Source organism: Euprymna scolopes, chromosome 16 (genome assembly GCF_053919585.1).
Source record: "Euprymna scolopes isolate OS-2025 chromosome 16, ASM5391958v1, whole genome shotgun sequence".
Taxonomy (NCBI): Eukaryota; Metazoa; Mollusca; class Cephalopoda; order Sepiida; family Sepiolidae; genus Euprymna; species Euprymna scolopes.
This window is the reverse complement of record NC_136497.1, coordinates 51,546,716-51,835,073: the sequence shown is the minus strand read 5'-3', so window position 1 is coordinate 51,835,073 and position 288,358 is coordinate 51,546,716. Positions and strand designations below refer to the sequence as shown.

Sequence of the window (288,358 nt, the reverse complement as noted above, 5' to 3'; positions counted from 1 at the left end):
GAATTAAACATAACGGATTCATAGTACCCGACGAAAATATCCGCTAAAGTTGGGGCCAACGGACTCCCCATTGAAACCCCGTCAACCTGACAGTACATAATATCACAAAAACTAAATTCCACGGATTTCGTACACATTAAAATGAGTTCAATAAGAATCTCTTTAGAAAACCGTGGAGCAGTCAGGCGACCATCATATAAAGCGTCGGCACATATGCGTATAGTCTCATCCAACGGTATGTTGGTGAAAAGACTAGAGACATCAAATGAGCACATGAAAGACGTCTCTGCATTAGAATCCAACCCACGTACACAATCAACGAACCGAAAAGAATCTGGGATACAATGCGTGGTGTATAACTAACGCACAGGTTGCAGAATTTCCACAAGCCACTGAGCCAAAGAATGTTGTGCTGAACCAACCATTGATAAAATGGGTCTCAGTGGAACACCTTGCTTAGGGATTTTGGGGAGACCATACATTCTGGGACGTTGTGACCTAGAGGGCCTGATCCTGTCATAGACATCCTTGCAAAAAACCTTCTTTTTAAATAATGCAAGTAAACGTCTCTGCATCTTAGCCTCGTTCTTGCAAGTATTATCCGTCAACTCGACAGAGCCGAGTTTACGGAATTTCGAACCATCATTGAGAATAACTGCCATTTTCTCAACGTAGTCCGATTCATCCAAAATCACCACTCCTGCACCTTTGTCTGGTTTACACATATAAATATCGGTATTAGATTTTAACGCTTTCATCGTCTTAAATTGCGTTATGTTCCAGACAAAGTCGCTATGATCGACAGGAATGTTACTATATCGGTGAGCTAAGGCAACTAAATTAGATTTCATCCCAACAATTTTTTCTGGGGAATTAGGCACATTATGTCTAAGTTGAGAGAACAAAACTTCAAAGGCAGAAAGTGTTCTCTCTTTATTTAAACTCGTGGGGGGAATACAAAAATCTAAGCCCCTAGACAAAACTCTATTTTCAATTTCTGTAAGGACAGTTTTTGAAAAATTGAAAATATGTTTGCTTCCATTAGTGGGTTCACACCCATATCTTCTGCGAACCAGAAGAGCAAGGTGTTTACTATTATCTTTGGAAGCATTTTGCCTAGCAAACTGATCACCGATAGATAAATATTTGCAAAAACGGAAAAAATCACAAAAGGACAGGAACCCCTTCACTACGGACCAAAGTTGATGACGATTACTAATATACGTCTCAAGATTCTCCGTCAACTTATTCATGTCGTCACGTATAAACGCACGCTCCATAGACAAACTTGGCTTCACTCTAGATGCAGCAATACGTTTACTAATGTAAACTGGGGCTACATCTTGTTCCAGACAAGAACGCAAAAAAGTTAAGGAGAGATTGGTAGATCTAATTCTACTCCTTAATCTTACAATATTATTACATAATTCTATTTGTTGGTGTGTGTACCTCTTCCGAAAATATTTAAATAAATGTTTAGAGGTACAGAATTTGTATATAGTTTTAAATAAAATACTAGGCGGAAGTTTCTCGAGAGCTCTATCGGCTATCATCTCATCAGGAGTAAATCGATAGCAATCTAAATAATATTGTAACGAAAATAAAGAGTTCTATTGGGGAACTTATTTAATGTGCCAACGTACGGGGACATTAATTAAATTTATTTACGTTTAAAAACGATATATAAGGTGTATCTTCATTTATATACAAATAAACAATATATATACTAGTGTTGGGATTATTAATCGGAATCGGATCTTTTGGGGTATCTGAATTAGTATCAGAAAAAATTGTGCCTATTTTCTAATGCCAAAAACGATTTTTTTAATTGTCGTTTTTTTTATTTGATTTTGTTTAAAACAAAATCTTCCACTGTTGGTAGTAATGATAAAATAATAAAGATTTATTGATTTTGAAATACCAGTAAAACTAAAATCGATAGATCACTCCCTGCACAAGTGTATTTTTACATTTGAGAAAAATATCTGCACGTTTAACATGTGCTTTTATGGTAATCGGGGGAAAAAATAACACCTCACTAATTAAATATTTAGAGATTTATAAAGAATCGGAATCAGTAAAAATATTGGAATCGTCCCATCACTAATATATATATATATATATATATATATATATATATATATATATATATATATATATATATCTTTGTTTATATTCAAATAAACTTTATTTTAATGTGACCACACAATGAAATCATATTTCGGTCCAGTTAGTTATAACACTAACCAACCAATTTATCCTTCTAAAAAGTCATCAATATGAATTTTTGAAAGAAGGATAAAAACTTGATGAGAATCTGTGGATTATGTATAGGGCTATGACAACAGCATATTCTTTTCATTTTTTTGACTCTCGAGTATATATCCGACACAGACACAATTAATCAACCAAGAACCACATCACTCTACATAAAAACATATAAGATATCAATGAATATATACCTGAGAATCATAACAAGGAAAAGAATATGCTGTTGGCATAGCCCTAGTTATGTAACAGAGCTACTAACACTGTTAGCAGCAGCAGCTGCTGTATGACAGCTTACATATGCAAATGACCAAACCGGCTACATGAAGTGACATTACAGGGGAAGAAGAAAGGGAAAGAAAAAAACAGAGACAAAAAGTCACACGTGGCTGGAGAAGGGACAGAAGAGCATGTGTCCGAGACATGGCCGGAAAATAACAGCGAGGGAACCACATCTAGTGTACAATTGCATGTATTTGGTGACCTCAATATCCGCCACAGAAACCGGCTTGGATTCTCTACTTACACAGACGCAGCGGGCAGCACAACACATAGCTTCTCTATATCTCATTCCCTATCACAGATGGTTACATTTCCAACCCTTCTTCCTGACCAGCAAGAGCAACACACATCACTTCTAGATCTGTTTCTGACCACAGTTCCTGATGATTGTGTTACGAATGCGCACAGCCCACTTGGGAACGCCGATCATGCAGTGATAATGGTTGTAATCGCCCTAAACTCTAGGGCCAAAACTGAAGAGTGATTGCTCAAAACAACGAGATATTATGAAAAGGCTGACTGGGAAGCCATCAGGAATCTCATCAGAGATACCCCATGGTGAAATATCTTTTCACTTCCAGCTGAACAGTGCGCAAATGAGACCACTGAATGGTTCAAAATAGCAATTGAAGCACATGTTCCCATGCGGAAATTTTATAGCAAGCCCCACTCTCCCCAATGGTTTACTTGCGCAAAGGCAGCATGCGTACTGAAGATTAAACTGACATAAGTCCAGTTCAAACAGACAAAAGTATATAAAAGCCAGAAGTAACTGTAAGACAGCTAAGAGAGAATTTACTGAAACCACCAAAAAACGCATCGAAGCACAGAAATTAGGAACCCATGACTTCAGGAAAATCTACAATAGTGTAGTAAATAATGGGCAATCAACAATTCTCCCACTATCCAACAATCATGAGGTTGTTTGCTCAGCAACCGAGAAGGCTAACATGCTTGCCAGTCGGTTTGCCTCCAACTCCACACTGAACCCTGCAAACCACCCCCTCCCTGACTTTCCTTTGCGGACAGACGCAACACTAGACGATCTGAAAATCACCCCGTCTGAGGTGCATGCTATCATAAAAAATCTTGACACATCAAAAACATGTGGACCTGATCTCATCCCAGCTGTGCTATTAAAAAGTGCTCAGCTGAAGTAGCTCCAGTCCTCTCCAAACTACCAGTTTTCAAGAATTCTGGCGAAAGAACTGACCCAGTAAATTATCGCCCCATTAGCTTCATTCCACTTTTTGCCAAAATATTTGAGACCATGATTAACCATGCTCTAGTCCGGCACCTTACAGATGCTAACTTCTGACCGACCAACAATACGGATTTAGGCAAGCCCGTTCCACAGCAGACATCTTAATTGTAATCTCTGAACGTGAATGGTATATACCATTCACTGGACCAAGCAGGAAGGGTAGAGCAGTAGCTCTAGATATATCTAAGGCTTTTGACAGGGTATGACATGAAGATCTTCTTAGGAAAATCAGATCATACGGTATCACTGGAAGAATATTTAACATAATTAAATCCTTCTTGATAAGAGAAAAAATCCAGGTTGTCTTCGACGGCCGTACATCTAAACAATATGATATAAATGCGGGAGTGCCTCAAGGGTCTATCCTTGGACCTCTATTATTCTTAACATTCATAAATGACCTCCTTAACAAATTTTCTGTGAGATGGGTATATATGCTGATGATACCGCACTCTATAACAGACACGACAGGAAAACAAATGAACACATATTTAAAGAAATGGCAAAAACACTAGAGGATGACCTCCAATCTGTAGTGGAATTGGGACAAAAATGGATGGTCACATTCAATGCTGCCAAGAATAAACTTGTTTCCTTCAATAATTACAAGAAACCTTCTCTACCATCAATAGCAATGGCCAGTGACTCTTTATCTGAAAGTACATCTTTTAAATTCCTCGGCCCAACGTTCACAGGAAACATGAGTCAGAAAAATTACATTGAGAGCATTGCCAAGACCGCTGCAAAGAAGGTAGGTTCTCTCTACTGTGCTATAAAGCTACTAACGCCCAAAAGTATCCTGTACTTCTATTAGGCCACCATTCGCCCATATATGGAGTATTGTTGTCATATTTGGGCTGGTGCATCTGCTACTAGTCTCTCGCTCCTAGACAAGGTTCAAAAGAGAGTCGCTATCGACGAAATGTTGCATCCCTCTGTCTCTTCTACAAGTACTCTAACGGTGAATGCTCTGACGAACTACAAGCACTTGTACTCCCTCGATGTAAATATCCCCGACCAACCCGACAAGCTGCTAAATCACACCCTTTCACAGTAGAGATCCCTAGATGTAAGAGAGCCTTCTCTCCAGTAGTTTCTTTCCTAGAACTGCTAGACTTTGGAATTCCTTCTGGGTTCCTGCTTACCCAACTGTACTGACATGCAGAAGTTCAAGTGTAATGTGAACCGACATCTTGCTGCCCAACTTCCCACATAGTACCCCTGTAGCTTATGTTCCTGATAGTAGCCCCCTACATCAAAGTGGCAATGTGCCTTGTTTGGGGGGAAAATGTAATAACAAAAAAAAAAAAGAAAGAAAGAAAAGTCATGGCAGACGAGATAAACGAGCTTAAAACAAGATGTAATGTGTTGTTGGAAATACCAAAAATAAATGCCTTTTGTTAAAACTGAAAAAGCAAGTTGAACTTCTTCCTTTCCTTTGTTATTACAACAGATTCTACATATTAACGAAAGGTTAACGCGAACGTAACAGTCATTGTTATAACCAATTGGCCTGAAACATGATTTTAATTGTGCAATGACATTAAAATAATGTTTATTTGAATATATAATGATAGGATGATTCCAATATTTTTTTCAGCTCTGATACAATTACTGCTTCTGTTTTAAATTCCCGATTCCGATACAATTACTGATTTCGATTCCTATTATTTTTAATTTCTAAATATTTAACTACAAAGTTCTTATTTTACTCGATCACCATAAAAAAACACATGTTAAACATACAGATATTTTCTCGAACGTTAACAAAAAAATATGCTTGTGGTTAACAGATTTTTGCTTTTTTTTCTAGTTGTTTAAAGTCAATAAATATTTATTATTTTAACATTACAACCAGCAGTGGAAGATTTCGTTTGAAACAAAATCAAATAATAGAGATAATTTAAGGAATCGTTTTTGGCATTTAAAAATAGGCACAAATCTTTCCGATTTCGATATTGATTCCAATACTCCCAAAAGTTCCGATTTTTCCAATTCCTTTTTAATTTCTAAATATAGAGTTGTATTTTAGGGACAGTTACCACAAAAAACATGAAAAACGTACATATAATTTCCTAAACGTAAAAATACACTTATGGAGATGATCTGTTGAGTTTAGTTTTACTGACAGTTTAAAATCAATAATTATTTATCATTTCATCATTAATACGAGCCATGAAAAATTAAGTTTTAACCAAAAACAAATAAATAAAAACTATGAACAGCATCGTTTTTGGCATCAGAAAATAGACACAAATTTTTCTGATTCTTACCCTGAAAAGTTTTGATTTTTCCGATTTCTGATTCCGATTAATTGTCCAAACACTAATATATATATAGGGTGGAACAATAAAAGTGTCGCCCTAAAGAAAACAACACTACAGATTTATTTAAAAAATTTATTGAAAAGAAGCAATTCAGGTGACTTGATTATGTAGTAGAGCTGACATCTATTCAATGCAGCTGCCTTCAGCCTCAATCATCGCTATGATATGAGTCCAGAATTGGGAGCATGCTTTTTCCACAAACACAGACGGGAACTCGGCGAATATTCAGCGGATCGTGACAATCAGGCTGGCTTTAGTGTTGTGAGAAGTCATGTTGGTGATATTCTCGACATATGACCAAACAAAATAGTTCAGCGGGTTCAGGTCGGGGGAGGAGGGGGGTCAGTGAGAGAAGCGTACAAAATTATAGCACTCCTTCTGAAGCAAAGCCTGAGTCTCTTTGGACTTGTAGGCTGCACAAAGTCCTGCTGCCACACCCAGGGTCTTCCAGCGGCCACCTGATTGCACCAGGAGGATCACACTCCTCAGCACATCCAGGTACTGTTGGTGGTGTTGACTTTTAAGCTAACTTTGAAGATGTGAGGTGGCATGATGTGGCCTTCACTTGAAACCATACCAAAGACCATAACTGTAGCCGGAAACTTCCCTGTTATTCGTGGCAATCTAGCGATGTCTTTTGAGGATGCTGGATATGGTCCTGTTGTCATCAGTAGAGAGCATTGATATTACAGCGGCGCATCTCTGATCTTGCTCGTTGGACACTGTGTCACTTTCAGACATGATAGAAGACTCCTATTGCTCTTGTGATTTGTACACAACTGGGCAACTAGTAGATGATCTGCAACAAACAAAAAAACGGATATGAATCATGTTTTTTTCTAGGGCGACAATTTTATCATTCCACTGTGTGTGTGTGTGTGTGTGTGTGTGTGTATATATATATATATATATATATATATAGAATATGGCGAAGCAATAACTTTTGGGCACCATTTCATACAACATGCCAGCTGAAATAAAAATGACTGCTCGGTGATTGGAAAAAATGTCCAGAAAAATTGGAAAAGGAATAACTGTCACGTTCAATCAGACGTGCTTGAATAATGACTTGCTGCCAAAATATATATTTCTCCCTTTTCCTCTTTAACTACTGGTTTACTAGTATTGCTCTTCATGATTATATAACCGTTTTTCTATTGGGATTATTTCAATCGTTTTATTCTTTCAATTCTTTACTACTTTTGACAGTTAAAAAAGAGATACAAGGGGAATGGATACGGTATGAAATAAAAACGTGATTCAAACTACAGAGCATAAGAGAAGATAACAGAAAGAGGCTAAAACTTAATAAGAGATGAATAACTTGGTTAATAAATTGCAAATCATATCTAATTAGAACAATTAAAATGTAAAACTTATAAGTATTTGGATCTTGGAATGTAACTATACTGTTATTCTTTATATATATATATATATATATATATATATATAACAATTATTTTTTTATAACCTATAGACAATAGTGTTTCATGCTTACGCAATTATCCGTGTAAGGGTGACAATTCCTGTCACTTGGGGGATTCGAACCTAGCCACGAAACCACCTTTGTCTCTATTTGCTAAACCTTTTATCTCCGGGCCACCTAACAACTGCCACGAGAATGAAGGAAATTAATAACTAATAAATGTTAAATGCACAATTCAGTCAAAGACATTAGACAATCCAGAATGTTCGAACGACAGAAATTGTGAACGTTAAAGCCTTATGAAAAAAAGAAACTTTGATTAACTCAGCTTTACTATAGTAATAGATAGATGACTGGACTAAATGGTTGAAAGAGATAGCGAGACATGCAAGTGGGTTGAGTGGGACGTTGCTGTCCTCTTCAGTAGAAAGGAGACATTCAGTGAAAATAAAAACATGAAAGGGGCAGATGACAGAACAGTGATTCGAATTATTTCTCCTCAAACATCCGAGAAACACTAAATAAACTCATTCCAATTTCACCCCCCCCGCCCCCTCACTAAGTAATTACAATTGTTGTAAGCAATTTAAACATACATCTTGTTTTTCTTTGCTCTTACAGGCTGTTCAGATGTATCTCTTTAAGAAGAAAAGAAAGGGCGTCCTCCTTAGCCTGACTCTCCATAACTGTTTAGTGTTTACATTACCTGATGAAAAAGCAAATAGTTTCTTGTTTTCTCCCTCCAAACATCTTAACTGGGAGAAATTGATTATATTTTATTTATTCATCTATTTATGCTGGCTGAAATACTAGTTGTGGATGCCTGTCTGAAGGTGTAAAGATCCACTGACTGTGACTTCATGTTTTAAAGTCTCCCAATATTCAGAGCACAGGTTGGAGTAGGTGCTAATGTGATTGCAAGAGTTAGACCGAATGAAATAAGTCGAGGAAACTTCTGCCTTTACGAACCAGCAGAACATTACCACTGTCAAACAAAAGAAGAGTTTATCAGGCATGTATGCGTAGTGTGATTCTATACAAGAGAAGATGAAGGAAAAGACCATGGAAACAACATTGGGGATCAGCGATGTTGTCAAGCAGGGGACCACACGGTCTTCCACAATACTTAGAAAGAGTGTTTCTTTTACTGTCTGATGGGACAGCTCTGTAAATCTTTTTTTGATATTGTCTTTGTACAAAAAAGTACAAAGACAATAACAAAAAAAAAGATAAATGATTGTTTCATCTTTGTCATATCAAACTTAACTGCCTGGTGATTGGTCAAAGAGAATAGTTTTGCCTAATAGGAGACAAGGGAGGTAATTTATTAACATAAAGAGGGAGAGATAATCTACTTGGAAGTAACATGGCAGTATGTAATAACTTTCTTCCTGAAATGCTATCATTTTTGTTGGTTTTGATGTGCTATTGCTTTGGCTCATCTTTGCGTCATTCCAAGTTTTCCTCAACATGCCTTTTCCTCACCTGATATGTGTGTACATGTTCATCCAATCAGAGCTTTGTTCAACATACCCATACCACCTTGTTTTCATGCTTAAGGTCTATAGGCGTCATGTATTGTAACTGACCGTATATTCAGATTCGCATGTATATGCATATTTGCGTCAGTAAAAATCATAAAATTTAACAGATAGTAATATCACAGGCAATTTTACTTTTTTTATGAGCTGATCGCTTGTTCAGTTTCAGAAAATAATTTTGTTTCATTCCATTAAATGCAATTGTAAAGAAAAGGCATTGATTCAGAGGTATGGCTCTCCATGGTCCTGTCCATAACATGTCCGCAAATGTGTAACTAAATATGAATAAAAATTCTTATATGGCTTCAGGTACGTTGAAAAGATTGACAAATATGAGAGCTAAAATACAGATTTATGCATTTAAAAACTGTTACATATTTCAGAGAGTTATCATGGTTCCATTGACATGGATTGACCCTTTAGCATTTAAGAGGCCATTAAAAATCCATTCAAATCATCAGCGATTCACAATATGAAAACAAATAGTCTCTAAAATATGTAACAAAGCTTTTAAATAAATGATATATATACGGGATATATATAATTTTAAACATTTTTTTAAATATCCTTTCATTACAGAACCATTTGAAATATCTAATAGCAGTAAAGTGCAACAGATAGGTGTTTCTTCATACTATTAGTCAATTTGAGAGGTGGAGATAGTGGACAACTGGCAAACATTGGAATATTGACCTGCATCATGATGATTCACATCTGATTAAAAAATTTAGAAAATCTTAGTAACTCAATGTTCCTTTAATATCTTGAAGAATGTCAGATGGGTAATTGTGATGAAGTTGTAGAAGCAGCGCCTAGAAAGAAAGATCATGGCAGTTACTTTGATGGTGTCAAGGGATTTATAGAGAAGCTGCAAGAAAATGTGTGGCATATCCAGGTAAAGCAATAAGGATCTTGGCAAAAGCGATTGGCATTGAAGACTGAAGAAAGTGTAAAATAAGGATTTGCGTTATTCCTCATACAAAAGTAGCAAGGGCTAACTACCTTTCACCAAAGCCGAAGAGAACAACCTGAGGAATGGCAAGAAATTCCTCAACAAGGTCAAACAATTAATTGAGCCAGGAATGCTCAGTTTCTTCTCCAAACCGGTTTCATAACATGCAGAACAAGTGGCTTGTTTGCAGTTTGCATGAATTCTTGCATGTCATGAAGACCAAATTTGAACAAAGTAGGAAACAAGGACCCCAATTAATTCACTACGAAAAAAGAAACAAAAGGACAGATTTTGGTTGACACCGGTTAGGCCTTAATCTTTGCACATTTAAGTGGATTTTCATGATCAAAAGCGCATTTTTTTATATATATATTTACACAACTTTAATTAAACTTTGGATTGATATTATTATTATTATTGTTATTAATAAACAAGTTATTATTTATTCGCAACCCAGATTGATTTTTTAATTAAATTAAAAGCTTAAATTTTGCTGGCAATAAAACAAACGACTCAATCTACAGTTAAGAGACTCCGTATTCCTTAATACTTAACAAAGGCCAGAGGAATAGTTGGCTGAAACAATGGGAAACAACAACTATGAAGATGAGGATAACAGTCCGTAAATAGATAAATGAATATACAAATTACTTATCCCAAAGGATTCCAATAATAAAATAATCATGTATTTATATTTTATTTTACTTTGCAAATTATATTGAAGGAATATATTTATTGCTAACATTTTATTTATTTTATTTTTTTTTACTAGGACGAATCGTTCTGCTACCAATCAGAAACCAGAATTGCTCCATAAATATTAAACCTTTCTGTAGCAATTTCGCATATGTTTTCTTCGTGTCAACACGGGAAGAATCTTTTGCTCTGTGGATTCCAACTTGAGAACTCGAGAATAAGTGTTATCGTAATCCATTCTAAAAAATGCTAACTTTGTTATTTCTTCTCTTTTAAATTTCTTATTTTATTTTGTAATTATGTGTATTTTAATAATTTATTGTCTTTATTTTTGTTTCTTTGGCTTGTCTAGTTTTAAATATCCCCCCCCTTACAAACCTAGCAAAATACGTAATATACTTAATATCTACAATTACCATATGCTCGCTTGTATTAATAAAGAGGCCTCGTTGATATCTCTACCAAACCGCTGGATATAGCTTATAATTAACTTTTACTATATTTGTAACTGAAATCTACAGTGATCTTAGCTGCGTCACTAGGACTATTTTCTGAATAGATACAATATTTTGTCCCTGACCTTAATGACTGCCTATAAATACGAATTCCGAATCACCATGTAATAATTGTTTCTCTTTACCTCCAAGACGACTGCCTTTGTCTAACCTGCATGCTAAATAGGGAAAAAGAAGAAAAAAGAAAATTTTTCTTTTTGTTCTGTTTCCCAAGCTAAAACATTACTTAAAACTCTAAATCTTAATGAAACTCTACTGTATTCTGTAAGTTAATAACCTGTCTCTTGAAAGCTAACAATCTGCTCCCCCTCCCCCAAGCTACCACTAAAACTGTACATTACACACGCCTTAGTAGTGGAATCCTTAGCTTCCAGCTCCTAACTTTCATATGCTAACCGCCTAACAGTCGTCACTAAACATCTATACATTTCTACCTCTAAGACATGCATTAGAGTTCATTCTTATCCAGTTAGGTACTTACCAGTCAAAGTATGTACTCAGATGCAAAGCGATCTTCATTACATAACAATGCATCTTCCTAGATGGTTTTTAATAAAAAAATAAATCCGATACTCCTTGTTATGTGAAACGCTCCATGACTCTTAAATGAAAACTGAAATTATCTTCCTTCAATAGTAGAAACACACTTAACACCTACAACTTCTATCTATTCGCATCTACTGAAAACTTGCCCAAATATCTATTTACTTAATTATACATACGGAATACGCCATGACTTAAAATTTATCTCCAGTTATACCCGTACTGTACTACATCTACATCTTAACCCTCCTGTAATCTAAAATATACAGTGACTGGGCAAAATTCTTAGCTCAATTCCTAATACCTACTCAAACTGTAACGTTATCCAGTACCTAAGCTAACATATAAATTAAATAAAAAATTAAAAAATTTAAAGGTAAAAGTCTTAATCCACACTAATGCCTTTCGCCTTTCTAACAAGCCTGCTCACATAATTGCTTTCACTGCATAAGCTTTTTTTTTTTTTAGTAACAATGAAATAGCAATGTCCCTAAATCACTTTGAGGAGTAACTATTCAGTAAATATATAACCTTTACAAACTAACCCTGTAACATTAACTAACTACGAGGGGTCACAGAAATACCTGGATTAGGACCCAGGTGCGGAGCAAACCCTCTCGGGACTGATAGACCCAGTAGATCTTCCCAGATCATCCGTCTAAGAGAAGGAAAACTTTGAAACTAAACCTAAGGGGAGGGAGGCCTCTCCAGTCTTGGATGATAACCTTCCTAGAGCTGGTGACTCAAACAAATTACCAGTCTGCAAACCTAAACTGCTTAAGAAGTAGATAGGCTCTGTCTATCGCCTGGCATCCATACTCCTTCTTTGCCTATTTATTCAGGCGCAGAGACGCTATCACAGAGTTTTGGTGAAACACTCAGTGGTAGATCTTGTTTCTTGTCTAGGACAATGAATGCCGTTTTCTCCACCCCGACACAGCCACCCCTTAAAACTGGGCACTTGGGAGTGCTTGAGTACCACATATGCCTGTACAATTAGATTGGGTTGACCTTCTGATGGGTTGAGGGTACTGGATTGACAGTTCCTGGCTGCTGTTTCCAACTGGTAGTATAGGTGCCCTAACTCTTTGGTAGCGCTTAGAGCGTCTGCTCCATCAACAGTTGTATAATATCGGGATGTTTGTAGTGCCATGTCACGCATGGAAAGGGACCCTGCACTCATCTCCGATGGGTTTTCCTGAGGCCACAATCCTAGTTGAAGAAAGGTTAGCTGATGGTCTACTTGTGTTGCATGTCTGGTATTCTGCATAACCTCTTGTTCAGCTCCCCCTTACCTAACTGAAACTCTTTAAAAACATGATGACAGTACAATCAAAGAAGAAGCTTAAACCGGGCTTAGGGTCAAACAAATCCAACTTACCTCCTCACTTGAGGCTTGCATTCACGAACATCCGTGGGCTTAGAACTAATTTAGCTGATGTTGAAGCATTTCTCCCAACAAATACCCCGGATATCTTAGCACTAAGTGAGACTAACCTACACTTCTCCATCTCCTCTAACTACTTTAACATGCCTGGATATCTCCCACTCTGCCGTAAAGACTCTGACAGACATATGCACGGACTTCGAGTCTACATTCGTAACACCCTCCCCTTGACTAGAGAAACAAACCTAGAATCAGACAATCAAGCCTTTATGTGCTTTAGACTAAACATGCAACACAACATTAGCTACTTTTATTTTTTCTACCACATTCCCTCGACCCAGGACTGCACCATAATAAACAAAGCCTCTGACAGCATAGACACAGCACTCTCCATCGACACTAGCGCACAAGTACAAGTATTTCGTGACTTCAATGTCCACCACAAAAACTGGCTTGGATTCTCTACTTACACAGATGCAGCGGGCAGCACAACACATAGCTTCTCTATATCTCACTCCCTATCACAAATGGTTACGTTTCCAACCCGTTTCCCTGACCAGCAAGAACAACACGCATCACTTCTAGATCTGTTTCTGACCACAGTTCCTGATGATTGTATAACAAATGTTGACAACCCACTCATAAACGCTGATTATGCAGTGATAATAGTCAAAATCGCCCTAAACTCTAGACCCAAAACTTAAGAGCCAGTGCTCAAAACAACAAATATATTATAAAAAGGCTGACTGGGACGCCATCAGAGAGCTTATCAGGGATGCCCCATGGGGAAATATTTTTTCTCTTCCTGCTGAACAGTGCGCAAATGAAACCACTGAATGGTTCAAAACGGCAATTGAAGCACATGTTCCCATGCGGAAATTCTATAGCAAGCCCCACTCTCCCCAATGGTTTGCTTCGACTTGCGCAACTGCCATTACTCAAAGGCAGCATGCATACCGCAGATTTAACCGACATAAGTCCAGTTCAAACAGACAGAAGTATATAGAAGCTAGAAGTAACGTTAAGAAAGAAATAAAGCTAAGACAGAATTTACTGAAACAAACGAATTTACTAAAAAACGAGTCGAAGCACAAAAATTAGGAACTCGAGACTTCTGGAAAATCTACAACAGTGTAGTAAATAATGGGCAATCAACAATTCCCCCACTAACCAACAATCACAGGGTTGTTTGCTCAGCAACTGAGAAGGCTAACATGCTTGCCAGTCGGTTTGCCTCAAACTCCACACTGGACCCTTCCAACCACCCCCTCCGTGACTTTCCTTTGCGGACAGACGCCACACTAGACAATCTAAAAATCAGCCCTGCTCAGGTGCATGCTATCATAAAAATCCTTGACACTTCAAAAGAATGTAGACCCGATCTCATCCCAGCTGTGCTATAAAAAAAGTGCTCAGCCGAAGTAGCTCCATTTCTCTCCAAACTCTACAACTAATGCCTTAATGAATCTTGCTTTCTGGGCTGTTGGAAAACTGCTTCTGTGGTACCAGTATTCAAGAATTCTGATGAAAGAACTGACCCATCAAATTATCGCTCCATTAGCCTCCTCCCACTTTTTGCCAAAATATTTGAGACCATAATTAACCATGCTCTAGTTCATCACCTTACAGATGCTAAACTTCTGACTGACCAACAATATGGATTTAGACAAGCCCATTCCACAGCAGACATCCTAACTGTAATCTCTGAACGTATATACCATTCACTGGACAAAGCGGGGAAGGCAGAGCGGTAGCTCTAGATATATCTAAGGCTTTTGACAGGGTATGGCATGAGGGTCTCCTCAGGAAAATTAGATCATATGGTATCATTGGTAGAATACTTAACATAATTAAATCCTTCTCAGATAAGAGAAAAATCCAGGTTGTCCTCGACGGTCGTACATCTAAACAATATGATATAAATGTGGGAGTGCCTCAATGGTCTATCCTTGGACCTCTATTATTCCTAATATTCATAAATGACCTCTCCGACAAAATTGCCTCTGAGATGGGTATATATGCTGATGACACCACACTCTGTAACAGGCACGGCAGGAAAACAAATGAACACATATCTAAAGAAATGGCAAAAACACTAGAGGATGACCTCCAATCTGTAGTTGGAATGGGGACATTCAATGCTGCCAAGAATAAACTTGTTTCCTTCAATAATTACAAGAAACCTTCTCTGCCACCAATAGCAATGGCCAGTGACTCTTTATCTGAAAGCACATCTTTCAAACTTCTTGGCCTAACGTTCACAGAAAACATGAGTTGGAATTACATTGAAAGCATTGCCAGGGCCGTTGCGAAGAAGGTAGGCTCTCTCTACCGTCCTAGAAAACTACTAACGGCCGAAAGTATCCTGTACCTCTATAAGGCCACCATTCGCCCATGTATGGGGTATTGCTGTCACATTTGGGCCGGTGCATCTGCTACTAGTCTCTCGCTTCTAGACAAGGTTCAAAAGAGAGTAGCCAATCTGATAGGCCCTGAACTGGCATCTAAGCTTCAGCCTCATCGACGAAATGTTGCATCCCTCTGCCTGTTTTACAAGTATTTTAATGGTGAATGCTCTGGCGAACTGCAGACACTTGTGCCCCCACGACGTAGAAACCCTCGATAAACCCGACAGGCAGCTAACTCCTACCCCCATACAGTAGAGATCCCTAGATGTAAAAGATCTTCCTACTCCAGTAGTTTCTTCCCCAGAATCGCTAGACTCTGGAATTCCATTCCAGGTCTCTGCTTCCCCAACTGTACTGATATGCAGAAGTTCAAGTGTAATGTGAACCGACATCTTTTTGCCCAAATCCCTACATAGTACCCAATAGTTGTTGCTCTGATAGTAGCCCCCTACACCAAAGTGGCAATGTGCCTTGTTTCGGGTGAAAATGTAATAAAAAAAACAAAACAAAAAAAACAAAAAAAAAAAACTGTTTACTGCGAACCAGAACAACGAACCATCGGAAACTGTTCTGAAACTAAACATGGCTTACACTTCTAGAGAAGGTCACCACTTATCAAGGCCTGTTGGCCACTCTAAAATAAGGGTTGAACGTTAAGTAGATAATCAGACAAGGTCATAGTGGAACTTAGGTAGGGCCAGATTATCTAAGAGGATGACTCAACAGGAATTCATTCACATTGGATTTGAAGATGACCATGTTATAGTCAGTAGGGAAGCAGACCCATGATATTGCGTTCCACAGACAAACAGTTCTAGGAAAAAAAACTGCTCATGGAATTTTCTTTTAGTTTTAGACACAGATACAGAATAAGGGAAGTTGTTGGCAGTAGTTGCAGCTAGGTGTGCATTTGTTGCGAACGTTTTATGGAGAGAGACCATAGATTGGAGCTCAATTGAGTGCTTACTATAAAAGTAATGATATACTATAAAAGTAATGACTTGCAACATCTCTTTTGTGAGAAAGAGAAAGTAGGGATGCGAAAAGATCATCGCCAGCTAAATTGTTTGAAGATGGTTCTGCATCCTGTAAAAATAGGAAACAATACTCTTAGGAGCTCCACCCCCAGATGTTGCAACAGTACTCCATTTTAAGACGTATTTGAATCTTGTACCGGTAGAGGATTGCGTTTGGAGTGAGATACTTTATTCTTTTATTTTTATTTTTTCAGTGTTTAATAGATAGGTTCAAATATTCTAAAACTGACCTAGCCGCTAAACATTACAAGAAAATAGATGATAACATACCAAGACTAAACATCACCTAGGATGATTTGGTGAATGAAATCAAAAGTACTTGTTTAACACAAAGATGGTCACCACATTAAAAGATGACCTTGTGCCTAACTTTGCTATCAGAGGGAGGGGGGCAGGTAAGCAAGTAACTAGAGAGATTTATGTTATTCACATTTACAACAGTGACTTCAGCCAACCTATATATTGACACCTGTTGTTGAGTCTCAGGGTGGAGGACGGGTAAAAACATGATGGCAAGCTTTAAACGGTAAAAAGGTGAAACATGCTTACTGACGTCAGTGAACCTGAGAATGACAACCAATAACTTTTTTTTTTGGTGTATGTGTGTATTCTTGGTGCTCTCCTTTTTGCTAAACGTTCTACCTCGCTTGTTTACTGCCATAAGAAAAAGAGGTAAAATGTTGATAAGATGTTTTTGCACAAGGCCGTTGTACGCAAGAACCAGCTTGTCAGTTACTAAGAACACAACATACAGGGTAGGCCCATAAGCTTGTGTTGGTGTGGTTGGTTGTTTCATGGCATATCAACCTTTTTTGGGGATTATTAAATGTTGAATCTAGTAATTTCTTTTTTTGGGGTGGGGGAGTTTTATGCTTCAAATTCTTTATATCTTCAAATATTTATTCATAGAGTTTGGTTTGGTTGTTTTGTAGAAGAATTTTTCTTCAGTGCAAACGAGGCACAGGTGTCACTTGACCGTAAGGGGGCTATTATTTGGAACCAAACCTACAGAGACACTATGTAGAGAGTTGAGCAGTAAGATGTCTGTTCACACTACATTTGAATTTTTGCATGTCAGTACAGTCAGGGAATTCCAAATTTTAGCAGTTTTGGGGAATAAACTATTAGAGTAAAAGGCTTTTCAGTATCTAGGAATCTCTACAGTGTAGGGGTGAAATTTTGTTGCTTATCAGGTTGGTTGGAAATATTTACATCGAGGGCGTACAAGTGTTCATTAGAGCACATTCCATTAAAATACTTGTAAAACAAGCACAGGGATGCAACATTTCAGCGATGGGACAGAAGTTGGAGTTTGGTTGATAGTGTGGGACCTATTAGGTTAGAGACTCTTTTTTGAACCCCGTCAAGGAGCAAGAGACTACTGGCAGATGCACCAGCCCAGATGTGGCAACAATACTCCATGCATAGGCTAAGGTGGCTTCGTAAAGATATAGAATACTCTCTGATGTGAGTAATTTTCTAGCATGATAGAACGCCCATATTCTTCGCATCAACCCTGGCAATGTCCTCAATGTACTTGTTCGAATTCATGTTGCTTGTGAATGTTAAGCCGAAGAGTTTGAATGAAGAGCTTTCAAGTAGAATATTATTAGTTATGGCAATCAGCGGTTGAGAAGGTTTCTTGTAATTGTTAATAGCAAGGAGTTTAGTTTTGGCAGCATTGAATGTTACCAACCTTAAGAAATCCGATGCCAAAATTAAAATACTGAAGATCCAAAAAACTAACACTGAGAATGTGGATAATTCTTTGGAAGAATTACATAGACGAATGGGAATCAAAGACATATGATCACGAACAAATATATAAAAAAATGTCCGATACCATCACCAAAGAATTACTACTTCACAGAGGAAGACTTCAACTCCCCAGTAAAAAAAATCCACAATATAACCCCAAGAACGCCATCACCAATAGAAGTATTAGACAGCCTACAGTCACCAACATCAGGAGCATTCGGTAGTCCAGACGACAGTCCACAAGGCGGACAAGCCCCACCCTAGCAAGACGAACACGACAGTGCTGAGGTCATCAATCTGTTAACACAAAAATCACCACCAGCCAGATGAAGAAGACACGTCCCGTATGAATCCTCAAGACAAGCAAAACGAACCACCCAGAAAGAGTCTAAAAGACATTACCCAAGTTAATACAACAACATATAAAGACCCAATGTTCACTAAAGACTTTCGAAAACGCATCCTACCAACCAACATTAAAAAAAAATCTATTCCATTTTAGTGACTCAGATTAAAATATGCAAAAATTTTTTTTCTTCAACAAAACTGAACTCGTTTTCTCCTTTTTGTATGCACACATAACACATAGCATGATGCATGAGCATGTTTATATATTATTTCATCGGCGGCGATACACAACAGGCGAAAGAATATTTCAATATACAGAACAGGCGAAACAATAACACAATAAGTACATTTATCAATGGTTATATGATTTCACCGGTAAATAGGAATTATATGTATTTGGAGGCACCATCGACCTCCGGCGGTCACACCGTTATTCTATTATATTCTTACTCTTTCTCCAACTACAGACTAAAGGACTTCCTCTAATGTTTCAGCCATTTCCTTAGATATGTGTTCTTTTGTTTTCTCTGTGTGTCTGTTATGGAGTGTAGTGTCATCAGCAAATACACCCATCTTTGAGACAATTTTATCTGTTTATGAATATCAAGAATAATAAAAGTTCAAGACTCTAACCCTATGGCACACCCACATCTATATCATGTTTTGACATATTATCAACAAAGACAACTTGGATTTTTCTCCTGTCTAAGGATTTGATTAAGTATTCGTACAGTAATGCCATATGATTAAATTTTCATGAGAAGACCTTTGTGTCAGACCCTATCAAAGGCTTTAGATATATCTAGGGCTCCTGTCCTAGCCTCCTCTGCTTTATCCAGTGTATGATATATACAGTTAGAGAGTGCAGTTAGGATATCTGCAGTAGAACAAGCTTGCCTAAATTCATACTGTCGGTCAGAAAAAAAGTTTAGTATCTATGAGGTGGTGAACTAGTGGCTGGTTGATTAAGTACTCAAAGATTTTGGTGAAGAGAGAAAGGCTAATGGAGCGATAACTGAGTAAGTCATTTCTTTCACCAGAATTCTTGAATACTGGTACCATTGAAGCAATTTTCCAGCAGCCAAGGAAGTAAGATTCAATGAGGCATTTGTTGAAAAGCTTATAGAGAACTGAAGTAACCTCATTGGAGATGTGTTTTAATAGTATAGCAGGGTTTAAATCAAACCCACATTCCTTTGAGATGTCTAGCTTTATTTTTTATGATATTATGAACATGAGAAGGAGTAATTTTCAGATCATCAAGTGTAGCTCCTGTCCACAAAGGGGCATTTGGGAGGGAGTGGTTTGTTGGATATAAAATAGAGTTAGGTGAACTGTCAGGCAAGCAGGTTAGCCTTCTTAGTTGTCATACAAACAACCTCGTTGTTGCAAAACATGATGGAGTTTTGTAAAAGAAAAAAACAATAACATCAATGTTTGGTACATTTTAGGTCAGAAAGCCGACATCTTCAGACGACCTGATCTGATAACATGTAGACTCCCATTGTGAAAGGAGTTATATTTTTTGAAATGCAAAAAGTAAGTCTATATTTATTTTTATAAAATACTTTTACCAAGTACTCTATTTTCAGTGATGATGGTCCTGATAAACCAAGATAATTAACTAAACAGAATTAATGATGCCATCTGTACAATTGGTATTACCCATTCGGGCAGCACTAGGCCACTACATTTGAAGATCTTAAATAACATGTGCCCAAGCAAAGAAAAAACAATAGCCAACTGCTATTCAACCAGGCAATGTTATATTGTACGACCAGGAACTGGTTGATTCATGCCTAGGATGACAAAAACTGTTCCAGACCGTGGCTACCGAGAAAGAAGGCCGATGCATATGACAGCGTAACGTCACTTCCTAATTAAGTTGTAGGTATAGACAGCTTCCGGTATTCAACCATGTGGTCATGTTAACAGCCATAAAAAATATGGCTACCAATATGTGTAACCGATTGTCCATGTATGTTCTAAAGAAAAAGAACAATTCTCCATTCGGAAAATAATTATTATAATTGCACATTTGGGATAATTTTAATCAAAATATCGTAAGTGAATTCGTGTTTGAACTTTTATTTTTATTGGAGAAAATCGAATATTTCATTTTATTTATTTATTTATTTTTTTTTACTGCAAAACAAACAATTTTTAGGTTTGTATTAACAGTAATACACATAGATTCGAAAAAGTTGTTAAAAAAACAAATATATAACAAATAAATGTTATCAAAAGCAAGATAAGTTACTTTTCTACCAAACTGGATATATTTTTTTTGTTTTTATTCAATGTAACATGTTTATTCAGCTCGAAAAACATACATTGTTTACCGATGTATTGGAAAATACAAAATGGCGCCCGACTCTCTCTTTAACACGGTAAGTTCGGGAAAAGGTGTTATAAATAATAAACTAGACAAAATACTATTAAAAAAAACACCGAATATATGTCAACCTATGTAACGGTGACATATATTGAGCGAGTTTCTAACAGTATTTTATCTAGTTTTATATTTATAGCACCTTTTTCCAAACTTACGGTGTTAAAGAGAGAGTCGGGCGCCATTTTGAATTTTCCAATACATCGGTGAACACAGTATGTTTTTCGAGCTGAATAAACATGTTACATTAAATAAAAACACTGAAAACATATCCAGTTAGGTAGAAAAGTAACTTATCTTGCCTTTGATAACATTTATTTGTTATATACTTATTTTTTGACAACTTTTTCAAATCTATGTGTACAGTAATACAAACCCCAATTTTTATATATTTTTCAGTCCGTTCTTTTAATAATAAATAAAACTTTTCACTGAGTATTTTCAAATATTTTAAAGTAAGCATTTTTCACGGGTTTTTTTTTTTTTTTTTTTACGATTGGTGAATTATCAATATTTTAGCACGGGGCGTAATTCATTTCTTTGAAATATATTTAAAACTTCAATTTTTTGTTTTTTATAACATTTTAACTGTAAATAATTTACATGACGAGTTTGTTTTACTGTACACATAGATTCGAAAAAGTTGTCAAAAAACAAATATATAACAAATAAATGTTATCAAAGGCAAGATAAGTTACAAACATGCCGACATTTTTCTTTTTAAAATATATTGATAAACATTGTATGATTTTCGAAGCGATTACACGTTTTAAAGTGAGTAAAACCACAAAAAACCTTCCCAGATAGGTAGAAGAGTAACTTATCTTACCTTTGATAACATTTATTTGTTATATATTTGTTTTTTGACAACTTTTTCGAATCTATGTGTACAGTAATACAAACCTAAAATTTAATTTAACATGAAAATAATATTTAAAATACACGTGCGTACACTGCACAAGCACCCTTATAATAATAATAATGATAATAATAATAATAATAAAAATGGTGTAGATGACATCGACTGGCGCCACACCACACCAACTAGTCGTGAAGGGTCAGGGAGGATGGAAAGACCGAGGTGAGAGAGTACTGACCAAATCTCCACTGGAAGTGTGCAGTTCAAATCTGGTACCTTGGGGAGGCATTTTGTTACTCAAACCCCAGGAAACACCAATGGCCGATGCCAACGATAAATCAGTGATAACGGCTGTTGCGATAACATGCAATCATCTGCACAAGTGTTCAAACGGTGGAGAACACTGGAAATCTGGGGAGACTTGTTGTCACTTGGTCTCCAGGGAACACCACAGGTTACTGCCAGTGAGCAATCACTGATGATGGCTTGTGAGACAACTAATACGCTACACATTTTGATGAAAAACATGGGGAAAAAATGGACATAGACGAACAGAAAACCAAAACTTTAAATATAATTTCTGTATTTAAAGTAATAATCATTTAAATATTTCAACATATAATCTCGTGGAGAAAATCCAGCTTCCCAATAAGGAGCACTCTGGATAGGAACAAAAATAATCTCAGTCATGAAAGATTTCTCCTCCACCGACCGAAGACAGAAAAAGGTAAAGTGTAGCATCAAAACAGATACAACACTGATCTTGTTCCGAAGGCCAAAAAAAATTTGTTTAAAGTTTCTTTAATTGTTTGTCCCCTAAATTCATAATTAAGTTTTATGAGTATTAAATTGTATATCGCTTTAAAATTACTTAATTTTACATAGATAATGTTTATATTTTATATTGAATAAAGTTCAGTTTAAGTAGTAATCGAACTGTGTTCCTTTTTCTTTTTAAAAATGTTTTATTGCTCTTTTTCAAATAGTACTGACAGTCTGACAAATCTTACCTACATTGCCTGAAAACATTTTTCAATTAACAGGCCTTCTTCTTACTCTTGGTGGCCGTGTCCAGACACACCAAGATATACTTTACAGACTACTATAGCATCATGCTTGCAAAAACATGGAATGATAAAAATACAGAATTTGATGAGAATACCAAATGAATTATTCAGAAAAATAGAGAAACACAAAAAAATCATAAAACAAATGTTATTAGAAAAAGGTTTGACATATATGTGTGTGTAAGTCAGTATTATATGAGAAATAACACAAGAGTGCTCGATTACTTGTTTGAGAATTTACATATTTTTATTCAATGGACTTAATACATTAGTTTGATCTTCCTTTGGTTTCACAGGAACACTGGAAACTCAAGCCACAGGATTACAGATACAAAAAAAAAAAAAAAAAAAAAGTGACCATTTCACTAACTGACATTTTGATGTGGATCACACTATCAAAAAATTGGCTGATGTCATATTTGTTAGCTCTAAGTTTACAAGTTGAGTTTCTCGTGTCTTTGTGAAATTGAAGGAAGATCAATTTAATATAATGTGGCCTGTGTGTGTGTGTGTGTGTGTGTTCAGTACAGTAGAACCCCGGGACACGGTGGCCCCAGAATATGATTTTTTCAGGTTACGGTGTGGAAATTTTGCCCCTACCTTACGGTGTTATTTATAATGTTGATTATATACATGTGTATTATATAATGTACTGTATAAAATTTTGCTTAGGCCCTCACCATACGGCAATTTCACCTTACAATCTCAACTTTGGAACAGATTAATGCAGTATCCTAGGGTTCTACTCTGTGTGTGTGTGTGTGTATATATATATATATATATATATATATATATATATACTTAAAATGCCAATATTAGTGCCGAAGATTTATTATTAATATTATTTTTTAAAATGGTAAGTAAATAAAATATTTCAACCAGTATCCAACTTTCTTAGTAAATTAGACACTTTCCCCCATCATCAGTAGGTAACAGTGAATACCGACAACTGACGACAGGAGTTCTCTTGCTAAAAATAATGATGGTATTAATGCTTCTTCTAAAAATGGATTCACACTGGCATATGCTTTAGTTAATAAATCAATATTTCTACATTTTCATGGCGCTGGAGGCATGAAATATTTTATTTATTTTCCATTTTTGAGAAAACAAAAAACAAAAAACAAAAAAAAAAACTAATAAATCTTGTAGAAATATTGATCTATTAACTAAAACACATGTTAGCATGAATTACAATTAGATTAATGCTTCTTCCAAAAATGAGGAAAGTCAGATAATGACGAAAATATTTTATTTATTTTTCGTTAAAAAAAAAAAATCTTCGGAAACAAAATTGTCTTTTTAAATGCTTTTTTTTTTTTTTTTTTTTAAATATATATAAAATGTTAAGTTTTTGTTTTCTGCTGAAATAAATCAAAATCAAAATCCATAAAGTCATACATACATTTTTATTTTTTCCAAGTTTTGTTTTAATTTTTCAAATGATATTAACAGGATGACTGGCCACTAAAATTCAATGGCAAAAAAAAAAGTAAAAATAAAAAGTACAATCAGAAAAAAATGTGATAAATATAATGATTTTTTTTTTTTAAAGTGTACCATAAATGGTTTACAAATAAATAAATCCTATCAAAATATTAAAAAAACAAAACAAAAATAAATATGATGGGGTGAAAAAAAATGTACACAAGGCAAAGAAAACAGTAATAATTTTTCAAGTGTTTTTTTTCTTCCATTTAAAATATAGCTTGATCAAAATTTGTTTGGGAATATTTTGTTTTACATTAATTATTTTAAAAGAAATTAAATTATTGCCAACATTTTAAAGGCAGCAGGTTTCGTTTTCTCAGCATGGTGTATTTCGTGTTCAAAGACCAACAACTTGTAGGTTCAATAATACATAGACTGCGTCACTACATGCTCAAAGTAAGCTCACTACTAATATCCTTACCATTCATTTCTTTTTTTTATAGATTTTATTAGAAACAGTTATTCTACCTGGTATTGATTGGGCGTTGTTTTATTTTAATTTTATTATTAAGTATGCTATTTTTATTTTACTAAATTACGTTTTTCTTTGTAATTAAATGTTATTACTGTATTATTAAATTAATGAATTAACAAAATTGTTAAAAAACCTAACTAATTTTGTTAAGTTATTGTTGTTTTAATCTATTTATCAAATTATTGGATGTACATAATATACAAAACTTTCCATCTTTTTCAATTTAAAGGATTTGCTAAGTATTTTAAATCCCAAAAATACCTTTTTATTCAACAGTTTAAATGCTTCAAAAGTCTTTCAAATTTCAAAAGATTATAAATTCATCCATATTTTTTTTGCTTGTTTTCGATTATTAAAAAAAATTAAAATGGCTGTTAGCTTTAAGCAATTTTAGGTTGTCAGTTTTGACAAACTTTTTAAGTTGTCTATTCTTATATCATTTTCAATCTGAAGAACTTTTTAGGCAGTCAAATTCTGATGAGTCACAAAATAATCCATTTTTTTTTTCTGCAATCATTAACAAAAAATTAAAATGGCCGACTTGTTTACAAAATAAAAGAAATGTTTGTCATTTAATTATTTAAAACTAAGGTTTCAAATATGTCCCTTCATCGAACGCTATTATTTTTTTTTTAAAATAGTAAATAATTCACTGCTTTATTATCGAATTCACAAGAAAGACACACAATGTATTACTATTATTTACATTTTTTAAACAATTGGTCTCATCTATATTTATATTACATTTCGGTTGATCTGTTCCCTGGCCTTTTTTAAGTGTATAGTTCAACAATGATGCTTTCTTTGTACTTAAATGAGATTGTTACTCTTTATGTATGTTGTTTTTTTGTTAATTTGATAAACATGTAAAAAACATAATGATAATAACCTTAAACAATTAAGAGCAATTGTATTTAAATACAGTTAAAGCATCACCAGACAAATATGAAAACATGAAGATGAGAACGAGCACATCAGGCAAAATAGTATAGAAATGTTGATGAGGGTTACGATTAGGTCTGACTATCAAATATGAAGGTACCCAGACTGGAGCCAACAATGATATGGGCATGTTAAACGAAGCTCTAGCTGAATAAACAGATGTACACAGTTCTTAATTGAGGGTTAGAAAGGAAAAGGCCTTGCAAAGATTCGATCAAAGACGACCGCAAGCAATGGCACATCGAAAGCAAAGTCATTTTTTTATCACCACAGCTAACATGCAACGCACATCAGCTGTGAAAAAGACGTTATACAAATGAGATACTTATTGTTATCTGTGATATCTTAAACAGAAAAAAAAAAAAGTTTCTATTTATAAAATACAATTAAATTATTAGAACGGAATTCAAATTTGCTAGAAATGATTACCTATTTTTGCAGATTGTCCAAAGTTTATCATAATTAATTATCTTTAAAGAGCTCCACAAGAGAAAGGACCATTAAACGCCACTTAAAAAAAAAAAAAAGAAAATGTTTTGATCTAATTTTAATATTTAAATGATATATTAAACACAATTAAGACCACCTGGATGTTCACCCGAGGTAATGACATAACATTATCTACATTTTGATGAAGAGAACTTTGCCTTTATGAGCATGCAAGTCAATAAGAATTTATTGAAATACACTTCCATTTCTTTATAAACTGGCTACCAACCACTACTGAATTCGAATGATTACTATATTACAAGTGTATTCAATCTAAAAATGCAGATAAAACTTGAAACTTTACATTTATGTTTTTGATTAAAAAAAAAAAAAAAAAAATGAATACAGACTGGAAATTAGAAAAATCTTATTTATAGGCTGGAAAACTTTTGAAATATTGTTTTTTTTTTCTAACGTGCTGATGAAGCCTAAGTTTGTGCAAATTATAATTTGATGACCAGTTATTTTCTTATATGTCAATAGTAGGGACTGAAACAATTGTATCCCATATTGTGACAATGAAAAAAAAAAAAAACTTTGCAAAAATGAGTAAATACTTGTGTATCTATCCCTATTAATATGGTATCTTTAAAGAAAATATTTATGGCTCTAGTATTGCACTATTGAACTATAAAAAATAAGAACTTTATGTTATTTATTCATGTGTAATCACTGTCCCAAGTAGTTAAATTATATATAACCAGCTAAAGCTATATATATTAGTTACATTAAACAGAATAAAATAGATTCTCAGATGTGTTACGAATTTCAATAATTTTAAAATCCTTTAAAGGGGATTTGACACTACAAAATGAAATTCATAACTTTAATTGCACAAGATCTAGTTTCACTGTTTTTCTCAAAATAGTTGTTTTTGATTGCATATAAGTATTTTGGGACTTGACTTTTGTACTTTTGGAAGCTGGGGGGGGGGAGTGGTCTTTGAGTAAGAATCCTCTACTGTCTACTCTTTTTTAATTCTGATTTTTAAAGAGATTTAAACTCAGCGAAGGGTAAAATATTATATAAATATTAAAAATTAGAAAGCAAATTTTTCTTCATCAAAAATTCATAATGGAAGTATAATTAAAATGCTTGAAGACATGATATTAAAAAGAAATGGAAAAAGAATGTACGAAACTCTTTGATCTAATCGAAGACTTTAAGAGAGGTGACAGATTCATTTTCAGTTGAAAATCCCAATGTCTTATTCCCATTCTTGAAAAAAAAAAAAAAAAAAAATGTATGTGTACGACAAAAAAGTTATTCACTTACTAAACAGAACATGAAAAGTTAAACTTTAAATCACATCCTTAAAAACATTTTTTTTTTATTGCAACTAATATTTAAACAACACACAGCTTCTATTTTATTCTATCAAGCAAAATTTTTTTTTTCTATTTGAAACGTCCATCAAGAAAAACCTAAGTTATAATTTAATAACATAAAATTATTTATATTTTATCCTATGACGTATGTTAACATGTACTTCAAATATCTGTTATAATTTTTTCAAATAGAAATATATATATATTTGATACAATTCACTTATGGTTAATGCATATAGTCATTTACAGTCCTATAATACAGTTCTACAAAAACTGCACAATGCACTATTGGGTTAAATGTTAAGAAATACAAGTTTGACTTTGAATTATATTATTTGATTTCGGATTTATGTATAGTTCCATAACCCTGGTTGGATGCTTAAATGTATTTACCAGAACAGATAAAAAAAAAAAAAAAAAAACCTATTTAAATGTCCCAATCATACTGCTGAAGTGCTAAAAGATTAACATTCGGTTACTATACCCCAAAGTTGTAAGTTTGAACATATACTAAGTTTTCAAAAGATGAAAAAAAAAATGCACATTTAAGACCTAAGGATCAGTCGAAAATTTTGTTCTTTTAGAAAAAATAAGTTAAAAAAAACGTTTTGTATTCCTACATGTCAACAAATAAAATATAAATGGAGAAAAGATAAACATTTATTCATTTTTGGTATTACTATTTTATACAAATGTGTGTGTGTGTGTGTAACAATAGCTATGTATTGTCTTAAAATTTTACTGCAGTTTCACAGAAGATCCATTCATGAGGAGTATATTAAAAATCCTTAAGATCTATATTTCAATACACAAAAGTTTGAATTTATATTCAAATGCATAAAAACATTAAGGATAATATTAATACTTTTCTGACAATCAGATGTTCTGTAAAGCTGAAGTAAAGCCATATTTATTATTATAACGGATATCAAATCCTTTGTGTTTTCAAGGTGTGCTGTCTGGAATTGGATCTGTCTTAATTTTAGGTTCACCTATCTACTTAGCAGTCAAAATAGTGTAACAGTTAGAAGCATCGACTGTCGCCTAAGCAGTCACGTTTAGATCCTGGTTTGAGACGGTTGAACTGAAGATCTGTGATACAGCAAAACAGTGTCTGTGGATGAATATGTACGAGTATGAAATAATATTTTTTTATTTTTTTATTTTATTATTATTTTTTTTTTTTTACAAAATGCAAATATAGATGAGTTTTAACCGGAAGAATTCAAGAATTATTTTAGTTTATCAACTAGAATTTTTCCTAAAATATAGATTTTAATGATTTTCCAAATCAAGTTAATAACAGAAAACATACACAAAGGTTTTATTTGGAACTTGATTTGAAAAATGATTTCACTCATCAATGTATATATGTGTGTGTGTGTGTGTATATATATATATATATATATATATATATATTCAGCTCTATTCAACCGAATATTGAGCTACTGGCATTTGCAAGGTGATGATTTATTTTTATAACTAATTCATTGAGGATCTTCCATGTGATGAATTTAAGGGTCTATACATACACACATATATACGTAGCTTACATCAAAATGGTTTCCATCAAACAGACTCTACAATTCAAAGTTGGCTATGAAGACAAAACTGCTTCAATGCATACCTAAGTTCATCATGTACTAACAACTGAACACTTGTCAAGTGGCAAAAGCAACTCAAGAATAAGGGTTACGGCGAGAGATAATTGTTTTTTTCCAATTATTTAAAATTACATTGGTAATTCAAGAACAAATACCACTTATAAGTTATATGCAAAATAGTGATATTCATTTTCCGAAGTATTGAAATAGTCAACATTAAATATTTCAAGGGATGTGCAGGTTGCCTAATATTTTATCTTTGCAGACTATAATATTGGAACAACATTGCTGTTGGTCTTTTGGTTACACAAAACCCAGCAGACAGCCATGGAATGGTTATGTTGGCAGTAAATCAATTAATAATATTAGGCTCACATGATGAATTGAAATAGATGCATTTTTTAACTTATTCTTTGGATACATTTGTTTTCCTTTTTTTTTTTTAATTGAGAGGGTGAAAAATTCAAAGCAGACAAGACAAGAGTAAAGATGTCAGTAATAATATTTTGTTATCAATTCCAACACTATACAAAAAAAAAAAAAAAAAAAAAAAAAAAAAAATTAAAATAAAACTGTCTTTGATTTTGACACTGCCATCCAAGAGTTCAGAAGATGGTTTAGAAAATAACATTGGGAGATATTTACAGAATGACAAATGTAATTATAAAGAACAACAACAAAAATAATGACTTGTAACTACAAGAAATAAATAAAGAATGAAAAAAAAATATTATATTTTTTTAAAATTTGATTGACAAAAAAATTTTTTTTTTAAATTATCAAATTTTAAAAAATATTAAATTGACAGAATTCTTTTTTTTTCTCGAAAGAATAAAAGTAAAATTTATTTTTCCCCTCCCCCAAAATAAAAATCATTCCGCAGATCTGGTAGAAAGAAAAATCAAAATGATTTGTGGATAAAAATCACCAGAAAAATATATGAAGAAATGAAACCCAAGGATTTAATGGACATGGCATTTAAAAGCAAGTGCAACAATGCAAACTTATATTTCATATTGTTGTTATTATGATTATTATAAACAGATTTATTTTAATTTTTCTCCAATCAAATAATACATTTTAAGAATTTGTTCAATAAATATAGGCTGTGCCCCCTATTTTTTTAATTTTTTTTTTTTCAAAATTTATAAACACATATTTTCTATGTTTCATTTTTTTTTTTAATTGTATTTTTGAGTTTGTAATGATTTTAGTGTAGAGTAGATTTCCCTTATAGAATTAAAAAAATATTAAAAATTTCATAGCGAGGGAAAATTTGGGAAAAGTTGCATTCTCATATCTTCATTAATAAATTGGATTATTTTCTTTTTTCATTTTACAAATACTCAGATTTTTGTGTTCATGTGTTTAGCTGTTTAGAAAATAGTATCTGGTAGGTGCATCACGCTCAAATTTGAAAAAAGCATTTTAACGTTTGTATATGCATCGCAATTAGAGGCTCTGTCACATTTTAAGAATGGATCTATTGTGTTCCTTTATTCTACAAATATCCAAATGGATCTTATTCCAATATTCAAGTTTTTTTTTGTCTTTTTATTTACCCAGTCAATGGTAACAAGGACTACAAATAAAAGTAAATAAATGATAATCCTCCAGTCATAATTGCATTCCAAAGAAATTGTCTCAAATAAGACACTTTAATCATTGTTTATCATCTATATAATAATTGTGTGCCTATCTTTGATTGCACGACCATAGCTGTGTGTACATGAACATACTAAAATCAGAGTAGAATTCGTTTGGAAATGTTGGATCATATTTATAGTGACAATACTGGTGCTGCAGTTGGCATGCACAAACACCGAGTTCTTTCAGAAGATATTGTTAATATCAAATGAAAGCGGAGTAATTTCATGGAAATGGAGACTATTTAAAGCAGTGTATTAAGTGGACCAGTGAATGTTGCTGAAATCATTAACATTTGGTAGCAGAGCGTAGTTCCGAATGCTAATGTATTCTTCACATACATTCATTGGTTCATTTACTTCACCACTAAGCAGTCAGCAAGTCTGCCTTAAATAATCTCCACTTACCCTGAAGCTACTTCAAAGGGAAATAACTCCTTTTTCATGTGACATAAACAATCTCCTTCTCTTGTCAATTATGTAGCACATTGTTCAAAACTATTGCATCATTTTCCTAAGAAATTTAATATATCTTGTGCTGCTCTTTTTAAAAAGGGTTCATGTTAAAAAGAAAAAGAAAAAACAAAGATCTATATAATAATCGTGCTTGTCTATCTCTTAGGTCACATGATTAACTGCAAATATGCACATTCTGAATTAAAGTAAATTTCATTTATAGTTGAAGTGACAGTAGTACAGTTGTCATGCGTGAGAACTGTGTTGTGTTCGAGGCTATTGCATCACTTTCCCTAAAATATATTGTTTCATATGCACGATAAAAACAAATATGCAACATTGTACTAAAGAGGAAGAAAAAAAAATGCAAATTTAAAAATAGTTAAACAAATTCTTTAAACTGAACGACTCTCACTCTGCTTTTATATACGCACAATAGAAACAAATATGCAACATGCTTTCTTTTTTGTTTTCTTGTCTAGATCGTCCATGTGCCTGTAATTCATAAATACATTTTCATTCTGCCCAATTTTTCAGTTTTATTTTACATATTTTTCTTCAACAAAGTTTAATGAATTTTTTTTTAATAAAAACTCTTTCAATTAAATTAACTTTGAAAAAAAAAAAAAAAAAAAAAAAAAATTCAGTTGTCAGTTGTGTTATTGTTTGTATATACAATGAAAGATGTATTAATACAACAGTTGCATCAACAAAAAATTACACCTCTTTGATTGTATGTATATTGACAGTATTACAGTTGTGTTAAGTTAAGGACAGAATTGTTATATAGAAGGAAGATATGTAGATGAAGAAAGCAACCATGGAATTTCCACAGTCGTGTAAGTAATTATTATTCTAAAACTTTAATGAGATATTCAACTGGATTCATGCTTAAAAAACTCTTAGAAAAAAATTTGATGCTTTTTGCTTTTTTTAATTTTAGATACTAATAATAATAATCATCTATATAATTATAACAATCTGTGGACTGCCTGGGCGTCCTTGCTTGTTTGAATCTTGTATCATAATAAAATCATATTCTTGTCCACAATTTGATTAATATGTACAAAAGGTACACTGTTTCAAAATTAATTTTCATACTAAAAACAGACATTTACACATTTATATTCCAGCAGGAGTGTGTGTATATATATATATATAATATATATACACACACACACACACACACACACACACACACACACACACACACACAGAGTAGAACTCCGGGATACAGTTTTTATTCAGGTTACGATGTGGAATACAATTTTTTCAAAGGGAATCATCATTCAAGGAATCACATCATTTGCATATTATTAAAGAAAATTATTAAAGAAAATCTATTTTAATAATTAGTTCTGTTATTAATTATTTGTGGTAATAAAATTGTCTTCATTGTTCTATTTAGAAATATTATTTAAAGTTGATTTATTTAATTTATTTTTAATTATTATCAGACTACACCAATTATCTTTAAAAAGTTTATTCAAGCTGTGAGAGTTATTTCCCCCTTTAAGCTATTTCCTAAGCTAGTTTAATTTTCATAGACGAAAATTGATGCATTTATGCTTCCATAAAGCCAACATGTGATCTACTTTCAGGAAAATTGCAAGAATATATTCGGTGTATTTTATATAGTATGGGCCATTATGCTTCAACCTGGCAATGCCGGGTATATACAGCTAGTAATAATCTAAAATAATAATGATATTACTATTGCTGTTTACTAGAGTCAGATCCTAAAACTGCTTATACTGGATGCCACTTTTTTTCTTTTTAGATAAATGTTTTTTTTTTTTAATGGGAACTTTGCAAAGTTATAAATAACACTGCATAAGGAATTAGCCAATTTACACTTTAAAGAGGAAAAAGAGGAATTTAAAAGGAATGTGGATTTGATATTTAGAAAATTGTTTCACGCTAAATTTGACAGAACTTGTTAGACAATATTTAAAAAGATTGTCCAAATACCCCCCTTTATCCCTACATACAAACTTGGTTCTGACCTGTAAATCTTTTGTTCAAATTTTTTTTCTCTTTATCTCAGCCCCCCCCCCCACTAAAAAAAAAAAACACAAAAAACAATGGTAGCTTGCGAAAAAAAAAAAAAAAAAAAAATTTGAATAGCTAATTTCTACCAATGAAAAATCTATGTTCCCACACAGAAACATTGTAAATAAAATGCTAAACAGAAAGAAAAAACCCAAAATAAAGTTTTTGTTTTTAATTAAAAAAAAAAAAATGAAAATTTAAAAATAGTTAAACAAATGCTTTAGATTCAACGACTTTCATTTCATGCTTTTATGAAACTTTGCTTTTTATGACTTTGCTTAACTTAAAGATTCATCTAATTCTTTTGCAATTCCTCTATGTCTCGAATAATTTGAAAATCTACTCAATCTCAATCATGACATCTGATCTACCGTTGTCGCCACTAATCCTAACACTGATGACATGGGTTGAACTGTCAAAATTGTCAATCTATTTCAGAGCATTTTGTCCGTGTGTCTGATCGGACGATGCTCTACCCATCCCTCTTTCACCATATTAACTTGAGATTACTTTGTGAGGATCTGGTATATCGTTAGATTCTCGTGAAACTTGATTAGGTTAGGATTTATCCTTTCCTACAAATCTCTCGCTTCAAACAGATTTTCACTTTGAATACCATACTTAAACACCTACTGCTCTGCATTGAAAGTGAAGCATGGCTCGATACATTAACTACTATCATCATTGAATGAAACCTTAATTAATGGCAATCATTTTCACACAAAAGTGGCACTCGGCTTAGCTTGAACAACACGAAATTCGGGTGTGATTGTACAGTAGACATGTTTATGATCCTTATGAGTACAGAATAGTTTACACAAAAAGAAAAAAAAAAGAAAAAAAAAAAAAGAAAACAACAAAATGAGCAATTTATATTAAGCATATTAGAATGAAACTCACCTAATTTTATTGTTTGGAAACAACTTGAAAAATTCATTTTAGCATTTAAAAAGAATCTTATGACTTATTTCCAAATTTTAAAACTAACCAGTTCCACCATTTGCTTATGCACTAGAACTTTTTCATCCTAAATGCTAAACAATTATGCATAATGTAGAAAATATGCATAAATGAAATTGAGCATGATAGTTAAATGAAACTAAGCATTCAATAAGAAAGCATAAAAATGATTAATTAATGAACATTGATTTTTCAAAAGAATATGTAAATTAGTTAACATCGATGACTGAATATATTAAGTTTGTTTTAATAATTTTTTAATAGAAAAAGTAGACTTAATATCGATACAAGAAAAAATTCAACTTTATAAGTGTATAAAGTTCCATAACCTGACTATTCTCTACAGGGATGAAACATGGAAATCTGTGTAGTTTAATTGCCATAAATATATTTTTATAACTTGTTATATATAACTTCTATTAGTGTAATGCAAAGATTTTTGTAAATAAACAAATGGAGCACTCTAGTGGTTGACAATAAAAGCAATAAGATGTCACTTGCCAATCAAGTGGTTATGACCACTGACTCAACTAAATGGTTGTAGGTCTGATCACTGCTTTGTCTGAGTTCTAGTTTAGTCATATTGATGAGCTGTGATACAGAAAATGTGTCTGGATGACACAAACACCCATATATATTATATATATATATATATATATATATATATATATATATATATATATATATATACACACATACTCTTCTAAATGGTTTTTTTGGTGTGCATGGATATTCATATTAAAAACCTTTTTTTTCTATTTATTTAAAAAAGAAAATACGACTTTCTTATATATGGGTCGTGAAATTGAATTCACTAGTAAAAGATCTAGCTAATTTGCATATTCTTTTAAACATTCATTTTAATTAATTCCCTATTAGTTTTTTTTTTTTGTTGTCTTATGGGATGATCATCTTTTAGTGAACTATTACATGTAGTTATATTAATGCAGATATTCTACATGATTTATACTTGTGTAATATTTGTGTAAAAAGGTTTATAGTAAACACAAAACTTTTTCCATATATATTTATGTATACGTATATATTTTCGTTTGAAAAATTTTTACCTAGAGCTTTTGGTCTACAGACATGAAATTTCATATATATCGTATTTGAATCGATGCTAAACTTTATATTTGGGTTTTAGTCCAGGAAAATCAGTACAAAAGTGTGAAAATTTAAAAAAAAAAAAAAAAAAAATTTGCCAGGTGAAGGTCAAACGCCGGCATTAGAAATATGCATGCATAACGTAGTAGCTATTGGTTCATGTTTTAATTTTTAGCCTTGTAGCAAACATGCCTTCATAGTACAGTGATTAACAGCAGAGGTAAAATAAATCGTAAGCTAAACGTTTCTGTTTCAATACTCGGTGGTGGTGCATGAGCCATTTAAAAAAAATTTTTTTTTTTTTTATTAACTTTTTAAATCATTAATATATATTGGGTCCAATATAATAAATACAAAATCTGCATTAATCCAAATATATTTAAACATATTTTACGACCGGGCAATGCCAGGTAACCTGCTAGTATACATGTGAGTGTGTTTATTTATACAAGCATTATAAGCTGCATATATGCACACATTTTTCTGTAGCGATCTCTTATCAGTGATCCCACGTCTTCAAACTAACAGAGGACGTATCATTCTAATAGTCCAAGAACACTTTTTATAGAGAAAAAGTTTTTTTTTTCCCTTCTCTTTGGCATTTACTAGAGGGAAAAAGAGTAACAACATTAAACGTGTGATCTCCAACAAGAAATTGCCACAGAAACATGTATGCATATATGCAGCTAATAATGTTTGTATAAATAAACATAAACATGCTCTGTTCATTCATCAAGGTACTCTTTAATAAACACAAGAGTTTCAGTGGATATACATCTAGGAAACTATACAACCATTATATATATATATATATATATATATATATATATATATATAGTCATCCATAAGCAGATTGTTTCACTATATCACAGCTCCTCAGTGCAGTTAGACTAGCACTCATCCCTGGTCAGAAATCGAAGCTACAACAATCTAGTTGATAATGGCTGTTCTACCTCTAAAGCCATGGGATCGGCACTCGTAAATCATATCTCCAATATCTTTATATAAACATTGACCGCCAATCTTGAAGTGCTCCATTTGTTTGTTTACACACACAGAAATTCATTTCAATCCATGAATGAGCTATTAAATAGAGTCAATAAAAAAAAAAAAAAAAAAAAAAGATTAAAAAATATGATCTTTTGCTTTTTTTTTTTTTTTTAAACATTATGAACAGGTGTAAGAGATAGTGGTGGGTCCGAGGGTGGTGGCTAGTAATAATTGCACTTAACTCTTTCATTAGGCATGCAATATAGTTAGAAAATGTACACCCTGCATTCTTCCCCATCCAGCCCCAGAATCGTGTAAAAAGAAATTTGATTCTCTTAATAGTTCGAAAACAGAATGAGCAAACAGGAGATTGTTTACAGCAAATGTTAACCTTTTAGCTGAACATTATTAAGTACAATTGCAAGTTAAAGTATTTGATGTTTTCAATTTGTTAATCTTTGTGATCAAGAATCATAATCCTAAAAATGTTATGCTGTTCATGAGATAATGACGCGTTCCCTCATGGCAACCTTACAGAGTCATGAACAAGATATTGCATTATGAATTAAACAATTGACATTTCAATGCAAAAAAATAGGAATTTTAAATTAATGTGACTTTATTTATGATTTCAAAATAAAATTGATATAGTCTATCAGGTGATACTGAGAAAAATTGCCCCCCCCCTAATTCGTAGCTTATAAGTTTTTTATTTCTATTTTAAAAGGTGCAGTAAATGTTGCATTTAATAAGTTTTCATTAGGAAGATGCTCAGAAGTTTTTAACTTTGAATCTATAGATTCATATAAAAAGGTTTCTATTCTCTTAATAGTTTGAACATGGAGTTAGAAAATTATCAAGATGAAAATGTTTTTTTTTATTCTTTGTGTGATAATGAATTTGGAGATCAAACTAGAGGTAGGGGTGGGCGAATATATTAAACAACATGTAATGGAAATGATTCTGCTGAAGATATTCAGGTGCTTCAGTGCAAATGCTTAAATTTACAACAAAACAAAAAGAAAAGACAAAAAGAAAAAAAAAAAAAAGAAAAAAGGCAAGAGAAGAAAAAAAGACAAAAGAAAAAAGACAAGAGAAGAAAAAAAGACAAGAGAAGAAAAAAAGACAAGAGAAGAAAAAAAGACAAGAGAAGAAAAAAAGACAAAAGAAAAAAGACAAGAGAAGAAAAAAGATGAGAAAAAAAAAAGACAGGAGAAAAACAAGTGTGTTTATATTATAAAAATTCATTTGTGTTTCTTTCTCATTTGGTAAGGATTAGACAGAAACATGGCAGGAGAAATTATACCAATATTCGATAGTTAAACTATCTTAACAATGAAAGTCTGATAAAAAAAAAAAAAAAAAAAAAAAGATCAGATCTTTAGCAGTACTAAAAGAGCACTTGACTAAAGATCAGAAGATTTTTGTATGAAATGGCAGGAAGGTTGATAATGAACAAGATGTAGGAATGATGACCAGAAAAAGACGTGGTAAAAAAGAAAAAATGAATGAATAAAAGAAATATAGATAAAATCGAATCTTGAAAAGAAAATCAATATAATACAAGTTTTGTTTTGTAATTTTCTACAATGGCATTCTACACATTTAGATATGATCAACATGTTATAATCAGCTCCAGGCACCAAGCATATTATATTAAACTACATTATTTTTGTACCATGAATCCCAACTAGTTGTGTCATGGTGTCTAATAAAAATACATTCCAAAAAAATCGTAGGTTCATGTTATGTATATTTTAACTCCTAATAGATCCCAAAAGATTTGACTCCTGCCCATCATTCCCATAGTCTGCATCAATATCCATTACACACTTGCCTTTAACAAACGTTAGTATTTACCCACTTCCTACTGCAAGAAAATGTAACACACAATCGGAAGGTGTGGATTAAGAAACCAGTGTACAAAAAGACATATGCACTCTGGGTCACAAAAAATGCCTAAGCAGCCCCATCTGCATTACTCAGAGGCATTTTAAGCAATTAGCAATAAACTTCTCAAACAAAAAAGATAAAACCTGGAGGATGGATCATCTAAATCTGTATAGAATCATACCAAAGTCTGACAAGTTCACCAACTCAAAAATGGCCCAGATTCTGTCAGAATGACTACGACCAATGTATTTTCGACTGGTCAAATAATGACAAATCAAAATGCATTCTTAAAATAATTTAGAAACCATAAAATCCCAATCCAAGGAATCTCTGGAAAATTAAAACATTAAGGTAAAGGCCATTATTTAATCAGCACAAGGCACCAAACCTAATATGTTAGACTGCAATATTTTAGTTCTTGTTCAGAATTCCCTCTATATTAAAAAACAAAATTAAAGATAAACCTGTATGATGTACATACCCGTGACAAAACAAAAATATCATATTCTGAAAATCACAAATTGATCAAGTAATTTATAAAGAAAATTTTTAAGTGATTAATTAGAGTTCATAAACATTATCTTGCACGTTTGAATCATTGAGTTATCTCCCCTTGTTTTTTTTTTGTTTTTTTTTTGTAGACCGTTTTTAAAATAGCATACAAAACCGCTGCTCTTTTGTTACTCATAAAAATTTCATTTTCTTATTTAAAAATAAAACTACTCGATCAATTTATGTGATTTTTCAAATATGATGTTTTCGTTTTGTCATGGGTAGGTACATTATACAGATTTTTCTTTATTTCTGTTTTTGATACGGGGGAATTCTGGACAAGGAACCAATATTTTTGTAGAATAAGAGTTGCACACAAACTAAAGTCTTGAGTTTGATTTTTACAGAGCTTTGTCAATTTGAGTAGACAGTCATTTAATGGTATGAGAAATCATGTTTGAAAGTAATGAACAAAAACAGCAACGAAAGTTGTTTTCAAATCCTCATTATTACAACAGAAACAGTCTCACAACTTTGCGCCTCAAGAAAAAAAAATGTTTCATTGCCTCTTTTGTTGTATAGATATCGCCAACAGATATAAACATATTTATGCAATATTGTTTATTTCCTTCCTAACAGAAAAATAATTTTTGCTTTAAAGTATTAAAGTAACACTAAAAGTATATTTAAAATAAATTTTTTTTAAATCCACACAGCCATGCCTAAATGGCTTCATTTAATTCACATTATGCAGTTAAAACATTAAACAATTTCATATCAGATATTTAAAAAGCTTTTAGCCATATAAGGAGAAATTATATTTACATAATTATAAAACTGTTGACTGTCCAGGCGTCCTTGCTTTGCTTGCTTGAATCTTGTCTATCAAAAACATGGTAATATATATATATATATATATATATATATATATATATATAAAACCATCTTATAATTATTTTTTATATATCTCTCTGTATTTATCTGCGGTTTCCTCGATCCCTCTTCCTACTTTTTTTTTTTTTTTACTTTTTTCTTTTCTTCTGTAATTCTCCTTTTCTCTTTTCTTTCTTTTTTAATGATCGCCATAATCTTTTTTAACAATCCCCATTATCAATTTCGGTTTCAGTTTCTATTCTAGTTGATGGCATTCAAATCATTTTTTTTTTTTACTTTTGAAATCATGATTATATATATTGGGTACAATATAATTATGAAATAGTCATTAGAGAATTGACTATAATACAAAATCTGCGTAAATTAAAAATATTTACAACCAGGCAATGCCAGGCGCCCCTGCTAGTATATTATATATATATATATATATATATAAAGCTAATAAAATAAACTGACTAAATGATTAATATTAATTATATTTCATTTAATGTAAAGTTTTGAAAGTGAATATATTGCATTTAACAGGAAGTCCCATTATGCACATATAGAAAACTTATAAGACACTCAAGACAATCCTTGTCTATCATTTTCATATATATATATATATATATATATATATATATATATATATATATATATATATATATATAATTTCTAATTAAGCTGATGATGAAGGTTCTCATATTGGATTTCTCTCTTTTTACTATTAGGTCCCATTTGACTGGGAACAGACTTCTCTTTGGGCTACTGCACTGCTCCGAAAAAAACAATTTTCATTATTTCAGCTGTTTTGAAGACTTTCCAATCGGATTATATGCATCGTCACACTGGACTTATTTTGGAATCCATTCTCTCTAAAGAACTATTTTGCATTTCGGATCAACTTGCAAGCTGAAATATTATACACGGTTTGTTTTTATATATTTTTTTTTATATATCCAACATTTTTTCACTCTTTATTTGGCAATTTATAACTGCAATAAATTGCGGTTTCACTTAATGCATTAACTAGCAAATTCTAACATTGCTACAAATATAATTTGCTGATTTCTTTATGTCCTCTGATGAGAAGAATAACAAGAATAGCATTCTTTGAAACTCCGCAGAATAAGGACTTTGTAAATTGTTTTTTTGAGTATTCAGTCGAACAATAAATTTTGATTGTAAAGTTCAACTCAGTTTTAATTTTCTTTCTCTTTATATATATATATATATATATATATATATATATATATATATAAATAAAGGTTTTCTGCCCAAATAGACTTACATTTATATAATTGGATTTCCTGTTAAATACAATCTATCTTGTTTCAAATTGTTTTATTAAATAAAATATATTGTTCTGTCAAACAATACAATATAGTCAAACAATATGAATGTTATATAAAACGCACTTCATACATATAGTTAGTCTCAAATATGTATAAGAGATCGTACTTAAAGTTAACTATATAAATAAATTCTAAATTGTCAGTGGAAGATCAGTATTCATTATACACAAAATAGAGCTTAATAATATGTATTCAAAGACTTAAAATAACATTTGAATGAAACTTAAAAATGAAAAGTAATAGAAAACATGAATATTACCAGGGTCTTCAAAATAAAAACCAGTCAGTAAAAACTCAAGTAATTTCCGAGTTTCTTCTGATTCATCGAAAGAGTGACTTCCCTTGGCTAGCATGAAATAATGAATGAGAAAAAAAAAAATTCTAGAACATCAGCTATCATACAATCAGAGTTCCAAACAGTGCAAATTATGTACCATGGAAAAATTGAAGATAGCTGGTTTTTTTTGGTTTTTTTTTGAAAAAGTTATTATCCACTATGATGGCTGACAATTAAATACGCACTTAATTTCTTAGCCTACCAGAAAATAGAGCATGAATTTTTCACAAAACCTGAGGTCCCTTATGGTGCATAATTAATAAAAAATATATTACATTCTTGTAGCAGCAATTGAGCACTTTGATCAATTTTTATATATAGTTATTATTAAATTTCAAATCTACAATATATTGTTGGAGATATGGAGCTCAAATTCAATGTTCTAAATCAGAAATTTGAATTTATTCAAATCTATAAAAATGCTATTTTCAAATTGAAATGTATGATTATAGTCCTGGTTTGCTTTAGGTAAAAGAAAAACATAAAATTAAATTCACGTTTCCAGAAATTCTCCAAATCAGAGAATGTAGCTGTAATTTAAGGAGCCGGGCTTTGCAATCAGCGAGTGATGTTGGGAGGATGAAAAATATAGATGGTGGTGGTGGTGGTGGTGGTAGTGGTTACTTGTAAATCATGGCCACTAACAACAGAACACAAAAAGACACACACATAAAAAATAAACTTGTTTTTCAATAAAAAAAAAAAAAAAAAATTTATGGTGCAATTATGGATCAAACAGAAATAATCTACCACTACAGACAAGAGTTTTATACTTTCTATTTTTTTAATTTGCAAAATAAAAAAAGAAATATTGCATAAACAAAAAAAAAAAAAAAAAAAAAAAAAAAAAAAAAAAAAAAATGGGGGGGGGGGGGGTAGTATCAAGGCAAAAGGAAAAGAAAGATACTTTCTCCTATTTCCATATACCTGTTGTATATATATATATATATATATATATATATATATATATATATATAATTCCTACTTAAGAGATCAGCATTTCGTTCTGCTCATAGAAACTGAGAAAGAACTTTTTAACAATTTTAACTTTTGAAAAGTTTTGAAAATGGGTTGTATATTTTGTTGGTTTTCTGTTTTGAAATTTTAACGAAAGTAATATTTAAAAAGAAAACAAAAAGTTACATTTTTCTGCAAGAAACCAATCAAAAGGAATTGGTTATTCAAATACTTTTTTTTCACACACACACACACACACAAAAAAGAAAAAAACAAACACAAACTGATTTATAAATAAGTATGGGGTGGAGTTGTTGGTGTTGGTTGATTTTTTTAGGTGGAAGGAAGGCAGATTACAGAGAGGTCAGTATTGTTTACATAATTTGGGGTGAAGGAGATTTGTCATTTCTTTTTCAAATCTTTCTCCAAAATCATAGCGAGGGAGAGACGGGGGAGGGGGTCTGCACTGTCAAAAGAAACTTGTACATTTCTTTGCAATATGATACAATTTAACAAGAGTCAACTTGTTCTTTTTTTTTATTTATTGTTTTCATTTTTTTCAGAAGTGCAAAATGTTTGAGCAATTCACTTAAATCTGTCAGAGGATGATGGCGGTTGAAATAAAGAGATGTAAGCAAATAGTGCACGGATGTACACGAAAACATACTTTTATTTGCTCTCTTTTTCTCCATCATCATGAGAAACGGCATTCAGTCCTTTGCATGATTTTTTCCCCCCCTTCTCCAGATAAAAGTCGGTTAAGATGCAGGTAGGTTGAATGCAAGACACCCAACCCCCTAAAAAAATAAAAATAAAAAATAAAAATAGATTGATTTTTTTTTTTTTTTTGTATTTTATTTGAAATAAAAAAGTAATAAATAAATTAAAAAAAAAAAAAAAGGGTGAATGAATTATGTTTAACAGTCAAGAGGCTTTATCATGACACCCCAGAAATGAGAGCATGTAAACCCCTCCCCCGCAAGCAGCCATTATTTCTAGATTGCTCCCTTCAATACGAAGGGTGTCAACAACAAAAAGAAAATCTTCAAAACTAGGAAGATAATTCGAAAAAAGTTTTAGGATGGATGCAACTTAATTATTAATTATTTAAAAAATTGCCTTCATATGCAGATGTAGAAGAGTTTAATATTTATATAAAAATAAGAGAGAAATAGATGATTAAAATAAAACTGAATAAATAACAATATTTATTGATTCATCAAATTCAAACAAGGAATTATACTACTGAAACATACTTAATCCATGGATTTTCAAAAATATGCACTTTTCTTCAGAGGATAATTTGAATTTGATGAATCAATAAATATACTGATTTATTCAATTTTAGTTTTATCTATTTTTCCTATTTTTTAAATGCTCTATCTAGTATATTGAATTTTATTATCTTGATAAGATTCCAGTTTTAAAAATGAAATAAATTTAAAATGTATCATTAAAAAATTTATATATAATAATTTTTGTCTATAAAGTAAAAAAAAAAAAATTATATAACATGATTGTATAGAATTTTCATAAAACAGTGTTTGTCATTAGTTTTGATTAAAAAAAAAATCATCTCTTGCCTCTCTTAAATGTAATTATTTAATATTAGGAAATTGGTTCGGTGCTACAAGAGTGCATGGGAAAAAGTATGGATTTGCTTAGATTTAGAAGAACACAAGAATCATTACACATAGCTTCTGAATTGAAACTTTAATTTAAGCCAAAAATTACTCTTTCTTTTTCATTTTGGAATCTTTGAAATTATTTTTGAATTTCAAAGTGTCACAAAATAATTTTTTTTTTATCAAATCAGATTAAAATAACTGACATATCTTAAAATTCAAAAGTAATTTTAAGCATTTGAAACTGTCTATTAAAAAGTAATTTTAAACATTCGAAGACTTGAAACTATCTATTAAAAAGTAATTTTTGGCTCAAATCAACATATAAAGCATGCAAAAGTCAAGAATTCTGATTCCTTTGTTCTCCTAAAGCAAAAAAAAAAAAAATCTATTATATAAAAAAGAGTTGTCTGTGTGTGTTCAACTAGAGAGGAATGGGCTGGGCAGAGGAAAAGATAGGGAGACTGATAGATAAAATTTAGTAGTTTTATGATTTTTCTATTATGAAACAGTTTCATGTGCATGTTTTTCTCGCAATTATGCAACTTTAATGGTTATAGTTAGCTAACATATTTTCTGACTTCCGGAGTGTCTGCTATCGGAAGCGGTGACAAGGCAAATCAGTTCTTTCGCTTTTTTTCTCTCATGTCTATATCTGCCCTGTGCATGTACTTAAAAAAAAATTTTTTTTTTTTTTTCAAATTCCATTTTTCTAGTTCTTTTTTTATTCAATAATTATCGAAATTAGTTTTATCTATTTATATTTTAAGAATTATTGAAAACACTTTTTGCGCTCTATTTTTAAAAAGAATTATTGAAAACACATTTAATAATTTTAATTAAGACTTATTGAAATTAGTTTTATTTTTTAAAGAAATATAGAAAACACTTATTTTTATCTGTATAATTTTGTTAATTTTTATTGTATATTTTTCAATAATGTCCTTTTCCTATATTTTTTTTTCAATAAATCGGTTCACAATAGAAATACTGAAGAACAATAAAAGTGAAGAAACTGATTTGTCTTGTAACCACTTCCCGTAAGAGAGACACAGCAAGTTAGGAAGTACGTCAGCTGACTATTATTGCTTGAATTAATATTTTTATATTATTTACTATTAATTTAATTTTTATCGAAAAAAAAAAAAAAAAAAAGTAATAGCAATAAATGAAATGAATTTTTAAAATTCATTAAAAAGAATTAAATTAAAAAATCTCTCAAGCAACGTTGCATCATTAAATTACAATATTTCAATGACTCATTTAGAAAATGACATTCATTTAAAACCCTAAAATTGCAAGTTATATTCGCCATTACTTTTTCGTGTACTGTTGATTCCATGTTTCAATTCTGTTTTTATTTATTTACTTTTTTATCCAACCATTGTTGCATTTCAAGAGCTTTTTTTTTTTAAAATTAAATAAACTTAAAAAATTTGTATATTAAACAAAAGATTTTCTTACACTACTATGGACAGGATATACATTTCTATTTTAAACTTTTTTTTTTTTTAGAATTAAATTTTCTCTTCAAGAATTTGAAATCTTAAATTGGAAGAATCCCTCTACATTTTAGCACCAAAAGATAGAACCTAAAAGATTTTGCATCCTCCAAGGCTTTTGATGTACTTTTGTATTTACTTTAAGAGAAGTTCACGATTGAATGTCGTAGTTGATGGTTCCTATTCTAAGTTTTTTTTTGTCTGATTAACAATCCAAACAATGTTTATGGCTCGCATTACAAATGTAACACTACATCCCTATACTTCTAAATTCTATCTTTCTTTTGATTAGTTATAAAAGCTTCAAAAGATAATAAAAATGGCCACAGAAATAGACCTCACCAACAGTACAAATGCATTCCCCTTTTTCATATTCTCATTGACAGCGAGATTATCCCAACACTACTACTATACAGCTTCTAACAGGTTTCAATCCTATATTAGAGGCTGTTGTTTAGATGGTTGAGTTTCAATCCTGGCTAAAGGCAGTTGCTTCTCTAACCACACTGAAGAGCTGTCTGTGGATAACATTATATATATATATATATATATATGTCTGTGGATGTGAATCAGTCTGTGGATAACATTATATATATATATATATATATATATATATATATATATATATGATTGCATTGTTACTGGATTAACATCTAGTAAACTATAAAACTGGTATTTATAAAATAGTGCTCAATAACAAGCAGAGCTGTATTATTGTATAATCTTATTTATATGAACATTATTAGCTACATATGTGCATACATGTTTCAGTTGTGATTTCTTTTGAAATCCAGCATCATCAGATCATTAGTTTCAAGTTGTAACTAATGATCTGATGATGTATAAATAAAAAATATACATTTCTAATATAAAAAGAAATTAAATTTATAGGAAGCAATACAATATATGTGTGTATATATATATATATATATATATATATATAGGATGTGAAGCTGCAAAACTTTTTTCACCATCATCTCTTATTTTGCTTCAGTTTGTGCCTATCTGTTACATTTCTGCATTGTATTACCTCCTATAAACTTAAATTTTGTATACACATTAAACAATGCTTTAAGCAAACTACATTAACCTCTCTCTCTATATATTTATATACACACATACATAGAGAATGGCAGAGAATTTGGGACATTTTTTTTCTTAGTAATATTTTTTCTTATTTGATTGCTGGACTGATTTGTTTAAATAAATCTTGTTTGTTTCAGCAAAACAGTCTGGCTTCTTCCCATATAAGAATATGTGCAAGCTATTTATCAGTCAGTCTCCTTCCCCAAAGACTTCAGAGACCCAGTCACATAGCAATTATGAATACTATTATCTCCAAAACGGTTTTTGTAGCAAGCAAGACTGAAACCAGCAAAGGCACCTGCTGTTAAGCAGTCAATTACCCTTCCCTTTCTCTCCATGGAGAAATAGGTAAACTGGACAAGTATTTCATTTAGTAGGAAATTATGAACAAAATTTGTGATCATTTTGATCTAAATGGATAAGATGAAAAACAATCATTATCATATACTGACTTAAGTTTGAGGGACATTTCCTGTCATTTAAGCTTTAGTGATACTTGCTGTCATTTCAACTAGAAACAAAACTGTCAATTTCGACAACTAAGATAAAAGATTGAAAATATAAAAATGTATATTGCTAAAAATTCTGTCCTTTGTTAAAAAAAAAAAAAAAAATGAAAATATATATAAATTTAAATTTAAAAAACGTTGCCTAATTTATTCCAGTTTTTAATTATTGATTCTTAATTTGGTTTGTTTGTTTTGAATTATTTAATGCCAAAATATGAAAATTATTTCATATGATTTCTTGTAAACTATTATGGGCAAAATATGCATATAACTTGAAAGAGAATCTGGGGTTTTAACCTGCAGCATACAATTGAACAAAGATATAGCATTGCAGATTCTATATATATTCTATCTATTGGGTCATCTTTCAAGATCATCAATTTAAGATGACCCAATTTAATCTTAAAAAGAGAAAAATGACTTTGTAAAATTTCTAAAAATTAATAAAATGTTCTTTAAAACTGATAAAAAAATTTGAAGAAATATTTTGCATCCATCCTTTAAAGAAAAAAAAAAGTGACGAAACATAACCAGCATTTTTTTTTTCTACCCATATTTCAGTTTTATCTTGGTCTTTCTGCTTCAGATTGGCACATTTTGTGCATGATGACATTTTGAAGGTGGCCATTTTTTTTTTCTTTCATCTGTAACCATTTTCAGTGTCTTGTTTTTTTGTTTTTTTTTTCTCCCTAAAACTGGGGACCTACTGATATTTGATGAGAAAGTCAGCTTAGTACAGTAAACGGTCCAAGAATCGTGAAGACCATACTTATGCAAAGTACATCACTTTAATCGTATCTCTGTGTACGGTGACTGCACCAGCCATCATCATTGGGGTTCTCTCTTCATGATTCCCAGACTGATGGCTGCCCTCGCCACTGAAATAGAATGATAAAACAACATTTATTAAAATATAACAATTTAATAATATCAAACATAAATGCAAACTCACAATACAACAGGCATTTGTGTTATTTGGATTCTTCCGACTATTGTTCTCATCTTGAGTGTTATTTTCATTTATTTATTTACCAACTTAATGTGTCGGCCAAGATGGTATTGGGGTGTTAGGTTCTTTGAATTTTCGAGGTACATCTCATCTTCAGCAAAAAAAAAAAAAAAAAAAGTCTACACCTATTTGGTTGAAGTATGTTTTTTTGACAGGAGCTGGAAATTATAGAATGCCTGTTGCGCTTGTGAATTTTTGAGATGAGGATTGGTTATTCATATTATTTGAATTCTCCGGACTACTGTTCTCATCTTGAATATCAGTTTCACAATATCTTGGTCGATGTAACTTCCAGCCTTCTTCAGATCTATATTGTCGAACTCTGGAATTTGGATGGAATTTTGAACAAAGCTCTTTATTTATTTCATGGGGGTAGAATACTCTTGTTCCGTCAGCCATGATTGGATAGAGGTCTTAAATAATTCACATTATTACAGTATTGCAGTGTGAGTAACAGAAAAATACAATTGCAAATTACTTAGGATCTCTATTCAGTCTGACGAAATGAAAGCATATAAATGAAAGCATGAAATAAAGTGTTCTGTTTGAAATTCTGTCCAAATTCCCGAATTTGACACGATTCATCTGAAGACAGGTTACATTGACCGAAATAGTGTGCAAATAATATTCAAGATGAGAACATTAGTCCGAATAATCCAAATAATACTAATAATCCTCATCAAAAAAATTCATAATGTAAAACAGATGTTAAACTGAATGTGACAATGAGGATGAACCAGAAATATAATTGCCTCAAAAATAACAAACTCAAGAAATTTTGAATCCTCAGGAAATTCGGTTTTCAATTATAATTGCCTCTAAAAGAGATCAGAGGCAATTATTAAACAAAGTATATGGAATAACAAGAATTTGAGTAGACAATGGAAAAAAAAAAAAAAAAGCTCAAATCAAGATTGAATTTATCAACTTAAAGATTATGACCTCATGTGTGTATGGGGAGACAGCAGCACAAAAAAGAAAAAATTTTTTTTCCTAAACAGCTCCATTCAGTTTCAACAAAGTCAAAATTAAGACATCAAATGCATAAGGTGAAGTGGAGAGAGACAGGAAGTCATTCTTTGATGAAACAGGAAGTCATCTAACTACCTTACCCCTCCATGAATTGCTTGTAGTGTTAGGCTTCACAGCAAAATTTACATTTTCTGAAAGAACTGTCATAAGAGTGAAAAATCAGCTTTAAAAAAGGCGAAAGATTAATGCCAATTTTTCTTTTTGCTTTTATTATAAGAGTCATTACTTAGTAAGGCCTGAAGTCTACTCGAGGATAAGGGCTAATGAATATAAGGTGGTTAGAGAGAATGGCTCAACAACAACTTGTATACACTAGACTTAAGAATGACCATATTGTAGTCAGCTGGAAATAGAGTTCCACAGATAGGCAATTCTAGGAAAAAAACTTTACGGAATTTGTGTTTAGATTTAGAGCACAATCTGTTCACAGAGTTTGTAGCTAGATGACTGTTTTTTTCAAATGTTTTGTAGAGGGGAGGGGGACCATAGATTGAAACTCAATTGAACACTTGCCATAAAAATAATGATAGAGTAGATATTCTTGCAATGTCTCCGTGAGGAAGATGCTGCAAGTAGAAGAAATGGACATCACCTACTAGGTTCTGAACCCTATTAAAACAGGAAACGGTCCTCTGAGTAGCTCCTATGTCCAGGGATGGTGAAGAAAAGTCATAAAATATTTTCGCCAATCGTTACTATAAAAAGTATGATTTTTGTGAATAAGTGCATATAGGTATCATTTTAATTATTAAACTGGGTAACTCTTATTATTTGGATTCATCGGACTACTGTTCTCATCTTTAGTGTGATTTTCACAACGTTTCGGTCGCTGTAACCTCCAACCTTCTTCAAGTGTATCTTGTCAAACTTGGGAATTTAGACGGAATTTCAAGCGGTTACATCGACCGAAACCGTGTGAAAAATCACACTCAAGATGAGAACAGTAGTCCAATGAATCCAAATAATATGAATAACCAATTTTCATCTTAAAAATTCAGCAACTGGGTCAGTGTTTGAAAGAGATGAAGCCATCCTTAAAAATGTAAAAGGAGAGGGGGAAGGAGAGAAAGTAGTCTATTTTTCTTTTTTTTTTTTTTTATTACCTGTCATGTTCCTTCTCAACAAGATGGTAACGTGCTCTGAAGGCCACCAGATGTGCATAATAGGCAGGAGCTGGAATTGAGACGCTGCGCGTACACCGGACGTAGGTGTGGCAAAGTTGGTAGGTTAATGTTTGTAACTCATCGGCATTAAAGTGGTTGTCATCCCATAAGACATGGTAGTGAGAAGGACGAGAAGTACCCTGAAGTGAAAAAGAAAATGCAAAACATTGAAATAAGAACAGTTCTTTGAATATATATATATTTTTTTAAATCATATACAAGCATTTCAGCCCGGTGTTGCCCGGGTGTTTGGATGTGTATGTTGAGCAAAAAAAAAAAAAAAAAAAAAAAAAAAAGTGGTAGTAGGAAGGCAGGCTCGAACCCGTACCATGAAGGAGGAAAAGAACGGGGGGGGGGGGGAAATGTGACGTCTTCGCTGTTACGACCACCGTCAAACCGGGAGTGACGAAAGTTTTAATTAAGGCTAGACAATCGAAAAGAGGGGATGACTTTTGAAAATATCGGCGAAAAAAGCGACCCCTCCCTGTAGAAAAGTGCCCAGTTGAGGGTGAAGAAATTAATGTTTTTAGCTAATTTTTTGGAATTTTTCGTCTGAAGGGTCGAGCTTCAAACGATACTGATCTTGTGAAAATCCGTTGCCTCTGCCGAAAGTTTTAGGCAGACATGCAAACATACATTTATATATTGATAGCTCAAATTTTCGACCCAAACCGATTAAAAAGCTTGCCCTATCTCTGAATACCCTTTATGTAAAATTTCAAATGTTTGGACCAGAAATTGTCTGAGTAATTTGGTAGAGACAGCAGAGGTAAAAATTTTTAAAACTTTGGCCTCTATTATGACCCCTTAACATTTATTGTTTTAGGCTCAAATCAAGTTATTAAGTTAGATCCATGTCCAAGGAACCTATATCTAAAATTTCAATTGTTTATACCCAAAATTGGTGGAGGAGTTTGGTAGAGTTCTCAAAGGTCAAATAATTGAACTTTGACCCCATAACAGCCAAATTTCTGTCCGAAAACGGATTACAAAGATTTTCCCAAATCTCAATACCGTTTATTCTGTAGACTGAAAATTGACAGAGTTATTGTGTAGGGAAATGTACACAGACAGACAAACAGGTTCACTTTTATAGATATATAGATATACGAATGTACAGAGGTCAAAGGGCAACTGCCCAGAATCAACATTTAATCTAATGACTAAATCAAATCGTAATGTAAAAATAAGGTTAAAAAATAAGATGAAAAATAAAAGAATTAGCAAAAAATTTAAAAAAAGTTAATCAGTGAGATTCTATGTTTCTGAAATTTTTTTTTTATATGAGAATTGATAATTTGTACTATTTGAATTATTTGTACAATGTCCTCATCTTCAGTGTTATTCGCACAACATTTTGGCTGATGTTACTTCTGACCTGGCTATTGACATAACGAATAAAGTACAAGGCAAAATTCAGTTTCAAGGAACACTCTTCTAGAGATTTAAGGTTCAATCCTCAGTGTGGGTGATATGAAGAATAAAATTGCAAATTACTTAAGACTTCTACCCTTGTGGTAGAAATAAAGGGTTCTGTTCGAAACTTTATGACGTTTCAAGAGTTTGACAGAAAGATTGCCAGAGTTTGAGAAAATACAATTAAATAAGGTTGGGGGTTAGTTACATCACCCGAAAGATGCAAATATCATTCAAGATGAGAACAGTAAACTGAATGATCCAAATAATACAGGGAGATTCTATTATAATGAAAAAAGAATGAACAAAAGTTTTCATTATTTCTCAGGGAACTTCATCTTATTTTCTAGTAGATTTGACAACAAAGAAATTCTAGTGGGATGGGGTGGAATCTACTTATAATAAAAGTAAGGAAATTTAAGGGAAGGGCAAGAATGACCTCTTAATCAACATTTTTATTTACCTACTCAAACTAAGATAAAACACAACATTAATGACAGGGTTTGGGGAGATTACTTTTCTGCATTCAAGATTTCTCTTTCGAAACCAAAAATTAACATTTTTGACCAGACCAAAAAATTGTCATTAGTTTTATTCTTTATCCAATCAGAAATAAAGTTTTTGCTGAAGCAGAGAAAAGCAAATGTGGAAACATGACAAGATAGCTGAATTAGTTCATAGAATGAGAACAATCTACCCAGGTGAATTAAATAATTAGTTCAGTTCAAAATTCTGTATAGGTTATAGATGTTCAACAAAAATACATAAGTTTAAAGGTTCTAAGTAGATATGCAAATCACTAATGTAAAATCAAGCATTACTGTTACGATTGTCTTCATCCTGTTTTAGTTTCAGTGCTACAAATTCCATTTATTTTACTCGCCAGATTCCAGAGTTGGCAACACTAGACAGTTTCCTACCATGTGGTTCAATCCAAAGGGTTGCATGTAATCATATCTTCCTTAATCTACCATGCTCTCTAGTGTCCAAGATATCCAGACGAGTTATGGACCTGATGCAAGAAGAACCACTTGAGACACTGCACATGTAAGGCATCCATAATCCCACCAAAACCAAGTTTCTAACAAAGCATAATTGAGGGGATTCTATCTTTCAACATGCAGCTGCACATTCACTTAATCATGACATGGTCATTACGCAATTCTCTCCCTTTAGATAAAGAGTTTGGTTATAGTCAGCTAATGTAAAAAAATCATCTAGCAGAAAAGTATCAATTCCTCCCACTCTTTACCTGTGCCTAAACCTAAACGTAGATTCCATGAACAAAGCTTTTTAGAACTGCACGCCAATGGAATTGTCTTCCATTTTCCTGCTTTCCAGCTGACTACGATATGGTTGTCTTCAAGTCTAACGTAAACAAGTTTCTGATGAGCCGTTCCACTTAAGCTAACAAATTTCCCAAATTTCCATTATTAACGATTACTATATTGTCCAATTCTCTACTGTACACTCTTTAGCCCTTATCCTCGAGTGGCCTCTTGGCCTTGATAAGTGGTGATGCCTATGTAGTAAAAAAAAAAAAAAAAAAAAAAATGTACTTCCGGCATAGTGCTACCAGAAGCGGTGACAAGGCAAATTAATTCCTTCACTTTTTTCTCACACGTATATTTCCCCTGTGCATCTACTTCTTTATTACATTTTTTTTGATCATTCTTTTTTTTTTTAATTAATAATCATTGAAAAGTTTTTTTTGGTCTTATTTTAATTAAGTATTATTGAAAACACTTTAAAATCTTTTAAAACTATTTTGCGAATATTATGTATTGGATATGATTTTTTATGATGCTTGAAATTTTGTGATTTTGATTTCAATAATTTTATTTTTATACTTTTATTTATTATATAAATTCAAATAAAAAAATTATTTTTAAAATTAAAAAAAAACCTATTTTATAATTTCATCAAAATATTTCTTATAAAGTTTCAAATAAAATAAAAACTTTTAAATTTTGTTATTCGAAGTGCAAATAAAGACTAATTGTGCTTTTATCTGTATAATTTGTTAATTTTTATTGTTTACTTTTCAATAACGCCCTTTTCTTATATTTTATTTCAATAAATCGCTTTACAATAGAACAAGCCGAGCATGCAGAGTCCCCTCCACAAGAGAAAAATTTACTTTCACCATGACTAATGTTTGTGCAAAATGTAAAAAGGCGTGGTTATTGAGAAAAATGTGAACAAATAAACGAATGAATGATTTCAGGGCAATTTTACTTCTATAATGTTCCTCTAGAAGGTCAACCAGAGTTATCCTGGGAAATCTGTTCTAGCAAAAATTTACTTTCACTATGACTAATATTTGTGCAAAATCTTTTTTAAAATTTAAGGCGTGGTTATTGAGAAATTGTGAACAAACAAACACACGAATGGGAGGTCCAATCCCGCCTTTGTTGGAAGACCAAATACTGAAGAACAATAAAAGCGAACGACTTGATTTGCTTTATCACCACTGAAAGTTAGGAAGTATGTTAGCGGAGTTCAGTTCCTTCACGAGAAAGTAGGAATGTTTACATACTTGGAATTTATCACATTTGATTTACATGCATGCTGCTTGTCCATAATTCCCCATATGAAAAAAAACACAAAAATAAAAATTTGCATAATGTACATGCCTGTCATGGAAAAAATTGTATACCAAAAATTACAAACTGATCAAGTAGTTTTTTTTTTGTTTTGTTTTCCAAAGAAAATCATTTTTAAGCAAAACTACTTGATCAATTTACATGTACAATATTTTCTTTCCATCACAGGTACATATGTAATACAGATTTTTTTTTGTTTTTTCAAGAGGGAGAATTCTTGACAAGCATTGTGCGATTTTATACTTTGTGCATTTTATATAATGCTGAAACCTCCGATGAAATTTCAATTGGTATAGTTGATTTTATAATCTACCAAACTATCTAATATACCAAACATAAACCCCATGGTGTGATTTAAAGAAAATGGAGCTTACCTGAATACCAGCATGGCTACATAGATAAAAATCAAATTCTGTTGGGTGACAAATCCCATAATCTACAGTTGTACCTGCTGGTATATTTCCACTGCGACCAATCTATGAAAAAAAAAAAAAAAAAGAAAAAAAAAAGTGTTTAAGAGATCAGACAAGAATGCATCAAAAAAAGAAAAAGTGGAATAAAATGTTGAAATATATTTAATTATGAGAAATTCAAAATTATTGAAGTTAATTATTTGTTTAAATATTCAATAAAGACAATGTAAAAGAAAAAGATGAATTGTAAATAATATCAAAATGAAATTAATAGGAATAAATCATAAATCCATTTAAAATAAATGCAAAAACTGAACACTGAATCTCGAGAGTTGCCAGATCCATCTGTATTTGCATAACATAAGAGATGGAAAAAATGAAAAAAAGAAGAGAAAATGAAGAAAGAAAAGAAAAGAAAAAATGAAAAAAAAAAAGGTAAAAAGAAAGGAAAAAAGAAAAAGAGTACCTGGTCACGTTTATCTGAGCAAAACAGGCGCGTATGATGCCGCTTCTGCACCACTATGAATGTAATGCCGGGCTGGTAACTAACCTCCAAACTAATGCACGCTTCACGTACAGCTCTCAATTCATGACTCAGCACCTGTAGAAAAGATACAAATTATATTTCTCTTTCACAATCATTCAGAATAAAAAAAAAAAAACTTTCAATTACAGATAAGAAATTAGTTTTAATAAAAATTTAAAAAATAAGTATTTAAAACAATCTTAGTCTGAATAAGTTATCGATAAATAACAAAAACAAACTGATAGTTGCTACAGGACTTATTTTATAAATACATGTAAAGGTTCACATAGCAATTTCTATGATAAAATTCAAAATAAATCGTGTAAGACAAGTTCTATGTGAATGTCTGAAGTGTGAGAAACTAATTTGATTTGATTTAACAGTATATTAACTAGTTTAGGGTTATTTTGTGTCTAATATATGTATATTGAATTTTGACTGTTTCACCTATTTTACAGACTCTAATAATTTTATAATCTTATCTTCCAATGGATGATACCATTTAACGTCCATGGTTTCTTGATAAGACATTTTCTTGTTCTTTCTCAAGTTCACTGATTTTTTCAAATTTCATCAATAATTTATGGTGTCTTTCAAATTTTTCAATTCAATAATGAAAACCAAAGCATTTTTTCTTTTCTGAAGAAAAGATTTGTTTCTTTGAAAAACCTAGATTTAAGATTTTTTTTATAATATATTCTTTGTTGTATTGCTTGAATTTAACAAACTTATAAAGTGTCTAATTTCATATTTGCTTATCATTTTCTCTTCAATAATAATGCACCCAATACTGAGCATATTTTTTATCACATTAGGAATTTATATATATATATATATATATATATATATATATATATATATATATATTACAATAGAAACATGTGAGCATGAAAAGTAATATGGTTAAGCTTAAACATGGAAAATTAAAGAACTAGTTGTTAAAACTGGATAAGAAAAGGACAAGATATTCTAGTAAAAAATATAATAAATTTATAATTTAAAATATTGCTGCATTAAGAATTGATTATATAATTGGTTATAAATTGAATTAAAAAGAAATTCTTAATGCTGCAACATTTTAAGTTATAAATTATTATATTTTTTACTAGAATATCTTGTCCTTTTCTTTTCAACCATATTACTTTTCATGCTCACATTTTTCTATTGTAATCCATGATTTTTCCAGGCTTCTAGTAAACTCACTTGTTCTTTGATTAATTTCAGTCTTATTTTTTACCCTCATAAACATAACATACACATATGTAATAACAATGTACGCCACTCGACTGCTTTCAATAAAATCACCCCAATTATCTACATTTCAATTGTACTTTTCTTTTCGCAAAAGCGGTGAATTGAGAGCAACAGTAGTCACTGAAGCGATGTGGTTGCTATGGAAACCAGACATAAAAAAACGTTGCTCATCTCCTTACGTTTATTTTACGATTTTGAACACCAGTAAATTCATCAGAACTTTTGTTTTACTGAACGAAAATTGAAATTTTTTCCACAATATAGCTAAGAAGGTAATATATAAACTAATAATTGTTTGAAATTTGGTTGAAAAATGAGTGAGCAGTGAAGCTTTAAAGCAGTTCTAAATAACTAAAACTGCCACTTAACCATATATTCAAACACTACCATGTTTGAATGATATATATATATATATATATATATATATATATATTTATTTTAGGTATCATTTGGTAGAAAGAAATCCAACAGAGTGCTCAATTACTTAAGAGCATATTTATTTATTCATAGTGTTACAGCAGATCAGGTAAAATCAATATGGTACCATTGGTTTTAAGCCATGTATGGTTCCAAACTGAAACCCAACGTTTTGCTGGGTTTGCCTGTAATAAACAAGATATCTTCTATCATGTCTGATACGATATATGTTTGATATTTGGCATCAAACATGACTGAAGGTAATTGTAACAACTTAAAAGAAAACCCAGTAAAACATTGGAACCATACATGGCTTGAAACAAATGGTACCATGTTGATTTAATCTAATCTTCTGTAACACTTAATAAATAAATACGTAGTCAAATGAAAATGGTAGTTGTGTCCAAAATGCATGACTGATTTTACAAATATATCCAAAGTCTACATAACTGTTATGGTAAAATTCAAACAAAATATGCAAGAAATTTGTTTAAGAATTTTTGAGATGAGGATTGATAATTTGTATTGTTTGTATTATCTGGACTACTATTCTCATCTTAAATATTTTCTCACAACATTTTGACCGATGTAATTTCCAACCTTCTTTAGGTGTATTCCAAGGGCATCTTGTCAAACTCTGTATGAAATTTCTAACTGAACCCTTTTTTTAATTCTATGCTATGGCTGATGGAACAAGAACAATCTAACCATATGAATTTAATGAAGTGTTCAGTTCAAAATTCTACAGTTTCAGAGTTCGACAAGAAGGATGGAAATTACATAAGCTGAAACGATGTGAATATAAGATGAGAACAGTAGCTTGAATAATCCAAAGATCCAAATTAACTGTCATCTGAAAAATAAAAAGAAAGAAAGATGTCCAAAGTACTTACTTGCTGGAACTGGCCCTCACTAACACCATCTCTATAAAAGATGATGCGTGCTGGTTTATAAAGTGTAGACTTATAGAACTCCATCAGCAAGTCCTTAACCATATGTGACAGCTCTTTAATGATATCTTGACGATGTTGTTGCACGCGAACTGAAGCAGAATAACGACTAGGATGACCATCCATGCTCCCTACCACCTAAAAATGGAAATAGACTTTTTTTTTTAAAATTCCACACCTAAAAAAAATTCTTACATCACTTAAAACAACTTTTTTAATCTGAATAAATTTTGTCAGATCATTTTATGTTAATATGAACTCATTGTGTTAACTGTTGCATATTTTTTGGTAGTGATATATTTCTGAAGCAAAGTATAATAAACAACAGATGTAATGGTCTATTCGAGATGATTGACAGACGATGATATAGGATCAATTAGAACACCATATAAAAATGCAGCAGCTGATTTCTTAGCTTAACTATGTGAAGTAGGAAAAATTTGAAGATTCAAGTTACATTTAGTTGCATCCAGAATTTTAACAAAGCCACACATGTACAGATTCATTGCGAAGATTCATTGTGCCACTATTTACAAAGATAGTCCAAAAGCAACTCCCTAATTTGAGCTTAAGTAAATAAAATCAGGTCGATTCAAAAGATTTTTTTTTCGATTTGTAGAAAGAGTATTTTAAATTGTTGTAATATACTTTATGAATATTGTTATTACTTGAACATATCACCATGATTGATTTAGAACTTTCTTTCAAATTATTAAAGCATCATTCATATTTTTCTTAATCTCACCCATATTGACCTGAAAATGACCTTTAGTCAACAGAAAGAGAGTTATCTTCCATCATAATAATGCTTACCCTCACATAGCATTACAAACCCAAATATCTAGTAAAATTCCATTGGAAATTTTGGCCCATTCTGCCCGATCTTCCTCCCTCAGATTATTACTTATTTCAATGATTACAAATCCATTTAAAGGACTTTAGGTTAACATAAGGAGTTTAAACAAGAGTTAGATTCATATTTCACATCAAAACCTAAATAATTTTACAAGCAAGGCATTTATAAACTTGTTGACAGATGGAATCAAGTTATAGAGAGCAAAAGTTGCTATTGTTATGAATAAACATTTTCAAAAACACTTTTTAATTTTCAAGATGAAATTTTAAATTAGCAAAAACTTTTGCACCAACCTAATACTTTTACTTTAAGTGTCATTTCCTTCTCCAAGAATATACCAGTCATTTAAAAAAAGGTCAAGAACATCTTTACACCCCCTCCATGACCTTCAAGATGGAGCAATGTAATAAGGGAGAGAAAGAGGGGCAACCAACAATCATCAGTATAGAAAGTAGACTATTCCGTTAAAAAAAAAAAAAAAAAAAAAAAAAAAAAAACACAGAAAATGTAGCTATGCATTAAAAAAAGTAAAACTACAAGCAAACTTCTTGATCAAAATAAGACAAAAACATCTCATATCCTTTGCATTAATGTAAAGGTGCTGTACATCACGTTTTGCTAGTTCAAATGAATGACAGACATTGCAACAATAACTGCTTAGCCACAAGAAGAAGGGGGTGCAGAGAGCTGAAAATACTTTTGGCAGAGTCAGACCATCCAAGAGATATTTTCTTTATTTGGAAAATATGTACTTCAGTGAATAGGGAAAAGTTCTACTAGGATCACCTTTGTGAGAAAAATAATATCAAGTGTAATTTGCAAGTAAACTCAGGAATGGAGATAGTTATAGATGTTATCTTTAGTAGATGTCTGGAGCAGCTAATCCTGGTGCAAGTGAACAGTGACCACTAACAATTTTTTTTTTTTTAATTCAATTTTCACCCCAACAAGGCACAGTACCACTTTGAAGTAGGGGGGGCTACTATTGGGGACATAAGTTGCAGGGGTATTATGAAGGGAGATAAGTAGCAAGATGTCTGTTCACATTACACTTGAACTTCTGCATGTCAGTACAGTTGGGAAACCAAAATCCCGGAAGGGAGCCCCAAAGTTTAGCGGTTTTAGGGAAAAAACTATTGGAGTAGAAGGCTTTCTTACACCTAGAGATCTCTACTGTGAAGGGGTGGGATTTAGTTGCTTGTCGGGTTTGTCGGGGTAATCATGTCGAGGGAGTAGAATGGACCAAAACCAGCCAAGAGTGAAGAGATCTTAAGTTTGGTGGTCCTTGAGAACAGAAAGTCTGTTGCGTTGAGTTGGATTGGTGTTTTTCAGTTGGCCAGGATAGAAAGTAAAGAATCTCATTCTTGCAAGTCTATTATTCAACCTTGGTGAAGCGAGTATCAGTTTTCCAAAAATAAACATTGTTATTGTTTATTATTTGGTCTTCTGTGTCCTTTTGTTTTGGATGGATGACTCTTTACTGCAACACTGACTGAAGAACTGATAGATTGCTTTGGCTCAGCACGTGTAAAACAATCAAGGCATGTGGGTGCACACACATTGTTCTGTACACATCTACCTATACTATCCAAGATTTAATCATCTTCTGAGTTCATTAGATCTAAGATACTCTATTCAGATTACAAATCCACTGTATCATTCTCATATCATTTCTTTGCATGCAACGCATGTCTTCAACCCTCACTAGCCAGGTTTCACCTCCAATAGCTATTGATCCTTATATTTGATTAAATCTTGAGCCACCCACTGAACAAAGCCAAGTTTTCTGCATTCATATTCAAATTTATAACATCATGCAAAACCGATGAAATTATTTTGAGAAAATCATAAAACTACAAAATATAAATTCTTTCCATTTAAAAATTTCTGGAAGTGATGCTTAAAAAATTTTGATAATTTTGTAAATAAAATAAGTTTTCTGTTCAAATAAAATTTAAAAAATTAAACAAACAAAAAATAAACGAAAGAAAAACTGAGAAAACTTCAGTAATTTTCGCACATATTTTGTACCCTCCCTCTTTTTTTATATTCTTATTCACCCCAAACAAGGCAAACTGCTACTTAAGGGGCTATTGTTTGGAACCATATTTACATGGGCACAATGTAGAGAGTTGAGCAGCAAGATGCTTGTTCACATTACATTTAAATTTCTGCAAGTTAGCACAGTCAGAGAAGCAGGAGACAGAGTGAATTCTAAAGTCTAACAGTTCACGGGAAGAAACTATTTGAGTAAAAATTTTCCCGGCATCTAAGGTCTTGTATAATGAAGGGGTGGGATCCTGCTGCTTATCGGATTAGTCAAGGGTATTTACTTTGAAGGAGGCAAAAGTAATATGCATTTGTCAGAGCACATTCTATTAAAATACTTGTTAAACAGACACAGGGATGCAACATTTCGATGATGCAAATAAGTAATTTTAAATTTAAAACATAAAATTTGTATACATTAATATTTTGAATAGATTCGATTAAAAAAAAAAAAAAAAAAAAATCAATAAATTTTTCCTATTATCACCATATTAAATTTAATGTCCGTTTTACTTAACATGTATTGAACTATCAATCTTTTAATTTATTTTTTCTTGATATGTCTTAAAATTTTAAATAAACAAACATTCTTTAGAAACAAATACTTATGACTTTGCTTAAAATCGTCATGATCTTCAACTAAGGTGAAATATTAAGATTTATACAAAGAACAATAAAAATGTAAAATCATTGCATCTAACCATGAATTTTCCAAACAAAAATGGACAATCTATTTTTTTTTATTTATTTAGGTAAGTAGATGCACTTTCAGTTTGTTTGCATTTGTGCATTTGCAAGATAAAATAAATAAATGCAAGATAATAAAATAGAGAAAGAAAAGAAAAAATGAATAAAAGAAAACCGGTTCTTGTCCAGAATTCCCCCTATATTAAAAAAAAATATATTCTAAAAATCATAAATTGATTAAGTAATTTTATTTTAAACTAAGAAAATCAAATTTTATGAGTGAGCAAAAAAGGACGGTCTCGTATCATCATCTGGAAGAAACAAGGGCAGATAACTTGAGATCAGTTTTGAAATGCTTATGGTTTCCAATTAATCGCTTAAAATCATTTAAAGATTTCTGTATTTTAGTACAGGAGGAATTCCAGACAATCACCAAAAAGTCAATGTAATTTAGGCTTTAAAGTAGGGGAATATTTCCCTATATAATGACACCATGAAACAATCCCTGAGCCTCATTATCATCATGGATAGAGTAAAAAAATCTTACAGCAGCTATTGATGGTTTTGTGGCATCTCCAGCGGGGGGGTGAGTAACATCAGCACCAATGAATATGACAGGTTCTCTAAATACAGCGGGCCTGTAAATAATAGCAAAAGAAGACAATAATGACTTTCTAATATGGTATTTGTTTTTTTTTAATATTAATGAATCACCACTAGCCCAAAACCACTTGAGGAAAAGGATTGACAGGATTGTCAGATAGATGATAGACATTTCTCTGAAAAGATTAATTTGAAAACATTACATAAGTTTGATTTAAAAATTTAGAAAACCAAATAATGTTATAATTTTTTATTAAATAATTAAAATTATTTTTTTTTTCTGTGACTTTTGTTATAAAAACAAGATATTCAGAGAAGAAAACAATGTTTTAATTTTTTATTTTTCTGTTTTTATTTTATAGTTGGTGGTATTAACCTGGGGGGGAGACTCCTTGTAGAGAAAGAAATGTACATGTCTGATATCAATGATGGTTGGCGTGAAATCAGAATTCATGTGTATTTGCATGGTTGAAATGAATTATGAACAGAAAAACTTGGTAAAAAATAAACATTTTTTTTAATTAAAAAACATTTTTCAAATCAAACTTGTGTAATAATGTTTTAAAAAATTTGACCAAGTTTCTTTATTCATTTCTGAGATGAATGAAAACAATGAATGACTGACAAAATTTGATTAAGTATTTGTATATATTGGACTTTAAGACAGCTAGGTTTAGTTTCTTTTAAAAATCTGATCTGTAAGCTTCAAATATTGCACATGCAATCCATTATTTGTACTATATTTACAAAATCAGTCAATATTAGTTATAAACTATTTAGACTACAGGTGTTCATAACTTGACATAGCGACTAATTACTCTCTAATAAATAAAATATGGTTTAAAAAAGGAATTTACAGTAAAAAAAAGCTTTAAGAATCATAAAAAGAATCTCACCGAATACTTGGAAGAAGGATACTATTAATACCTCCCAATTTGACATTGATCTTCAGACATAAGTTGGACAAGGTCTGTGGAGATGTTCGAGTGACATTCTTGGCTTGGACACACTGGGTGGCCAAACCAAATAGTATGTCACCGACGCGTTTCACTTCAGCTAAAAAATAAATAAACAAAGAGATAAATATAGATATATTGTATAAATAGATGCACAAACATTATAAATTTCATATAGAAACATATTTAATCATCAGTTTAACAAAACAAGCAACAAGGTTTTCTTTTGAGATGTTACAATGATATCTATTTTCTTTTACTAAGCAACAGGGTTGCAAATCAGGATAAACATATTTCAGAACCAAACAGTCTATCAGCTTAAAGATCCATTTGTTTCTGAAACCCCCAGAAACCAACCTGATCTCTGCCTATCTTGTTAGAATATATATATATATATATATATATATATATATATATATATATATATATATATATATAGAGAGAGAGAGAGAGAGAGAGAGAGAGAGAAATATTGCTTGGATCACACTGTAAGACCACTAGATTTATCAGATTACTAGCATGGATACCCAGTGTTGCCCGTCCAGTTTGGACACCAAGGATATTGAGCAATACCCGAAAAAGAACGAAAGCCACACCAGATATTTTGGCAGCTCATGCACTGGACCAACCCTCCCCTAAAAAAAAATGAATAAATGAATCAAAATAACTTTTCTTTCAAATCAAAATAGCAGCAAGTGTCAGTACGTAAAAAAAAAAAAAAAAAAGGCTCGATCCTGAAATGTGAAAAAAGGGAAATCATTTCTGGTGAACGCTTTTACCCACCGGACCACCACAACTTGACATCATAACCCTGCAAAATAATGTTTCATAGCTGATTCCATCTGAATACAGAATGAAACTAAGTAAAGGACATCAGTTCAAGTAGAAATTAATACATGTCTAAAGCATTAAAAACGACTCTGTATCTAATATGTGAGATCCAGCACCTGGAAGGAGTTCAACAACTGGCTACTTGAATGATGCAGAGACGATGAGATTTGTCCTATGAAAACCAACTAGAGAAACTTAATCTTTTTTCTTTTGAGTGCCGACGTTTACGTGGTGGCCTACAATCTCCTTGATTGCTATTATAATCTCCCATTGGAATATTTACTCTTGCGCCAGAAAAAAATGTCTGCGCAAGTCTCACCAGAAACTTTTTTTGCAAGTTTTAGCTGAACTAGAGAAGGGCTGGCTTCTCAATCAGGATCCCTGGACCTTAGACTGCACCAACGACGCAGCAATTCAAGGTAAATTTTGACAAGTGTTGAACCACTGTATACTTTTGTGTACCCCTCCTTCCCTCTATGACAACTGAAACACGCTTTTATTTTTTTTTGCTAAATTTATAAAATTGAAATGAAAAAATATGGTGGTTGTTCAGAATTCCCCCTACATTAAAAAACAAAAATACAGAAAAAAATGTACGATGCATATACCAGGATAGAATGAAATCCTATTCTAAAAATCACATAGATTGATCCATTAGTGTTATTTTAATAAAAATAATTTCATATGATTAATGGAAAATCCTAAGCATTACAAGGCTGATCGCGCAAGTTTGAATAATTGTGGAGTTATCTGTTGTTTCTTCAAAATGATGACGCGAGACAATTCCTTCATTGCTTACTTATAAAATTTTCTTAATTAAAATTACTTAATTGATTTACCTGATTTTTGGAACATAACATTTTCACTTATTAAGGTATGTACACCATACAGATTTATTTCATTTTTGTTTTTTAATATAGGGAATTTATGGAAAAGCACCAAAAATATATCATGTAATAGAGTTTTATTGACAAACACGTCGTTTTTATCAAGAGACTCATCTTCTAGTTCCTTCAATAGCTGATTTTCTGGCATTCCAGATTTCCAAAAATTGGATTAGATGTTTGGTAAGTATATCATAAGAGAATATTCAATAAGTTGAAGGTGAAAAAAACAATGAATAATAATAAGTAGGTATTTACCATAGACGGGTGTTTTTCCCGGAAGAATAACAACAATAAGTTGCAAGCCTTGGTATGTATTTTTCAGATATCTAAACATGGGTTCCACGTGGTCAGGTCCATTGGCATATTTACAAAAACACGGTTGACCACTAATTGGCATCCCAGCATCGTTTGATATTCGCTGAAGCTGTTGAGTGAAACTTCTGCAAAACAAAACAGGAAACGGACTTTGAAATAAAACAAGGAATAATTAATAATGATGGGACATTTTCTATTTAGGTGTCAGCAAAATCACTGAAAAATTATATCTGGAGGATATAAAGAAAGCACTTTTGAATTCACTCTTGTAATTGATTATTTTTTTTTACAACTTACAGGTCCCAAAAATACTCCATACAATTGCAAATTTAGCATGAAGCACCCTTGAGACCTTGTTTATATCCCTATTTGGTACTTATGCAAAAGAATGTTTTAAACATACGCATTTCAGGTGAAAACATTACATACTTGCATGTCCTGTTGAAATTAGTATAAATCCCAAATATTATGAAAAATGATCACTTAGAAGATGTGCAATGTATATTCTTAACAAAAAAAATCATCTGCAATTACGTTCTGACCATAACTAATGGCGCGCAGTAATATCAAGGGGGTAAGTCAGTTTGTCATACAGAATTGGTTGAAACTGGATCTCAACAACTCAACATTAAAAGATGATAAAACTATAAATTGATCAACTCAAATTTTATTTTTACTTGTAATTATTTTTCTATTTGATCATTTTATGTCAGTTTGGAAATTAATTTTGATATGACACATAAATACATAATGTTTTTATCTAAAATACATTAGTTTAAAAGCATCAATAATCTGCACAAGTGCACTATGTTTATTTGTCTCCCCATAACAACAGAGACACAAGGAAAATCCAACTTTTCCAAAGAGTACTGGATTGGAACAAAAATTAAAATTGCCTAGGCTAGAAGAATTTCTCTTCCACTGATTGAGGACAGAAAAGATGAAGTATAGTATAAGAACAGATACTGCGCTTTGCTCTTAAGCCAACAGACCAAAATATTAAGATAGTGGATGAAAATGTTAATATTGTAGCAGTTACTACTTATAGTAATACCAATAACCACTTCTGGACTTCAAAACTATTTGGCAGAATTGTACGAAATTTAGCATGAAGCACCCTTGGTGTACCTGATATGTGCTGAGTGTGGAGAGATAAAAATTATATTACTAACTATAATATTACTACTAAATACAAACACCAAAAGTATTAGAATTTAATTAAATTTAGCATGCCCGTTCAACAGCAGATATCTTAACTGTAGTTTCTGAACGTATATACCGTTCATTGGATAAAACAGGGGAGGGTAGAGCGGTGGCCCTTGATATATCTAAGGCTTTTGACAGGGTATGGCACGATGGTCTTCTAAGGAAAATTAGATCATATGGAATCACTGGAAGAATTCATAACGTAATTAAATCCTTCTTAAGTAATAGAAAAATCAAAGTTGTCCTCGACGGACGTACATCCAAACAATATGACATAAATGCGGGAGTGCCTCAGAGGTCTATCCTTGGACCTCTATTGTTCCTGATATTCATAAACGACCTCCCTGATAATATTGTTTCGGAGATGGGTATATTTGCCGATGACACCACTCTCTATAACAGATATGAGGGGAAAACAAATGAACACATATCCAAGAAAATGGCAGAAACACTAGAGGATGACCTCCAATCCGTAGTGGAATGGGGACAAAAATGGTTGGTCTCATTCAATGCTGCTAAGACTAAGCTTGTTTCCTTCAATAACTACAAGAAACCTTCTCTACCACCAATAGCAATGGCCAAGAACACATTGCCTGAAAGTACTTCTTTTAAACTCCTCGGCCTAACGTTTACAGGGAATATGAACTGGAATAGATACATTGAGAGCATTGCCAAGGCTGCTGCAAGGAAGGTTGGCTCCCTCTACCGTGCTAGAAAACTACTTACGCCTGCCAGTATCCTATACCTCTATAAGGCAACCATTCGCCCATGTATGGAGTACTGTTGTCACATCTGGGCTGGTGCATCTACTGCTTGTCTCTCGCTCCTGGACAGGGTTCAAAAAAGAGTCGCCAACCTGATAGGTCCTGAACTGTCATCTAGGCTTCAACCTCTGTCCCATCGACGAGATGTTGCATCCCTCTGCCTGTTCTACAAATACTTTAATGGTCAATGCTCTGACGAACTGCAAACACTTGTACCTCCCCGACGTAACTACCCCCGACAAACCCGACAAGCTACTAAGTCTCATCCCTTTACAGTGGAGATCCCTAGGTGCAAGAAAGCCTTTTACTCCAATAGTTTCTTCCCCAGAACTGCGGGTCTTTGGAACTCCCTTCCGGGATTATGCTTTCCCAACTGCAATGATATGCAGAAGTTCAAGTGTAATGTTAACAAACATCTTTCTACTCTTCTCCCTTCATAATGACCCCGCTAATTAATTCCCTAATAGTAGCCCCCTGCTTCAAAGTGGCACTGTGCCTTGTTTGGGGTGAAAATTGAAAAAAAAAAAATAAAAAAAAATGCTGCATAGTCAAAATTATAATACTATTACCATTAATTATTCTGCCTAGTCAGATCAACAGGCTAGAGCTGCAACTTATCTATATGCTTTAGTTGTCTAAGATGGGGTTGATTTATTTTATGGCATATCAACCATCTATGGGTTGCTGCATAAAGTTGTCAAATTCTATAGGTAGGATAATTATTTGTATACCTAGAATACACTGCTCGCCAAATACATTGAGAGTGGGAACATTATTGTTTGAAGACATTATTCCTTAGCATAGGTAATCTTCTTCGTTCTTAAAATGATTGATCCTCAGCCACTGCCTTCTAGTATCTATTTGGGAAGGAAATGAAAAAAGAAAAGTAAGGTGTTGATTTATAAACAAACAAATCAGATTAAATAATATGGTTAAGTGTGTAACCAGTCAATTGATTGGACTAGCTGAACAGTGGAAGAATGACTCAGCCATCAACATCCTGTTCTAAAGCATCACAGATTACTATCTATGGCCTACAGATGCCCCCCCCCTCTTTTCGTGTGTGTGTGTGGGGGGGGGGAAGGAACAGTCCTCTGAGATTGTAATCAGGAAATTCATGGCCTTGCCAACAGGTCACGGTTGTTTAGGATATCCTTGCCATTGGATATAGATCATGGATTTGCGATGGTAGGTGTGCTCTCTATAGTGTGACATAACATACATTTGAGGGTGACAGGATCCATGTATAGATGTAATCTTTTTTATTCTAGCCCAGATGAGTGGTAGTTATGCAGATTAATTATAAAGAATCATTGGTTCCAAATCAATCAACAGACTAGGATAGAATTGCATATTTGGTATAAAGGATGATTTGTTTTATCCTTTTATTATTAAAACAATAGGCATTAAAATATTTATTAAAGTTCTGTATACTCTTCATGGAGCTCAACCTACTTTGTTTATCTTTCAGGGATTAAGTAGCATACTTTGGCACACAGCTCTAACAGCACTTAAGCAATGACAGCTCAGATTTGTTCCTTAATTTCAATAATGCTATAAAAATATGTATTTTCTGCTTTCGAATTGCACATAAAACCAAAGAAATAGTTAAGTATCAACAAAGTTCAGAACAAAAAGAAATATATAGTTACTTATGGCGGACTCTGGAATTTACACAAAATTTCTAATGGAACCTTTATTTAATCCATGAAATAGCATGCTCTCATTCTGTCATTTATGACTGGGTAAAAATCCTAAGTAATTTGCAATTGTATTTTCGCCTGCACTGCGGATCAAACATTCAACATCCAGAAGAATATATCTTATAACTGAATTTTATCCAGTATTTTACCCACTATGTCACAGGTTCTGGCTGACAAAATGAAAATAAGCTACTCTTGTGGATCAAATATAAAGTTCTGTTCGAAATTCTGTGCAGATTTCTAAGTTGGATAGAGAGATTCTCAAGTTCAAGATAAACCTGAAGATGGTTAGAGGTTATGTTGGGAGAAAAATTGTGAAAATAACATCCAAGATGAGAACAATAGTCCAAAAAATCTAAATATGAATAATCAATCCTCATCAAAAAAAAAAAAAAAAAAAAAAAAGATTTAGAAATATAATTTTAAGTTTATAAACCGATGAAGAGAAAGTGCACTGCGAGTAAACACAAATCTTTTTTAGAATTTAGTCAAATGTTTCTTTAATTCTTCTAGTTACGATCGATTAAAAACTGAATTTATAAAATGTCTGCAAGTGTTTCCTAGATTCAGAATCAACATTAAAAACAAGCACAAAAATGGAAATCCAGTAATTTTGGAAGAAAGTTTGGCGCTGGTTTGAAATAAGAACAAAAATCGAAATATTGAATTTCAATTAAAACCAATATCTACTAAATTGTTATGCTGGAATGAGTAAAATATTAAAAATTACAAAAATGATAAAGTTTTTTTTTTTTTTTTTTTTTACATAGGCATCACCACCTATCAAGGCCACGAGGCCACTTAAGGATAAGGGTTAAAGAGTGTACAGTACAAATTGGACAATATAGTAATCGTTAATAATGGAAAATTCGATAAATTTGTTAACTTATATGGAACGGTTCATCAAAAACTTGTTTACGTTAAGACTTGAAGACAACCATATTGTAGTCTGCGGGAAAGCAGGAAAACGGAAGATAATTCCACAGGCGTGCAGTTCTAAGAAAGGAGCTTTAAGTAAGTAGAAAATTAATTATTAATGAATATAGTTTGTTTGAAAATTACGAATTTTACTTAAATAATATACAAAGTAATTTGTATGATAGCAGAGGAAGTAAATGTAATGTCTTGTTACAAATCCAAAATAATGACAGCTCAATGGATTGTGAAATTGTGGAAGTACATATTTCATGTAGTAATGCAGTAATATGTTACTAACTGTGAATGAAGTAGATAATATCACTTAATTGAAATTGACATAAAAATTAAATAACATAGGTTTTTAATGGAAATTCAATTTTGTAACTTTCGATTTTCATTCTTATTCTGAACATGCACCAAAAGTTCTTATGCTTCAAGTTCTTTATATCTTCAAATATTTATTCATGGTGTTTGGTTTGGTTGTTTTGTAAAGGAAAATTGTTGTTTTTCTTTTACTTTGCAGAACGTGATGAAGTTTTTCAAAGGGAAAGGAAAAAACAATATCAATGTTTGATGCATTTTAGGTCAGGAAGCTAATATGTTCAGACAGCCTGATCTGGTAGCACCAAAGAATCAAAGTTACAAATTTACTTAGAGAAAAAACAAAACAAAAAAATAAATAAAACGGCAAAACAAATGCACAAGAATGGAAAAGTGTTTTTGTTTTCTCCTTACCTTAATGATTCTTCTCTTACAGATCGTTGAGCTGCAAAACATGCAATCGCCCAAACTCTAATCTCAATTCCTATGAAAAATTGCTTCCCTCGCATATCCCAGACTCCTTGATTTGGAACTGCTAGTGCTTTGGTCTACAAACCATTCATGAGGAGATGGGAGAGGAAAAAAAAAAAAAAAAAAAAAAAAAAAAAAAAAAAAAAAAAGACAGATAAATAAAAGACATTTTTACAGACGCAAATGAAAGAAAAGTTGAAAGAGAGAAAGAGAGAATCATTTTGGAAAATAATTAAAAAGATTAGATTAGGAGAAAAAGAAAATCTGTGTGAGTATTTAAGAAATAAAAAAAGGGGTTTTCATCAACAGCAAACAATTTTTTTTTTTTTTTCATTTTTTTTGGTGAACCATTCCTTCCAGCAGTTAACCCCAAACAATTATGGATTATGAAAACTAAAAAGAAACATACAAAGCAGGCAAAAATAATAATTAAAAAAAAAAAAAAAAAAAAAGAATTTTTTTTTTTTAAATTAGGAATATATATATATATATATATATATATATATATATATATATATATATATTCACAAAGATTTAAAACCTATTTAAATGAAGTTCCAGAATGAAAGAAGTGTAGAAGACATTACATGAGTTTCAAAATATTTAATGATAAATACTCTGGAACATGTGCAATACATCTTGTACGATTTTTTCTGAAACTTGATTTAAACAAGATTTAAATTTGTATAATTACATAATAATCCCATAAGGTAGAGCTATTAAGTTATTGAGCTTACTTTTATTTGCATAGATAACTCTAAAATGAGTTTCTCCTAAGTGATTTTCAATTAAGTTATTCAATGTGTGTGTGTGTGTGTGTGTGTGTGTGTGTAGAAAGCAATGGAAAATGGTTTCGGGAGAAATTCATAATCTTGAGGAAACCAAGTGCACTGCTATAACTGTAGGTCAACGTAAACAAGACGCATGAACTAAGTAGGAGAGTATAAAAAACATGGAAACCATATGACGCGACCTTAAATACATGGAGCCTAAAAAATTAAGTTTTCTAATAAAGGCAGCCTACGATAGCTTACCAACACCAGTTAATCTTCATGGTTGGGGTTAAAAACTACATCCGATCGATGCAAAGCATGTGGGAAAACTGCCAACCTCAAACATATTCTCATTGAATGCAAGTATTTCCTAAGAAACTACACCTGGAGACACAATGAAGTATTGAAAATTGTTGTGGAGGCTGCCAAGAAAAGTTATGTGACTTCCAATAAAGTATTTCCTATCAAAGTCAGATGCCGAGGTTTTATTGCGAACTCAACCTCAACGTTCTGGAATAATCTTGGTCTTTCTTCATCAAACAAGAAAAAAAAGTACAAGACAAGGCTTTATCTGCATCAGCATGGATATGGCAGTCCCACAGAATGACGGCAATCCAACAAAGTCTGCTGGTATCATGAGATACTGCTGGGGCGCTTTGGGCTACATATGTGCAGGCATGTTTTTTGTTGCGATATCTTTAAAAATTCAATGTCATCAGAAATCATCACCAGGGAATGATGCTTTGAAACTATGGCCTTTAAACCATGCCTGAACCCAGATTCATCACCTAATAAAGGTTTTGTTGGAAGCTATGCTGCTGTACAAGCAACTGTTACTGTATAAAAACTTTTCTATAAACAAGTATTAGACCTCCCAAGTTCACTGGAAGGTCATTCCATTCTAATTTCCCTAACCTCTTTCCACCCCTTTTCTCTAACCCTCTTTCTTATTTCTTTATTTTATTTTTCTATATCTAATCAAACTCCTAACTAAATTAATCTGGCAGTATTTTTTTTTTTTTTTTTTTACAATAGCGTCACTGCTAATTGAGGCCTGGAAGCTACTCAAGGATAAGGGTTAATGAGTATCAAGTAAGACAACAATGATGATCGGTGATGGTGGAAATTAGGTAAAAATTATTTAAAAAGGAAGAATCAACAAGAACTTGTTAACATTGGATTTGAAAACGACCATGTTATAGTCAGTTGTGAAGCAGCACAGCGGTATTATGTTTCACAAACGAGCAGTTCTGGGAAAAAGGCTTTGTTCATGGAATTTTCATTTAGTTTTAGGTACAGATATAGAGTTAAGAGAAATTGCAGATAATGGTTTTAGCTAGGCAGGTTTTTACTGTGAATGGGGGTAGGGGGGAAGTTTACGATGATGCCCATAGAGCAGAGTTAGGCTTGAAATTGCTCAGATTTGTTTTTCATCTGAAATACTGCCGTCTGCTGAGGAATACAAAAAATCAAACTGATTAATATGTATACTTAATCACCATCTCCAACATTTTTTCCTATTACTTTTACCCTCTTGTTGCATGTTTTTGACCACCGATCTTTTTTTTTTTTTGTACAGTGTCTATCAGTCTTACTTCGGTCACAGTGCGTTTATCAACAGTCATAGTTAATAAAATTCTCTTCCTCCAATCTCTTTCTACATTGGCAAAGAGACATTGAGCAGATAAGAAGCTAGCAATACCAAAAGTGTCGACCCCTGCTACTTTTTCACTTTTCCTCTTTTGCTGCATGCTTTAAATCTCCTCTCTTTCTATATTGACATAGAAATACAATGAGAAAATGAGTAGTGATTCTATTTAACTCATAGCTAGAAAGAGAAAAGAGAAATATATACCGAGCAGAAAGGGACAAATTTTGGATTTTGTTTATTTTAAAAGTTTTGAAAATTCACTTTCTATTTAACCAATCAATCTAACCACCACTTAACGAATAACCCAATCATGGCAAATACATATATATATATATATATATATATAAAAAATGTTAGAATGTCTGTGTGTGTTTGTGTGTGTGTGCGAGAGAGAGGACACTTTTCAACCTATATATATTCAACAAATTTTGGACTTGAAATTTAGTATATAAGATATTCAGACATGCAGGAAACTTTTTTTAATTTGTTTTCAGCTGGAAAAACAGCCTGAAAAAGGGTCAAAATTGAAAAATTGATATGTGGGAGTGATTAGATTTTTATATGTTTGCTGTTTTACGAATGTGCATGCATGAATAGTTCACATTACAGATTACCTGTGTTAAGAATACGTAGATCGAAAACACATTTTAAAGATCATGTCATGCTGTTCTAATGGTTATCGTACTTGCCTCACTGTGTTAAGGTTTTGGTTTTGATCTTAGCTCGAGTATTATTTTTTTTTTCTTTCGTTTAAAAAATGATTTTCTATAATTAAAAAAAAGTATTTTCCTAAAATTAGAGAAACTATGAAAAACAGGAGAGAATGATAAGTTTATGGATCACCTAAAAGATCAACAAAACAATGTCCAAGAAAGCATTAAAAGAGGAAAGTGAGAGAGAAACTGACAGAAACAGTAGCAGTAATTGAAAACTTTCAGTGTCATCAACTTATCTTCTTGCTGTCTCTCTTTGTCAATATAAAAAGTGAGAGGAGGAGGAGGAGGAGGGTTTTATTATTCTTGACTGTTAATAAATAGAAAGAGCGAATGATAAACCCTGTATAAATTGATAAACTGAGAGTTTTTGGATTAATGGAGCGTTGTGTCAAAAATTGGACTATTAAAAAAGTTTGATTTTTTTCCCTCCCATGGCAGGCTTATTGTAAAGAAACTGTTGATATTGAACAAGGATTGATATTTTTTTTTTTTTTTTTTAAATTTACTTTTGATACAACAAAAATTAAAAAAAAAAAAACTGATCAATGTTATTAATAACATTTCTATAAGAAATTGAAACTGCAAAATCAAAGAAAAAAAAATGCAGGAAATAAAGATTGCAGGCATGAAATCATTTATCCTAACAATCAACAAATTCACCTGATCCAATAATATCACTACATCATGAATTCAGAAAAAGAAATTGCATAAAAAACTCTTTGTACATTAAAACCTAAATGTAATGTCCTGAAATCGATCAAAAGTTGTTAGAAAAATAGTGCAAATTATCTAAAACCAATATTACCATACTAAAGTCAGAATATTTGTGAAGATTTCAAGTTGAATAACCGAAAGGAAAAGATTGTTTATGAAAAAAGGGAAGGGAGAATTGCTTAAAAAAAAAAAAAAAAAAAACTTTTTAAAAATTAAGTAAACAAAAACGGAAATTTACCCCCTCCCTCCATTGTGGTTATAATGATCAGTGTTGCAGAAATGAGCGGTTTTTGAAGTTGTAGTAGTTGTAGTTTGTAATCTTCAAAAAATCAAGTCTCGTTTCTAAACCCCCCCCCCCCACACACACACACACTATGTAAGAAAGCAAATAATTAGCAGCTAGATTTTTATGCTCTGGTTGAGAAAGAAAAATTCCAAAATACCAGTTTTTTTCTCCTTATTTCAGCTTAGTTTCCAGTCATTCTCAACTTCTTATCTCTAGGTTCAAGCAAGATGAGTTTACAATGGGTGTGGTTGGAACTTGTTCAATGCTTACTTTGCTATATAAACTTCTAATACAGAGACTGAAAGGAGCTTCTTTTAATTTACTGTTATCTTCATCATAGTGGTTATTTCCACACCGTTTTGACTGCTATACTTAATTCATTATTTTTTGAAAAATTTAACTGATGTGACATCTATGGTACAACCAATGAAAACTTAACCTCTGCAGATTAAACTTCAGAAATATTACACAAGGCATCTTCAGATAGCTGGAGATTACTAGAAGCACTGAAGATGTAATAAGTGCAAGAGTAAATAATAATGTCACATTTAAAAAAAAAATCAAAACCTTTTTACATCATAATATAAAAAGCTGAACATGTTACTTAAAAGTTTTTTTTTTTTTTAATTAATAAATGTTACTTTATTATTGGTCATGTTAAAAGTAACTTTCCACTCATCGTCATATTCGGTTTAATGTCTATCGGGCAGCTTTTAGAAATTGACTTCCAAACGAAACTATCTCTGGCCAGGTCATAATTTATCTCTTTCTCTCAAATCTGTCCAAATAATTTCCTCATGTTTTCCTTGGCCTTCATCTATCAACTGAAACAACTACCTAAACCATTCTACATCTACTTACCGAAGAACTTTCATCCATTCTTTCAATGTGACCAAACCAACAAAGTCTCCGCTTCTGCACACATCTTCAGATACTGTTCAGATTTGATCTTCTGAGATCAGATCCAAGTCTGTCATTAAAACTCACATTATACATTCATTATATCAATCTCAACATTTCTCTCCATGCAACACATATCCTGAACTCTCACTGACCAGGTTTCACTTCAATATATCATTATACTGAACACACATGCCTGACAGACCCTTCCCTTGGTCAACAGCAGTAATGCTCTGCTGGTTAGTAATAGTAGAAGTTTCCTGAACTTATTCCTTCCACTCGTATTCATATCACTTAGCTAATTGTCTAGGAGCAAAGTATAGTATCTGTTCTGATACTGCACTTCATCTTTTCTATCCTTGGTCAGTAAAAGAGAAATCATTCTAAACTGAGAATTTTTATATTTGTTCTAATCCACAGTGCTTCTATTCTGTTGAGCTAAATTTTCCCCACATTAAAAACTAACCTTGCGTCAAACGCTGTCCTTATGAAGAAGCAAATAAATAGGGATTCTTCTCTTCATCAATAATGATAATCCTCTACTGATTGGTAATGGCAAGAGTTTCCTGATTTTGCTTAATCTCCTCCATCCCTAATGCTTACAATCTCACCAGTAATCACACCTTGTTCCAATTTTATCACCATGGTAGTAAAATTTATGGACAACCTCAATAGCATTGTTATAGAAGAATACTTGAACAGATTAGTAAACGAATTTTAAAAAATTAACTTTCTTTTAGTACAGCTTTGTCACATTTATATATGGATCATTTGTTTTTGTGACTATTACCACTATTCTATATCTCTCCTATATATGACCAGTTAAACAAATTTTTACATTTAAATTAGTATTGCATACTGCTGAAATAAATACATGTCTCTCTAGTCTCACTAAAACTTGAAAAATACTCAAACAATCCATATAACGCTGTCTTTTTTTTTTGTTTTGTTTAAAAAAAAATTAATTCTTTGGTGATCAAATGGCATTTTATATAATTTAATATTATCAGTAATTAAATATGAATTTTAATGTTATCATATAAATGGAAGTAACTGATTCTTTTTTCAGAGTTATTTGTCTTATGTCAATTCAAATTTGAGGATATATTTAAAAAGCTGAATGAGCTGGGCAAAGAAGAAAGAGGGGTAGGGAGGGGAAAGAGTAAGGGATAGAACTTGTCACATTTTTGCCCTGGATAATGCAAAGTAATACAATACTCCAATATCTAAAATTACGTGTTGAATTTTCAATGTTAGACCTTGATATTTGATTCTGACTAGCCAATCATTTACGTAAATTTTCCATCAGTTCTATTCAGAAAACAAAAATGAAACCGTTTCACCAATTACACATTTTATCTGGCCAGATAATTCTTTCAGCAGCATACACTGTGAAAGATTCACTATTTATTTGTAGAGATAACTAAAAAAACAAAAACAAAAAAAACAAATGCTTCTTACAAATAAAAAATTTAAAACGGTAACTAATTGCTGGTTAAATAATTGTTATGACCGTTTACTTTAATTTTTTTTCCTTTGGTCATGATCACTTCAAACAAGGCACTTGAACGTAAGGGACTATTATTTGGGACCATATTTAGAAGAGATAAGGAAGATGTCAGTTTACATTAGATCTATAATTTTGCATGTCAGTGCAGTCAGGGATGTAGGTAACAAGGAAGGAATTCCAAAATCTAGCAGTCCAAGGGAAGAAGCTATTAAAATAGAAAGCTTTCTGTCATCTTGGGATCTCTACAGTGAAGGGGTGGATTTTGTTGCTAAATGGGTTCGTCGAAAGTTGAGAGAGTATAAGTGTAATAATTTTTTTTTTTTTTTTTTTTACAAAGGGGGTCACCACTTACCAAGGCCCAGAGGCCACTCGAGGATAAGGGTTATTGAGTGTACAGTAGTCAATGCGATAATTTCTTAGTAATCGTTAGTATTAGAAATTTGGTAAATTGGATTATTTAAGGGGACAGATTTATCCGCGCGTCCCTCCGTTCATCCAAAGTTATGTTACTCACTCTGGCAGACTTGGGTTTGAAATGGAATTCAGTTCACTATTGATTGGGTGGCATTAGTGAGCACTAGATAAAAGTAAGTAATGTGTTTGATCTGCTCGTCAATCTGTGATCCTTAAGCTTAAATTAGCATTTTATCATAAAACTAGTAAGGAGACCCGACGTTGCCCGGGGTTGAATTAGGATCAAGGAATGTTCCACACTACAAATACTTTTATTGTCATTGAAATCAGTGAAAAATCGCCCATTTTTTTTTCAATCAAATAGATTAAATTGTCTATGATATATATATATATATATATATATATATATATTTAATATGAATTACATCACAATTATGTTAAAAAATTCAATATATATAATATAAAATAAGAATTGAGAAAAAAAAAAAAAAACCCTAACCATATACTACCCACAAGTTCCGAGCGATGATTTGCTGCGGTATAGTTACTGCTTACAACAGCACGTTTGTCAAAGTCAAGTAAATATCTGATGAAGAGATCTTTCTCGAAATATTATATTACACGGACATACCACCAGACCGACTTTCCCAGGTGACCACTGTGCAAATATAAATATACTGCGTATATGAACATGTACACATGTATTTATAAGTTGTATTAATAAATTTCTCACCTGCTTCAGCTTGTGTCTTTCTATTACTTCTGCATTGTACCGCCTTCTACAATTCTATTTAACTATATATATATATATATATATATATATATATATATATATATATATATATATTTACAAAGGGATCATCACTTATGAAGGCCCGGGGGCCACTCGAAGATAAGGGTTATTGAGTGTACAGTAGTCAATGTGATAATTTCTTAGTAATCGTTAGTATTAGAAATTTGGTAAATTGGATTATTTAAGGGGACAGATATATCTGTTTGTCAATCTGCGATCCTTAGCATTTTATCATCAGAGCACATTTCATTAAAATACTTGTAAAACAGGCACAGGGATGCAACATTGTGGCGATAGGACAAGAGTTGAAGTTTGATTGAAAGTGCAGGACCTATTAGATTGGAGACTCTTTTTTGGATTGTCCAAGAGGAAGAGACCAGTGGCAGATGCATCAGCTCAGATATGCCAACTATGCTCTTGGCATGGGAGAATGGTGGCTTTGTAGAGGTACAGGATACTCTCTGGTGTGAGTAATTTTCTAGCACAGTAAAGGGAATCCGCTGTCTTTGCAATGTCATAAATACATGTTCTAGTTCATGTTAAGCTGAAGATTACATCACAATTATGTTAAAAAATTCAATTGAAACACTTATTAGATGGTATTCGCTATTTCCAGGACTCATTTGCTAAACTGAGAAAATATTTACACACATAAATATGAGGGGTGTGCAATAAGTAATGCCCCTGACCCACTTCCAGTTGTCTGATCTAGCTGAAATTTTGCATGTGCAATGATTTATATCTCTACGGGTTATGTGGCAAATTACAGCTCTGAACTAATTGTGGTTTCTGTTTTACAGGTGTTTGAACTGAATCAGTTGTGAAATGGAGCCTGTTGAATGTCGAGCAGTCATCCGGTTTTTGTATTTGAAAGGATGCACACCACAGGAGACTTTTGATGAAATGAAAGAAACTTATGGTGATAATGCCCCCATCATATGACCTTGTAAAACGCTGGCATTGTGAATTCAAACATGGTCGGAAGTCTGTGGAAACAGCTCCCAGACCTGGTCGCCCCCTTCCGCTATTGATGAGGCATCTGTCCGTCAAGTTGAGGCTGCCATATTGGAAGATCGACGCATTACTATTCGCCAAATAGCCCAAGATGCCAAGATTAGTACAGGGTCTGTGGAAACTATCATTCATGACCACTTGCATAAGGTGTCTGCCAGATGGATTCCCAGGTTGCTCACACCATTCCAGAAGCAAAAACGCGTTGAATGCTCGAGGATGAATTTGGAGATGTGCCAAAAAGATGAGTCAAAGTTTTTCAAAAGACTGATTACACAGGATGAAACCTGGGTCCATCACTATGACCCAGAGACCAAAGCCCAGTCAATGCAGTGGAAGCATTTGGACTCACCACCTCCAAAGAAGGTAAGGGTGCAGCCCTCCACTGGCAAGGTCATGCTCACAGTCTTCTGGGACCAGGATGGAGTAGTGATGACAGATTTCCTGGCAAAGGGTACCACAATTACAGGAGCCTATTATGCTTCACTTTTGAGGAAATTAAGGGAAGTTATCAAAATCAAGAGGCGGGGCAAGATCAGCAAAGGTACCCTCATCCTGTAGGACAACGCTCTGGTTCACAACTCACATGTTGCCAGATCAGAAGCACGGGCGTGTGGTTATGAAATCCTTCCCCATCCTTCCTACTCTCCTACCCTTGCACCCTCTGACTTTCACCTCTTCCCAGCCATGAAGTTGTTTTTGAAAGGAAAGCGTTTCCCAGATGATGCAGCCTTTTCTGAAGTCACGTCCTGGTTGGAGGACCAACCTGGGGTGTTCTACAAAAACGGTCTCCAGAGCTGCATCAAACGATGGAAGAAATGCATAAATCTGGCTGTTTCCTATGCAGAGAAAGACTAATAACTGTGCCAAGTTTCGTTGCTCTACTGCTTTGGGAAGTGGGTAAGGGGCATTACTTATTGCACACCCCTCGTAATGTCCATTAGTGGGAAAAAAAATTTGGTACTTGTGCAATACAATTCAATTATTTAAAAAATGCATTTTAGGCAAAAATAACGTGTACTTACACATGTTGAAATTAGAAAGAATTACAGAAATTACAAAAAAAACATTAAGTAGATCTACTAGCACATTTTTCTTTTTTTGTAAAAAAAAAAAAAAAAAAAAAAAAAAAGAAAGATATTAGCGAGCCATCATTTTCTATTTTTAAATGGTGAATTTTAATATTTTGTCAAAATCATGGATTGTAGTCCCCTCCCCTGGATTTTAAGAACTCTTCATTACAAATTGTATTTTATTTTACTTGTAATCATTTTTTTACTCAGTCACCTTTACATAATTTTTATTAAAATGTGTTTATTTGAAATTGAATTAAGCACCAACATTTTAAATCGTACTCATCAAATTATGGTCATGACTAGGCAAATTTTAAAATTTCTTTAGACATTTACAAAGCAATTTAATTCACACAAGTACTGTTTTCTTCCATGTTATTTCCTTTACATCGATACTAATAATCTTCACTAATTTTGCTTTCCTTCTCTGCTGCAGACAACAGTAATTTTGTTATTTTTTGTTCAGTTTTCTGATTTCTACTATATATGAAAAAAAAAAAATGATCTGTACATGCCAATTTGTATGTCAGTTTCGTTTTTTGTTACACAATTAAGATTATGCCTAGAAGTGATGACGGCCAAAACAGCCCCCGCTCCTTTTTTTTACAATTAGTTTTATTTTAACAATTTGGTTTTGGGCATTATTTTTCAATTCGGTATTCCCAAAAAATATCCTCTTGCAGAGTGTCCAAGATGGGTGTATTTGCTAATTATACCACAATCCGTTCTGGATATGGGCAAAACAAACATACACATATCCAAGGCAATGGCTGAATCCTTAGAAAATGAACTCCAGTCTGTACTGGAATGGGGACATGGATGGCAATATTTCTTATTACTAAGACAAAACTCCTTTCCTTAAATAATAAGAACCCTTTTCAACTACTGATTACAATAGCTAATAGCACCCTACTAAATTTATCACACACACAATATCTTGTAAAATGAAATGTTGTGAATACAGAACGTAGTTAAAGATAAAATGGATAAACAAATTAAACACAAGAAAAACAAATCGGAGATTAACCAGTTTCCTCCAGATCAAGTAAAAAGTAAGATTTGAAATTATATTATTTGTATATAAAGTATTATTATTTATTATTAATAAACAAGAAAATAAATACAAAATGGAATGTTCTGGCATGTACTTAACTCTCTCTCTCTCTGTCTGTGTGTGTGTGTGTGTGTGTGTCTGTGTGTGTGTGTGTGTGTGTGTGGGGGGGGGAATTCTTTCAATGTGGCCGTACCATTGAAGTCTCGTATTCTGCATACATCTTATACTATCCAGATTTAACAGTTCCAAGAAGTTGTCAGATCTAAACCTTTAAGACTGATATTACACATCCATAATTTTTATAAAGGTTTGTTTCATAAACAATGCTAAATAGCCTCCAATAACTAAAAAAGAGTCCATTGCCATATTTCAAAAGAACAAATAAATAAAAGCTTTCTCAACAAAATGTATTTAAAGCGAATCTGATATTTATTAATGTTGGGACAATAAATTGGAATCAGAACTGAGAAAAACAAATCAAAACTTTTTGGGGGTTTCAAAATTGGAATTGGAAAAATTGGTGCCTGTTTTCCAATGCCAAAAATGATTCCTTTAATTATGTTTTCTTTCATTTGATTTTGTTTAAAACAAAACCTTCCACTGCTGGTATTAATAAAATAATAAATATTGATGTTAAACTACCAGCAAAGATAAAATCTACAGATCACCTCCACAATTTTGTATTTTTAGGTTTGAGAAAATATTTACACATTTAGCAAGTGTTTTTCAGTAATTGGGGAAAATAGCAAGTTTATAGATAAATTTAGAGATTTATAAAGAATTGGAGATTTTGTGCAGTATTGGGAATTGTATGAGAATCATCTCATCAACAATATTTATATTTACAGACAAAAAAAAAAAAAAATTATATGTAAAATTGAAAAGATAAAACTTTAAATTTTGCAGAACTTCAGAGAAATAATAAGTAATTTTTTTTTCTTTCTTCAGATGCTGTTGCTTACACGAATATTAATAAACAAGTGTTTATGTTGTCTGTGGGGCTGGGAACACGCACATTCAATCACAAAACGAAAATGAGACTTGTAAAGGATTCAAACATGCCTCAGCAACGAGATATGGTTGCATCGTAAAATCGTGAGCAAAAATTTGTCACAAAGCTTGCAAAAGGAATTATTTGTATGATTTTGATTTCTATGTTAATAAAATAATCCAAAACAATGGTTGGTTGTTTATAACAGATATCAACTCTTTTTGGGTTATTTAATGCCGAATTCAGTAATTTTGGAAAAAGGTTTTATGTTTTAAGTTGATTATATTTTCAAATATTTATTCATGGAGTTTGATTGTTTTTCAGTGCATCAAACTGTTTCAGATTATCCATCTTAGGTGGTCCTTCTTCTGAAGCACAGGTTCCAATCCTGTAGGAATCTTGTTTTTTACTTTGTGATATTTGTTTTGTTTATTTCCAGCCCCGAAGACTAAATAATTGATTGTCTCGTAATATTATCTATGCAGCTTAAGATATAACAAAAGCGGTTATAAATAGGATTTAGAGTCATGAAATAAGTCAAAACCTGGAATATTGATCAACAATTCTTTGCATTTTATATATCACAATCTTCATATTTCTTGATTGCTGTTGCAAAGAATACAAAAAAATTTTGGTAGGAGATTCACAGAAAGACATTTCAACTTAACCTTTGACATGAAAATACAAAAATACAAATAAATCAACAGTGGAAGAAAAAAAAAAAAAAAAAATGACTATGAAATCCATTAGTGCTTCTGTTACAATAACCCTGCCATGAAAAAAAAACAAAAAAAAACACCCTTTTTTATAAGGCCAACTTGTTTGTTACATAATAGGGACCTTATGGCAGTAGCAATTAAATTAGCTAGTGTGAGTTTTCACAAGGTTCAACTTTAGTGCATGTCAAGATAACCTTAAAAACGGTCTTCTCGTGACGACGAGCAGTTCTACGCATGCGTCAGATGACGTCATGACTTGATTTACTCTAAATAGTTGAAAAACTGAAGAAATTTCATGTACGCCGCGTTAGATCAGTGGATTAGCGCGTTGGTTCGTTATCTAAACATTTTGGGTTCGAATCGTGGTGTGAGATGTCTTCTTTTTTTTTCTTTTTTTTTTCGATTTTTTAAATTTAAATATTGAACCAGTGTTATTTAAGCCATTTTTCATGTAACGTTCGTTCTTCTTTTTTTTTTACTTCGCTTATCCACCCCCCGACCACACACCCAAAAACACCCAGGTACACACCGATTTTTTAAATTTTAATATCGAAACAGGCTTGTTTAAGCCATTTTTCCCGTGTTCGTTTTTCTATTTTCATCGTTCATTTGCCTTATGTTAGTTTTGTTTGCGTTTTTTTTTACCGCTTAAGTTTAACGTTGTTTTCTTTTTTTTCACTTCACTTACAACAAACAAACTTGGTCACTGATGTCGTCATTGTCGTCGTAACGCTCGACGAGTTCCGGGCACGCACCTGTCAATTTGGTTCTTACTTAAATAAATTCAAACATCTTTCACTAACTCATTCTGGTTAGCCGATTTTATTTTCAAACTTTGCCTCAGGGCTTCGGGTTCGATCCTACCCCCCCCCCCGGTTTCTTTTTATTTAACACCACACACACCTCCAAACGCCCGGGCAACGCCGGGTACCCCCGCTAGCATATACATAAAAGCAAACTAAATTGTATTTTGTTTGTGACCTACGTGATTTTATAAATGGAAGCAAAACATTTAATATTAGTTATTAGTCTTGCGAGCCCGCAGGTGCAAAAAAAGTTAAAAAATTAAGCAACCCCCATGGAAAAATGCAAATAGCATCTAGTACTATGTTGAGCAAACAAAAAAAGGAAAAGAAAAGAAAAAAAAAGTTACCAGCAGTGTCAAGGCTCGACCGTGGAATGCTAAGTAAACACGTTTATTGAATTGGCCATGGTACTGGGCTTCGAAGTAACCCTTATGACGCGTGAATAAATTAGTGACCTAAATAAAAGTGTAACACAGCTGATATCTCTCTCTCCCACTCTCCATATCTTTCTCTGTCTCTCCGTGTATATATATATATATATATATATATTACACACACATATCTCCCTCGCTATGTATATACATATATATTTCCGTGCATATTTGCTTCCTTGGTATTTTGCTTGCTGGTCAGTGAAACCTGCAAGTTCGTACTAACATGCCTTGTCATTTATGCCAGAATGAAAGTGGTCTGTAAGGCAATGTAGTAAATGAAATATTATAATTAAGAAATACAGAAATAGGAAAAAAACAATTGTTGTGTTTTACGTTCTAACAAAATAAATCCAGAAATATGTAGAAGTAACAGAGACGGGAGTGAGTGTAAGAAGCAGGTTCATGTAGCTGTGTATGGTCTTGGATGTCTGTGGACGAATAAATATAATAGCATTATCAATGATTTAATTTAATGTCGGAAAAGTCCAGAAATGCAAAGTTAATGTACCTAATGAAGAAATAATAAATCTAGAGCAAAATGTAAAAAAATTGCGGTGTGTTTGTGTCGAATCATTCAATAGTGGGAGATGCGGATATCAGAATATGAGAATGTCTACCGAGCAGCCAATCAACTGTGCCGGATTTTGGCAAGGAAAAAATTATCTATATATATATGCAAGGCTCTATGGACAAATTTATCTTCAGTTGACTTTTGACAACTAAATATTTTCATTCACTAGCCAAATAGAAAAGTTACTAGCCAAACCCACATGAATTTTAGAATATGACATCTTTGTTCTGTGATGAGTATGTACATCATAAAGATTTTTTTTTTTATTTAATAAGTAATTTTAAATATACAACAATTTTACGTTGATACTTGAAGGTATAAACATTCTAATTTCTTCAGATACTTTTTTAAACAACCTTCGTTAAAAAAAGAGAATATTGTTCTATTAAACTTTTATTGTTTAAATAATCTAACTTTGTTCGTTTTATTAAAAAAAAAAAAAAGTTGAAAAGATATTTTTCACTCAGTAGTGAGCTTTGGAAGACTGTCAGTGAAAGAAATACAATCGCCAAAAGATAAGCATTTCATTATTTTTAGTCGCCACATTGAAAAATCACTTGCAAATGTGACCATTTCACTCCCAATGTAGAGTCCTGATATGAAAGGTAAAAGTGGTGGGCGCATTTTTGTATGTCTGCGGAAGGCTTTTTTTTGGGAGGTTTCTCGAGAGGGTTATTATTTTGGAGAACTTTTTATATACTCCCTAGATTATAATATCTACGATTTGCGAACGGACGTTGTCTCTACATTTAGTTTGATCGACTTATAAAATTCCTTCTATTCCTTCCTTTCGCGTGTTTGTTGGTCTTTTTCATATAAATAAAGCAAAACTAATAGAAACGGACGTCATTTGCCAGCCTTTTCGGTAGGTACCTCCAGAAAAGCAGATAGCTTTGATCAATGTGGGGAAAACCCTTCATATCAGACAATTGCTATTCATTTAAGAGTTCCCCTTTTTCGAGGGAGCTTGGTTTTCCCAACATTGTCGGGAAACAAATAAATGAAACGGCGGAAAGCTGAACTAGCCTTCAGCCAACGTTTATTTCTGCGCGTGCGTGAACTCATTCAAGTCAACTTTTTCATTGACATCGATAAATTTGAACGCTTTTCACTTCCTCTCGCGTCGTAGCGTAGCGGTAAGATCTCAGCTTTACTTTCACTTTCTTTTCCGCCTTTGCGTCACGGGTTCAAGCCTGCCTGCCTGCCTTCTAACACCTCCCCCCAAACACCCGGGTAATGTCAGGCACCTCCATGAGTTATCTATCAATATGAATATGTAAAAGTTATGGTATGTGTATATGTCTAATAATCAGCTAAAAGCGGTTATAACCCAGCAGAGTAGGAATATGTAGAAATGGTGCCAGTTTCTAGTGGGAACAGTGAAAGCACAGAATAGATAGAGAGAAAAATAAGAACCACTTCCTCTAAAGATGGTGAGATTGTGATCGTGGTGCTCCTCGGAACTAACATAAGATTTTATTATAACGACTAAATGTGTATATAATCTCATTCTAAAGTTACATAAGATAGTGGCTAATAGTGTAAACATAATAAATTTGTATGTGGCATCTGTTGTTGTAAACCTACAGTATTTTGATTCAGAGGGGAAAAACTACAGCATTTTTATTATATATAGAGGTAATACAAATCATCAATCCTCATCACAAAAATTCTGTCCATTCCATCCATGGTTTCCAATCCTCTCATAGTATTGTTCATCATCCAAGTAACAATCACATTAACCTTTATTCTTGAGTGTCTTTTGACTTTGGTAAGTGATGATTTATTAATTACTAATTGAGATTTAGTATTAGTCTGAAACTATACTTTTTCTTCTATTACCGTACTATCTTAAGGGGGGGGAGGCAGCATAGTATCTGTTCTGTTGTCATGATACCATCCTCCCAGGAATTACATCCTCCTTTAGGGCTGGAGGTAGTGTCCGTAATAAGAAATTGTTGCAATCTAAATGTTTATTAACAAACTCAACACTTACATTAAACATATGAGCAAAAACATGCAACCGGTGAGGGAGGAGGGGTATATTTTCGCTAGCGAGTATAAAACAAATAAAACATAGTGGCACCAAAAATGTTTATCATTTAATAAACAAACGTAAAAGAAAAAAAAACTTTTTTTTTTGTCATTGAAATGTAGAGATTTCAACAAAAATTGACCTATTACAAAACTTTTTTTTATTGTAAAGTAATTATAAAGGAAGTCCAATTCTTTTCTTTCAAAAGGTTGCTACTGAAATATTTTGCGAAATATTTTCAACTTTAAAACAATCTTATGAAAAATATTAATTTCAGAGAAAATAAAATGAAATAAAAATTGCTGTTTCCAGTAACTTTTAAAGGATAAATTTTTGCCCACTTTGTAACCATGAAAAGTTTTGTTTTATTTACAACAAATTCCAAGATATAGATAAAAAAAAAAAGATTTAATCAGATTTTAAGGTTTTTTTGTTTTTTTTTTTCAATTAGAATTTGGGTTTATAATTTTAGAGGGCCACTAATTTTCTTTAAAATGTGTTACTTTTAACAAAATTTGTCAAAAGCAGAAATAAAAAAAAATTTAGTATTTGAAAAAAAAAATATTTTTACCTAAAATACACACACAGCAAAAGTATATTTTTTTAAAAATTTTAGCAGGATTATTGAAAGATGGGAAGAAAGAATAAAAAATCGAAATACAAATAAGATTAATTTGGCTGAATGAGATTACTGACAAACAAGAGGGGGGGAAAAATCCAAACATGTCCTACAAGTTATTGATATACAATCAGGTGGAAATTAGTAACAGGGGTTTTTTTTCTTCTAATTTTAACAAATCTTTTTCTTGTGTGTGTGTGTGTGTGTGTGTGTGTGTGTGTGTGTGTGTGTAATAAACTGCAAAAAGTGAAGCCACAAAATATAAAAGAAAAATCGCATCAAAAACAATCAGTTGACAGATATTTCATTTCTTTTAGTAACAAAAATGTTGTCAGAGTGAAACTGATGGTAATTTCTGACGTTCTATGCAATAGATGAATCATGAAAATGAGGGAATAGTTAAAAGGGCAATAGATTTGGCTGTTTTTGTTTCACTGCATATCAAACCTTTTCAGGCTATTTAATGCTGAAGCCAGTAATTTTGGAAAAAAGTTTTTATGCTTCAAATTCTTTATATCCTCAAATATTTATTCAGTGTTTGTTTGTTTTTTTAAAGAAACATTGTTTTTGTTTTAGACTTTGCAAAACATGATTGAGTTTTACAAAGAGAAAGTAAAAAATAAAAATAAAACAATAACATCAGTGTTTGGTATATTTTTGGTCAGGAAGTCAGTATCTTCAGACAGCCTGATCTGGTATCACCAGGGACGGGTGATAGAGATAAAAGTGACAGCCAGTGGCATATCGAAGTGATGTGATGCGATGCGATGCCCAGGGGGTAGCTCCTTGATTGATTGAAAGCCTCAAAATCCTAGTACTGAAAAATATTGAGAGAAGGGATGCTAGTTTGAATATGATCGTGTATTCAACTCCTCTGCACACCACTGGTGATATCGAATGAGGGAAAAGAAGGTTAAGTAGAATGTAGGGAGAGAGAGAGAGTGGTGAACTAGAAAATAGGAAGAGGCGGTCAGTGGGTGGGTACAGCATAGATAAATACATAGTGGTGTGTTTCTCTCTGACAAAGTTTCTGTTAATATAAGTGAAATAGTAGACGACGAATGTTTTCTTTTTTGGTCTTATATTTTGCGCTTCATCCATTCTTTGATTTTATTTTTCTTCCTATAAATTCTGTTGGATATTATACCGATACATAAGATAGATATAAGCATATATAGCTTGTACATAAGTATTACGTTAAACTTTAGTAGTTTATAATGATGTCACACCATGGTATTAGTTATTGCTGCACAGTTGTAAATAAAATAAATGCTTAAATAAAACTTCAAAAACCTAAATGTATAGGGTAGAAAACAATATCAAGCAAGAGAGTGATAGAAAGAGAGAGAGAGAAAGAGCTTAATGTGAAACCACAAAATAGGAAACATGCATACTTTTAAGTTACCGAGGATGGACGAGTCATTCCGGTCCTCGCCCAGTGAAGAGAAATATTGTTGCTCCCATTCATATAAGAGAAAGAAAAATCATTATAGAATGAGTGGGTAGAACAAACTGGATTTAGCATCATGTAATCTCAGTGGACTATTTCTATTTTTAGGTAACGTCAATCGAACACGCCTACAGGCAGCAAGTAGAGAGACATGTTTTCGGAAATTCTCAGCAAATGACAGAGAATTATGATGCTAAAATCTTCATGGAAATAATAGCAAGAATTATCTTTTACCAGAGTATTTACGATTCTTTTTTCAGAATACACTCTATATTAAAAACCAAAAATAAAGAAAAATCCATATGATGTGACAAAATGAAAACATCATATTTAAAAAAAACATAACTTGACCAAGTAGTTTTAAGAAAATCAAATTTTATGAGTGTCCAAGGAGCGACTGTCTTGGCCACCAGTTTGAGAAAATTCTTGTGAAATAAAGGGAGATAACTCGACAATACTTCATATTTACTAGATTCATGTTGTAATGTCTACAAATTCCCATTGTTTAAAAATGATTTTCTTTATAAACATAAAAATTACTTGATCAAATTTATGATTTTTAGAATATGATTTTTTCGCTTCATTATGGGTACATACATCATACAAACTTAAAATTCTTTTAATATAGTAGGAATTCTAGACAAGAATCATATTTTCTTTTAAAAAGATTTTCGATGAACTAAGCGAGATAAAATGAATAAATTTTGTGTAATGAAAAAAGTAAATTGGAATATAATTAGCAATTTTAGAATAAACTATTTTAAGCAAGATTAAATTCTTGCATTTTTACCAACAATGAAAGTTGGTATTTTTTTTTGTCTGTTTTTTAACTCTTGCTTTCCAGAAACTTTATTGGGCATTGACAATTCAGACTGCAAGAACAGCAACTTTCTTTGCTTCCGAAGGATTTATATTTCACGAGAGAAAATTCTTTTAAGAATGAATGCGAGTGAAATCAGTTTACTAAAGTGCGCGTATGTAGAGAACATGGAACTCGTCAATTTTGCTTTTTGATATAGACATGAGGAATTATTTTCAAGAGCTTTTACTAAAGACAAAAACTCTTCTGAGAGCTCATGAAGTATGTATCCATATTCGCTGCCAAGATAACGTTGCCTAAAAGTATAAATAGATCCTCATTGAAGAGAAAATGGCATCAAAATTATACAGTCAACATACAATGAGGCAATTAAGCAAAGAGTGAACTTGGTCATCATGCCCAATAAAAACCATACTCGATGCACGCACACATATACCAATTCTAAGCTTCCAGTAGACAAACTGAAAATTTTTTTTTTCAAGTTTTTTCTTATTTCATTAACAACTTTCTACTTTATCTGTAAGATATTAAGTAAAAACAATGAATGATTAAAAAAAAAAAAAAAAAAATGTCTGGATTCATGACGTTTTTGTTTTCTAATTGCAAACAAAGCATAAGAATATAAAATACTTCACTAATGAAAATTGAAAATAAAATTTTAAAAATAAAATAAACTTATTTATTGCAGATAGATTTGTCATAATCTCCAATGTTTATGTTATTAGTTTGTTTAAATAGTATCTCTCCAATCATCTTGACTTTTTATTTTACAAACAAAATCTGATCCTTAAAAGAGTAATATATATATATATATATATATCCTGTCTAAATTTCTTCAGATAAAACTTGATATTTCAGAGTGAAGAATTCAATATAATATTTATCAAACGTTCATTGAATAAAAAGGATTAAAGGCACTCCACAACACATTTTGTCTTAACAGATTTTTTACTTGTGACTTTCGGTTACACAAGGTAAAGGGTAAGGTTGAAAGGTCAGTGCACACACTGACCTACAAAAAATACAAAAAAAAAAAAAACAAAGCAAAATAAACAAGCAGTTTAGTTGGTATTTCCTGGTAGGTTTGTCTCGGGCAATTACTGATAAAATAACCCTTTCTCAAAAGGAGGAAACCTTGGAGAGTTAACCTTCCAAGTCTCAACAGGACTATACGTTAAACAGACAACAATCAAAATCACTATTGAACCAATCATCAAGGATGAATCCCTGACTGGTATGAAATGAAGTAAGTTAATTCAACTTATTTAGGTTTTATCACTTATGATAAATCAAATATTTCTACAGCTAATAATGTGTCGATAAAAGCAAAAGAACTAGAACGTTTATCAACATGAACCCAAAATGAACTCTAACAAAAACGTTGATAATTACAAACGCTGATGCAATCCAAGAGCAACCTGAGAAATTACTCTCAAATGTCATCTTTATACAGCTCTTGGGTGAGTGCATTTTAGAATTTCAAGGGGTATCCAGTGAAAGTATGTACACACCATTCTTGGGTGCTTATATGCATGACTGTCACAAATAATCTATAAATCTTTCTTTTTTTTTTTTTCTTTTAAAAAAGTACAATTCAATATTTTTATAAAGCATCAGTGTACAATATCCTTTTATTTTAATGTTTAAAAATGTTTGATTTGTTTGTTTATACATTTTGCTTGAAATTTTGTAATTCAAAGAATGCATTTCATTTTTTTTTTATATCACTTGAAAGTTTACAAAACAAATGTAAAAAAAAAAAAAAAAAACTTTCACTTTTAATTAAACATTTCCATATAACAACACTCGCTTGTAAATCAAACATTTTCTCAGCTTATTAGTAAAACTTTTTAGAATTAAATCACATAAAACTGAAGATCAAAAGTAATGGAGAGATGTATGTAAAAAATATTTAAAAAGAAAAAAATTAAAAAAAAAAAATGAAAAACCAAATAATCCAAAACAAGCAGTTGTGGAAAGATATCTGGAAGTTACCCACATCCAGTTGATGCAAATGATTTGCTTTGCTGACGAATCAATGGCTTTGTGAGCTTGATATAAGCAAGTGTATTTGCCTATTTACACAAAACAAATCTGTGAAGGCAAACTTACAAATGTACATATATGATGTATTGTTTTACTTATAATTCAACAAAAAAAGTGTTAAGGCGAAATGTGTCCTTTTGATTGTTACTCATTCTGGGGTGCCTCAAATCTATTTGATCCTTATCCTTTTCATTAAGCCAAATTATCCCACCGTACTCCCTGCTCAGTTGCTTCAATCATTTTCTGTTTGCCCTCTTTTCACAGGTTTTCAAGTAAATATAAACAAAATTTATTTAGCCGTTAAAAAATTCAATCCAAATCCATTATTTCATACACAATCCCCATTATTATATTGAAACCATTCTAAATAAAATGTCATTCTTATAAGTTGCAAGTTAAAAGAAAAAAGAAACAAATCCTTTCTTCTTCATTAGTTAAAAGCATAAGCATCTGCTTTTATTAACACTCTAATTTCATAATGGGGATGACAATTTTCTTGAAAAAATTTAATTCTCTTAATTCATAAAAAATAAAAATGATTAAACAAATCAATTGTTTATATGATATTTTATCTTTTTAAATAAAATAGTACATTTTTTATTTTCTAGATTTTGTTGTAAAAACAAGATTTTTTTTTTTTTTTTTTTTCAAAAATAAGCTTCTACTAAAATTAAAATAGAAAATTAGTGGCCCAAATGTTCTATTAAATATTATATTGTTTATAAGTTCTTGAATTATTTACTGGTTTAACTGAAGATACTTGCATAAAATTGATGGTGCTTATTCAGATCGGCACTTATGGCGATAAACAAAAATTAAGTAAAAAAGAAAAAACTAAAACTTATCGTGTACCTACTTGTCATGGAATAAAGATGGTATATTCCCCAAATCACAAAAATTGATCAAGTAGTTTTTGTTTTTTTTGAACAAACAAATTTACCAGTTTTCACCAATAACTGAAGGCTGAAGCCATTTTAATGTTGTTCAAATTTTGTTTTTAATTTATATAAAATGACCCTTCTAAAATAATGTTTTCATTATTTGAATATTTTATGTTCTAAAAAAACATGTTAATAAATTGTTTGGTTTTTCATTGTACATCCTGGTCATCTTTCCAACATTATCAAAAACAAAAAAAACAAAAAATGAAGTCAAAGTTGGTTATTTGCCCTTTATTTCTTCATGGCCGTTGCTTTTCCATCCCCCTCGCATTGATACTGAATAAAATTTGATTTTCTTGAATAAAAACTGGTATGTACATCAGAGACATTTCTGTATTTTCTTTCTTTTTAATTGCCGCCATATGTGCCAATCTGAATAAGCACCTTAGAATTTATAAAAATGACCAATGCTTATTTTTCTATGTTATTAAATATTAAACTTCATTCTGAAGAAACATATCATTTTATGGCAGAAAAGACATTTGTATGAAATAATGCTTGCAAAAAAATGATAATTCTTAAAACCAAGTTTAAGTGCAAGTCCTCCTTAAAACCAGTTTGGACAGACTTAAAGGAGCTACCCCACACACACACACAAAAGTCGTTCCAAAAGTAAAGCCTCCTATTTTTTACCTTAAAAAGTTGAACTATAAAGACAGGAAAGGTACCATTAAAATGAGTAACCTTTTGTGCTCCAGAATTTATTGTTTTTGTTTTTTTACATAGTTGCCACCATTCTCAATGCACTTTTGTCAGGAATTCAATGACGCATCTCTGCTTTTGATGCACGTCCATGACAAGGCTTGCTTTCTCAGAGTCTCACACTGTCAACATCTTCAGAAAGATGAAACTTTTAGATAATGAATGCACGAGTTCAGCCATCAATGCAATTTGCAATCCTCTAATTCATTTAGGTGAAATAAAAAAAATAGGAGGCATTATTTTTGGAACGTCCCTTGTATCAATTTGACGTCAAATTTTTACATTATTATAAAAATTGGTGAAAATTGTATAGTTTTCAATATTTCAGGGGAAGCTTGTAGTAAAACTGGAACCGGTCCTAATCTTTATAAGCCAGGAGTTTAAAAATTAATTTCATTTGTACATTGTTTTTAACATTAAGTGTGTACGGTTTAAATTCTAACTGCTTATATCCTCGTACATTATACATTAAAAACAGTGTCGCACACACAATGAAATTTAAGATGAAAAACAAAACAAAAACAATAAAATTAATTTGTTATTGTTAAAAGTATTAAATTGGAAATTATTTCCAGTTGGGGGTGGTTTTTAATAGAATATTTTATATATTTAAACTTTATACTACTATAGGTGATGCCTTTAAATAACGGTAAAGGAATAAATGTTCATAAATGATTGTATTGTAGTTTCTTAGATGTTAATCCAATGAAACTCTGGTGCTTATAAAAAGTGCTCAATAAAAATAGAGTTGTATTATAGTATAAATTCCATTACTTATGATTGGCTACATATGTGCATATATGTTTCAGTTGTAATTTCTTTTGAAATCACATCTTTAGGACAAAGTCTTATGATAAACGGGAAGTGTAAATTGTAATTTTCTCAATGTCATTGGGAAAATTATGATTTAAGCTTTTAGTTTATCATAAGACATTGGCCTCAAGATGTTGCATTTCGAAAGAAATTACAACTGAAACATATATGCACATATGTAGCTAATCATGTTTATATAAATAAAGGAATTTATACTATACATATCAATCATTGTAATAGAAAAATGCATTTGTGGCAATAGTGCAATCAAGATAGGAAATTTATATGTTGTGATCTGTTTCAAGGAAACAGTATTCAACTAGCTAAAGGCCGACTGATGGCAGTGATATTTATCTAAATAAAATAGGGAATGTTTCGCTAGAAACCTCAAAAATCGGTTTTGTGAATCAGTTTCAATTTTAGTGATCATCATGTGAAAATAAAATCGGTTTTGAACACAAATACAAAGGAACAATTCAGAGAAAAATAAAAATAAAAACTCAAATCAAATATTTGCAAAACTGAATTTTAAAAAAATTAAAGTTATAATAATCGGTATACGACAAAAATTGCAACAAATAATTCAAGAAAAAAAAATGTCTCAAGAACAAAATTATTTTTAGAATAATTATCCAATTTTTACTTTGTTTATTTAAACTACTATTCATATCTTGGTTGTTATATTTCACAACGTTCCGACCAATGTAACCATGACCTTCTTCAGGTGCATCTTTACGAACCTGAGAACTTTCTAATCAAACTTGGGAACCTTCACATAATCTTAAACAACTTCTTATTGAAACCATGAAGGTAGATTGTTCTCATTCTTTTAGCCATGATTGAATGTTAATTTTATATTAATGTTAATCAGTTTGAAGTGACAGTTTTCAAGAGGTTGACAGTTCAATCCTTACTATGTGATAATAACTGCCATAAAGCAGCAAGATCAAAAAAAATAATTACTAAAGATCAGGACACTAGTATATAAGCGTGAAAAATCAAACATTATGTCAAGAAAAAGAGAAAGCAATAGTCATGAATTTTAAATGCACTGAAACATTTTATCATTTAAAACCAAAAAAATAGCTATTTCCTGTTTTCATATTAAACTGACAGCACAATAACTCTTCTCAATCACTGATAGCCATGACTAACGACACCCTACCTGAGAGCTCATCATTCAAACACAATGTAGGAGAAGTCCAACCTTGTCAATAAAGAGGCTACGACACCATCAGAAACTCAACTGACTCCCAAGAACACTGCCAAAAATTAACAATGCCACAACAATCATTAATTAGCCTCATGGAGCAAAGTATACATTTGGGTTAGCTCCTACATTTATGTAACATTTTATTTGTTTCTGTGTATCAGGAGCAAGAGAAATTTCTGTTGGTCAATGGGATGGCCACAATTTTGGTTCGATTGTTTTATGGCATATCAACCCTTTTTGGGTTATTTAATTCCGAATATAGTAATTTAGTAAAAAGTTTTATTTTTCAAATTCTTTGGTACTAGTGTATGACTGTTTCACAGGACAATTTCTTTGGTTTATATAAAAAAGAATAAAACAATGCTGGTTGCGACTGATGGAAGGAGACTAATTAATGCTTGAAGATTAAATAAAGTGTTCAGCTTGAAATTCCCTATTATAAGTTATCAGTTCTAGAAAGATATCCAGGTTCAAGAAGATGCAACTGAAGAGCAGAGGTTATATCGGCTGAAATGTTGTGAATATAACAACCCACAGTTGAGACCAGTAGTCTGAATAATCAAAATGATCAATTTTCATTTAAAAAATTATGAAACATCACAAATATCACAATTTTAGACACATATTCTCATCTGTCAGAAGCTTTGTTTGTCTGTTAGTCAATGGGACACTCACAATTTTGGTTTGTTCATTTTACGGCATATCAACCCTTTTTGGGTTATTTAATTCCGAATACAGTAATTTCGTAAGTTTTTATTTTTCAAATTCTTTGGTACTTGTGCATGACTGTCACAGTACAATTTTGTTGGTTTAATTTTAAAGAGCACACAACAGGGAGAGACGATGCAATTTCAGAACCACAATAATAAAAACTAAAATATTAATTACATAAACATTAGAATTATAATAAAATTTAAAAAATTCTAACACAAAATAAGTTTTGTTTTTCAATTTTCAAATTCTGAAATAAATGAAAACTGTCAATTAGAATACATGTTATCTTTTTTTTTGTTTTGAAAAAAACATTTTGGCATATGTGCATTACTGTCATGGGACAACTTGAAAAAACATTTTGTGCTATTAGAATTTTTTTCATAACTAAAAAAAAAAAATCATATTCCATTAATGACTGTTCAAAACTATAAATTTTAAAAGTCATACATTTTGACGACTTTCATTCATTTCAGAATTTTTGCATAAAAAAAATGGGGGGTTTAAAATGAAACCAAAAACTTTGTCCTGTGACACTAATGCACAAGTGTCAATTTTTTATAACTTCAAATATTTATTCATTGTGTTTGGTTTGATTGTTTTATAGAAAAAATAAAAATTTTTGTTTTTGGCAAAAAAACATCAATGTTTGGTGTATTTTTGGTCAGGAAGTCAATATCTTCAGACTGTCTGATCTGGTAACACCAGATGCCCTAACAGATACTACCACTCCTGAGCAACTCCACATGCCTTACATCTCCAAAATATGGCCTCACCAGAGGATGTCTTATTTAAGGTCATACCTAGGACCAAACTGTCACTATTTTAAAACAACACTTTTGTTACTAAGCTCAAATTGTTTTAGATTCGCCCAAGTATTTCTTTAATTGGGTCTTTCTGTCAATCTGTTACACTTGAGTTTGAAATACAAAGAGTGCAACATAAATAACGCCTTAGGATTTATTAAGTTATGTGTTAAGTGAATCAAAAGGTTGTATTTCAGCAGTTCACTACTTAAATAATTGACCCACAACTTTGCCTTTGCAATTCTCTTCCAGCTCTGTTTTCTGAGCATACCAATTAATAGGTGATGATAACAAACATCTTGCTGCCCAACTCCCCAGCCAGATTGACACCTATAAATATGATTCCTATTACAGTAGCCTCTTACTTTCCAGTGCCAATGTGCCTTGTTCGGAGTGAAAAAAAAAAATGTATTAGCAATAGTGGCATTATTTAACAGAATGTAGAATAACACCCACTTTTAAAAATTTTTTTCTAATGCCTAATTATATATGGTGTGTGAATAATAAATGCTGTTTATTTTTACTAAAAAAAATTGTGTGACAGAAGATTGACAAATTAATACGATGCATTAAAGTAGTTAAAGAAAAAATGTTTAATTCAAATCACTGTTTGAAAAAATAAAACAACGTATCACTTTTGCCACACCCTGTAGTATTTTCATAGTTAAACTTGGGCATTTAACAGACACATCCTAAACATATCAGTCCTTGATTATATGTTCAAATTAAAGTCTAAGAAATATTTCACTGAATTGTTTCAATTGAGAGACATGGTGCTTGTACATTATGATTGGATATCAAAAATTACATTTTAAGTTAAAACCACAATTACATAATTATGTGTCATGCCAAAATTGGGTAAAAAAATTACCAAAATTATGAAAAATGACAAAGTAGAAAAATAATTAAAAGAAAAAAAAAAATTTACCGAATAATGCAGTTTTTTCAGGTTAGTCTGTTATGACTAATGCCATATGACAAATTGATTTATTGCCTTCATTTTTACTAATTTCGGCACTACATGTAAAACTTGGGACGATTAATTGGAATCGAGAAAATCAGAACTTTTTAGGGTATTGGAATCAGAAAAATTTATATATTTTTCAATGCCAAAAACGATTCCTTTAATTACCTTTTTCTTTTGATTTAAGAAAATCTCCCACTGCTGATAGTAATAATAAAATAATATTCATTGATTTAAACTTCCAGTAAAACTAAAATCTATAGATCACCTCCCTCACAAGTGTTTTTACGTTTGAGAAAATATATGCACATTTAAGATATGTTTTTACAGTAATTGGAACAAAAACATTTTATAGTTAAATATTTAGATATTTATAAAGAATCGGAATCAGTAATTGTATCGGAATTGATATTTTAGTACAGAATCAGTAATTGTATCGGAATCGGAAAAAATATTGGAATCGTCCCATCACTAGTAATTGCGTAATTGTGTTTTTTTTATAAATTTTTTAGAAATCCAATTATAATGCATAAGCACCAAAGAAACTCATTTACGAGTTATTGATTCAAGCATTCATTTTTCTTTCTTTGAAAACTGAAATGTTTAATTCTTTTTAAATTAAAAAGAAATTTTCTAAAATGCAGTTTTATTCCTCAGTATCCCAAATTGTTATTTTTCAATCAGTTTGTTTTTTTTATAAATCAAAATAAATACTTATTAACTCTAACATTAAACATGAAATGCAACTTACCCGTCCTCCATATTGAATTTTGGGTGCATCTATAACACGTCCTTCAACTTCCACCATTTTTGTACTGACACTGACACCAAATTGGTAGAGGTAGGGATCTCCACAGAAATCAGCTCGAGAAACCTAAAATTTTAGAATTTAAAACAAAATTTTTAATTTCAACCTGTATATTAAGCAAGGATTCTAATTATCACTGTACGCTAAAAAACACAAAAACAAAAAAAAACAAGTTGAGCCTGTGGGATTCCCCTCCAGAAGTGAAAAATTTACTTTCACCATGATTAATATTAGTGCAAAATTTCAAAAAAAATCCAAGGCGTGATTATTAAGAAAAGTGCAAACAAACGAACGCGAGTGAATTACTAAGTCCAATCCCTCCTTTGTTAGGAGATAAAAGAAAATAATTGAATAGATGAATACTCAGTAACAACAATGAATTGTTTGCAACAATCTATCATTTTTTATTTTTAAATTAAGAGAGCTTTATTAAATTGTTCTAAGAAATATATAATTTGAAAATAATAAATTTAGTTTTAGGATTTCCTCTGTTTAGTTAAGTTATACATATGTAATGCCTCCTATTTTTTTTATTGCACTTGAATGGATCAGACGGGGTTGCAAATTACATTGTTATAATGTCTGAACTCATGCATTCATGACCTGAAAGTTTCATCTCTGTTGCAGATACTGATGGTATGAGATTAAGAAAGCAACCCTTATCATGAATGTATGTCAGAAGCAGAGATGAGTCATTGAATTTCTTCATGCAAAAAAAAAACATTCACTGTTGAATGTTTATGAAGCCTATGCAGGTGATGTCAGCACAGCTAGGAGATGGGTTCACCGATTTCAGAGTGGTGACAGATGCGGATGATAAAGTGCACCCAGATGGTCATGCACAGCCACCACATCACTGGCAAAAGTGTATTGAGAATGTTGGTGATTATGTAGTAAACATAAATTCTAGAGCAAAAAAGATAACTTGTTTAAAAACTTTTTTATTTTTAGTTAAACAGATAGGAGGCATTAGTTTAGAACAACCCTCGTATATATGTTCTTTATACAAACACTGACTACATATGTGCATATATGTTTCAGCTGTGTTTCTTTTGAAATTCAGTGTCATCAACTAGTTCCAAATTTGTATCATGATAATGCTAGATTTCAAAAGAAATCTAAACTATAAAGCATGCATACAGACATGAAGTCACTTTGACTTACGATGAGTAATAGAGTTAAGAGAATTTTTTTTTTTTTTGCTGAGAGGGAGGAGGGCTGCCACTTGACCACCTGGATAATGATGGGGTAAACAACTTTCTTTTTTTTTTCAAACTTTCATTTCAGCATGAAATCACACCACCCCTCAAAAAAATTTTCTCTCATAGCATCAAATATTTTTAGTAAACTGCCCCAAAAAGCTAGACTAGTACAGAAATTCAACAAAAAAATGGAGCTCATACACTTGGAAGGTTCTAGCAATTTTAGCAAAAATCTACCTATTTTGAATTTTTAAGAAGAAAAAAAAAAAAGTGGAATTCCAGTAAAATTCAGAGAACTCTCATATTTGATAAATATTAAACAAAAATTTTATTTAAAAAAATAAGATTCATATAATAAATAAAGAATACTTACTAAGCTATTAATTTCTCGTTCTCTGTCAGGTGCAGAACGTGCTGTTGCCTATAAAATAATTTAAATTTAATTATTAAAAAAGTAAAAATGGAAGAGGATTAATTGATTTTGATACTTTAACAATTTACAGACTTTAATGTGATTAATTTGATTATATTAAATTAAACTCATTGAATTACAGAACATTAGCTATTATAGAATAAAATCATGTTTAATGTAAGTGCATCTCTCCAATAACATAACTGAAACTAAAGATACACTTACAAATCATTCGATTCTGTGAGAACCTGAGCAAGTTAAAAAAAAAACTACTTTTTTTTTTTTTTACATGGAGGTCACCACTTATCAAGGCCCAGAAGCCACTCGGGGATAAGGGTTATTGTGTGTACAGTAATCAATGGGATAGTATCATAGTAATAGTTATTATTGAAGATTTGATAAAGTGTCATTACTTAAGGGGGCGATTCATCAGGAATTTGTGTTGGACTTGAAGACATCCAAGTTGAAGTCGGAAGGGAAACAGGCAAGCAGCAGAAAGTTCCACAGGCGTGCCGTTCTAAGAAAGAAGCTTTGTTCATGGAATCTACATTTTGATTTAGGCACGGATAAAGAGTGGGGAAAATTATTGACAGTGGTTTCAGCTAGTCGGGTGTTTTTCGTGAAAGATTGGCGAGGGGGACCAGAGAATGGAGCTCAGACGAGCACTTGCCATGGAAATAATGATAAAACAGACAGGCTCGCAACATCTCTTCTGTGGGAGAGAGGTTGCAGGGAAGAGAAAAGAGCATCCCCCACCAAGCCAAAAAGTCTATTTTGTACTCTGTCAAGGCAGGATAGGCTGTTTTTAGCAGATCCTGCCCAGATGTGGCAGCAGTACTCCATCCTTGGATGTACTTGGCTTTTATATAGATAGAGAATTGCATCATTAGTGAGATATCTTCTGGAGCGGTAGAAGGATCCCACCATTTTCCCAGCGACCTTGGCCACAGACTTGATGTATGTGTTCCATTTCAGATTAGGAGTAAAGGTCAACCCCAGTAGCTTATCAAAACATGGGGCCTCCGCTAGACGAGAGCCATTCATTTCAATTGATGCCAGATGAGGATCAGAGCGTTTATGATGTAATGATAGGAGCTTGGTCTTAGATGCATTAAAGGTAACCAGCCACCTCTTCCCTCCACTGTACCACGCGCTCAAGATCTGAGGAGAGAGAATCAGAGAAAACATTGTCATTTACGGCCTTTGATGTGTTGGCATAGATAGTTGTGTCATCAGCATAGATGTCAATGAATGATTTTAGTATGTGTTTTGGGAGATCATTGATGTAGATCAAGAAGAGTTGGGCCCAGGATGGACCCCTGAGGGACTGCAGCATTAATACTGTGCGCTTCTGATTTCTGCCCATCAACCACTACTCTTATGAGCCTATCAGAGAGAAATGATTTAACGATTGAGAAAACATTTCCAGTTATACCGTAGCTGGAATCTTGTAAAGTAGGCCTTTATGCCATACCTTGTCGAAGGCCTTTGATATGTCAAGAGCAATTGCCCTAGAAAGGAAGCCTTTGTCAAGAGATTCGCTAATCCTATGAGATAACCATTAGCACGTCTAGCAGAACGGAAACCATATTGCGTGTCACTAAGAAGGTGATTTCTGCTGAGGTGGTTGACTACTTCTCTATTTAATATGGATTCCAGCAACTTACTCATGACACACAGGAGACTTATTGGTGTGTATTGAGAGGGAGATGACTTATCACCTGAATTCTTAAATACAGGGCATACTGATGAGGTTTTCCAGGGTGTTGCAACGCTTAAACAGTTTGGTAAGTATGGGGGCAAGTTCTGGTTGTAGCTTTTTTAACACTATAATTGGAATACCGTCAAGACCAGTTGCTTTACTACTTAAATATTCATATGTTAAGGATGAACAGAGACAAATTCAAATAAAACGGAATCTTAAGAGTTGTCAAATTCAGTTTTCTTTAATGACAATCTTTCAAAATTTAATGAATGGATTTTCATTTTTTTTTTTTTTTTTTTAATTTAAGAACTTGAGAAAAATTAACATTTTGAAAGAGTTGGAGTAAAATTTAAAAACTTTGGACTGGTGGAAAATTAAATTGGAGAACGATATCTTTTTTTTTTCCTTTATTTATAAAAAAGTTTCCACTCCTTCCAAAAATTAAAAAAAAATACTTTTTCATCTTCAAAAATTAGTAGAAAATAAAAAATGAAAATTCTCTTTATCCAAATTGACCTAATTTTTATTCTGGTTTCAAAGATTATGTGATGAAAAAATTTTTACAAAAGAAAGATTTCATTTCTTTATGTTTTATGATTAACAAAAATATTCAATAATTTACCTTTATCATGGTGGAAGTTTGCATATCTGTTAATTTCTTTATACATCGTTGCCCTCCAACAATGTTACATACCTAGATAGATTAAATAAACATTTATTTTAAATTAGGGAATTGGCATGTATTTAAAGACAAGTGAAAATACAAATAAAGAAATCTCAATATTTATAAAATTGTGTAATCACTTTGTATGTGTGTGTGTGTTATTTGTATTAAAGTAACTTTGATAACTATCCATTGGATTATTTTTTGATTTACTATAAATTTAATTATTGAAACCAAATATATACAAAATAAAAATTAAATTAAAAAAAAAAAATCCTATTCAAAAAATTACATTACAAAATAAATCCAGCACAATGCATTTTAGTTTAGTCATAAACAGGTCAGTCATTTTAATCTCATATATATATATATATATATATATATATATATATATATATAAAACACACACTGACTAGAACCTCTAGATACAAAATTACTTGGTTCTGGTTCAGCTTTGGTATACTGAAATGTTTTTATTCTGAAAGGAGTTTTACACATAAATCATCTAATCTATTCCAAGCTCTATGAAAACGAAGATGAGTATTTTCATAGGGCTTGGAATAGATTCTTCTTCTATTATATAAAGTTTGTGTGTGTGTGTGTGTCTCACTAAAATTTTGAATTCCAAAGCGAATAAGAATGATTCTAGTACTGTCTTAAAGGACAGGCAGTCAGACGCATAATATATGAAATTTAGAATAAAATACTAATTTTTTTCTACCTTTAATGATTGCAGAATCCAATGGGTGGGGTAGATGGGTCAAGTAAAATTGCCTCTTTCTAAACGATTTCAACATCTGCGCATGCATGAACTGCTTCACCTCTCGATACATTACATACATAAATTTGCAATGTGATGGTATAACAATCGCTGTGGCCAAATTAGTTAGAGGGTTGTCTTAGAACTATTAGTTTTTGTGTTTGCGCCTACCTTACAGTAGACATTTCGTTTTTTTATTTTTAACATTTTTTTTTGAAAACTTGCGTCTTGGTAAGCTTTTCCATTTAAACAAGTTTAAAAGGTTTTTTTTTTGTTAAATTCTTGTTTTATACTTTATATTATTTATTCAGATTACTATTAAATGCATTATGTAAATCAGAAATTTTTATTTTTTAAATGACCCTCACCATAATCGAATGGGTTATAGGGTTGTTTTAGAAGTATTAGTTTTCTCATTTGCACCCACCTTATGATAGATGTTTTTTTTATTTTTAAATTATTTTTGGAAATTTCAATAAACTTTTGCATTTAAACACGGTTAAAAGATTTTTTTTTAAATATTTTTTGTTTTGTACTTTGTATTATTTACTTGCCTCAAAACAAATAATTAGAGGATTTTTTTTTTTTTTTAATGATGGTTGATTTAGCTGAGGGTTAATTTAAAGATCCACTTACTATTAAATGCATGAATAGTTCGTAAATCAGAATTTTTTTTTTTTTTTTTTTTTTTAAATCGTAACCACTTAAAAAAATTTTTCTCGCTCACATGCCTCTATTCCAAATTCATAGGAATGGGCCAACATCAGTGGATTTTTTTTTTTTTCAAACTGATATAAATTATTCCACAGTAAAAATAATTAAATTAAAACAAATCATTTTGCAAGTGTAGTCAATCGCAACTACATTTTCTTTTTTTTTTTTATATGGGCTGGGCAATGGTGGGTACCCCTACTAGTTAAATTTTATAAGGGTAAAACCAGAATGAAAAATTACTTAACCTGACCATTAATACCTTCACTTATTTATTTTTTACTTTTCTTTGACATCAAAATATAAAATTCTATTTGATAAAAAAAAACACTAAAATGTAAAATTTTTTTTTAATTGTTACTTTAATCATTTCTTGTAAGGTCATAATTTCAATCCAATCTATGGGCACTCAGAAGCAAAACGATTCAAAGTGAAATGGATTATTTACTTTCTTACAGCTAATATGTAATTTCTAAGAAAAATAAACTCCCCCACCCCTTACAAAAATTTCAGAGAATGTACGATAATCTATACTATCCAAATATGGTAAAAATTGTAATGCATACATTAATTTTTCAAATTTTAAAATAACTTTTATTTATGGGTGGGTAAAAATACAAAAAATAAATTTAAGTCCAAGAAAAAAATGTTTTCCAGATAAAAATCAACACAGATATTTCTAGAAAACTATAGACAATTTTTTAAATTGATAAAGACCTAAATTTTAAAAAGATTTTCGAAGAATTAGGTGCCTAAAAAATAGTCTGTCACTGATATCTTTCATATCCTGAAAATTTCTTCGAATGCAAGGACAAAAATCTTTCACATGTTTCATAAACTGAAAATTTTGTAAGCAGTCTTTCGGATCTAGAGATTCCACTGTATATATAATATAGTAACATCTTGAAATTTGAAAGTCTTAAGTATTTAAACTATTGAACTGAAAATAATTTCTGGCTTTAAGATTCTTAAACTGTCATGTTTTTAAAAGTATTTCCCTCCAAAAATGTGATAAATCAGGAATGCAAGTAAAAAAACAAAAAAAAAAAGAATGGTAGTGGTACACATATGTGTATGTATAACAGCTCCAATCAGTTTCAACTATGAAAGTCAAAATTATGAGGAAGAACCCAAGTGTGCAGGGAGGGAGGGGGGCAGCAAGTCATACTTTAATGACACAAGCGTCTTCTACTTCCCTTACCCAAGCATGTATCAATTGAACATTTTCAATTTACAGAGAGACCTGTCATAAAAGGAGAAAGGGAAGCAAAACAAGATGAGAAAGAAAACCCCCCCAAAAAAACATGAAAATAGAAATGTAAAGCTAGAGAGAGAGAGAGAGAGAGAGAGGAAGAGAGAGAGAGAGGAATAAATAGGATGTAAAAAAAAAAAAAAAAGATTTAAAACAAAAAATAAAAATTATCAATAAATGACACCAAAAATTTTTTAAAAAACAAAAAACCTCACATTTAGGGATTTAAGCAGAAATGAAAAAAAAAAAAAAGGCAGAATTCCACTACGCAACAGAGAACTCAAATCCACAATAAACAGAAATTAAAATAATACCAAGTAAATTAGTTTTAGTTTTACAATAATTTAGTTTAATTAATAATCAGACAATAGTGTAATAATTAAATTTAACTTTCAAAATGCTATTGACAGTAAAAATATTTATCAATAATACATAACCATGTATAGAAGACACAGGCAAGATTGCTATTAAAACAGCAGTAGTTTTATTTTTAAATAATTTATATTACAAATTTATTGGTAAACAAAAATGGCATTTTTTAAGGATTTCCATTGAATATTAACTGTGGTGAAGAATGCAATTCCCTTATGGACATAGAGAGTGCTCAAAATACATTTGACACTTTTTTTTTTTCAGACAGGGGGGGGGGGTCATATTTTGGTTAATAATTAATGTATTCTAAAAATATAAAATGCACCTTTCAGAGGATTTTTCATCAGATACAGTTTGTTCTAAGAAGCTGGCCCTAACTTTCACTATGGCCTACAGATGGGAGCTAGAACACATAACCTTCAGTGATGTTCAAGAGACTGCTAAACACCAAATGTGATCCTGACAAGTTCATCTCTGGTGTTGCAGGTTGGTGCCTTTCTCATCTGCACTCAACACAATAATCCATGCAGTTGGAATCAGGAGGACTGCGGCCAAATTTTAGGACTGGTGAAGTCGTGGAAATTTTCAGACAGCCAGAGTTTTCCAGGAGATGTGATGCGAAGAAGAGTCTTGCTGTCACATATACGGCCTTCCTGTAATCATCCTTTCAGTATACTAGCTTGAATTGAATCTAAGTCTGTTTTCGAAGGTGTGGGGCAACATGATATCACTTTAAGCGAATTTGAACCTTTGCAATGAAGGAAGGAGGTATGATGTGGTCTTCACAGGAAACACCCAAATAACATCAGTTTCAGGAAACTTGCTTTTGGTTACATAGACTGTAAGCTAGTCACCTATTCTGTGAGTTCTGTAACTGGTTCTGGATGTTTTCATCTGAGTGAGACCAGAGCATCCCCAGCTTGAGTTTTTGATCTTATTGAGTAGTTTTGTTTCTATTCAGATTTCCCCATATGTTAAAAAAAACAAAAATAAAGAAAAATCTGTATGATGCACATACCTGTGATGAAATGAAAATATATTCCAAAAATTACATAAGCTTTATTTTTAAAATCAAAAAAATTTTTTTTTCATAATTAACAGATGAACATGTCTTGTTTGTCATTTTGAAAAGTCCTAAAAAAAAAAAAAAAAAAAAAAAAAAAGAAGATAACTCAATAATTCAAACTTGCAAGATTAATGTTGTAATGCCTAAAATGCCTATTAACTGATTTTCTTTATAAAAATAAAACTTAATTTATGTAATTTTTGGAATATGATATTTTCGTTTCATCATGGATACATATCATACTAATTTTTCTTTTTTGCTTTTTAATATAGAGGAATTTCCGACAAGAACCAGAGTTGCTTGGCTTTCAAAAAGTGTTTCTCTTGAGCCTTGGCACTGAATAATTGACCCTAGGACACTCTTCATAGTCACCACCTTGAAGTCCATCTTTCTTGGCAAAGTCCACATTGCCTTGCTGTATATTTTTTTTCAAGTCCACATCCCGCACAATTCTCCAGCTCATATCTCACAGCCTTCAAAGAGCAGAGTTACATTTACAGATATTTTAATCAATTATGAATCAATGTTGCAAATCACATGCTTCCGATATTCTGTTCTCAAACCCACGAATAGTACACAGAAACAGCTATTTGTTACACTTCATCAGTATTAAATACTTCAAAAGAATTTAAAAAATATCTAATCGATCATGAATACTAAAAACTAGTAAGCAATATTGATTTTTTTTTTTTTATATCTGGTAGAATTATATTGTATTTTATAATCAGTCAGGAAGTTTTACATATTTGGTAACAAATTAATTTTTGTTGATTAATAAGTGATATACTGTGTCTTATTATATTGTATATGTGTTCCCCTGTGTCACCAACTGCCATTAGATATTTGGTGATACTGTGAAAGTACATTTCATTATGATTGCTATATATATATATATATATATATATATATATATATATATATATATATATAAACAATTTTACAAATCATTGTGATTCTAATGGCATATTATGAAGTAATATTAGAAAATTATTTTTCTCTGATAAAGTTAATGAAGTTAAATATCCATATCCTACAGTGAGATGATGTGAAAGATTAGAAAATAGGATTGAAGAAGCAAGCGTCCTAGAAGATCACTCTGGCCTACAAAAAAAAAAAAAACGCCTGGTAGGGGCGCTCCAGGCGATTAGCAATAAACTTCTAAAAAAAAAAAAAAAAAAAAAAAAAAAGGGGCGAAGACTGGGAGAGTGGATTTCCTAGAGCTGCACAGGACCAGCAACAATACGATAATCAACAGGCAAAAGGCCATTTAAAAAATAGCCTAGACTTTGTTGGCTGTGATGCAAGGAAAAAAGTTCATAAAGCACAAACTGTATGAAAATAACTTTGTTTCATCTCTTATTTCAAATTTTCTAATTAGATGAATAAAAAAAAAAACAATTCATTAATTATTACATCATCTATATATTAGAAAAACAATTCTAATTTTCAAAAGCATTTTTTTAAACAATATGACAAAATTGGCAAATATTGATTGCTGGGGGTTAGATTTTTTAAATCAATTCATTCACTCACTTCCAAGGGGAGGTAAGTATGTTTCTGCTCTTGACCTACTTGAAGACATGGTAAATGTGGATACCTGAAACAAGAAAAAAAAGAATTGCATTAAAAACCAAAATTTGGCCATTTTGAAAACGCTTATTAAATTTTTAAAAGTTTATAGAAACATTATCCAATTTATATTTTATGCCTATAAAATAAAATTATACAATAATAAAAAATAAAAAAAAAATAAATAAAATTATAAGCTACAAATAAAAAGAAAGGATACTTACTGTAATTTCATTTTATATCGATCGTAAAAATATCTGGATACAGTGCATTCTACTGTTTGGCCATTCTCCAATTGCAGTGGAAAACTAAAAGAAATGAATAATTATAAGAGGTTAATGTAATTTGCTTGAAGCATTGTCGAATATATTAAAGGAAATTTATAAAAAGGTAACACAATGAATTATCCCCTATTCGAACTAAAGCTGAACACATATCTGAGAAAGTAAAATTTTCCCAAAATATACATTACACTTCCATCTGACCTTCACATTGCCTTCTATAAATTACCTTTATATAAAAATGATTATAATAAACAGCTTTTTATCAATCAATATATCACTATGTTAAATATGTGTATATGTTTATATATTTCCATGTATAGCTGCTAGGTGCAAGAGTGAGTAATGTGAGTTATATTTAGTTTAGTGTAAAGGGGTTAAAGAATGGATAGAAGCCCTACATTAAAATTTTTGTGAAATTTTAATGGTATTAGACATCAGCTAATTAATATTCTCAAAATGTAAGTTTGAAATATCTGAAAGGGTTTTTAGAAGGCAGAACCTAGCATTTGAAAATTCCAATATTTCAGATTTGCATGAAATTTGATCTATAGGCATTAGATACCAATTAAGCAAGGTTTCCTGAATATCAATTTCTTCTTAAGATCCCTTAAATTTTAGACATTCATTAGAACGAAAACAGTTGAATGGATTTCAATTAAAATTGAAAAGAAACATAAGGTTTAATAGCATTTTAATTTTAATAAAAAAGGGCTGTTAAATTAATTTTATCCACTCGGAGAAGGACATCCTTCTAATTTTATATATAATTTAGAGTTTAAAAAGTTTTGTGATTTTAATCAAAATTATGATTTATGAAATGATATGTTTCAGAATGTTATCTTGAATGTAGAATTTGAATGTAGAAAAAAAAAAATAAAAAACGTAAAGAAAAACAAAATAAACGTTAGTCATGTGACAGATATATCACTTCATAAACACCAATTTGCTTTAATGGTTATCATTTATCAGTTCAGTCATTCTATTCTCCAGCTTTCCTCGGATGTATTAATCATATTCGGCAACTGTACAGGAATTACAAGTTGTATTTGTTATTTACGCGTAGTAAATATTTTTTTTATTTTCATGTTTTTAACTAAGTATCAAAATTAAGTTAAAAACTACTTACGATTGTGTGTGAGCTGGTCGTCTGGTTACATTACAAACTCTGTATTTACGGCGCATTTGCCCGCAATGCGTGATCTCGACTTTTAAGCCTTGAAGAGAGAGAAAAAAAAATATTTGATTAGAATTAGATAAATTCAATTAATAAAATTATACAATATATATATATATTAAAGTTTTTTCTTTAAAAGACTGTAATAAGTTTAGCATAAAATAATTGTCTTGCTTCATCAAATAGTTGGGGGGGGGTCACATAAATTCTGTTAAAATTTAAACAGAATGGTTTTGAAATGCTATTTTTATGATTTGAAAATGGTAATTGACTAAACCTTTTAGAGAAGAACTTCATTGTCATTAAATTGTATCCATAATTCTAAAAAAATGTTATCTAAACAATTTATAAGGAAAAAATATTTAAAACAATTCTCGTCAATAGCCACATTAATTGCCTCCCTTTAAAAAATTTGAGAGTGGGAGAGAGGTATAGGTATCTTTTTTTTCATGTTTATAAAAGCTAAAACTAAGCTCTAACCCCTGTCCCATCACCGCAATGCTGCATCTCTGTGCTTGTTTTACAAATATTTTAATGGAATGTGCTCTGATGAACTCATTGCACTTGTGCCCCACCCTCGACATACATATTCCCTGACAAACCTGCTTAGCAACAAAATCACACCCGTTTACTGTTGAAGTCCCTAAGTGCCAAAAAGCTTTCTACTCTAATAGTTTCTTCCCTTGAATAGCTAGACTTTGGAATTCCCTTCCTGCTACCTGCTTCCCTGACTATACTGATATGCAGAAGTTTAAATGTAATGTATACCAACATCTTAATCTTTCCTAGGCATGCTCTCAAATAGTAGGCTTATACATCCATGGCGATATGCCTTGTTAGGGGTGAACGTGAGCAAAAATAAAATAAGTAAAAACAGAGAAATGGTTCTATCTTTTGATAAAAAGAAAACTAGATACTTTTCTGGACTGAGGAAAACTTTCTTAAAAATAATAATCTTTATGTTAATAAAGTAGCCACAGGAATTCCCCTCTGGACAAAAGTATTGTAGGTTTCCAACAACAGATGCCACATACAAACTCAATACATTTAGGCTAATAGCCATTATCTTATATAGTTTTCAAACACCATTTCAGACACATTCAGTCATGATAATAAACTGCTACATTACATCCTACAAGCAACACCATCACAATTGCATCATCTTTAGGAGGAAGGAGTCCCTATTTTTCTCTATATATTTACTGCTACAAGTAGTCACTGGGAGGAATTCTACACATTCCACAGATTCTGTGATTACACCAATTGTAAGTGGCTTATACATACACAGATCCAACATAATATTTCGATTTTCTGATTCACAAATAATAAAGCCTCCCTCGCCAAAATCCATCCATTCTGATTGGCTGAGCTTTGATAATTCTCATATTCCAGAATTCAGTTCTTCACTCTATTAAGGAACGCTTACTAACATTAAAATATGGCGTCACTAAGAGACACATTATTTCACCTAGTGTCATTTAATGCATAGGTCACTTCAGTCATGTAAGATCGAAAAATACAAGAGAGAAAATCATTAAACGAACGTTCAATAACCAGTTTACTTGCTTTCTTTTACAAAGTTTAAAAAAGGCTATCCGCTATAAGAATCTCGATTGTCATTGTCGACATTAAAACAAAAAAAATTACACAGCCCTTGTGATCAAGTTTTTTTTTTACCATTTAACACGCTTCATAATACAGACTAGAATTCCGTTCCCTTTATTTTTCACTCCAGTTTACATACTATCTTTCACAAATTTTTAAATCTTTAAAACACACTATCCACTACAACACTCTCCTTTGTTGTCGGAAATCACAAAACAGCTTCCCGCAATCTAAACCTTTTGTGCATGTTTTTATCCCATTGAAAACACTTTGCACCACAGTACAATACAAACATGGGTGCATGCTAACTATTGGCATCCCACCTTACATATTTTTACCTTTTCAGGTTTTTCAACTAATTCTACAGATTATTATCGTTTGCACACTAAGCTACCATATTATAAAAGAACATTGAGACAAAAAAATTTCCCCTTCCAAATCTTTAAATATTTAGCTTTTTTTACAGACTTTCCTGATAGCAGAGGGTCCAATCAATAATAATCCGCACAAATAGTTAAACCTGAACAATGCTGACCCTTAGCCTTTAGATTTTACCTTTTCAGTTTTTCTTACTTTATTTTTCTGGTGATTATCATCAATTACAAGGCATAACTTTTAGATTCCAAAACAAATGAAAAGAATTGGTGGACCTTAACAATGCTGTCTCTACCATTTACTTTTTTATTTTTCACTTATTTGTGAATTTTTCAGGCAATTATCAGCACTTACAGGCTTAAATTTAGAATTATAACATTCTACTACAGCGAACACCCACTTTTTAGCCACTTCTGTTGTTAATCTTGCCACTAGCATTTAGATTTTTCCTTTTCAATTTTTTGAAAATTTCTATGGCGCTTATAGATTACACACTTAGTTTTCACATTGCCAAAATAACTTGGATAAAATTGCATACACCTTACCAACAGAAAAGGGAAACACTTCACGGCTAGGGGCAACATTAACAACTGACGTGGCAAAAAAAAGTGTTTGTTCCATTTATTAAACGTTATCATTACAAATTTCTCCTTGACTATTATAGTCATTCAAAATATTACCTTAAATTTCCTTTTCAATCTTAAAATTAAGCCTGTACTCGATGATAATCACTGGAAAAAATTGCAACAAAGTGAAAAGGAAAAATATGTGAATTATTGTTCAAGTCCGCAGCAGTGTTTTTTGGTTGTTTCTACTCTTCGTGATACAATGTTCCCTTCAGAATAAACGCACTGGATTATAATTAATTTTTAGTTCATTCTTTTATTTTCATTATAGATTACAGACAAACGGTAACACCTATCTACTTTTATTTAACACGTTAGGTGAAAACATAGAATAATCACATCACATAATTAAATTCCCATAATAAAAATGTGTTTATAGATACTAATGTTGTTACTTTTATTTGGGCCACGGGCACAGTGGCTCCTACTAACAACCATAGTTTAATTGTTTTTTTTTTTTTGTTCTTTTTTTTTACAAGGGAGGGGATACTTTCACCAGGGTACACAGGTACCTGCTAGTAAATAAATAAAAATCCACTTAACGTGACACTACACTAAACTTTAGATCACTCCTTAACCTATGCTTACCATGCAAAAACAGATTTTCTTAACTTAATCTTATAGAAAAACTGGTTCTTGCTCAGAATTTTCCGTTTAAAAAAAAAACAAAAATACAAGAAAAGTCTGATAATGGAAAAAAAAAATATATTAAGAAATTACGTAAATTGATCAAGTAGTTTTATTTTTATAGAGAAAATAATTTGTAAGCGAATTTGAGTTTTTCAAATGTCCCCATGTTAAAAATATCTTTCTAAAATCTTGCAATCTTAAATTATTTGGAGTTATTTCTCTTGCTTTGAAGATGGCGTCGCAATATTGCTGTTCGTTTGGGCCACAAAATTTGATCTTCATATTTAAAAATAAAACTACTTGATAAATTTTTGTGATTTCTGGTATATATTTTCTTGCCATCATTGTACACTATACAGATATTTCTTTTTATTTAATATTGGGAAAATTCTAGAGAAGCACCGATAAACTCTGTGAGAAAAAGAGAAAGATACAAGAGAGAGGAGACATCTATAATAAATATTTACCTTTTATTTCTTTAGTGAATTTTACTCTTTGTGAATCTGTAAGCGGTCGCTTTTGTTCACCAATCTCCCGTAGATCGAGAACCTCACACATAAACTCAATCACAGGCTGAGCTTTGTAGAATGCAGTGGCAGACACTAAAATAAAAAAAGAAATTATTTTAGGTAATTCTTATCCCTCGTTTTTTGGATTCCAAAGGGGTGGGGCGAAGGGTATTTAACAGCAATGGTAAAATCTTCACTATTTTGAGAAGAGTCAAAGATGCAAACTTCAAAGACTAACAAAACATACATTGTCACTTGAGAAGTGGCCGCACAATTTTATTAATATAGTGACATAAACTAACGTACCATCGATGTTCAACATCATTTTCCAATTGGACGGTCTGACACTCTGATGGAAACCAAACCATACTTCTCGACCTCCTCCCAAGGGGTGTTCATAATCTTTTGGTTGTGAGAAAAAAGAACGACCCACTGGCGTGTATCTGAAAGACATCCAATATAAAAAGTAATTGCAGATGATGTTTAGACAATCTTAAACAGATCTTTGCATGATATTGAAGGGAATTGGTAATCTCACAACTTTTTCTCCTATTAAAAATATCTGTTTTTATCGGACAGGTAAAATAAGTAGAGTGGCAGATTTATTTTTAAAATTTTGTTAAGCCAGTTCAGCTTTTTCTTTAATTTTTAAAAGTTCTTTTTTTTTTTTTACAATAAGTTATTGTTTATGAAGGCTCAGAGGCAACTTAAGGATGAGGGTTAATAAGCAACATCTTGAGAGGATATTTTTGAATTTTTGGGATAAGGATCGATAATTCATACTATTTGGTCTACTGTTCTCATCTTGCACACTTTTATATTTGCACACCGTTTTGGTCAACGTAACCTCCAGTTTTCTTCAAGAGTATCTTGATGGACTTTCGAATCTTTCTTCTGTCAAACTTGGAATCTGCACAGAATTTCAAACATGACTGGGTAGAAATCTCAAGTAATTAATAATTGCATTTTTTTTTTTAGTGTTGCTTGGTTTCAACTGGTTTTTACCAAATACTTTATCCACTACACCATAGGTCCTTGCAGACAATTCTATTAATTTTGGGAACCTTAAACCTATTTATGTTTGTAGATGTACAATCTTACTTGGGACTTCTATCCAATCATGGCTGATGGAACAAGAGCATGCTACCCACATGGATTAATTAAAAGGGAAGTTACATCAACCAAAACGTGCGAATGACATTCAAGATAAGAACAGTCGTCTGAATAATTCAAATCTTGAAATGATTGGAAACGATGTGTGAAACGATCAGAGATTGATTATTAAAAGCAAACAAAAGTTTGTTAACATGTCATTTAAAAACAAGGCGGTGGTTAATAGATATAGAACAGCTGAGATAGCAGGATAAATTGGCAGGGGTAAGCCAAAGAAAACATGGAAAGAAGCGATAAAAATGAACCTGAGAGAGATAAATAAAAACCTGGTCAGAGAAAAGTTCATTTGAAAGTCCAACATGCCAACATAAAACAGATGTTAAATCAAACAAAATGACAAATACAACAACGAATATGGTGATGCCGAATCGATGCGTCTTAGGATAGTATAATAATTTCCTACATTTCTAACAGTATCATTGTGTAAATGATCAAAAGTCCGATAGATTTCAATTATGCATCACAGGTTCCATAAGCTATAATTTTTTCCAAAGCAACAAAGGAAACAGGGAATAGATCAGACAGTTCTGAGGAACACATGCCAAAATAATATTTGCAGAAAAGACAGACTAGCAATATCACATCTGTGAGAGAGAGGTTGCAGTAAAGAAGAAAGTATGTGTGTGCGCGCACACGTGTGGGGGGGGGTACATCAATCAAATTACAGATACGTTTCTACAACTTATCAAGAACCTTCAAATGGAACACAGATTCACCAGTCCAAATACGACAACAGTATTCCATACACAGGTTCATAGTAGATTTGTAGAGATAGAGAATAACCTCAGGTGTGAGAAAATGTTTAGAACGACAGAGAGAACCAATGTTATGAGAAGCAGAAATAGCAATGGATTTAATATATGAATTCCAAGAAAGATTAGATAAAATAAAGTAATGATATAGCAAAAATAAAAAAACAAAAACTGACCACAAAGATTAAATGAGTGACTGATTGAATATTACTTACGTCATACTGGGTCGATGTCTCATGACCACATCAAGAGCTTGAATAGCATCAAATGGAATTTGTTGTGTTCGTCCTGTGAGGGCTTCTTCTAAGGCAAAAAGATTTACCTGTGCAATCCATTTGATGCCAACTTTAAATATTCTGTCTTTGCCTTCTCCTGGTAATGTGACTTCAAGCTCAACCTAAAGAAAAAAAATGAGTAAAGGAGGAAAAAAAATAAAATTGAAATAGAACAATCATTGCTTACATCAATATGTGTGTGTGTGTATGTGCGAGACATCATCTATCTGTATGTGTAATCTACCAAACTACTGTCAATTTTTTGGTCTACGGACTTGAAACTTGATATATGGGAGATTTGGACCTGTGGAACAAATTCAATTTGTTTTTTTTAACCAGTAAAAATAGCTGCTAAGAGGTCAAAATTGAAAAAAAATATTGGAACTTGACAGGCCTAAGTCAGCTAAACATTATTTCTACACATGTCTTTGACAACATTTTTTAAAAAGTTTTTGAATGTGTATGGACTTAGCTCAGACAGTATCAAATAAGGCTGGAGAGCTAAATGTTTTGCTTTCGATTCTAGCTGATGGTACCTAAGTCATTCCTTTTTTTTTTTTTACTTTTGAAATCACTACTATATATTGGGTACAGCATAATAATAGAGAATTGGCTTATAATTTTTTTTTTTTTTTTTTACATAGAGGTCACCACTTATTAAAGCCCGGAAGCCACTCGTGGATAAGGGTTATTGCATGTACAGTAATCAATGGGATAGTATCGTAGTAATCATTAGTATTGGAGATTTGATAAAGTATCTTACTTAAGGGGGTGGTTTGTCAGGAATTTGTTTATGTTGGACTTTAAGACATCCAAGTAGTAGTCAGGTGGGAAACAGGCGAATGGAAGAGAGTTCCACAATCGTTCACTTCTGAGAAAGAAGCTCTGCTCATGGAATCTACGTTTGGATTTAGGCACAGATAAAGAGTGGGGAAAATTATTGACAGTAGTTTCAGCCAGACTGGTGTTTCTCATGAAAGATTGGCAAGGGGGGGGGGGCAGAGATTGGAGCTCAGACGAGCACTTGCCATGGAAACAACGATAAAACAAAGACAGGCTCGCAACGAGAGAGGCTGCAGGGAAGAGAAAAGGGCATCCCCCACTAAGCCACAAAGTCTATTTTGTACTCTGTCAAGGCAGGGTAGGCTATTTTAGCAGCTCCTGGCCAGATGTGGCAGCAGTACTCCATCCTTGGACGTACTTGGCTTTTATACAGATAGAGAATTGCATCAATAGTGAGATATCTTCTGGAGCGGTAGAAGGATCCCACCATCCTCCCAGTGACCTTGGTAACAGACCTGATGCATGTGTTCCATTTCAGATCAGGAGTAAAGGTCAAACCCAGAAGCTTGTCAAAACATGGAGCCTCCCCAAGACGAGAGCCATCCATTTCAATTGATGCCAGATGGGGGTCAGAGCGTTGATGATGTAAAGATAGGAGCTTGGTTTTAGGTGCATTAAAAGTAATCAGCCACCTCTTCCCCCACTGTACCGCGCGCTCAAGATCTGAGGAGAGAGAGAACTTTGTCATTTACGGCCTTTGAAGTGTTGTCATAGATGGTCGTGTCATCAACATAGATGTCAATGAATGATTTAAGTATGTTTTTTGAGAGATCATTGATGTAGATCAAGAAGAGAGTTGGGCCCAGGATGGACCCTTGAGGGACTCCAGCATTAATACTGTGGGCCTCTGATTTCTGCCCATTAACCACTACTCTTACGAGCCTATCAGAGAGAAATGATTTAATAATTGAGAAAACATTTCCAGTTATACCGTAGCTCGAAATCTTGTTAAGTAGGCCCTTATGCCATACCTTATCAAAGTCCTTTGATATGTCAAGAGTAATTGCCCTAGAAAGGAAGCCTTTGTCGAGAGATTCACTAATCCTATGAGATATAACCGTTAGCACATCTGCTGTAGGTCTAACAGAACGGAAACCATAATAATAAATAAAAAATCTACATAAATTAAAATATCATATTTAAATATATTTTATTACTGAGCAACCTGCTAGTATCTTGAACAATTTCACTCCAAAACTGAGTTAATGGAAAAAAAAAAAAAAAAAAAAAAAAAAAAAAAAAAAACATCAAAACAACATAAATTGGTATAGAAAGCAAAAAGGACAAAGTACTTATGCAGAATAAGGACCATGCTAGTGTCAGAATTTTCTAGACATTTTACATAAAATGTTGCAAGGTGCCAAACGAAAATTTTGTATTTTGTGTCATACCAACGCTGGCCAATCTTTTCAATGAGAAATATTTTTTCTGTTATTACGAAGATAATTCAATGAAACATTAATAGGTTGAAAACAGTGTGATTTATGCCATTTTTTTTTCTGCTTTTCGACGTTCACCCCCCCCCCATTTTTTTACGTTTGTTTGCTGTTTTGTTTTTTCCAACTTTTAAAATCATGTTTTTTTAAAATAATATTTAAACAGGGTTAACCCCCCCCCTACACACACACACACCTCCAAACACCCGAGCAACGCCAGGCACCCCCACCAGTTATATATAAAAAATTAAATTGCTAGCACAATTCTGCTTTTATATGAATATTTTAGTGATATAAAACTAGACAAATAGTGAACACAAACATTGATGAAGCATAACCCCTCCACATCAGTTTTGACAGAGGATGTACACTAATAGTAATAGTTTAGCTTACCCGATCTCTATTAAAGGGGAGATATGCTCTACTGTACAGGTTCTTTCGTCCATCAAACACTGGTTTTTCCTCATTGAATATTTTCTTACTATATGCTTGTACCATAGTTTCAATAATCTCTCTGAAAAAAAAGAAAAAGAAAAAAAATCAGATGTGAACTGATATAAAACATGGATTTATTCCATACAAACATTGAATGTAGAATTTACTTTAGATACAGATATTAATCTCAGAAGTGATTGAATATATTCTTCAGTCAATATTTTTTTCAATACCTGTCCTTTCCAAGAGTGATTATCTAGTTAAGTTTTGAAACAAATTTCTTTTTTTTTTTTTTTTTTTTTTTTACTTTTATTTGTCTCAAGGCATATCGTCATTGAAATGTAAGGGACTACTGTGATAAGAGTCAGATTTGGTTTATATTATATAGTTTTGTTTTTTTACATTACATTTAAATTTTTGCATGTTTGTACAATTGGAAAAAATGCAGAGAAGGGAGGTAATTCCAAAAGACAAGCTATAAAGTAAAAAAAAATATTTTAGCTTCTAAGCAGTTTTACAGTGAAGTGGGGGATAGATTTTGTCCTAATTGAGTGAATTGAGAGAAGGTACAAATGCAGTAAGTTCTTCGGAGCATATTATGTGAAAGTACTTGTAAAACAAGTAGAGGTACACTGACAAAAAAGTCATTATTTAAAAATATATTTGAATGCATACGTTACTTTTATGTATTCCTAAATTATAAAGTTAACCTATAACTTACAAGATCACGATTATTACCACTATTTATTCTACTTGATTTTATTGGAAAAAAAATCATAAACCATCTTGTATATTCTTGTATAACTAAAAATAAGTCTCTTTACTTCTACACATTATCCTTAAAACCTCAAAAATCTGCTAAGAAGAAAGAGTAATTAAAATAAATGTTTTATATAAAAACTAGCAAAGATACCCGTGCTTCGCACGGAGCTTTGTTGCGCACTCGGGTACCAAAATCTGTGGGCACCTTTCCAGTAAGTTGATGTTGTAAGAGCAACGATTGCATAAGGTGATTAACATTTTAACTACCTCTTGTTGTGACTGAAATTCAATCAGGAACTTCACAAAACATTTTCATCAAAAAGGAAGGTTACTTGATGTTACATAGTAAATTTTTCATTGAAGTAATTTTCAACTCTTGCTTAAATTTTATCTTGCACATTCAATACTAAAAACTTACCACAATCAGATCATGTCAGTTTTTCCTCATATCCATTTCTCGAACTTTTCACTGAAGAGCCTCAGGGTAAACTACATTTCTGCTGCTTTGATTTGGAGCCAGAATGTAGAGTTTTTCTGAACTTCCTGTCCGGCTGATGGAGACGTAGAACATACCGTGACTGAAGCAGTCTGATGTCAAGTCTACGCCAATGGTGTTAAATGTCTGACCTTGACTTTTGTTTATGCTCATTGCAAAACACACCTTCACAGGAAATTGGAGTCTTCGGAATTTAAATGGAAGTTCTGAGCCCGATGGAACTAAGGGGATCCTTGGCAGTAGAACGGTTTCGCCTTTGTAGGGACCACAGGAAATGGTGGCCTCAAGTACATTGGTGTGCAATCTGGTGATAACACATCTGGTTCCGTTTGTTGTTTTTGGCGGTTCCAAGGATCGAAGAATCATGATTGGCGATCCAATTTTGAGATTTAAAATGTGTGGAGGCATTCCAGATATCTCCAAAGAGTTTAAAAACTCCACAGGGTAGTGAACAGCTTCATATTCATTAGTAGCCGAATCAACTGACTTGTATTGCTTTGTGTCTCCTGGAAATTCATCCATTATTGAATTGTTCAAATGATTCACATTGCTGTTTAATGGCGAAATAATAGCCCTCTCAGCAAGCTAATCCGGTGATTTTCCATTGTTTTGCAGGTCTGGGTACACTTTGTCTTTCAGTTGCTTCTGATTACCGACACATTTACCAAGCGCAGTTGGAATCTTAATTGTGTCAGGTGAAGAAGTGATAGGAAACTGACCATTACCGATTTGGAGAAGCAATTTTGAGAAGTCTGCTCCAGCTGTGTTATCAGAGATATAGGCTCTCATATTAGTAGTCAGTCTCTTCACTATAACGTGCCTCCAGAGATAGGATTGTTTCAAACTTGCATTGACAATGTTAGCCCTTGTGCCATTTTTAACCACTGGGAGGATTTGACGGAAATCACCGCAAAATAAGGTTGGAATGCCACCCATGGGATTCTTGTTTCCTGTGATGTCTTGCAGTGTTCGGTCAATTGCTTCATAAGCACTCTTGTGCGTCATTGGGGCTTCGTCTACAATGATTGCAGAGGTGTCTCTAATTACATTTGCCAAGGCTGAGTTACCAGTAATTTTGCAAACTGGCTGATCCATTCGATGAGTATCCAAGGGTACTTTAAAAGTGCTGTGAAGAGTGCGGCCACCTTGTAGTAGAGTAGCAGCAATGCCACTGAATGCTGTTGCAAGCACAATCTTTCTCATGGATCTAATCTTTGCAAGGATCAAATTGATTACAAAAGTCTTGCCCGTACCACCTGGAGCATCAAGAAACATCATGTTTTTGTTCATTTCACCTTGTGCTTCCAACATTGCCATGAATGAATTGTAAACTTCTCTTTGAGAATCGGTCAGTTTTTCTTGCATATTTTCTGCTTGTAGGGAAAGTTCTTCAAGATTATAAGTAACTTCACGTTGATACTCTCTCGCGAGTCTTTCATCTCTCCCTTGCGTTGGTGCAGGTAATCCATAGCTTGCCAATGGTTGACCGCACATAAGGAGAACTTTTTCTTCAATTAGACAAAGAGTTTTATTGTAGATGTCCTCATTAAAATCTGCTTCTGGATTGTTAACTTCTTGCCTGTATCTGTGAAGAATGTCTTCAGATATTACATCACGAAAAGCCATCCAGATCTCAAGAGGATTTCTTGGCTCACAGGCTGTTAAAATTATCACAAATAGGCTTCGCAAATTTGAAGGTGATTGAGTGGCACTTGCCTCTCCTACTGCTTGATGCAAGTGATGGTCATTTTCTAGAAGGCCTCGAGCAAGGCACGCTGCTCTGTATGTTTCAAACACCTGACCATTGTATGCTCGCAAATTTTGAAATGAAGTTGGACCAGCAACCTCATTGAGCAACAGGCGTAAGAAATAACACTCCCCTGCTTTTGGACTAATCATGCAGATTCTCCTAATGCATGGTGCCTTCCATACATCATCATTTTCAGTACCTTCAACTTGTACCCCACGCATTCTTCTCATCCATTTCTTTGTCGATTTGTTCCAAGTGTAAAACTCAGGGACTTCTACGTATTTGAGACCCCTTGCAAAGTCATCCTCATGGCAGAGTTGAAAAAATGCTGTCAAAGTTGTGGCAGGCGGTGGACCTTGGGCTCGTTCCAGAGCAGTATCAGCTGAGAACACGACACGCTGCCCATTTTCAAGATGAACAGAAAGTTGTACAATTGGGGGGAAATGTTCATGGATGGGATGTTCCAATTATCCTCCAGGCCGCCTCTGAACTGCCGACATACCTTGCATTCTGGAACTGCTGGATCTCATCCACAATGTGACTTTGTACTTGGCCTTGTTGGTTAGCTGCTCCATCAGTTCTTTGTAGTTCAAACACTGCTTGATCACATCCTTTATTCACGTATTTGAGGACATATTTGATGCTTTGGATCGAGCTGCAAATTTCTACGTTAATGTGAGCGTTGAACTGCTGAAGGAGGACCTTGTTGTACGGAACAATCCACTGGTTTGTTATTTCTTGATTAACATACCGACCATTTCTCTTCATCCTTATTGTACCAGTCTGGCCTCCATCTTCTGGTTTTCTTCGCCTGTACTTGGGGTAAGAGTCTTGGCCTTGCTCGGTACACTGAAGAAATTCTTTTGGGTATTTTTTGGAACATTTGTTGTCAATCATACATGGACAATTTGGATTAAATGGTCCACAAGGTCCATGCACCATATGTGCCATCACTTTAGCATGAAGATCAGGATCTTCCTCTTTGTCAGGGATCTCTGCAGATATGCAGAGATCCATTTTTTCTGGTAGAAGTTTGTCCTCTGGGGCCTGCCAGGTGAGGATGTGTGCATGCGGCAGTCCTCTTTTTTGATATTCAATACTGTACAGGAAAGCCCTCAACCTGCCAAATCCTCCCTTTTTAATAAATTCAAGTAACTTTTTTAGCTTCTGCCTGAAAACCCTGGCAACAATATCTGGACGATCCTGAGGGTCTTGCCCTTGAAGACAATTTTCTGTAATTTCTGTCCACTTTGGATTTGTTGTGAACGTGATGAAGAGGTCGGCTCGGCCCATTCGCCGAACATATGCCATGGCATCACTTTGACGCTCAAACATGTATCGAGGGCCTCCTGTATAAGTTGCCGGAAGTACAACTCGTTGACCAAACTGTTCTGGATTCCCATCCTCCCTAAGAATTGAATCTCTCAAGTTGCTATAATTGTCAGCTCTCAGGGTCTGTTGCTCACGCCTCAGGAACTGTAAACGTTCTGTTTCAATCTTGCAGTACACATCCACCAGCCATTGTTGAAATAGCCTTCGGTACCAGAGAAAATAGTTTCCAGGCCGAGTCATTAAATGGTACGAATAAAATTGCTGTTGGGTAACTTTTCGCCCATTGGATGCCTTCATGTAGATGTTGTAAGATGGAGAACCATAGGGGTACATTAACGGGTACATTAAAGTATCGTAGAGGGGATGTAGTTCGGAGATCCATTTTAATGTATCATTTCTAAAACGCAAGACAATATCCCGGTTAGCTGTTGGTTCATTCTCTATTAATATTCCAATCTCATACGTTGTTGTTGGAGCATTGAATCGCCGTGGATGCTCTTCTTGCGGCCTTCGGTCTTCCCTTATGACAACTTTATGTTCTACCAAGTGTTCTTCTTCAATCCTCTCCTTTGTTGTTTTCAGCTGACAAATAAAGCTGTTGTTCTCATGTAAAAATTCAGTCAGACTTTGGAGAATGTCTCTATTGAGTCTACTGTCACGTCCCCGATTATGTAGTTCCTCTTCCAGACTATCCAAGAAGTAGACTTGAATAAACTTTGCTGTTTCATCTTCAGGTGGTAAAAACTCCCAATCTGGTGGCAAACCTGGCCTCGAATTCTAAAAGAAGGATTCCACCCATGTACTGCCGCAATTTTGTGACCAAATGATGTCATTGCAAAACAATTGTTATAACTGCGTAGATTTTGCAGAAAATCTTTAGAGATGGGACCATTGCCGGAGAGCAAATCTTGAAGCAACTGAGGCAGTGGTGGAAAGCTATCAAGCACAACTTTGCCAGAAGAACAACAACAACCAGGGGTTTCTCCTTTAAATTTTACAGCTGAGCAATGTTGACATACTTTGTCCATTTTTCCTATATCAGCTGTAGTGAGAGAGTCATTTTTGTTGTAGAGCAATCCTTTTCTATTGCAGTGTTCTATTTCATGGTGTCTCAAAGCAGTCATTCGTTGTCTAGCTGCCTCGTTTTCTGTCAATTGCTGGGGCAAAGTTATACTCTCTCTCCATGCAGCCTCTCTCGTTGTTGCCCTTGGTATAGGCGAAAGCTTCGTTGGGTTTCCGATTCATTCTGATGTCGTTGAGCCACTCTCAACTGACCTTGTGTACGTCTACTTACCTCATATAATTCATTCGATCGTAATATTGCTTCTCTTTCCAGTGCATATCTTTGCCTTTCTTGAATTTCATCTTGTGATGAATTTAACCGCCTTACAGCATGTCTAGTTCTGTCAGCTTCACGTTGGGTTTCTCTTTCCAAATCTGACAGTCTTGCTCTCCTTTCTCTTTGACGTATCCTGTTAAGTTCTAGACGTCTTTCTCTATCTGAATTGTTTTCATTGGAGCGAATTGCAGCAACTCTTAGTCTATTAGCTTCCAATCTTTCCATTCTTTCTTCCTCACTTTCGTTTCTACTTCGTTTGGGTGGCATAATTTCGGTTTTAAACGGAATTGTTTAACGATATTAATGATTGTAAATTAATTAAGCGTAAAGGAAATGTATACTAACTGAAATGGATGAACTATAAATAATATTTCTGAATAGTACAATTATAAACAATTATATTGTACCTATTTACTATGCCTCCCCACGGGACAGAGTTAGACACCAGGGTCGTTTTTTAACGTGGAGAAAAGGTACAAAAATAAAAATTGTCTCAGTCGTGAAGGATTTCTCCTCCACCGAAAGAGAACAAGAAAATGAAGTGCAGCATCTGAAGAACAGATACTACACTTTGATCTTGACCAAAAGGAATGAATAAAAGCGACCTACGTGTGACTCATTACTTCCGGGTGTAAACGTCACAGTCTAAAAGTAATAATTAAAAAAAAAAAAAAGTAAATGTAAAATAAATGTAATACCAACTTAGGTTAACTAAGTAAACAGTACAATTAAAACAGTTCTATTAAAACAAATAATTACTAAGATCTAGGTAATTGTTAGTCTCATTGTTATGGTTTTAAAGAAAAAAATGTGTAAAGAAAGTTCTGCTTTTGTGAGTACGTGTATTTCTTTTAAATTACATAACCTTTTTATTTTATTATTTATATCTCTTTTAAATTACATAACCTTTTTATTTTATTATTTATATCTCTTTTAAATTTATATATTTTGTTAGTAAACTGGAAGAAATTCAGTTGAATAAAACCTTGTTCGTGTTCTTTACGTTAAACTCATATCTTTATAAAAGGTTCATCCGGTTTAAAGAAAGCACTAAGTTTAAATAAGACTGGAAATAACTAATTCAATATATAAATAGAAAAATGAAATAAATATAAGCTTTAAGTCTTAAGATAGTAATAATCAAAATGTAATAAATTATTTGTAGTTCAAATCTATGATAAGACAGGCTTTCGAAATAGGCTCGACCAGAAAGATTAAATTGGAACGAAATTATAATCTCCGTGCCATTTTCAAAACAACCCCACAAAAGTAACGATATCCTGCAGTTGGTTAAATGACAATGGTTGTAAGAAAAATGTAAAAGAAAATGCGCTTATCTGTTTATTTTGACCTGTTTTATTTAATTAAAAAAAAATTGGCTATAACTGGAAGAGAGCGTTATGTTTTGGGGGTTGTTTAAAAAATAGAATGGAAATAAAGTTAGTTCCGTTTTAATTGTGTTTAATTGCGGCAAGCGCTAACAAAATCGAAAAATCACTGTTTACATTCGAAATGTTAACTTTTATAGGTTTACAGGTTTGCTGACAAGGCTGGGGGTGTTTAATACAATTATTTTACTAAATTGATTTTTTTAATAAAGTTTTATTTTAAAATATTTGCTTTTGTTTATTTATATAAAATTACGATAGTTGAATTGTATTCTTTCAATTATATTGGCAAGTAAAATATAAAAGATTAAAACGGAACGAAATTGAAATTTCCATTACATTTTCAATACAATCCCAAAACATAAAGCTTTGCTCGCCAATGAATTGTTTTGATAATATACGTAAAGTGAAATAAATCGAATATAAAATTAAATGAAAATATATTAAATAATTAAATGTTAAATAGATTTTGTAAATAGTACAGTTGAAATGATTAGAATATTTCCAATATGTAATAAGGTCGAGGTAATTAGTTAAAGAGATTTAATATAATGTGATATGCAAATGAGCATAAGTCATTCGATATGGGGTTGGTTTGTAGACTAGTATATAAAGAAATTAGGCATTGATTCTTATGTCTCCTATAACAGAAACATCCTAAAATGGGTTCTAATGTTTCTCAACCAGGAGAGATCTACCCTCTTACCTCCTTTATATTTCGTTGATGATGGAGAGCTGTACACACAGACAGAAACACACGAACCCTATTACTTTATAAAAATATAGAAGGTATATTTTATCGACTCTAATGATAGAAAAATGAATGAGAATTCTAAATATATTGATTTTATTTAACAAAAGTAGTAAAAAGAATGCTAGCCCACCACCCCTCCCTCCAAGAAGAAAAAAAAACATTCTTTATGATGCATGTACTAGTGATGGGGCTATTCCATTTTTAATTACCAATTCCAATTTTTTTTTTATAAAATCGCTAAATATTTAACTATAGGGTTGTTATTTTTCCAGATTTTTGTAAAAACACATTTTCTCAAACATTGAAACAAGGTCGTGTTTATCTTTTATTTGAATGACTTTTGTGTTACAAAATTCGCAGTGATTTCATTTCTCTATGGCGTGATGTTTGACCTAAAAAACCACACGTTGACGCTCGTTGAACTGCCTGCTTTTTTAAACATTTAATTTCAACCATTATCACTTCTCTTCCCTCGTAGTGTTGTGGTAAATTATCAGGCTTTCCTTTCCGACTACGCCTCAAGGCTTCGGGTTCGAACCTACCTCTCTACAAAAACTTTTTTTTTTTTTTTTTTTTTTACATAGGCGTCACCACTTATCAAGGCCGATCGGCCACTCAAGGATAAGGGTTTAAGAGTGTAGAGTAGTCAAAAGGACAATATAGTAATCAATAGTAATGGAAGTTCAGTAAATTTGTTAACTTAAGTGGAACGGCTCATCAGAAACTTGTTCACGTTGGACTTGAAGACAACCATATCATAGACAGCTGGAAAGCAGGAAAACGGAAGACAATTACACAAGTGTGCAGTTCTAAGAAAGAAGCTTTGATCATGGAATCTATGTTTAGGTTTTTTTTTTTTCTTCTTTTACACTTACAAACACCCAGGCAACGACGGGCGACCACGCTAGTTTATCCATAAAATTTAATTTTAAAATCAATTTACATGATTTCTGATGTACACAATTTTTTTTTCCGTCATGTGTACAAACATCATAAATATTTTTTTTTATTTTTGGTAATTTTTGTTTTTTCATGGGTGAGAAAAAGGAAGGTGTGTGAATTTGCACGGAAAAAAAAAGTTATGAAGTAAACTTATGATACAAAGAAGTCAGTAAGGAATGAATAAGAAATTAACACGAGTGCCGCAAAATTTTAAGTAAAAAAGTTTACCTTTTATTTTACTAAAAAGTAATATATCTCGTCTTGTACTTTTCTAAGTTTATAATATCAAGAATATGCTTATATTTTTTCATATCTATCTGTTAAATATACCTATGTTTTTATATAGATGTATGTATAGAATTTATACCTAAACTAATCAACCGATCATGAATTTTGGAACGGAGAGGTGGTCATGTGGGCTATATTTAGTTTAATTTAATACAATGCAAAGGCGATAAGGAGGAAGTGGAATCCCTTCTTCAAAATTCAGGTACCACCGATTTTTGTGAAATTAATAAACATTCACCAAATTTCAGTTTCTTTAGAAACTTGAAGGTTTTTAGGGGCATAACATGGGCCGAACCTCCTAATTGAAAATTTAAATAACACATCATTCATTAAGTCTTCAGCTTAGTTAATAAGACAACTTTTAGACAAAATTCGACTTTATTCATCAACCTAGTCTTATCCAATAGTGATACAGATTCCAATACTTCTCTAATAATTCCATGCCTTTTTTCTAGAATGAGTTGTGCGAGCTTAAAATATGCCTCAATACCAGATATCACTTCTTTAGAACAAAATCTCTTACCCAGGAGCATTCTTTGGAGATGTGCAAGAAGATTGTACTTGCTGGGGCCCATATTTAAGTGCGGAAATAATTTCAAGTGTGAAATTCATGTAGTTTTCTCATTGTTACAATTAACTTATGACACTGTGCACTATCTCAATGAAAGCATTTTTCTTCATTTCGTTTATGGCCGATTTTTTCCTTCAAATGCACCAATAATGCTATATAATATTCAATATTTATTTATTTATTTTTTTTTTTTTTTTTACTCACGTTCGCCTCTAACAAGGCATATCGCCACTGGGACAGAAAAGGCTACTGTTTGGGACCATGATTTGAAAAGATGTTGGTTTACATTACATTTAAACTTCTGCATATCAGTACAGTCAAAGAAACAGGTAGCAGGAAGGGAATTCAAAAGTCTAGCTGTTCAAGGGAAGAAATTATTAGAGTAGAAAGCTTTCTGGCATTTAGGAACCTCAACAGTGAATGGGGTGTGATTTTGTTGCTAAGCGGGTTTGTTGGGGGTATGTACATTGAGGGGGGCACAAGTGCAACAAGTTCACCAGAGCACATTTCATTAAAATATTTGTAAAACAGGTACAGGTATGCTACATTGCAGTGATGGGACAGGGATTGGAGCTTAGTTGACAAAGTGAGATCTATTAGATCTCGGACTTTTTTTTTAGACCCTATCCAAGAGGGAGAGACTAGTGGTAGATGTACCAGCCTAGATGTGGCAATAATACTCCATGCATGGGTGAATGGTGGCTTTGTAGAGGTAAAGGATACTCTCAGGTGTGAGTAGTCAGTATTGATAAACAAAATAATCTGCATCCCAAAATATGGAAGGCCAAAACCATGCCTGGCAATGTTTTTATCTTCGGTTATTTTGGACAGTATTTCCCTGTTGTTGTCCACTCGCCTGACTGCTAGATTTGACTTGGAAGCGAAATGATTGATCCATGTTTCTGTTAAATACTAGGCAGATAAAACCACTAGTATATAAAACAGTTAGTTGATAATAATAGGAAATAAAATATCAGCCAGAATTAACTGCTGAACCAGGTGAAGATTACTAGGCTGTGGGTACTAATAGAAATGCATATGATGTTGCATGGCTCAAAGAGAGAGTGTGGGAGAGAAAAATTAGGTAGTTAGAAGCACACAAGGTGTGAACATGAAAATGGAGATAGTTTACAAAACATGATTAAACAGTGATTATTTGATCTGCCGCCACATCCACTCCTCTGGTCAATGAATGGGGTATTTATTTCTCTTCCACTGTGAGAACTGTGACATACGGGTAGGAAAAGGGGATTGGAAAATCAGCGCCCCAGAGGAGCACTCTGACTCTACAAAAGAGGCCTGTGCAGACCCATCAGCATTCCCTAGCAGAGGCACCTCAGGTGATTAGCAATAAACTAACCCCCTTCTCAAAGAGAGAAAGAAAATCCTGGGAGAACTGCATAAAACCAGCATTACATCGCAATCAACAGGGAAGAGGTAATTACTAGAATGGTCTAATTTCTTGATTTTGGTGCCAAAGGTTAAAAAGCCACAAGCTGAGCAGTAAACTGTAACAAATAAAATGCATCTCTTCTGTCTTCCATCAATGTTGGGTTGATTATAAAAGTGTAAATAAGGAGCTTTGATTTCAGGCAGCAAGTCCTCAGTCTAGAAGGATCATACAGGGATGTGTGCAAGAACAAGCAATTATCAAGGTAAATACAATTTCTGAAATTGCATGTATTTTTGTAATAATGGCAGAAACTTGTTTTTTGCATGTATGACATGGTTGAAACATTTTCATCCATTTTTATGCTGCATTGATACAAAAACTCCTCTTCATTTCATTGAAACAATAGCAAACAACACTTTGACACACCAATACATTTTTGCTTTTGAGGCAAACGCTTTGAACATAACTTCTCAGCGACAAATATTCATGCAAATCAGTGAATACATTGCTTTTAAACATTCAACTCCTTTGCTATCTCACAAATCTTCAATTTACAATTGATTAAAATGAGTATGTGAATTTAGGAGAACTTAAAAAAAAATTATGAAGTAGAAATCCTTTAAAATACTGAATTTTTAGAAATATTTATCAATTTATGTCTAATAGCTATTGTTGACGTTTCACAGAACTTCCATCTGTTTTTACAATACTAAATTAAACCAAATACAGTAAACATTATCCTTACTCTTAGTAACTGAGTTTCAAAATTCATAATGACCAGTTAATTAGTTTAGGAGCAAATTCTATACACAGAAATATATAAACATAACTTTATATAAATAGGGATAAAAGATTTGATCAAAAAAGGTTTATAAAAAAATAACAGTAATAAATATCACAAAAGTTCACAATGCTAAACAATTTAGAGTTTTTTTTACAGAACTCAATCATATTAGATGGGAAACAGTGCACGTACCTGTTAACCCGGCGAGGACATTTGTCTGGTGTAATGCACACATCATAATGATGTATGTAGCCTTTAGGAATTGATATTTTAAAATAGTTAGCACGAAGCTGGATTGTTCTTCCAAGCAGACCAACATTTGGCCGAGGTGGGCTGGTGAATTCTGCCAATTGTGCAGCTGCTGAGCTTGATTGACCGGCTGGAACTAAACACACAAAGAAAAAACAGATCATTCATTAGTAATGGGAGCCATGTGATTAAAAATATTGATTCTAAAAATGATTTTAAGTTACCTTAGTGGAAAGATTTAAACAATGTAATTGTGTGTTTATCATTATAATCTCCAAATCAGCAGTAATTATCACTTCCTATACTGATGCACAAAACACCTGTGACTGTAGGTATAAAAATTGTTAACATTTAAAATATATATATTTATAGGTATAAAGTTCTTTGAGAAATTAAAGTTGAACCCTCTTTAAGAAATTAAGAAAAAAAAAAAGGCGATCAACTTTAACATGAATGCAACATTCCAACTTCCAGTTGTTGAATAGTCTCTGACTGTTTACTATGAATGCCTGCTGACATGAGATGTACTTCAATTCTTGTATTAGTTGTTGATGGAATCAAGTGCAACTTTGTGACTGGGTTTGAATCTACACTGACGATTACATAAGCATTAAACACTAGTGTTTGTAGCTATAAAAATAATATTAGTTTGAAAAATATAGGTATACATTATATAAATTTTTATAAACAAATGTTCACATTATAGTTTAATAGTGCAATACTAGACCTCTTTATTAATGTTTTAATTTTAATGTCATGCAATCCTTAGTTAATGAAGAGAGTACATTTCATAAGTGCACTAAAAAAATATTCTTTATTGGCATACAACTGTTTCTGCTTTACTCAAACATGCACACATTCTTGATATGCAAAAAGTAACAGCAATTTTTGTAAACTTTTAAAGGGTTTCATCAGTGTACAAAAACGTCAACCGTTTGTTTGGAAAAGCTACAGTAAAATTCAATATTTTTTTCAGACATATTTTCTAATTCGTTTGCAGGAAAGAAAAATAACTGTTTTACCTCTAATTAGTCTGAATGCCCAAATTGTCCGAAACGACATGTTTAACTTATCAATGTGTTGTGTTGAATATTGTATCGTTAAACATTGATAAGAACAAGTTTTATAATTCACATAAGCAAGTCATAAATACTTAAATTGATCATTTTAGGGTTTTTTTTCCCCCTCAGGTGTTCAGTCCTGTATTTTGATTCTTTTCTTCATCTTTTTACTTTGCAAGTACATCCAGTGTGTTTGTTATCTAGTGATCCGCCTATGCCAAAAAAACAACCTAACTTTTGGTAGAAAACCATATTATGGCAATACAACCAACCCATTTACATTCAATTTTATTCAAACTTATTTTACATTGAATTGTAAAAAAAAGTATATATAATAATAAAGCTATGTAAGTGAACATTTATTATGTTAGTTCTTTAAGTCTTTTTTTTTTTTTTTTTTTTTTTTTTTTTAAAGGAAAATAAAAACATTTTCTATTTTCTGGAGTATTTTTTTCACTGGATAGATCATATCCTTTTTACAACATCTGCTTCAATGAATATTAAATTCCTATTTCTCTTTGATTTCTTATTTTAATTATTATTTTAATATTTAATTAAATGTGTCCGTAATACCCTTAATTGAGGAACTATAATGGAACATGTACATTCTAACAACTATTTTCTGCTATTATCCTTCTTCCTATAAATATAACTTTTGTATTTTTCCTTTAACATACTATGTTCGTAATTCTAATTATAGAATAATCTTCATTGAGTTTATACGTTTTTTATTTCATATTATTTATAATTATTATATTTATTTATATCACAATAAAATTAATTTTTCTTTCGTATTTTTACAAGTTCTATACAATCTTTATACATTTTCTTCAGTTGTTGCAATAGTTTTAAAAAATTGTTTCCTAATAGTTTAGCACTTTTTTATTTTTTAGAAATTTAGATTAAGCATTAGTAAAGATTCATTGGGTTAACGCCTATGAACAAAACGTTGCTGAAATTGTATGTCTGAGTGAGAAAAAGAAAATAAAAGAAAAAAGTAAAGAGATAATAAAATTTAAAACATTAGCACAGTAGACTCAGAGATGGTAATTTTGTCAAAAAATGACTATCAAGCAAGACACCTAAAATTAAAACTTCTGGAAAATAGATAAAATTTTCTGATTCAATGCCAAAAAAAAAAATAAAAATAAATTTTTTAAATATATAAATAAATCAGCTCAATATTTCATCTAGAACAAATTTTATGGACTTTTGAATATTATCAATTCAAGAAAATTTTAAAATCTGACAATTTTCTTAGTATTTTATGAAATTCTGTATTATTTTGGATATTACTTAATAAAAAAAAAAAAAAAAAAAGAATCAAATTCTATCTCTTTGAAGTGCTTATATCAAACTTTTTATGTTATATGGAGCATTAAAAAAAAAAAAAAAAAAAAAAAAAAAAAAAATCAAGAAAATTGATTTTTACCCTTTTTGCACCTATGTTACCTCATTCTAACCTTTCTTCAGAACTATAAGGGATCAAACATATTTGCATTCAACCTCAAATTACACACAGAAGATGGCTTGTGGATATGGGTAAAGTAAATATATTCTAAATATCCAACTTATACCTTGCATGAATCAATAATAGCCTCCTTGCAAGCAGATCTGGTTTGTAAAATAATTATCTGAACATATCCAGGAAGATATCTAACATAATTTATAGATTGAACCCCATATGAATCAACAAATAAATCTATTATATAAAAGGCAAAATGTGTGTTAGTGTGTGTGTGCCAAAAACTTTTGACACGCAACGAACACTGACAAAATTGGTATCGTTAGATCGATCTCTCTGGCAACAAATATCCAAAAATTGGTCAAAAACATTATTTCTTTGACCGTCAACTGAGTTGTTTTTTGCAAGGAGGGGTCAGTTTTTACGTTGACATTTTTGCAAAGTCATTCATGTCTCACGATCTCAACGTACATTTAAAACGTTATTTCGAATGCCCGTGATGTCACAAGAGCGCCATGGCCAAGTCGGTTAATGCGTTTGCTTTTTTTTTCACCACCTTTTCATCTTTTGTGTTACAGGTTTGAGCCTGGCTACTGCGGCTAATTTTTTCTTACTATATCGCGAAGTAACGCACTGAATTTGAAACCTTATTCTGCAATATGATTTCTTGTTTATCGCCATCCACATCTTAAACAAGTTTCAGTGAAATTATATCATACTGAACGTGATCAGAGTCATCATCAAAGTCATTATTGTCGTAGGAATCCATACCATTGTCCTCCTCATTGTCAACACATTTCTTCTTTGATTTCAGAGAAGGCATCGTACTTGCACCATCACATTTCAGTTCTCATGAACATATGCCTACCTCTCAATCTTAAGCCAAACCTGAAATATGCCAGATTTTGTGCTTTGGGACTGTAATGCTTAAATATGAAGTTAAGCCCTAGATCCCACAAAAATGAAGAAACTTTCATTTTTTAAATTCCAATGCATTTGCTTTGATTATAATTTTTAAACGAACTCTCATCGATCTTTCAGTCTTTATCCAAATTTAAAATATCCCAACTTTTAGTGTTTTGGAACCATAATGCTCAAATATGGAAATTCAGCCCAAACCCCTGAAAACTAAGAAATGAAATTTTTTTTCAGTAAATTCGCCTTGATCATAATCTTTCAAACAAGCCTCCACACAATGTCATAATTTTTCCTTGATTTATACCTAACTTACCAAAAACTGGCATTCTTGGCCCACTGTGATCAGTAGACCAATATTTTGTTTCTTTATTAAGAGAAACTTTGTTAAAGTGAATGATATTTTTTCACACCTTTTATACAGGAGAGCAATATGAAGAGGAAAGAAAAGTGTGATATAAAGAGATGGGGTGGAAGGGAAGAGTAAAATGTGTGAGATCTTACTTGGTATCTACCACAGAATCAAAAAATATCCACAACTAACACCATATTAAATCAAAAACTATCACCAATTCTAAGCAAATAGTCAGATAATAAATTGGCTTTTTTAATTAATGTTTTCCAGTTTGTCCGATTTTCCATTTATTTTTCTATATATTGTCAAAATTAAACCATAAATTAATCTTTATCAGGAATGCAAGTGGCAAAAAATACCTGAAATAAATGAACACTCATCTTTAAAATGACAACTTTTAAAGGCTTTTGGGTTTGCTGAAAACGAATATCACATTTACAACTTTTGCTAATAGTTTTCCTGATATCAAGACATCATTTTTTTTCCCCAAATATTGCTTAACGGTTTTCACTGGTCGCCATTTTGTTTTACTTAAGTTTTCTTTATGCGCATGCGCATTATTTATCTTATCGCCTGATATTTAAAAAAAAAACAAAAAAAACATGCCAACCACTGAAGATCATAACATATTATATTGAAAAATCCAATGTCTTAATATCAGGAAAACTATTTATCGTTGAGTTTTAAATGTGATGTTTGTTCAAAATAGACCTGAAAACCTACAAAAGTTGTCATTTTAAAAGTTCAGTTGGAAATAAATTGCAAATCAACCACATTTCCCAACCTAGAGATGGGAACGTTTGAAAATTAAATGTACAATAATCTCCCCATTTCTGACTTATTCTGGCTTTTTTAGGACTAAAAGAAAAAAAAAAATCTTTTGGGGGGGGGGGGGTATTTCATGCTGAAATTAAAGCAATAAAATATACTCTATCACTATCAAGTGGTAACCTGCCCCCCCCCACAATACCTTGCCATAACCCTATTACTTATCCTAAGTCTAAGTGGCAAAACCCCCTCAAAAAAAAGAAAAAAAAAAAAAACTGTAAAACACACACAAAAAAAAAGCATGGAATTTATCTCCCATAGCAAAGAAAAACATAAAATTGGTTAACTACCCTAAAATGGTAGAATGACCTGAAAATGGGGGATCATTTTAGGTTGTTCATATGCCAAACTGATACCTCACTATAAATCCTAAAATAATTGTTTGTTTTTTTCTTCTAAGTTTTTCAGGGTGTTCAAATATAATCGCTTAAAAAAATAGGATTTTTTTTTTAGCAAAAAAGAAATTTTTTTCTTTTCAAATTCTGTTAAAATTACTTTTTTGTACAAAAGGAATGGTTCAAAGTTTATTTGCGTCAAAAATATTTTGATGTGTAGTATGAAAAATATAAGCATTAAAATATATTTGGTTAAAAAAATAAACAAGAAAAAAAGAAATAACTTCAAAATTAAGAAAAAGACGGACCCAAAGTGTGCAAATGGGGAAGTCATTCTTTGATAAAACAAAAGTTTTCCACCCTTCTCACCTGCACCATAAATAATTTTAAGTATGGCAAAATGAACATTCTCAGAAAGAAGAGAAAGAGAAGGCAAGACAAGAGAGAGAAAGAAAGGAAACCAAGACAAATAATGTAAAAGGATGTTTAGCAGAAGTCAATCTTTCCTTAAAAAAAAACAAAAAAAAAACAGAATTCTGCATTTTCTGATAAAGAAAAAGAGAGAGAAAGAGTAATGGTGCTTTATTTAAGATCTCCTTATTTTCAGACCCCCTCCCTTTTTAATCAATAAGATGTACCAATATGGTGTTGCACAAGAGTTTTTTTTTTTTTGCATTCTTTTTCATTTAACAATGTAATTTTTTTATTTCTTTTTTACCTCAAGAATTCTTTTCTGTTAACATGGATATTATTAATGCCTCTTTATTTTTTAGTTTAAATAGATTTCCTCATTAATCACCATATTTTTGGTTGGACTATGTTTTGCTATGAATAATTTATGCCATGTTTTAGTAACAAAGAAAAAAAAATACTGCCAGCAACTTTCATTACATATGAAACACTGAAATTTAAATAATTACAAAATAAATTTATCACAGATTCTCAGGTAGGTTAACACTGACCGTAACAACGTTTATAAAAATATTCACATACAAAATACAAGATTTAAACTGTCTTAACCTATTATTATTTTTCATAGATTGTTTAGTTAAAAAAAAAATAAAGTTCAAACGTAATTTTGCAAAAAGGTCAAATTTAGAAATATTTTCTGGTATAGTATGATTTGAAACAATCATTCCGTACTACTAATTATTAGAAAAATTTTGATGAAAATCTTCTCCAAAGTTTTTTTTTTTTCTTTTTTAACCAGGTGGGGAGAGAATACATTTTATTGGCTGAAAAATTGTTAATTATTAGAGAGTAGAAATCAAAAAAATAACATTATCTTTTTTTTTTTTTTTTAAATCCTTACAACCAACTCATGAAAGAAACATTTATATGCTTTCTTGGGACACAAATAGTGAGTGCACCTGGGTAAATTTTTATGCATCAGGAATACAGGATGTGAATCTCATAGCATTTGATTATGATATTTAAATTAAACCTTTAAAATAAGCTAAAAAATGAAAGATATCTTTTCACAAAAAGATTAAATACAAGATTGTTTTCTTTTTTTTTTAAGTTGATCAATGAGAAATTATATATGCTATTAATTCTCGATTTAAAAACAGAAAATATAGAATTGTGTTTATTTTTGTTTACAACAAAATCAAACATGCAAAAAAGGATGCATATATATATATAGTTTTTAAAATATAATTACGCCCCCCCCCTCCACACACACATATGAGGGAAATATCCGCCAGTATAAATACAATGAAAATAAGTGTGTGTGTGTGAGAGAGAGAGAGAGAGAGAGAGGGAGGGAGGATTTATTCAATTTATATATTTTCGTAAAATGTATACCTTCAAATGTGTAAAAGAGACAAATTATAACTCCCTTTTTTCTCAAGTATCTGAAGAAAGCATACATTTTACTGAAGTGGTATACAAACTGAATAATGAAGCTTAATTCACAAGGCATATTTTTTTGTTCAGTCATACCATTATACATGTTATTTCCAGTCAGACGTTAAAAAAAAAAAAAAGAAAAAAAAAAAAAAAAAACTACAGAAACCATAAAAGCCACAGAGTTGAGCCCCCTGGACTAAAGCTATGTTCTTTCTGCTCATTCTTGTGGGATGGTATTGGCCAGGCAAGTTTAAAATCCTATTTGCAAGACATTGGTCTGTGCTCTTTGTAGTTGGATAACTACACCTCATAAATGAGAAGAGTAAGCTTACCCTATAATCTTACAGTTTGCATGATCTGCGTTAATAGAATTTGCGTGTGGTTGAAAAATATTCACCTCACTCAAATGGACTCAAATTTTTAATACAAAAGGAAGACAAAACTGATCTGGTCTGTGGTTTTCAGCATTTCTGTGGGTTGCAGTGTTATGATTGATAAAATGTGTGCATGGAAAAAATGAAAACCAAAGTTATTTATATAGTCATCAATGTTTCCTCTTTATTTCAACATTTCTTTGCTATGAATACTTTGAAGAAATAAAATGCAAATACATCAATTTCTTCAAATAATTCATTCCCAAATGAGTTTTGAAATAAAGATAAGTAGATAATGAATGTGTAAATAATTTTGGTTTTTCCACCATGTTGGAATAGTATTTCTATAATTTTGAATATATATATATATATATATATATATATATATATAGAGAGAGAGAGAGAGAGAGAGAGAGAGAGAGAAAGAAATTATAGATAAAATAAATATGTTGTATATATGAATTTATTTGTCAGTTCAATAAGAAAAAAAGAAAAACATCAAGAGGGTTATATATGCTCTTTATACAATTCATATATAAATATATTTATTTTGTCAATAATTTATTTCTATAAATATGCTCTACACCTATATGTTGAGAAATCTCTATATAAAGAATCCATCCATATTTTTTTAATTCTATTTGAGATTATACACGCTCAAGTGCAAAGATGCCAATGTATCAGGTCTTTTTTTTTATTATTAGTTTTTCCGAGGTATTAAATTGGTGCAAAAATAACGTCATTTTTTATCATATATATATATATATATATATATACACACACATACACACACGTCAAAAAATGACATTTTTGCACCAATCTAATACATATACAAGAAGTGATAATTACTGCAGCTTCATGGTTGAACTAAGAAGTTTAACTGACTGGTCTGCGTGGCATCATTTTCATGCAAAACATTAGAAACCAATTTTTCATGCTGGCGTTTTCTGATTAAATTAAACTCCTCCAGCGATCAATACTACTAATAATAATGATTTAATTCTGCTGAACTGAAAAAGAATGAAACAAAAAAAGAAAAGAAAATAGAACAACGAGAATCACTTATTATTATAATAATAATTTGGTAAAGATTCCTGGGTTGCACCAGTTAAGGACAGCTAGTTACCTTTATTTTGTAATTTATCAGTACCGTTATAGCACGGTTTTTAATATATTCCTATTACAAATGTAGAGCATAACTAGATAGGAAATGTAAATTAGAGTTAAATATATATTACCTAATCTTGTTTTAATCATTTTATCAAAAGAGGATGTAAACTATTTCTCATTTTTTTTCTTTTGTTATCTTTTCTAACATTTGTGCAATTCAATTTATTGAAATGTGATAACAGGGTAAGGGTGTTGAAACTAATAAATATATGAACACATTCGATAAAAATAAAACAACTGAATGAATAATAGAAAAAAATAAGATCAAAGCATGAAGAGAACATAATCAAGTGAGGAATGAAAACGTAAAAAGAAAAAAAAGCAACAAAAAAAAAAAAAACAACAAAAAAAATGTATTAATAGAAAAACTTTAACCGCAGGTTTGAAGAAATGTGAAGATTGAAGAACTTAAAGCTATAAATTTTATTATTATTATGAAGCACTTCTTTGTAATTAACATTTTTCAAATAAAAAGTGAAAACTTTAGTCATAATATACTATGGTATATATATATAATTTTTTTTATTTCAATTTTCTCATCTTTTTGTTTTTGCTGGGATGTGGCATCCTACCGGATACCAAACATTCGCCCACTATTTCAAAAACTCTGAGAAATCATTTTAAGATTCTTACTGTATATTTGAGCACAATTGTTTGTATCATTCTTGCACTTAGCTCATTAGACATATTTGCCAAGTAGTATTTTTTAATTTTAATTTTTTTTATATTAGTCTTCTTTTTTTTTTTTTTTTTTAAATTTTTTTTATATTAGCCCGGTTGCACCTACACTAACAGGAATGATGGAGATTGTCCTAAGCTTCCAAATGTGTGCGTGTATGTGTGTATTAAAGAGGAAAAGGGGGAATTGCAAATCCTATTGAAATGGTAGCCTACCTGAAGAAGGTGCTACTTGAGAATCCCAGCTACCTGCTGCTGAAGCAACGGGTTGAAATTAAAAAAATAAAATAAAAGCATTTAAAAAAATTGGAAAGCAGCAATAAAAGGCATCTGCAGGCTGGTTCTATAGCAAGTGCAAAAGAAAAATCACAAAAAGGTGTTTCGTGGGTGGTGCAAAACACAAAAGGATGCAAGGAATAAAAAAAAAAAAAAATCACTTTTGGTATTCACAAGAAATTAACTTAAAAGATTTTCTTTTTTTTTTTCTTTTTTTTTTCTAAATGTACAATATTTTATCCTTTTATTTATCATGAGAGAAATTTTCATTGATAAAATAATCTAACTATTTATCAATACAATTAGAGAGTGATCTGAATGAGTTCAAACTAAAGTTCAATTGTAGTTTTATAAAATACATGGTCCTATACTAAAATTCTCAAAACAAATTTTTAAGGCTTTAATAAATAATTTTAATTATCTGTATTTTTTTTTATTTTTACAATTTGACAGAAATATTCAGTAAAATGAATTTTAAATAAAAAAAAAAAAATATTTTGACATTTAATCACTACATTTCTTGAAACTTATGCCAGTTTTTTTTTTGTTTTGTTTTATTAGTAGAAAAGTATATGTCCAAACGCACACTCAGTATCACAAAATTGCAGCTAACATATAAAAAAATTACATCAGAATTAAATTTAGATAAAGTTTTCCTAATATCTGCAAAAATTACAAGAAAAGAGGAAGAAAGACAGAGAGGGGGGATAAAAATAGAGAGAGCGAGAGACAGAGAGAGGATGAGAGAAAAAAGGAAGAGAAAGAGACAGCGAGAAAACGAAAGCGAGAAAGAAAAAGAGAAAGAGAGAGAAAGAGAAAAAAGAGAGAGAAAGAAAGAAGAAAAGAAAAGAAAAAAGTGAAAGTGAAAGGAAAAGAAAATGAAAAGCTCTTTCATCTACCAAACTTATGTTTATGGTAGAGTACTGGTCACGATTTAACTTAGAACTGATGTAATTTTGGGATGTCTAGGTCAAATGCCAAGGAAAAAGTGAAAGTAAGATTATTGGTGATAACTTAGGTTCTGTTCATCCTAGAGACTTGCTACTTGGCTCATATTGTAACAAATTAAGTCTTATATAACCATGAAAAGTTTGGTCATGATCAAAATTTTCACAGAACTTCAACTTCAGATTTCTTCGAATTGATATGTATATATTTTTATCTTATGCTCTTTCATAACAGTAATCACCCTGCAAAAGAATAACCCCTTTTTTTTTTTTTTTACTCATATTCACTCTAAACAAGACAGTACCATTTGGATGCAAGGAGTTACTATTTCGGACCATATCTACAGGAACACTGAAAGGAGTTGAGTAGAAAGATGTCTGTTTACATTACAGTTAAACATTTAGGTTTTTATGACATTATGATTATGAGAAGGGGTGATTTTTCAGATAATTAAGTGTAGCTTTTGTCTACAAAGGGAAATTTGGGAGGGAGTGGTTTGTTTGATCTAAGGTTGAGTTAGAGGTGAACCACCAGGTAAGCAAGCAAGCCAGCCTTTTTGGTTGCATTGCAAACAACCTTATGGTTGTTGGATAGTAAGTGAATTGTTGATTGCCGAGTATTTACCACACTATTATAAATTTTCTAGAAATCGAAAATTTCTAATTTCCACGGTTCAATGCGTTTTCTGGTGATTTTAGTATACTTTATCTTAGGCTGTGGCTATGTCATTCTTACAATTATTTCTAGCATCTATAAATCTTTACCTATTTGTACTCATGGCAGATAAATCTGTGGAATGCATACTGCACAAGTTGAAGTGAACCATTGGCGAGAGTACTTGCTATAGTACTTCCATGTGAGAACATGCAATTCAATTGTTATTTTGAACCATTCAGTAGCCTCATTCGCACACTGTTCAGTAGGAAGAGAAAAAATACTAATCTGATCAGATAAATAGTTTTAGCGTCATCAAGTTTCCATGAATATTTTGTACAATATAGAGAAGTAAGGCCCAGATAAAATTTTGGCTCATTCTTATGTTGTCAGGTAGAGATATACAATCACTTATTTGACTAAACAAAGCAGATTGATCTAAAGATAATTTACAGACTAGCCGATATGCTCAGCATTGCTTAGGTTTTTGATTAATTTCAACATGTATGCTGTTATTTTATGATGCAATACATTTTAAAATAAAATCCTTGTTTTCTGTCGAGATTCAATACATCATAAACAAAATATATAATTTTATTTCTTGATTTTTTTTTTTTAATGTCTGGAATAAGTGTGTTTTTAATAAAACGTCAAAAAATGAAGTTATTAAATTTACTGAGTGAAACTGGCAAAATTTTTTTCTTTTTGTATTAAATATTAAAATTTAAAAAACATTTAAAGTTTTGTTATTATTTTTACAGTAAAACAATACAATAATTAGATCTGACAATATTTAAAATAAAAAATACAAAGATTAAAAAACATTCATTCTTTTAAGATTAAAACAGCATAAACAAAATATACATTTATTGTATTATTTTTTATAATAAAGCATTATTGAAAAAAGAAAAAAAGTTTAAACATGTTGGGGCAAAAAAGGTAGTAAAGCTATTTGTAAACATTCATGTTTTCAATTTGAATTATTTTTATCAAAACGCTATGAGGATTTTAAAAAATAAAAATAAAACAAAGAATTTAAACAGCTGTTTTTACATATTTTTTCAGCCCCCTCCCCCACTCATATTCTTTGCTTCTTTAATTTTGGCTAAAAAAATATTAAAACAAAAATAAAATAACTTACCCACCTCACCACTCACTATCTCTCCGTTGCAAGACAGTGCCATTTGAACATAAGTTACTATTTTGGAGCATATCTACAGGGACACTGAAGGGAGTTGAGTAGCGAGATGTCTGTTTACATTATAGTTAAACATTTAGGTTTTTATGATATTATGAATGTGAGAAGGCGTGATTTTTCAGATAATTAAGTGTAGCTTTTGTCTGCAAAGGGAAATTTGGGAGGGAGTAGTTTGTTTGATCTAAGGTGGAGTTGGAGGTGAACCACCAGGCAAGAAAATAAGCCTTCTTGGTTGCTGTGCAAACAACCTTATGGTTGTTGGATAGTCAGCGAATTTTACTATCTTTCCTTCACAATCAAATATGAGTATAAATCAATACAACATGTAAAATATAAAATAATATTTATTTAAAATATTAAATACATTTTATGATAACAAAAAGTATATTTTTAAACACAATATATGAAATACATCAGTATCAAGATAAACAAATTATGTTTAATTTTTATTACTTGTTCTTTAAGCAAGGTTGATACAGTACCTGACCATATCATTTTTCATCTTTACTTTATTTAAAAAAATTTTTTTTTTTTTTTATCTTTATTACATTTTCAACCCAAACAAGGCCAAGTGCTACTTTGATGTAGGGGGCTATTATCAGGGACATAAGTTGCAGGGATACTTTGTAGGGAGTTGAGCAGCAAGATGTCTGTTCACATTACACTTGAACTTCACTACAGTTAGGAAAGCAGGAACACAGAAGGGAAATTCAAATTCCTACCAGTTCTGGGGGAAGAAACTATTATAGTAGAAGGCTTTCTTACATCTAGGAATCTCTACTGCATAGGGGTGGGACTTTGCTGCTTTCGGATTTGTTGGGGGAATTTACGTTGAGGGGATACAAGGGTTGGTAGTTTGTCAGAGCATCCACCATTAACATACTTGTAAAACGGATAGAGGGATGCAACATTTTGTCGATGGGAGAGAGATTGATGGTCCTAAGAGTACCCTTTCCTGCCTTGACAGGGTACAAAACCGTCTTCGAAATTTAGTGGGCAGGGACCTTTTCACCTTTCTACATCCTCTTTCTCAAAAAAACAGATGCTGCAAGTCTGTGTCTGCTCTAACATTACTTTTATGGTAGGTGCTCGACTGAACTCCAATCTATGGCTCCTTCTCTGTAAAATGTTTGCTTGAAATACCTGCCTAGCCACAACAACTGTCAACAATTCCCCCACACTATGTCTAAAACGAAACAAAAATTCCATAAACAGTTTCTTTCCAAGAACTGTGTCACAATACTCTGGGACTGTTTCCCAACTGACTATAACATGGCCATTTTCAAATCTAATGTAATAAGTTCTTGTTAAGCTGTCCTCTTAAATAATCAAGACCTATCCTAGTTTCACCATTATTGATCATGTCTCACCATCTAATGCTTATTAATCCTTATCATAGAGTGGCCTCCAGGTCTTGATAAGTGATGACCACCCCTCTCCCAAGTATTAAAAAAAAAAAAAAAAAAGTATTTTGCAAACAAAAACATTCAGATAGGATTCTTGTCACAGAATAATTTTTATTTTATAAATGTAATAGACTAGAAATATTTAAGTTGTGCAGTGTACTTCTTTATGAAGTGTGTCTCTGGTACGACATGATGCCATTCTTGTGATCTAAAGCTATCTGGAAAACATTTTTCCAAGTTAAAAACGTGTATTTATGCAGAATAAGAACTGTGCTTTCATTGGAATTTTACAAGCGGTTTACGAAAAAACACTGTTTTCAAGTTTCATAATACCCTACCCATGTGACACACACATAAACGCTAGTCAATTTTTTCAATGAAAGATATTTCTGTTATTACAGAAATAATTCAATGAAAAATTGAATATTCTTTTTGTCATTACCAAGAAAATATAATGAATAATCATTGGACAACTTTTACAAAACTTTAAGAAAATTAAAATAAAAATAAAATTAAAAAAAAAACAAAAAAACTCATTGTAAAGCAAGTTTCATTAATAAATTTTTTTTTTTTTTGAATGATGATAGCTAACAATTTTTTAAAAGGTTTTTTATACCATTATTGTTTTTTTTTTTAGGATTTTTCATTTTTTTTAAATTCCAATCAAGATAAATATTTACTTTTTTTTTTTTTTAAAAATAAACCAATAATAGCAAATAAACGTTTTCTTAACTGACGTTAGCCATTTAAGTTTCTTTGGCTAAGCGTTTTGGCCCCTTTCGGCATTTTACATAAACAGTCCAGAAAATTCTGACGATAGCACAATCTTTCTTTGGCATAAGTTCAAAATATGATTTATGCGATACAAAAGGTTTTAAGGTATGATTGACAATGTATGATCTTGAATTCGTCTCTAGTTTGGCATATTGTAACTTTTTTTCTTTTATACAAATGATTTATCACTTACCAAGGCCAAAAGTCACTAAAAAAATAAGGGTTAATGAGATTGTTTGGTAGATAAAAAAAACAACACTATGAGAAGATTGAAAACATTGAACGGAATGGACAGCTAATTACTCAAAAGAATGGCTCAACAAATATTTGTTGACATTGGACTTTAATATGGTCATGTTTAAATATGCAGGGAAGCAGTCCTGCAGCAATGTGTTTTTCAAATAGGAAGTTTCTGGAAAGAAACTACTCATGAAAATTCTGTCTGATTTTAGGTACACAGATGAAGAAAGGAAAGTTCTTTGCTATCGTGATAGAGTTCTTGCTGTGAATGTTTTATAGAAGGAGAACCAGAGATTGAAGCTCGTTTAAATACCTTTCATAGAAATAATGATAAAGTAAAGAAAGGTTAACAATGTTTCTTCTGTGAGAGTTACCAATTGTATGAATTTTATAACATGACACGATAGTGTTTGAAGATGTGATATAAGTAAAGATGATTGTTGGATGCTGTACCATACTGAAACCATATTGAACCAAGCTTTCTCTGAAAGAGGACGGGAATATCAAATTTATAAGTGGTCCCATTTTTTTGTATATCCCTATTAGTTAGCTTTTTGCAGGAAAATGCTGATGCACCTGGTATTCCTAGATGGTCACTCATCTAGTACTGACCAGGCTCAACGTTGCTTTGGTGATCCAATAGGAATTGATGTGTCAACATAATGGTGTCATATCAATTGTTGAATGGATTTGAACGAGGAACGATGGAATAAAATCTCATCTTAAAGGATGGATTTACAAGATGAAATATTTTTATAAAGCAAAAAACTTATTTGTTTTTATCTATGAACATTTATTCTAGCTGCCACAACATGAATGCAACAAAGGAGAAACAACTCATGCCTAATAGCAAACTTCTTCAGGACCAATTCTGTATTACATTAAATATTTGTGTCTGTAAATCTTGCATTTTTACACATCTCTTATCTTTAAATTAACTGCTAAAGTACAAACTTCAGTATTGGGTTTCATTAGTTGGTTTATAATCAATCAGTTTACTGCTGAAAGATTGACTATAATTTTTTTGTGACCATACAATCTTTTGAGTTGAGAAAATGTACACCAGAGTTAGATGTTGTCTTTCTTTCATCCAAGATGTAATGTCCGCTTATTTGCCTAAGCAGAAGCAGTGGTCCTCTTCTTTTTCCTCTCACAACTGACAATAAACTTGCATGCGAATGAAACAATATCTAAAAACGAAAAACTCTTGTCGAACAAAAAATCCCAATGACGCCTAAATTTGCATACTTTTATTATTTTTGTATCAGAAAGGTTCCAGGTTCAAGTACCAGTTTTTCTTTACAGCAGGCACACACCAACCGTGGGTGCTTATTACTATGCCTCTTCACACTGTTACCTCACTCCCCTCATGATAACGCAGGCAGCATCCTAGTGACAGTCATTTTTTGTCGGGTGCTTTTTTGCACTTTCTTCAAAAGTATACGCTTCAACTTCTGCTTTGTAAAAAATAGTCTGACTGTTTTGTTGTGTATCAAATGCGTTTTTTTGTGTATCAAATTCCTGAACATGTGCTGTCAGAATCTTCTGATGAAAGAACACTGTAGTGTATTCGTGATGGAACGAAAATATCATATTCCAAAAAACACACATTGATTAAGTTTTATTTTTAAAAAAGAAAATCAAACTTTATGAGCAAGAGAAGAGCAACCATCTTACGTCGCTATTTTGAAAATAATCTCAAGAAACAAGGGAAATAACTCAATAATTCAAACTTGTGAAATCTTTGTTGTAATGTCTACAAATTCCCATTAATCGCTTAAAAATGATTTTCTTTATAAAAATAAAATTACTTGATTAATTTGTAAATTTGAATTTTTAAATATATTTTCATTTCGTCACATTACATCATAGAGATTTTTCATTATATTCGTTTTTTTAATATAGAGGAAATTCTGGACACAAAACCAATTTATTTATCAAGCCTATAATTCTTTTATAGACATAAACTCGAGACAATATCTTTGTTTACATTTGGTAGAATTATATTATTGTTTTAAATATTATGTAAAATATTAATTTAATATTTAGGGACGGCATTGAGTAGGTTGTACTCATATATAAATATAAAACTTTTTTTTTTTTTTAAAGAAACAAATAGGAATTTTATAATTTCAAATCCTTTTAAAAACAGCCTACCTGAAGGGGGTGTTACCTGAGGATCCCAGCTACCTGCTGCTGAAGTAACAAGGTTGGAAATTAAAAAAGTAAATGAAAAAAAAAAAAAAAAGGGTTTTTTATATAACTAGAAGCAAATCCTACTAAAGGGAATAGAGTTCTTTTAGTTAAGTGATTAGAATAAATTTAAGGTTAGAATTGTTGGCATCATTTGGTTCAGAAGTAATCCTCTCCATCTTTCTGCTTGGGTGATGACAGCAACCATCAATAAGGACTTGGTCGAGTTTTCAATCCTAGAAGTGGATGGTATCTGAAGATGGCAAAATGATTAACCATCTCGTGCGACCTTATTTAGGACCATCAAGTTTTAGAATGCAAATTAGGGAAGAAGTCAGCTCACCTGACCAGGGTAAACACCATTGCAATAACGTTTCCAGAGAAAGTGATCAAGAGAATATCTTCACCTATGGTTTTAAAGAAAGCCAATGTTTTCATCAATATATGACATATCAGGTTTAATGTCTCCCTTGTCACAGATACAAGATTTGTTTGTAGCCTCTTTTACAATATCATTCCAGAGTGTTGGTTCTAGGGATAGATTCTCGTGTAGGTTTCACTCAGCCTATATTAGGTCTTAGATCTTGCATGGATTTTTCTTGCTTAGATTTTACAAAAAGCCACAATTTTGGGATATCAGTGGATCAACCCACCACTAATATATATATTATTTGTATGTCCCTAAAATGTGGGACGACTATTCAGTTATAAAGACAATTCTTTATAAACTCCCAGGGGGAGTAACTCATACTGAATATAATTATCACTATAACAATAAAAACTCAGCACACACACACATATATGTATCTTTTAAATAATAAGGAGAACGAAGACTTTATAGTACATTAGAAATTCTCTCAAAATGTCAGCCTACCTGAAGTGAAAGATACCTAAGCATACCATCTACATGCTGAAGTAACAAGGGTAAGAATAAAAATAAAACAATACTGGCATTTACAAAAATCAAAAGAAGCAACAAAAGAACTTGCAGACTGGTTACAGAGATTACTTATCTCTGTACAGGTACACAAGTCTCCATGTTTTAGGGACCTACCTGGTTGCAGGTGCTGTTTCTGAGTTTTGTTTCTTCTAAACTAGTAACTCTTAAAAGGTCAGAGTAGCCAGTCAATTCTACTATTACATCCATCGAGAAGAACAGAAGGCGTCATACATTTCTAATTATATATACTAGATGATTATCTGCTCCAGGATGATTAAAATTAATTCCCTGAATAGAATAGTTCTCCACTATTTTCATGTTCTCTTATTAAGATTGAAATCAAGATACACTACTACTAAACCTTATGTCTAGAACCCATATTCCAATGTTAATTAAAATTTTGATCCGAGAAAATGTCTAAAATTTAAGGTTTACTTAAGAAATTGAAATTCAGAGAAAGTTGCTTAATTGGTATCTAATAAATATGGACTATATTTAATGCAAATCGGAAATATTTAAATTTTCAAATGGGAGGTTGTGTCTATATGGTCTCTAAAAACCCATTAAAATATTCTAAAGAAACCGATATTTGAGGAATATTTATTAATTGATGTCTAATACTCTTGTTAAAATTTCACAAAAATTGGAACTCTGAATTTTCACAAAAGGTTTCAAGCCTTTTGCATAAAACTAAAACTAAACACAGCATTCACTATGTATAATCAACTTGGTTTTGTTATTTCCTATAATAACAACTAACAACAGGAGTATCTGTCCCATTGTCGCAATACTGCATACTTGTGCTTGTTTTTCAGGTAATTCCATGGAATGTGCTCTGATGAACTTACTGCACTGGTATCCTTGAGTGTACATACCCTCAACCAACTTAACAATCAGCAAAATCCTACCCCTTCACTGTAGAGGTCCCTAGATGCTGGAAAGCTTTCTACTCTAATAGTTTCTTTTTCTTTGTACGGCTTGCATTTGGAATTCCTTCTATGCTCATCGTTTCTCCAGACTATACCAACATGCAGACATTTAAATGTAATGTTAACAAATATCTTACTGCACATCTCTCCACTTAGGATACTCCTGAAGAAAAGGCCCCTAATTCACAGTAGTCCCCTAGATATGTGGCAATGAGTGCACCTTGTTTGGGGTGAACCAAAGAAAAAAAATGTGGTTATGTAAAAAAAAAAAAAAATAAAATAAATAAATAAAAAGTAGTTAAAACATAAAATATATAGATACAATTTATAACATATGAATGCATAAAATATATACATCTTATAAATAAGATACTGTCTCTAGTTTTTTTTCTTAATCAGTAAAATATGCCATTATTTAAATTGTTTATCCATCTACTTTACATTAATATAATATTCACGTAATATTATTCATCGGACTACTGTTCTCATTTTGAGGGTGATGAGAACAGTAGTCCGATGAATAATAATAAATATAACCAATCCTCATCTAAAAAATTCAGAAACGTAGTACAATATTCACCTTATATATATATATATATATATACAGTAAAATCCTATGGCTTATCAAAATAGTTCCTCTAAAACTTATTTTAACAATTAATTTTGGAATTACAGTTTTGAATTTTTGAGATGAGGGCTAATTGTTTGTATTACTTGTTTTGATTGGAATATTGTTCTCATCTTGAGTGTTATTTGCGAAACATTTCAGTCGGTGAAGCTTCCAACTTTTGTCAGACATGCTGATCACAATAGACTACACCGACTGAAACGTTGCACAAACAACACAACACTCAAGATGAGAGCAATAGTCCGATCAAAACAAGTAATACAAATGATTTCAGAATATTAATAATTTCTAGTTGCTTGTTTTATTCTAATAGATATTATATAATGTTGTAGATAAATAAAAATGTAATCAAACAAAGTTGTAATTTGTGATTATTATTATTTTTTTAATTAGTTAAATAGTTAACTTCAGTAAATGTCAAGGTCAATTTTTCAGTGAACGTGTCCAGGTTTTCAAGAGAATTATTAAGGCTATTTTACGTTGAATCAACCTAACCACGATTTCAAATGCATTTAAATCAAGTTTCAGAATGAAAGATTTGTGTAAACAATTTTTTACACACACACTTCAAAACATTTATTAAAGATTGGCACAAAGCAGAAAACTTGAATGCTAACATATTGAGCTTTTTTTAATTTGTTAATTAAAAAAGAAAAAAAAATCCATATAGATATCTTCAAGCAAGTTTTTCTAAGCAAGTTTAAATTATACATATGAAAGGTTGATATAGTCTGCTTGAAGTATTGTAATTAATATGTACATATATATATTATACTTGTCTAGCTACAACCACTGTTAACAATACCCCCCCCACTCTCTATCTGTGCCTTAATCTAAACACAAATTCCATGAACAATGTTTCTTTCCTTGGACTGCCCACAACTGGAACTTTGTAATACAGGCCTGTTTCCAGTTCACTGCAACTTAGTAGTCTTCAAGTACAATGTAAACAAGTTCTTGTTGAGCCATCCCCTTAAATAATGAAATTCCACCCATCAATATCGATCACTAGCCTGTTGTTTCATCAACCACCTTATGCTCATTAACTCTTATACTTTGGTGACTTTCAGGTTTTGATAAGTGGCGACTCCTTCATAAAATATATACGAGATAATTTATAGAAATATGTCAAGTAGATAGAGGACTGAAAACAAGACACAGGTAATAGTAAAAATAAACTGTTTTGCTTAAACGTCTTTAAACAAAATTTTAAAATAAAAATAATTTTGTGTTTGGATCAAAGTAGAGGATCTTTTCTTCTTTCTGTCATAAAACAAGGCCATTTTGTGGGGGGGGGGGTAAGGAAAGGGGAGATTATATTGCAGTTTCTTAGAAAGCAAATCAGCCATTTCAATAAATTATTTCTTTAACTAAAAAAATCCTATTCAGAAATGACTGACGAATGAAATTAAATGAACTAAAGTGCATTTTAGCAAACCAAAATCTGAAATAAGTGAGAACTTTAGCAAAATTGTTAGCCGGATTCGGCTACAGATAATTAAATTTCACTTTTCTACTCTCTCTTTCTTATATAAAATTTTTTATGTAAAAATTGTTGTTGGTTCCGACTATTAAAAAAAAAAAAATTTTTTTAAACAGAACTTACTGCCAAAACTTGCCTCTCAATTTTCCCCACAAAATATGTTTAAATAAAACTAATACTTTGGAAGAAGATTGAAGGACTTAGAAAATAAATTTTACTTTGTTGGTAAAAAAATAAAAACTTTATTTGTAGTAATTTGAAAAATTGAGTTTTTCTAAAATAAGAATGATAGGTGTTTAGTATTGGGTACTTTTTTGAAATTTTGATTATTTGTAACAAACAAAATGAATAAATTTTTTTTTTTTTTTTTTTTTTTTTTTTACATTTTTAAGATAGCAGAAATTTTATGTGATAACATAAAATAGATGCTAAAATATTCCTCAGTTTGAGATGGAGTTATATCTGAACACATAATGTATAATCTCTTATGCTCTTTGAGAATGTAGAGAAAAATTGAGACCTTTTTCATTTTGTTTCCACATCCTTCCAAAATCAACACTGCTTACTGCCATTAACGGACTTAATTTTCTTTTACTAAATTAGAAGATGTATATATACATACATATATAAACACACATATATACGCACACACATATATATACACACACACATATACATATACACACACATATACATACACACACACACATATATACATACACACACACATATATACATACACACACACACACATATATACATATACACACACACATATACACACACACATATATATACATATACACACACACACATATATATACATATACACACACATATACACACACACACATATATATACATATACACACACACATACATATACACACACACATATACATATACACACACACACATATACATATACACACACATATACATATACACACACATATATATATATATATATCTTAATAAAATACAATTACTGTTGTGTCAGCACAAATAATTAAGAACACTTAATTAAGTAAAGGTATAACAATAATATATTAGGAAGAAAAGTTATATACATATTTACATGTCTTCAGATATACTTCAGTTGGAGATATTTCGGTAGGTGGTGTGTTGCATGTCTTACTGGAGGTAACATAGGCATCTTACCTATTTGGCGGTCATTGCCAAACTCTCCCGGTATTGGTGATTGATACCTTTATATATCTCCCTCACCCGCCTATGTTAATTAGTGGGCATCTCCACAAACATTTACAAATAATGAAAACACATTACATATGTTGTGGTGTTAATTAAAATACATCTCCAAAAGGCTAAATAAATAGAAATTATATTATTAAATAAAAAGAGACCATGATCGATTGAACAGACCTTGTGTTACAGCTTAAATTTAAGGGATGGAGTATAAATATTAACAACTTAACATATAAAAAAATTATAAACTTCTTTTGCTTATTCATTCCAATAGTTGTTTGACATTATAAAATAAAAAAAATGGGGAAAAATTTAGCCTAAAATTTAATCATTTACAAAAAAAAAAAAAAAAAAAGAGAAAAAATAAAAAGTCCTATATATTTGTTAGAATGTAAATAATTATCCAAAAATGATTAATTTAAATGGATTGGTTATCATTTGTCTTCAATGATGTGTTTACACATCTGTCAATGCTAAATTAGGATTTAAAATAAATAAAATTTAAAAACACACAGGTTTGTTTGGAAGCACCAATCTTCAATTATTTTAACTATCCAAACCATTTTTGGCGCCTCAAAAAAATTGCAATTAAAAAAACAGCACCAGAATGAGAGAGTGCTTTATGAAGTGGGTTTTTTTTTTGGGGGGGGGGGGGGTTGTGAGTGGCTACGACCAGATGAAGTCACTAAAATATCAAACATTTTTTTTTTTTTTTTTTTTTTTTTTTAGAAAACTCTGATCTTAATAGGTTTAAGCGACTTATGTTTAAATCATAGTATCTATAAAAATTTATATTTATAAATTTTTTCTTACTTTTTTCACCCCAAATAAGGCATATTACCACTTGGACATGGGGGTTTTTATTTGGGATCACGTCTAACAGGTAAGTGGGGAGTTGAGCAACAAGATGTCTGTTCACATTGCATTTAAAATACTGCATGTCGGTACAGTCAGGAAGTAAGAAACAGGGAGAGAATTCCAAAGTCCAAAGAAGAGATTATTAAAGTAGAATACTTTCTAACATCTAGGTACCTCAACAGTGAAGAGGTGAGATTTTACTGCTTGTCAGGTTAGTCAAGAGTATGTAGATCGAGAGGGCACAAATGCTATAAGTTCATCAGAGCACATTGCATTAAAGTTCTTGTAAAACAGGCACAGGGATGCAACATTGAGGTGATGGGACAGAGATTGAAGCTTGGCTGATAATGTAGGACTTATTAGATTTGAGACTCTTTTTTTTTGGGGGGGGGACACTGTCTAAGAATGAGAGACTTGTAGTAGATGCATCAGCCCAGATATGGCATTTCAGAATTTAAATCTCATTCAATTGAGCTGATGTCTTGAGAGTGCAGAAGGAAGAAGGTGGGAAAGAAGAAAGAATTACTGAGAAAAGGTGTCTTAGAATATGGGTTTATTTTCTGTACCTGACGGTGGAGGTGTTGGCTGCTGAGATGGCTGTTGCTGCTGCTGTGGTGGTGGCTGTTGTGATGGCTGTTGTGGCTGAGACTGTTGTGAGGTGGAATCATCCCAAGCAGCTAGTGAATAAAACAAGGCGGAATGAGACAAAATAAAAGAGAGAGAGAGAGAAAGAAAGCATAGACTTTCTTCAATCACTCAATACTACTCAGACGTAGAAAGGGAGGAGGGGGAAGCATCATGACTATCAATTTGGTAAGGAAATAAGAAGCAAGGATGACATAAACAGACTGTCCTTGTTAAAAGGTTTCTATTCTTACTGATTTTTTGTTGTGAAGGTAAATAGAATGCAAGATTTCTCTAAAAAAAAAAAATAAAAAAAAAAAATAAAAAATAAAAAGAAATGTTAATCCTTTTTTGTTTTAGAAATTAAATTGGCGTTTGGAAAACAAAAATGTTTCTGAATTTTTCTAGATGAGAATTGAAAATTTGTATTATTCAGACTACTGTGCTTAACTTCAGACTTTCTTCAGGTGTATCTTGTCAAACTCCAAAATTTTTTTGTCAAACTTGGGAATCTGCACAGAATTTGGAGTGGATACTCAGATACTTTTGAATTACTTAGGACTTCTATTCGGTCATGGCTACATGAATTATATGAAGGATTCCGTTCAAAATTTTGTGCAGATTCCATAGTTCAACAGAAGGATTTCCTCAAGTTCGACGAGATATATCGGCTAAAACATTGTAAAAATAATGCTCAAGATAACAATAGTCCGAATAAAAAAAGAGTCCTTTCCTACAAAACATTTCGAAAGGTACACCTTCATCACAACTTAAAAAATAGAAATAGTCTTATTTTTATCGATCAAAGTGATGGCTAACAGGAATATTTTGCCAGTAATATGCTTGATCAAAGTCAGGCAATATTGTGAAGCCACTCTTTGAATAATAAGATTATTTTCAAATTCTGAGGTAATATCACAAGCAAATCTTTCCTCTTCAGAACAGCCAATCCAAAATTAAGGTAAAGACATGTCTAAAAGGAAGAATTGAGGTTTTTCTTACGGATGGTCAGGGAAATTAGTTATCAAATATATAGATATGCAAACTGATGTTTTACCTATCTATTTACAATGGAGTGAATTTACAGACTAGAAAGATATATTCTGGTTCAAATCTTATAAAGAAATCGAAGAAAATATTTGTTCACTAAAATGATACATTTTCTTTATTACACTTGTAGTATTCTTAAAATCAATTTCGATGGTTGTGTATGTTTTAAACCAGCACATTTCAGAACATTATGCACTTACGTATCACATTTAAATTAATATAAATTATAAAAATTACAAAAAATGATCCAGTAGATGTGTTAGATATATTTTTAATAACAAAAAACAATTACAATCCAACATTTGGTGTTTGAAAATGGTGGATTGTAATTTAGTTTAAATGATAAATGGCAGTTACCTCCCTTGAATCTTGTGAACTCCCCAACATTAAAACATTCACTAAAACTATAAATCGATAAACTCAATAAATTTTATTTTTATTTTTTTCTATTGGATCATTTTTTTTTGTAATTTTTGGAATTTACACTGATTTCGACATGATACGCAAGTACATAATGTTTTCACCTAAAATGCATTGGCTTAAAATATCACTATTTTACACAAGTACCTCAATTTCATCTAAAAAAATTCATTTTTAATCTACATTTAGAAATTAGCTATCAGAAATTCAATTCCTTCCATTTTTTTTAGACATTAAGAATTTATAATTTTACATTTTAAAAAAGAAAATGTCAAAAACGTAAAAGGTTAAAGAATATTAAAGCTAACATGGTATTAATAAATTAAATAATATCAGCAAGATTTAATAATTAAAAGTTTTTTTGATTATGTCATTTATATAGCAATCGAGAAAAACAATACAACAGAAAAAAATCTTTATAGCATTTACATAAAGTTATGTTAGTTCTTTTATACAACAGAGGCAAGTTCAAAATTAATGTCTACTTTGGTTTAGGGGCAAATATGAACCATAATACTAGACTTTTACTTTTAAACTATAGTTCAAGCCAAAAATCACTTTCTCTTTGGTAGTTTAAAGCTTCAAAATCAATTTCAAACGATAATGAAGTAATCATGCTGTGTTTTAAAGTAAAATGAATATTTCCTTTATTTCATCAACTACTATACCTCTCTTCACAAAAACTGTATGTAAATCTATTTCAGCAACTATTTAGGCAAATTCTTGCTTCATTTTTTCAGAAAATGTTTATTGGTTCACTTTAAAAAAATATCTCATACCGTTAAGCATGCCCAAATTTAAAGCTTCTAACAATAATCTATACAAGAAGTTGGGGGTATTTTCACTCTCACAATCAGATGTTCTACGAAAGGTCATTATCTTACACTGTGGTCTTTTTTTCAAAACTATTACTTATTAGAAAGGATTTTTTTTTTTTTTTTTTTTAAGTCAATTACACAAGGTTATGCAGTTTACAAATTTCATATTTAAAATTTGCTTTTTACTTTTAGGGCTGCTGATTTGCGTCAGAGAAGTCAACCATAAGCAGCAAATAATTCAATAGTTCAAGGCTGCACCAGAAATTTCTTAAGTTACTTTACCTTTTTTAGACAATACTAGGATACTGGCTTGCTAGTTTATTAATATTTCTAATAAAGTCATTACTTTGTAACTGTTCAAATTTTGACAACAGTTTTGAAGCTTTAAACTGCCATAGAAAAAGTGATTTCTGGCATGAATTACAGTTTGTAGACGAAAGTCCAGTATTATGTTATAAAAGTTTTTTTATCAGTTTTATGATTGGAAAGTTTTTTTTTTTTTTTTTTGCTTTAATAATAATTGTTTATAACTTTATTAGAATAAAATATTAGTAGCTTATTCATAATAGAAAATTAATTTTAAACCAATGTCATAAATGAAGAAAACAAATCAAATAAATTTCTCCATAAATATAATGTATTTAAGTAATTTTAGAAAGTTTGTTTTATTTTCATGCAAAAGTGAAATCAACAAGCATTTTCCTTTTTTAGATAAAGAAAAAAAAATTGATTCAGCATCTAACATGTAAAAGTTAATTTATTTTTATCATTACTCAAAAAAAGGACACATTTGTAGTGGAAATTTTTAGTACAAGATTAAAGCTAGGACTTTAAAAATAAAGTAATTTTTAGTCAAATAATTTCAAAATAATTTTTAATCAAGTATTTTTTTATAAAAAAATAAAAACAAAACCAAGCAAAAAAAAAAAAAAAAAAAGCAGAAAAAAGGCAGAGAAAAATTAAAGGCTAGTAGAAGTGGAGAAAAAAAAAACACATGTCTATATAAGGAATAGAATTTTTGGCATATTAACAGCATATTAAGTCCTATTATCTGAATATTTTTAAATTACAAATTTATAGAAAAGAAAAAAACTTTTTTTTTTTTTTCACTCATCGACAATAGTTAAATACCATTAACAAAATAATCAATTGTAATAATATGCATTGTGTCGGTTTCAATAAATAAATATATATATATTATATATATAAAGAAAAGTCAATCGAATTCTCAATATCAGATCTAAATGGCATTGCTTCTGACAAATCAATATTTAATTCTGACTAGCCAGATATTTGTGTAGATTTTCAGTGTCTCTTTACATAAAAAAAAATTTTAATCCATTTCATCAATTACATCTGACCCAATAATTTTTTCAGTAGCATTGAATTATACGAGATTCTCCATAGAAATTAATGGTGTTAGATAAACCAGCAGAAATGATTATTTTATAATGTAAACTGTTGCATTTTGTAGAAATGGAAAATTCCAAAGGGCCTCTAGGGTAGAAAATTATTCAATTTTACTACATTTACAAGTTAGCAATGAAACAATTATTTATAACTACTCCATTTTTATTTCTTAGTTGTCTTATTTGTAACTGTTGGAAATTTTAGGTCATTTTGAAAATGTCAAACTTATTTAACCTTTTATATTCCTTTGTGATAGAGTAAAATTTGGAAATGAACTATATATTACTGACCAAGCTATACCGTCTCAATTGCATTTAAACATAATGCACACACTCACATTCATTAAAAAATTACTTTATTTACAGAGAAAAATACAAAATTAAAAAGCTTAACAAAATTCAACTAAAAAGATTCCTGGGTAGTTAAAATGTCTAAACACACTACAAAATATCTTAAGGCATTGGATACATTTAAAATTTATAAGATAAATATTTCTATTCTTTTTAAAAAAAAGGAATATTCTTTATCAAAAAAAAAAAAAAGAAAAAAAAAAAGAAAAAAAAAAGTACTTCTTGTAGATGTCGCCAAGTTCTACAGACCATTAAAATATCATTCAATTTACTTCCTTTCTGAAAATACTTAATCTGACTAGGTATAGTTTTCAGATTAATACCATCTTTGTTATCAACAACAAAGTTTGTGTTAGACATTTGGGAATTTTTGGAGTTGGAGTTGGACATTATGCTTTCCAATTCCACTACTCTACTTGAAATAGGTTATTAAACTTGCATCTGAAATGATTAAATTTCCGATTTATGGGGAGTTTGAAAATGTAACAACAATTGAAAGAAGGTAAAACAAAAATATGGAAAAAATTTGAATGAAAATTGATTTTATTAATAAAATCTTTAGCAATTAGTCAAAGATTGACCAAAAAAATTATTACAGGCTTTCTTTTTGTTAAACAGATAAAAGCGAGGACAGTAATGGCTTTCAAATATGGTAACATTTTAGTATTTTCAATTTGTTAAATATTGCATATATATATAAACTAGTAATTATTTAGCGATTTATGTTTACAAAAAGAGTTTATCAAATTAGGCAGGATGTAGAAGTCGGCAAGAGGTCAGGTAGTTAATCTTGGGGGGGGGGGGTAGAGTTATATATTAGGAAGTCAAGTTGATAGTGATTAAATCAGCTAGTGTGAATTTTAGCAAGGGTTAAACTGAGTACATTATAATTCAGATCTGTAAAATGGAATCATTCTCAGAAACGAGTGATGTAAAATTGAAGCAGGAGGCAGAGATCAAACGCTGTAGAAAAAAACAGAGAGAGAGAGAGAGAGAGAGAGAGAGAGAGAGAGAGAGAGAGAGAGAGAGAGAGAGATGATGAAGAATGACATCCTGTTCTTGAGCAAATAGAAAACTAGGGTTTTCAGATCAGTCTCTCTGGAAAGGTCGTGCGAACAAGATACAGCAAATAATGCAGGAAACCTGTAATCCAAGGCAAATATTACTTCGATGTTTGTCCATGCATGTCACTCATTTCGTTAAGTTAGAAAATTAAAGAATTAAATAACTAGCTATGATAACATTAGTCTCTTATCTAGTAAAGTCTAACCAAATAAAAACATATTTGAAACCCCTCAGCAAACGTTTCCTTATGTCTTTCAACATGAAGAGTTTAATTAATTTTAATTAAACAGATGAGACAATCGATAATCATTTATGAAACAGTGATGAAAACGAGAATAAAAAGGATATATAAACACATTGTACATATATGTATAAGGAACTTCTTTCATTTGTTTGTGAAAATGTTACATTAGGAACAGGAAAAAACAGTTAAAATAATGGCTTAAGAATCCGTGACCAACAAACCAAAAGATTGACTTATGCTAATCATAACATGTCGATTGCTTTGTGAGACTAAACTGGGCTGATTGTGACATGCCGTGTCAAACTCCCTCTAGAGTAGGGTATAATGTAATAAATTTATCTTCAGAGCAAAAAAAAAAAATTAGAAAAAAAAAAACAAGAATATAAGAAAAAGGAAATTATAACTAATATTATTTCATTACTTTAATGAGTAAATATAAAATTAAAAGATAAGATAACGTTTCATTCAAACAAGCAGGAATGCATGTAAACAAGATGAAACCAGGATGAACTTCTGAATTTTGGAGAAGGGGATGTGTATATAAATGGGGTAGGGGAGAAGGTAGTGCAAAGAACATTTTTTTTTTAAACATGTTACAACTAAGAAAGTAAAAATTAAGTGAAACATGCTAAATGTGCATATTGGCAGAAGAATACAGGAAGTCAATGTTTTTGATGAAACAATAGTCATCTACTCCCACTCCACACACCTATCTATCATGAATTTTTGAAATTAGCTTTCATGCAAAATTAACATTTGGGGCCCATTGTTCTTGTGTGAGGACAATAGCTAAATGAAATGACGTCAGGCATTAACATTTTAGGGGAAGAAAAGGAAGATATAGACAGGAAGAGAAAAAAAGGAAATAAAATAAAATCCAGTCAAAAAGTGTTAAAAAATAAAAAAATAAAAAAAAAAATTTTTAAATGAGGTAAGACTATAATAATTTTGCAAACAAAAAAAAAAAATCAGCATTTTCTTATATATAGTTAACGGCTAGAAAGACCAGACTAGTGAGAAATTGTTTTTAATAAATATTGCTATTTATTAAAAATAAAATTTAAAAAAAAATAAAAAATAAAACTGAAAAAAAAAAGTAAAATAAAATATTCAATTTTATTTTTAATAAATAGCAATATTTATTAAAAACAAATTCAGATTCGTTTGGTCTTTCTAACCATTAAATCTTCAACTGATATAGTGTGTTCCAAACAGAGAATTACTCACACACACAAATAATGGATTTCAACTAAACAGCAGAGGATTCACATGCATGGGCAGTTATAGAAATTTAAGCAAAAATTTGCTTTTTCTGGGCAAAAAAGAAAAAAGAACAAAGGCAATATTCTGCTAAAATTTAGAGAACTCACACACTTGAACAAAAGAAAAAAAAAAAAAAAAATGGGAATTTTATTTATATTAGCAAGTCGCCTGGAATTGGCAGGTCATAAAATATGCTTAAATCTGATATCTCAATTTATTCAGATTTGTATTTATTATTATAAAGCTAATTCTCTATTGATTATTTATATTGCACCCAATATATACAGCAGAACTCCAGGATACAGCATTAAAAATTAGTAAAAAATACAGTACAGTATGTAATACACATGTATATAATTAAGTAACATAAATAACACCAAAATGCAATCTGGAGGTGAGGACACTTTAGAAGAAAGATATGCAATTAAATTCTGTTTTAAACTTGGAAAAAAAAATGCCACAGAAACGTATAGAATGCTCCAGACTGCTTTTGAACCATCTTGCATGAATCAAGCATCAGTTTTTGAGTGGCATAAGAGATTCAAGGAAAACAGAGTCTGTGAGGGATGATGAGGTGTGGGAGGAGTAATGAAGTTGATTGGCCAAAAAAAGAATTTCTTGGCTTGGGATAGTCTATAAAGATAATAAGTGCACAGTTTGATGTCAGTATGGGAACTGCACATACAATTATTTGCGATGAATGGAAGATTTGCTGAAGTTTGTCCGAAGGGTGCTCCATCTTTGTCATAGATTATTTGATCAAGATGGGCATCAAGACAGTTTCTCACCCCTCCCCTATAATTCAGACCTTGCTCCCTGTGACTTTTGGTTATTCCCCAAGCCCAAGGAAAACTTTAGAGGCTGTCATTATGACAATCAAAGAGATGACCGAGGTTGTGATGCAGGTCACTGACACACTCACACAAGAAGACTTCCATGGGGCCTTCCAGAAGTTGTTGGAATGGTACAATAAGTGCACTGCAGCCAGAGGAGATTACTTTGAAGGCGATTAGAGTTTCATGTGTGTATTACTATCAATATAGTGCGCATACAAAAAAAAACCTGGAAACTTATTGAGAAGGCAACTAGTGTGTGTGAGTGTGTGTGTGTGTATATACACACACACACACTTAATATCTCTCAATTCATTTCTGATGGCCTAAAGGTAGAATACCAACCCCCAAATTCAAGGGTGACTTTGTGATAGAGTTTAAATTTCTCGATTGGCAGTAATTATTACCTTTTACATTGATGATTGCGTAAGCATGAAACACTAGTGTATGTAGGTATAAAAATATTTATTTAATAAAAAGAAAATTTTTTAATACATGTATATATTAATGATAGGCCTATTCCAGAATCTCCCTCCCCCAAGTCCGATACAATACAATTACCGATTCTCTTTTAAATTACCAATCTCAATACTGATTCCGATTCTTTTAAGTAGAGATTTGTCACTTTTTTTTTTTTTTTTTTGTAAATTACATTTTCATATTACTGTAAAACTAATATCTGCATATATTTTTGAAAAAAATAAAAATCCACTTGATGGAAGGAGTACATTTCACAAATACACCTTACTAAATATTTAGTCAAATTGATTGAAAATTGTGAGACAAAAATTTATTTTGATTTTAAAATAGAGTCAAATTGTATTAGGTCATTGTTAGTGTAAAAAATGCTATTTGAATGGTTGGTTAGTTGGTTGGTTGTTTTTGTTTTACGGCATATCAACCCTTTTCGGGTTATTTTAATGCCGAATCCAAAGATTTTGAGGGAAAATATTTTTAATAGAATATATTTGTTGTTTTCACATCGGTTTCTATTTAACCCATAGTTGGGACCCTAACAGGTACTACCACTCCGGGTCAGCGTGGACCTGGGAGCAATGGTAATTAAAGGGTGGCTCCACACTCCCCAAAGCCCACAAGCTGGGGCCTCACCACTGGATAATTGTTTAAGGTCATATCCAGGACCCTATTTGAATGGTTTTTATACATAATTGGAAATAGTTAACGACTAGTATACAAAATAAAAAAGTGGGTAGGAATAGAAATGACCTTCAAACCACTATTATACTTCTTCCTTAAGAACAACATGAACAAAAAACATCAGTATCTTTGAAATTAGTGTTTTGATCGAAGTGACTGGAGATATGTTACCATGTTAAGCAGTAAGCAGTGATGGTGATACCAAAACCACATAAAATTATGCAACTGAAAACCTTTAAAATAATTACATTGATCTTAGCTTAATATTTTACCACTCCAACTCATCTATCTTTTTGCTTGAATTTTTGTTCCTTCGTCTTTATCAAAACACTGACATTAGACTAGGTATCTAAAACTAGCCTAGTTTAGGATGCGAAAACTGGTAAATAAAGTTAAATTTTCCTTAACTTCAACTTGCAATATCTCATTTATTTTGGGGGTTATTTTAATAAAGTTTTGATTTAAATAAAATTTAATCTTTTTGCTTTATAGATATATAATTCTTTTTCTTGTGTCTTTAATAGTCTTTTTTTTTTCTGGGTTACTTCAAGTTATGTCACTAATTTTGGTGAGTGCCACTTTATTTATTTATTTATTTTTTTTTACACAAAAAAAAATGTTGGTGTTTTTCAAATTTGTTTTTCGATATTGTGTATCTCTAGGTATAAAAAAATAGTATCATTTTAAAGAAAAAAGGCCACTTATCAATATTGCGAGCTTAAAAAAGGGTTTTAAGTTGTTTTTCACAAAAAAAAAAATCCAACTTGAAAACTTCAGTGAAAGAAATCTGAAAGAAATTCAATTGAAAAAATTCTGAAAATCACACCATTTTGTAGAGAAATATCTCCTCTTTAATAATCTGTTGGTGTCATATTACTACGCTCATAAATAAAAGTGAGTGTACCTACACATCGAGATTTACAACTTAATGCCAAGTGACCAAAGTACGGAGTACCATCATAAAAATCAACTGTCAGCACGACCGAATGAAAATGTAAACAAATAACTTGTTTCACGATGGATATATCAAAGTTCTTAGGTGAGTTTGGTTTTGTTTATTTAAAAGTTATAGAAAGTTATTGTTTAAAATAATATTTTTAGTGCGTCAATAAAAGAAATGAAAATTTACAATTTAAAAAATGTCAGTTGTTTATTTTCTATATCTTCTTTCAAACTTTCATATGTTCTTTGCTTTATCTTCTTTCGGTAGGATAAACTTCAGCATTGTTAAATTCTTCTAAAAATTAAACTCGGTACATTTAAACAAAAAATAACATTTTTAGTTGCGTGTGACTGTGATGGAAAAATTTTTTTCATTTTAAAAAATGTGCCTCATTTTTTTGTTTACTTATTTAATTCTCTTATGTTCTGTCAGGCGTTTTTGATATATCTAACATTTTGTTAAATTATTTTTTTATTAGACTGTACAGTTACATTACTTAAAAAAAAAAAAAAAATTAACAAAATATAGCTAAGTTTTAAATTACGTGCAACAAGTCATGTGTAAATAAAAAAATTAATTTCACGTAAAAATATGCATTTTTTTGTTTGTGTTCTATCGGGCGTTTTTGATAAATTGGAAGATTTTGTTAAATTATTTTTTAATTACACTGTACATTACTTAAAACATAAGAACTGAAAATATAGTTCAGTTATGTGCACGTGGTGCGTAAATGAAAAAATTAATTTCACTGTAAAAATCATTTTTTTTTTTTTGTTTACGGTACTTCTACAGTTTATCGCCGAAAATGGAGATGCCATTTTTTTTTCATGCACCTGTTGTTAAAATCCGAGGGAGAAATCAGTATTTTAAACTATGACCGAAGTTATAAATGAATAACAAAAAAAATTAAACTAGATATTAATTACTTCCGGAAAGAAGTATGAAAAAAAGTAAATAAAGAAAGTGAAAGAGAACATATATCCGTAATTGTTTAATTGAAAATGTTTTGATTTAATTAATGAAAACAGGAAAAATTTTCATGAAACGTATATTTTTATTATTAAAAACAGAAAATGACATATTCATAATTGTCTAATCTGGGTGAGCACCATTTGAAAACCAAAATATTTACTGTATAAAAATTTATCAAAATATAATTATAAAAACATTTATTGAAAAGTTTGCCTAAGAAAATATAATTTTAATAAAACAATTTTGTAATGAAAGCAACATTGGATTTTTATAAAATAGTTTTTTTTTTCAGTTTTTTTCCGAACAAATAAATAATTTTAATGAATATTATATTATGAATAGCATAGTTTGAAATACTGATTTCTCTCTCGGATTTTAACGACAGGTGCACGAAAAAAAAAAAATGGCGGCTCCATTTTTGGCGATAAACTGTAGAAGTACCCCTGAGACCTATATGTTCTATCAGGTGTTTTTGATAAACTTGAACTGAGCTATCTCAAGATTGTGTTAGGTGTCAAAATAAACACCGGCCGAAATAAAGTTCAACTGGAAGCTGCTCTCTGACTACTTAAGAAATCCAGTTAATTCATTTCCACCTCCAAAGCAACATAAAGTCCCTTAGTGAATTTGCTGAACATTCAGATAACTCCTGCAGTTGTGATGAAGAACCATCTCAGGATATCTTCAGTTATGAGCATCAAGGACAATGGGTTGCTGTCTACTATGACGCCAACTTTTACATTGGCCAAGTCATTGAGGTTATATCTGCATCCAGCGCTGTAATAAAATTTATATTGCAAACCAAAGGTAGAAAAGATTTTTTTTCGATGGCCTTTGTCAGATGACATTGCACAGGTAGAGTCATCATTTGTTTACAGATGGGGTTTTGAGGTAATGCCAGTTTCAAGTGATGGTAGGATTTGGAGTGCTCTTGATATATCTACCATAGCAGAAGCCTATGAAAGAATTCTGAGAGAAAATCAATAAGGAAAGGAATTGTAGTAAGACCTCTGCCTATAGAATATCTTACTTGTTTACTTGTCTTTTAAGTTGAAAGTTTTTCAATGCTTGAAAAAAAAAAAAAAAAAAAAAAAAATGAGTTGTGACTTTTTGTATAACAAATTTCTAAATCTTATTGTTGTCAGTCCTTTTTTGGAGAGTTTAAATTCCCCAAAGTAAAAATATTCCTGTGGCAAAAAATTTTGTTATTAGAAACAAGGCAAACATTTTTTGGAATTCCTCACCCAAAAATTAGTAAAGTTGCAAAGTTTTAAGCTTCTACCTCCAATGGTTACATTTTTACAGCAATTTCAGTAACATATACTTTTTAATCATTTTTTTTTTAACCCTTTTTGCCCTTGTTACCAAATTGTCTGTTTGACTGCTTTTATATGGTCCACAATTGAGTGGTTTTATCAATTTATAATTAAAAGAAAAAATTATCTTAATCTCTAATGTGTTATGAATTATACTAAGAAGATTCAATACATTAGCTATTGAAATGAAATTGATATGAACAGTCAAAGTTACATTTCCGTGTCATATTTACATTCCCCTCCCCCTTCGTCGGTAGGCGGATTTTTTCCTAGTGTTTAGGTTAGTTTCATCTAATAATTATTGCTTTCATTAGTATTAATTTTCATTTACCACAAGATGACATTACATTTATAAGGATTTTTCACTTGTTAGTAGCTTACATTTTTAGTTATATACTATGAAATTTGGCTTCTGGACCATGATAGCAAATTTTCAACTTTCTGTCAAACTTTGAACAATCATAACTTGATGGCTAATTGAGCTACCAAAATAAATTTGATACTTTTGTTTATGGTTTACAAAAATCTATATGTTCACATTAATATTTTTTAGATATAATGAAAATAAAATTTTGGTTTGGGATACCTAGTTAAGACTTTATACAAAACAAATATTGGCTTATGGCAGTTATAAATACTAAATTCACACATCAAATACATGCTACATATAGTTGTTTACAATTTTATAGCCATACCAATAGATAATAGTTTGTGATTACTAACTAGTTTGCTCTTTTTAGGAGTATTGGAGAAGGGGATATTATTTAGATAATTTCTTTCATTTTTCATTATTATTTAAAAAAACTAAAATGGCATCAGGTTAATCTTTACTGTCTATCGATCAATTAGAAGTGTAATATATATGCCAACGGCATTCACTCTAAGTAGGTTAAACCAGCTTCCTTTGTAGGAGGAAGTTTCATAAGATTATTAGGTTCACTAGCAGTTTCCAATCGCATTTATATCCCAGTAATGGGAGATGATGACATTCTTCCAGGGAGGTGTCAACATCCTACTACATACAGCACCTGATATTCACAAATGGTCACCCATTTGGTACTGACCAGGCTTAACATTGCTTACCTTTAGTGATCTAATGAGAACTGGTGTGTCAAATTGATTATGCTGTACGAAATGTAATGTTAACACCAATGTCTATGTGACTGTTGTGGATTGGTAAGGGTTTGGAAAGACAACTCTGTATTTAGTGGAAACAACATGTTTAACAGAAATGCAAACACAACAAATAAGGAGAATGGTTATAAATGTCAGTTTGAATGCTAAGTGTGCATGATTTGTGCATAACAGCAAGAAGCATATTTTCCCGATTTTTTTATAATAAGTGGGAGAGTTCATTGTTATCCATAAGGTGGACACCACAACAGTGACCATTAACAAAAAATATAGTGTAATATGGGAGTTCAGGGGTAGGATCAGAAGTCTAAAGGGTTCTTCAATTTTCCTAGGCAACAACAAGCCATAGTCCTCATGTAATATAACCGTCCCAGGGGACGATTGGGTTCCCCACAAGAGAGGGGGGAGAGGTCAAGACCCTCAAAATGCTGGAGAAGCCGGGCAGATATGATTTCTTTTTATTCTTCAATTATCATTGGTGTGCCCGGGTGACAGCAAAAGACCTTGCTGAGAGAAAGATTGGATTGTGATTTTCATTGTTATGAAAATCGTTGACAATATCATTTTTTTTTTTTTGTGAATTGTACTCCAAAAATGGAATGACCCAGTGTTCAAGACTAAGGATGTTTATAGTTTGGGTACAATGCCTGCGAGCCAGAGGGCCGCGGGGAATGACCTTTCAGGGCATGAGGACACTTGCAGATCCACAGGTGCACACGAGGAAGAGAGAATCTCCTCTGGGAGGTGACGTAACTGGATACGATTGGTCCAGGGAACAACCCCCAGTTTCATTCCTCCCTTGAGTATGTTAACGGGACGCAGAGTCAAACCCGCCAATTGAAGCTGAAGTTTGGAGCAGAGTTTGAGCGCAGTTGAAGAGTCGCCACACCCCTCTCTCCCCACATCATTCCACCGCAATACAGAGAGAAATCAACCCATTGACCCAGTGGAGTCTGTCAAAATCAACATTGAACTATGGACAATTGTATATAACTATATATTTGTATATCTTATCTTGAATTAATCAGTAGAATAGAGCACAGAGTTTTTTTCTTTTGTGTGCATGAAATTGCTTTCCTTCTAGCACAACCGATCGACATATTAACACGATCGCAAAATTAAGACCAACCAAATCGATTGACGAGTTCTGCCACACTAAAACACCTTGTTGACCTGCAAAGAACAGGTCACACTCATCAGTAACAAATAATCAATAAAAGTGAGCAATTTCACTAATTTTTCAATTGTTAGAACTTAAGGTTGATTCCTCCTATATTAAAAAAAACAAAAATAAAGAAAAATCTACATGATGTATGTAACCATGATAAAATGAAAATATCACGTTTTTGAGCAGTAATATGTGCAGAGATTGAAAAGTTGGGAATGGCTGACCATATATGGAGAGAAAAAAAGCTATCTACCTTTATATAGACAGAAAAGAATGGTGGAGAGCAAGACAACTCAAAGAAGCAGCACATATGTTGGGTGACAACCAACTAAGTACATAGGCCTAGTATAGATATCAACATCATATGGGAACCATTATATGTATCAGTAATAATATGTAGTAATAAATAGTGGCACAGTGATTAGAGTACTTGGGAAAAAATCAATTGTAAAAGTGATATTATACTGAAGGTTGAATTCTCAGTGTGGGAAATCAAAAAATACAATACAATTGCAAATTACGTAGGGCCTCTATCAGTCATGGCTGATGGAATGAAAGCATACCCATGTAGTAAAAAGATTTTGACCGAAATTCCATCCAGATTCCCAGAGTTCGACAAAATACACCTGAAGAAGGTCTAAGGTTACATTGACCGAAACAGTGAAAAGTACACTCAAAATCAGAACAGTAATTCAAAGAATCCAAATATGTATTTATATGAACTTAACTTTAGATAAAATTTCTAAAAAAAATCAAGGACACAAATGAATCCGATGGAGAAAATATCAATGTCACCTTAATTATTGTTAATGGGGACTATAAACAAAAAACTTAGGAGTTACCAATTATCAAGGCAATTATCTCCATATATAATATTTTGATTGCAGAAATTCCCCATCTGCACCAAAGTACCATAGGTTTGCAACAGCAGAGGCCACATACAAATGTATTATGTCTACACTATTAGCTGCTACCTTATTTAACTTTAGTATGACATTTTATATATTTTTAGTCGTTATAATACAAGCCTACATTTTATCCTAACAGCACCATCATCACAATCGCCCCATTTTTAGAGGAAGTAGTTACTATTTTTCCCTCTAATTCTAAAGTCCTCTCACTGTCACCAGTCTACACAGAGTATAAATATACACATTATACATATACTGCCCTGTCTCTCTTCGTAACTGGATCATGAACTCATAGACAAACCGTTACCTTTCCTTTCGACAGTTCAAAAATAATTTTTCCCTCTACAAGTTCCGGCCATTCTCATTGGCTGCCCTCCGACAAATTGCTTATTTGGGATTACACATTCTTATTAAATAAACAAACACGCTAGACTGTTACAAATATAGCCGCTCTCTCTACATGCTACAATCGTTATAACCAAATACAAACTAATTATTTTTTTTTAATTTACATGAATACAATGCTTTGTTTACTTATACTGTTTACTACAATTTATGCTTTCTGCATAGATAAACAAATGCACCCACGAAATTGGAGATTCCTGATAAGAAGTAAGCAAGTGTGACAGCACAGACAATAATATACACCGACATAGCTATAGAGAACTAGAAATAGAGAGGAAGAGGCCGAGAGATAGAGACAGAAAGAGAGGGAGAAAGAATCAGAGATAGAGTGAGCGAGGAGCGTTGTCAGCATTGTAGCTGTAAACCACAACAAACAAATTCTTTTTTTTATTCAGCAAGAGAGAAGAGCGTCATCAACATCGTAGCCGTACTAAAGTAAACCACAACCACAAATAAACCAATCGTTTTCTTTCCTATATTCTTTATTTATTATTATTTTTTGTGTGTATTATATGCCTCGCCATACAAGCATTTTAAAGGCATTATTTCGAAGGCCCATAATCCATAACATTGTAAGTTCACCATGGGTCAGTCAACTAAAGCGTTTCATTATTTTTTTTTTACACCAACTTTTCCTCTTAGTGTTACATGTTCGAGCCTGACTACTGCAGCTAATATATATTTTTTTTTTTTAGTGCTTGCATGGGTACTCGCTATTTTCATTTCTTTTTAGGGGTTTCTTAGTTTGTTTGTTTTTTTTCTTGGGGCTCGCATGGGTAATAACTAATATTAAATGTTTTGTTCTTATTTTTAAACACAAATAAGTCACAAAGAAAAATAAATTGTTTTTGCCTGATTTCCCCCAATTTTATTTTTCATATATATAACGCGTCCTGCTAGTTGGTTAATATTATGAGAGGATTGAAAATAATGAATGTAATGGATAAAATTTAATGACTTACAAGAACAAGTCAAGTGTTTTTTTTATGGAAATCGCTCGAGACAAGGCATGTAACCACTTGATGTAAGTAGCTAACAAGAACGAAAGATGATTATTGCAAAGACAGGATATGTCTATTGATCTTAATCTTGAAAAGTCCCAGGTTGTAAGTAGAAGGAAAACAGTGAACAGAGAGAGAGTTGCAATTTTCAAAAAGAAGCTAGTAGAATAAGAAGCTATATTACAATGAGAATTTTGATGTTTATTGACATTACACTTGACGGACACTGTTGCAGCCCTATGGGAAGCAATCTCGTGGCAACATGTTCCACGGGAAGGAAGTTCTTGGGGAAAAACTTTGTTCATGGAAATTCTGTTTGAGGTTTTGGCATGCAGAGGAAGTAAGGAAAGTTCTTTGATGTGATTTTATTTATTTTTTTTTTTTATTCCATTTTCACCCCAAACGAGGCACAGTTGCCCCTTTAATGTAGGGGGCTACTATCAGGGACATGTTGCAGAGATACTATGAAAGGAGATGAGCAGCAAGATGTCTGTTCACATTACACTTGAATTTCTGCATGTTAGTACAGTTGGGAAAGCAGTTCCAAAGTCTAGCATTTCTGGGGATGAAACTATTGGAGTAGAAGGCTTTCTTACATCTAGGGATCTGTGTAGGGGTGGGATTTTGCTGCTTGTCTGGTTTGTCGAGGGTATTTATATCGAGGGGGTATTTACATCAAGGGAGTACAAGTGCTTGTAGCTTGTCGGAGCATTCACCACTAAAATACTTGTAGAACAGGCAGAGGGACACAACATTTCGTCGAGGGAAGCCTAAATGACAATTCAGGACCTATCAGGTTGGCGACTCTCTTTTGGACCCTGTCCAGGAGTGAGAGACTAGCAGCAGATGCACCAGCCCAAATGTGACAACAATACTCCATACATGAGCAAATGGTTTCCTTGTAGAGGTACAGGATACTTTCAGGTGTAAGTAGCATTCTAGCACTGTAGAGAGAGCTCACCTTTCTCGTAGTAGAAGTTTTGGCTGTGAATGTTTAATGGGAAGGAACTAGAAATTGAAATAACGATAAAGATAGGCTTCATCTCAATAAGGATGGTGGTAGATAATATTTGGAGAATATATCCACTCTTCAGAAATAAGCTGTAATCATGTCACAATTATAAGTGATAATATGTACATACAGCAGCCTAGAACGAAAATAGCTGCCGAGTTCTTAGAATGCATCTAACAAGTCTTATAAATGATGTTTAGGACTGATTTCATGTGGACTGAAGAAATAAGGGTAGATAATTCCACAATAATTCAAACTTGCAAGATCAGCTTTGTAATGTCTATGATTTCTCATCAATCGCTTAAAAATGATTTTCTTTATTAAAAAAACAAAAAAAAAACACTACTTGATCAATTTATGTGATTTTTGGAATATGATATTTTTGCTCTGTCACGTGTACGTACACCATAAAAATTTTTCTGCAGTTTCTTTTTTAATATAGTGGGTAATTCTGGACAACCACTCCAAAATCCAACTGATTAAGCACTAAATTCGCATAAATTAAAAAAAAAAAAAAAAAAAAAATGAAATAAAAAGTCAAGACTCACAGGGAACAACAAATAGGTAGACAGATACAGTTAATCTTTTCGATATTTGAATCAAAGACCTAATTGCAGTGTGGATCTACAAGGTGCAATTCTTTTTTGGGGGAGAGGGGGATGGATTCAAGATCCAGAAACATAACAGTGATCAAGAAAGAGAAGAGAGGGAGGGGAGATCATGTCACACTGATGTGATAACATCAAACAGGTGCATTTGACGCGCGTAATCTATGCGTGTACAGCTTTGAATTAAAAATAAGTGCGGGATTGGCCAGGAGTGGGAGGTGGATCTTACAACCGTTACTGCTTAATAAGCTTGAGAGGCCTTACCATTGTAAGGAACTTTTGCCCAATGGCAACGGTGACATTCATAAGAAGCTTAAATATATCACAAGGTACAACAATCCTTTGGCTAATGAAACGAAGATTACAGTGAAAGCAATAAGCAGCTGAACAAACTGGTGGCTGTTCATCCATCTATAACAAAATTATCTGACAAGTTATAAATGCCACTATTCAAATGAAGATTTTATTTTTAAAAATTTCTTCATTTAATAAATTTAATAACTAAAAATTAATTTAACTTTCACAAAAATTAATTTAATTCGTCAAATGTCCTAATTAAAAAACATTTTTGTAAAACTAGCATCCACCCGTTTTTTAATTTCTTATCTTTTTAGACATTTTTTTTTCTTTATTATGGTCATAAAAACTGTTAATAGAGAGAGGCTACTTAGTTAATTAGGGATTGCATAAAACTTAGGAACATTGGCATAGTTAGACAATACAGAAATCCGAAAATGTGACAGTGGTGCATGTTCATTCACACAGTTCTGAAGCAACATGTTTAGGACCACAGAACACAATGTGAAAGGAGATCATCGGTAAATCTCTGAGCAAATACTGGTGTAATTATGCAGAGGGTCTAATGTAAATGTATATCATTACAGGTCTGGTCTTTTCAGCCACTTCCACAGACGCAAGTTGTTACAATTTGGCACCATGTAGGGAGTTCAACAGCGAGAGGGCTGTTCATATTACATTTAAATTTCTGCATATTAGTACAGTCAAGGAAGCATGAGACCAGAAGGGACTTCCAAAGTCTAGTCAAAGAAGAAATAAAAGAGTGGGATGTTTTCCAGCATCAACAATGAAAGTTTAAGTGAAACATACTTTTCTATTCTAGTACTACACTTCATCGTTTCTGTTCCCAGTTTATAAAGGAGAAATCCTTCTAGACTAAAGATTTTTAACAGCCCCCCCCCCCCAATTCAGAAGGCCTTTAAATGTGCCTGGGCATGCATCGAGGGCCAGATGTGCCTGGCCGCGCATCGAGGGCACAGGTTGATATGATGTGAAATGATCTTTTAAGATCATATTTTTAAATAGATGGCTAGAGAGCGACTAACAAAGATCTTGTCAAGTGATATCAAGACACCCTAGAGATGTGCTTTGTCTAACAGAAAATTCCAAAGAAAATTTCTTAATATTGTGAAGAGAGTATGTGCATATTGGAATCTTCATCCCAAAATGTATATCAATACACTTGTTCACAGCTGGTTTCCATTACCAGTTTGTGCTGCATTGTGTGCATGTCTGCTTGCAAGGAAGATTTATAGAGTGCAGTTTATCTCAAACTCGTGAGGAGACCTGATGTTGCCCAGGATTGAATATGGATCAATGAATGTTCCACACTTCCAATGCTTTTATTGTAATTGAAATCAGTAAAATTGCGTATTCATAAATCAAATCAATTGTCTGCTCAGTCAGGAACCCACAACAGTGCACTAAGAGGAAGCTTCACATATCTCTCCGAAGTGACATAGGCCATTACATATTTTAGTCTACATTGCACTGTAGAGATCCTACTGTTAATTCTATAAAATTATTTTTATATAATGACTTGAATTACAGTTTAAAATGCACAAGTGAAGTATCATGGTTAGAAGCATTCATTTTGAATGTATTTCTCTTATTAAAGAACCTACTGTTCATTTTAAATGCCAGGCTTTTCTGCTTGTGCGGTGATAAAACTTCTGAAATGCACATGTAATGTTAGCACGTATATAAAAGTGTTTACTTGGGTCAAAACCGGATTGCTTCTTCTTTAATGGGATTTTTTTTGTTTATTCATTTTCAATACTCAGAGATAGTCTGATACAAAATCTATGCAAGAACATGCCCAGACACAAAGTAAATTTGTGCAAAATTTCATAAAAATCAGCCCAGCTGTTTTTGAATTCATAGAGAACACACAAAGTGCCTTTTATATATAAGTAGAGAGATTACAGCATGATTAATGCCTCTCTCCTCTTGTTTAAATTTATTGAGTTCTGATGTCTAAAGACCCACAAAATTATTAACCATCTTGCCAAGAACTTGGAGTACCTTTTTGATCTTTATACGGCTCACACACATGGATTTGCCTAAAAAAATCAGAAAACAGCATAGCCCCATTATGACTTTCGGAAACCTTTTTTCATACTCAAAACTGCTGAAACGTGGAACAAACTGCAATCCTTAAAACCCTTGTGTTTTTTTAAATCCACTCAAACTGCACTAGATACTCCTCACACTCCATATACAAGCATATCATGACATAAATAAAACAATGCAAAATCACAAGAGAAAGCAACTAGTTATGTCCCGAGTGTGTGATAAAGAACCCCCAAATGTTGTAGCATCTGTCTAGGCATCTTAGTCGATTGGTTGATCAGTTCATTTCTGCATCTACTAAAACTCTACCTGATCTACTTTAAACTCATCAACTCCCACAAACTAAAAAAACTAACTTTAAATATATTGACTTCAGGATCGGAATTCCTATGTCTAGATTTTTTGTTTTACTCTGCCACTTGCAAGTTACTATCCATCCAACTACCATTCTATTACCTTTGTGCACCTTGGTGGATCATTTTTAACCATTGTCATGGTGAGCTTTTTTTGTTTTCTGACAACTTTTCCCTTTACTTATGAATCACTTCCTAACGCTCCCCTGGGAGGGGAGGCGGTGTGTCTACAGTATTACAAACATACACTGTTCATTATTCTATCATGTACTTCTGACAATTTGTATTGTACACAATGGTTTCATTATCAATTTATTATCGATTATCATCATCAATATAAAAGCTTAACTTTGGATTATTGCAATTAATGTTTATATAAATAATCTCAATTCTTTTTATTTTCTGCTTTTTATTTTTTTTATTGATTAAAACAACTTACAATTAACAACTAGAGATCAATACATTGTAGGTTGTCAAAAATATCGCTACTTTGATATTTCTCAATATGTTTCAAAATGATACGACATGTTACTTTGCTACCGCTACAAATATAATTGCTAGACTGGCACCAAACTTGCTACAAGAAATTTATTGATAAACAATATAAATGACATAAGAATCACATACATAGAGATGAAGATGATGTTAGGAGAAAATGTAAATATCTTGGCTCAATGCTAGACATAGAGGAAGACCTCAAAAGATGAAACGGGCTTGCATAAAATACATACATATCCTACAAACACATTCTTCAATAGTAAGCAAGGAAGAAGCTGGACGTATTTACAACATGCACCAAAAGTATTTCCCCATACAATTTGAAGCTGTGGACGAAATATCAGAACACAAAATTGATGCTTTTCAAAAGTTGCACTGAAGTAAAGCTATGAAATGCTGTTACATTCCAAATAAGAAAGTCACGATTTTGTCATTTAGTGAGACTGCCATTAAAAAAAACCCTTAAAAGTCTTCATAAAGCTTACCAAAAGAACCTAGGGATGAACAGATATGAAATAGTTCAATAAAGTGATATAAGACTTCAAGCTACTATAAAACTTTCTCCTTGAAAAAAAATGTTAACAAAACTACCAGTACCCTTAAAATTAGGTGTTCTGACTGAAATGACTAGAGATATATTGTTAATAAAATACAGTGATAATCATACCAAACTATATAAAATTATGAGGCTACAAACTTAAAATTAATATTACATTGATCTTGTATAGCTTGTTCTAACTCTCATATTTTGTTTTGTTCCTTTGTCTTCTAGTTAAAGACTCCACCTTTTGACTTCCTCTTCCTCTAACCGGATTTTAATTATTTCTTTCTTTTTTTTTATGTCTCATTGGTTGATGTGTAGATTTGTACACACATGCACACAGTTTAAGATGCGATAATCAGAAAGTGTAACACTTGAATTTTGGTGTCTGGTTCAAAAGTTATTCAAATGTTATTAAACTTAATCTTCGTGGCAACTGACAAGTGCCTGAAAACCACTGGGCAATACAAGCCTTACAAGTGAAATTTAGCACGATAAAACTTAAATAATCAGATTACATACAATGTACATAATCATTTAAAATAAATCAAACCGCTTTTTGGTTATTTCAGTATTTGATGACCACCTCTGGTGTGAGTTAAGTACAGGGTGTGTACAACTGGATTTATTTTCCAGAAAGAAGAGTCGATTCACTGGTTGATGTGTTGGTATATATAGTATGTTGCCTAGCACCTTCACAACTCTTCCAGATTTTTGCCTGCAGATGGGAATGCCAATGCCGTGCCATTGGCATTCACCTTGGGCAGGTTGAACTGGTTTCCTTCCTTCATAAGAGAAAGTTTCATGGGAATATTAAGTTCACAAGTGGTCCCCATAGACACGGGAATGGTCAGACTTCATTCTTTCTCTAAAGAAATTTTCTAGAAGACTAAGGTTTTTAATTCCTCATATCTCCCTTAGTCCTCAATCATTTATTTACTTTGTGGTATCATGTGATCAGAACCAATTCTGCAGAATATAACATTTTGTTTTAACCTTTCCAGTTGAGATAATAGAGACTTGTACAGATCTATGTATATCATAGTTTTCCTGTAGAAGTAAAAAAAAAAAAAAAAAAAAAAATCCATGTTTTTTTTTAATAAGAATTCAACAGTGATATCAAAGATTTCTTAGACTGTGACAGAGCCACTTTGTTGACCTGAGCTCTAGTCTATTGAATATGTGTGCCTAACCATAGCTAAAATAGCTGTCTAGCATTTGTCAGCATCCCTGTACAGGATAGAGTAATTTTATCTTTTAGTCCTCATATTTTATGAGTGATGTTTCTGACAAATGGCAAATAATTGTTGTTTTCTGTGTTTGTATCTATCCATCTCACACTTATCGTCATAGTTTGACTTGGGGTTTGTTTTTTGTTTTTTTTTTTGCTTCAAGCCTTGTATGAAGCAATTTCTATTAGACATTAAAGAAAAAAATTTCTTCCCATAGCTTTTTCTTGTCCATTACTGGAATCCTTAAATAGTCATATTTCTTTCATGGATCAAAATCACCATATTATTTTTGGTAGATCCAAAATTTTTTTTTTTTTTTTAAATAAAAAAAAATTAAAAAAAAAAAAAAGTCTCTTTTGCCCCCAAACAAGACATATCGCCACTTGGACGTAAGGGGCTCTACTATTTGGTATTGTGTCTAATCAGAGACTGTATGGAGTTAAGCAGCGAGATAGCTGTTCACACATTTAAATTTCTGCAGGTTAACACAGTCAGGGAAGCCAGAAACAGGGAGGGAATTTCAAAGTCAAGCAGTTCAAAGCAAGAAACTATTAGAGTAAAAGAATTTCCGGCATCTAGGGATCTCAATGAAGAGGTGGGATTAGTCAGGAGTATGCACATCGAGGGGCACAAGTTCATGTTGGAAGTTATGGAAACTCTTTCATGTTTTGTAAGAGATTGAAATTTCTCATTCATGACTTAGCACTAAGACCATGTTCCATGTGATAACTTAAGTTAGATAATTGTTCATATATGGGATTAAACAATGCCTTTATAGCCTGATCGATCATTTATGTTGCATCTTTACCAGTTGTCCCATCCTGTTGGTGCTACAAAGTACCTGTTTTTCAGGAAGGTGTTTTCTAGGGAACTTGTACATTAAGGAATGTTCCTTGTGAGTCCTTTATGTCCTTCAAGCCCCCACCCTTTTTTTCAAGAGCTTTTAGTTCCCTGTCACTAAATAACTAAAAACCATCAATATCTATGTTAACAAAGAATGTTATTTGAACCTACCATCTTATAATCAAAGCAAATTTATTGACAAAAAAAAAAAAAAAAAAAAAAAAAAAAAATGTGAAAGAGCAACAAGCCATGTAAAAAGACAATTAAAAGATATGTACATCTATTTACTGTCTGAACGTTTTGTTCAAGGCGACTTTGATCATGGACCTGGTAGACATCATCACGAGCTCTGTTAGGCTGTTCCACAAAGAAGAACACTGACAAAAAAATCTATTTTCCAATTAGACGAAAGTTATTACGATACACCTTTCACTGGGTTACGGCTTGGCGCTAGAGTGGGAAACTTCTCAAAAGGTATATTTAAATTCTGGTCGATGATGTTTTATGCCAGAAACACATCCCAACGTATCTTCCACTGCTTAAGTGATGAAGGGTAATTATTCAAAAGATCAGCAGCTTTGATGAATTCAACATTGCTTTAGTCATCTGCAGGCTAATCATGGCGACTTATTATTATTAGACCCAAAACGAAAGACATCATCTGTCGATTTAATTAAAATAATTTCATGTACAACTTTTGAATTTCCACAAACCCTTCTCTGCAGAGCTGGTGGGAAGAAAAAATCCTGAGGCTTATTGTAGTTGCCACACATGAGGTTAAAGGCAAGGATGAGATCTGCATGCAACCAACTAAGCTCCAGCAAGTGCAAATTAGGGGCCTTCAATTGTTGTTGTTAGAACTGTGTGGAGTCCACGGACCGACTATATTGCAAATCTCTGAACTTGCTTCAAGTATGGGATATTGCAAATAAAATAGAGGGATAAAGTTTGGATGCCATATTACAGAATGGGCTATACTAAAAATACATAACATTTACAAGTAAGAGTACAGTGGCTAAAACACTGTAGCTAACAACCAAAATACATTTGAACTCATTGGTATATAAATATAAAAATAAATTTTCATTTTAAAAGAAAAAGTCACATCTTTATGGAACCTAAGAACTCCATTTTTAATTTCTCAAGCTTTGTACTCTCTTTTTGAAAGATAAAAATAGTATCTAATCTAATTGTACAGTTATTTTAATATTTTGGTGTTAGAACATTAGAAGTTAGTAGAAAGGTAAAGTTGAAAAAGAGAAGGTTAAAAAGATCAGATGATTAGTATATAGTTTATTCTGCTTACCAGCAGGTTGTGGATTTATACCAGAGACACCTAAAAATAAAGACGAAAAGATGATTAGACGACAAAAATTGCAATACTTGCAGAGGCAAAAGCTAAAAGCATCCATGCACGAAGACAAAGATATATTTATGGGGTCTTGCATCGTAAGAGCAAATTCATTACTTTAGGAGTTGGAGTTGGTGAAAATTGGACAACTCAAATAAATAAATAAAAAGCGACAAATAAAAAATGCTTTAGACAAAAATAAAACCTTTGTCGTGAAGATCACTTTATAAAGCTGAACCTTTAATGAATTTAATGCTCCTTTATAAGTACAGACGTTAAGTTTATTCAGTAAATACATCATTCAACATTCGACAATTTTTAAGTTTATGTAAACATTTACTTGTACTAATTCTACATAATCATTTTCAACTTGCAAATTTCAAATCCTACATTTGGAAGACCAAGAATTTTCATCAGATTTACTGCTGGCTTGGCAGGCCGAGAGCACGTTCAAGGCGTTCTCTTTAATAATGGCGATAGAGAGGGGTTCATGGAGCCACACAATGGTGCGGTACATCGTTAATAGACATGTGCGGTTATTGTTGCTGCAACAGTGTTCCCCCTGGTCAGATTGAGACGGCTTTTTTCCTAGCCTGCATTACATTGCAAATCGTGGCAGCTCATGCACTGCGGTCCTAAGCAACGTTGCATGAGATAGCTATCCAATCACAATTCACTCAAAGATTGGCCATCTATAGACCTCAATGGCTGCTAAGAAGGTCATCACTGACATACTTGCACAATTTGGAGATGGAGAGAGGATTACACCATGAACTAGCTCTCCTTTGTGTGACAACCTGCATATCTAAACTATTGAAGATGTTGCAACAAAGAAGAATAGCAGAGACTTCAGATTGTGGCAAGCAGCAACTCCACGGCAATGAAAGTTGTGGCAGAAGCAGTCCTTCCATACCATCTTTCAATCAGGCATTCAACTCTACAACAGATTGATAGATATTCCTCTTTGTGTTTATTGATATTCCCTCCCCTCTAATGACTGCCAGAAACATACAAAACTGGATCTAGCAATTCCAACTCTACGATCAGCCTCTGTATGGGAGGAACAATGGTGGAACCAAGGTACACAAATCATTCCGCATCTTCCAATAGAATGCCATTCAGAAACAGCAGCCTCTGGTTCTCCAAGAGAGTGCAGCATGTTCACTTCATCCCAAGAAATATGATGGCATTGGCATAAGCCATGTTTGACACCCTCACTTCATGGCTAACTGCCACACTCTGGAGAGCATGATCAATGAGATTTAGGAAGAGCAGTTGAACAGCAATAGGCTGGGATATAATGCTATGAAAATCTGTATTCTAATCACTTGGGGTCTTCCGTTAGCACTTCTAGATGTCCAGAGTTTGTCTCAGATTCCGTTATGGACGAAAAATTGGATTCTTTAGATTTTAATTACTAAAAATTAATGTTGAATTCACAAGCTTAAAAAATATGCCTATCTACTTCATAATAACCAAAACATTATATATATAATAATATAAACATTATAATAATATATAGTATATGTATAAATTATTGGTAATTAGCTGTCACTATATCAATGTTGCATAAGAGTTTGAGCTTTTATTTATTTTTTTTTTTTTGTTTTACTCATTGAACCCCAACCTCAGCCTTTTTGTCCTTAAATTTCTCTTAAATTTATTTTAAAAAAATAAATACATTTTTTTAAAATTAATTCAATGAAAGAATGTTAATGATATATCAACTTTATCATCTGTAGGTATGGAATTTTAAATCAGAGTAAACTATCCAAGTGAATAAAGGTTTCAGTTGAAAATTCTCAAAGGGTTCCAAATTTTGGAAGAAAAAAGGCATCCATCTGAAGAAGGCTTGGAAGTTTAACAGTCGAAATGTTTTGAAAGTGATAGCAACAAACACAAGGAGAATAATCCAAAAATGTAAATAATTTTAAAATTCTATACAAATAAGTTTTAAAGAGTTATTTTTATGCTTAACATGTTCATTCTCCATTTATGTTCTTAGACAGTATATGTAACCCTCCCCCTCCACACGCAACTCCCTTTTTTAGGGGTCAGAAATCAGGGTTGTAGAGTCAGAGGTTTTGGAAGACATCCTCAGAGTCACACCCCTAAGAATGTTAGGAATCAGTCCAATTTTTTTAATCTTTAAAGAACCAACTGAATCTGATTGGAAGATTTTAAATTAAAATGTCTGGGTAGAACATTTTGGAATTCTAAGTCAGAATCAGAGCTTATACTTTCTGACTTCACAATCTTAGTAAGGGGCACTAAATGGTGAATATCAACCAGTCAGCATGTCTGGGGATAGTGGGACTCATCTCTCTCCAGACCATAATATAATATCCGTTTTTTTTTTGTTGTTTTTTTTAACAGTATTGTTATACCTAATTGGACTCATAAAACTGATCAAATGGTCAAAAGTATTACAAAGTAGGGTAAAACCTGTAATAAACAGATTTAAATGCAAAAAAACTGCTGAATCACTCTTATCACTTTAGAAATATATCATTTATTCACATAACAATAACAGATTGAAAACATTTGATATAAAGTGAACAAAGTTGTCTTTAGAAAACATTTTTCCAGGGATATTAGTGGTGAAAGAAAAAAGAAATCTGAACTTGAGATGAATTTTCCAACCTAGAAGGCCAGAATGTTCACTCATAATTTAAAGCAATGGGTGGGAAAATCTAAAACTTTTTTTGACTATCATCTCATCAGGAGAAACTGATTCTTTAAAAATAAATAAATAAATAAATAAACTGATTGTTAAACAAAACCAAAAAACTTTTAAGCTGATTGTTAAAAAAATAAATAAATAAACAAACTGATTGTGAAAAAAAAATAATAAATAAATAAATAATATTGATAAAAATAAAAAAACACTGGGGGAAATTTAAGTGCCAAGGCCAATCAAAATAAATAATTTAATGAAAGTTACTCAAAATTATTAAAATGGCACAACATGAGGAAAAAAAAGGGGGGAAGCAAGATTCTTAACCGGTTCAAATGAATTTTTTTTTTGTTTGTTTTAACTTTAAATCAAAATAAAACAAATAGACAAGTGCATTATTTAAGTTTATGATGCTCTAGGTGTGTCAGAAACTTTGTGAAAAATATTGAATACTTCGACCCCCTGTCTTTCCAAGCTTATAACTACTCGAAAAATGTAATTCAAACCCTAATTTTTTTTTCAATTAAAGGAGCAAGGACCAAGGTTTCATTTAAAAAATAAAAAAGTACAAACAACGTGTTTTTTTAAAAAAAAAAAAAGGTTTTAAACTTCGGACTTTACAGGTAAATTAAAAAAAAAAAAACTGTTCTTTTTTTTTGTTTTAAATTCGAATATATTATTTATTGATCTTTTATCTTCAATTTGTGATATATAAAAATTTGGGTCATAAATTAATTGTTAACTTTTTAATAGACACTTCAAAATGGGGGGGGGGGCGTGAATTAATTCGACCCCCCCCCTGTCTTTCCAAGCTTATAACTACTCGAAAAATGTAATTCAAACCCTAATTTCTTTTTCAATTAAAGGGGCAAGGACCAAGGTTCCATTAAAAAAAAAAAAAAAAAAAAAAAAAAGGTTTTAAACTTCGGACTTTACAGGTAAATTTCCAAAAAACTGTTTTGTTTTTTTGTTTTATTTTAAATTAGAATATATTATTTATTGATCTTTTATCTTCAATTTGTGATACATAAAACTTTGGCACATAAATTAATTATTTACTTTTTAATAGACATTTCAAAATAGGGTGCAATTAAAAAAAACAAAACGTTTGTCTAAAATATTATATTCAGTTTATTGGAAAGAGCATAAAATTTCACATTGACCCTGAAAATATCGTAAAAATTGAATCAATAGAAAAATTTTGATAGATTTTTAAAGTTTAAAAATTGAAAAATACTGAACTAGTAAAATTTAATTAATTTCATTACTGTTTTTTAAAAAATAAAAAAATATTTCTATTACTTTTAAAACAACTTTAATAGTTTATTTTGGAAGTATAATCCATGAAGAAAATAAACAACCCACTTTTAAAAGAGAAATTACAAGTTTTTTATATTTTATTCGCAGTTTCGTGTTAGGGGTGTCAAAAATTCCTACAAAAATTCTGATACACCTAATGATACTCCATATAAGCTAGAAACTAACGGGAACACTATAGCAAAAAAGAAAAGAGTCTGGTGTGAGATTCGAACCCTGAAAGTTAGCAAAGAATATTGAAACTGAAGTCTAATGCTTATCCACTTGTCCACCGATCAAACAAAAATATTTTGTCTTTTTAACCCACTTAAAATGTTTAGAAGTTCGGCATAGTCATACAAGCTCTCCATAGATCTTAAAAGGTAGTTTGCTAAAAAAAAGTTTAATATTTAATTACAATCATAAATAAAAATGACAGTCTAGTACACAAGATTAATTTTTATGTTTATTATCTATTTTTCTTACTGATAGTGTAAAGGTTCAGAGGAATATTGTTCGGTCATCTTCAAAAAGGGACACTAAAAATATCAGAACATTTGTTTCTAATGTTATTTAGACAACCTTTTATTTTTGAATGAGTTTTAAAAATAAATGTTGAATTCACAATGCGAATAGAATTAATCCGTTTCATTTCTGGTAGCATAAAGGCTAGCAGTAGTATGTTCCTTTGCATAAATTTAAATCCAGTAACTAGATTTTATTTTGGCCTTTAGCTAAATTGAACTTCAACCATGGTCATTGGGATTTAAATTTATGCAAAGGAACATACTACTGCTGGTCTTATACTACCAAAAATGAAACGGATGAATTCTATTAGCAAAGGATTACTGCCTACTATGGATGCCTTACCGGAGACATTTGGTTTTTTACCTCCATTCTACCAATCTTCAAACAATATGGAACTTAATACCATCCTACATTTTCTAGGATTAATACTTTATTTGGATACTAAATATCTTTTCTTTTTTTTTTTTTTGCTTTCAACATTCATATCCTTTCTCTATATCCCTTAAAGGTATTTAATCTTCAATATTTTCTTTGTATGTGCTATTTAGCAAAATAATTTCAAACCAATATTAATATTTTGCTAGTGTTTTCCTTCTGAGGAAATGTACTTACATTGAAAATCCATGGATCAAGGCAATTATTTTAAACATTGTATTCTTTGGCTCAAACAATAAATTTTTATTTTGAAAAGTAATTCTTTCTATTCAATGAAATTTGAATATATAAACTCTGAGATTATATATATAACATTATGATGGAAAGGACTGAAGCCATGCACAGATTACCCTATGTAGCATAAAAAGGGCAGACATCCAAAATGACGCTTGAACACAAGCTGAGATGCATATAAGCGTATAAATAGAAAAACGACAAAAAGGGGAAAGATTACCCACAAACTTTCCTATACAACAGAAAATGGCGAACTGAATGCAGTTTCAACCACCTTGCACAGAAATACAAAGGAACTGTCACTGTATGGTACAAGGCCACAAAAGTGGAATGATTATGTATTGAGACGCGAGTGATATGTCTATGTGTAAAATGAGAGAATTGATCTTATGTCACGAGAATCGCTTGTTGTAGGAAAACTATGGAAATATTTGCTGGAAAAAAGGTCTATGTTTATCCCACTTTGGGGATGGGAGCCAAAGATTGGATTATACCTGGACTATATTATTGTATATTGAAATTCCGAAAGCGGATAACTATTTCTTTTGGACATTTTATTCGGATATTGCATGTTTCCATGAACTAAGTACTTTGTGTTTATTATTCCAATCCTGCCCTCATACCCTTTCCATCTTCAATGAACAGTCGAGTTAATTTCTTAAGAAATTTACATTTAAATGTTTCTTATATTTGTGTTTGAAAAAAAAAAAAAAATGAAAAAGATATTTTGTTTTGTGGACTTCTTTTTGTTGAACCCTCCTCTGGCTAGCTGGGTATTGTATGAAGATTTTTTTAGTGGGGGGAGATTGGAACTTTTTGTGTAATAAAAGCATTTTATATATATATATATATATAAACCCTTAATTGTTGTGTTCTGTCATTTTTGCGTCTGTGTGCTTCACTTGGTTATTTCATGATGATGCTGAACTGAACCTAAGAAAACATGTCATATAGACTATAACATCTCTCGTTCGGGACATTGTTATATGGGACGTTCATCCGGGATCTATTCTATAGGGGGATTTTCCTCAAATTAAGTTCTACTGGCTTGTATTGTAATAATATATATGCAGTTTTATTTTTTGCAGATATTAACAGAAATTAAAGTCATTTAAAAAAAAAGAAAAAAAAAGAGAATTACTAAAACTACATCAAATTCTTGCTGAATAATTTTCATAGGAGGTTATTTAAATTAAACTAAAGAAAAAAAAAGGGGGGGTAAGATATAAGCAAAATTTCAGAAAGCGAAGAGCACTCTTGTGACAGCATTTTCTTTTTTATTGTTTATATGTTTCAATGAGAATTTATAAGAAATACCGTTCCAAACAAAACGCACACCATTGCTCAAGTAATTGATCAGTTTTCCCCTTTCATTATCATTTCAAAGATAAAATAGAAAATTTTGTGAGCTGGCAAAGTCAAACGTGTAGGTGTTCTATAAAGAGGACTTTTCCATTGAAACAGAGTGGATTTTCTTTTAAACTAGTCACATGAAATCACTGTGTGATGAAATTGGTGGTGCAGTGAAACGCCATGCTGCAAAATAAAGTTTGCAGATACCACTCGACAACCAATTCCAGACTATCATGCAGTGCTAGAAGTATTCCAAGAGGAGATCAAATCAATTATCTTCTTTGGCATTGACAAAGATATGGTCGAGATCAGAAAGAAGATGAAGAGGTTTGGAGAAGCTAAAAATGGTACAGAGTACAAGAAAGTCATCATTTAATTGCCCAATCAGTATCACAAATTGGACACAGACTTTTCAATAAAGACGACTTGTCTGTAATCATCCATGACTTCATCTTGGTTGTGTGAAGAGATAGTTAACTGATAAAGTCAGCTATTTAAACTATATATATTATATTAAAACTATACAAGAATAAACCTTGATCAAGAAAAATAGTTACTAGACTTTTAACTCACCGCCTTTCCTTTTTTTTCTTTCTTTTCTTCATCTTTTCTTATGCTAATAACAACACTCACAAGAAATGGAAACGAAAGTTTCAACAAATAATGGTGTACCATTAAGTCTGCATGAAACAGATCACATGACCAGATTGTGATAAAATAATAACCGAATGTTGATTAACCAATGAGAGAGCTTCCTCACATGATCCAGCACAATTCTCGGCGCGACCAATTGAGATTAAAACCAACAAATTTGCTAAACACCAAGTTTTTCAGCTGATAACATCAGCATATAAACACAACCAAATGCTAAAGACAACAGCAAGTTTTCAAACTCAAAGCATTATGATGTAGACAATGATTTCCACCTGCTGCAAAGTGGTGATATGCCGTAAAACCAGAACAACCAACTGTTGCAATTAATCATACTAATTTGATCAACAAAATTGAGATGAGGATGATTAGTTTAATGGACTTGTCATAAACAGTAGAATCAAATATGCCAGATTTAAATTCTATCAGCTCCATTGCCTTCAATTATGATCTAAGAAAATCAAAAGGAAAAGTATGAATGCACAATTTCCAGTAAGTAAGTAAAAATGAGTAAAATAACTATTTATACTGAATTAAATAATAATAATAATAATAATAATAATAATCTATATATCTATAAAAGTGAAAGTGTCCGTTTGTCTGTGTACATTTCCAGACACAATAACTGTCAATTTTCAGTCTACAGACTCAAAATTTAATATACAGAGTAGTGAGATTTGGGAAAATCTTTGTAATCAGTTTTTGGCCAGAAATTTGGCTGTTAAGGGGTTGAAGTTCAAGGATTTGACCTTTGAGAACTCTACCAAACGCCTCCACCAATTTTGGGTCTAAACACTTAAAATTTTAGATATAGGTTCCTTGGACATGGATCTAACTTAATAACTTGATTTGAGCCCAAAACAGTAAATGTTAAGGGGTCATAATAGGGGTCAAATTAAAAAGAAAATTGACCTCTGCGATCTGTATCAAATTACTCAGACAATTTCTGGTTTAAACATTTGAAATTTTACATAAAGGGTATTCAGAGATGGGGCAAGCTTTTTAATCAGTTTGGATAAATAACTTGAGCTACAAACATAAATCTATGTATGTATGTATGTTTGCATGTATGCTTAAAACTTTCGACTGAGGCGACGGATTTGCACAAAATCAGTATAGTTTTGAAGCTCGACCCTTCAGACAACAAATACTGAAAAAATAGCTAAAAACATTAATTTCTTCACTCTCAAGTGGGAACTTTTCTACAGGGAGGGGTTGCTTTTTTCGCCGATATTTTCGAAAGTCATCCCATCTTTTCAATTGTCTAGCTTCCGGTTTAGCGGTGGTCATAACAGCAAAGACGTCACGTTTTTTTCCTTCTTCTTGGTACGGGTTCGAGCCTGCCTTCCTACTACCACTTTTTTTTTTTTTTTTTTTTGGCTCAACACACACCTACAAACACCCGGGCAATGCCGGGCATCCATGCTAGTAATTAATACTATTATTCATTGAACATAATTATTATTTAATCATTAAATAGCTTAAATTGCTGATATGCTGTAAATGAAACTAACAATATTTTCAAACATGTGCAATAATAATGAGATACTAGTATGATTTTGGATCAATAATTTCTTGTCACCTTCCCTCTCCTATGAGTGAACTGGAAAGGATTTAAAAAAAAAAAAAAAAAAATCTTAAGTGTCTTAATCTTAGACGTTTAGGCAGTTTTTACATTTTTTATTTTTTAAAAGAAATAAAATCTTCATTTTTCCATTCATATAGCAGGAATTGCAGTCATAGTTTGAGGAGTTAGAATTAATCTCATAAATATGCTATGAATTGGACTTTTTAATCTCTAAAGAATTAACAAACAGTTTATTAGAAAGTCTTAAAAATAAGCTGTATATTTTTAAATTCTTAGAGTCAGAATTGGACCTTATACCCGCTCTGATGTTGCAACCCTGTCATATACCTCTTCACCTTGGGTAGGGTTCTCAATTTAATCAAATACTTTAGAAACCCTACTCTTATCTATCAAAAACTATGATTTTTTTTTTTTTGTCAATTGCTCCTCTTCATGGTGCAAAGGTGAAATGTTTCTCACTTCGATCATTCACGTTTAGATTTGTTAATACTAAAAGCAACTTCATTTTAATAAATTATCACACAAGATCTTTCTTTCAACCAACATTCATCAGAGGAGTAAGATTAAAAATTGAGTTAAATTCAACAGTAAGAAGAGATATTCCTGTATAGCGATGCAAAGTGAATGTCAGCCAGTTTACCTGTTGAGGTAAAGCAAATCTGTTCCTCACACAATAGACAAAGAGATTAACTAATCATCTATTTCATCTTAAAATGAAAGTTGCAATGGCTTGTTTTTTTTATGATTTAAATGAACTATATTTTTATAAGAATAGAGCAGATAATATGTCATACCTTTTTAATTTTTTGGTTTACCTCTATTATACTCGTACCAGTTGAACACGTAATCTAAATGACATGTTGAGATTATTGTTAGAAATTCATCCCACAATATTGTGATTTACAGAGATTTTTATCATAAAAGAAAAAACATACACACCCAAGACAACTGATCGACACCTCTTGCAACAAACTTATTCCTTATGACTTACAATGTTTGAAAAAGATGCAGAGAAAAAGCATATTTTCGATAGAAATATAAATGACCTCCTCTTTGTTTTACATGTCTTTTCCACATCAGATGTGGGTTGTATGTTGCCCATGGCCGAACTAAGTGATTTTCTTCATTAAATTCTTTCATTTACATTGGTTTTGATGAGCCATTTCTTGAGGTCATCTTTGACCAAGCCATTACACGTTTTCTTAGCTTGTCCTTTTCTCAGTTACCTTCAACTGAGATAATCAAACCAAAATTTTGCTTAACATGTCCATACCATTGTAGACAGTCACAACGCATAGCTGGCCCCAGTTGAAATAAGTGTCCCTAACAATGATAGTCTTAATGGAGCTGAAAGGGAGAAAATAAAATACCAAAGCTTTATGTATGACATGAAAAGAATCTTAATATCTCCATCATTCCAGTAATTATAGGAGCAACCAAACTTATGAAAAAGAATTTCAAAAACTACCTGTCAAATATATCCGGTGAACCAAGTGCAAGAGGAATATAAACAATTGCACTCAAAGGAACGATTAGAATTTAAAAAAAAGACCTCTTGGTTGGAGTGACTGAAATAGTGGGTGAATGTCTGGCATCCGTTAGGATGCCCCATCTCCACAAAAACAAAACGATTAGAAAAATCAAAACACAGGAGATACCTACAGTTTTAATAACAGGGAATCAGAACTAGCAATGTCATTAAGATGCATACCACAAATTCATCAAATCATAGCCATTATTGCTAGACATCATCAAAAAGAGCAGATTAGTGAACGTCCAGCATTCACTTGCATGTAATTTTTATTAAAATATCAACAAGCTTAATTCAAGATCTTACAGAAGCCATCTGCATAGAGATTAACAAAATCAAGATTATTGAATCAAATGTTCACTAACTCCAAATTCTAAATTGAGAATTTGAACAAGTGCATTTACACACAAGAGATGGAATGTGCTGCTGTTTTTTTTTGCCAAATCATTTCGCCTTGTATTCTACAGAACGGGCGGATTCATCTGAACATACAAAATATATCAATAACATTCCTGTCTTCAAAGAAAGGTTATCGTTTTGAAAATGTTAAACAACAAAAACAAATTCAAAGATGGAAAGCATTGTGCCACTGATTTGGTAATTTTTTTTTTTTTATGGAAACCGCTTCTGGCATGGTATGAAGGCATTTGATGTAAGATTAAAAACTAGCTAACGATAAATGTTATATAGACAGATTCCAATCTAAAAAATAACAATCATTCCCCCTTTGTCAGAAACATCGTTCATGGAATGTGAATACTAAAAAACAAAATAAAGGAAGAAAGAATTAGAAAATCAAAAGTTACCAGTAGAGAGAAAATTTAAGCAAAAAAGACTCAATTTTACTTGTCCTAACTGTTCATCACTCACAAATTCAAAACAAACCAACAAAGCCTCTTAATAAGATTTCATAAATTCAAATTCAACAGCTGAATTCTAATTTTAACAAATTTATCATGCTTTATGCATCAAAGTATCATTTTTCCTCAGTTTCTACATAAAGTCAATATCGCCATCAAATCTGAAGACAACTTATCCCATACCACAGCCAAAGTCTCATTAGTGGGTACTTTTGTGAACAAACTTGCATCTAGATTCCATATCTAGTTGGAATGAATGAGAGCATTTGATATTTTCCCCCACAAAGTGAGCTGAATTCTTGACATACAAGGGGCGTTCAATAAGTTATGCTCCTGACCCACTTCTCATAGCAGTAGAGCAATTTATAGTCTTTCTCTACATAAAAAAGGTTAGTTAAACATCTCTCCCATCATTTAATGGAGCTCTGGAGACTGTCTTTGTAGAACACTCCAAGTAGTCCTCCAACTGCAACGTTACTTTTGAAATCAAGACTGCATTATCTGAGAAACACTTTCCTTTCAAAAACTTCATGGTTCCAGAGGTGAAAAAGTCAATGGGAAGCAGTATTTTATAGTTACACGACAATGTTTCTGATCTGGCAACATGTGCGTTGTGGACCAGAGCATTGTCTTGCAGAAGGAGGACACCTTTGTTGATCTTGCCCCACCTCTTGATTTTGATAGCTTCCCTTAATTTCATCAAAAGTGAAGTATAATTGGCTCCTATAATTATGGTACCCTTTGCCAGAAAATGTCATCACTACTCTGTTCTGGTATCAGAAAACTGAATAACCTAGCCAGCAAAGGGCTGCACCCTTACTTTCTTTGGATGTGGAGAGTTCATGTACTTCCACTGCATTAACTGGGCTTTGGTTTCTGGATCATAGTGATAGACCCAGGTTTTATCCTATGTAATAAATCTTTTGAAAAAAATAACTAATCCTATTGGTACACCTCCAAATTTATTTCTAAGCACTAGATGCGTTTTTACTTCTAGAAAGGTGTCAGCAACCTGGGAACCCATCTGGTTGGTTGGTTGGTTTTGTTTTACAGCATATCAACCCTTTTTGGGTTATTTAATGCCGAATCCAAAGATTTTGAAGAAAATTTTTTAATAGAATATATTTGTTGTTTTCTAGTCGGTTTCTATTTTTACCGATAGTTGGGACCCTAACAGATACTACCACTCTGGGTCAGAGTGAACCTGGGAGAAATGGTAATTAAAGGGTGGCTCCACACTCCCCAAAGCCCGCAAGCTGGGGCCTCACCACTGGATATAGTAAAGGTCATATCCAGGACCAGCCCATCTGGCAGACACATTCAAATGGTCATGAATGATAGTTTCTACAAGCCCTGTACTAATCTTGACTTCTTGGGTTATTTGGCAAATAGTCACGCACTGATTTTTCAAAATGTCAACCTCAACTTTATTGGCAGATGCCTCATCAATGGCAAACCAGGTTCAGGAGCTGTTCCACAGATTTTTCTCCATGTTTGAATTTACGATGCCAGTGTTTTATAAGGTCATATAATTGGGTATTATTTTATGTTTCCTTCATTTCAAATGTTTTATGTGATGTGCGAATCTTAAAAAAAAAGAAGCAGATCACTGTGCAAGACTCAACTGACTCCATTTTGCACCTGACTCAATTCAAACACCTGTGAATCAAAAACCACAATTAGTTCAGAGCTATAATTTGCCATATAACTCAAAGATATAAAATCATTGGACTTGCAAACTTTTAGTTAGATCAGACAACTAGAAGTGGATCAGGGTGAATTACTTATTGAATATCCCTCATATAATGAGAACCTACCTGTGAGTGGGGTGATTATACCCATCAGGAACATCTGGATAAAATTAGGTTTAAGCTTCCCAAAATTCATATTAGAATTATCAACATGAACATGTAAAGCATTGGTTCATAATTAGTGACAGGATTTTGGAAGCTGATAGGTCAATCCTTATTATAAGTGATAATATCTAAAAATAAGAACAGTATGATCCATACACCTGAAGAAAAACTGAAGGCACAGTCAAAACATAGTAGTTTCCCCTCACTATTTGCGAGGGTTACATTCTTTACTCCCCTCTCCTGCACGTGAATAATCAGGGCTCTACATTGTGAGTGAAACAGTCGCATTTGCAAGTGATTTTTCAAAATGGCGGCTATAAATAATGAAACACTTAACCTTTAGCGATTGTATTTCTTTCACTGACAATCTTCCAAAGCTCACTACTGAGTGAAATATATATATATATATATATATATATATATATATATATATATATATATAAAATGAACAAAGTTAAATTATTTAAAAATTAAAAATTTAATAGAACAATATACTTCTTTTTTTTTAAATGAAGGCCGTTTAGAATGTTTATATCTTTGAGTATCAACATAAAATTTGTTGTATATTTAGAATTACTTATAAAAAAAAAAAAAACAATAATCTTTATGATGTATAAACTCGTCATGAAATGAAGATGTCATATTCCAAAAATCACATGGGTTTGGCTAGTAACTTTTTTATTTGGCTAGTGAATGATGATATTTAGTTGTTAAAGGTCAACTAAAGATAAATTTATCCATAGAGCCCTGATAATGAAAAATACGAATATTGGATGCAGTTTTAAAACATCTATGTATGAGATTATATACGATACTAAATGCTTTTCAAACATTTTCTAAAGATATTCTTATTAATACAATAATAGTGTAGTAATATTGCATGCAGTTGTGTATTTCACTAATGTAGTAATCATAATGTAAACACATTTTAATTTTGTACTGCAGCAATATTTTAATTAAAAAGAAACAAATACAGGCGGATGGTGACATCGCATATAGTTACCCATACTGTATTATTGTCCCGTAAAATTATTTTTTATGCGTAAACATATGAATTAGCATTGATAGAAAGTGGAATACGTTTAAATGCAAACTTCGATAAATAAAGTAGATAAGTAAAGGTAATTCAGTAATAATATGCAATTAAAAACAATACATGATCACAAAAAAAAAAAAATGCACTGTGTATACAATATATGCATTTATATAAAAAATGGACTGCATTGCAATAATTAAAAAAAAAACACACACAAAAAGAAAAACTTATAATAGTTGTGCACTCAACAATAACGAATGTTTACCAACATTCATTTTTATGATGATATGATGCTAACTTGGTACACAGGCATACGATGCAATACGGTTAAGTGTAACCTGCTAGTAATATGTGGGACCGTGAATGGTGAACCACAAACAGGTGAGAGTATATATTGTACATATTTACTTGGTTCCTCATCAGGGAAAAATTAGACAGTCTGTTTTTATGTAGGGGATATCCAACTAACTACTCCCCTCCAAAATAAAATAAAAAATGGCACTTTGCTTGGAACCAAATAAATATTGCCTGGGTCAAGAATCCTTCCTCAAAAAAAAACTTGTCAAGTAAAATGTTATAAGGAATTCAATAGATATTTATATAGATATAGAGGGTTTTATAAAGTGGTAATAGGAAAGCAGGCTCGAACCCGTACACTGAAGGAGGAAAAGAACATGAAAAAAACCTGACGTGTTTGTTGTTACGACCACCGCCAAACCGGAAGTGACGTAGGTTTTAATTAAGGTTAGATATTTGAAAAGAGGAGATGACTTTCGAAAATATCAGCGAAAAAAGCTACCTCTCCCTGTAGAAAGGTGCCCAGTTGAGGGTAAAGAAATTAATGCTTTTGGTCAATTTTTCAGTATTTGTCTGAAGGGTCGAGCTTCAAAATGATACTGATCTTGTGAAAATCCGTCCCCACTGTCGAAAGTTTTAAACAGATATGCAAACATACATGCATAGATTTATATATTTGTAGCTCAAATTTTCAACCCAAACCAATTAAAAAGCTTGCCTTATCTCTGAATACCCTTTATGTAAAATTTCAAATGTTTAGACCAGAAATTGTCTGAGCAATTTGGTAGAGATTGCAGAGGTCAAATTTCTTTTTAAATTTGACCTCTATTATGACCCTTTTATTTATTGTTTTGGGCTCAAATCGAGTTATTAAGTTAGATTTATGTCCAAGGAATCTATATTTAAAATTTGAAGTGTTTAGAGTTTGGTAGAGTTCTTAAAGGTCAAATTGTTAAACTTTGACCCCTTAAAAGCCAAATTTCTGGCCGAAAATGGATTACAAAGATTTTCCCAAATCTCCATACCTTGTATATCAAATTTCGAGCCTGTAGACTGAAAATTGACAAAGTTATTGTGTAGGGAAATGTACACAGACAGACACTTTCACTTTTATAGATATATAGATAAATCCTTTAATAAAAGTAAACAAATTTCTCAGATTAAAATTTAAGGAGGAATGGGTTAAATCTGAGACCTTTAATTTTGAGAATTTGTGATAAAATCTACCATAAGTATAACGGAGTAAAACTTAACTTTTGCACGTTTAACCAAAGTTACAGAATCAGAAGGCACATTATAAGAGAACTTTAATACCTACTAGACACTTTCCTTGAGTGTCTAAGGTCTCTCTGTACAGGAGTTTGTCAGGACAATCTGGCATGAGGATAATTTTCCCTAAAAGTAAACGCTGACTAAATATTCAAAATCATACTATTCGCAGCCCTAGTATTGCTAACCGACACTGGCTTTTATGAGGAACGGTACATCTTCTCCAAGTGATGTTACCTCAAGTAGCAGCATGAAGTTCGATACCCCACCAGACTAGATGAATTTTTGTCCTGGAATCAAATAAGACTAAGAAACCACAAGAAAGATATACTATAACATATTTAAATGGTCAACTGGAAAGAGGAAAATTATGTTCTGAACTTCTTTACTAACTCCGTGTTTGAGATGTAAAGGAGAACTTTATTAGAATATTTGAATATCTATGTATCTAATCATATAGAGATCAAGTGTTAAACCAAAGAAGAACTTCGAATGAAGTAAAATGAAACAAATAAGATTTCACTCTGACTCATAGAATTTCAAAATGTTTCATTCCTTATTTTAAAGTCTTCCAATATTACAATTGCTGATTGAACAGCATTCATTGTTTTCTGCTGTATAGATATGAAGGATTACTTTCATTCTGGGGCCTCTTCTGGTTGAAATATCTGTTGGTGAAAATTAAAGTTCTAAGAATAAAACACAAACACACACACACACACACACACAAAACATATGCAAGCCATAATATGGGGATTAAAGAATTAGAACAGAATGAAGAGTTAAAGTTTTATACTTCACAAAATCTTTGAAATCTGTCCACATAATCTACTAAGAAGTTAACTGTCAAAAGTATTTTCTTTTTTTTCTTTTAACAAAGGAGTCACCACTTATCAATGCCTGGAGGCTACTCGAGGATAAGGGTTAACGAGTGTACAGTAATCAATGGGACAATATCGTAGTAATTGTTAGTGGAAATTTGGTAAATTGGATTACTTAAGGGGACAGCTCATCAAGAACTTGTTTACATTATAGTTAGCTGAGAAGCATGGAAGTAGAAGAGAAGCTTTGTTTATGGAATCTACGTTTAGGTTCAGGCATAGAGTGGGTGAAATTATTGATAGTGGTTTCAACAAAACGAGTTTTTTTGTGAAAGTTTGGCAAGGAGGAGGACCATGGATTGGTGCTCAGATGAGCACTTGCCATGAAAATAATGATAAAAAAGACACAGGCTAGCAATGTCTCTTTGTGGGAAAGAGGTTGCAGGGAAGAGAAAAAGGTATCCTCCACTAGACTATGAAGTCTGTTTTGAACCCTGTCATGGCAGGATAAGTACTTTGAGCAGCTCCTGCCCAGATGTGACAACAGTACTCCATCCTTAGGCATACTTGGCTCTTATACATGTAGAGAATTGCATCAGCAATGAGATATGTACTAGAGCATTAGAATGATCCCACCTTCCCTTTCTTTTTAAACTACCCCTACCACCACCACCTCTGATTATACAGGGTAGAACGATGAAACTGTTGCCTTAGAAAAGACATGATTATATTTCCGTTTGATGAAAACTGGTTTTCTTTTTGTTGCAGACCATCTATTGGTAAGTTGTGCACATATCTCAAGAGCGATAGGAGCCTTCTATAATGTCTGAAAGTGACACAATGTTCAATGAGTGCGATCGGAGGTGCACCGCTGTACAACTCATGCTCTCTATCCATCCAAGTTATGACATCAAGACTTGCCAGCACCCTCAAAATGCATTGCTAGATTGCTATGAATAACAGGAACGTGCCCCGGGTGATGAAAACAGAGTTTCCGGCCACGATTATGGTCTTTGGTGTAGTTTCAAGTGAAGACCACATCATTTCATCTCACATCTTCAACGTCGGCTTGAAAGTCAACACCAAAGTGTACCTAGATGTACTGAAGAGTGTGGTGATCTCCTGGTGCAATCAGGCAGCCACTGGCAGACCCAGAGTGTGGCAGCAGGACTTGATGCCGGTTCACAAATCCAACGAGGCCCAGGCTTGACTTCAGGAGTACTACGACTTTGTACCTTTCTCACCCGACAAAAAACCACTGGACTACTTCGTTTGGTCATACATCGAGAACATCACCAACATGACCTCCCACTACACCAAAACGAGCCTGATTGCTGCCATCACTTGTGGAAAAGGCATGCTCCCAGTTCTGACTAGTATTCAGGCGGTGATTGAAACTGAAGGCAGCTACATTAGATAGAGGTCATCTCTACTACAAAATCAAGTTAACCAAATTGATTTTTTTCAATAAAAGTTTTAAAATAAATCTGTAGTGTTGTTTTCTTTACCGCAACAATTTTATCATTCTACTTTATATAACTATATCAGCTTCTAAGACATGCAAACTGATCTACTAATAGTTATCAAACCAGAATAACTAGACATTAATGAAATTTACTTCTAATTGGATCAGAGTCAAATTAACGAGTTTTGGTGCATATTTTTTTATTAATTAAATCACTTTTGCTTGGCTAAATTTTACTACCACATGAGGAATTACATTAATTATTGCCAACAGCAACAAAAGTAATCATTTTATTGGACAATCAGTATTATGATTTGCATTTGTGAACTCTCTCTGACGTTTCAGCTTATTACTTTCTTCATAATAATAGTGCAAGTTGTGCTTAACTTCCGCTATCATTATAAAGATATCAGTAAATTGAAACCAGTATTAAGCCAAAACATTATGTAGGTGTTGAGAATTGCCTGTGCTTGTTAGATTTCCATGCTTTATTCATTCAGTTCAAAGTTGTTTTGGGAGAGGCAAGACTTGATAAGAACTTTCTGCATCTCAAATGATTCTAAAGAACTGTTATATATATATATATATATATATATATATATATATAAGGACTATCCACTTATCTAGTGTTTCCTTTTCAGATTAAATGTTTTTAACTCATTTCAAAGTGTTTTTTAACATGTTTTATTATATATATATATATATATATATATATACACGAGCAAACAGTTAATAAAACATGATAAAAAACACTTTGAAATGAGTTAAAAACATTTAATCTGAAAAGGAAACACTAGATAAGTGGATAGTCCTTAATCCGGCGGAGTTTTGAAGAAATACTTTCCTTCTCATCAGAGGGTAGGAATTAGCAAAATGCGGGAACGGATTTTGTAAGCATTTTTATTTCTTATTTTATAGATATATATATATATATATATATATATATATCTCAGTGATGGGACAATTTCAATATTTTTCCTGATTCCGATACAATTACCGATTCCGTACTAAATTCCAGATTACAATTCTTTATAAATTTCTAAATATTTAACTATACACCTGTATTTTTTTCTCTGATTTACGTAAAAACACACGTTAAACATGTAGATATTTTCCTAGATGTAAAAATATACTTGTGGGTGGAGATCTATCAATTTTTGCTTCACTGGTAGTTTAAAAATCAATAAATATTCATTATTTTATTATTATTACCAGCAAGAGAAGATTTTGCTTTAGACAAAATCAAAGTCTTCTAATTATTACAAATAGTCTTAGTAAATTTTTATTCATTGAACACCTGAGAATTAAGGTATTTGTTGTCACGTGTGTTACACCTTAGCGTCATGTGCGTTACCCATGCGATTTCCAAAGTTCCGTGAAATAGGAAAATACTCAAATTTGGCAACCAATCAGAATAAAGTATTTTCTTAATCTTAGTTTTTGTCCTCAGCGAATTGGTCATTTGATTTGGACCATACCGTCCCTTAAAGTTCAGTCTTTATAGCATAAACAATTTTCATAGAAAAGATTTCAAACATGCACAGGTTAGTGAAAAACCTTCATGTTTTTATGTATGTATCATGAAAAAATAGCAAGTAGTTTTTTTTTTTGTTTTTTTTTAAACTCTTTGAACGCACACATATATATAAGAATTTTGGAGTAGAAATTTTTCGGACAACGTTCATTTTTCAAGCAGCAGCAAGCATCAATAGTTCACATTGGTGAATTAGTGCAAAAAAAAAAAAAAAAATCGACCAGGCCAGCTTAGTTTTCCATATAGTTGACAAAGAAAATTGGTTCTTTGAATATTTTAACTTGTGATGAAAAGAAAAATTAAATATTTTAATTATTTATTTTTTCTTCAATAATTTATTTTTAATATTTAGACAAGAACCTATTTAAAATAAAAACATTTCATATCAACAAAGCTGAAAACAACTGGTTTCCAATTGCTACTGTTTGCTGTTTGAAATTACTAGCAAATAAAACAATTGATTTCTTTTGTTATAAAATTTGAAATGAATTGACTAAGTACTTTTCACACAAGTGGCAAGTGTCACTGTCATGTAAATTCATAACATGTCTGTTTAATTTTTATTTTTAATTATTTAGAAAACATTACAAGTGTGTGATTATAAAAAGAAAATGTATATTGACTATTGTATACCTTTTGAACTAAGTTTCTATCTTGATTTATTTTTGTACTAGAAAACCTCAATTTTATGATGTTCTAACATTTGAATGAAAAGTCACGGATTTGGTTCAAATTTCATGGTTATATATATATATATATATGTAAAAGCGAAAATGTATGTGTGTATGTTTGTGTGTCTGCTAAAAACTTTCGACAGACAGAACAAAAATTCACAAACTCTGTATCATATCGAAGCCCCATCCTTCGCTCAAAAAATATTGAAAAATTGGCCAAAAACGTTCATTTTTTCACCCCGAAAATCGACAATTTCGACGGGGGTTTGGGTCAACAAAAACGGTCTTCTCGTGACGACAAGCAGTTCTACGCATGCGTCAGATGACGTCATGACCTGATTTACTTTAAATAGTTGAAAAACTGAACAAATTTCATGTACGTCGCTTTAGGGCAGTCGATTAGTGCGTTGGTTCGTTATCTAAACGTTTTGGGTTTGAATCGTGGTGTGAGATGTCTTTTTTTTTTTTCGATTTTTTTAAATTTAAATATTGAACCAGTGTTACTTAAGCCATTTTTTCCTGTAACGTTCATTTTTCTGTTTTTTTTTTTTTTTACTTCGCTTATCCACCCCCAACCACACAGCCAAAAACACCCAGGTACCCACCGATTTTTAAAATTTTAATGTCGAAACAGGCTTATTTAAGCCATTTTTCACGTGTTCGTTTTTCTGTTTTCATCGTTTGTTTGTCTTACGTTAGTTTTTTTGTGTTTTTTTTCCTCCTGCTTAAGTTTTAACGTTTTCTTTTTTTACTTCGCTTATAACAAACAAACCTAAGTCGTCATCGTAACGCTCGACGACTTCCGGGCGGCACCTGTCAATTTGGTTCTTACTTAAATAAATTCAAACATCTTTCACTAACTCATTCTGGCTGGCCGATTTTATTTTCAAACTTCACCTCAGGGCTTCAGGTTCGATCTTACCCCCCACCCCTCCCAGGTTATTCAACACCACACACACCTACAAACACCCGGGCAACGCCGGGTACCCCCGCTAGTCTATATATATATATATATATATATATAAAATCGAAAATGTATGTATGTATGTGTGCGTGTGTGTGTTTGTAGGTCTTGTAAAATCTTTTGACACGGGTCACGGATTTTCAAGAGATCGGTATCATTTTAAACTTCCAACCATCGCCTGACAAATATCGAAAAATTGGCCAAAAACATTACTTTCTTCACCCTAAAATCATCAGTTTTCTACAGGGAGGGGTCAGCAAAAACCGTCCTCTCATGACAAGTTTGCTTCTACGCATGTGTCATACGACGTCGGAACATGATTTACTTTAAATATTAAAAAAACAGACACAATTTCGTCGACGTCGTCTTAGCTCAGTTGCTTAGAGCGCAGCCTCATTATCTAAAGGTTTTGGGTTCAAATCGTGATGTGAGATTTTTTTTTTTTTTTTTTCGATTTTTTAAAATTTTAATATTGAAACAGGGTTATTTAAGCCATTTTTCACATTTTTTTTTTGGGGGGGGGGTTATTTTTTCAGATTTTTTAATGAAGTTTTAACGTTCATTTTCTGTTTCGCGTTTTTTTTTTGTTTTTCCCATTTTTACATTTAACATCGTTTGTTTGCCTTACATTAGTTTTTTTTTGTGTTTTTTTTCGATATATTTACTTCACTTATTCTTATGTTTTGATTAATACTCACCCACCCCACACCCCCGCCCGAGCACACACACCTCGAAACACCTGGGCAACGCCGGGTACGCTCCGCTAGTATATAATAAATTTAGAAAATATATATGGCAATTATATATATATATATATATATATACTCAGGGTTTTTTTTTTCAAAAGTAATGGACTAGTGAATTCAACAAGGTTGTTAGATAGTGCTCAATAAAAAGAGCTGATAATACTTGTTTATTGTTATATAAACATGCTCCCATCCTGCTGCTACAAACAGCCACTTGTTTCAATCAAACAACAGATATCAATGTATACATGTGTATACATAAAATTATATATATATATATATATATATATATATGTCTGTTGGTTCTCTGTGGGTATATACATATGTATTTTATTATTTTTAATTTTGTTACTATCTACCTGCGTGTCGCTACTTTTGAGTATTCTGTTGATTTAATTACTTCTTTTGCCTGAATATATTTATATATTTATATGTAAGTTTACTTGTATCTATGTTTTTAGTAATACTGTCTTGAATGTGTTAATTTGTGATTTAATATGACTTTATATTTATACTTAACTAGCTTAAACTTTCAACTTAATAGTATAGAGTTACACCTTTACTTATATGCATGTATATATGTATATATATATATGTATTGTATTCTTTTTATATACATAAATATTAGTAGATTATTCTTTATAATTATTAGTCCTATTTAATTTCTTCAATCCCCTCTTATGGCTAAATATGTTATATTAAAAAGATAATAAATATTAATTTTATTCTGTTTTATTATTATTAATATTACTATTATTTTATTATTACTATTTTTATTATTAATAATTTTAATATTGTTTTATCATTATTTTTTTATTTATATATTTATTTAATAAAAACGTGAAAACTTTAAACTTATATCATTTAGTATAAAGGGCTTAATTAATTGTAGACGTATGTTTGAACTGCGTTGATATTACTCGTGGACGTATGTGAGATGATAAATATGTTGGTTGGTTACATTCGCTGTCACTTTTGACATGTACACTTCTAACGCTTAGATTGTATTTTCTGTTTGTCTTTGTAATAACGTGTCTCGTTACTGAAATGTATAATTGTTCATAAATTGGTTGACACGCAGATCTTTTTCTATATACTATCAACTTTTTAAGCTTCCCTTCCTATTAATTCTTACTTTCTCTCTTTAACTATATTTCATCATTCTTTCTTTTCTCTTCTAGCCCTTGTTTCTTTATAATAACCCTTTATATCTTTTTTTTTTTCTTCTCCATATTATATATATATTTTTTTTCTCTATTTTCTTTCTCTATTTCTTTTTTCTCCTCTTAATCATTCTCTCTCTATTATAATTTTTTAACTTTATTTAGATTGCCCCTCCCTCTTTACATCTTATAATTAAAGTTCTGTGTTTTAAGTTTTGTAACTCCAACTTTTAAAGAGTTCCTACCTAAAATAAAAATCCATTATTCATTGAACATTTGAATAGTCAAGTCGCTGCCTGATGATATCTGTTGTTTGATTGAAACAAGTGGCTGTTTGTAGCAGCGGGATGTGAGCATGTCTATATAACAATAAACAAGTATATATATATATATATATATATATATATATATATATATATATATGTAAATATTAACTCTTTAATATTTATAATATATTTTAAGTTTACCATTTTGATTACCTTAGTAAACTTATTGTAACTTTTATTATATATATATATATATATATATATATATATATACTAGAGGGGGTGCCTGGCGTTGCCCGAGTGTTTGTAGGTGTGTGTGTGGTTTTTTTTTGGGGGGGGGGGGTAGATGAAAAAAAAAAAAGTTTTTGGTATTTAGGTAGGATCAAACCAGAAGCCTTGAGGCGAAGGTGGAAAATAAAGAGTGAAAAAAACCTGACACATTACCTGCTCGGCCAGCCAGGGAGAGTAACAGAAAAATGTTTAAATTTAAGGATTAAAAACTGAATTTTAATGAGGTCAAATAGAAATCCTGCGCAGTTAACTTTTATTGCAAGGCAGTTTTTTGGAGTTTGTTTTTGTTTACACAACTTTGGCTGGTTTTGTTTCCCCAAGATGTTGGGGTGGGCGATGGGGGACCAGCTTCCCATAAAAAGACGATCGGCCAAATTGAATAGCAATTTCTGATATAAGGGGTTCCCCCGCATTGATCAAAAGCTCATTGCTTTCTGGACGTTCCTGGCACAAAAGCTGAGGAACCGTTGCCGTTTTCAACTTAGTTTCACTTTATTTATACAAAAAAGCTGAACCAACACAAGAGGGGCCGAAATAGCAAGAATTTTGTAAAAGTCGATGTAAATAAATCTAGACTTGACATGCGTTTGCAAATCCTAGATATTACAATCTAGACGGTATATAAAAAGTTCTAAAAAATACCCCCCCCCCGTCAAAAAAGCCTAAACCGGACATACAAAAAATGTGCACACACATTTTGACTTTTATATATAGAGAGGATGGCAATTATATATATATATATATATATATATATATATATATATATATATATATATATGTTCAGTAATGCCCTATTTTAGCATGGAATTTTTTCTTTTGATGTTCAATTAGAGCAAAAGAATTGAATAGAAAATTTATTTCCTAGTAAAGTTTTATCAATTATAGATACTGATATAGAAGTATATCAGTAATGAAGTATTCCAAAAAAGGTCAATGGTACTGGCCAGAAAAAGCTATAATTGCATACCAACCCAAGAATGTGATTGGAAAACTGAGTCCACCAGTTCCAGTAGGAATGGTAGATATTGGAAGAAATCAGGATGTGCTTTATTATTTTCAACCTAAAATTTCTCAATAAATAAATCTTTTATAGCATTGCATCAAGTATGTTATTTATTAAGTTTAAATCCATTGATTATTGGAGATTTTGAAGTGATATTTTTGCATGTAACACACTTGACATCACGTGTTACACAAATTCAAAGTTCTTTCAAGAAGAAAAAATAGCTAGATTTTTTATTTTGCTATTATTTTGTTTGCAGTAATATACTAGCTTATAACTAGAAAGGATTTTTTCTTTGGGGTTTTATTGAAGAATGAAAAAAAAAAGGCGATTCAGCGTCACATGTGTTACATGGACATAGGGTTAACTTTATGAAAATTTAATGTAAAAATGATTAACAACAGAAACTTAGGGCCTCAATTATTTTGCCTCAATCATGAAAAATATAATTAAACATAATTCTATGTTATTTATTAGTAAAAATGAATGCCTGAAAATTAGGCAGTTCTTTCATTCTCTGACTTCAATAAATAGCCGATGTTTATAGACTCAGCACAAACACAAAAAAAGATCAGAATTTAAATTTTTTTTTATTTTTTTGTAGTTTAGGGTGTTGTCTTTCAGAAAAAAAAAAAAACAATGCTAGAAAATATTGAATTTAAAATTCTGATTTTTTTTTAAATAGAAGAGTGAAAAAAAAAAAAAATAAAACACAGAAGGCCTTTTGGACCACTTTCCATAGAATGAGCCTATAACTGTTTAGACATTTAAAAAGATCTAATGCAATTGCATATTTTGTTTGGAATAAGTATAGCCGTTAAAATTCAATTGTAGATGTGTAATTGAAATGAATGTATCTGTTATTTATTGACTAATATATATATATATCATAGGTGACATTTTCTATGGTGTAAGCTAGTTAACCTTTGTCTAAATTTAAATTCAGTTCTTTTAATATTTATTGATCCATCAAATTCAAACAAGGAATTATAACAATGAAAAATCCATAATCCATGGATTTTCAAAGATAGGTTCTTTTCATACAAAGATAAACATTAGTCAAAAAAAAAAAAAAAAAAAAAAAATGGTTAGCGTAAATCTAATATATATAAAACTTTTTGCAAAAAATAAGAGGCATTTTCAACAGAAAAACAAGTTAAAATTAATCAATCAACCAATTAGTTAATCAATTAATTCTCACAACAGTAATGTGTGAAGCTAAACGAGCCTGGAATCAAAGCTTTTGAATCATGGTACAATCCCCTTAAATAAAATAAAAATAACAAGTGAGACTAAGATAAAACTTGTACAATATATTTTTCTTTAGAAAATTTTGAATAAATAAACTTTAAAAATTAAAAATATAAAAATTGAGTAAAAAATGTCAACCTATAAAAGGTCTAAATGAATTTACACAAAAAAAAAAAATCATGCCTCAAAATCAGCTTATATTGGTGGAATATTGATTAGACTTTGATATTCCTCAGTGGAAAAATCACGTCAGACCAAAATCTTAAAATTTTAGCTATGACAGTTTGAGCCGAATATTTTTGGGAAAGAAAAAAAATTGCAAAGTATTCATAAAATTCTCTAGTAATCTTGGAATGAATTTAAAGGAACTGCTCTTCAACAAAATCACAATGAACACCAACAAATCTCAACTTCAATATTCTCTTCAAGCTGTCCAAAATCCAACTGCCGCATTCTATTTACCTTCTCTGATCACTATATACGCTAATTAGTTGCAAAAGTCTACATCTGCAAAGAAAAGTTCCCTGAACACTCTGGTGTATGGATAGAACCAACAGGTGAAGCATCGCATTCTCTTCTCAGCCAGTAGATATTGCTCTCTATCACAAATTCAAATAAGTCATTAAATTTCACTTAAAGTGGTGAATGGAATATTCATACCGCTTTATAAAAGTAGGACAGTGATTGTTTAATATTGCACTTTCTTAGGAAGAAAATTTACTTCAAATTTTAGTTAGAGTGCAGTGTCACACATGTCACATTTCAGTCAAAAAAGTTAGTATGTGATGGATTCTCTACAATAAATTTCGACATACGAGCTTCCACCACAACCAAGTTGTTTTGAAATCCACACAGATGATTTGTTTATAGTGGTGAAGGTTTTGTGTAGAACCATCCACACTTTTTGGTATTACTGGTAACCTCTGTCTGTGCAGACGACTGCCACGAGACAGAGTATGCAGTAGACCACAGGTTTTTGCATCAGAGTTACCTTTTCCTAGATGCATATCTTAACGAAGACTGGGGGTGCATCTCTCACAGTGAATTAACGCACCCCAAGATACCAACCTGGAAATTTCTACGACCCAGTATGGTTCATACAACACCTAGCCTTCCCAAATAGTCACCCGTCTGGTACTGGACAGGCTCAATGTTGCTTAACTTTGGTGATCTGGTGAGAACCGGTGTGTCAATGTGATTATGTTATATATCTGTAGTAATAAGTAGAAAGATTGTACATCTAAAAACAAGAATGGTTCAAGCCTCCCCAAATTCATACTAGAATTGTCTGCCAGGATCCATGGCATAACGGATAATATATTTGGTAAAATTTAGTTGCAGGTGACACTACCATCTATGGTAGCACATCTAAGGCCGTAAACAACCAAGTTCTCTCCGATTCTCTCTCCTCTGATCTTGAGCATGTGGTACAATGGGGAAAGGAGTGGCTGGTTACTTTTAATGCATCTAAAACCAAGCTTCTCTCTTTACATCATCAACGTTCTGATCCCCATCTGGCATCAGTTGAAATGAATGGCTCTGGTCTTGAGGAGGCCTCAAGTTTTGACAAGCTTCTGGGCTTGACTTTTACTCCTGATCTTAAATGGAACACGTACATCAAATCTGTTGCCAAGGCCGCTGAAAAAACGGTGGGATCCTTCTATCAATCCAGTAGATATCTCACTGCTGATGCAATTCTCTATCTATATAAGAGCCAGGTACATCCAAGGATGGAATACTGTTGCCACATCTGGGCAGGAGCTGCTAGAAAGGACTTGTCCTGCCTTGATAGAGTTCAAAATAGACTTTATAGCCTCATAGGAGATATCCTTTTCTCTTCACTGCAACCTCTATCTCACAGAAGAGATGTTGCGAGTTTGTCTCTGCTGTATCGTTATTTTCGTGGAAAGTGTTCGACTGAGCTTCAGTCTATGGTCCCCCCTTGCCAACTTTCACAAGAAACACTTATCTAGCTGAAAACACCGTCAATAATTCCCCCCATTCTTTATCTGTGCCTAAACCTAAACGTAGATTCTATGAACAAAGCTTCTTTCTTAGAACTGCATGCCTGTGGAATTGTCTTCCGTTTTCCTGCTTTCCAGCTGACTAAAATATAGTTGTCTTCAAGTCTAATGTAAACAAGTTCTTGATGAGCCGTTCCACTTGTTAACAAATTTACTGAATTTCCATTACTAATGATTACTATATTGTCCAATTTCTACTGTACACTCTTTAACCCTTATCCTCGAGTGGCCTCTTGGCATTGATAAGTGGGGATGCCTATGTAAAAAAAAAAAAAAAAAAAAAAAAAAAAAAATGGTGACACTCTTCTGGAGGTCAAAAATTTAATTCTCAGAACACAATTGCAGATTACTTAAGACTTCTACTTGACCATGGCTAATGGAATGAGCAACTGTTGTAGGTTCAATAAAAGTTCCGTTCGAAATTCCGTCCAGAATCCCCACTATATTTACTAGAAAATGAAATCAGTACAATGTCACAAGAATTCACAAGTCTTTAAACAAAAGAGGTTTTTCTAAATGTATGACTGGTGATATTTAGTGTCTACACAATTTTGAGACAAACCTTTCTCATTTTTTTAGGGGGGGGGGGGTTATAAATTTTATTCATCTGAATTCTAGTTCTTTTACCTCTAATTTTACATTCCAAATGTTATGCAGGTCACATGAGAATGGCCCATTTTACATTTATTCACAATAAAACTGCAATTAGTTTTATTTTTAGGAATGCTATATTATGGGGAAAAAAGGTATATAAGGATTGTGCTATTGCTGGAATGATCCAGACAATTTATGGAAAGTGCTGAAAAGTGCCAAAATGCTGAACACCTTAACTAATGCAAAGAATCATAAAAACATTTGTTATCAGTTTATTATATAGAAAAAGAAATTTTAATATTTAGTGCGATTTGAAGAAAAAAAAAATTTTTTTTTTCAAGCGTCAAACGAAAAGTTTGTATTTTTCTTTTTCTTTTTTTCTCACAAACACTAATCAATTTTTCCAATGAAAAATACATTTCTATTAGTACAAAGTTAATTCAATGAAAAATTAATTGAAAAATGAAAACAATATTCTGGAATTTTTACTAAATTTTTACAAAATTAAAATTCAAATAAAATAAACATTCATCATTGTCAGTTGCATGAATAAATATTTTTGGAATATCTAAGGCAATAGACAAATCCTTAGAAAACGACCTCCAGTCCGTAATGGAATGGGGCTGTAAATGGATGGTAACATATAATGCTACTAAGATTAAACTTCTTCCCTATTACAAGAAGCCTTCTCAACCACTGATAACCATGACTATTAACACTATCTGAGAGTTCTTCTATCACTCCTCAGATTTCACGTTAAAAGGCAACAGGAGCTGGAACAAATGCATTGAGATTGCAAAGACTGCTGCAAATAAAGGAGTTCCCTCTATGGTGCTAGAAAATTACCCACATCTGAAAGCATCTCGTACCTCCACAAAAGTACCATTTGCGAATGCATGGAATATTGTTGCCATGTCTGGGTTCGTGCATTTACTACTAGCCTTTCTTTTACTACTAGGGTCCAAAAAATGTTTCCAATCTTATAGGTCCGGCACTGTCAACTAAGCTCCAATCCCTGGCACATCACCGCAATGTTGCATCCCTGTGCCTGTTTTACAAGTATATTGATAGAAATTTTGAATTATGTTTTTTTTTTTTTTTGGTACTTATGCAATATAAGGCCTATGGTATTGTCTGAATCATACCCACTTCCTCGACATACATACCAGCAACAAAATCCCACCCTCTTCACTTTTGAGGTTTCTAGATGTCAAATAGCCTTCTACTCTGATAGTTTCTTCCCTCAGACTGCTAAACTTTGGAACTCCCTCACTTGCTTCCCTGACTGTACTGACATGCAGAAGTTGAAATATAATGCAAACCAACATCTCACTCATCTCCTCTAAGTATGGTCCCAAATAGTAGCCACTAATGTCCAAGTAGCAATATACTTGCTTGGGGTGAACATGACTACAAAACAAAAAATAAAGCATCATCACAAAAGGATGATTTTTTAAAACGAAAGAAAAAACATTTTCTATAATATAAATCTCATCTGTCTGTTTAAATGTATGTATGTATGTATGTATATTTGTCTAAAACTTTGGACAGAGGTGACAGATTTCCACGAGATCGGTATCATTTTGAAGCTCGCCCTTTCGGATGGCAAATATCGAAAAATTGGCCAAAAACATTAATTCCTTCACCCTCAACTGGACACTTTTCTGCAGGGAGGGGTCGCTTTTTTTGCCAATTTTTTCAAAAGTTATCCTCTCTTTTCGATTGTCTAGCCTTAATTTAAACCTATGTCACTTCCGGTTTGGTGATGGACGCAATGGCAAAGACGTCACTTTTTTGTCACGTTCTTTTCCTCCTTCGCGGTATGGGTTTGAGCCTGCCTGCCTACCCCCACTTTTTTTTTTTTTGCTCAACACACACCTCTAAACACCTGGGCAACACCGGCCATCCAGGCTAGTCTAATATAGAAAAGGCAAAAATGTGTGTTAGTGTGTGGGTGTCTGTGTGTGTTCGTATGTCTTCCAAAAACTTTCAACAGATGCGGCGGACCGTGACAAAATCATTAGAAAAATCAATCTCTTGGACGACAAATATCAAAAAGATTAATTCTTCAACCGTCAAGTGGGGCGTTTTTTGCAAAGAGGGGTTAGTTTTTGTGTCAACATTTTTGTAAAGTCATTTGCATTTCAACGTACGTTTAAAACACATTATTTTGAAGGTCCATGATGTCACAAGTGCACAGTGGCCGAGTCGGTCAACGCGTTTGCTTTTTTCACCTTCTTTTCCTCTTTCACGTTACAAGTTCGAGCCTGGCTATTGCAGCTAATTATTATTATTATTTATTTATTTTTATTTTTTTTGCGCTCGCATGGGCACTCGCTATCATTTTATTTGTTTTTTTTAGGGCTGAGGGGGGGGGGCTCAATAACCTTACTATATCACCTGCTAAATAAAAAATAAAAACGAATCAGAAAACAGAGATATAAAGGAGTAAAAACTGAAAACTGAAATTAAAATTGTTTTATCACCCAACTCAACTGGTTGAATAAACAGTCAGACATACGTTTCGTTATCGTATAGAAAAAAATAAAATATGTTTAAATAGATGCTTCAATGGTTTTATTTAAGCAGTTTTAAAAAAATGTTTTTTCATGATCCAAGAAGATTGAGCACTTTAAAAAAGGAATGCATAACAGATGTTTCTCAATTTGTGTCAATTTGAAATTGTAAACAAATTCTTTTTTTTATAATTTAATTTTCTGTCTCACCAGAATAAATATTGGGGGGGGGGGCAACAACCTTTTTACCCTTTGTTTCTAATGTAAAAAAAACTGTAAACTGTTTTGGACTCCTAGTGGGGGTGGGGGGGTATGAAACCAATGAATTCGCCAATCGTTTTTATAACCACCGGCTGTGCTAATCAACCAATGAAAACCTTCCAAAGTTACTATAAAAACTGTCAAATTTTGGATTCAATCAGTTCACTGTTAACACGGACTGCATTTGATTCTTGGCCGTCATCTTGGTTACTGCCAATTACACTCAGGATCTGATCTGAACTATGCTGCCATCTTTGTTCAACATAATGTCTCAACACTTAACAAAAACTAAAATAAACTATAGGTTATAATAAAAAGGTTCATACATACTATCTTTAAGAGCATATCTGAGAAAATAGACCACATACTGTCTTCACATCCCTCGGCTAACATCCACATATGTGGTGACTTCAACGTCCATAACGTGGAATGGCTGACCCATTCAAATAAGACAGACGATGAGGGGAGGTTTTGTCATGATTTTGCCATTGCTTATGATCTCACTCAGATTGTTCGCGAACCCACCCGTGTGCCCGATACACCCGGTCAATATGCAAGCCTCTTAGACCTTTTTCTCTCAACTTCCCCTGAGCTATGTTCATATTCCGTTCATTCTCCTCTAGGATCCTCCGACCACTCCGTCGTATCAGTTAAGATAAAAACGAAATGTAAGAAGCCCCCAGACGTACCCCTCCACCGGACTGTATACCGTTACTCTATGGCCGACTGGTATAGCTTCCATACATTCATATCTGATTTACCTCTGCACTCCATGTTTAAAAAGGATGTGTCCTCTATAGTATCAGATCTGACCGAATGGTTAATTGCAGGCATAGACCAATTCATACCATCTAAAAAATTCCAACAAAAACCTAACAGCCAGTCATGGTTCTCCCCAGAATGTGCTGCTGCTATCGCGCACAGAAATCACTTTTTCCATAGCTACCAACGTAATAGATGCACTGAGACTAAAGCTGCTTTTAGGTCTGCCAGCAACCACTGTAAAAGAGTAATAAAAAATGCAAGAGAGCTATATGCCCGGTCTGTTAAATCCAAGGTAGCTGATCAGCGGCTTGGATCCCACCAGTTTTGGCAAATAACAAATAGGATCCTGAACAGAAGTGTGCGTTCTATCCCAACCATTATCAATGGACCAGAGGTCATCTCGTCAGCGTCAGACAAGGCCAAACTATTTGCAAAGAACTTTGCAGCTAATTCTACCCTATGCGACGAAGGCCATCAACTCCCCATATTTCCTCCTATAACACAGAACAAGCTAGGTAACATACAAATATCCGTGCATGAGGTCGCCAAGCTAATAAAGAACCTAGATTCCAGTAAAACAACTGGCCCTGATGGCATCCCAATTATAGTGTTAAAAAAGCTTCAACCAGAACTTGCTCCCATACTTACGAAACTATTTAAGCGCTGCCTTAAGGAGAAGTGCTTTCCGACTCCCTGGAAGACCTCATCAGTTTGCCCTGTATTTAAGAATTCAGGTGATAAGTCATCTCCCTCTCAATACAGACCAATAAGTCTCCCGTGTGTTATGAGTAAGTTGCTGGAATCCATATTAAATAGAGAAATAGTCAACCACCTCAGCAGGAATAACCTTCTTAGTGACACACAATATGGTTTCCGCTCTGCAAGATCTACCGCAGATGTGCTGATGGTTATATCCCACAGGATTAGTGAATCTCTTGACAAAGGCTTCCTTTCTAGGGCAATTGCTCTCGACATATCAAAGGCCTTCGACAAGGTATGGCATAAGGGTCTACTTCACAAGATTTCCAGCTACGGTATAACTGGAAATGTTTTCTCAATCATTAAATCATTTCTCTCCGATAGGCTCATAAGAGTAGTGGTAGATGGACAAAAATCGGAGGCCTGCAATATAAATGCTGGAGTCCCTCAGGGGTCAATCCTGGGCCCAACTCTCTTCCTGATCTACATCAATGACCTCCCTAAACACATACTTAAATCATTCGTTGACATCTATGCTTATGACACGACCATCTACGGCAACACATCAAAGGCTGTAAATGACAAAGTTCTCTCTGATTCTCTCTCCTCTGATCTCGAGCGCGTGGTTCAGTGGGGGAAGACGTGGCTGGTTACCTTTAATGCATCCAAAACCAAACTGCTATCCTTACATCATCAACGCTCTGATCCCCATCTGGCATCAATTGTAATGGATGGCTCTCGTCTGGGTGAGGCCCCGTGTTTTGACAAGCTTCTGGGTTTGACCTTTACTCCTGATCTAAAATGGAACACGTACATCAAGTCTGTTGCCAAGGTCGCTGAAAAGATGGTGGGATCCTTCTACCGCTCCAGAAGATATCTCACTACGGATGCAATTCTCTATCTATATAAAAGCCAAGTACGTCCAAGGATGGAATACTGTTGCCATATCTGGGCAGGAGCTGCTAAAAACAGCCTATCCTGCCTTGACAGAGTACAAAATAGACTTCGTGGCATAGTGGGGGATGCCCTTTTCTCTACCCTGCAACCTCTCTCCCACAGAAGAGACGTTGCGAGCCTGTCCCTGTTTTATCGTTATTTCCATGGCAGATGCTCGTCTGAACTCCAATCTCTGGTCCCCCCTCGCCAATCTTTCACGAAAAACACCCGTCTAGCTGAATCCACTGTGACAAATTTCCCCCACTCTATATCTGTGCCTAAATCAAAACGCAGATTCCATGAACAAAGCTTCTTTCTTAGAACTGCACGCCTGTGGAACTCTGTTCCGTCTGCCTGCTTCCCTCCGGACTACAACTTGGATGTCTTCAAGTCCAATGTTAACAAATTCCTAATGAACCGCCCCCTTAAGTAAACATTTCAGCAAATCTCCTCACTAACGTAATGTACTTGCAATAACCCTTATCCCTGAGTGGCTTCCGGGCCTTGATAAGTGGTGATCACTGTGTAAAAAAAAAAAAAAAAAAAAAAAAAACATATTTCAACATACTTATAAAATTTTAAAAAATAAAAAATAATAATGTATGATTGCTTCAAAAACAAAATCAGTCAATTTTTTTTAAAATTCATTTAAATTTCAAGGGTCTTATACAGATTGGTTCGAATAGCTGTTAATATTGACATGATAAAATCCTGTAACAAGTTACAGCTAAACACCAACCACACAAGTTGAAACCTGTCAGAGATAAGACGGATAAAATTGGTTGATATTTATAATCTCCACCGGAAGATGGGGATTGAACCTTTGGCGGGAATTTGACTTTACAGTTAGTTGCTAATAAGATGTTTGGACTGAACAGCAGCTCATTTATGAGTCCCCTATTTTGAACTTAATGATAGTTCTCTTTAATAGTCTAATCAACAATGGGGTTGGCGAAGAAATATGAACTCTCTGGAGTTGGTGAAAGTTATATGCCTTTATAAAATACTAGCATGGATACCCGGTGTTACCCAGGCCGACATGAAGTTCCGTTTGAACACATCTGCTATACTAAGGAAATTGAACACTTTCAATGTGGGCAACGTCGATACCCCCCCCCCCCCACAACAATTTAAAAAATAAAAGAACGGATAAAAATCACAAAAATGTAATCGCCACAAAAAAAAAAAAAAAAAAAAGTTACAACCTCCCCACTAGATATTTCAACAGAAAGGATACAAAGAGAAGCTATTGAGCACTTTTTGTTCCCCATGTGCTGGACCCCCCCCCAAAAAAAAAAAAATGATAAATAAATGAAAACTCTTCCTTCAATCAAAATAGCAGAGAGTGCCCACACGATCAGAAAAAAAAAAAAAAAAAAAAAAAAAAATGAGCGGCAGCGGCCAAACTCTAACATGAAATGCTAAAGAGTGGAAGAAAGCAAAAAGTCATGGGCCACGAGTGCTAATGACATCATGACGTTGCAAAGTAAACTTTTTAAATATAGTTTTAGTTCGATATGCGCACGAGTCATGAAAAAAGCGACGCAAAAAAGGACCCCCCATCTTCTAAAAAGTGGTCCATTTGCCCACCACAGAATTGATCTTTTGTTCTAATTTGCACATATTATGCATTCGAGGCATTGCTCTTTTGGATGAGACCGGTTTTGACCCAGTCAGATGCAGATAACAAAAGTTTTTAACAGACATACAAACACACATACATTCACACTAACAGACAGGAGAGATTTATATATTACACTAGCGAGAGGTACCCGGCATTGTCCGGGTGTTTGGAGGTGTGCATGGAAACTCCGGAGGGAGGGGGGTTAAAAAAAAAAAAAAAAAAAAGTAAGTATGAGGATCGAACCCGAACAGTTGAGGCAAAGTTGTAAATTAAAGTGTGAAAAAAAAAAAAAAAAGTGCGACGTTAACCATTGCCCCACCGCGAGATGCTAACGGAAACACGTTTGAATTTATTTAATTACTTGGATTCGGCAGGTGCCCGTTTTAATGAGTTAATGAGGTCAAGTTTGACTGCGGGATTTTTATTTTTCCCCAAGATGTTATAGGAAAAAGACTAACTCACATGCAGCGAGCGACAAATGTCGAATATTTATCTTCCCAAAATCGACCAAATTAAATAGACAGGCGAGCTTCGTTGTTAACTGTGAGATATTACGATTTATATGTGATATAAAAAGTTGTGAAGCGCCTGACCGCTTCTCTGAAAAAAGCCTTTTGTAGACATACAGAAAAAGCGAACACACATAAATACATACATTTTCGCTTTTATATTTATAGATTACATTATTATGCCAGTTAATAGAAATTGATCCATTGATTAATTATCAAACTGTTTATTAATGTTTCTTTTCTCAAACTAACACGTCTACAAACAACGTAATAACTCGGCCCAAAAACGTCAGCTAAATTAGCCCACCTTGATTTAGCAAGACACAACCAAAATGGAGACCATCCAGCAGGTAAGTCCTTGTTCTTTATATCAGGTTATTTCTGGCAAAGAGGGCGATAGCTGTGTAAGTTAATTTCTCACAAAGTAGAGTTCCCGAACCGAAAAAAATAAAATTTATTTACATTCTTGCATTTTAACTTATTGACATTGCATATTATTGTTTCTTTGTTTCCATGCTAACCCTGAGATCTACATTTAAAAAAAAAAAAAAAAAAAAAAAATACATTTAAAAAAAAGATAATTGCAAGATAAACCATTTTGTAGATAAAAAGCTCAAAGGTAAATAACAAACCACATCAAAACCGAAATAAAAATAAAATATCTACACATTATAAAGAAAAAAAAAAGGTAGGGGAGATTTCAACTAACTTCAAGAATTTGAAAGAACTACATACAATATGTACTTGAAGCAAAATAAATTGCTCGAGACTAAATACTACCAAACACTATTAATCTTTACCCATTCATTTATTTTATTTAATTATTTATTATCGCTTATGTTTGAACTATAGTTATGCCTAATTATAATTATTTTGTTATGGTAATGCTTTAAGCTCTATTTATAAAGAGAGTCCAAATAGGTCAGTTGATAGTGTTAATCTCCGAGTTAAGACAGTTGAGGAGTACATAACAAATAGAACCCAAACTGAAGATTTCCAGGTTTCGATATCCGGTCATGGCATCAGTTTTATTAAAATTTATTATTTATTATAAACAAAATATTTTTCATTTCAAAAAGTAGTTAAGATCTGATATTTTGAAATCAAACAAATTCCCCAATGTTTATATTAAAAAAAAATTTGACTAACGGACAAAATCTATTTATATAAGATGGATTTTTGTGCAAAACGAAAACTAGGCTGCAAAAAAAAAAAAAAAAAAAAAAAAATATATATATATATATATATATATATATATATATATATATATATGTCTATAAAGTCGGCATCTTTATAAACAAATTGAAAAATAGGCTATGAAAGATAATAACTGAACTTTTTTTCAGACATTTTTTATAAAAAGATTGTGACTATATTTCATCAGCCTAGTTTTTAATTCGGTATTTCACAAGTATGATGGAACTCCATGGATAGTGTAGTTAACAACCAAGGGGGAAAAAACAAATATACAATAAATGTTACCATACCTAATAAAAATTATTTTTGTACTTACCTGGCTTTTTTTTTTAACTATAGGATCAATTTTGTATATATATTTGATTTGTCATAGCAAAATGATTCCCCAATTTTGGAACATTTAATATTGATCATTTTCAACTTTATTCAACATTCTATCTTTACTCGGATTCATTCTTCTTTGCTGTAATTTTTCACGAATACGAAATATTAATGTTTTAATTTTCATTTTTTTTTTCTAGTCGGTGATTATGATCGCCAATATTTTTCTTTATCGTCTCCCAACAAGAAGAATGTTAGTGGCCATCTTGTTGGCTAACAGCTCGTAAAAAGGGAATATTTGAAATGAAATAAAAAGGATTTAAAACTACTTAAATAAAAAAAAAACGCACACATACATAAAATGAGCTTGTTAGGTAGAAAAGTAAATTTTATTGGCTATAGTAACATTTATTTATTGTATATTTGAATTATTTTGGTACTTATGCACTTATGTTACCATGTTGAAATAATAACATTATTTTGAAAGCCATTAACATGGAGAAGGGAGGATGTTTTGCAACTATTCTGTACTTCCACCTAACAATTTAATAGATATCGTGAAACTTGAATCTAACTTGAAAATAGTATTAAAAAATAGCACAGTAAGTGCATAAGCACCAATTAATAAAAAATGTTTTGTTTTTTTTTACCTATCTTTCAGTTATTGGCTTCACTATACAATTCCCAAAACTTATAAACTAAAGCGTTTCAATATTTTTGTAATCAGAACATACTTTAAGCAAAAATAAGTTGTTTGAGAATAATGCTAAACCTTAAACTTAAAATAATAATGGAAATAAGAATTTACCCATTTTTTAAGCATTTCTGAATCCATCCAATTTATTCTGAAAATGATTTAGGTTATAACTTTTAAATAGAATTAAAAAATAAAAATGATAGTTTTGTAGATCAATGATAAAAAAAAAAAAAAATGTTCTCCGTTTATAGCAATAACAAAAAGCTATCTTAAAGAATGGGTCGATTTAGACCCTGACATTATAAAAAAAATTTGTTATCTTTAAAATCAATTAATAAAATTCAAAGGTAAAAATAAAAATCTAGAGATTTTCTAATAAAGCTAACTAGCGATTAAAAACTAATAATAATAATAAAACATTAATATTTTGTATTTGTGTAAAATTACAGCAAAGAAAAAGGAATCAATGCAGAATGTCGAATAAAGTCAGAAAGGATCGATATTAAATGTTCTAAAATTGGGGGATCATTTTGCAATGACAAATACATACAAAACTGATCCTCCAATTCCTTTATATTGAAACTTACAAAGTCAGAAAACAAGAAATGAATTTCGTTTTCACTCTTCCTTTTTCTCTCCTCCTCATATTAAAACTAGCAGGGGTACCCGGTGTTGCCCAGGCCATATAACAAAAGGAAAAAACGTTTGAACACATCTTTAAAAAAAAAATTGTGTGCATTTTCAGTGTTTTTAATTCACTTTTCAATAAATATCAATTCTTTGTTTATATGATCTTATTGTACCGTGCCGATTTTTAAATAGTATTTTAAAATTAAAATCAAGTTTCTGCATAGTAAAAAACAAAATTATGTTTAGCACTTGGCAAACCACACAATGCTCATAAGCATCCAAGGATGGCATTCCAAATTCAGAAACCGTGTTAAATGCAAAAGCTTACTGAAATAATTGTTTTCAAAAATGTTAAAAATAAAAAAAAAACAAATAAAAAAAAACATCCACTGTAAAGGTGGACACAAACGCAAAAACTAATAGCTCTGAGACAACCCTCTAACCCATTTGGTCACGGCGACAACTATACCATGATGTTGCAAATTTATGTAAACATATCAAAGCAATGCATGTGCAGATGTTGAAATCATTTAGAAAGAGACAATTTTATGGGACCTCCCCTCCTCATAGGAGTCTGAGGTTGTTAAGGTAGAAAAATATGAATATTTTGCTCTAAATTTCACCTATGTGTCTATGTCTGTGTTCTTAAAGACAGTACCAGAATCATACTTAGCCGATTTGGATTTCAAAAATTTTAGTGAGGCATACAAATGCACATACATACACATTAACAGACATCTCTCGTGTATATAATAAATTGTGTTTACTTGGTGTGTGCGAGTTTCTGGTGCCTATGTGACTTTGGCATTTTTACTATTGTATTATTTCTTGAAATGAAAAATGCAAATATAAAGCAAGTAAAACTGGTAGCCTCAGTAAAACTGCAGTTTAGTGGCCCAGAGTTAAAATTTACTTAGTATTACGCTTGTAATAACAATTGAAATGTGTACAAATATGCAGAAATAATCCTCGTTACTTCTCTAACTTCCTTTGTATAACGATTCAATTTTTCTCTTTCTAGCCATTATTTCAGCATACGTAAATATTTCAAACGATTTCTTCAGATTACAAGTAAAATATATATGGTGGATTCTCTCATCGAAGACGATGAATGAGGGTTCAGTATGCAATTTTCAGTTCCTTCTAAGCTCTGTGACACCACATGTATAATTACCATCCTGCAGACGTCCGGCACATTCCTCCGCAGATGGTGAACCTACATATGCTCATCGGTCAAAGATGCCTTCTCCAGTGAACAGATAACCCTGCTTTGCTGCGTGCTTTCAAACCACAATAGCATACATATTCCTTTTTTGGTGGATTTTTCTGGTGCTTTGCCTAAATATTTGCACAAAAGGGCATCCCTATGACGAAGGCGGTTATGTTCAAATTCTCTGGTCCCTAGATAACACGTCTTCCTCCATTCCCTGCGATCCTCTGCTACACTCTCCCAGGAGCTCAGAGAAATTCCACAACGCTTCAGGTTATCTTTTAGTTTATCCTTGTAACGAAGCAGAGGACACCCTATTGTGCAGCAAGAATTTGTCAGTTGCCCATAAAAAAGTTGCTTAGGAACTCTTGAGTCATTCATTCGCACAAGACGACCCGACCACCACATTTGTATCCTGATCAAAAATGATTCAATACCAGTGATTTCACACCTATCCAGTAATTCCCTATTTGGAACACAATCCTGCCATCCAACATTGCAAATAGAATGCAGACATCTCATATGGAAGGAACCAAGCTGATTTATATGCTTGCAGTACAAGCTTGTGTAATCTTAAACTGATTCAATGGTTCAATTTGTAAAATTGTGCTCCCAGAAACCCAGTGTGATTTTAGGGCAGGAAGAGGCACTGTGGACATGATCTTCAGCTGACAACAACTACAGAAGAAAGCAAGGGAGCAGAATAAGGACTTGTTTGTTACATTCGTTGATCTCACAAAGGCGTTTGATACCGTCTCCAGGGATGCTCTGTGGACCGTTTTGTGGAGGCTCAGTATTCCAGATAAGACGTTGAATGTGATTGTCTCCTTTCATTGAGGAATGGTGGCGGCAGTATGATCTGGCTTTGAACAAAGTGAACTATTTGAAGTGTCAAATGTAACTAAGCAAGGATGTGTCCTTGCCTTGATCCTATTTGCTCTTTTCTTTTCGATGATGCTTGAGACAGCTTTCAAGAACACTTTGAAAGGTGTAAGTGTTGAATATCGATTAAGAGGAGGACTTTATAACCAACAATGGTTCAAGGCCAAAACCAAGACTTCTGTGCAGACTGATCTCCTTTATGCTGATGATTGTGCTCTTGTCACCCATAGTGTTGATGACATGCAGAACATCCCCAATAACTTCTCTGATGCATGTAAGACCGAAGGCCTTACAATTAGCATAAAAAGCACTGAAATTATTCACAAGGTAACACCAAACGCTGCACCCTTTTCACAACCAGTGGTATATGTTGATGGTGAAGCTTTGAAAATAGTATCTTCTCTTACATACCTCGGATCTGTTGTATCTAATGATGCTAACTTTGAAAATGACATCCAAAGTAGAATTAATACAGTTAGTGAGGCACTTGGTAGGTTGCGACACAGACTCTGGAATAGCAATGATGTGTCTCTAAAAGTGAAGGTGGCAGTTTACAAATCTATTGTTCTGCCTACTCTTCTGTGTAGTGCCGAAATGTGGAACTTTTACAGCAATCGTATAAATCAGCTGGACTTCTATACGAGATATATATGCAAATAAGCATTAATATATATAAGTGTTAATATGTCGCTACACATTTATGACCATGTTTTGGTCAGCCAGTTAAGAGTAACTAACTAGAGATATCTTCAGGTGATATTGCTTATACAAAAGTGAAGTCCGTAACCTAGTTACTTGAACTGGCTGATGGAAACATGCTAATGTAAAACAAAAAGTATATCTTGCCCTACTTTGGTAATGAGCACTCTTGAATTAACCTTGTTAAAACTTCATTGGTTGCTTCACCTCTGGAAAATATTAACCTGGAATTATACACACACACAAAATTAAATCCATCAAATGCACTTCGGTTTAGTCGTAAACAAGCAAGCTATTTAAATCTTGCTATTAGGTTGGTTCCAAAAATAATGTCGTTTTTTGACGTTCAACTATATATATATATATATATATATATATATATATATATATATATAAACGACATTATTTTTGCAATAACAGTTAAGAAAAGAAAGAAAAATGAGTTACTATCGTGACCTTTCGAAAATTGGAAGCATTTTATTTTTAACTGTAAATAGAAATCATGGCTTTTTAAAACCTTTTTGTTGGCTAAAACAAAATTACGCGAGCAAAATTAGTTATACCTTTATAACAATTTGCTTTAGTATATAATAATAATAATAATAATAATAATAATGACCAAATGATACGATAATAGTTAAAGTTTAACCCCCCCCCCCAAAAAAAAATACCGCTAGTTTATAAATAGAAAAACGAAACAAAAATGAAAGTATAAAAAATATTCCCGGGCAACGGCAGATAAGTACAGCTTGTGATTTAAAACAAACACTATATAAAATTTAACAAAAAAAAAAAAAAAAAAATCTTTAAATGTTAGACAAAATATATCGATGCAAATATAAACAATAAATCAATTTCTTCAACTATGGAAATAAAAATTCCATACAAACGGATTTGATCGTAGCCTTCGTCGTGACTTGATTCTTTGATTTCCATGGTTAAAAATATCGAAATTATTATTTATTTTTTTCATTGTAACGATATAGCCTTTAAGCTTTTATTCAAATTTCTCTTCGTTTTTAAGACGTGTATATCAGAACAAGTATCATACTACTCTATAGCCTATTACCTACGAGTATTTACTTTTCAATGTTTTTGGTTTTCATTTCCGCGGAAAGACAATAGAGACCCCCCCTCCTCCTCCTCTGCAAGTAACGGTGGCTACGGCGGTGCGGAGACTGCCTCTATAGTGAAACAAGGGTTGTGCCATCACTAGCTACAGAGATCTGAATCGGTATTGCTGGAGTCCAGTAGCAAGACGTTCAGGGTGACTGGAAATAATGCTGGTGGGGTAAACGGAGAAAGATTGGCGTTATTTCAGAGTGTCTTTCTAGACGAGTTGTAGTTTGCACAGCCAAGGCTTGAGAGTCTAGTTTGCCCCTACCATTTAATCCAAAGCTGGAGGCAAGAGGAGGTATATGGATCCATAGCTTACTCAATAAATGATAAGTTCGAATAGGTAAACAGAACAAGGTTTAACTCGAATAAAATTAATGTATCGACGATTATGGGGGGGGGGTCAAAGAAGTATACAAGGATTCTTTAAATGGAGACTTTTCCATATAATAAGAAGCTCGATATGCAGATGGAGCTTAGATACAGGAGGAAAAGATATTGATAATAGAAAAATATATACTGGTGCATATAGATTTATTGATCAATTTGAAACAAAAGAATACAATAGAGTAGAGGGTTATCAAAGATTTACGTTGAGTGAAACAAGAAACATGGCGGCATGAGCGATACAAAAACCTGAATCGTAAAGTAAACAAGGAGTACTGAAACGAAGTCTTGTAATGAATTATAAAATAAAATTCCAGTATTTCTAAAATATTTCTTTCACAAGCTTGTTTTATACAGAATTTAAAATTGTTTTCTTGAAATAGTGATTATGCAAAATATCGGCCGTGCTCTTTTTTAGATAGGATTTTCAAGTTAAATTCAATTTTAAGGTATTTTTGTTTATTAAATTGTTAGGTGAAAGTACAGAATAGTTACAAAACGCTGTCCCTCCCCTCGTGTTAAGAATGGGTTCCTAAATGACGGCATTATTTCAGAACGATCCGTATTCTGCATAAATACTCTTGGACCTTTTATAATTGGTTTCTGGGATAATGGGAGATCTTTTGCCTCTGTTGTTTTTTTTTGTTTTTTTGTTTTTTCAGTTAAACTGTTTTATATAAAAATCCACCGTTTCGTTTGTTGTAAACATCGATTATTGGAGCATATTTACAAATTTCAAACGTGTTTTTCTTCAGATTACATGCGTTAACTTAAACTAAATTGGGTTTAAATTGAAATTGTTCCTCATTTAATAACATTAAAATCAAATTAAAAAAAAAAAAAAAACAAACAAAGAAAAAAAAAACGTGGAAGATTTATCACCCGTATGCTTTTTGGTGCTAGCGCACTTACTGCTCCGGCCTCCGCGCTATTTCTTAAAAATAGTATTCTCAAATTTAATTAAAGTTTTATTATCTTTGTTTTTATTAAATTGTAAGGTTAAAGTACAGAATACGTATAAAACACTCTCCCCTCCCCATGTTAAGAATGGCTTTCTAAATATTATTTCAGCACGGATCAGTAAGTGCACTACTAGTACTCAATTTTTATATCGCATTATGCTTTATTCCGTTCAACTCATTTACCTCTTCTAAGGATATTAGTACAAACACGAAAAAAACAAGTGCTTATTTAGAATTAAATAAATAAATAATAATAATAATAAAGCAGAAGTCTTTGCGATGTACGTACGCGTGTCACGAAATCAATGTATACTCCAAAAACCACGTAAATTAATAAAGCAGGTTATTTTATACATAGAAAATTATTTTTTGCGATTTTTATAGTAAATTACAAAAAGGCTGATTTTGATCTCGATAGCTGGAATCGAGTTATCTGCCCTTTATTTATAGAACATGGCAGATCCAAACACCGTCTCGTTTAGTTACAAAATTCGATTTTCTTAGCAAAAAAAAAAAAAAAAAAAAAAAAAAAAGAAAAAGACTACTTAATCAATTTACGTGATTCTTGGACTCGTTCCATTACAAGTACCTCACAAGTTTTGTTTTTTTTAAAGATTTTTTTCTGTACTTTGTTTTGAAAATAGGGTTAAGCTCCGAAAAGAACTATTTTTAATTGTTTAGTTTAATCAAGACACTAAAAACGCGGCCATTTTGCTTATTTCGCGAACGAGGGTACCTTTAAACGAAAAAAGGATTAACAAAAACAAAAAGGGGATTAAAAAGAGACAGAGAAACTGTAAAATAAATGAAAAAAAAAAAAAAAAAAAAAAAAAAAAACTAAAATATTTGTCCAATTATTTTTCTGTCCATGTTTCAAAATAATCTCGTCAAATTTTGACAAACTTTCAGCGGTGATTGGAGTTATCTCCCCTGGTGCCCCCTTCCTCATCCGCAAAATAAAGATGGCCGTGACACAATCTCATTAAAGTTTAATTTTCTTCCCTATATATATATATATATATATATATATATATATATATACTTGATCAAATTAAGTGATTTTTTGTATAACATCCATTGTTATTCCATAACGTACAATTTTTTCCCCAATATTTCCATTTTTTAACGTCTTGATTAAACTAAACAAGTACCCATTATTATTACTTATATATCGAAGAGAATAACTAACTACAGTAGTAGTCACTACTATTGAGTGATAATTACTATTGGCGACAGAAATTATTTTAAAGGAAATACACTTGAGAAATTAATTTTTTATTTATTTATTTTTTAATTTACCCACTCGCCACTTATCTATAAAGTATTTACGTAAATATCAATTCCGAGCATAGTAGCCACCTTTAGCCAAGGGAAATTAAGTCCGTAACGTAAACAATTGGTAACTTAAAGGCGTAGTTTTTTTTTTTTTTTTTTTTGTTATTGTATTACACGAATCTTTGTTTTTCAATAATTGTACTAACGTAAAGGAGAATAAAAATAAATCTTCCTTTACAAAAAAGGTTACTTATATTTAGTATAGTAGTCACTAATGGACTAATAATAGTTGTAGTATACACGTATCTTTATTATTATATTATAATTTATATTAGTTTTAAGGATTGTTGAGAATAAATCTCACATCATGAAAAGTGTGTGGGGGGGGGCTATTTATATTTAATCACGAATAAACAAGACAATAGAAATGTAGTACAAGGGAAGCTATCGTAAAATGATCATTTTAGACACCTTTTAAAAGACACACACACACACACTTCTGTCGTAGTAATGTCTGCTTTCAATTCCTAAATATTTTAGTTATGGTTCTTTTTTTTTTTTTTTTTGAAGAGTGGCTTTTCGAAGAAAATAAATAATAAATAAACGTTTTCTTCTTTTTCTTCGTTTAAAAACACGCAGACAAACTAATACTAGTATTTTGTTTAATTCTAGCCACAAATTACTTTCGAATTTCCCACGTCCATGAAGAAATCGCCGTGACGACTATTTTATAAATAACAAAAAAAAAATCGAAACATAACCGAAAAAAGATTTAACAAACGAAGGAGTAGATACTTTATCAATAATAAAATGCACTCAATGTAAACATTTTATTGCAGTTTCACGGTATCACCAATAATCAGAAATGTCTCAGATTGGCACCAATCGATCAATGCCTATTCTGTTGATCGGCGATATCATGAAACTGCAGTAAAATGTCAAAGCTAAGCATATTTTATGTATTTATTAAAAAAAAAAAAAAAAAAAAAAAAAAAAAAAATGACACATGTTTACTTTGTAAATTTCAACAAATGCAAGTAATTTTAAAGCTTTTAAATGTCCCGATTTTGGGATCAAAAAAATTTAAGTTTATATGTAAAAAGTCGAACATTATTGTTCATGGAACAAAAATAAAACATTTATCGATCGCGTTAACAGAGTTCAATGAACCAAACACTTTTTAATTCATTCAAGGTGCACTTTTTTCCTTTTGTAGATAAGATTTTCAAGTTAAATTGGATTTTTTTACGGTAATTACTTGTTTTATAACATTATTAGGTGAAAGTACAGAATAGTTACAAAATATCCTGCCTTCTTCTCATGTTAAAAACATGTTTCTTAGCAACATTATTTTAGCATGGCCCTTATTCTGTCTAAGTACCGTTTTGTTTAGTATTTACTTCAACAGTACCCGATGCACGAGTAGTAGTAGTAGTAGTAGTAGTAGTATATAAATATACTTATGGCAAGTGAGCTATACAAACATTTGAGTTGCATTTCATCAAGAGAATTCGTCAGGCTAACTAATCATTGTAAATATATACTTAGATTTAGATATATTAACTAAGTTATACATTTGGTATATATCCAATCGATTACAATAATAGTTATTCGTAGATCTGTTATATATAAACACTACAAAGAATAACGATTGATCTATCTTAAATTAATCATCGAAATAATTTGAGATGATATATTTGCAGGAAAACATATTCTATAACAAATAATAATAGTAAAAATTAAAAAACAATGCAAAAATTGGTTAAAAAAGACAAAAAAGTGAAAGGTTTTTTTTAACTATGAATTCGCACAACCATATTTTGTTATCGTTCTGTTCTTGTTTATATATGTGTATATTGTTTGAAAAAAAAAAAAAAAAATAAGGTAGAGATGTGTGTTTAGTAAATAGATGAGAGCATATTCTACCTGGAGGTGTCATTGGGAACATGTCGTGCCGTCCACGTCGCTGCGTGTGCAAACTGAATAAAGCTAAAAAAAAAAAAATAAATAAAAAAAATAAAAAAATACGAGCCAACAACGGCTGACTTGTGTGAGACAGGGAAAAGAATTCAACTATGGCGGCCGCTTCTCTTGCATCCGCCTCTTCTTCTGGGTTTGCCGTTCATTTGGTACAGAACTAAGTAACCTGGTAAATTATCCCCCATCGGATCCATTAAGTCGGACAAACTCGAAATTATTCATTTAAATCGGTTATTATTCCCGTTTTGATTCAGTAAATTCATCGTAATGACATATATATAATATGTACACACATAAAGCTTTTTTTCTAAATACATCGAAAACGAGATACGAATATTTCGCTAAATTTGCGGTTAGCTCTGTAGGATTATAATTGTAGCAGCTGCTGCTGCTACCTCGAAACGTCTTCGTGCTAATTCATTTCATTTTAATGGGGTTAATTAACTTTTTATTTTAAATCATGTATACTATAAAATATTAATATCATACCTAGACTCGAATATTACTTTTATTCGAAAGATGCATGTATATAAAAAAAGAACAAAAGCCAAATGAATAAAAGGATGAGAATTACCTCCCAATCAACACCTACGCTTATCTAAACCAGCCAATGAAAAGCCGTCTTTGAATTCGCGCCAAAAAAGAACATATGTTCAGTCTCCTGAGATATCCTCTTGATGTGATTAAATGCTTTAAAAGAAAATTGGTACAAACCTGTTTTTATGCAACCTGTAGCGTTCGTTAGCAGGTAAAAAGAAAAAAAAATGGCTGCTACTCCTCTTTATATGTTTCCTATCTTCTCACCTTATATGCTGTAGCGGACCAGGATATAATACCCTAGCTCGCCACAAGAAAATAATGAAACGAATGGAATTGAAGGAAACAAAGACTCAATTGATGGATAAGATAAACGTCGTTTATTTGCTGTTGAAAGAATGAACGTTTTAGTTATAACATGTGTTCATGTCCGCTCGTGTGTAACCAATGTTCGTTGCGGGGCTGGTGTTGTAGAAAGAATAGGAAATGTGTGTTCATCTCAAGTTCGGGTCACTATCGTTTGTTCGCGCGTGGGAATTGAAGTGAGTGTTGTAGTGGAAATGAGAATCCAGCGTGCAGACAAAGAAGAGGATATTAGAGTTGTCATCAGTTAGTAGTCAGCTACACAAAGGTGTTCTCAGGCACCAGTAGTAGATAGAGAGAGAAAGATTGTGAATGTGTACATACGGTCTGTTAGCTCGTGCCCCATACATAGTCGCAGGGGTGTTGATGCGCGCGAGTATGCGCCTCCCGAAAGGGAGGCAGCTGGTTAGCCCAACCTCTCTGGTCGAGAGTTGGTCCTAAAAAGGGTAGAAATAGCTTGTTTCTTTGTTTTATACTCGTTTCCGGTGGTGTTTTGCGCATGTGTTTCCCCAGAAAGCGGAAGTGACGTCGTCCATGTGTGCGTTCGTGTGCGCGTGTGTGAGTACATATGTGTGCGTTAGCGTGTGTGTATATACCGTGAATGTGAGTATGTATGCGAACATGAATATGTGTACATGTGTGGACGTGGGCGCGTATGTCTGTGTGCGCATATGTATATGGCATAGCTTGAAATGTGAATGTGTGTTTTTGTGTGAAACTTGAAAAAGGCTCGTACAATGCTTATGAAATACTTTCGGTTTTGAATGAAAAGGCTGCTTTTTGAGAGACTTGGACAGTTTGGATTTGGATGTTTGAGCAGCAAGTTTTGACAGCAGATTTACAAGTTTTGGAGTTGTGAGGTTTGACAGCAATGTGACAGATTTGGAGTAGTGAATTTTGACAGCAGTGTGTCAAATTTAATCCCGGAAATTGTTACTTGGAAAGTGTAGAATAGTTAACTCTTGACTATTTAATCACAAGCTATTTTGGCAAAATGGAGAGAATGGGTGAACAAGTGAAGTTAAACAGTGACATCCTAAGACTACTTTACTGGAGAAGGTGATGCGGTTGCATGACTTAATAAGTTGAAGCTGGTTGTAGAGCTACAAAAAAATTAATGACATAGCAACATTGATTCCAATGTATCTGAAGGGGAATGAATCAGCGGTCTATCTAGAAATGAGAGAGAATGACCAGACCGGTGACAAAAGCATTGAAACAAGATTGAAGACAACATTCTTGGAAGGTGCTTTTGAGACCTATTATAAACTCAGAAGAGTATCCTGGACTGGAGAATCAGTAGACATATATGCAGCAGAAATAAGGTGCCTATCAGGATTGCCTGTCTATGTAGGACAAAGCCTTGAGAAGACTGTTAAACTGGTTTTCATTTGTGGTTTTCCTGGTTGCATTTCTATGGAATTGCAATGATTAACTAATATCGAAACCATGGAGGTAGAAGAAATTTTGAAGTATGCCAGAGTGCTGGTTAAATATTCCAGTGAACTAGAGCAGTTGCAACTTCTATCGTGAAAAAGCTCAGTGTAGAAGAACATACTCATCATAACAAATATTGTTGACACTTGGAATGGAGCCAGCAATATTAGATCGGTGGGTGGCAGAGAGAGGAAATGTTTTGGAGAGACTGATGCTGAAATCGTGGTAAGGCAAACACCACTACAACTCAGAGTGATTGTGTTTGGTAGACTTGATAGAGGTGACCGCAGAAATATGGGCTGACAGCTAAACTGTCAGAATCATTAGAAAATAGAATGCCTCTGAAATTGAAATTATAGCTGAAGAAGGTAGGAAAGTTGATGTTTGGACAAGGAAATGAGATCCCTGAAATCAAGGATGGCCTAACTAAGTGAGAATTTTCCTAGGTGTGCAGGAGATTGATCAGTCATGACCCTATGGTTGGATGGTTGCAGACTGCATGCAGCTTTAGTAAAAGGAAGACTGGTGCAGACTGGTGGGAAGATGCGATTGACCAAGAGGTATTGCGGTGCATCAAATTTAACCCCAGAAATTATTATTTGGAAACTGTAGAACAGTTAACTTTTGACTATTTAACCACACCTGATACATCCTCCCAGGCATTATTTCCCTTCCTTTGGTATGGCCAGGCGCTCTAAATGGAAAAATAACGTCAAGTTTTGAAAGAATCTAGAGTGCTTCACTTTTGGGGGAGTTGGATTTTACACATTATATTGATCTTGTATTTCGTATAGGTATTTCATCTACTTTCCAATGATAGAAGTGTAATTATTACCTAGCCTTTGGATTAGGATCCAAGTCTGATCTCCCCTCTTTTGGGAAGTGGGTTATGGCCAATTGCCCAAGGTACCTTTGCCAGGAAATGTCGACGGAGATGATCATGGCTATTTTTGCATCTGTCTAGGATGCCCTATTTTGGAGAGAGTTGCATTCATGCAGTGAATTGATCTTATGTCTAACTTTAGATTTACAGATGAGTAAACATTGTACTGAAGCAATCGAAATAAGATGCAAGTGGTAACAATGTGGAGAGGTGTAGAAATAAGTAGCCATGGTTGCCATGTGCCTGCTATAGAGAAGCAGTAGTGCACGATAACTCTTCAAATACAAGAATAATACTGAGGTATTCTCTTCGTCTCTCAACAATCCAGCCATTGAACTGTTTGTTGTTCGTCTTTTTATACAATTTCTATTTTACCACATTTTTATATCTCACTTGATCTCTTCTGTATGGCCGTCATATATATTTTAATGCTTTATCTGTCACCATGTGTCTTTTTTACCTCCTTATCAATAAGTCTGCTTTTCATATCTTTAGCTTTCTTTTCTTTTTCACTTTTACACGCCCTCCTGATCTGTTGGGTAACTCCGAGTAGTCATCCAATAATCTTGATGGACATCACTCTCCTTGGGATCTTCACAGTGTTTCTTGTTGGGATTCCTGTTGCTCATTATGCTCATCATTCTCTGGATCTCCATGAATCAACCTAATGTCAAGAAAATGTTTTAGTACACCATCCACCTCAATATTGTTATGTGACTGTGTCCCAGTAACCATACCTTTTGTCTATTTTGTTGTGCAGTGGGCTCCAGGTGATTTAACTTACACCTTTTCTCCAACTCGCATAGATTCTGGGTCGTCAGATTTTTCTGCAAGCACTCTAACCCAAGGGTGTTGTTATTGGTTATTTAAGATTGCCCTATGCGGTACTGCTTCCGGATTTAGGTGTCATATTGAACCAAAACATTGCTTCTTTTGGCAGTGGTTTTTATAGTTCTACTAGCTTAGGTGCCCGGCGTTGCCTGAGTGGTTGGAGGTGTGTGTTGAGCAAAAAAAAAAAAAAAAAAGTAGTAGGCAGGCAGGCTCGAACCCGTACCACAAAGGAGGAAAAGAATGTGAAAAAAAAAGTGATGTCTTTGTCGTTGCATCCATCACAAAACCAGAAGTGGTGAAGGTTTAAATTAAGGCTAGTCAATCGAAAAGAGGGGATGACTTTCGAAAATATCGGTGAAAAAAGCGACCCTCCCTGTAGAAAAGTGCCCAGTTGAGGGTGAAGAAATTAATGGTTTTAGCCAATTTTTTGATATCTGTTGTCTGAAGTCGAGCTTCAAAACAATACAGATCTCGTGAAAATCCATCGCCTTTGTAAAAAGTTTTAGGCATACATACATACATACATACATACATACATACATACATTTAAACAGACAGGTGAGATATTATAGTTATGGCTCCGTTCTACAGTACTATTTCCGCTCAATAAATTGCTCTAAAATACTGCCCGGTATTCCACTTATCTGTAAGAGATGAAATTGTAACGAACACAAGCAGGAGCAAATTTATACAGTTGGAAATTTTGAATACACTTCTTTCCTAGCTTGTCCAATCAGAAGTCAGCTCTCAGTCATGTGACTGAGTTTATAAAAAATGATCTGAACACACAACCTTGACAACCCCGACGTGATGGTGAACATGCAACAATCGTCAACATCTTATTCTATGAGTCACCAATGTAGAATAAGAAGACAAGAAATCTCATTCTATCATTTAATAATAGCTTTAATGATTTTATATTCGTTAGTAGATTGTATAGAGAATGGATTAATTGTGGAAAATGCTCTTGTGTGGAGATGGAGATTAAAAGATTAGACAAGTTTGTTGAAAGAGAAAGAGTTCATGTGTATTCATCGCATTGAAGTCCTTGTATGGAGATAGCCATGTTGGCTTGTTTGTATTCACATTTTATTTCAAAGACATTGAACTTCCTCTCATGCTCTCCCTAGTATAGTTCATTAGGAACTTTTTTTTTACTCAGCTTCACCCAAGCAAGGCACATCACTACTTGGACGAAGAAGAGATTTATTTGTTTAATTGTAAAAATCATGTGTGTGCATATATACGCACAGACAGATAGAATGCTTATATGTAATAAGGCTAACAGTAATTAGTTGTAAAAAAAAAAATCATTGAATGAATTATCCTTCAGCAAATGAAACTAGAAATTTAGTAATCAAACTCTCTTGTGTCATTCCTGTTTAACCTGTTACGAGGGGCATGCAATAAGTAATGCCCCTGACCCACTTCCCATAGCAGTAGAGCAACGAAACTTGGCACAGTTATTAGTCTTTCTCTGCATAGGAACCACCCAGAGTTATGCATTTCTCCCATCATTTGATGCAGCTCTGGAGACCGTTTTTGTAGAACACCCCAGGTTGGTCCTCCAACCATGACGTGACTTCAGAAATCAAGGCTGCATCATCTGGGAAACACTTTCCTTTCAAAAAAAACTTCATGGCTGGGAAGAGGTGAAAGTCAAAGGGTGCAAGGTCAGGAGAGTAGGGAGGATGGGGAGTGTTTCATAACCACACGCCCGTGCTTCTGATCTGGCGGACCGGAGCATTGTTCTGCAGAAGGTACCTTTGCTGATCTTGCCCCGCCTCTTGATTTTGATAGCTTCCCTTAATTTCCTCAAAAGTGAGGCATAATAGGCTCCTGTAATTGTGGTACTCTGTTCCAGGAAATCTGTCATCACTACTCTGTCCTGGTCCCAGAAGACTGTGAGCATGGCCTTGCCAGTGGAGGGCTGCACCCTTGCCTTCTTTGGAGGTGGTGAGTCCAAGTGCTTCCACTGCATTGATTGGGCTTTGGTCTCTGGATCATAGTGATGGACGCAGGTTTCATCCTGTGTAATCAGTCTTTTGAAAAACTTTGACTCATATTCTTGGCACATCTCCAAATTCATCCTCGAGCACTTGTCACGTTCTTGCTTCTGGAATCGTGTGAGCAACCTGGGAATCCATCTGGCAAACATCTTATGCATATACAAATGGTAATGAATGATAGTTTCCATAGACCCTGTACTAATCTTGACATCTTGGGCTATTTGGCGAATAGTAATGCGCTGGTCTTCCAAAGTGGCAGCCTCAACTTGACGGACAGATGCCTCATCAATAGCAGAAGGGGAGGGGACCAGGTCTGGGAGCTGTTTCCACAGACTTCCGGCCATGTTTGAATTCACGATGTCAGCGTTTTACAAGGTCATATGATGGGGCATTATCACCATAAGTTTCTTTCATTTCATCAAAAGATTCTTGTGGTGTGTGTCCTTTCAAATACAAAAACCGGATCATTCAACAGGCTCCATTTCACACCTGACTCAGTTCAAACACCTGTAAAACAGAAACCACAATTAGTTCAGAGCTATAATTTGCCACATAACCCGTAGAGATATAAATCATTGCACATGCAAAATTTCAGCTAGATCAGACAACTGGAAGTGGGTCAGGGGCATTACTTATTGCACGCCCCTCGTACAAAAACAAAATCTGACAACACAGCGTCAGCTGCGCAAAACCATATAAAATAGAAAGCCAAGCAGACATGTATGCTTGTCTCCTAAGCCCAACCAAGAAAGAAACCAAGTCATTATTCCGAAACTTGCTCCATGCACGTACAAGTCATTTTTGTATTTAAAATTAAAGAGTTTTGAGTAGGTAGACATGTGATGTGAACAAGTGTAAAAAGTTACTGACCTATACACTCCCTTTCTTTCTTTATTCGCTAAGTTAATATTTGATTTTCATTGTCAAAGAAAGTAAGAATTACACTTACAGGTGGCAAAAAATCAACATCTATAGCCGCTTGATATGATAGAGTTAGTGAACTGATGTGTGACACACACACACACACACACACACACACACACACACACACTAAGAAAACAAAGGCAAGCACATGTAATGTACCTATTACTTACTGTAGAAATGAAGTCTGTTGCGGACCAGGATATAAAATACCCCAACTCGCTACAAGAAAAAATAATGAAACGAATTGAATGAAAGAAACAAAGAACTCAAATGCCGGAATAAAATAAGCATGTCGTTTATTTTCTGTTGAGAAATTAAAGTTTTGGGTGTACACGTGTTCATTCAGCCGTTGACGACTACGCGCGTAGAAGGAAAGGGAGGGATGCAATAGAGAAAAGCAAAGTGGCGAGCCGTCTGTAGAAAGAAAGGGTTAAGTTCTGTAGAACGTCGTGCACATGTCTGTGTCGATGGGCCAAAACGAAAGGGAGATAGAGTGACGTTAGAGAACGCGGTCGGTTCGTCGACTCAACAGATCGAACGCTGGTCCAGACGAAAAAAGGAAGTTAACAGGTTTTGTTGACTTTTATACTGGGGTCAGTGTTCTGACTGCGCATGTCTGGCTTTCACTTTAAAGGAAGTGATGTTTCGCATGTGTGCGTACTTGTGCGCGTATGTGTGCGTATATGTGTGTATGTTAGCGTGTGTGTGTGTATGTGTGTGCGCGCGAATGTGAGTGTATATACGTGAACGTGAGTATATGTACGTGTCTGTGCGTATGTGCGTGCGTACGTGTGGGTGTGTGTATGAGGATGTGTATATGCGCGCGCGTGTGTGTGTGTGCGCGTACGTGTGGGTGTGTATATGTGAAGAAAGCATGTTCGAACAAGTCGAGAAGCCTCATTCTAACATTTAAAAACAACTTTATTGATTATCTTTGTTAGTAAATGTCGTCTTATCTCAGTTCATTAGAGCGTGGCCTCTAAAGTTTTCTTTTTCGATTTTTAAAAGTTTAATATTGAAACAGGGTTATTTAAGTAATTTTTCACGTTCGGTTTTTTTTTTTGGGGGGGGGGGTTATTTTTCAGCTTTTTTAAAGAAGTTTTAACGTTCGTTTTTCTGTTTTATTTCCATCACATTCGCGTTTTCTTTTTTTTGTTTTTGTTTTTCCGATTTTTACATTTAACATTGTTCGTTTGCGTTACGTTAGTTTTTTTTTTTTTCGATTATTTTAAGTTTTAACATTTATTTTATATAAAATATTTAATAATTTACTATTTAATATTTAAAAATATTTACTTCGCTTATTCTTATGTTTTGATTACCCCCCCCCGCCCAAGCACACACACCTCTAGTACCCGCCACTAGTTATAATAAAGGCAGATTTTACAGTTTCATAGCCATATATGAATTCAAAGCAAATGCTGTAAATATGTCATGTAGACAAAATCCCACTTTTGTTCTTCAGTCAATTACTTGTATACCTTAAACACACTATCGACAAGATGTAGGGAGCAACACACTATTCTTTCACAGAGGCCACACAAGATTAAATTTCTTAATCTATTCAATAAAGGATTGGCGTGAGTGTCTCTAGTTGTGTCTGCCACTATGTTCTTGCAACGTTGAACCTGGTCAGTACTAAATGGGTGACCATTTGGGACTTTCAGGTGTTGTATGTGTTCTCCGCTTATCTTGGCATTGTTTCCAGTCGTCCTGGTCTTCTCCTTACAACTAGACTCAAACAATGCCGATTCAGGAGAGGTGTGGTTGGTGATTGGGAAACCCTTGCCTCACAATTACATGTGCTACTGTCCCTAAGGGGTATCCTTTGTCTTTCAAGACTGAACGGAAGCATGGATGGATGTCCTTGACTACAGGGCTACAGCTATTTTTGTAAGAGCTGTTCTCGCATGCACCGATTGTGAAATAAAACCTCCAGAGGGAGAGAAAGAAAATTGTGTGCTTGGGGTTTTATAATATGTGCAAAATTTAAAAGTGAATAGACTTGCACCTATGATAGGTTGAAAAAACTGTCTTGTCTAACGGAGAGTTGACAGTAAAAATCATTTTCTGCTGCTGATGTTGATGTTGTTGAGAATCATTCATTTTGAATGAATTAGATGATTATTGTTGGCATTTGTTTCCCGATATCTTTCCAGTTAGAATTCTTTCTAGAAAGACATTGAATATTAACAGGTGGGACCACATAAAGGTTGTCAACATCTCTAAGTGAAAGTGTTTCTGTGGAACAAACTGGATTTGAACTCTGTACACCTTTAGCACACACACACACACACACACACACACACACACACACACTAACACACAAACATTTTTACTTTATATAATAGACTAGCCTGGGTACCCGGCGTTGCCCAAGTGTGTGGGTGTGGGTGTAAGGGTTTTGATCGAGCCAAATAAAAAGCAAAATTGCGAGCGCAAAAAAAAAACATTAGGAGTAGTAGGCAGGCTCGAACCCATAATATGCCAGAGAAAAAGGAGGTGAAAAAAGCAAATCGTCTTATCGATGCATCCACTGCGATTGTGACATCATAGGTGGTCGAAATAACATCTTTTATGCAACATCGTTGACGCAATGTTTGAATGACTTGCAAAAATGTCGACGAAAAAAGTGATCCCCTCCTTGTAAAAAACGACCCTGTTGATGGTGAGAAAATTAATGTTTTTAGCCAATTTGACGCAAAGGTGGAAATGAAAGGGGGAAAAAAGCCAACCACCTAACCATCTCGGCCACGAGGGGAGAGGGATTGATAAGGAAGTGGAGTGATATTTGACCTAGTTTTGCTCTGCAAGCCAGTTACTGTTTTCCCCGCTCCATCATTCGCTTTTTGAAGACATGGCGAGCTGGTAAAAGTCGGGCAAATTAAATACACACTCGACCCCTGTTGTTAAGTTGTAGATATTATCATTTAGATGTGATATAAAAAGTTTTAAGAATGAGTGTCGGCCTCGAGAACCCGCTGGAAAAAAACCTTTTGCAGACATACACAAAAAGGGAATATACATACATACATACACACACCCATTTTCGCTTTTATATTTATAGATTAGCGGGGGGGGGTACTCAGCATTGCCCGAGTGTTTGGAGGTGTGTGTGTGTTAAAAAAAAAACCTTGGCCGGGTAAAGGAAAAAAAAGTAGGAAGGTAGGATTAAACCCAAAAGCCTTGATGCGAAGGTGGAAACAAAAGGGGGAAAAATGCCAGACACCTAACCATCTCGGCCACGAGGGGAGAGGAACTGATAAGCGCGTTAAGTGAAGGTTTATAAAGCGAAATAAACAGGTGCGAGCAAGTGGTGTGATGTCTGACCAAGTTTTGTGCTGCAAGCCAGATCATTCACTTTTTGAAGACGCGGCGAGCTGGTAAAAGTCGGGCAAATTAAATACACACACGACCCTCCCCCCCCATTCGTAACTCTTAGATATTATCATTTAAATGTGATATAAAAAGTTTTAAGAAGGAGCGAGCCAAGCGAGAAGGCCAACGAACAAAGCCTCTTGCAGACATACACAAAAAGCGAACATACATACATAAACACACATTTTGCCTTTTATATATATATAGAAGACTAGCAGAGGAAGGGCAATGCCCGGTCATACCTGGCTGTAAAATATGCTTAAATATATTTTAATGCATGCAGATTTCGTATTTATTATTACAGAGCCAATTCTCTATTTTATATATATGTATGTATATATATATATATATATATATATATATATACTCGGGGTTTTTTTATTCAAAAGTAATGGACTAATGAATTCAACGAGGTTGTTAGATAGTGCTCAATAAAAAGAGCTGATAATACTTGTTTATTGTTATATAAACATGGTCACATCCTGCTGCTACAAATAGCCACTTGTTTCAATCAAACAACAGATATCATCAGGCAGCGACTTGACTATTCAAAAGTTTTGAATAGTCAAGTCACTGTCTGATGATATCTGTTGTTTGATTGAAACAAGTGGCTATTTGTAGCAGCAGGACGTGACCATGTTTATATAACAATAAACAAATATATATATATATATATATATATATATATATATATATATATATATATATATATATATATATATAGTTTAATTTGAAAAGTAAAAAAAAAAATGACTTTGGTGGCATCAGAATCAAGACCAAATCATTTAGTACACCAGTCGCATTTCCTTCCATCTGAGTTATCAACAGATAAATAAGAAAGTTTTAAAATTAAACAACTTCAAGCTATGAATGAATTTGCACATGTGAAAAAGTAATAGAAATATGTCGGCAAGTTGAAATGAACATTTTGCATTTAAGCTTTCCAATATATTTCTGTATTCATTATTCATCTGCCTAAACAAAAATGATATGCATTATAAGGCAACCTTGGTGTATGATTACTATTTCCTGTTAATTTCTATGTTATGTGAGCAGTTGTTTAAGGGCTTATCGGTGAAATATTTTCATACAGACACACATATACATACATACATCTACTGCTTTATTTATACAGATATGTAGATAGGTCTAGGTATATAGAGATATAAGGGAGTGAGAAAGAGAGAGGGAGAGAAGAGACGGACAGACAGCTGGAGAGACGTTATATAATAAATATACCAACACTCTAAACTTAAATTTTATTATATTAAAAAGTATACAAATATATTCTTTGATTTCATATAATTTTATTTAAAAAAAAAATGGATTGGAGGATAGAATCGAAATCACACACTCAATGTCTTCAATCTGATATTTTCTTAACTAAACGATTCAGACATTTGTGAAGTAAAATTTAAAAATAAAAGTTGTAAGAAAAATCAGATTCACATATTTTAAGTTTTAAGGAAGTTCTGTCCCCATGGGCCACTTAGATGTGGGATCATGTAGATATGCGGTTCATAGAGGGTAACATAGAGATTCTAGATCACTTCTATTATATATCATGCTAGCCTGAGTGCCCGGTGTTGCCCGGTGTTGCCCGGGTGTTTGGAGGTGTGTGTTGAGCAAAGAAAAAAAGAAAAAAAAAAGTGGTAGTAGGAAGGCAGGCTTGAACCCGTACCACGAAGGAGGAAAAGAATGTGAAAAAAGAAAAAACAAAAACTGTGATGTCTTTGCTGTTGGGCCCATCGTCAAACCGGAAATGGCGAATGTTTAAATTAAGGCAATCGAAAAGAGGGGGATGATTTTCGAAAATATTGTCAAAAAAGCGATCCCTCCCTGTAGAAAAGTGCCCAGTTGAGAGTGAAAGAATTAATGTTTTTAGCCAATTATTCGATATTTGTGATCTGAAGGGTCGAGCTTTAAAACGATATAAATCTTGTGAAAATCCGTCGCCTATCTATCGAAAGTTTTAGGCAGACATACATACATACATATATTTAAACAGACAGGTGAGATTTATATTATAGACTAGCGGGGGTACCCAGCGTTGCCCGGGTGTTTGGAAGTGTGTGTTGGTGGGGGGGGGGGTAGATTAAACCAACCTTGTTAAAAAAAAAAAACGTTGGCCGGTTGTTTGGAGGGGTAAAAGAAAAAAAAATAGTTTTAGTATACAGGTAGGCTTGAACCCCGAATGTTTGATGCGGAGGTGGAAAGGAAATGGAAAATAAAAACACCTGGGGCCTAACCATCTCGACCACGGGAACAGATGAATTTATAAGTGCGTTAAGTTGATGTTTATAAACCGAAATTAGCAGGTGCGACAACGTCAAGTTGCGGAAGCCAGTTTCTGTTTTCCCCGCTACGCGGCAATCAAACGACAAAAAAAAAAACACAAAAAAACTAACGTAAGGCAAACAAACGATGAAAACAGAAAAAGGAACACGTGAAAAATGGCTTAAATAAGCCTGTTTCGATATTAAAATTTAAAAAATCGGTGGGTATCCGGGTGTTTTTAGGTGTCGTTAAGAATAAGTGAAGTAAAAAAAAAAAAGCAGAAAAACGAACGTTACGTGAAAAATGGCTTACATAACACTGGTCCAATATTTAAATTTAAAAAATCGAAAAAAAAAGAAACCATCTCTCACCACGATTCGAACCCAAAACGTTTAGATAATGAACCAAGGCCTTAACCAACTGAGCTAACGCAACATACTAGAAATTTGCTTGGTTTTTCAACTATTTAAAGTAAATCAGGCCACGACGTCATCTGACGCATGTGTAGAATCGGTCATTGTCACGAGAGGACCGTTTTTGTTGACCCCCCCCCCCTGTCAAAAATTGTTGATTTCCGGGTGAAAAAGTTAATGTTTTTGGCCAATTTTTCAATATTTTTCGAGCAAAGGATGGAGCTTCGATGTGATACTGAGTTTGTGAATTTTCGTCGCGTCTGTCGAAAGTTTTTAGCAGACATCCAAACATACACACATACATACATTTTCGCTATTATATATATAGACTAGTGAGGGGTACCCGGCGTTGCCCGTTTGTTTGGAGGTGTGTGTGGAAACTCCAGGGGTGGGGTGGGGTTAAAAAAAAAAAGTAAGTATGAGGATCGAACCCAAACCCTTGAGGCAAAGTTGTAAATTAAAGTGTGAAAAAAAAAAATGCAACGTTAACCATTGCTCCACCATGAGATGCTAATGGAAACATGTTTGAATTTATTTAATTACTTGGATTTGGCAGGTGCTCGTTTTAATGAGTTAATGAGGTCAAGTTTGACTGCAGGATAGTATTCATTTACTGCAGAACGCTTTTTTTTATTTTTATTTTCCCAAGATGTTATAGGAAAAAGACTAACCCACATGTGGCGAGCAACAAATGTTGAATATTTATCTTCCCGAAATCGAGCAAATTAAATAGACAGGCGAGCTTCGTTGTTAACTGTGAGATATTACGATTTATATGTGATATAAAAAGTTTTAAAAAGTTGTGAAGCGAGCGACCGCTTCTCTGAAAAAAGCCTTTTGTAGACACACAGAAAAAGCGAATACACATACATACATACATACATACATTTTCGCTTTTATATTTATAGAAGAAGATGATTTACATCCAAATAGGATATATTTAAAGTTTAAAATGAGGTTAGGCTTTCATAGTTCCCTTTGATTAGAAGAGCACTTACACATTTAGAACCACTTCCATTGTTGCCCCAAGAAAATTTTATACACAGAATTTAAATTTCGTAAGAATAGGTTATATTTAAGGTGGCTTTTGTAAAGTAAGAAGGTCTGTGCAATTGGACGTGACGGCATACATTTTGGTCCGAGTGAGACATTTTAGAAAGTCAGGGTGTAGATAATGAATGATAGCTTTTGAAAAACGTATTAGAAAACATTAAAAATTGCAATAAAAAAAAAGAAAAGAATATGATATTATTTATAGTGAAACTGAGCTTTATTCCGTATCAATTAAATAAACAAAAAACAAACAAGAATTAATCAAGAAAAATAGCTGGTGTGTTGCTACTGCATAAAATAAATAAACACTATGTTGTTTCATGGATTTTAGGGACTAAAATTTGTTTTATTGTTTTGACAGTGAATAATCTGAAAATAAATTTGTTTCTAGAAGCTATTAATTTATAATACTATCTAAAGTCGATCAAAACCGGCTATATATTTTTTTAAGTTACCATATGAACCTATTTGTTCTGTAGAAAATATTGTTGGTTATGATCTTTGTAATTTGTACTTGCGTTTGTCATTATTTATTTGCCGCTTCGTAAGATACTAGGTCGGTTTTTAATGCGGGGAAAATGCAGTTTGCAAAAAGTGTGTGACTGGAATGGGACAAAAATTTAAATTGTCTCAATGTAGAATTTCTCCTTCACTGCTCGAGGACAGAAAAGATGATGTGTAGTATCAGAACAGGTATTACACTTTCAATTATTTATTTGTAAAAAAATATACAGATACATTATCAATTTAGAAGGCCAAGGAGCTATAATTATGAATTTAGGGAACAAACAAACAATAGTTAAATAAACAAACAAACTAAAAAGAAAAACAGTGAATAATTAAAAAATTAAGATAAATAATTAATTTTGTATTATAAAAATAAAAAATATTCAGAAATAAATATATAAACAAAGCCGTTTTATTGTTCATTTAGCTTTGTTTGAATTGTGTTAATTGTCCTGAAATACATTTTTTTAAAGTGTTCAGAATATAAGTTTCAGTTAATTCTTTAATATTTATTTTCTAGTAACTCAAAACTGACTGAGTCTCTGAAAAATCTGGCTTTTTATTTATCCCAGAATCATCTCATTTGCATATCAGCTGACAAGGTCGCAAGCAGCAGCCATCTTTTTTTTTTTCTTCATTCTTTTTGTCTGCACCGGATTCTTCAAGCTGAACAAAAACAGGTTTGTGCCAATTTTTAATCACAAACCGTTTTAAAATTTTATAACACACATAAAAACTATTTAACAAAAGAAATAAACTTTGACCATCCTTTTACATAAAGGAAATAAGTTTGAATGAAATTTTTAGTCAATATTTTATAGGTATCAAATTGTTTTAAAAAAATGGTGTGAAACTAAAAGTTCAATTTTATATACGTTTAAAATTAAATTAGAGTTTTGTGTCAGGAAAAACAAAATGCTTTATGTTATGCAGGCTTGTTATTGTGCAAAAAATATTTCCAACATTATAAAAAAAAAACAAGTATTTGTTTTTTTTTTTTAATTTAATATTTTGCTATCAAGACAGGCTTGTCATTCATCTTGAATTTTAGTCTAAACGAGTTTTTATATAATTTTATCATTAAATCCCTATCAGACTTCTATCTTGAAAACGATATGAACAAAACTATCAGTATCCTTTTTTTAAATACCAAACAATTATTAGTTTAAAGATGAAATAATATAATAGGGCAATTATCACCGTCATATGTCTACATGAAGCATCTTGTTTATTTAGTTAGGACCAAACATTGTAATGTCAGCAGAAAAACGAGACTGATAGGAAAGGCCTTCTCTTCTCTTCAAGAAGGTTATGGTTATACCCTAAGGCATGTACTTAACGATTTAGGAAACACTTCCATTGTCTTCCCTATTTTATATAAGAATACACTTTAGATTTTATGTAGATTCTCTAACCTTTCTTTCTATATGAAATACACAAACATCACACACATATGCACACATTGATATACTAAAAAAAAACAAAAAAACGAAAGAAACAACATTAGTAAAATTTAGTGTCCCTAATGATGTTGGGTTAAACAGAGCTAAAAGGAAAAAGATAAAATGCTGAGATCTTATGCACAACATGAAAAACAAAAAAAAAAACAAAACAAAAAAAACGAGGAATCTTAAGAAAATCGAAAATCTTGATCATTCCAATAATTATAGGAGCAACCGAACCTAAAAAAAATAATTTCGGAAACTACCTGGCTAATATATCCAGTGAACCAAGTGCAAGAAAGTTACAACTATTACACTTAAAGGTCTGGTTAGAATATTAAAAAGATCTCTCAGTTGGAAAATCTGAGATAGTGAGCGAATATCTGGCATTTGGTAAGATGCCCCACCCCCAGCTAGAACAAAATAATAAGAAAATTGAAATATAATATACTACACAATTTTGAGTGTGATGTTTGTGCATGCTTTTGCAGATTATATGCTGAAGTTGCCAACTATTCATATCAAGGGAGATAACTTTTCTGACCTCGAATTATCTCTACAAAAAAAGCATGTTACGGAACAATCTTCACAAACAACTAAAGAATCTCGTTCTCAAATATATTGAATGATACGCGGAAATACTTTTCCCTTTCTTCTCGCTGCTACATAAATCCAACTAAACATAATAGAAACTTGTCCTTTTCTTACTTTCCTTTTTCTGTGTCTGCACACACCTTCATTTCTCACTCCCAATTCAATTATCTACCCATACAAAAGCAAAATATTTCCTAAGATGAAGTACTGTGGCTACGTCTAGGGAGAAGCTGTTTAAATAGAGCACCCTTTCTTGTCTTTACAGGGAACAAAACAGTTTTCGAAATCTAGTAGGTGAGGGTCTTGTCACTTCCCTACTTCCTTTTTTCACAGAAGAGACATTGTGAGTCTATTTTTGCTCGATCATTATTTTCGTAGCAGGTACTCGACCGAGCTTTAATCTATGCCCCCTCGCCTTCAAAACATTCACAGCAAATACTCGTCTAGCTACAACAACTGTCAATAATTTCCATTTCTCTCGGTCCTTATAACCTTAAACTATATCCGATGGTAAGGCCGCAGCTTGTGGGCTTTGGGGAGTGTGGAGCCACCCTTTAATTGCCGTTGCTCTGATCCGGACTGGTAGTACATATTAGGGTTCCAACTACGGGTTAAACAGAAACCGACTTAAAAAAAAACAAATATACTCTATTAAAAAATTGTTCTTCAAAATCACTGGATTCGGCATTAAATAACCTGAAAAGGGTTGATATGCCGTAAAACAAAAACAACCAACCAACCCTTTCTCTCTATTAGTGCCTAAAACTAAACGAATATTCAATAAGCAAGATTTCTTTTCTAGAACTATCTGTCTGTGAAACACAATACCGTGAGGCTGCTTACCAGCTGAGTACAACATGATCGCTTTCAAGTCCAATGTAAACAAGTTCTTGTTGAGCCGACCTCTTAAATGATTAAATTATACCCAATTTCCATTATTACTAGATTTTCAATTTAAATTCGGTTTTTACAGTATCTTTTATTTAATTGTTAAGAAAAAGTAGAGAATAGTTTGTAAACAGCCATGTCTTTCAATGCAAATAAAACTGTTGATATTTTTTTTTTTTTTAAATACAAATAAAAATAAATGAATACAAATTTATTTTGAATAATAATATTTTATTTAATTACAGAGGAATTGTAATTTTTATCAAACAAAACATTTTATTAAAAAATATGATTTCTTGCAGCGGGTCGGTTTCTGGTATCGAGATGCGATAATCGACTGTACAACTATAAGGTAGACACAGAGGCAAAAAAGATAACAGCAATACGCAAAAGAAGAATGAGAAAAGCTGAAGTACATTTAAACACGACAGACCTTCTTTTTTTTTTTGCCAAAAATAAATAAATGTAAGTGGCAAATTCAAAAAGCCTGGAAATTGTGGTTGGTCCAAGTAATTCAAGATCAGCCTATAGAATGGACTTGACTTCAGTAGGCACTGAAGGATGTAACCAGACGACACTGGATACTAGAACAGGGCTGCTAGACGTCAGCAGGCACTAGTATAGGTAGTAGAACGTTGACAGGCTGTAGACTGGGTAGCCTGGCGTTGACCGGCACCGAAACGGGTAGCTTGACAGCTATAGGCACTGGAATGCTGCTAAAGGCTGCAGAATTGTATTATTATTATAATTGTAGGTATAGACCGCTTCATACCCTTCAAAAAATTCCAGCAAAACTCTAACAGCCAGCTGTGGTTGTTTCCAGAATGTGCTGCTGCCATTGTGCACAGAAATCACTTTTTCCATTGCTTCCAATGTAATAGATGTATTGAGACTAAAGCCATTTTCAGGACTGTCAACAACCACTGAAAAAGAGTAATAAAGAATACGAGAGTTGTATGCTCAGTCTGCTAAGTCCAGAATAGCTAAGCAGCGGCTTGGTTCCCACCAGTTTTGGCAAATAGCAAACAAGGTCCTGAACAGGTGTGTGCTCTATCCCAACTATCATCAATGGATTTGAGGTAATCTTGTCAGCATCAAACAAAGCCAAACTCATTGCCAAAAACTTTGCAGCTAATTCTACCCTACATAACCAAAGCTATCAACCCATTGTATTTCGTTCTTTATCAGAAAACATACTATGCGACATACGAATATCTGTGATTGCCAAGCTAATCAAAAACCTAGATTCCAGTAAAGCAACTAGCCCTGAGGACATTCCAATAATTGTTCTGAAAAAGCTTCAACCAGAACTAGCTCCCATACTTACAAAGCTGTTTAAGTGTTGTCCTGAGGAGAACTGCTTCCCAACACCCTGATAAACCTCATCAGTATGCCCTGTATTTAAGAATTCAGGTGATCGGTCATCTTCCTCTCAGTACAGACCAATAAGTCTCCTGTGCATCATAAATAAGTTGCTGGAATCTGGGGTTTTTACTAAATATGTACAACTAAAAATGATGTACGATCATTGTACGACTAAACTGCCACTGCTGTTGATTAAAGTAACTTTGATGCAGGCAATCAACTGGATCCGTTAGTATAAAATATCGTAAAATAATCTTGTAATAAACAATAAAACGAATTACTCAGAAGTTTCGAGAGATTTTTGGGAAATATCTTGTTTAAATCCATACCTAAAAAGAAAACTCCCGATTTTTATTAAATATTCCCTCTTACATGAGTGATATACTAAGTCCGTCAGCGCAAAAAATATTATTAAAACAAACAATAAAACGACTTCGTCACAGTCGCGATTATTTTTGGCAAATTCTTAAAGATTGAGACTTTTTTCCAACCCAGTAGGCCACTTTTAAAAAAAAAAATCTTTGTTAAATAAATAAATAAACAAGTTTATTTCTTTATTATTGAAATAGAAACAAAACGAATTTAATCAGTCACAACTTCCAGCCGAGAGTTTTTTGTTTGTTCGCTTGTTTTTTTTTTTTTTTATTTAATTTTACAAGTGACCATTTTTTTTAATTTGCATTTCGTAACACAATAGCAATGTAACACTAGAAAATCTTTTTAAAAAGTAGAATAAATCCCTAAAGACTGAAGCAATATTTCCAATCCAGTGTGCCTCTTTTGAGGTAACTAGTTTTCCCTACATTTAAAACATTAGTGTCTAATTGCTCTCGTGGAGATGAAAGCAAATAACTATTTGAAAAAAAATATTTCCAGTTTTTTTTTCCTTTCTTTCTTTTTTTTTAATAATATTACATAAAGTTCCGTTTTATGATAACGTGACTCTGACTATTTCTTAAAAAAAAAAAAGTCAATGTGCGCTGCTTGTCCAACCTACAAAGGGTGTTTATTCTGAACGTCATGAGGAGGTTGAAAATAAGAAAATGCCCTTTGGAATTATAACCCCCAACCTCCTCATATTAAGAACGACTTTTGGAATAAACATTCCTAACCTCCCCATGTTAAAAACGGCTTTCGGAATAAACACACTTTGCAGATTGGACAAACAGCGCATATTGACCCCTCCCCCCTCCCCCAAAAAGCAAAGGAAATCATTTTTAAAGTTTCCTCAAACATTTTTAATTTATATTATCGATTACTAGTTTTTTGTTTTTATCTTTTTAATTAATTAAACTGGAGTAAAAAGGTTCAAACTAAATCTTAAATAAACCAAAGTAACTTTTTTCTTTAACTTTGATTTTCTTTTTCTTAACACAAACTATATTCTAAAACTTTGAAATAAAAATTTATAACAAAATTTGAAACACAAATAGTTGTATTTCTATTTTGTTTACTTTCTGGCTTAAGAGAGAATATAAAAAAAAAGAATAAAAACGGAATAAAAGTAGCACACAGAATTGGAAAAAATAATATTAAAAAAAAATTATGAATACTTTTTATATGAATCTAAAAATATATTTGATTGAAATTTGTGAATAAATTCATTTTATGGTTAATTTTTACAATATTTTGCGCTGACAAACTCAGTAGCTCGTCTGTTTAAAAGTTGCTTTAATAGCAAAACAGCAGCAGGAGCCAAAAGTCGTACAATTTTAGTAAACCCCCTTATGTACCTATTTACTATGCCTCCCCACGGGACAGAGTTAGACACCAGGGTCGTTTTTTAACGTGGAGAAAAGGTACAAAAATAAAAATTGTCTCAGTCGTGAAGGATTTCTCCTCCACCGAAAGAGAACAAGAAAATGAAGTGCAGCATCTGAAGAACAGATACTACACTTTGATCTTGACCAAACCCCCTTATGTATGAGCAAAACCCGGTATGACTAATTATCCGACTCGACTGCTGCTGATTCAAGCAACTTAACATGTTATTTCTATATGACAAACAGCAGGAGCAGTCAGTCCTGCAATGATCAGAAATAATTTGATCGTACAGATTTAGTAAAACCGCTGGAATCTGTGTTAAATTTTTTTAAATAGTATTTTCAAGTTAAATTCAAGTTTTACAATATCTTTTTTGTTTATTAAACAATGTGAGCATAAACAATGTGAAAATACAGAATAGTTAAAATACACCTGCCAATGTTGGAATTTTTTTTTGTACCAATAATAGTGCATCTTCCCCCCCGTTTACATTTATTATTTTTTATCTGGTTCTTATATTTGATTTTCTGTACTTCGTATCCTTTATGATTCTTAGTTTCGTATATTTTGGGTTTGTACGAAACTCCCTTTAATTTGAAGAAAAGGGAAATGCTAGCTCCTTTATGACGTCACGAGCCCAGTGCAAATTTTGGTCTCTTTTGAAATTCCGGCGATGAGGATATTGGACGTTGTTTCATTGCCCGGCACTGAAAATGGAATTTTGACGAGCCTCCTTCAAAGAAGAGAACCCGGCAAGAATACCCCGGACATGCGACGAGGCATGCTTCTGAAAACTATCTACGTGGCTACGGTCTGCACGTATTTGGAAGGAGTGTAATTTTTAAAAAAGTCTTTATTTTGCATGGCTACGGTTTGCACGTAAATGGAAGGAGAGAAATTTCTAAAAGGACTTTAAACGAAAAAAAAAGAAAAAGGCACATGCCTGATTGGCTTTCAATTTGTGAGTACACTCCTAAAATTTATTACATATGAGAGTGTGATTAGGAGCTACTATTTTGAATCATAATATTATGTTCGTGCATGAATACGACATCTTCATTATAAGAACCAGTGTATTATTATTTTCATTATATGTTACCTTGGCGCTCTTTGAATCTAATGTCCGCAAAGGGAAAAATTTGCAACTAATTTTATTGTAAATAAAATCTCTTCTTCGTTTTGAAACAAGACCTTTATATTTTATTGTTTACTCCCCCCCTTTTTATTTCATGCTTATTTTTTTTTATTTTTTTCAGGCTGGTTACTTTCGCGTCAAATTTATCTGAAAGAGGATAAATTTCCGACACCAGTTCGGTAACATAAGTGCACGCAACTGAAAATAAAATGCTTTCTTTTTTTTTTAAATTACAAATTCAAATTATTATGAATTTATTCAAACAGTTTTTTATCTCGCTAAGTCAATCTCACTCTCCAAAAATTATATATATAATAAAATGATTATATATATAAATTCAAGTTTTACGATATCTTTTTTGTTTATTAATTTGTTAGGTGAAAATACAGAATAGTTACAAAACACCCGCCAGCCCAGTAACATAAGTCCATAAGTACCAATAAAGTGATTTTTTAATATCGTATTCAGCTAAATCCATAACAAGCGGCATTTGAATGAATGATTTATTTTATTGACACCACACACTGTATTCACGTGATTAAAATTTTAGCAGGCGAAAAATTGGGGGACATTGCTACGAGTTCCGGACTTGTTCCAGCATCTGTAATATTTTATCTAGGCTGATTAAATTCATGTCATGTGCACCACTACTGCACCATTGTTATAACTGATTAAAAAAAAAAAAAAAATTGTTTCTTCCAATTTATTAAAAGTCGCTTGCTTTGCTCCTTATTGGCTAATCGCGTTTGTTAACGCTTTTTGATTGGCTTATCAACTTAATCAGCGCTCGGTTAGGTGTGTCAGAAATTTCGTGAAAAATAGTGAATAATTCCACCCCATCTTTCCAAGCTTATAACTCCTCGAAAAATGTAATTCAAACCCTAATTTTTTTTTTTCAATTAAAGGAGCAAGAACCAAGGTTTCATTAAAAAAAAACAAAAACAAAAAAAAAAAAAAAAACAAACAACGTGTTTTTTTTGTTTTTTTAAAGGTTTTAAACTTCGGACTTTATAGGTAAATTTCTTAAAAACACTACTTTTTTTTGTTTTAAATTTGAATATATTATTTATTGACCTTTTCTCTTCAATTTGTGATATATAACACTTTGGTGAGTAAATTAATTATTTACTTTTTAATAGACATTTCAAAATAGGAGGCGTGAATTATTCGACACCCTGTCTTTCCAAGCTTATAACTACTCGAAAAATGTAATTGAAGCCCTAATTTTTTTTTCTATTAAAGGAGCAAGGACCAAGGTTTCATTAAAAAAAAAAAGAAAAGAAAAAACAAACAACGTGGTTTAAAAAAAAAGGTTTTAAACTTCGAACTTTACAGGTAAATTTCTAAAAAACACTACTTTTTTAAAAATTTAAATATATTATTTATTGACCTTTTTTCTTCAATTTGTGATATATAACACTTTGGTGAGTAAATTAATTATTTACTTTTTAATAGACACTTGAAAATGAGGGGGGGGGCGTGAATTAAAAAAAAAATGTTTGTCTAAAATATTATATTCGGTTTATTGAAAGAGCATAAAATTTCACATTGACCCTGAGAATATCGTAAAAATAGAATCAATAGAAAAATTTTGATAGTGTTTTAAAGTTTAAAAATTGAAAAATATTGAGTTCGTAAAATTCATTACTGTTTTTTAAAAAATAAAAAAAATATTTCTATTACTTTTAAAACAACTTTAATAGTTTATTTTTGAAGTATAATCCATAAAGAAAATAAACAACCCACTTAAAAGAGAAATTATGAGTTTTTTTTTAATATTTTATTCGCAGTTTCGTGTTAGGGGTGTCAAAAATTCCTACAAAAATTCTGGTACACCTAGCGCTCGGTATATTCCGACAGTTTCCGTCAGCTCTCAATCGAGTCGAGCAGCGGACATTTACAGGAATGCCGTTTAAGAACCAGTTTCTTAAAATGCAAATGTACATAAAAAAAAGTTGTCACGTCCCAGTTTGTTGCATTAAATTAAAAGTCGTTAAATCTTTTTTTTTCTTTTTCTTTTTTTTTTATATTTACATTCTTTATTTTTTAAGATTAACAATTATTATTAAAAAAAAAAAAAAAAAATCTCTTACTAAAACGGAGTTACCCCCCCCCTCAGATCAATGAAACTTGTAGAAAAGCGAAGAAGCGACCCTTGCGTTACATGTTTGTTTTCGCTAAAACCCCTGAAAGATTGCTGCTTTACAAGTTTTGACGAACGAAACATTAGACACAACGTCGGTTTTTAATGCGAAGAAAATCCAACTTCCCAAAACACAATAAGAAGTTTGCACAACATAAAATTTGAATTGTTATTTCAAAAAGTCTCAAAAAACATGTTACAAGGGGAGTAACTCTTAATTTTGTTTAACATAATTTCATTCCCTTGCAATTACAATTGTACAATTATCATGCCGAGATATTTAGTTTATTTATTTTTTAATACATTATTTGATAATTTAATTTTTTTATTTAATTGTTTTTTCTTACAAAAAAAAGTACTTCGCTTATTAAAGTCTGTTTTCAGACGAACAAAAACAAACAAACAAACTAGTGTTTTCCACATTCTCTTTATTAAAAGAAGTCAATTTATTTATTTATTATCCTTAAAAATCGTAAAATTTGATTTTCTTAAAAAAAAAAAAAATACTTGATTGATAAAATATTCGATGTTCTGCATGGTGTGCCCTTGTTGATCCATATTTCCGCCACGGGTTGTTAGTGGCGTTATCTCTCAAACAAGATGGCATGTGGCAAAGCTTCGATAAAACGTCCGATAATATTTGATTTTCTTAAATAAAAAAAAACTACTTGATCGATTTACGTGATTTTTGGAATATGACATCTTCATGCAGTGACAATTATAAAGATTTTTTTCAGATTTTTATTGTAAAAAAGATTTGTTGTGGCCCGTTTATAGACTTGCACCAAAGTCTCTTCGTTCCTTCACACGGTTCCGTGTGATATACATTTATTTACTGGTATTGATTTAATAAGACAATGTTTTCTCATGAGAAAAGTACTGTTCAAACAAAGCAGTGAGTTTATAAGTGTTACCCAAACTCTGTTCTATCGGAAATAATGGTTATAGGTTGTATACTAATTTTAAATAATAGTTATAAGTTGACTTTAATGGTTTTAGGTTTGTAGCCGGCCGAAACAAATCCCCAGCAGGAACATTTTTATAGCGATCACCATTTTCAACACCCATACAAATGAAGAACACCCAAAGACACAACATCATGATGCAACCATCACACGCATAAAACAAAGAAACTATGTTACATTTCCTCGCACAGAGATGCAGCAAGCATGGAACATTTGAGAACATCTCTATATAAAGATTTGTCGCAAAGAATCAAATCAGGTTTTTCTTCAAATCTGCAAGCACAACACATGCTAAACATGCTTGTAGGATGTTAAATCGCCCAGCACGATTTTGCGTGCGCCATGCATATGAACCTTAATTCTAATCATGGAAAGTTACCACATTAAATGAGAATTTAATTCTCCTTTTTTTAAACAACTTCAAACTACTGTTATTCTGGGATGAACACAAATGCACGCTTTCACTCTCATGATTATAGACTGTTATTCTCTGAAAATTATCACATTAATTCCAAGCCATGCGTGACACTCTGACCATAAAAATCCATAATATTAAACCTCGTGCCATTCTCACAAAATCTACACTTTGCTAATCCTGCATTACTTACACCCAACAGCAACGTCTGAACAATTTAAACTAATATTCTTGACACGCAAAATAAATGTTGTTTATTTCATGTTAATACAGTGATTTTGAGTTCTTTGTCAAGTGTCGTTTTTTTTCTGGAGTTATTTCAGTATTTTTATTTTATTGATGTGGGGATGTGCCTGGGTGAAAACCTTCTGTTAATCAGCGATCTCGTTAAATTTACCTTTAATAGTCCCGCAGATTCCCTCCTACTTTCGACTTCAAGAAATTTTAACACCTGCAACCTTGGTCTTAAAATTTGTTAGATCCCGATTATGAAATCGTTGACGCCAACTCACACCCTTATAAATAGGACTCCAGGTGGGTTCCTATAATCAGCAACCTCTGCACATCTTTCTGTAATCGGTAACTCCGCATGAGTTGTATACCAATTTTAAATAATGGTTATAGGTTGTATGCTGATTTTAAATAATGGTTATAGGTTGTATACCAATCTATCTATTATATATATATAAAAGTGAACATATGTGTGTGTGTGTGTGTGTGTGTGTGTGTGTGTGTGTGTGTGTGTGTGTGTGTGTGTGTGTACATTTTCCAACACAATATCTCTGTCAATTTTTAGTCTATAGACTTGAAATTTGCTATACAGGGTACTGAGATCTGGGAAAATCTTTGTAATCTGTTTTTGGCCAGAAATTTGGCTGTTAAGTGCAACGATTTGACCTTTGAGCACTCTACCAAACTCCCCCGCCAATTTGGGGTCTAAACACTTGAAATTTTAGATATAGGTTCCTTGGACATGGATAATAATAACTTGATTTGAGCCCCAAACAGTAAATGTTAAGGGGTCATAATAGAGGTCAAATTTAAAAAAAATTGACCGCTTTTTTTTTTTTTGCTTAACATACACCTCCAAACACCCGAGCAACGCCGGGCTGAAATGCTAGTATGTCTATAGAATAATAGGGGTCAAAGTTTTAAAAAAAAAATTGACCTCTGCGGTCTCTACCAAATTACTCAGACAATTTCTGGTTTAAACATTTGAAATTTTAGATAAAGAGTATTCAGAGATAAGACAGGATTTTTAATCAGGTTGGGTGGAAAATTCTAGCTACAAATATATAAATGTATGTATGTATGTATGTTTGCATGTCTGCCTAAAACTTTCGACAGAGGCGATGGATTTTCACAAGATCAGTATCGTTTTGAAGCTCGACCCTTCAGACGACAAATACAAAAAAATGGCTAAAAACATTAATTTCTTCACCCTCAACTAGGCACTTTTCTACAGGGAAGGGTCGATTTTTCACCAATATTTTCGAAAGTCATCCCCTTTTTCAATTGTCTAGCCTTAATTTAAACCTTCTTCACTTCAGGTTTGGCAGTGGTCGTCACAGCAAAGACGTCACGTTTTTTCCCCGTTCTTTTCCTCGTTCGTGGTACGGGTTCGAGCCTGCCTTCCTACTTCCACTTATTTTTTTTTTTTTGCTCAACATACACCTCCAAACACCCGGGCAACGCCAAGCACCCATGCTAGTTTTAAATAATGGTTATAGGTTGTATACCAATTTTAAATAATGGTTATGGGTTGTATGCTGATTTTAAATAATGGTTATAGGTTGTATACCAATTTTAAATAATGGTTATAGGTTGTATGCTGATTTTAAATAATGGTTATAGGTTGTATACCAATTTTAAATAATGGTTATAGATTGTATGCTGATTTTAAATAATGGTTATAGGTTGTATGCTGATTTTAAATAATGGTTATAGGTTGTATACCAATTTTAAATAATGGTTATAGATTGTATGCTGATTTTAAATAATGGTTATAGGTTGTATACCAATTTTAAATAATGGTTATAGGTTGTATGCTGATTTTAAATAATGGTTATAGGTTTATGCTGATTTTAAATAATGGTCATAGGTTGTATGTTCACTTTAAATGCTATCATATGAATGTAAATAATGCTGAAATTCGGCACTTGTACAGGAAAACATTAAAAAAAGCTTTTATAAACTCGTTTTTTGTTATTGTAAATTGAAATTGCTTTAGATAGCAGAGGAGCTGAAAATATTAGAAGACAGTGTATCTGCCATTTTGCAATACATCTGTCAATGATAATCCTGTATTCAAAGAAAGTGCCAGATTTGCTCACAGTCGATCAAAAGCAAAAACTATGTTGGCGATTCAGAGCATTATTTGTAACTATTTTTAAATGTAATAAAAAGATTTTTTGCTTCAATACATGATAATTAATGAAACATGAATGTACCCCTTTGGAGTCAGCAGTCAGCTGAGTGGACAGCAACAGGTAGAAAGTTGTCTAAAAAGACCAAAAGTGCAAACAACAGCAGGTAAGGTTTTTGTTTCTGTATTTTAGGATATACAAGTATTTTGTTCATCGATGACCTTGAGTAAAGAAGAAGCATCAATAAAGAATATTATATGGCATTATTGGTGTATTTAAAGGAAGAAAAACAAACTAAAAACGACCACAAATGAAGAAGAAAAAGACAAGACAATCCACCATGTCACAAGTTGATTGCAACAAGTGCAGAATAGCATGAATTGCACAATTTTCTAGATATGGCCGCCAGTGACTACAAACTCAAAGAAATGCATCAGGCATTAAATTTCACTACAATGAAAAAAGGTTAAAGAAAACTGAGTCATATTTTGGGGTCAAAAATCGTTTTACGAAAAAAAATGGTATTAAATTGTTAGAGAAACATTAGAATAATTATATCACTCTAGAAAGAAACTGTTGATGAATAAAATCGACTTTTCTGTAATATTACTGTTTTATTAGTTAGGTCCGGAACTTATTGAGAGTTATCTTAATTTTGTTCCTTTTTATTTTTTTAGTCAAACACTAATTTGAAAAATGATAAAGATAAGACATGTGAATATTTTTTGAATAATTGATAACAAAGTTAAAGAATATTTGTAATCGTTGAAGCTTGTTGTGGACTTGTGGTATATTATACATATATCCCCCAGTCGTACAAAATAGGAAAAATGAATTGTTTTGAGGAAGAAATGAACAACGTGTTAAATTGAATTAAAACAAACTATTATTTATTTCGTGAAGAAACAAATTAAAGAAAAGGGTACAGCACGTGTTTAGTTTGGCGTGCGTCTCTTGCTGTTAGCTGGTGAGAGGGAAAGCCTATTGTTGTAGAGAGAGAGAGAAAGTCAATCCAGGCTATGGAGATAGAAAACGTGTAAAGTGTACGTACTGTCTGTTGACTCTTGCCCCCACACATAGTAGCAGGTGACGTGAGGCGTGCGTGCCCGCACGCCCCGAAAGGGACCAGTTGGTCCGTCGACCTCTCAGGTTGGAAGCCGAATTGAAAAGAAAGGGAAGCAGCTTATTGCTCTTGCTTTTATAGTTGTTTCCGGTGGTCTTTTGCGCATGTGTGGATTTCCTTTAAAGGAGAAGTGACGTTGCCCATGTGTGCGTACGTGTGCGCGTATGTGTGCGTACATGTGTGTACGTTAGCGTGTGTGTGTATGCACGTGAATGTGAGTGTATGTACGCGAATGTGAATATATCTACATGTGTGTACGTGCGCGCGTATGTTTGTGTACGCGTATGTGTATGACAAGAAAAATGGCTTGAGATGTGAACGCATGTTTTTGTGCAAGACTAGAAAGGGCTCGTACAAGCTCTACACCCAGTGCTACTTGCCTCGTCTCTTTCCCGAAAAAAAATAAAACAACAAAAAAAACAAATAATTCTACTCTAACACGTGATAACTCGTAAAGCAAAACAAAGATAAAACCAAGAAAACATAATTCATATAAAATGTATCGAAATGAAATTCTCTACAGAACCTGGATTGTGGAAAGATTTTTTGTAAATCGTAAAAGTACAGAAAAAAAATTAACACAACAGCAGTGTTGAATTTCGAGTATACTTTTCTTTTTTACAAAGGAGTCACCACTTATCAAAGCCCGAAAGCCATTCGAGGATAAGGATTAATGAGTATACATTAGTCAATGGGATTATAGCGTAGTAATCATAAGTAGTGGGAATTTTGTAAATTGGATTACTTAGGGGGACGGTTCATCAAGAACTTTGGACTTGAAGACAATCAAATTGTAGTCAGCAGGAAAACAGGCAAATGGAAGAGAGTTCCACAGGTATGCAGTTCTAAGAAAGAAGCTTTGTTCATGGAATCTACATTTAGGTTTATGGCACAGATAAAGTGTGCGGGAAATTATTGATAGTGGTTTTGACTAGACAAGTGTTTTTCATGAAAGTTTGGCGAGGGGGGACCATAGATTGAAGCTTAGACGAGCACTTGCCATGAAAATAATGATAAAGCAGAGACAGGCTCGCAATGTCTCTTTTGTGGGAAAGAGGTTGCAGTGAAGAGAAAAGGGCATCCCCCACTAAGCTACAAAGTCTATTTTGAACTCTGTCAAGGCAGGATAAGCTGCTTCTAGCAGCTCCTGCCCAGATGTGACAATAGTACTTCATCATTAGCTGTACCTGGCTTTTATATAAGTAGAGAATTGCATCAGTAGTGAGATATCTACTGGAGCGGTAGAAGGATCCTACCATTTTGGGAACGGATTTGATGTATGTGTTCCATTTCAGGTCAGGAGTAAAGGTAAAGCCTGGAAGCTTGTCAAAACATGGAGCCTCCCCAAGACGAGAGCCATTCATTTCAATTGATGCCAGATGAGGATCAGAGTGGTGATGATGTTTAGATAGAAGCTTGGTTTTAGATGCATTAAAAGTAACCAGCCACCACTTTCCCCATTGTACCACATGCTCAAGATCAGAGGAGAGAGAGTCAGAGAGAACTTGGTCATTTACGGCCTTTGATTTTTTTTTACATAGGCCTCACCACTTATCAAGGCCCAGAGGCCACTCGAGGATAAGAGTTAAAAAGTGTACAGTAGTCAATTGGACAATATAGTAATCGTTAGTAATGGAAATTCGGTTAAATTTGTTAACTTAAGTGAGACGGCTCATCAAGAACTTGTTTACGTTGGACTTGAAGACAACCATATTGTAGTCAGCTGGAAAGCAGGCAAATGGAAGACAGTTCTACAGGTGTGCAGTTCTAAGAAAGAAACTTTGTTTATGAAATCTACGTTTAGGTTTATGGCACAGATAAAGAGTGGGGGTAAATTATTAATAGCGTTTTCAGCTATACGAGTGTTTCTCGTGAAAGTTTGGCGAGGGAGACCATAGATTGAAGCTCAGACGAGCACTTGCCGTGAAAATAATGATAAAGCAGAGACAGGCTCACAATGTCTGTTCTGTTGGAAAGAGGTTGCAGGGAAGAGAAACGGGCATTCCCCACTAAGCTACAAAGTCTATTTTGAACTCTATCAAGGCAGGATAAGTCCTTTCTAGCAGCTCTTGCCCAGATGTGGCAACAGTACTCCATCCTTGGACATACCTGGCTCTTGTATAGGTAGAGAATTTCATCAGCAGTGAGATATCTACTGGATTGATAGAAGAATCCCACCATTTTTCCAGCGACCTTGGCAACAGATTTGATGTATGTGTTTCATTTCAGATCAGGAGTAAAGGTCAAGCTCAGAAGCTTGTCAAAACATGAAGCTCTCCAAGATGAGAGCCATTCATTTCAATTGATGCCAGATGGGGATCAGAGCATTGATGATGTAAAGATAAAAGCTTGTTTTTAGATGCATTAAAAGTAACCAGCCATCTCTTTCCCCATTGTACCACATGCTCAAGAACAGAAGAGAGAGAATCAGAGAGAACTTGGTCGTTTACGGTTTTTAATGTGCTACCATAGATGGTAGTGTCATTGTGATGTACGTATGTACACGGGGGACTATAATATCCAGAAACCGGTGAGACACCGGGGACTTCCGGCTCGGGCTAAAAGAGAATGTAAATGTTTACGGCAGAGTCTCGGGTGAATAAAATCTCAAACAAACCCAGCATTTGCGTTCTCAGTGAGAAGCACATGGCGATGAGGATGAGATCACTTCTCATATAGGGGAGCATTATTTAAACTTTTTTCTCTGAAAACATCGCGTTTAATAGAAATTAAACTGCGACATTTTTACTTGCACACACGCATTCCAAAATATGACGTCTTATGGTAGGATTGACGAATTCTCACTGAGTAGAGTTGATTGGGACACATATTCAGAAAGATTGGATTATTATTTCGAGGTGAATGAAATACAAGATCCAGAAAAGAAAAAGGGCGTCCTTTTTTCTGTTTGTGGTGGGAAAACATTTTCTCTGCTGAAAGATCTTGTCATGCCGCATAGCTTAAGAGGCAAAAGCTACGAGGAACTCTTGCTCTTATTAAAAGAGCACTGCAACCCAGCACCATCCGTAATTGTTGAGTGATTCAACTTTTACATGTACCGCCAACAACCAGGTCAGTATATTTCGGATTTTATTGCTCATTTAAAAAAAATTACAAAGTTTTGTGAGTTTGGAAATACGATAGAAGATATGTTAAGAGATTTGCTCGTTGTTGGATTAGTGGATGACCGAATTCGTCAGCAAATGCTTTCCAAGAGGAAACTAACATTTCCTTATGCTTGGCAGATAGCTCTTGCCATGGAAAGTGCAGACAGGAATGTTAGTGACATGGCAGCCTGTTCAACGTCCAGTTTTACATCACAGACGAAAATCAACCAGGTTGAACAGCTACTCCACTACAGAGACAAAAACAAAGACCATGTTTCTGATGTAAAGGAAAACATTACCCCACTCCTGTCGTTTCAAAGAGGCAACATGTAATTTTTGTCACAAAACCGGTCACATTTAACCAGTCTTTGACCCGGAAGTACAATGACAGAGCTGAAAATCAAAACGCAATGTTGAGATGGAGATCGACACCGGAGCTGCTGTTCCACTGATCAGCCGCAACGCATTTAAAAACCTATGGTGTGAACCTAATAAGCTCGTACTTAAGCCTATGTGACAGAAACTAGCAACCTACACGGGAGAAAGTATCATGCCGTGTGGTGCATGTCAAGTATCGGTAGACTAGGACGGCCGACAGTTTTGTCTGCCATTAATGATTGTTCCTGGTTCTGGCCCTGGACGTCTTGGTAGAAACTGGCTACGAGTAGTGCAACTCAGCTGGAAACGCATTCTTCAACAGCTGAAAGCAGTAAATGCTACACGTGCAATTGAAGACATTATTGCAAAATATCCCAATGTTTTCAAGGATGAGATGGGCACACTGAAGGGTTTCACAGCAAAACTTAGTGTTGACCCGAAAACAAAGCCCGTATTCTGCAAGGCTCGACACATGCCCTTTACATTGCATGAAAAAGTTGACAAGGAGCTGGATCAATTGAAGTCTCTGGGTATTATCAAACCAGTACAATACTCAGAATGGGCTGCCCCTATAGTAGCAGTTGTCAAAACTGACCAAACAATACGGTTGTGTGGAGATTATAAAACTGCAATAAACAAATGTTCAAATCTCAACCAGTACCCCATCCCCAGGATTGATGATTTGTATGCAAAGTTGGTGCAAGGAAAGAAATTCACCAAGCTTGACTTGAGATCAGTGTTCCTGCAGGTTCTGTTAAAGGAAAATTCAAAGCAGTACCTTACAATCAATACACCACGGGGTCTCTACTGGTTCAACCGCCTCAGTTTTGGAGTAAAGTCAGCTGCTGGTATCTATCAATGCTGTATGGACAATCTCTTGGCAAATGAACCACATGTTGTATGCTATCAGGATGACATACTAATTACAGGATCATCAGATGCGAAACACTTGATCACTCTTGACCGAGTGTTAAGGAAACTCTCAGAATCTGGTCTCCACGTTCATTTGGACAAGTGCAAGTTCATGGCACCCTCCGTAACCTACTTAGGTCATTGAATTGATTCTGAAGGCCTTCACCCTCCAGCAGAAAAGATCCATGCCATCCAGGATGCACCAGCCCCTCGCAATGAGACCGAACTTAAGGCTTTCTTGGGCTTATTCCAGTTCTACACTAGGTACATTCCCAATGTCGCAGGTAAGTTGGGCCCCTCTATCATCTACTGAGGAAAGGTGTCTCTTGAACGTGGGGCACCACCCAATCAACAGCTTTCAGTGAGCCAAAGATGCCTTGCAGACCAAAAATGTCCTGGTTCACTATGACCCGGAGAAGAAACTGGTACTGACCTGTGACACTAGTCAATATGATGTTGAGGCTTTTTTGTCGCACATCTTAGCCGACGGTTCAGAGAAACGTGTTGCTTTTGCTTCGAGAACAATGTCACTGGCTGAGAAAAATTATAGTCAGTTTTACAGGGAGGGACTGAGTATCATCTTTGGGGTTAAAATGTTTCATTAATACTTATTTGGACATGCATTCCGTATCATTACAGATCATAAGCCACTCATCAGCCTCTTTAGCCCAACAAAGCTAACACTGGACACCCTGTCACCAAGAATAATACGTTGGTCACTGTTGATGAGTGCTTACAACTACATAATAGAATATAGGCCTGGTTCACACACTGTCACTGCTGATGCAATAAGTCATCTTCCTCTACAGGAAGCATTAGATGTCCGGTTGTATTATACATCTCATGGATCACCTGGACAGTTCCACTGTTGACTCAACTGACATTTGTGCTCATATACGCAAAGACCCCATCCTCTCTAAGGTTGTTCAAGCCACACAACATGGAGGGTGCAATCTCCCAAATGATACTCCGTATTTACCATTTCATGCTCATAAAAACAAACTAAGTGTTAAATAATAATAAATGAACCTTTCTTTTTTGGGGGGAGATGTGATGTATGTATGTACATGGGGGACTATAATAGCCAGACACTGGCAAGACACCGGGGATTTCTGGCTTGGGCTAAAAGAGAATGTAAATGCTTACGGCAGACTCTTGGCTGAATAAAATCTCAAACAAACCCAGCGTTTGTGTTCTCTGTGAGAAACACGACAGTCATCAGCATAAATGTCTACGAATGATGTAAGGATTTGATTTGGAAGATTATTAATGTAGATCAGGAAGAGAGTTGGACCCAAGATGGACCCCTGAGGGACTCCAACATTAATACTGTGAGCTTCTGATTTCTGCCCATCAACCACTACTCTTATTAACCAATCAGAGAGAAATGATTTAATAATTGAGAAGACGTTTCCGGCTATACCGTAGCTGGAGATCTTGTGAAGTAAACCTTTATGCCATACCCTCTTAAAGGCATTTGATATGTCAAGAGCAATTGCCCAAGAAAGGAAGCCTCCGTCGAGAGATTTGCTAATTGTATGAGATATAATATAACTGTAAGCACATCTGCTGTAGATTTAGCAGAACGGAAACCATATTGCATGTCACTAAGAAGGTTATTTTTGCCGAGATGGTTGACGGTTCTCTATTTAACACAGATTCTAACAACTTACTCATGATGCACAGGAAACTTATTGTCCTGTACTGAAAGGGAGATGACCAATCACCTGAATTCTTAAATACAGGGCATACTGATGAGATTTTCCAGAGTGTTGATCAAAGGGGGATAACTGAGTTTGACAGTTACTTGACCTTCTCATCTGCTTGATGGGGTCTCCAGTCTTCTTCTATTTTCGATCAGTTTACACTTTGTTTGTCTTTGTGCCCTCGAAAATAAAGTCTCTTAGTACTTTCAAACGATTTTATGTTATACTTTTTTAGTTACTCGTGCAAGAACTCATAAACCAAATGAACATCAGAAATTGCCTTTTTTTTAGTGTGGAAACAATTTGCAAGATTTTCTTAAATAATAAAAATCTTAGAAAACATTTCCACAGATTGAGACTACGTGGGTTCTGTTACATTTAGGGAGTAGGAGGGATGGGGATATATGTTACGAGATCTTAAGTGTCGACTGTTCTGCACTTTTAATGATTAAACTGTTACAAATTGTGATGAATTAGTGGAACTCTCCAGTCACTTCCTCTTAATGTTCGGTGCGGAGTTGTACCCCTTTGTTTTTACATTTTAAAAGTCACCATATTAGTTAACAGATGCTAGCGGCTGTAAATATGTATGCAGATTTGTTAGCAGAATAAAGCTTACTTAAGCTTTTCTTGTCTTCCTTTTGTCTGTCCGCTCACTACTCGGTCTTCTTCCTTTACGATTTCATCACAATTTATTCTGCTAACAAATATAATATGGAAAAATATCTCAAACCTGAACGCCTGGACCTGGATCCAAGTAAACCCGACTCTGCAGGCATCTGGCGCCATTGGAAGAGGTCTCTTGATGTATTCCTTGATGCAGCCTGTGAAATCCAACAAGCGCCACTATCAGATAGGCTTAAATTGGCGCTGACAGCTACAGTACAGCCATGGATGTTTTAGAAGGAGTCTTCATTCGACCCAAAAATAGTATTTTTTGCAGGCACCTACTGGCTACTCGTTGACAGCAACCTGACGAAAACGTAGACCAGTACATCCAGGTTTTAAAAAAACTTGCCACGGCTAGTAATGAATATATTAGAGATGCCTTTATCAATGGCATTTCGTCGAATCATATTCGACAAAGACTCTTAGAAAATAAGACACTAGATTTAAAATCTGCTTATGACGAAGCTCTCACACTCAAAAAGCAATTAGCGTCTTACTCTCAACATTACTCCTTGGTAAATGCGACTATTCGTACCGATGAAACGGACAACGAGATTCAGTCTACAGATAATGGAGAACATTTAGTAGCCAGCGTCTCACAACAAAAATGTTTCTTTTGTGGGAACGAGAGACATAACTGGAGTAAGTGTCCTACTCAGGACTCTATCTGTAAAAATTATAAGAAAGGAAATTTTGCTCGAGTCTGTAACTCGCCTACAGCTGCTGCTGCTGCTGCTGCTGCTGCTGCTGCTATCAATCCCAGTAAGTCTATCCTTGGTTTTTCTCTTCAGACATATAACTACTCGGAGTGTCTAACTTTCTCGACCTTATGTGGGAAAATCAAAGATAAATCTTTTTTTTTTTTAATTTTTTTTTACATGGTAGTCACTACTTATCAATGAACGGACACCATTCGGGGAAAAGGATTATTGCGTGTACAGTAATCAATGGGATAAGCTGTCAATATACTCGTTGATACAGGAAGCTCTGAAAATTTTATTCACTCGACAAGGTTAAAAAGCTTGGCTAATTATCTCACCAAGTAAGGAAAGAATTTTCATGGCTAACAGTTCCCATTCGTCTACTACTTTAGAACATTGTATAATATCTCTCCACCTGAATGATAGAGAGTACCGTAATGTCAAGCTATCCGTCATTACTAATCTGTGCTGTAATGTCATACTTAGGCATGATTTTCTACGGAACTTTCGGAAGTAAAAATACCTTTCGGAGGATCACTCCCACTCCTTACTCTCTGTGGACTGACGGCTGTGAATAATATTCCTTATTCTTCTATTTTTGCTGATCTAATTCCTGACTGTCATCCGATAGCCGTGAAATCTCGAAGACACAGCTTACCTGACTTAAAATTCATTCAGTCTGAGATATCACATATGCTGAAAGAAGGAATCATAGAACCTTCTCGATCTCCATGATGAACCGAAACACTAGTAATATCTCCAGAAAAGAAAAGACTCATCGTGGATTATTCCCCTACTATAAACTGTTTTACTCTACTGGATGCTTACCCCTTCCTTGGATGGAGGTCATAGAAAATGAGATCACCAGCTATTGAACTTTTAGTACCTGCGATTTGGCTAGTGCATATTACCAAATTGCCATTAAACCAAAAGAGCAACAATATACAGCATTTGAAGCTGCTGGGTCACTGTCTGAATTCTGTCGAATTCCTTTTGGAGTAACCAATGGAGTGGCAAGTATTTAGCAAGTGATGGACGATATTATAAAGTGGGAAAATCTCTGTGAGGTACCTATGCCTATATCAACAACATCACTATATGTGGTCATAATCAGGCAGAGCATGACAGCAATCTGAAGGGCTTCATGGATAGTGTGGCCAAGTATGACCTAACTCTGAATATAAGTAAGTGCCATTATTCACTTAGCTCCATAGACTTGCTTGGGAATACCATAAGCAAGGGGTTAGTAAAACCCGACCCCGATAGACTTAAAGGATTGATGGACCTTCTGATATCAAAGAACCTCACCTCTCTTTGACCAGCGATGGGAATGTCCTCCCACTATTCTCGGTGGATATCCAATTTTTCTGAAAAAATGATATCCCCCTAACTAGGGTTACCTGTTTCCCTCTCACTGAGAAACAGTCTGATGCCTTTTATTGCCTAAAAAAGGAGATTGCTAAATCCTATCTAGCAAGCATAGACTCTGATTCTTCTTTTGAAATTGAAACTGATGCGTCAGCCTATAGCTTTCTTTTCAAGAACTCTGATTTCTTACAGAACAAAAACATTCTGCAGTGGATAAGGAAGCCTATGCTATTGTAGAAGCGATTCGAAAATGGCGACACTTATTACTCGGGAAACATTTCAAAATCATCACAGATCCAAAATCTGTCTCCTTCATGTTCAACCCTAAAGGTAAAACCAAAATAAAAAAGAGAACTTTCCTGTTTCAGCTACGACATAGTGTATCGCCCTGGAAAACAAAATGCTGCTGCAGATGTTTTATCTCAGATTTGCTCATCTGCTATCTCTACTAACAAATTGTTTCATTTGCACAAAAATTTATGTCATCCTGGAGTAACCCGAATGCTGCATTTTGTTAGGAGTAAATTCTGTGGAAGATATAAAAGCAATAGCTAGGTCATGTCAGGTATGTTCTGAGATAAAGCCGAAATTTGTTAAAATGTCTCCTCAATCGCTCATTAAAGTAAGCCAACCATTTGAGAGATTAAGTATGAACTTCAAAGGACTTCTACCTTTTAACACTTGCAATAGGTACATGCTAACTATGGTTGACGAATACTCTCACTTTCCTTTTGCCTACCCTTGTGCTGATGTATCAGCAGCCACAGTAAAGAAACATTTAGCAAACCTATTTTCCATTTTTAGGAACCCTTCTTTCATGCACTCCGACCAGGGAACTGCGGTCATGTCAGGGAAACTGAAGGAATTCCTACATTCATGACAAATCGCCATTAGCTGAACTACTGCCTTCAATCCTCAAGGAAACGGACAAGCAGAGAGATACAATGATATTATCTGGAAAATGGTGAATCTAACACTGTCGTCAAACAATCTTTCTATTGCTAGCTGGCAAAAAGTTCTAGATGTAGCACTGCACTGTATCACGGCTACCGAGAGAGTAGGTCAGTGAACATGACAGCGTGACGTCATTACTAGATCAACATGTAGGTAAAGACATAAAAGTGCCTAGAGTTTCGGTGTTCAACCATGTGGCTATAAAAAATAGTTTTCGTTGCCTTATATTGTGGCTGTTGTAATTAAGTTTTTTATTCTCCTAAAGAGAAAAAAACAATTCTTCAGGTAGATTATTATAAAAATTATCAAAATTGCACATTGGGATGATTTTAATATAACGATAAGTGAACTAGTTTTCGAACTTTTATTTCTATTAAAGAAACTTGTATTTCTATCAAAGAAAGTCGAATATTTCATTTTATTTATTTTTTTAAACTGCAAAACAAACAATTTTATATGAGAATATTTTTCAGTCTGTTCTTTTAATAATAAATAAAACTTTTCATGGGGTATTTCCAAATATTTAAATGTTAGAAACATTTTTCACAACAGTTTTTTTGTTTGCTTTATTTTTGTTCTTGTTTTTTTTTTTTTTTTTTTTTAACTAAAACGATCGATGAATTCAATATTTCAGCACCGGGCGTAATTTATTTCTTTGAAATATATATAAAACTTAAAGTTTTTGTTTGTTTGTTTGTTTAACATTTTATCTGTAAATAATTTACATGACTGAAATGGAAAATGAAATAGGAAATTCTCTATTCTCTCCCGAGACATACGAATACAAATTCATCTTAAAAATTCATTAACTAATCAGTTTTAATTAAAGTTTTGATATGAACTAAAAATATAGAGTACATTAAATTTTTATTAACATATTTTCCTGTGTTTTCTCTTATAAATAAATGTTGTATGCACTGTGCTGAAATAATAACATTATTTAGAAAGCCATTCTTAAGCCATTCTTAAGCCATTCTTAACATGGGTGGGTGTTCTAATTATTCTGCACTTTCACCTAACAATTTAATGAAAAAAAATCATAAAAATTTAATTTAATTTGAAAATTTTATCTAAAATATAGCACGATGCATACAGTGCACAAGGACCATTATTATTATTATTATTATTATTATTATTATTATTATTATTATTATTATTATTATAACAACAACAATAATTAAAAAATGGTACTTCACAGGGAATATGGACCCTGCGTACACAGGTTTTAATTTAATGGTTGCTCCCTGAAAAGCGCATACGCAAAGGTTTTCATTGGTTTATTTAATCAAAAAAACTTTTTTGAAAGTACTGTTTGAGGCAAAAATAAAAAGGCCAAAAGCATTATTTGAATATATATGAAAAAATAAATGTGACAAAAAATAAAAATATTAATGTGGAAAATATAATAATAAAAATAAATTAAAACAAAATGAAAATACAATAAAAACAAGCACGAAATAAAAGTATGAATAAAATTTAATTAAAGAAGTAAAAAAATTCAAAAAATAAAATGCGTTCGATTACAAAAAAAGTGTAAGAGATATATACTAAGAAAGTGAAAGAAAACCTCAGAGAGCAGCCATTAAGTTAAAACCTGTTTCTGCAGGTTCCACGTTCCCCGTGAAGTGCCAAAAAAAAAAAAAACTGTAGATGACATCAAATGGCGCCACACCAACTAGTTGTGAAGGGTCAGGGAGGATGGAAAGTCCGAGATGGGAGAGTACTAACCAGACCGCCACTTGAAATGTGCAGTTCAAGTCTGGTACCTTGGGGAAGCATTTTGTCAACCAAACAGCAGGAAACACCAATGGCCAATGCCAATGAGAAATCAATGGCAAACGGTTGTTGCGTGCAATCATCTGCACAAGTGGTCAAGAGGTGGAAAACATTGGAAATCTGGGGAGACGTGTTGTCACTCGGTCTCCAGCGAATACTACAGGTTACTGCCAGTGAGTAATCACTGATGATGACCTGTGAGACAACTCCTAGTGAGTGAAATAATAATAATAATAATAATAATAATAATAATAATAATAATAATAATAATAATGTCCCCTCCCAAATTCACCACTACCCTCATTTAATATTGTAGATGTTTACTATATTTTCTTAGTTTTTAACCAATATTCACATATGATATGATTGTCTTTCAGTAGTTATGTGAACTTCATTTCCGTATTCATGTATTCTACACTGATATAAAAATGAAGACTATAGGGGTGTATAGGATTCCTAACCATGTAACTGATGAAAATATGCTACACATTTTAATGAAAAACATGGGAAAAAATGAACATAGAAGAACAGAAAACCAAAACTTTTAATATAATTTCTGTATTAAAAGTAATAGTTATTTAAATACTTCAACATATAATCTTGTGGGGAAAATCCGGCTGCCCAATACCGGGCAGTCTGGATAGAAATAAAAATAAAAATTGTCCTAGTTATGAAAGATTTATCCTCGACCGACTGAGGACAGAAAAGGTGAATTATAGCATCAGAACAGATACTACTACACTGTGATCTTGTCCCGAAAGCCAAGAATTGTTTGTGTTTTATGTTTCTTTAATTGTTTGTTCCCTAAATTCATAATTCAGTTTTATCAGTATTAGATTGTATATTGCTTTAAAATTACGTAATTTTACATAGATAATATTTATATTTTATATTGAATAAAGTTTAGTTTCATTATTAATCGAATTGGGTTCCTTTCTACTCTTTTTTAATATGTTTTAATGCTCTTTTTAAAAATGCTGTCATATAGTATCAACAGTAACAGTTTGACAAATCTTACCTACAATGCCTGTAGGAATTTTTCAGTTAACAGGCCTTTTATATCTCGGTGGCCGTGACTGTATACGCTCATTGCGTTCTACTGCCTCCAACTGTACCCCTAATAAATGCATGTTTAACTTTCAAAGAAAATCATCCTTGGGAGAATCCATACAAACATGGTTAACTAAATTTAAATCAGCACTCATGAAGCGGCATGTACGTGGTGGCAAATATGAGCCCTTAGTGGAAATAGTTGAGATGCTCGATGTGAATCCAAACTATACTTACGTGTAGCTGAATAATGGAAGGGAAACAACTGTGTCTCTTTGCCATATTGCACTCCTAGGTGAAGAAGCAGACGATCCACAGCTACATCTAGAACTAGATTCTATGGGTGCTCCTATCTGGTCAGACCCTCCACTTGCCCTGCAGAACGATCAATCTGACTCTCCTCCTTTTCCACAGGAGGACTTCGAAAATTTTGCTACTGAAAACTCAGGAACTATGCCATAAAATGTTCCGCTCCAATGTCACCTCAATCTACACTTCGGGAAGATAACTTGAGGACCCCTTCAGAAAACTCTTCAACACTCCTCTAGACTTCAACAAAAAACTTCAGTATCTAGCGGAAAATTACTAGCTTTGAACAATTTTTTTCTTCTTTTTCTATTTTTAGTTTGAGCAGATGCACCTGTAGCAACCTGGTCTCTTGGAAGTTAACAGACCTAGACTTTTCTGAGCGGCGGAGAATGTGGTGAATTAGTGGGACTCTCCAGTCACTTCTTCTTCTTGTTTGGCGTGGAGTTGTGTCCTTTGTTTTTACATTTTAAAAGTCATCATATTAGTTAACGGACACTAGCAGTTGTAAATACGTATGAAGATTTGTTAGCAGAATAAAGTTTACATAAGCTTTTCTTGTCTTCCTTTTGTCTGTCTACTCTCTACTCGGTCTTCTTCCTTTACTATTCCATAACACAAGTTATTCATGACATTTCAAGAAAAAATACACGATTAAACCCGGTTCTCCAACTTCCAACGTAGACCCCTACTACCATGTCTCCTTCTCCAACATCAGGGGTCTACGTTCTAACCTTCCAGAGGTTGAAACCCAATTACAGGAGACTAAACCAGACCTTTTATTTTTAAGTGAAACTGGCATTGGACAGGCTATTTCCCTAGAAGAGTTCACATTAAAGGATACTCTAACTTAACTTCTAAATCTGACCCCCAAGATCGCCATGGGCATGGAATATGTGCCTATATTAGGGATAACTTTCCATGTGGTAGGGATATCTCCAGGGAAGATCCTAACTTACCCTTTATGTGCTTCCGGGTTGCATTAGCTCACACTACGGCATTTATATTTACTCTCTATTGCCCCCATAACAGCGGAGTTACAATCTTTCAAAGCATATCTGAGAAAATTGACCAAGTCCTATCTGCTTATCCTTCAGCTAACATTCACGTATGTGGTGACTTCAATGTTCACAACGTCGAATGGTTGACCCACTCTAACAAGACCGATGATGAGGGGAGGTTCTGTCATGATTTCTCCATTGCCTATGACCTCACTCAGATTGTTCAGGAACCCACCCGTGTGCCCGACAATGACGGCCAGTATGCGAGCCTACTAGACCTTTTTCTCACAACTTGCCCTGAACTATGTTCAGTTTCTGTTCTGTCGCCTCTTGGATCTTCCGACCACTCTGTTGTATCAATTAAGATAAAAATGAAATGTAATAAGTCCCCAGACGTACCTCTCCATCGTACAGTATATCGATACACTAAGGCTGATTGGGATAGCTTCCGTACATTTATATCTGATCTACCTCTGCATTCCATGTTTAAAAAGGATGTGTCCTCTATAGTATTAGACCTGACGGAATGGTTAATTGTAGATATTGACCATTTCATACCCTCGAAAAAGTTTCAGCAAAAACCTAACAGCCAGCCATGGTTCTCTCCAGAATGTGCTGCTGCCATTGCGCACAGAAATCACTTTTTCCACTGTTTCCAACGTAATAGATGTATGAAAACTAAAGCCGCTTTCAGGACTGCCAGCAACCATTGTAAGAAAGCAATAAAGAATGCAAGAGAGTTGTATGCTCAATCTGTTAAGTCCAAAGTAGTTGAACAGCGGCTTGGTTCCCACCAGTTTTGGCAAATAGCAAACAGAATCCTGAACAGAAGCGTGTCCAACTATTATCAATGGACCTGAGGTAATCTCGTCAGCATCAGACAAAGCCAAACTCTTTGTCAAGAACTTTGCAGCTAATTCTACCCTTTGCGATCAAGGCCACTAACCCCCAATATTTCCTCCTGTATCAGAAAACACGCTATGTGATATACGTATATCTGTACGTGATGTTGCCAAGCTAATCAAAAACCTTGATTCCAGTAAAGCAACTGGCCCTGATGGTATTCCAATTATAGTACTCAAAAAACTTCAACCTGAACTAGCGCCCATACTTACAAAACTGTTTAAACGTTGTCTTAAGGAGAATAGTTTCTCATCTCCCTGGAAAATTTCATCAGTATGCCCTGTATTTAAGAATTCAGGTGATCGCTCATCCCCCTCTCAGTACAGGCCAATAAGTCTCCTGTGCGTCATGAGTAAGTTGCTGGAATCTGTGTTAAATACAGAAGTAATCAACCATCTCAACAAAAATAACCTTCTTAGTGACACTCAATATGGTTTCCGTTCTGCTAGATCTACAGCAGATGTGCTTACAGTTATATCTCATAGGATTAGCAAATCTCTCGATGGAGGCAACCTTTCTAGGGCAATTGCTCTTGACATATCTAAGGCCTTTGATAGGGTATGGCATAAAGGTTTACTTCATAAGATCTCTAGCTATGGTATTGCTGGAAATGTCTTCTCAATTATTAAATCATTTCTTTCTGATAGGTTCCTAAGAGTAGTAGTTGAGGGGCAAAAATCAGAAGCTCACGGTATTAATGCCGGTGTCCCTCAGGGGTCCATCCTGGGCCCAACTCTTTTCCTGATCTACATTAATGATCTTCCAAATCACATCCTTACATCATTTGTAGACATTTATGCTGACGACACTACCATTTATGGTTGCACATCTAAGACAGTAAACGACCAAGTTCTCTCCAATTCTCTCTCCTCTGATCTTGAGCATGTAGTACAATGGGGTAAGGAGTGGCTGGTTACTTTTAATGCATCTAAAACCAAGCTTCTCTCTTTACATCATCAACATTCTGATCCACATCTGGCATCAATTGAAATGAATGGCTCTCGTCTTCAGGAGGCCTCTAGTTTTGACAAGCTTCTGGGCTTGACCATTACTCCTGATCTTAAATGGAACACATACATCAAATCTGTTGCCAAGGCCGCTGGAAAAATGGTGGGATCTTTCTATCGATCCGGTAGATATCTCACTGCTGATGCTATTCTCTATCTATATAAGAGCCAGGTACGTCCAAGGATGGAATACTGTTGCCACATCTGGGCAGGAGCTGCTAGAAAGGACTTGTCCTGCCTTGATAGGGTTCAAAATAGACTTCGTAGCCTCGTAGGAGATGTCCTTTTCTCTTCCTTGCAACCTCTATCTCACAGAAGAGATGTTGCGAGTTTTTCTCTGATGTATCGTTATTTTCATGGAAAGTGTTCGACTGAGCTTCAATCTATGGTCCCCCCCTTGCCAAACTTTCACAAAAAACACTCGTCTAGCTGTAAACACTATCAATAATTCCCCCCACTCTTTATCTGTGCCTAAACCTAAACGTAGATTCCATGAACAAAGCTTCTTTCTTAGAACTGCACGCCTGTGGAATTGTCTTCCGCTTTCCTGCTTTCCGACTGACTACAATATGGTTGTCTTCAAGTCTAACGTAAATAAGTTCTTGATGAGCCATTCCATATAAGTTATCAAATTGACCAAATTTTCATTACTAATGATTACTATATTGTCCAATTTCTACTGTACACTCTTTAACCCTTATCCTTGAGTGGCCTCTTGGCCTTGATAATGTGGTGATGCCTATGTAAAAAAAAAAAAAAAAAATGTTAAAACTAAGCAAGTTCAGTAGAGAATAAATCATGTGTTATTGTTTTTTGTTTTTATGAGTTCTCGAATGTTAATTACAGTTAGTTAGTAGAGAGAATCCAGGAAACATCAAAGAAAGACATCCCGTCTCTCTCTCTCTCTCTCTCTCTCTCTCTCTCTCTCTCTCACACACACACATACACACACACACACACACACACACACACACCTTCTCTCTCTTTCTCTCTTTGTCCTCTGGACGTTTCAGCATTGACGATCTTTGATAAAGACAACTGCTGGCCGACCTCCGACAGCCCCAAAACTTTCAACTTTCTGTTACTGAAATAAACCATTTTGTTGTTGCTACCGTTTTGTTTACTAATTAATATATATCAGTGCATAATGCATTTATAAGATTTCACTTATGAATCGAATGTAAAATAATCACCTTCTTTTAGGCCAGATAGCATTTTAAGGAGAGGTTGCCAATTTTTCTTTTTTTTTTAATTTTAAGTCCTTACAATTTTCTTAATTTATTAGATATCAATTCTGTGTGTGTGTGTGTGTGTGTGTGTGTGTGTGTGTGTGTGTGTGTGTGTGTGTGTGTGTGTGATGGGGAAAAGGGGTTGAAATTATTCATTAAAACGTGTTTCAATAAAATAATTACTTACTTTTATGGCGGGGCAAAATTTACTATAATTTTACTTTTAACAATTTAATTACGACCTTTCCTTTTTTTAAAATTTTAATTTCTTTGTTTATTTTTCTTATGCACTTATGCTAGCAGTAAGGGCATATATAGTTTAAATACTTTCAACACATTGCTGCAGGGCTGCTCACCTGCTGATTACAAGCCGGTTATCTTCAGGTCCAATGTTAATAGATACTTGTTAAAAACTGTCCTATAAATAATAAGCCGATACTATTGATCAATGATCAATGTTAGTGTTCCCATAGTCTTCTTTATCTTTAAACTGACAATCATTTCAGTCTCATTAACCCTTATTTTCGAGATGCTCTTGGCCTTGATAAGCAGTGACTCAATTGTAAAAAAACAAAAAAAAAACTAAAAAGAAAAACAATTAGGCATTTTATACTAAAGCTTGATCAGGCACTTGAACTATTACAATCATGGATTAGTATAGGGTATAGAGACCCAGTTTTACCATAATACTTAATCTTTCTATGTAAATAGATATTTGTAATATTTTGAAATTAAACAAGACTTTGCACCTGGTAGTTTTTTTGTGTTTTTTTCGTAAATGCATAGCTTTGTACATGTTCACTTTCTTCGCCAATGAGAGATCAAGAAAAAAAATCAACATAAAGTTTTTTTATACATATATTGTGCAGGGTGTTCATATGTGTTGCTGTTTCATGTGGTAAAAATTATTCTTTTAATTGTCTTTTTTATTTGATTTTGTTTAAAGCAAAATCTTCCACTGCTGGTAATAATAATAAAATAATAAATATTTATTGAATTTAAAACTACCAGTAAAGCTAACATCTATAGATCATTCCCTATGCTTGAGAAAATATCTGCACACTTAAGATGTGTTTTTATCTTAATCTGGAATAAAGTGTCGGGGTCTTCAGTTAATTCTTATCCATAACTTTTAATCTATTTTTGTCTTAATACTGCCTACATTTGTGTATTATATATATATATATATATATATATATATATATATATATATATATATATTAGTTTGCTTACTTTTTTTCTTATTGCAGTTTTGACTTAAAACTCGAAACATCTTAACTTTACTTATCCTGTTTAGCTATTTCTCTTGTTTTAAATCTTTTTTGTCAATTATGCCTGGTACTACTCTAAACCAGTCCTTCAATGAGATTATCCAATCCAAAAACATAAGCCGACTTCACAATTTCCATTATTGGAACTTAATTATAAGGTGAAGCATGAAAGTTCTACCTCGAGGTATCTAAAGCAAAAAAAAAAAAAAAACTTCCACGGATTAATATGGGAGGGGAAACTATCTTCAAGTACTATCCTAAAGTGGGAATGGGGCAAAGAACTTATACTAAGTAGATATTAATAAGTCCCTCTTACCTTTTTTTTTTTAATGGAGAATAGATAATGCAGTGAATGTGTTATTAGCAGCTCCAGTAACTCTCGCTTCTCCTTTTCTGTCCCTCAGTCCTCATTTCCAATGAGTGATGTTTCTGACACAGGGTGAAGAAAAAGCTGCTTCCCAGGTTGGTAGTACTTCGTGAACAGTAGTCTGATATGCCGGAAATTTTCTGTCTCTATGTCTATTCTTGTGGCCATGTCACTAGTAAGGGTGCTGGAGGTAAACGTTTTCATCTGGGCTGACGTTATCTACTTGATAGTCAGGGACCCGAACCTTGGATTAACCACTAAGGAGGCTGTCCTATCAGCAGGTGCAAAGTACTGGGGCTGCTGCATTGCCATTTGGTGAATAGATTCTGGACCATGCAGTAGTCTCTCGTGGGACCTCTCGATGCCATACTAGTGGGTAATTGTTACGGCTTTACCTTATCATGTGCTACAAAAAAAAAAAAAATTTCCCGTCTTTTCTCTCTTATTTCCCCTCTCTGTCCTGCTCTAACCAAGTATGCTGACCTGTTTCACAAATCCCAAAATCCTCAACATGAAATATCTCAAAAAAAAAAACACAAATAAACCTAGAACCCCATCCTCCAACGTAGACCCCTACTACCATGTCTCCTTCTCCAACGTCAGGGATCTATGTTCCAACCTTCCAGAGGTTGAAACCCAATTACAGGAGACGAAACCGGACATATTCTTTCTAAGCGAAACTGGAACAGGGCCAACCATCTCTCTAGATGAGTTCATAATTAAAGGATACTCTAACTTAACATCTAAATCTGACCCCCAAGATCGCCATGTGCATGGAATATGTGCCTACATTAAAGATGGCTTCCCGTGTGGCAGGGATATCTCCAGAGAAGACCCTAATTTACCTTATATGTGCTTCTGGGTTGCACTTGCTTACACCACCGCATTCATATTAGCTCTCTATCGCCCCCCACAACAGCGGAGTTACTATCTCTAAGAGTATATCAGAGAAAATTGACCACATCCTGTCTGCTCATCCCGCAGCTAACATTCACATTTGCGGTGACTTCAATGTCCATAATGTGGAATGGCTGACCCACTCAAATAAGACTGATAATGAGGGAAGGTTCTGTCATGATTTTGCCATTGCCTATGACCTCACTCAGATTGTTCGTGAGCCCACCCGTGTGCCCAATACTACCGGTCAGTATGCAAGCCTTCTAGACCTTTTTCTCTCCACTTCCCCTGAGCTATGCTCATGTGCCGTTCTATCTCCTCTGGGATCCTCCGACCACTCTGTTGTATCAGTTAAGATAAAAATGAAATGTAATAAGTCTACAGACGTACCTCTCCACCGTACTCTATGGCTGACTAGGATAGCTTCCATACATTTATATCTGATCTACCTCTCATTTCCATGTTTAAAAAGGATGTATCAGACCTGACCGAATGGTTACTTGTAGGCATAGACCAATTCATACCATCCAAAAAATTACAACAAAAACCTAACAACCAGCCATGGTTCTCCCCTGAATGTGCTGCTGCCATCGTGCACAGAAATCACTTTTTCCATAGCTACCAACGTAATAGATGCACTGAGACTAAAGCTGCTTTCAGGACCGCCAGCAACCACTGTAAAAGAGTAATAAAAAATGCAAGAGAGCTATATGCTCAATCCATTAAATCCAAAGTAGCTGAGCAGTGGCTTGGTTCCCACCAGTTCTGGCAAATAGCAAATAGGATCCTGAACAGAAGTGTGCATTCTATCCCAACCATTATCAATGGACCAGAGGTCATCTCGTCAGCATCCGACAAGGCCAAACAATTTGCCAATAACTTTGCAGCAAATTCTACCCTATGCGATGAAGGCCATCAACTCCTCGTATTTCCTCCTATAACACACAACATGCTAGGTAACATACAAATATCTGTGCGTGAGGTCGCCAAGCTAATCAAGAACCTTGATTCCAGTAAAGCAACTGGTTCTGACGGTATTCCAATTATAGAGTTAAAAAAGCTACAACCAGAACTTGCCTCTATACTTACAAAACTGTTTAAGCGTTGCCTTAATAAGAAGTGCTTTCCAACACCCTGGAAAACCTCATCAGGATGCCCTGTATTTAAGAATTCAGGTGATGAGTCACCTCCCTCTCAATACAGACCAATAAGTCTCTTGTGTGTCATGAGTAAGTTGCTGGAATCCATATTAAATAGAGAAGTAGTCAACCACCTCAGCAGAAACAACCTTTTTAGTGACACGCAATATGGTTTCCGTTCTGCTAGATCTACAGCAGACGTGCTAATTGGTTATATCTCATAGGATTAGTGAATCTCTCAACAAAGGCTTCATTTCTAGGGTAATTGCTCTTGACATATCAAAGGCCTTCAATAAGATATGATATAAGGGCCTCCTTCACAAGATTTCCAGCTATGGTATAACTGGAAATGTTTTCTCAATCATTAAATCATTTCTCTCTGATAGGTTCATAAGAGTAGTGGTTGATGGGCAGAAATCAGAGGCCCACAATATTAATGCTGGAGTCCCTCAGGGGTTCATCCCGGGCCCAACTCTCTTCTTGATCTACATCAATGATCTCCCAAAACACATACTTAAATCATTCGTTGACATCTATGCTGATGACACGACTTTCTATGGCAACACATCAAAGGCCGTAAATGACAATGCTCTCTCTAATTCTCTTTCCTCTGATCTTGAGCACATGGTACAGTGGGGGGAGAGGTGGCTGGTTACCTTTTATGCATCTAAGACCAAGCTCCTATCATTAGATCATCAACGCTCTGATCCCCATCTGGCATCAATTGAAATGAATGGCTCTCGTCTAGGGAGGCCCCATGTTTTGACAAGCTTCTGGGTTTGACCTTTACTCCTGATCTGAAATGGAACACATACATCAAGTCTGTTGCCAAGGTCGCTGGGAAAATGGTGGGATCCTTCTACCGCTCCAGAAGATATCTCACTACTGATGCAATTCTCTATCTATATAAAAGCCAAGTACATCCAAGGAATGGAGTACTGCTGCCACATCTGGGCAGGAGCTGCTAAAAACAGCATATCCTGCCTTGACGGAGTGCAAAATAGACTTCGTGGCTTGGTGGGGGATGCCCTTTTCTCTTCCCTGCAACCTCTTTCCAACAGAATCAGAATCGGAATCTGTACTTGTGTTGGAATCAGAAATTTAGTACAAAATTGGTAATTGTATTGGAATCAGAAAAAATATTGGAATCCTCCCATCACTAGTGAGCATAATACTGCACCACATTCTGTCTCGTATCTCTATTGCACTTGCTTTTTTTCTGGCTCTATGGTTGTCAAACTGCTGTTTTGATGAAAATTTGGCATTTTTAAACTGTGGTTGCTAACTTTATTGCTTCAAACGAGCAGAAATCATTTTCATTGCTAAAAAATGTTAAATTCATACATTTGAAGCATTTTCAATAACAAATAAAGTCTTTATATATAAATTGGGATATTTATGCATGTTATGTAATGGGACCCTACATAAATAGGTGTTATAACGAGATGAGCAATTCACCGCCGGAACTTTTTATCGAAAGAACATTATCACCAGTCACCGGTTGAGAGAGCTTTCCCTGGGCGGGAACACTTAAAAAAACGTAACATGCTGTCTCTGTAAATATTCTCAATAAACTTCTCTATTTCTTTATTACTTCAGAACCTCTTTATCCATTTATTTCCCTGGTGGAATACCTTTCTTGAATATCCTTTTATTACGGCCACCCACCGCAGGATATATCAGTAGGCTAGCAATTTTTGCTAGTATATAGATTTTTAGGAACGAGCTTCATTTTTAGTTTGAGAAGTCGTTTGAGTTCAAAACCTGGGAAACACCTGCAGTGGGGCATGTTTTTGTAGGAATGAGATTTGACAAAATTTAACGAGAGTTTTGACGAGATCTGAGGAGATTTAGAAAGAGAGATTTTTTATTTATATCTTTGGAATCCTTTGAGATGAGGCATGAATCTGTGCATTTATTCTTTTTGCATCTTCATAGTTGTTGCTGTTTAACCACGTTTTGACCAACTCATTCTGCGGCCTTTTTCAGGTGATTAATCGCAATGAGGTAGGAATGCTGAGTTTTGTAACTTATCCCTAGTAATTACTGCCTTCCATAGTTGTTGTCTTGCCACATTTCGGCCAACTAATCCTCTGGTCTGTTTTGGGTAGGATTGAAACCGTTATCTTCAGACAATGCTCACCTGAAACTGTAAAGACTCAATGTCTCTATACACTGCACCACAGGTCCCGAAGAATTTTTTAATCAGTTTGTTCTTGGAGGTGAGAGAACATACATATGTTTTCAAATGTAGCCAGTGAATTCAAGACCTTCGCTCTCCATAAGATGAGGGGCTAATTAAGATTTTGGCAATGTGTTTCCAGATTGCTGTATCAAATTAATAAACCCAACTGCATCAGAAGAAAACACAGAGTCTCAGCTTTTCCATTGTTGCATGTATGAACAAGATGTAATACTCACCAGAGTAGCAAGCGTCCGCGTATTTGTGCATTGTGTCGATGTGCGTGCAAGCAGTGGCATGATGGAGGAGGGGTGGACTTGCCGCAGGGAAGTGTTGGGTGGGAAAAGAGAAAAATAGATGGCACCTGGTGTTTTATAAACTGTGGGCTTGCGAGATCACGAGAAAACAGGGAACACATGCAAATGAGACACGATGAAAAACTGCATAAAAAGCTTGAGTGAGAGGAAGGAACAGTGTCGTTTACAGTCACGAAGTTATTGTGTTACTATTGCGAGCGTTGTTGATAAATGAAGTTGAATTCGATACACAAGATTCCTTTGCAGAGAGAGACAGCCTTTACACAGAGAGACAGCTCTTTACAGTGAGAGATAGCAAACTATGATATGTCACTCACACAAATATTTTATAAGAAACATCTTTACTGAGCGGCTAATCTATCTGAATTCAAATCTGCTTGACAGTGATTCCAATGCTAATAATCTCTTAATTTATGAGGTGTCCATTGAAAACCAACCTGTAGATGAGAGTACTCCTAAGTACTGTTTGTGATCATGAGATCAGAGGGAAGTGTAGAGCAAAATCGTGGCTTACCTGACTAGCGTGGGTGTCACGTTCATTTGCTTAAGGAAAAAATAATCAAAAAGAAGCTAAAATGGCGATGTCGCTTTTGTATTTGATGATCACATATGAGTAACACAAACTCTATGCAAATTAGATTATGCAAGATGCATAAAAGAAACGGTAAAAGGAACGATCAGCGAGGTGAAAGATGGCGTGTTATGTGAACGGACGTGTGTATTATCAAGATTATTGAAGCTGACACAAAAAATTGTAGGCTGGACAGAACACAAGTTTACAACTCCACTGAAATCAATTTTCAAACTCTCTTCAAAAACATGATGTCATTCATCATTCAACTATGTTTTGTCTACGGTGTTTGACCTTTGCCCTTCCCCCCTGCATCAATTTGACGTCACACATCTCTGTGAACGATTCTGTTTACAGATTAAAAGATTAAAATCATCATGACCCTTGTCAAAATTCATACTAGCTAAATTAACTGGTACTGATGTAGAGTCCCTAATATGTAACGTATGTGAAATCATGTTTTCCTTATTTTGTGAATAGTGAAAAGGAAAAAGTAAACTAAACAAATAGAGAAAGAAAGAGAGTAGCTTACGCAAGCTTATATTCATTTGCACTGCATTTCTATATTCTCACAGAGTCTTGCAAAGAGGATTACATGGTTAAGGGCCTAAAAGAGATTTATTGAGATGTGGTAACAAACTATTTTGTAACTATTTCTTTTTGTAGAGGGTCATTATAATCTGCTGACTTTGGTCATGTATTGACACATCATGTGATTTATCATAGTAACCCTCTGATTAGCGTTTTTGGGGAAATATCAGATATTTTGTAATTCATATGCAAAACTAGGAAAACAAATGATTATGATTGAAATATTGGTAAAGGTGCAGTATCTTCCCACCTACAAAGAATCCTTTAAAATTACAATTAAAATCTCAGGAAACGAGTAATTTCCAAGATATGAAAAAATTATAGTTTTAAAAAGTGGGGAATCACTTTTCTATATTAGTTTAACATAAAATGAGCACCCATTTTATAGCTACCTTTTTTTGGAGGGGTGTGTCAGTTATTTTTTTTTTAGAAGTGGTGTTTATTTAGGAATTGTGGGCCGGTAGACACCAAACCTATCTTGAAAAACTTGTTTTTTATAGGTTTTTGGGTGTGTTGAAAACAAATATCACATTTAAATTTTCTGTTAATAAGTATTTTTCCATGTATTAAGCAATGTAATTCTTTATGTTATAAGTGGTGGTCATTCTTGTAAGCACAAGTGTGCATATTTTTGCTTAATATTCGTAAAAATATTTATCTGCAGAAAATTTAAATGCGATATTCGTTTTCAGCACACCCAAAAACCTATTGAAACAAGTTTTTAAGGTAGATTTTGTGTTCGTCTACCAGACCACAATAAACACCACCCCTAAAAAAAAATAACAGACACCCCAAAAGGTGGCCATAAAGGCGGTGCTTATTTTACGTTAAATGTATATAGAAAAGGGATTCCCAAATTTTTGAAACAATAATGTCCGACCTTAAGGGCAAATATCACATAGCCCACAACATAATTCGCATCATGAGCTTTCCAATGAGCCTTCATTTGTTAAATTCTGATCAATAGTCGCTGAGATTTTGAACTTATAAAATTGCCAAAAAGGTGGCATGTTTGGTTCTATGAGAGAAAACGACATGAAATTTTGCAGTTTTTTTGAAGATTATAATACTATTCTATGGTTAAAATTTTATGACAATTGGTAAAAAAGAACATATATTTTCAAACCAATAAAATATGCCCAAATTTGCCTACATTTGTATATATAGTGTCCTGGTAGGCTAGCTTCAGTTTTGCTGCTTTGTTATGAATTTTGCTTTTTTTTTTTTTTTTTGCTTAGTTGTCTCTCCTGTGACCTTACCATGCCACTAATATATATATATATATATATATATATATATATATATATATATATATATATATATATATATATATATATATATATATATATTAAATTGTAATTCAATAAATTTCAAAAAACTCTCATTGAAATGAAATGAAGTGGTTGAGTTTCATATCAAAGAATTTTTATTATTCTAAGCAAGACAAAGAATGTTTTAGAAAGTTTATCTCCTTAACCTATAGGGTTTCGATGTCTACCATCTCATCAGAGGAGTGAAAATATTAGCAAATAGTTATAAAGGTATGCACCCTATTTGCTAAAGTCAGTGAGACATGGAAAGTCAAAGTGAAAATAATACATTTATCAGAAGTCCTGTAGCAGGAGTATTTGTAGAAAAAGGATATGAATATTTTTGTTGATCCAACTTGTTTGGTAAAATCCATATTATACGTTCTTTACATCCGTTTGGTAATAGTTTCCAAGTTATATATATAATATATATATATATACACACACACACACACACACACACACGATATATATATATATACACACACACACACACACGATATATATATATATACACACACACACACATACGATAACCACAACTTTTCGCATAAGCCTGACAAATTCTCACGAGAATGAAATGCGGAATACTCTGTGTAGCTTAAAGCCTGACGAATTCTCACGAGAATGAAATGCGGAATACTCTGTGTAGCTTAATTGCCATATATATTTTCATAACTTACTACCTAGCTCTACCTATGTAGTGAGCACTGATGAAGTAAATACTGAAAATTTATGTACAAAATTATATCTTCATATATTAATTTATGTGATTAAATGAAGTAATCATATCATTCATATATATATATATATATATATATATATATATATATATATATATATATCTTACTCTGTTCATTACACTTTTCTTGGAGAATACTGGGCCGATCTGGCTGAAATTTTGTATGAATCTTTTTTATAAGATGCAGTGAACTAAGTATTATGGTTTCCATTCAATGCAAAGACATTAAAAAATGAAAATATCGAAAATAGGTTATATTGTACATATTCGTTTTGGACTGAAGATCTCCGAAAAAAAAATTTAACTTAATTTGATCGAGTAGTTTTTTTAGTTTTTACAGCTGGAAAACAGGTTTTTATGACAGCGCGTTGAAGGTAGCCATTTTTGAAATTTTTGAACACACCACAGGAATATAACTCAGTTTAAAGTGCCGACACTCCCTCCCCATCTTTAATACTAGCTTTTCTTCCTAAAAATTGAACCTTTTGCTCAGTATCATAACAAATTGTTTTTTCACTGTAAAAAAAAAACTACTTAATGAAATTAAGTGAAATTTTTTTTCAGAGAACTTCATTCCATAACGGATACGTACAATATAAACTGTTTTCGATATTTTCATTTTTTAATGTCTTGATTAAACTATACAAGTACCTTAGTTTTTAATGCATAAATGTTCACAACTAAACAAAATAGTTCAGTGTTATATATATCCCCATCTAAACCATAGCCTTGAGCCCCTGGAAGGGCATAGGCTATCCACAATTTTGTAGATGCTTTTGTCGCGAGGGAGTCTTTTTTTTTTCGGAGTGAGGGTATTGGCCCCCACACCCAGCCTTCCTAGAAGGTACATACAGCACCTAGCTTTCCCAAATGGTCACTCATCTTGTACTGGCCAGGCTCAACATTGCTTAACTTTGGTGATCTGGCGAGACACACACGCATATATATATATATATATATATATACCAAACTTTTTATTTTGTTAAAAATAAGAAAAAGTTATTGCCTGTTTACTTAGAATGAGTGGTTTATGCCAAACTAATTGTTGAAAATGATTAGCTGTGTTTATTTATACTAGCATTTCAGCCCGGCGTTGCCCGGGTGTTTGGATGTGTATGTTGAGCAAAAAAAAAAAAAAAGTGGTAGTAGGAAAGCAGGCTCGAACCCGTGCCGCAAAGGAGTAAAAGAACAGGGTAAAACCTAACGTTTATGCTGTTACGACCACCGCCAAACCGGAAGCGACAATTTTTAAAATTAAGGCTAGACAATCTAAAGGAGAGGATAACTTTAAAAAATATCGGCGAAAAAAGTGACCCCCCCCCTGTAGAAAAGTGCCTAGTTGAAGGGGAAGATATTAATGTTTTTAGCCAATTTTTTGATATTTGTCGTATTAAAGGTCGAACTTTAAAACGATACTGATCTTGGTAAAATCTGTCGCCTCTATTGAAAGTTTAAGGCAGACACGCAAACAGACATACATACATACATTTATATATTGGTAACTAAAAATTTTCGACCCAAACTGATGAAAAAGCTTGCCCTATCTCTGAATATCCTTTATGTAAAATTTCAAATATTTAGACCAGAAATTGTCTGAGTAATTTGGAAGAGACCGCAGAGGTCAATTTTTAAAAACTTTGACCCCTATTATGACCCCTTAAAATTTATTGTTTTGGGCTCAAATCAAGTTATTAAGTTAGATCCATGCCCAAGGAATCTGTATCTAAAATTTCAAGTGTGTAGATCCAAAATTGTCGGAGGAGTTTGGTAGAGTTCTCAAAGGTCAAATCATTGAACTTTGACCCCTTAATCGCCAAATTTCTGGCCAAAAACCGGTCACATCGATTTTCCCAAATCTCAGTACCCTGTATATCAAATTTCGAGTCTGTAGACTTAACATTAACAGAGTTATTGCGTAGGGAAATGTACACACACACACACACACACACACACACACTTCACTTTTATATATATATTGATATATATATATATATATAGATATATATATATATATATATAAAGTGAAAGTTTATCTGTGTGTCTGTGTGTCTGTGTACATTAATTAAGGGGTCAAAGTTCAACGATTTGACCTTTGAGAACTCTACCAAACTCCTCCGACAATTTTGGGTCTATGCACTTGAAATTTTAGATATAGGTTCCTTGGACATGAATCTAACTTAATTACTCAGACAATTTCTGGTCTAAACATTTGAAATTTTACATAAAGGGTATTCAGAGATAGGGCAAACTTTTTAATCGGTTTTGGTCGAAAATTTGATTACCAATATATAAATGTATGTATGTATGTATGTTTGCATGTCTGCCTAAAACTTTCGACAGAGGTGACGGATTTTTACAAGATCAGTATCGTTTTGGCACTTTTCTACAGGGGGCGTGTCGCTTTTTTCACAGATATTTTCGAAAATCATCCTCTCCTTTAGATTGTCTAGCCTTAATTTAAACCTATGTCAATTCTGGTTTGGCGGTGGTCATAACAGAAAAGACGTCAGTTTTTTTCCCCATTCTTTTCCTCCTTTATGGTACAGGGTCGATCCTGCCTTCCTACTACCACTTTTTTTTTTTTGCTCAACATACACATCCAAACACCCGGGAAACGCCGGGCGCCCATGCTAGTATAATATAAAGCTGAACGCCTGTGTGTGTGTCTGGTCATGAATAGGCTCTCATATGGGGTTGCATATTATAGAAAACTGATCACATATAATGATAGAAGATGTATTGAGGCACAGGAATGGGTATGTTTGATCTGGCATAATGATGATTCATTAAAATTGTGGGGTCTGCATACGCGTCTGGTCCACAAAGTATGAAAATAAAAAATTAAAATATTAAAAAAAAATGTTTACAAGTGTTTTTGATATAGATGTACATAATAATACTTTGATAACTATGTTTTAACTTAAATAAGGATGGTATAATAAAATTGTGGGGTCTGCGTCCATGCCTGGCCTTCATAGAATGGAAATAGGCACACACTTTAATAAAGACTTTTCATATCTATCGTCGTAAGTATACTTTGATAATTATGTTTCAGTTTGAAGAAATATGGTATAATAAAATTATAGGGGTGTTCGTTCGCGCCTGACCTCCATAGAATGTAAATATGCCACAAAGATTAACAAGGTTTTTTAATATAGATCCATAGAATATTGTGATAAGGGTTTCAGTGTGAACATGTATGGTATAATAAATTATGGGGTTTATCTATTTTATTTTTACTTTCATCATATTTTGCTTTGGTTTTGATACTCCCAAATTCGAAGCTATCTCTTCACAACCCTTCCTTTTCATAACCTCGTAGGAGATGTCCTTTTCTCTTCCTTGCAACCTCTATCTCACAGAAGAGATGTTGCGAGTTTGTCTTTGATGTATCGTTATTTTCATGGAAAGTGTTCGACTGAGCTTCAATCTATGGTCCCCCCTCGCAAAACTTTCACTAGAAACACTCGTCTATCTGTAAACACTATCAATAATTCCCCCCACTCTTTATCTGTGCCTAAACCTAAATGTAGATTCCATGAACAAAGCTTTTTTATTAGAACTACACGCCTGTGGAATTGTCTTCCGTTTTCCTGCTTTCCGGCTGACTACAATATGGTTGTCTTCAAGTCTAACGTAAATAAGTTCTTGATGAGCCGTTCCATATAAGTTATCAAATTTACCAAATTTTCATTACTAATTATTATTATATTGTCCAATTTCTACTGAACACTCTTTAACCCTTATCCTTGAGTGGCCTCTTGGCCTTGATAATGAGTTGATACCTATGAAAAAAAAAAAAAGAAAAAGTCCAGTGTGAACAAGTTCTAATTGAATCGTCCCCCTAAGTAATCCAAGTTACAAAATTCCCACTGTTTACTATGCTAAAATCACAATGAGTAATGTATACCTATTAACCCTTATCCTCGAGTGGCCTCTGGGCCTTGATAAGTGGTGACACCCTTGTAAAAAAAAATAAAAAAAAAAAAAAACCTATCATACTTTCATAAATCAAAGTCCATTTTCTGTAGGCTGTTTTTGAACCCAGTCAACGACGGGTACTTTTGCTAGTATATATATATATATATACTAGCAGTTCTGCCCGGCTTTGCTCGGGCGCTATATACTTCATAAGTCATGTTCATATGTATATATTAAAAAGCGCGAATATGTAAAGTAATGCCTTTCTGTATAATAGTCTTCCTTATCTACCATAGAGAAAAGACAGACAGACATTTTCACTTTTATAGATATATACATATACTAGCATGGGTTCCCGGCGTTGCCCGGGTGTTTGGAGGTGTATGCTGAGCAAAAAAAAAAAAGGTTAATTTTTTAAAATTTTACCCCTATTATGACCCCTTAAAATTTATTTTTTGGGGCTCTAATCAAGTTATGAAGTTAGATCCATGTCCAAGGAACCTATATCTAAAATTTCAAGTGTTTAAACCCAAAATTGTCAGAGGAGTTTGGTAGAGTTCTCAAAGGTCAAATCGTTGAACTTTGACTCTTTAACAGCCTAATTTCTGGCCGAAAACCAATCACGTAGATTTTCCCAAATCTCAGTACCCTGTATATCAAATTTCGAGTCTGTAGACTGAAAATTGAAAGAGTTATTGCGTAGGGAAATGTACGCAGACAGACACTTTTATAGATATACTAGCATGTGTGCCTGGCGTTGCCCGGGTATTTGGAAGTGTATGCTGAGCAAAAAAACAAAAAAAAACGGTAAATTTAAATTATAAACCTTAACATTTATTGTTTTGGGTTCAAATCGAGTTATTAAGTTAGATCCATGTCCAAGGAACCTATATTTAAAATTTCAAGTGTATAGACCCCAAATTGTGAGAGGAGTTTCATAGAGTTCTCAAAGGTCAAATCGTTGAATTTTGACCTCTTAACAGCGAAATTTCTGGCCGAAAACCGATCGCATAGATTTTCCCAAATCTCAGTAACCTGTAAATCAAATATCGAATCTGTAGACTGAAAATTAACAGAGTTAAGTCGAAGGAAAATGTAAACAGACACACAGACAGACAGACAGACAGACAGACACGTTCACTTTTATAGATATACTAGCATTTCAGCCCGGCGTTGCACGGGTGTTTGGAGGTGTATGCTGAGCAAAAAAAAAGAAAAGAAAAAAGGAGGTAATTTTTTAAAATTTGACCCCTATTATGACCCCTTATAATTTATTGTTTTGGGCTCTAATGAAGTTATGAAGTTAGATCCATGTCCAAGGAACCTATATCTAAAATTTCAATTGTTTAGACCCCTAATTGTCAGAGGAGTTTGGTAGAGTTCTTAAAGTTCAAATCGTTGAATTTTAACCCCTTAACAGCCAAATTTCTGGCCGAAAACGGATCACGTAGATTTTCCCAAATCTCAGTACCCTGTATATCAAATTTCGAGTCTGTAGACTAAAAATTGACAGAGTTATTGTGTAGGGAAATGTTCACAGACAAACAGACAGACACACAGACACGTTCACTTTTATAGATATATAGATAGATAGATATAGATAGATATATACTAACAGGGAAACTCAACATTGCCCTGGATTGAATAATTATCAATGACTGTTTTATACTCCACTATTTTCATTGTCATTGAAATTGGTGAAATCATCCATTTTTCAATCAAATCAAGTGATTGCTTGCTCTAGTTGGGGACCCATCGCAGTACACCAAGAGGAAGCTTCACATGCCTCTCTGCAGTCACTTAGCCCACAATACATTGTAGTTTACATTGCACTGTAGAGAACATACTGTTGATTTTATAAAATTATTTTTTATATCTATTGACTTGAATTAAAGTTTAAAATGCAAAAGTCAAGTATCATACTTCAATTGTCCTCTAAACAGGAACATTCATTTTTAATGCACCCCTGTCATATCAAAGAACTTTCTGTTGATTTTATATGTTGATCCTTTTGGCTTGTTTGGTAATAAAATTTCTAAACTACACTTGTGATGCTAAACTGTGTAAAGTATTAACTTTGGTCAAAATCGCCTGTTCTTTCTTTCAGCGGATTATTTCAATTATCGGTTATTGATACTGATCAAAGACATTCTGATACAAAACCTATTTAAGAACACTACCAGGTACATAAAGTATATTCATATGAAATTTCATAAAAATCGGCCCAGCCTTTTTGGTGTCCATAGGGAACGAACTCACATACATAGACAAAGTTTCATTTGATATATTAGTAGATATATATATTTATGAACCTTCTTCACTCAAGCGGCCATACCATAGATGCATACATATTTAGTAAATGTATAAATTGAATCTTGGAATCACGATGATGATGTGAAAAGACCCTGGTCTCCTCCTCTTACAATTCCTTCTCTTCAATGAAAGGGTTATGTTGTTGTCCATCTCCCAGAGGGCAGGGGCGTATCTACAGAAAAATATTACCCATTGCAAGCACTGGAATTTTGCCCTTGTCTAAACATCTGGTGATCTGTTTTTTGTTGTTGTTGTTGTTGGTGGTGGTGGTGTATAACTCTTTACTATAAACTGAACTTAAACATATGTTAAT

The 288,358-nt window shown here is 33.0% G+C and overlaps 1 protein-coding gene across 12 annotated transcripts; it reads right to left on the bottom strand.

Moving 5' to 3' along the window:
* Window positions 1-47,360: 47,360 nt before the first annotated feature.
* Window positions 47,361-226,888, bottom strand: LOC145295953 (protein argonaute-2-like). 12 transcript variants are annotated; one of them, XM_080141842.1, is made up of 25 exons: window positions 226,492-226,885; window positions 179,428-179,457; window positions 154,146-154,256; window positions 147,500-147,538; window positions 140,063-140,098; window positions 130,758-130,950; window positions 118,725-118,845; window positions 115,993-116,174; window positions 114,159-114,295; window positions 113,811-113,945; window positions 110,060-110,147; window positions 108,874-108,957; window positions 108,614-108,677; window positions 102,878-102,949; window positions 100,512-100,559; window positions 98,880-99,002; window positions 70,536-70,669; window positions 65,150-65,334; window positions 63,117-63,276; window positions 62,165-62,255; window positions 57,969-58,163; window positions 55,345-55,479; window positions 54,840-54,941; window positions 50,384-50,583; window positions 47,361-48,117 (listed from the first exon to the last, which is right to left on the bottom strand). In XM_080141842.1, the coding sequence occupies exons 1-25, from the start codon at window positions 226,511-226,513 to the stop codon at window positions 48,009-48,011; spliced, it is 2,796 nt and encodes a 931-aa protein (XP_079997968.1). In that variant the 5' UTR covers window positions 226,514-226,885; the 3' UTR covers window positions 47,361-48,008. The 12 variants fall into 12 exon arrangements, with proteins under 12 accessions (XP_079997968.1, XP_079997969.1, XP_079997974.1 ...); XM_080141843.1 differs by having other exon boundaries at window positions 147,500-147,535; XM_080141848.1 differs by lacking the exon at window positions 140,063-140,098 and having other exon boundaries at window positions 147,500-147,535; window positions 226,492-226,888.
* Window positions 226,889-288,358: the final 61,470 nt, after the last annotated feature.

What these genes read in the sequence shown, in the direction of transcription:
- LOC145295953 (XM_080141842.1), bottom strand. Translation starts at nt 226,513, where the DNA reads ATGTTCCCAATGACACCTCCAG. An exon ending in TCAGGTAACACCCCCTTCAG is followed by an intron (nt 140,099 to 147,499) that starts GTAGGCTGTTTT and finishes TTGCTTCAGCAG; the next exon opens with CAGGTAGCTGGGATTCTCAA. An exon ending in AATGATGTTGAACATCGATG is followed by an intron (nt 113,946 to 114,158) that starts GTACGTTAGTTT and finishes TTTTTATTTTAG; the next exon opens with TGTCTGCCACTGCATTCTAC.